The sequence below is a fragment of the Micrasema longulum genome, unplaced genomic scaffold (assembly GCF_059751315.1).
Source record: "Micrasema longulum isolate JH-2025_06_02 unplaced genomic scaffold, ASM5975131v1 h1tg000962l, whole genome shotgun sequence".
NCBI classification, from domain to species: domain Eukaryota; kingdom Metazoa; phylum Arthropoda; class Insecta; order Trichoptera; family Brachycentridae; genus Micrasema; species Micrasema longulum.
In genome coordinates this window covers 1-288,358 of record NW_028278153.1, presented here as the reverse complement: position 1 = coordinate 288,358, position 288,358 = coordinate 1, and the positions used below count along the sequence as shown (strand labels likewise).

The following is a 288,358-nucleotide window of genomic DNA, read 5'->3' as shown; positions in this document are numbered from 1 at the left end:
GCTGAATTTCCTCCCTAATGAGTTATTTAGATCTAAATTTTTTGCAACAGAGCGAGGTTTGTATTAATTTTGTTCCTAATATGGGATATCTTGGCCACCTTAAGAGGACTGGAAAACTTAAAAAGACTAGCAAACTTAACCAGAGAGGCTGTTTAAGCCTATCTGAAAACATTTGGACATACCAAAAACATTGTTTATTTTTAAAAAAGAACTTTCGTTTTCAAAAAAAAAAAAGCATTTTTAAGCACGCAAATTCGCCGGCATTTTTCTCAAATTGTTAAATTGAAAATTATTATATTTCATTGAAAACAATTGACCATTATTAAATCGTTAAAATAAATGTAATTTAAAAGTAAGACTTCATTACTATTTTCCAGGCTGCAATATTAAGCATAAACTTATTAGGATCTAACTATCTTACTACGACATAACAAAACTTATACAATCTATTAATTTACTATTATATTAAACCATGAACTATTACCAGGCCACGTACATGAATATGAGATAGGTACTATATGCATCGTTTATGGATGAGATTATGAATTTAAAACGGTTCTTATGTGTAGTGCGCTGTATACAAACAGCTATACATACATTCTGGTGAACAAAATTTAATAATACATGTTAAGGTTCACCTGCTTTACCCTTGCTCATATTACAGTAGAAGTCTGAGGATGAGTATTTTCATGTACGAATAGAAAAAGGTCACTTGCTTCATCATACCACCGCACCGTCGCGCCGTCAGCATAGATGTAAACTTGACTCCTGACGTAAATGACGTCAAACTGATTCTCCGTATGTATGGAGTCTATGAATAAATCAGGACAAGATATTACGTCTGCCCTCGGTTAAAATGGAGGTACATTTTACGGCGGTCTTCTTACTACGTCTTAAGTTTTTTTATTCCTAAAATTTCGTGAAGAAAAGATACCATTTCTTTATATTTTTCATGGCGGCTATCTTGCGATGACGCGCTTTAATGCTACAATTCCCGCCGGTTTTAAAAATAGTTTTACGAGTTTGGCCCAAATTATGAATGTTTAACTTTTGTATTTTCTATTATTTATTTTTGGGCAACAAACGCGGTACTTTTACACAGCGCAATAATTTAATAAAATACGAAGGATTATAAATACTGTAATAAAACTTTTTCAGTTTGAAACTAGGTATTTAAAAAAAGCATTTGGCTTACGCGTCTTTTGTCCAATAGAAAGGAAGTTTTACTAGATTATTTATTTTACTATGATGCTAAATATGTGAAAAACATCATTACACCTCCTATCCAAACTCAATGGTGCACAAGGCATTATATTGGAAACAGCGTACCTTGATCATCTGAAAGGTGATCAGTTTTAACAGTTCAGGTACCGGTCCAAGAACGGTGAAACTGCAGTGTTAACCCATCTTTTAATAAAATATATTACGCCAACTCTTCCAAGATTGAAATTAAAATCTCAAGCATGGTAGGCAAATGCGCCAACTACTACACTGTGAGATTGACTTATCCCACTAGGTTTCACTTTTTCACCTACACCTTACTTTTATGTAACAGATTATTTATATGCGCTGAATTTATATACCACAGTACCCTATGCACCACAATGTGCGGATATCGCTAGCCCAAAGCAACAGTGAGATATCTCTGAAGAACATTTTCTTAGATAATCGGACTTTGAGGTATGCAAAAGGTCAGACTTAATTTAATTATTTGAATTAAATAATAAATTCTATATTTTCACATTGGTTAACTATTTTATTTCAATATTTTATTATTTGAAAACATTCATTTATTTTATTTATGAGCATATCTGCGTGTGTATCTCAAAATGGTAAATTTCTGACTGTTGCTTTGGGCTAGCGATATGCATTATGTTTAGTGATTATATCAAATCATCATAAAAGTATTTTTTTTATAATTATTCAAAATAAATCGAAAATAAATGTTTATTTGAGAAAAGCATCTAAAATTCTATGCATTTCTATGGCTCATTTATAACAGTTGTTAGGATATTTATTATGATTATTTATTTATTGACCGATTAGTCCATTAAAAAATAGCAAATACGTATTCTTATATTATATACAGGCACAATTGAAATAAAATACAAATAAAGATAATAAAAGCTAGTTCAAAAAATTTAATAATAATAATATTATTGCATTTATTTATTCATATTTTTCTCTTACAAACTATAAATAATATTAAAAATAACGTGACCTCACTGGGATTACCCGTGCCGAGAACACTTAACAATATACTTTTTTGAAATGTTTTTGCATCTGAGAATAAACAAAAAAGACTAACTTAATAAACAGAGAAAATTAACAAAATATTCACAGTTTTAAAAACCAGTTATTTATGTACATTTATATTATTTATATTATTTGAAATCAAAGCAAAACGCACAATAAAAATAACAAAAACCTAACATAAGCTATACACTTGCGGAGCGGTTAATTCAATTTTGTTTTGGGCGAATGAGACAATCCATTTTACTTCTACCTAGCTCCACTATCCATTTTTTTATATCCTTTTTAAACATTTTCTCGTTACTAATCGTTTTAATAGATGGTGGAAGTAGGTTATAGATTTTGACCGAATAATACTCAAAATCCCTTTGTCCGAAAGTGATATTAGTTTGTATTTGTTTAAGTTGTCTTTGTGTTAAGGATCTAGTGATTATATTATTTGTATGTGATGTATTGTAGGGATTGTCTTTTATTTGCGTAAGAGTAGTTTTTTAATATGTAAGTGAGTATTGTTTAAGCGTATAATTGTTTTGGTGTCATAAGTTGTGATTTGTGGAATATTTCTTCAGTAGATGTCTGTATCGGGACTCTTAGTATTATTATTATGTGAAGTTACTTGTCTTTAGATATTTGGAAATACTAAAAATATTTTCTTTTTTGTAATTCAAAAGGTATTTTGTTATTTATAGGGATTTCCCCCATTATCTGACGTGAAAATGCTTTCTTTTTACCAATATTACGGTTTGGGTAAGTCTCGACCCCCACTTGAATAACCCAGTCACTTAAGATAACCTTTAAATTGCTTTCACTTATGCATACCTCACGTTTAGTGTTCCTTAAATAAAGTAATCGATCCGTGTTCTATTTTGATATTCAATACTTTGCTGCTGTTTGGGAAATTTAAGGAACGCTTTTGGGTTTTGGATTGACTTTTACAGTACCCGTAATTCGACATCCTATCATAATGTTCTAACTGTGATTACGGGAGTTTATGCGGAAACGGATGTAAATGAAGTGTCGGTTTAGTCGTGGAATATCAACTCGCCTTTCTTTCTGAAGTTACAGTCTTTGTTAATAAGTAAAATTATTATCCGATGCGATTCAATAATTTATTCATTCATTTGTTCATATTTTTTCTTTTACAAACTTTATTCATTGTAAAAATAATGTAACCTCTTAATTACAGTCAAAATAAGGAGCAGTTGTTTGACAGTATGTATTTGAATGTATGTGTCAAAAAAAGGAAAAAGTAAAAAGAAAAAAAAAACATATCATGAAAAAGTTAATATACGTGTAAATCAAATTTAATCACATTGTTTATTTTTTTTTTTTTTATTTTTTTTTTTTATTTAAATTTTATTGATAAACCCTTACGGGTTACATACATTTAACAAAATGTTTTCACTTTTAAAATTCACATTCTACTGTTAATAATAATATTTTTTATAAAACATCACTTTAAAAAAATCTTGATTTAAAAGCCAATTTCTTTTTTTACTTATTTTTTATTTTTTATTTTATGAATTTTTCACGCCCATAAGGCTTTAACATACATGGAAGTTATATAAAACATGAGTATATGAATATTACATATATTATTAAATCTTATGTCAGTAGGAATTAATTGAAAAATATTTGATACAATATAATTCAATGGGCTTCAAACCGTCAGTAGGGTCGCAATGAGTCACATCTTGCTGAAGGGTGTGATTCCATTAAATGCTGCAAATGCCCAGATTCATTCCGCCGGCAACACAACTGACTAGTCCAACTCGTAAGCGTTCACGTCGCGAACCCCGGGCAATGGGATCACGCTCATAATGGTGTGATCACAGCAGATAATGAGAGGATGAAACGCGAGTTTCTGGCGCCTCCAAACCCGAACCAACCAGCTAAGGGAAGGTAACTCCGACAGAAAAATCCACCAGAGAAGGCAACAGGAAACTACTCTGGTCATCTTTTCCCAGGAATCACTATGGCGAGTACATCCAACAAGGAATTGCCCTGGCCTCGGAGTAGCGCTGGACCGAAATGCGTTCGCTATCGTGATCGCCAACGTCGCGTCGGAGGGACATGATAAAGCACCGCAAGAAGAAGATAATTCAATGTTCTACTGCCGTATTTATGACTTATTTTAGAGATCACTAAACCATAATTAACCATAATTAATTTTAATACAAACTCTGTGAATGCATTAAAATGTAATCTCACTCGTTATTTTTTAGAAAAGGAATGAATTTATTTAAAAATATATTTTTAAATTTAACTTTGTTTTTTTGGATACGTATTTTTGTTTATTTCTTTAAATATAAATTATACATTTGTGGATTTATTGCCAAATTCCAACTTCTTCAATAAAGGTATTATTAAAATTATTTAAACTTTCACATTCATCCAAAAAATGTATTATTTATAAAATCTTATTGTAGCATTATTTTTATTTTTCATTATAACCTAGCTAAATACTAGTCACTTTATGTTTATGTTTAATTATTCTCAACTTTAATTTGCTATATTTAGAACATAAGGTTTTCTCACTTCAATTTGTTAACTTTTATTAGTCATCTTTTATTTGTATGTTTCTTTTTTACTTTTTAGTCGTTTAAAATTTATTTGTTTAAATTTGTTTTGTTTTAATTATTTATTGAATTATATAATTAAATTTCAAATTATTTATTTCATAATGAACTGTGTACTGCTGTGATTATTTCTGTAAGACTTTTAGTTGTAAAAGGTTTTTTGAACCGTTGATATATAAATGAATAATTATAAGTGAAGTGAGTGTTTTGATTATGATTTTGATTTTGATAAATTAAAAAATATAAGAATGATACTGCTCTAAAATTATGCAGAACCACAAAATTCTTAAACTGGCAGAGTTTTGAGTGAGTATAATTTGATTATTAATCACGCAGTTATTGACACATGTCGAGCGGTGATCGTCGCAAGCACAATAAAACAACAAAACGAATCAAAACCAAAGAAAAATAAAATATACATGAACACCTAAAAAATCGTTTCGCGGTAGGTCCTGCCAGTATTCTAAGGTTTCTACTCGGGCAAAACCAATAGCCAAAAAAAATAGATGGAAAAAAAAACATCTGCGCGTAGCTAAAAAACATAATATATGATCATATTGACCATATCGAGTCTGTCCAACACCGTTTTCTAAAAAAAGTGGCATGGTTGCTTGGATTACAAAGGGGTAATTATTCCTATTTTGAAATAGAGCAATCTCTTAATCTGTCTTCTTTGGAGAGACGTAGAACTGTGATGGACCTTATATGCATTTTCAAAATACTAAATGCTTTAAGTGATGTCCCATCTCTGTTGCAATAAATTTCTTTTCATGTTCCCAACCGTGTCACCAGAACTCAAAATCTGCTATTTATAAAATCTTTTAAGGGCAACTTTGGTTTTTATGCCCCAATGTCCAGAATGTGTAGATTAGTCAATTCATCACACGACTTGGAATTCTTTAGTATAGATCTTCCGGCTTTTCGTAGATCTTTTCGCGACTAATCAGTGTGCGATAAAGTTGGATTGGCATGGTTTAGCTCGAAGTCTTAGGTCTTTCGTTTTTATGAATGTATTGTATAGAATTATAGTTTTGCCCTTGTTTGTCTTTGTTAAATAGTTTTATGGTCTTTTTGTTTAGTTTCTTGCATTTATGTTTCTTCATGTGACTGTTGTTATTGGCTTAGGTCGTATATATAATAAATAAATAAAATATGTTTTGTCATGTCTTATTTAATTTTACTTAAACCATCTTCATCATCGGCATGGTACCCTTATTCGTATCTGATGGCACATAGGGCAGCGCATTGGTTCACTAAAGGCAACTTGACTAGATCAACTGTTGCATGAAGGAAAGGTTATCAGTGTTCTCTTTTGGGTGCCAGACCAAGGATAATAAATTATTGGAGTTAAATTGGTGTATGTAAATTTTATTTATTTTATTTTATTTATTTTATTTTATTTTATTTTATTTGGGATTTTCACAGCTATTACATAAACAAAATAATTAGAAAAATCTTAACAATACTAAAGCCAATTAAAAAAATCCACTGTAAATATAATGACACATAATATATAAGAAAATAAGTTTAGTAATTGTATTTGTGTGACGTTTGTATTCATGTGTATGTGAATGTGTGTATGCGTGAATGAATGAGGGAGAGGATACATGTGCGTGTGGGAATGAATGAGGAGAGGGTGCGTGTGTATGGGTGCCGAAGTATGAAAATAATATATTTGCTTAAAACTTGTAAATTGTATTGAAAATGGTACAATAAAGAGCTTAGTAAAAAGTTAGAAACCTTTTTGTTAAAATTCAAATGACGAAATGATATAAATTGTTTTTTTTTTTTTTTTTTTAAGTATGTTAAATTTCAAAACCGTATTCTGAAAAAAAAAAAAAAAAAAAAAGCATTTTATTTTTCAAATTTAACTAATTTAACTGACAACTTTATTTTTCAAATTTAACTGATTTAAAGTGGTATATTTTTCATTACCTCCTTTTATATCCCCTCTATCCCACCTGCTGACAAGTCTCAAAATAGAGGCTTAGCGGGTTATTCCTTTAAAAAACATTTGAAAAAAAACATATTTTAAACTAATATTTCACGAGGAATATGCATTGTGAACAAACACGCCAACCACTACACCACAAGGTGGACTAATCTCCACTCGACTTCCTTTTTCAGAAATATTATCTTAGCATTCTTCGTGATAAAAACACTCATCCAAGAATCTGGTTTTATTTTATTCACAAAACTATGGCATCAAAATAATATATAAGTTTTTTTATTTAACAAATTATTATTTCCTTTTTTTGTATTTTTGATACTACATCTACGACTTTTTATTTATTTATTTAACTCTACTACCTAATTTTCTAAAATAAATAATGTTGAATATGATCTTAATTTAAATCAAGTTAATTTAATAAAACTAAAAACTTTTTATATGGCGATTGAAAATTACGGAGAGAGTAATTTATTTCTATTCCGAGTTAATTACAGGTATTCATAGAAATTAGTTTACTTTAAAAAACTTCAAAGTACAATATTTTCTTTGCTTAATCTTCATTAAGATTTATACGCGCGCCTTTCAGGTTTAATGAAAAACAGATAGATAGTAGCGCTTTGCTTGTAAAAAGCGCTTTCTGAGTTATATCGTAAAAACAAGTAAATTAAATGCTTTAAATTTGCCGGGAAGAATTCACAAAATGAAGTATTAAAGGACATGGCAAGCTTTGCCTGAACTTTTTACACAATAAATATACTCTCACTCAGCCGCTTTTTCATACTGTGCTCTGAAGTAATAAATTCCATTGCTGGGTGATATTTTTTGTTATCTGATAACTAAAACTCAAACAATTTTACATCATTATTTATTCACTAACAATTTTTTTAATCCAAATTTTAACAGTAACTGTTTCGTGAATTTATTTTGAAAAACAGAAATATGTTCACATGATGCACAAGCAGTTACACAAATTTAGAGAACAATATTATTTAATTTCTGAAATTACGTATTATATGCACGAGGCATGTTCGGAAAGTAATTTACTAAGTTTTTTTTTTATATGAAAAAGCGTATTAAAAAAATACAAGATACTGTTGACTATTTTTCCACATAATCGACACCCCGTTCAATGCGTGTGGCAAAATGTGGCACAAGCTTTTTTATGCTCTCCTCGAAGAACTCGCCCACCAACTCCTTCTCCGCCTTAAGAACCTCTTTCTACTCCTACTTGTCCGTTTAAAATTTAATTCAATTTAAATAAAAAAAATATTTAATGTATCCCTTCAGGTGTGCCGAAGATGGCCTTAAGGTGGCCTTAACCACCAATACGCTTTTGGAATCAAGTGAATGGGGTGTTTTGAACCACCCTCTGTATTCTCTCGATTTGGTACCTTCAGATTATCATCATTTTACTTTCTTGAAGGCACACATCGATGAAATTACATTTTTAATTTACGAGCAGGTGCAGAAAGAGGTTCCGAAGGACGAAGGAGCTGGCGCGAGAGTTTTTCGAGGAGAGCATAAAGAAGCTTATGCCACGACTCACCACATGCATTAAAATGGATGATAATTATGTCGAAAAATAGTGAACAAGTTTATCAAAAATATCCTGAAATTGTTTTTCTAAAAAAATTAAAAAATTTAGTACACGAATTTTCCGAACCTACATCTTCGGTACTAACAACGAAATTACATTATACTTACTAATTCATAAAAATACGTACTTAATGGTAAAGAAAGGTTGTAAAAACGCAGTTTAGGAAGAAGAAGCATTTCCTGGCCTAAAAACTGGAGATTGGTTCTACTGTTGCTCCAAATCCTAATTTAAAGTGGCTGAAGATAAATTAAAATTGCTATGAAGATAAGCTAACCTCCACTGTACAATGGCATCACGTGAAGAAACATTCATCAAAAGACAGTATTTTTTAGTCTTGTTGATTTTTTTTTTATACACATGTACATTATTAAATTTTAGCTTTTAATTATTTGGTGTTTTTTGGCTACATTTATATATTTTGCATGGCTATAAAATGGTTAAATCATTGTATCAGTTTCGATAAAACACTATACACATACAGGAGGGCCAGCAATAGACCAGTAAAATAAAAGTTTATCATGTTAGTACAATGTTAACCGTTTTCGGGACATGAAAATTGTCCTGTTTTTTTCTTGATCTCTTTTTAGTTTAGCAAACGATTTTGTTTGAGTGGGTATATAATTATTTTTTTTATATTTTAAAAATCTTGTGTCTTACACAAAATTACAAAAAAAGATGTTTTGCTTTATCGTAAATATTTTTAATTCTTTATTTTTAGTATCAAAAAATATCAGGATCTTAAAATAACTATTGAAAGGGGCATCACTGACTTCAAGCTTGTCGATGAACACTATTTCCATCGTAAAAACAATAAATTTAAAATACCAACGATAATGTTATACATCTCATTATTTTTGTAACAAAACTATTATACCGGTACTTTATTATCAAAGATAAAGAAAAATAAGTAAATGTCATTATATACCGGTGAAAAAAAAAATTTTAGGTGACTAAAACTAAAGTCAAAAGAAGATACGGTTAAAATTTTACGGAAAATGACTAGCCTTTATTTTACTGGTATAAAGATGTTCTATCACCACAATTTTAACCTCGAGTGTCTGGCCACCCTGTTTAATATAAGTAAGCAAAGTTTTTACTTTTCCGTTATTGCAAAGAAATAATAATTACAACAGTCCTATTAAAAAAAATAACAACAATTATACCAGATCCAATTAATTCAACTTCAAATAACCTTTAAACTTTCTTCTCATTTACGATGTTGAATCGAAGTATCAATTTAGGTTCACTAATTGCTTTATTGACCAACGAGCCCTTTTACTTGAATATTAATTTTCAAGACAATAATGAAGATCCATCCATCCTTGTTGTAATTTGTTAATAATGAAGATGCTTACTTAGGCAAAAATACTCTCTGGTCAGCTAAGAAATTAACCCAGGAAGTTTGATTGATAGTTTAGTATTCAATAAATTTATATGATTCATTTTATAGCAAACGATATTTTTCTACTAAAAATGTCGTACGTATTTATAAAATAACGTTTTTTTCTACTCAATTATAAATAAATACAATAAATTTATTCATCCCTCAAATTTTATTTCCGAAAAAAAAAGGATTTTGATTGTTAGGGTCTTTTCTTCTTAGCGTATTATTTCTGTATTATCCTGGTTTTAAAACGCGGCTATGTATTCAGAATAAGGGTGTGAATATAGGACAGATTTACGCATTTCTTTGTAACTCAATTGTTGATTATGTACTTACCTACCCCGCTTTAAGTTTTATCACTTTGCCCCAGTTTGGAGTGCAATTAAAGTCTGCAAGAGTTGAAGATAATGCGAAAATAAGCTTTCTGCTAATCCATTGATGAAAAAAACTAAATTATCTCACATAAATACTTCATTTGAAAACATATAACTTTTTCTTTCATTTTTAATCAGTTTTTTTCTATTCAATATATTTGTCTCTTTTAATATATCATTTATCACTGTTTTTATTTTTATATTGTACATAATGTTTTACTAATTTTATTCATTTTTCGTTGAACTTTTGCCTCTTTTTAAACATTTGTACGCCTCTCTCTTCAATCCGTGCCTCATATCTGAGAATAGTGATCACGCCTGACTCTAGGCATGGCTGTAACACTGTAGGCAATTGTCAGTGATAGTTCTCATAATTCAGTGACCAAGCCACTCCATTTTGTCGGTTCATCATCATCTCCACGGAACCTTGTCCCTTCGATACTTCCCATTAGGATAGTTTTCAGTTTAGTAAGGTTAGTTTCAGGATTCTTTTCTCGCACATGGATGTTAGTCTTTCTCTTATGTCTAGTTCCTGGAGTATAGATACATTTGTACGTCTGGCTGTCCACGGAATCCTCAACATCACCACAAACACCTCATTTCAAAGGCTTTACTTTTTTTCTTTCCTGATTTTCTGTGTGCAACACTCCACACTGTAGGTACATGAACACTGAGAAAACCAAGGCCTTCGTCAGTCTCTTTGTGATGTTAATGGTTATACTGCGATTGTTCCAAACCTTGAAAGCTTGTAAAAACCATGGCTAATTTAAATATGTATAAAAAAATAAATAGGAAATATTCACAAAAGAAATATTGATTTGTTAAAATAAAAAATATAATAAAATTTCAAAAAATAGTATTTTAAAAAATACTTAATTTATAAGAGAAATTTTAATATATTCTTTAAATGCATTTTTTTTATTATCTACATAAATTAATATTTATAATATACTTATAATTTTTCATACACATATTTTTTTATTATTATTTATTATGGTAAACTTAAGTCTTCTTCTAGTATTTTTTTTTATTTTTTTTTATTTGAAAATTTATTTATAAACCCTTACGGATTATTACATTTATTTTACATAAAATAATATATACATTTTTTATTTATACTCTGTTGTTCAAAATAATATTTTTTACATCTTTTGAAAAGTTTGTCTGAGTCTTTTGTTTAGTTTTGTCTGGTAGTTTATTGTATAATTTCAGTCCCTGGTTCATTAGTCTTGATTGTCCTTGTCTTGTTTTAGAAAGTTGTATATGGTATTTGTCTGATATTCTCGTATTATGTCCATGTTGACTACAATTTTTTACAAGTTTTAGTTCTTCGTCTACAATTACATTAGTGGCTAATTTATGGATAAATTTTAATGATTCTAGTTGAAAGAGTTCAGTTATATTTAATTGCTTAGTTTGTTTAAAAAGTTCTCTAGTTGCAGTTAAATAGGGAAGGTCATATACTAACTTTAATATTTTATTTTGTTGTCTTTGTAGTCTGTTTATGTCATTTTGATACCCTGCTCCGCATAGTAATTGCGTATAACATATTTTAGTTTTTACATAGGCTTCATACATTAGAATTTTTTCCGTTTTTGGAATAAAATTTTTGATTTTTAAAAAAATAATCGATAATATCGCCACTTAGCCAAACAAATTGTTGATATGAATTGTCCATGTTATAATACTTTTATCTTGCTTTTTATAACATAACTAAACTACATTTATATACATATACACTTTTTTTCAAATATAAAATACACATTTGCGTTCTTATGATTATCCAAATATTTCGATTCAAAGGGGTATTTTCAACGAGTAGTAAATAACTCACCATTAAAAAATGGGAAACAAGTTGTGGTAGAGTGGGGTTCAAACCACGAAATTTACTGTTTTAGTGTATATATTTTTTACTTATATATTGCTTAACGCTGCATTCGAACTTGATATTTCCTTAGCCAGAAATCTCATAAAAATGTCTCGTTTTGTTTTATAAATTAAGAAAAATCTTTTGTACAATGCGCATAATAGTTTTGGCCAACTGCATCATGCGCGATCAAAATTATGCAGTTTAAAAAAATCCTATTTGAAAAGATGATCAAAATTTTGCTACTAAAAAAAAATCCCATTCGGAAAAGCGTTTAGCAAAAAATGTAACATTTTTACTTTTTTATTTAGTTATAAATATTTTTTAAAAGAATTAATTCACTAGTTTTCCAACTGAAACTATAAATTTAATACAAATATAAATTGCTTACATGTGTTTTACGAACGTTCTAGTACTTAGCCTAAGAATAATCACAAAAGAGAAGTCTTGATTAATAAAATAATGAATATTCTAGTACAGCTGTATCGCATATTCAGCTCGTGTGGTTTAATACTTGGTCTGCGTTGGTCACCACATCAAAATGGCGAACATTAATCAGGCTGTAAATCCACAGACTTGTGACTGGTACTGTATTATAGTAAAATATACAATTCCGTAGTAATTCAAAAGAGTACCATGAAAATGAAATACCAGCGAACATTCGTAATGCCTCTGAAAACTAAAAACGTTCTTCATTAAGCACCTATTCAAATAATAATACTTGTCAACATAATTTTTGTCTCATAAGTACCAACTAGTGCACTTAATGCAGTTTTTTATGTTGTTTTTAAATACGTATTCGTAATTTTTCTATCACCCACAGAATATCGTCAAAGCCATGGACAATAATCCTGTTTTTATGTACCTCAAACCGAAGTTTCCTTAAATTAGTGATCCAAAAATAAATGAGCGAATATTTGTGGGTCTACAAATACAATCACTAACGTATGATGAAAAGTTTAAGGAACTATTAAATCCACTTGAGAATGCAGCTTGGCAAGCATTGGTGTGTCAGAATGTTCGAATATCGTTCAGTTAAAAATGGAGAACATATTGAAATGTTTGAAATTTTAAATACCTGTATCTTAAAAATCTTGACTGATGGGGAAAAACCGATATCGTATTTGAATTCAAGAGAAAAAATACTAACAGAATCACATATTTTTAATTCGTTTCAAAAGTTTTTTTTGTTGCCCAGTGGAATTAACCAAGCTTCATTATTATTTTACAATAGTAAACTCATGTTTTTTACTAAGACCAACATACACAAATGTTTTGCATACCTTTTCGGAGACGATTTCAAGAATGCTATCAGCTTCCCTTTTCTGTCATTTAATGTTTAACTCTTAAAAGGCTGAGCTAAAAAATCCCTCCAGAGACAGTGCTGTATCATACGAAATATTATGGAACACAGGTAGTTTAAAACAAAAAATTAACATAAATACTGTTTAATAATCCGTTTTGATAAAAATATTCATCTAATTTAGACCTTTTATAGCAAAATGTTAATTGTTATTGATTTTATATTGGAAGCACTAACTTTGTGGCTATTCATTTTAATTAAATAAATTTAAAAAAGGTTTATTTTAAACCGCTTATTTTTTTTTCTACCGACCGGTTTCAAAGCTATATAAGCTTTTTAATCAACGTATACTTAACTAATGAATTCTATCCTATTTTATTTTATCAGTGTTATGCTGCGCATGGAACTAAAAAATCAAGTTTTTTTATTTGTAAGGATGTAATGTGAGATGGATACGCTCAAGAGTAGATAAAAGTGGACTCAAGGAAATATTGTTTAAATAAAATAACTTTGTTCTTAACCACTAATATTGTTTATTTGTTGTTTCTTTCTTATTTGCAATTCGAATCGCTTTTTCAATTTCTAAGATTTCCAAGTTATCTTATCTTAATATTTTATTTTCAGCATAAAGAACTTTCAATACAGTATCATTATTATTAATTTTCTATTAAATGGTTAGCGAATTCAGAAAAAAACCATTTAAATATTATTTTACTCTAATATTACTGGTTTTTTTTTCTTCGTGCAACACTTTATTAGTCATTGCATTCAAAGGAATGTGAAAAACATTTTTGCCAGGTATTAATAAAACCATTCGCTAGACTGGCAGTGCGCATTGGAGTCTTAGTCCCAACACATATATATGGAAGTGAAACATGGAACCGACAGAGTATGAAATCAGATCGAACACAGTCGAAATGTATGACAAGATGTATGACAAGATGTATGAATGTGGAAGAAGCTAGGGATGCATGTCAGGAAATATGTTTGTGGCGGTCCACCCTCTTTGCCTACCCTACGGGGAAATGACGTGATGGTTACAGTAATAGTAGCAGCAGTTGTTAATGAATATTCGTTGATATGAATTAATATTCTTATTCAGATCGAAATCAAACTCGTGTGTCATTCAAACTCTCATCCTTGCGTCTTAGTAAAAGGAATAGATCCATCTAAATCACCATGCAGTTCAAGTGATATCAGGAAGCGGAGAATTTAAGAGTCGACTACATTATTTTTCTCCTGATGATCCAAGTTGCAATTGCGGCGCAATAAATCAAAAGGGCGAGCATGTGTTGTGGCATTGTCCCTTCCTAAATGAGGAAAGGGAAGTAATGTCGTATGGTCTGGTAGATGTTAGATCAGTCTGGAATCTTGACTTCGTTAAAAACAATGGAAATTTTAGATTTTTTACTTCATTTATCAGCTCTTGGGTTGAGAATGGGAGATTCTCAGGGGTGTCCCATAATATGGTGGCCGAAATTTGCTCAACTCTCGTATTTGAGAGAAAGTGCAGTATGGTTGGAAAATTTTGTAAAATGTCAAAGGAACCCAATATCTCTGGTTATGAACTGAACAAATACTTTATGCCATCGTTTCCCATCAAAGGGAAGTAGTGTAACTCTTCTAACACTTGGTGTTGAAATTATCAAACGTAGTACCAACTTACAATCTTTTCACTGTGATTTAATTAAACTTGTAATAACCTTTAAATAAGCTGTGCTAGATGCATGATTGTGGATTTTATCTTTTGGTGACTTATATGAAGGGCGTCGTAATTCAGACATTTGAAAAATAATGAAAACATAAATTTAATTTGATGTTATTAAATTAATAAAAATACTGTAATAAACAAAGACTTATGTAACTAAATTTGGTACAAGTAAACATAGTTTAGGCTGCCATTTGTGTTAGCAATATGGTCATGAGGAAAAATGGAAATATCCCATAAAGGCCCTCAATATAATTCGCCAAACCCCGAGCAAAAAGGGCAGTGTAAATAGTATGGTAAAATTCAATTAAAATCGCGATTTATGAAATTCAAGAATTTACCAGACTAATACATTGCTTTTTGGTATGAGCGAAATCGATTGGAAAACCTACGGTCTTTAAATGTAGAGGAAGTACTTTCGTGTGTCATTTACTTATACTCGATATAGAAATCGTATCGATAGTTTTATTTCCTATCAATCCAAAGGATTTTTTTGGCTCTGAATATATTTTAGTTATATTAAAGGTAGATACTTAAACATAGGAGTATTTGAAAAGGTGTAGGAGTAAGTGGGTCATATTTCGCTATGTAAGGTTTTTAGGTTGGTATCTCCATGAAAATATTACAGACACAGGTGTACCAAACCACTTCCCTGATTCTATTCGGTTATCAAATTGGAAAATGTTTTTCCTGCTACATAGTTGGTTTAAAAAATATTTTTTTATTTTTGTTTGTATTTATTATGAAAAACAACAAAAATTATATGCTTAAATTATTATAAAAGCTAAAATAAAAAAAACTAAAAGTGACGCTTAAAGAATTTATCTTTTATTAAATTAACTTTATTCAAATAACTAAATAAGAGCCGGATTGTGGTCCCGTGGTAGTATTTTGACTCGCGGATTAAAGGTCCCAGGTTCAAATCCCACTCTACTACAACTTGATATCCATTTTTCCAGCAAAAGTGATCTAAGACTTTTAGGAAATGATCTGAAAATATAAATATTTTTGTAAATATTACGAACTCGAGTAATTCTCTTTTTCGTTGATAAAATAATAAAAAAAACTTAAATTCATCAAGTTCTACGTAAGCACGTACTTAAAAAACAATTATTTATTATTATATCATTTTTATTTATTTTAATTTTCATAAATAGTAATTGATTATTCACCGCAACATATCGGTTCCTTAGAACAGACATTACTTATTTAGGAACCGATAGATCCGTAAAAATATTATTATTTTGCCATACTACACCACTTCGTCTGTTTCACTTATTCTCGCCATAACGTGATAGCAAACTGTTTTTCAAATTGACCATATTTTTTACTGGATTTCTCTGGAGATCGGTTTTAAAAACATGCAATAAAAGAGGGGAAAAACAAAATTACGAAAAGAAAAAATAAGCATGGAGCATCAAAATGAAAATTGAAGTTATGAAACCTTTATATGTGAAGTAAATAATAGAACACATCGATTCGTGATAAAGGTAATTGACAACATTTTACCATCTAAAAAAATACATTAAAAAAGACGAATGTTTTTGACTCGATGGCTACTCTGAGGTAAAAATTCTGAAAGAGGAAATCTGGTGGAAGAAAAACCCGCCTCTTAGTATATTTGGTTGGTGCGTTCGCCTTTCATGCTTCAGGTCCTAGATTCGATTCCTGGAAGGGTTGTTACTTACTTACTTATCGGGTCCGGACTTCAGACCTTGCCACTCTAGTGTGCAATGACAGATATCCCTTTGTCAGTGGCCATCCTCAAATCATTATAATCACAAATTAACTGCATTTATGGACTTCGCAGTAGATGAGGATCATCTTGCACCTCTCCACACTCGCAGTTCATTTCATCTTCCTCTAGAAAACCCCACTTACGTTGATTGTATTTGCACCTAGACACCCCTACCTTTTAGTCTGTTGAGAACTTTCCACGTAGGAAAGTCCTAACTGTGGACGGTGTTTGTGCTTTCGGATGTCATTATCCAGAGCCTATCGCCGAGTTCTTCTCTCCACAGATCCCCTCTGCGTTTTTTTTCAAAGGTCTCTAAGTCAGTTGTAACTTTGAGAAAACTTATTTTCGATTCCAGTCTCGCATGAGCCATTCGATGGTCGTAAAGAGGGTGTCTAGGATCATGGATCTGTTTGTGTCTCTCAGTATCCGCTACTACATTTCTCTCGATGTTGGGTGGAGCGATCCCTGTTATAGGATATAGTTTGTGCACCGGTGTGGGCTTAAAGCAGCCGGACACCAGTCGTGCCATGTCGTTTTCAGCAATATTCACTTATGTGGCGTGTGCTAAATTCTGCCAAACTGGACAAGCGTACTCTGCTCCGGAGACACACAAACCCAAGGCAGAAGTGCGGAGTTCATGTGGAGATGCTCCCCAAGATAAACCGTTGAGCTTTTGTAATATGTTATTCCTGGCGGAGACTTTCTGTTTAGTATTGGTGCAATGCTGCTCATAGGAAAACGTTCAATTCAGAGTTACACCAAGATATTTTGGTGTTTGGTAGGGAAAGGAATAAAGGGGGAGGGTTGTCACGACACATTATCCATGACGTGGTTTACTGCAATATTTCACTGTCCCTAGACTGGCACTTGAAACGTAAGACTGATCACTATACTTTTTTAGCAGATGATCGAGATACGCTGCATTCATTGTATAAATGCAATGTCTTATGCATCATCAGATGCGGATAAGGGTTTGATGATGATTATAATGAACGTAATTAAAAATAACTAACTGTTAATGCTAATGTTGTTTTCAACTTTACGAGCCTCACTCATAAACCTGGTATAAAGTTACGCCTAGGCGTAGTGGTAGGATAAAGATAAGTATACCATTCTTATGAAAGGGGGAGAAAAAAGATGGTATTTCTATCCTTATTCTACCGCTATGTTTATAAGTAAGGCCCTACTTTACCGATATAATCATTTTATTTCAAACGTTTCAAAACATAGAAGTGTTAAATTATGTTATTTTAGTTGGTAAAAAGTGCAGGTTTATTTTTTTTTAAGTTTTGGTGTAGAGGTGTTTAAAATATTTCAATTAAATAACATTTTTGTGCATTTTTTTTTGGGTATCTTTTGCTTAGTTCAGCGGTTTTCTGAGTTGCGCGGACAGCTCAAGTATAGGGAACAGGTTATTTGGTAGCTATTGGATAACCAGGAATTGATCTGTGAAAGGGTATGATTTCAATATGAAAGCGTTGGAAATTTGATAGTGTTTATTTATTAAACAAACAGAATAATAATTTAAGTGGAGTAAGTATCATTTGAAGATTGAAAAGTAATGAGAATATATACAAAAACTGTGCTTCATGTACCAACATGTACAAGCGATTATAAGTATAAGGGTATCAAATTTTACCAATTACACTGTTATTTTTATATTTTCCATATAAAAAAAATATAAAAAAATAATTCAGCACATTGTTCTTATGAATACATATAAAATATTTCCGCGTCAAAACGAAACATTTCCCGGAAAAATCATTCAACAATGAATAAATATTTCATGTCAACCTCAACCACGAAAGCCAAACGCGCTCACCATCATACCACAAGCTGGAAATGTTTTTTTAATGGGCATAAATAGAAATAATTAAATAAAATATAATTTTGTAAAGTAACACTCTGTATACAAGCTAACTAGAGTACTGTAATGGCTTTAACTTAGACTGAGTTACATGTACCTCGTAGATCGTTGATGTTAGCTCAACTTACTTGTTATCTCGTGTTTCAATAATATTTTGGCTTTTACAAAGCGGTCACGATAATGGCATTCTCAAATCGCCTCAAAGCACATCATTTCCAGAACCCATCTAAATTTACAGCGCTGTATTCCAGGCATCCGGCCGGTGCGGTGGAGGTGATCTGACGATTCCGAAATGCAGGCTAAAGCATCTACCGTATTACGCGATTCAATTGCTCAAAGCTTTGATGACTCTTTGATAGGAAATACTGACGCCAATTTTAGCTGTCGTTTCAACCGTTTTTCTTTTTATACGAGTAAAAGGGGGTGTTTTTTGCATCTACGTCTATACTTTTTTTTAAGTATTTTTAAATTACATTTTAACATTGAATCATTTTATTCATTTATTTAAACGCTTTATATACAAACCTTATACATACTAATGCGGGCATATTGAGAGCAATCTTTTCCTACCTACCCAAATCGTCAGATTTGAGAAAATAAGTAGTAAATAAATATAAACATATTGTAGGTATATTTAAATTATTCCGTTTAAATTTTATTATTTTACTAACATATACGGCAAAATTGCCTTTTACAGAACTTTTATAATATAAACATATTTGGTTCAGTGTATATATTTTTTAAATATACATTACATTTTACCCAAGATTAAGAAACGAAAATTAAACCCAAAAATTATACTTATAACACATTCAGTAGAAGTTTAAAACAATTTAAAAATATACTTAAAAATTCGAGAAAATAGTTAAATACTTAATAAGCACTGAGTTTAATATATTATAATGTTCTTACAACTTGTCGTTGGTTTCGTTCAAAAATATATGTTTAATGTTGCAACTTAATTGCATAACATTAATCATACCTTGTCCGCTTCGTAGTTTAGTGTTATCGCTTTGGCCACCATACTTAGGTCCCAGGTTTGATCCCAGACAGGTTCGATTTGTAATATTTATGAACAGGCATGTAACACTTAAGGCTGATCTTGTTTTAATGTGACTCATAATCGACATCAACCGCGAATAATTAACAACGCTTTTCCAAATTCCCTATTAATGCAAATAAGGACAAAAATATTTTAAACCGTTACATTCTATTGATGTTTACAATGACTCTTTGTTTTTATTTTGCATCATTCTGTTTTTAACCTAATAGTGAATAGGGCATAGCATCTCCGCTACTCCGAAGCCAGGACAACTGCTTGTTGGATGTACTCGCCATAGTGATTCCTGGGAAAAAATGACCAGAATGGTTTCCCGTTGCCTTCTCTGGTGGATTTTTCTGTCGGGGTTATTTACCCTTATCTGGTTGGTTCTGGTTTGGGGGCACCAGAAACTCGCCTTTCATTCTCTCGTTATCTGCTGTGATTACACCGTTATGTGATTTCATTGCCCGGGGTTTGCGACGTGAACGCTAACGACTTGGACTCGTCAGTAGTGTTGCTGGTGGAATGCAACTGGGCATTCGTAGCATTTAAAAGAATCACACCCTCCAGCAAGATGTGACTCACTACGACCCTACTGACGGTTCGAACTCCTATACTAACTACTAACTAGATACTTTTAACAAAACTTTTTTACTTTGATCTTAATTTTTTAACTACTTTCAGTTAAGTTTTTTGGGCCTTTTTATTGTACTTGAAAAACTAAAAATATTAAATTTGATTTAACTTAACCGTAGCATGTAATAAAATATAGAAATTTCACTGGTTCACTAAAGTTAAGTCTAATTTTCTATGCTATAGCATATAAAATTAGACTTTTTATAAAACTATGTAATTTTATGTTTCCTGAAGAAAAGAAAAATAAAAAAATGTTATATTGGGCATTGAACCAGAGAGTTTTTGCGCGGTAGAAACGCGTTGAGCTTTTGACCACAAGGTACTATTTTTTTTTAAATAAATAAAAAATAAAAATAAAAAATTGTTTATTTTTCATACATATATTAACATAGAATTTTCATTACAAAAATACACTTTAAAAAATACTTAAAATTAAGCTATACCGTAATTTGGAAAAAATGCCTACGAAGAATTCAGCGTCTGAGCGTGGACCATTCCTTTTTTAAGAATTTATACGTTTATAATATATAAATATGATATGACATAACCACGAAAAGAAAAAGAAAATTGAGATATGCTGCTATTACAAAAACAGGTTTTATTTGCAGTATATATATTTAAATACATAATTTTTTTTAAAGGTGTCTATCAGTTTCTTCCATGCTAATCCAAGACCTCAAACCTCCTTTAAACTGTATCAGAGATTTAATGTTTTGCACATAATCTTTTTTTATTGAGTCGGGTTGAATCACAGGTTGAATCAGAGGTCCGAGGTTCGAGCCCCACTCTACCCCAACTTGATTTCCATATTCTAATAGTGAGTTATTTACAACTCGTTGAAAATAGCCACCAAAATTTAAATATTTGGGCAAATCATAAGAGCGCTAATATTTCTTTTCTACTAAAAAAAAATATATTTAAAAAATATTTATATAAAATTTTAGTAAATCATTTTATATTTAAGGTACGTCTCCACTGAGGTAACAAAGAGCAACATATAGCATGCTATAGTATTATTTTGTTGCTAGATGTTGCCCTCCGTTTTCATACTTTGTCGCAAGTCGAATGTCTCTTGCCAGAGTCTGCTGAATCTGCTGCCAGTTTTTGCAGCAAGAAACAAGGCATTTTAAGTTATTCAACACTTGTTTGCCAGTAGTGTGCGTTATGTCATCAGAAGCAGTGGCAACTGCTGATTATTTAATCCTCGCATATTGCAATAAAAGAAGAAAACGAAATAAGGCTAGGTGGTGAATCAGAGCGTCAGGATTCTGACGTAAGTTGGTAACTAACATTAACTTGTTCTGATATCTAACAATGTTAACGTTCTAGGCTCATTACAAATCGAAAATCAAAATTAAGCCACAAGTTGTATACTATAAAATACTATATTATTTTTTGTAATTATATTTTTTTAAAGGAATAACCCTCCAAGCCTCTAATTTAGAAGCTTATCAGTAGTGAGAAGTGAGGGTATGGAAGAAAGTTAAAAAAATACTCCTCAACACTCAGACCAATTGAGAAAAAATCTTTCTTGGATTTCATTCTTGCAACTGGCGGGAATCAAACCCGCGACGCCAGTTTTACTTAGCCATCTAACCAACTACGCCACGAAACCTGTCGCCTTATTATTAATATCGTTGCGGTTTTTTTTTATTATTATCTCGTAAATTACAGTTTGAAAGCAGTTAGTAACTATTCGAACATATATATATTATTTATAATTTCAAAACATTTTTTGATCTTCAATTGTTATTAAATTACTCACTAACCGAGTTATTTTCTCCAGGTTCTAGAACAGTGGATTCCACATTTTTGGTACAGATTTAATTTACAAGATTGACATTTTCTAATATTCTAGTACAAATTTAATACGTAATAGACATATTTATATGAAACTTGTTATATATTTAATATTTAGATGTTTACAACACTTTACACGAGGAAAAACAAAGAAAACACCAAACTCTAAATATAAATTATAGACTAATGCCGGTTATTAAGTGCTGCCATGTCAAATCCACAATAAGCGATAATGTCTTGCAAAATTAAGTAAGTGATGGTGCAATATTTATCCAGGTAACATTTCAACATCCGAGCACTTAACTCATTTTCTATCAGAAAAAAATATATTTTACATTTGTAAAATTAGTTACTAGCGTTTTCCAGACGTAGATAACATAGAAAACAGTTCAGACAAACAGACGAAGTGGTGTAGTATATGGTAAACACACGTTATTTGATGCCAATCACCCAAAAATCTAATTTTTCTAAAAAATGGTAGTTACCATTTGTGCCAGAAACCCGACGAGTGATTAATTTATTAAAACTAGTTAATATTCGTACTTGGTAGCAAATAGTTTTAATTTGTCATTTTTCACGTTCCTGCCTTAATATAAAACACTTTTTTTGCTACACAACTCAGGTGAATTATAGTGGTCTTCAATAAATACGGTTGTTTTCCGTACAACCCACTACATGTCTACTATTTTGTACACTTGCTTAACACAAGAGCCCGACTCTTTTTTGGCAAGTTTAGCCTGAATTGGTGTATTTTTTATTTCTTAATGTATTGTTTTTATGATAAAAAAGGCTAACTAATAAAAAAATACTTTTAAAATTTCGCCCGTTTTCTGCCTCACTCATCCACTACCACTTGGGTACTGCCAACATTGTACGACACGCTGTATCTTTGTCGCACAGTAGATATGTGTAGTTCGCGAACGACCCGGTCATACTGACAAGGTCGAAAACATTGAACTAGAGATATGTTTCTTTCATCTCGTTCAGTTAGTTCGCGAACAAAAAGAGCACAGAACTAAATGGATCTTTGTGTGATTCGGATCTTCGTATCATTTTATATCTCATTTTATATCTCTAGCAGCTCATTTAGTTCCTTCGTTTGCAACAATTGTGTCCGTATTCCGTGTCACCATACGGAATGCGTAGTAAGTAGATAGATTAAGTATAGGTAAATTATTTAAAGTTAAGGCCCCGCATACATAGTCATTAACTCTATCTACAAACATTTCCGGTGTGTACAAGTGTGTGTTTATTAAACACGTAGGCCCAATTAACACAATTCGTCTAAATTCAAACGGCACGATAAAACTAATGTAGATTGACATTTATTTTACTATTTTGTACTAATATAAAATGTATTCAGGAGCTGCTCTTGTAAACTCTTCTCTTCTATTATCAAAATATACTCAAAAAAAATAAAACAAAGTATTAAGCTTAATATTTATATATGTAAACAAATATTTTTTTGTAAATAAACACTACTAAAAATGTTGAATTAATTTATATTTTTCTATACACAACCAGCAATTATTTTTATAAGTTTAAAATATATATCACTTCATCATAATTCTCTTTTCGCATCTAATGGTGCATAGGACACTGCATTGGTACACTAAACGCAGCAAATCTTGATTTTTTTTTTATGAAGGTAAGATGATCAGTCTTACACTTCACTTGTCAATTCAGAGACTTTGAAATGTTTTTGTGTAAAACGCCTTTTAAATTAAATATTTTATGTCAACTATGTCGGGAATCGAACCCGAGACTTCTTGCATGGTAGGCAAATGCGCTGATTACTGCACTGTGAGGCTTACTATATGTTAATTACTTAATTCAAAAAAAAATTCTTTGACTTTTTTCAAATAATTGAAAAATATATAAAATTATTTCAAACATTCTAAGGATGCTAGAATTCCAAACATTCATTCGTTTAGTAGCAGCAAGACTTGCAAAAATCTAGCTTCTATCTTGCACTCGCACACACTCCGCTTAAGTGAACAAAATAACTAAACAAACAAGAGACCCGAAAAAGACGAAAAAACAAATGAAAATACGATGACACAAATAATACGAAGATGCAAAAGATGCGGAGATATGATGACCTAAATGAGCCAAATGAACAAAAGATACATTCGTTCAATTGAACTACTTAAAACATTCGGTCACTTTAAAAATACAGATCAAGTGACACGTATCTTTTCGGTGACAGGGTCTTACCCACCTTTATCGCGCAGTAGCGCTAGCGTCTGGGGACACTGCCCAACAAGTGACACGCGTCATTGTTAGTAGCTACTTGCTACATGTCGCAGCATGTGGCTTCGCTCGAAATACTCTTTGCCGCATGCGACATGTCGCCCAGAAGTTGCTTCAGTGGAAACGTACCTTTATAGTAAAGATCTACTCCTGAAGTTTACTGGGGAGGGATTCATCTATGTTTTCTCATCTTAATTCGTATTTTGTAATACGTATTCTAAATATGTGCCTTGTAGTTTGGTAATTAATGAGTTCGTTTATTAGCAGGGAAAACGTAATAGAGTTATTCATAAAACGATAATTCGAAGAAGTACACAAGTTTTGAGCGAGGCAAGATGCTAATTAGAGCCAGGATACTCTTTATGTACTCGTAAATCATGTTTCTTCCTACATCCTGTTTTACTATGTTATGCCCAAATTACACAGATTAGAAAACTGAACAAGAAGGTGTTCGGAAACCTGAGATTAATTTCGAGTATGAAATCTTTTAACAATTTTATGTGTTGCTTAATATTTTGATCTGAAAAAATTCTGTGAGCAATGTAAAAGGTGTACGCAATAAGCGATAAATACGAGAATGTGTTTTTTTTGTGTTTGTGGGACTAACTTTGTAGTTCATCGCTATATTTTAAACGAATCAATAAAATTTATTTGTTGATTGATTAACTTGGTTTTATGTATAACTTATTTATCATCACAATCGACTAGTTTCGGCAACTCACGTTGCCTTCTTTGGGGTAACATTATGACTAAATATACATCCGTAAAAGAAACAGTGAACAGTGGGTGTGGATAAGGTAGGAAGATAAATATTCAATTAAATTTAAGTCAAAGTCCTATTTTTAATATTTTCTCTGTAAAGTCTAACCCTACTTTAAACACAATTACCCCCTCCCCTACCCTTACCCAACCATAAACACATTTACCTCCTTCTCTATCCTTATTGACACCCACTGTTCACTGTTTCTTTCACGTATGTATATTTGGTCATTATATAACCTTGAGGAGGCCAACGTAAGTTGCTGAAACTAGTCGGTTGTGATAATAAATAAGTGGTTTATAAAGTCATTTGACTATTTCTTTTAAAAGATAAATATCCGGTTTGCGCACATGCGTACGATTTTGGATTAGAAAAGGAATGAGTTATTTTTTATTTATTTTTGTTCGGTCTTTATTTAAAAATGCCATATGTTAAATAACAATATTTGTTTTACATTATAAAACTTAAAATATTGAACAATTATTGACTGCGTGCTTTTTAAAACACCTTTAGACCATAAATAAAAATGTTGGAAAAACAATTAAAACTGTCCTTTTAAAAATATCATTCAATCAATTAAGTAGAACAGATCGTCAGATCTATCAGAAGACAAAGAAGAAGAAGAGGTATTCAACAGTTTTTAATCAACAATACATAAAATCAATAATATTTATAAAAGGTATTTCCGAATTTTCGTAATTTTTTTTTTAGGCAAAAATTTTATACTATATATCAGAGAGTTTTTAAGAATCAATTTCTTCTTTTGCTGTGATAATTATGCAAATTTGGGAAAGGAACATGGAAATCTACGCATTTACAGAACTTATGACCTGTCATTAGATAGTTCAAGTGGCTACATTCTACACCATGTAACATTTACTACTCAGCCTATGTTTGAACATCCACATTTCCTCAACTCCTCCCCCTTTATAAAAGTCAACAGACGAAATCCATTTTCCCTTTTTAACATTTTTTTTACTTTCTGTTACAATAAAGTTGACTCTTGGCAATAACTTCATGGGAAGTAAAATTCAGCTTTTTCTACAAACATTCGAACATGCTCAAAATATTGTTTGATATATTTTTATGAGAATATATTTTATCTTATAAAGTAATTGAATTATGAGCGCCTGCAGTATCTATGTATTTTTTTAAAAATAAAAATTGAAATTACGCATTCGTATATAATATTGTAAAAGATTCGTATTCTTTTTTAAAAATATTATTATTGTGAGAATATAGCACGCCCTTACATAGGTAAAATAAGATTCCTATTATGGTGAGCCTGCTTTACAATCGTTTAGGACATGGACACGGAAAATTAATTAACATTCCGAAAATTATATTATAAGGATAATAAATAGGTACTTTTTGTAAATCTCACACGAAATAATATGTTCCAAACAGTTTTCTGATTCGTGTAACAGTGGCTTTATTTTATTTCCTCCGGATATGCATGACGAAGCGTTCTAGAGAAATTTCAAAGGTTTTATAAAATAATTTATTCACTTTGCATGACATAGACCACGCGCTATCATAGCTTTTTTTTAATGAAAAATAACAAACAATTTATTAAAGTCATTATTATTGAGAAAAGAAGTGTCGTGTTGAGCGCGTTTAGTGCGTTTAGCCACATGCATGAGGTCTCGTTATCGTATAAAACTCACATAAAAATATATCTGTTATTAGTCATTTCATTAATTAGTAGTACCTACTTAATTTATTTATGTGGTATCTAACAAGTTATAATTTGGGCTTTATTTCTCCTCCCTCTCATAAAAAGTCGGAATACCAACGCCAAGATGGCTGCCGGGCGGTCATTTAATTAAATATTTATCGAGATATGGGTCAGCTCGTCAGCTGCTGTTAGATTGATTGCGTTCATTTATTATGAAAAATTGCCAGTCGTAAAGATATACCTTGAAGATTATCAATTTTTAAGAGATGCGCGGGAAATATTTTTTTCAGTAAACTTTAGTCTTTCTTAAGACAAAAATAATTACAAACGATTTTTTTGTTACAAACCATATTTTACTCGTGTACTGTGTCTGGGAAAATTATAAATGCAATTCTTAATTTGTGTTTGAAACCAAATGTGAATCCTTTAGAGGTGTTTTCAACTCGATGGGTATAGTTCGAATATGGAACAGCTTAGGAAAAAAAATCTTATAAATTATAATCAAATTGTTTATTTAGTATTACACATCGAAATCTTTTGGAACATAGTTCTTCTTCTCTGTCGTTCTTCGGTTCTAAGGGTCATGATCGTTAAAATTTTCCCCAGCCATTCCTTTGTCAATGCTTCTCCACCTTTCATGTCTCTGTACCCTCGCCACAGCTCCATATAGCGTCACCCGTGATATTGTTTTCACCTGGTCGAGCTGCAGCTCTGCCTTTGATTTTTTGTCCTGGCACACTGCCCGTGATTATTATTTTCCCCCAATTTTCTGGGTCAAGTCTAGTTATGTATCCGAAGAACTGCAGAATACGTTAGAGGATATGGCCGGTAGGCGAACTTTCGCGTTGAGTTCCTCCAGTATGAAGACATTTGTTCTTCTGGCTGTCCATGCGATTCTCAGCATCTGACGCCAACACCACATCTCGAAGGCATCTATTCTCTTCTGCTCACGTGCTTTAACTGACTGCGCTGTGTACTGTGCGCCATATTAAAATATAGGAAACACAAGCGTACGCACTATGTACATTTTTGTTTCCTTCGAGATGCTCCGATCTTGCCAAATTTGATCATTCGAGTCATGGCGTTTTATGCGATTAGGACGCGTCTTTTAATTTCTGATTTGCATGTACCAATGAATATGGAACAGCTTAGGAAAAAAAATCTTATAAATTATAATCAAATTGTTTATTTAGTATTACACATCGAAATCTTTTGGAACATAGTTCTTCTTCTCTGTCGTTCTTCGGTTCTAAGGGTCATGATCGTTAAAATTTTCCCCAGCCATTCCTTTGTCAATGCTTCTCCACCTTTCATGTCTCTGTACCCTCGCCACAGCTCCATATAGCGTCACCCGTGATATTGTTTTCACCTGGTCGAGCTGCAGCTCTGCCTTTGATTTTTTGTCCTGGCACACTGCCCGTGATTATTATTTTCCCCCAATTTTCTGGGTCAAGTCTAGTTATGTATCCGAAGAACTGCAGAATACGTTAGAGGATATGGCCGGTAGGCGAACTTTCGCGTTGAGTTCCTCCAGTATGAAGACATTTGTTCTTCTGGCTGTCCATGCGATTCTCAGCATCTGACGCCAACACCACATCTCGAAGGCATCTATTCTCTTCTGCTCACGTGCTTTAACTGACTGCGCTGTGTACTGTGCGCCATATTAAAATATAGGAAACACAAGCGTACGCACTATGTACATTTTTGTTTCCTTCGAGATGCTCCGATCTTGCCAAATTTGATCATTCGAGTCATGGCGTTTTATGCGATTAGGACGCGTCTTTTAATTTCTGATTTGCATGTACCATCCGCAAAGATGAATGAGCCCAAATAAACTAAATCATAAAAAAAAACACTGTGGCAACCACTATAAATGCAGTAGCACTCTAAGGTACCATCAGTAGTTCAGAGTTTAGTTCAGGTATGGAGTGACTTAGACCAGTTCGATTAGGTTATTGCCGTTACTCTAACGCTTCATTATCAAATGCTCTTGTTTTTTTTTAAGTGTAATAAATATTAATTAAAGCATAACGTTATTTTCTTCTGTCATCTCCTACTAGAGTAGGAGCTTTCTGCATCGATAAGCTAAAAACATACAAAACTGTTATTCTCAATAAAGTTGTGTGTCAAGTTGTTTGTAAATAAACCATAATCATTTCATCATCATTCCTTTTCCGCATCTAATGGTGCATAGGGCATTGCATTGGTACACCAATCGCAGCGTATCTCGTTCATCCTTGTTACATAAAGGTAAGATGATCAGTCTAACGCTTCAGGTACTAGTCCAGGAACTATGAAATATCCTAGTGGGAAAACCATAATTTATCTATATTTTATTAATAAATATATTTTTTACATGTAAACTTTTACATGTACAAGTCATCCAGTCGAAAACACTCATCTAGGGTTCTAGCTCAATTTACAGGCAGAATTGTATTCTTCATCTGCCTAGTACTTTATGTACTATATAAGAAACAAATACATGTATAAATAATTTTAAAATCAAGTAAAAACTAACAGTTGAATTGCACTTCCTTTTTATTTTTTAAATCATCGTTCAATCGCCTATTCAGTTTCGTACGACACAGATTGATTTTTTTTTAATCTGAAATACGATTCAACTTGTCTTTGGTAAAATGACGTAACTCGTTGCCTGTATCCGCGAACGGTACATTTTCTATGAAACCTTTCAAATATATTCGTCGTGGAAGATCATAAACCATCCGCGTCGAATTCAATCGAAATGAAAAATTCAAAAACACTAAACCGCGCCGTTTGCCTCTGCGGGCGATAAAAATAAAGATAAACGCGGAATGGGAGCCATATCGCATTTACCAAAAGTAAAAACACAGATGGCGCATCGTGCGGAATGCACTATCCGGGATAAAATGCAGCCTTGGACTGTCTGTATGTGGGTGCAATATTCAGTGTAAGAACAGTGCAGAGTACGAGTTCTCAAATTGGAACTTACGAAGTGTTTTGCAGGGTCTCCAACTCGCATGTAAAATCTTAGATACTTATATATTTTATCACTCACAATGTACATATCATCGCGTTAATTTGAATACAACGTAGGGAAGAGTGAGGTAATAGCGAACTGCGGGTAACTCCGAACGATGGTGTTCTAGAAAGTTCCGATACCGCCGCTCCCACACAAACCACGCGATATAAAAGCCGCTTTTCTTGTCAGTACTGATCTGCATTTTGTAGGGGGAAGTCGCGCTCGCCGTTCAAGGTAAGAACCGTTGTATTAGATTTTTAAAAAGTTTTGGATACGGTACATATTGAGACCATGATAAAAAAAAAAAAATGACATAAGAGTAAAATCTCAAGAATGCAATTTATTAAAATCATACTTAACAAATCGGAAGCAGTATACCTTTGTAAATGAAAAAAAAAGTTAAATACAAACAGTAAATTTTGGAATCCCACAAGGATCTATTTTGGGTCCACTAATATATTTTATATATTAATGACTTATCTCTGTATAATTTTGACGGAAAAATTATTATGTATGCCGACGACATTGGACTATTCTATAAAAATCAAACAGATCAAAATCAAACAGATTAAAAAACAATGACATAAACGAAGACCTAACAATGTTGGCTAAATGGACAAACACAAACTTACTTACACTTAATGAAAAAAAATGCAATATGATCCGTTTTGAATCTAGTAAAAAATGTCATAAAGTAGATGCTTACATAAATAATGAACGACTTACTGAAATTGAACATGTCAAATACTTTGGACTAACAATACACATACAATAGACATGGACAATTCATATCAACAATTTATTAAGTAAAGTGGCGACATTATCGAGTCTGTTTTTTAATCAAAAACTTTGTTCCAAAAAAGGAAAAAAAAAGGGGGATGAAGCCTATGTAAAAACTAAAATATGTTATATGCAACTACTATGGGGAAGAGGAAATCAAAATGAGATAAACAGACTACAAAGACAGCAAAATAAAATATTAAAGTTAGTATATGACCTATTTTATCTAACAGCAACCAAAGAACTTTTTAAACAAACTAAACAATTAAATGTAACTAAACTATTTTAACTAGAATCCTTAAAATTTATTCATAAATTAACCACTGATGTAATTGTAGACGAAGACTTAAAACTTGAAAAAAACCGTCGTAAACATGAACACAATACGAGAATATCAGAAAAATATCATATACAACCTTTTAAAATGAGAAAAGGACAATCGAGACTGAACCATAAACTGAATATAAACATTAAACTATCAGAAAAAACTAAACAAAAGACTCAGACAACCTTTACAAAAGATGTAAAAATATTATTATTAACAATAGAATATAAATTTTAAAAGTAAAAATATTTTGTTAAATGTATGTAACCCGTATGGGTTTATCAATGAAAAGTTTAAATAAATAAAAAAATATTTTCTTTTAAACTTATGTCATATTTATCGCCTTCTTAAATGGTGATAATTTTGTTACTTATGTTGTTAAATGTTCTTCAATTTTATAGAAGAAACTATTACTTACGTGCATATTTAAATAGTTTTAAACGAAATCAAAATATAGTGTTGATTTAGATTTTTTTTTTTCTAGAATATTCGATGATCTGGGCTAGTACCATTTTTTTCCGGGGCGATGTCAGACGATCGCCATTGCCCCTAGTATAAATAAATAACGGACAAATATTAATTTTTTCAGATGCCATTTAAATACATTATGAAGAAATCAAAAATTTTTCTCTGGAGGGCCTGAACACTGCTGTAGAACAATTATGTAAAAAAATAAAAATATTATTGAAATACCGCATTTATAAACCAGATTCAAAAAACGATTTGCTTTATCAAAATATTTATACTTCTTTGATAGAAATAACAAATATCCGAGTAAATATTTTTAGCCGATCTTTCGCTGTCCATTCACTCTACATGTCCAAACCAACGCAGAGCTCCGTTCTTGATTTCGTCGATAGTGCTTATCTCAGCCTTTCATAATGTACGGATCTCAACATTTGTGCATCTATCGTACATAGTTTTACCACACATTTGACTGAGAGATCGCATTTCTGCAGCATTCTGCCTACTTTCATCCCTGTTTTTCCAAGTCCATACTTCGCTTCCATACATCAAGGTCGGGACCTGGATTCCATCGTGAACTGCTAATTTTGCCTCTTGCGACAAACAGCTATTTGCCAGGGTTGATTTAAGTGCACCGTTTACTCTGCTCCCGACACTCACCCTCCTTTCAATATCTTTCTCAGTCATTTCATCCCTAGTAAACATACTTCCCAGATACACAAGTTCCTCTACCTGTTTTAGTATAACCCCATTCACAGTGATTTCACATTTAGTCATACTTTCATTTCTTTTAAAAACCATCTCATTCGATTTATCGACATTTATCAGCAATTCGCTTCCATTGCATACATAATAGACTTTTGTTACCGAGAATTGCAGTTCCTCTTTGTTGTTAGCAAGAAACATGGTATCATCAGCATACAAAAGACAATTGACAGTTAAATCACCCATTTTTGCTCCCATTCTTAAACCTTTTAATTCTTTCATACAGTTATCGATATACACGTTGAACGTTGAATAATATATATCCTCAAATATAAAACTCCCCCATATTTTATAAATTACATGAAATAAGCTTGTTGCTTAATAAAATAAATCTAAGTTATAATGAAGATTGAGTTAAAAATAAAACTAATAGTTTTGAAAAGAAAAGAAAAAACACGAAGATATAAGAAGTAATAAATTAAACTGATAATTATTTACCTACACAAAAACAAAAAATGGTAATTCAACAATTCATATAATCATGATCCACTCATCGATCCGTGCGCAACCCACCTCCTGTCTCCATTTCTTAATAGCAATTTTATATTGTAAGTACTTAATAATTGCCCTTATGGATAATGGAAATAGATTGTACATTTTAACCGAGTAGTAAGCCAGGCCAATCCTCTTTGACCGAAAGTTGTATTAATTTTTAATTGTTTTTGCAACATTAAGGTGGAGTATCTTGTAACTATTGTATTTGTGGAAGGAGTTATGGAAGGCAGAGAATAATGTTTGTGTGCGTACAGTAACAGAGCTTTTACGTAAAGTTGTTTTACAGATGTTACATTAAAATTTGCGGATATACTAATGGAACTAGTTCTGATTGGGACTCTTAAGATAATTTTTATTTAAGCCTTTTGTGCAATTGTTATTTGTTTAATCGTGTACTTGTATATTCCTTTAAATACAGTGGAAGTCATTGGAGGTGATTAGTAGTACAGTAGTTTACATTTGTTTGTATTAAACTCTTAAAAATCATGTTTATATCACCTTAAAATAAAAATATTTCGTAAAAAAAGACATTGAAGTTTCGCACGAAATAACGGATTTACAAAGTTTTTGTTTTCTCCTGAAAAGTTATCATTTAACGCCTTATATAGTATTATATTTAAGAGGACGATATATGGATAATATATTTATCTCAAATTTAAAAAAATAGTCATAACAAAAAAAAGACATATCAAGGAGAACATAAAAACTAAAATAACAACATTTTTTTTTTGGCATTTTACCACGAGGCGGACAAATAGATATTTTGTTTGAAAAAACAAATATAATAGAAAAAACTTATGAGGTTTGACGGATTTTTTTTGCAGGAGCTGTTGGGAGTGGAATAGAGAGCGATCTATCTGCTCTTCTTTGGTTTTTACAACATTACTGTTTGACAGCACCCTCTGTTGGTAAGCCCTGCATTCCGTGCGATGTTCAGTCGCTACAACAGTTTACATCGCATATCATGTCTAGTTTTCTGACATAAGTGAATTAAGTTTTGTGAGTTCGCAAAATTAAGCAGGTACGCAGTCCATATGTAGGACCTACGCACACACTTTGGATCCTGAGAAGATTAATCAACTTAAGAAAAAGGTCGAAAATAATTTGTAAATGAAATTAACCTAACGCTACATTTCATTGAAAGATAAATAACGAAATGTTTACCTTTGAGACATCAGAGAAACATCATGTATCCACAGACCTCCGCCAATGATACCGAAAAACGATACATTAAAAGGGTTTGTTTACAAAATAATTTGAATTTAATTGACTAAATCATAATACAAAATTTGTTTGGGATGGTCCTCGTATTTCATAAGTTTTTACTTATGTGATTTTTTTTGTTAATTTCTTATAAAATTTATTGAAAATAAGTCCTCAAGTTTTTTATTAGAAATTAACAAAAAATACTCAAAAGTAAAATGGTTCAAAATATGGACTACTTAATTTACACCTAGTTATGTGAGGGGAATTTCTCTCATTATTCGAAATGAAATCACAGAGAATAATTGTTTTTTTTTCCACATACGCACCTATGTGGATCATGTGGCCATCACAATGGAAAAGTTAGGACGTCATACCTTCACCATGACGTTATAGTTGAAGATAAATTCTCCAGAACGATAACGAAGATACACTACAGACCCCCTTTCCCTCCCGCGTAAAGCTTTTTGATAAGTACATCGATATTTACCGACAGGTCTAGTACCTCACGTTACACATACTCGTATCTTCTCATTAAAAATGATAAAAAAATTATTCCACCGAGTATTTTTTGCTTTAATTGAATTTTTTAATCGTTCTAAGGTAACCGGTTTTTTTCTTAAAAGCCTATTTAAAATATGAGAGAGAAATACGTAAATTTTGAAGTCGAATTAAATTCTGACTTGTGTCAGTTATCTGTCAGTTTTAAAAACAAACGGCTAGGTGCAGAGATAGTGTGGCTAGAATTCTGCCCTATAAACACATAAAATCATCTTTCCGTAAAAATGTCGCCACTATGAAAAGTAAATTTAGTTATTTTATTTTTTTCATCAGTTTTACTCTTTTTCTAGGTGTATGTATCGAGATTGCAAAAGAGCCGGCTTTGTAATTTCTTGGTAGATAAATACAGACGAAATTTAAACATACCGTCTTAGTAATTGTCAAAAGCATTTTTTGCTTTAATTGGGATTTATTGGAATTTATAATCGCTCTGATGTGGCCGTTTTTCATCACAAAATCCTATTTAAAATACGAATTCGAACAATTAAAAATTATTTAAATGCAAAATTTTTGGGGTTATTTATTGGTTGAATTCGATCATATGAAGTCAAGGTGAGAAGTTGGTCGAAAATACCAAGGTATATAAAGATTGTACACAAGTTAAGTATTCCGTTTTGGTATTTACCGATGAAAATAGCCTTTATAATCGCGGCTCAGGAGACCCTATCGCTAGCCAGCAGTCTCCTCTCCTCCCAGGTCAATTCCGCATCCCTTAGTTCCGCCGAATAAAGACAAAAGATCGCCATCGATGGTCTTCCAGGGTGGCGCGCGGCAGGAGCCCGTAGGTGCGAAGAAGAGGCATATTGGGGCTCTCTCTGTTAAGGCTCTCTAGAGGCATCCGCAGTCCGTGTCCAAGTCAGGTCTACCACCACATCCTCAAAATGGTTGTTTTTTTAGACCGCTGCGTCCATTCTTGCACTTCAATTTATGATTTATGATGTGTATTTTTGGTTGGTCAAAACTGCCTTGTTTTAAAAAAATTCAAGACGCCAAAAATAATACCATTTGCCAAGCGCTGGTGGTAAATATGAAAACTTTAAAATTCCAATATTAACCTCTGAAATACACACATTGCCTCTAAACTTTTCAGTAAGCAGGGTTTATAAAATATTATGTATCAAGTGTGGTTTTAAATCTAAATATTTATTAAAACGATTTCGCATTTTCATTAGGTTTGAGGTATGTATTCGGGTTCATATTTAAGACTTAGTGTGTATCTTTCAGCAAATTCGTCTCACAAAGGGATAACTCTTTACTCAAAATTCAACAAAGAAAATATTTCAGAGGAAAGCATCTATACATTATGAGGCAAGAAAGTTTCTGACATTTTCAAAGAAAACTTCTCATTTTATCACTAAACCAAAATAATTCAAGTCCCTCGCGAATAAACGAAGTAAAATAACAGAATTCGACCCAATAAATCTTTTCACTGAGAATTATATGAAGTTTTCAGCCCTGTTTTATGCCACCCTTGTAGGTTTTTATGTGTGTATGTTTCATAACAATTCAAATCCCAAGTCACTTAAAGCCCATATTGTAAAAAAAACTTTTTCGGCGTATCGCTAAACAAATTTTAGATATACCTGTTTTGTGAGGGTTTATTCTCGTTTTATGCGCAACGGTTTTATGATAAATTCAAATTAACATTTTTTTTTAAAAAAAAACATGTTTTACTTTGTAAAATATAATGGAATTCTTTCCTTTTTTCATTTCTTTATGGTACTATTTAAAACCCCATTTTATTGAGTTACTGGCTTACTGGCCAATTCCAGGCCTACTTGCCCATTATTGGTATACATGTCTTCTTCCCAGCATACTTAAAAGGCAATGTTCGTATGTCTATCTACTGGACCAATTATAGTGCGGTTTTTTGTAAAATGGTGAGCTGTGCCATGAGCATATTCATAGCATGACCATCTTAATAACTTCAACTAAACTAATATAAAAAAAGTTAGGAGCGTAAATCTTTTATAAATTCATCGCCAGGGTTGCATTTAACCAAATAACATGTACTAAAAAATTGGAAGGATATTTTTTGTAAGTATACAAAAAATGTATTTAAATATTTACAAACAATATTCGTTTTTTTGTGGATTACAATTAGATTATTTACTTAAATTACGTTTAATTTCTTTTAACTGTATTTTCGATAATGATAAAATAATATTAACTGACATTTAATACATTTTTGAAAATCGTAATTCTACATTAAGTGCACCCTTGTTGGTAAAAATACATTTACAAAAAAAAACATAAATAAGAATATAATTTATTTTTAGTTTTAGTTTTAGAATTTAACCATAAAAAAGTTCCTAGGCAAGTTCCTAGGTAACATAGAAATGAAAAGTTACACTATTTTGTTTACGTTTATCCAAACCGTTTTTACATGCTTTAACGACACAATAAGGCATTTAAGTTTCGAATTAATGTCTTCGGGGGTACGAGAATTCTTTAAGATGCGGAAAACGGGACGATGAAATGTCAATTTTGCTATTCGAACAAAAGGTCCGATATATAGTATTTTTTTGCACAGTATCGATGAGGCATCTGCAAGACAGGGACAGAAAACAATTTTCAAATACCTATTTAACAAAGTTAAATACTTATTTATCAAAATTCCTTTTCAACGCATATCCTCACAATTTATGTTACACGAAACACAAAAATAATTATGTATACGTACGTATTCAATTGGAACTAAATACAATAATTGATATCAAGTTTTCGATTGTGTGCATTTAATATTTATACGAGTATATACTTAAATCAAGCATGAGCAAAGCGTTGCCCTTTTCAACTCGTATAATTATGAAAGTTCACGTGTCGTTATATTGAGAATCGACTTAATAACATTTCAGAATACTCTGGATCGGAGCTATAAACATCTTCAATTCCAATCACCATTATCATAAGAAACGAACAATTTAAAGCATTAACTTTGTGGTCTAACATTTGACTAAATGCTATAAAATATTAGTATGTAACCATTTACCGACTTTTCTATGTCTACCGGTTTCGAGACGTACCCGTCTTTTCGTCGGGACACTAATCAAACCAAGATGCAAAACTAACTATACACCTTTACCATAATTATTGCACAAAAATATAAAACCAACATCGCATGCATAAGCAACTCTTAGGTACATGCATTGAATAGGTTATGAAAATAGTTTATGTTGTGGGAAAAATATTTGAAAAAAGAGAGTGATGATTAAGGGAAGGACGTGAATTTAATAGGTATAGGGTGACTATTACTATGTAACATCGAGCAATATTGAAAAGTTGCTTAATCATTAATCAAAGGAACATTATTGTTTAAAGCTTTTAACTCATTATTATTTGTATGTGAGATTTTAACTCCAGTATCTTTATTAAAGCTATGATTAAAATTGATTTGGTGATTTTCAAATCCGGAGAAATTGTTATTGTGAAATCCCCTCATATGTTATTTCACACTATAAAAAAATGTATGTTCTTTCAATGTAAACTGAACGACGAGAATTGCATTTTTAATTGGTAAACACCGGAATTATTCAATAAACCATTTGACATTTATTATTAAGCAATAATTTTCCAATATCGTTATTTGTATCAAATCTAACCCAACCTTATTAGTGCATATAAGGGTTGCTTATTAAAATGCATGTCATGTTGGTTATATATGTTTGTGCAACAACTATGGTGAAGGTATAGTGGGTTTTGCATGTTGATTTAATTTGTGTCCTAACGAAGAGACGGGTACGTCTCGAAACCGGTAGACATAGAAAAGTCAGTAAGTGGTTATGTACAAATATTTCATAACATTTAGAAAAATATCATGTTTATTATCTTTTCAATTCATTTTGTATCTACTCAAGCACGGGGCTGGTCGAAATTTCGAGAACTTTTCTCTAGTATGAAATGTAGTATTGTACACTCGTAGTATGCAGTAGAGTGTGCCAGAGTACTTCCCAACTTTGAAAACCGCTTCACAAGAAGCCATTGTACAGAATATTGTGTTCTTTAGCTGGGAGCATTAATGTTACTTCACAAGAGGTTGCAGTTAACTTCAGCTAAATCTTACACAATAGGAACACGGAAATAAAACGTTCACTTTTTGTGCAATTATTTTCAGTAGAAATTTATTACAGACCTTTTTGTTTTTATTAAAAAAAAAACAACAGCCATTGCGACAAAAAAAAAAAATTTACTTTTGAATTCTAATTATAGTTTTCTAAATGCCAAAAAATAATAAAAAAAGCGTACCGGTGAAAAGCCACTCCGTATCATTCCACGTGTAAAATAAGAAAATATTACTATAAAAATGAAATAGAACATAATAATAATAACGCAATAAAAGAAAGATTTTGTTTTAGTTTGCTCAGTTTAGTTTTTTTCTTATTTTGGTTGAAATGGCCAAAGTCGGTTTCGTTTTTTTTTTCATTTCACTTATTTTTTACGAACAAAAAAATAATATTTGCTCAAAAATCGGTGACACGACGAATTTATATTAAAGTACATTAATCTGCATAGTTTATATTCCTTGGCAATAATTTAGTTACCTTTCCCTATGCGTAGCTGATAGTCCCCTAAGACTCTATAATAGCTGCAGGTAGATGGTAGGCTTTTAGATCCCCTCAATTTATAGTGCGGCCGCTGAAATTCAGTCATCCATTCATAGAATAAAGAATAGTCCAGAAACCGCATACGCACATCAAACAGAAGGCGACTCAACTACTCATAAATTAGTAGGTTCACGTTTTGCCCCATTAGTTTCTTTGTAGACATCGCTCAGTACGCAACTCCTGATTTAAACTTAACTATGCCGTGTTGTGTCCTTTTAAAGTGTAGAAATACTGCTAAGATCTTAAAGAAACATGATGGCATCACATTTCATGTGTAATTAACAAACGAATGTTTAAGTAGCAAATGAATTACTTAAAAATTGAATTATTTTTCTATATGTCAGATTGTCGAAGAAACAAAATGGAAATTTCGTTATTGTTGCCAGGGAACTATTTTTTTTTACCCTACTTTGCTAATTTAATAAAAGAACTAATGAAAATTAGACCTCAGATTAAACAATGCTGTGGGGGACATTTGAACGACATTATCTTTAAAACATCAAATATTATTTAGCATGATATAAAAATATCCGTTTTGTGTCAAATAAAATTTGTTGAATATTTTAAGTTCAAAGTTCATAAATTCAATTACTCTTATTAAATGACCCTTTATTTATCTAATCTGTAAGGAAGAAGACAATGGCGATAACTATGACCACGATGATAATGTTTTTCAGTTAGTTTCTATACTTGAAAAAAATTATATGGTGCGTCTTTATATATGATATATAATTCTTCTGAACATGTGATGTCACTTAACTCCTAAACGGCTTAACTAATTTACATGCAGTTTTTTGCATAATAATGAACTTTGCGCTGCAAAATAATTTCAATCTTATCTGTAAAAAAAAAGTTAGGAGCATGAATGTTTTATTCATTGACCTACCAGGTTTGTATTTGACGAAAAAGTATTTCCAAAAAAATTGGGTAAAAGTTTTTTTTGCGCATAAAAAAGATTGTATTTGGATGTTTACAAACAGCATTTTTTTTTTTGTGGATCTCAATTAGATTCTTTCCTTAAATTTCTCATAACTTCTACCCATTTATTTCTTGCTACTGGATTTTTGGTAATACTAAAATAATATTCGACATTAAATTATTAATTAAAATTGTAAGTTTCTAAAAAAGAGACTAGCTGTTTGGCTTGGAGAGTAACTTATACTGTTATAGTGATTTGGTAATTTGATTTTATATTATTTTTAATATACATGTATAAAAATAAACAAAATTACGAAATAATGATAAAAACAGAAAATAATAATACAGTAATAATAATTCAAATAAAATGCTGTTTTTACTAGGGTTCCGAAAATTTCTTTAAATTTGCTTTTACTTTTTTTAGTGATATAATAGTTTAAATAGTTTTTTTTTAATCTCCCCAAATTATCATAATATATTTCAATGTATCGTATTATTAGCGCTGCGATTTTTCAAGGTTTTGAAATTACTCCGCGTTGAGTTCTGCTGATTGGAGAATTGGCTTCCAGTAAACCGTAAATCTATAACAACACTCTATCATTGGTTGATTCGTTAGAGCTTGTGACGTAATACAAAGTAGTTAATTTTTATTCAAATGATTTTTTTCATACATTTTCGAGAAACTTCGTCATAAAATTAAATGCTCTAATTTTTAACGATTGTAATAAAATATTTTTTAAATCCAATTTCCCGTGCCGTTGAACTACCTCATTATTTTAACTACCCACTTTTAAGTTATACACATTTATATATATTAATTAAAATTAACCATAAAATATACATGTTAACACTTTGAGTGCCGAGCAAATACACATAGAATTTACCCGTGCACCGCCCATTTTTGTGAAATTTCATGCTTTGTGAAGGGTTTCTTAAAAGTGTCATAATTATGAAAACACTAAGTTAAATCAATTGAAACTTCGCAGATTTATTTGAAATAATTAAATAGGTAATTTTCGTATGATATTTTTGCCAACATTGGCCTTTATGGAGAGCCACATTGCGCATTGCAATGTTCGCACATATACAGGGCCTCACTCATTTGTGCTCTGTATCCCGGAACCGTGTAAACACGTGATTATAATAACCATGCGTTGTGTCTGGGTTCCGTGTTTTCACGTGGTTGACCAACAGCGAAAAAGTACTAATAAAAGTCACTAGATGTCAATAAAATGCTTTTTTTAGACAGCTGGTAAACCACGTGAAAACACAGGACCGGGACACAACGCGTGTTAATATAATCACGTATTTACACGGCTCCGGGATACAAAGTGTTAAGTAATTTTTAGTTTTTTTGTTCATTTTGAGATTTTCCGTTGATGAGTGAGTAATCTTTAGAAGAATATTGAATAATCTTGAAATAACCCAATGTGATATTTGTTAGTCAATGTTTTCATTTGCGTTATTGTATTTTATCGTGCTATTGTTTAATTTATCTATTTACTGTGAATATTAATCATTATCTTTTGTGAAAGCCTTCTCAGCGTATATATGCTAATAAATAAATATTTAACTATCGATCGACGTAATACTCACGAAGGTTCACGGCAATTAATTAATCACCCCCACATTGATAAATGGTTTGAACTAGAGCAATACCAATTCTTCAAAAAAGTTCCAACACAACGTATGTATAATTAATCCTAATAGTACTTCTATAATATATTATCTGTGTGTGGGTGGAACAAAGCAATTTTATTAATGTGGCCAAAGCTCAATTCAACCACTAATTCCTTGATTATATTCGTTATTCATTCACGTAATTAGTAGAAAGATATTTTTTCAAGAAATTAATAAAACACATTTTTTTTCAATCATTTAAAAATAGGGTCATCGACTTCGGTAAAAAATTGTCCAGGTGTAAAAAAACTCATGTATCTCTTTTATGAGAATGCATTGTTTGATGCAACTAATCACGCCTGTACAAATTTGAATTTTTTTGAGTAGTTTCGGCCATTTTGAAGTAATTAGTTCCAAAAAATGACTCTTGGGGAACAGTTTTGCGTAAAGTTGTTGTGAACATATTACAACAGAGATGAAGAACATTTAAGAGAAAGTAATTTAGAAGTCTAGGCATCTACAGGGCTTATGACCTGTCTTTAGCTGGCCACTTTACACACCATGTAACATTTATCATTCTGCCCATATTTGAACATCATCATCATTCCCTTTCCGCACCTAATGGTGCATAGGGCACTGTATTGGTACACTAATCGCAGCGTATCTTAATAATTGAAACCGGTAGACATAGAAAAGTCTGTAAGTGGTTATATACAAATATTTAATAACATTTAGTAATAATCTTTGTTACATGAAGTTAAAATAATCAAACTTACACTTCAGGTACCAGTCCAGGAACTATGAAATATTATTAAGTTAAAATAAAGGAAAGGAGAAGAAGACATTTAAAATTCGTGACAAGTGACAGTTGCACTAAAAAATAAACAGTTTAATAATTCATACGAATATATTCTATTTGATTTAAATTTACAAATGAGAGAACGGCGTGTGGTGGATACTTTTGAACAAACAAACCGTTACGCCATTTCTCCGTAACGGTAAGCAGAGATGATAGAACGTTTTTAATGATATATCATTTGGTCATGCTTTCAAAAACCATCACATTCGATTCATCGTCATTCTTCAGTAAATCACTCCCTTTGCATACTTCGTAGACTTTACTCATTAAAAATTGTAGGTCCCCTTTGTTGATAGCAGAAAATACGGCATCATTGGCATACAAAAGATAATTGACAGTTAAATCATATATTTTCGCTCCCATTCTTAAACTTTTTCAGTTTTTTCGTAGAGTTATCGACATAAACGTTGAGCAACCATAATGACATCACACGTTCCTGTTTGACTTCTTTAGGAATGTGAAACCACGATATTTATTATCCATTTATCCTAACGCATGCTGTGCTGTCCTTATACTGAGAAGCAATAACCCTAGTCAGATTGCCGCTCGCTCACACTCCAATAAAACTTTTTATAATTGATATCTTTCAACTTCATCAATCTCTTTTTGCAGATCGACAAACACGCAGAAAAGCTTTTGGCTTTAGCAAGAAATTTTTCTGTCATGTTTTGTAAAGCAAATTTTTAATCCATATATCCCACTCTATCTTTCGTAGCTTTTCTTACTCTCTCAATCATTATTCTTCCATACATTTTTGCAAAAAGCTGATTGCTCTATAATTTCCGCATTCCACCCTAGAGCTTTTTCCTTTGTATTAAGGCATAACAACAGCCCTTCTCCAATCTGCATGACTCTAAACTTCGATTTTTACAGCCGTACAAAAATTATTTCACCGCCTGCCTTCTTAACAATGCGTATCATAACGCCAGCATAGTTAATTAATATATTTTACCAGGAAATAGAACTAGATACTTAATGAATAGGAACACATGGTGCTTGTCATGACGTAATGAAAACAGACAATAAATTTTTGCTTGTTTGAATATGTTATTAATTTCTGATTAAGACAATTATAGGTATATTCGCCCCACTACTAAGGACGTCTGATCACCCTTCAGCTAAATTACCCCTTCTCAAGAGTGGAATATGTGTTTTGATTACACCCTTAAAGTCATGTATACACTCTCGACACATGTGAATGAAGATTACCACATGAAACAACGTTTCCTAAACTTGTTTGGCTTTTAAAACTGTTAATAATTAATGAGGAACAAACACTCAAAAACTGATTTGTCCAAATTTGAAAAAAAATTGTTGGGTATCAAATTTTACAGTTCATATCTAAACCTATGAGAAAAAACTACACACTTAAATAAAAACAAACATAAAATGTGTTCTAAAATTTATACATTCAAACAAATAGTGATGTTAAAGACAAGTTTTTCTTTATTTTTCAAGCTCTATATTTATTTGTCAAATCTATTTTTTAATGTTCTCAAATTATTTACAAATCCTTTTCTACCCTCTCTCATACTCCACTATTTTTATAAACACACACACGCATATACAAAATCACACACATTCATTATGTTACTAGATATCCATTCACTTTTTTACACCCCAATAAATGTATGAAATAATATTTTTGACCATGATGTATTTGAATTGGATTAGTAAAATTACAAGTCAGTTTTTATTTTACGTTGGTTTTTTCAAGCTGTAAGATGTCCGTTAAAATTAAATTAATAATTTGACGTAAGTTAGTTATTTTTATGTAAAATTCGAGATTAATAATTTATGCCCCGCAGAAAAAGTACTGACACAACGCAGTAGCAGACAGGTTCAAATTGTGTTTAAGTTAAGCTTAAACGTTAACTTATTGCGTAATTATTTATGCGTGAAAGCTCTGCAATTAATAAGTATGAATTATAACGTAAAAAATCATATATATATGACTACTGCGGAAAACAATCAATAATTGTTTTGCAGAATAATAAAGACATGTATTTTTTAAATAAGTTGAAATTACCAGTTTATTTACTGTCTTTCAGTATTATTTATCAAGACCAGAACATTACTTTACTATAAATTTTTTAAAAAAACCTTTCTAGTATAGAATGCAATTTCCAATACCTTCAAAGCTTTTACTATACTCTTGACTCTAATCAGTGTGTAGTAATTATTACGTATGACTTCTCACCTTTTTTACTTTGTTGATTAACCTGGGATGTCAAGCAAGGTCGACGTGATGGGTAGTGTATCTTTAAAAAGTTTTTTAGATTTGGGACCGGTGCTTGAAGCATTAGAACCGTCATTGCACATGCATGTATGAATATATTTAAAGTTATCGCTGATACGCTGTAGAATCAATGCAGTACCCAATGTACAGTAAAGTGCGGATAATGAAGTTACGAATATGATTTTATAGTTTCTCAATGTGATAATGAAGAAATACAACATCAGAAAGTTGACACAATCAAATAACACATAATGGAAAAAATATTTTTAATTTTAGAAGATGTACTCGTATATTGAAGTATCAAAACATCACAATGACAAATCTTAACAAAATCTAATGAAACCCTCAATAAAACCCTATCACATCCTTTATAATTATTTAAACCCTATCAATAATTGCGAATATCAGCGATGATCTTAACTGAGGACCGTTTTCTAAAAACTTGACATTTGGTTGAATCATAACTTTCGTAATTCGCGTCCAATCGCGTGAACAATCTTTGTTTTAAGAAATTACGCCTTCCAACTTAACCTAGAGGTAATATTATTGTGAGTTAATATATTTTTCTTATATTTCATTAGCTTCTTCTTCTTCTTATGAGCCCGTTTCTCTCCGCTGCTGGATATAGCCCTCTAGCAAACATTTTCATGTTTTTCTTTCCTGGGGACTCAGTTTTCATCCATGTCCAATGAGTTTGATGATATCGTCAGTCGATCTCCTTTGTTGTTTCCCCTTTTTTATTTCATTTCGTTGGGTCTCCGATTTATTATTCTGGGAGTCCACCTATCAACTTCTTGTCTCGCCGCATGACCCGCCCACTGCCATTTTTGTCTTCCTACTCTTTCTGCAATATCGGTCACCTTTGTACGGTGTCTTATCTCTTCATTCCTTATTCAGTCTCATAAGAAGACGACCAACATTTGTCTTCCCATAGACCGCTGAGTGCACTTAATTTTGTGAACACTTCTGTCAGTGAGTAACACGGTTTTTAGACGGTATGTTGTCACCGGCAGAACACTAGATATATTGACTTTGGCTTTCAGATTGTTTGGGATTTCACTAACACTCAATAAAAATAATTGAAATTATGAATATAAAAAAGCAATTAGCAATATACACGATAAAATATCGTAAAAGACTTTGATATTTATTTAGCCGGTTTTTAAAGCGTTTTAATGGTTTATTTTCAGCTAATTGATGCGTCTTAATACTTGCTTTAATCATTTTTTTTTTTAAATCCTATGTGAGGCGAATATCGTGTTTTGAAAATACGATCCTCAATTTGAAAATACTTTTCGTTCAATAATTGCCAATTTTGAGAATCACTGGCATAAAACAACATTTTCGCGTGTTCTGTGATGAATCATAGTCAACAGCCATTATCATAATAATCATGATTATATCAAACGAATGTTTAACATCGCTTAGTAATTAAATGCATTTCCAGGTTTAATTGAAACATTCGTGGCGTATGTACATAAAACAAACAGAATAAACACAATTGTGTCTCGTGCTATTTAGTCGTATAACATACACATAATATTGCTGATTCTCTGATTGAAATATGTACATACATCTAAAATATTTATTTATGAAATAACTATATTTAGTCAATTTGCAATAGATGTTTTTAAATTTTTCAACTTCTACGCAGCACTTTAGAGGAAAATCGATCATTGGATTTCCTTCCATTAAAATACATTTTAACGTGACTAATACCGTGACAGTTGAAAAACTAACCAAAAAAAAATTTTTTTGTGACATTTGGGGTTTTTTAAACAATGCTTTCAATTGTGATTAATTTGTTTTAACAAACTTGTTTTAGTCCCTTTTTCAGATGGATCGTGCAAATTCACACGCTGCCTTAAAATTACATAAAATTTATAGATTTTTTCGAATTATTTGTTTATTTAATTTTTTGTTCAATAAGTAAGGCGGCCTCCGTGGTGCAGTGGTCAAGACGCTTGACTCACGCACGGAAGGTTCCGGGTTCGATTTCCAGTGAGAACACAAAAATTAAAATGTGATTTTTCTCAACCCTGAGTGTTCTGTGATGTAATTCACCACTGCAATTGGACCTCCTGGCCAGTTGTGGTGCAAAAATAAAATAAAAATAAAATAAATAAAAAATAAGCAAACGCACAAACCAGTACACAATAAGGTTGACTAATCTTCACTCGATATTCTTTCGCAGAATTTTCACCTGAGAGTAGCCAGATAGCCACTAAATAAATAAAAATAATATATTAAAATTCAGTTCACCCTTATTTAACCGCATCGTGTTGATTTGAACGACCCGAGTTAAATCTGCCTCGCACCCACTGAAGTCACTAATAAATGATATTATATTATATTATATATGTATATATATTAGATCGTAGATGCTGAACAATGTACATGTTCAAATAAGGCCAGGAATTTGTGATTTAAACGAAACACGTTCGAGACATTTCTTAAATCTTCAATAATTTTTATACTTTATTCTTAAGGTTAGTAAGACTATCACAGTAGACATATAACGAATTTTACTTAGTTTTCTTCAAAAATAAAAACGCCAATTGGTCGCTGAAAAGAGCTTTCTTCGGACGATACCGACGTTTAGCGTATCACTATGGGTGAGAAAACGTGGGAGTATAATATGTTTTGGAAATGAGTCGACAATATTCACAGTGGTATTTGTCAACTGAGCCAAAACCCAAAAAACTACGCCAAAGCCGCTCAAAATTCAAGGTTATATGTTGACTGGTTTCTTCAATTATCTTGTTATGCACTCGGAGTTCTTTCCAATAGGCCAGATGGTCAATAATAAATACAGTTTAGGCGTATTGAAGCAGTTGAGGAAGAATATTCTTCGCAAAAGACTACATTTATGGAAACATAACTCTTGATTTAAGCATCACGATAACTCGTCGTCTCACACATTTCTTCTTGTACGCGATTATTTGGCCAAAACCAACGTAAAAGTCGTTCCTCATGCACAGTTTTCTCTTGACTTAGCTCCGTATGACTCTTTTCTGTTCCCTAAACTCAAATTATTACTTTCTGGAAAGCATTTTGACTCGATTGAGGTGATAAAATAAAATTTGCAACGGGATCAAAAAGCCATTCCGAAATTGGCCTACGATAAATGCTATGAAGAAAAGAAAAAAACGTTAGCAAATGTGAGTTGCCTCCAATGGTGATTATTTTGAAGGGGATAAAATAAAAATTTATGAATAATTTAGCTTAAGTTGTTTTTTTTACAAATTCCAGGTCATATTTAAACATAAGGTAAGTTTCAAAAATGAGGTAAAGATGATTTTACTGGGCACATGCGTATTTTTCTCTCTTATGTTTTTGTTCATTTACCAAAAGCAATTTTCTTTTATATTTTAACTATGGTTATGATTGTTTTTTTAACTATTTATCATACAACTTACTTATATTTCGATCGAAGCATATTTCCCTGGCAATGAGACAAACAATGGGCCTAATTTGGCCAATGTGTGTTTGCCTATGAAATATTCACACTCGTTGTTGACTAAGCTCAGGAAACAATGTAGCATTAGTTGGTGTACCAGTATAACGTTTATGTCATAATTATGGCAATATGCTGCCCCTTGTCAGTGTATTCTATAATTACACAGCGAGTGTCGTTTGCAAAACGTGATATTCAAATATGCAAATCGTATTATTTTTTCTTTTTTTAAAAGCGTCTGTGAAATGTTTTTTTAAGTATAATATCCTAAATCATTAAACAGGTTCAAAAATGTAACCCAGTTTGTAATCGGGGAGAGATTGACGAGAAAACAGATAATCTGTGTTCAAAAATCTTTTTATCAAATTTCTATCCCGCCGCATATCCTCTTAGAATATGTTTTCTTAAAATTAATAGAAACATATTTTTAAAAAACTGCTTTTGTAGTTTGGCGGGAATTAATTCATTGTTCAAAAGAATGCTTATGTAAAAAATTTAAAAAATAAAAAAAAACTGCCAAAAAAATAGGCAAATATCTAAATATTTAAACATTTATTTTTTTTATAAAAAAGAAATATTTGCGTTCTTATTATTTATCCAAGCATTTCATTTTGAGGGCCATTTTCAAGTCTCATATAGTTAATAATAGGATAGTGAGCTTATTTTCGTAGTCGAAAATATTATTAATATTTTGAATTTGTCCAAATTCTTGTAGACAAGGACTAGATTTAATTTTCTAGGAAGCTGTTAATATTAACATCTTACAACAGAGATGAAGAACATTTTGGATAATGTAATAAAAAATTCTGGGCATCTACAGGGCTTATAACCTGGCATTGGCTAGTTTAAGTGGCCACTTTACACAATTAAATCCACCTAGTCCATGAAGATGTATAAAAATTTAAAAATAAAAATTTCAGACCTCACCTTAAATAAAGGTGATTTAATTCAATCAGATGAATCCCACTCGCATAAATAAAGGTTCTAGCTCTTAAACTTTAAAAACGTTAACAGATAAAAGAATTTAAGGAATATAGATGTTCAAATATGAGCAAAATGGTAAATGTTACACAGTGTGTAAAATGGCCACTTAAACCAGCCAATGACATGTCATAAGCCTTGTAGATGCCTAGACTTTATTACCTCTCTAAAATGTTCCTTTGTTGTAATATGGAAATATTATTGCTAATACTAAATTATAATATTTAAATAAACTATGTTATTTCAATAAAAAAATAGCAATTTCAAATCGGCTTTTAATCCATCTCGGTATAATGCCATGGTAATTTGGACTAGACTAACTATGAACTCTTGATTGTAACAATATATTTTTAAAATTAAAGCTAGCAAAAAACATACAGGTAATGTATGGAAACGCAAAAAAATATTTACCCAGAGTTCATAGTAAGGTAAACCTTGGTTCTTTAGAAAAGTGCATAATATGGAGATGGGCATTTTGTAGAAAAGTCGGTCTTTGTTTGAGATAGTGCACGATAGTAGACTGCTACAGTATCCCCGTCATATTAACATATATACACAGTAAGTACATTATATGGAAAAATCTCGTGCATTTTCTAACGATAAGAGAATTTTCCATAAAAGTCTTTTTAAAGAGTAACCTAGACTCCTTCTATTACCGGTACCATATTCTTGTATGAAAAGATGTAATTTTGTATTGAATAAAGATAGGTTGATCAAAACAGCAAAAAACACCGTTTATACATAAAAGCAAAAAACATGCACATATTTTTAAAAAAGATTTATTCATTTCATAAAACTGAGTTAAAATTTTATTATTGTTTAAATGGTGATGATATTAAATGATTTATTTTTTAATATTTCTCTTGTGGAGGGGACGAGGTGAGAAGAATACCTCGTCTTAGGAGGAGGAGAATTTAAATAGTGGACTGTATTGTTGGGGAAGGAAGGTTCCGCAACTCCACTAACCTGCTGATGATGAAACGAGACACGTGCTGGAACCTGGTTGCCAAAACTGGTGGTCGTGAGACGTTGGCACGGCTTATATGTATGGACCTGGCGGTCTAAATGCACGCTGGCAGAGCTTGTTTGATGAATGATTTGTTAGGCGCTTCACTCGGTTGATGTTCGATTAGTACTGCAATTTTAATGATGTTTTCGGCACTCGCGCGTAGAATTATTGTTGCGTGTAGTGCGCTAGGAAATGAGAAGGATGGGCAGGTATATGTAGATTTAGTTGAGAGTTACTCCGAACAATTATGATTCTTTGACAAATTCGGTCTGTATTATTTTCATCTGATAATTTGTAGACATTATTTGATATTTTAAACATTATCGTAGACATTTTAATTAAAAATCATAGAAAATAATCGAACAAATGAAACTCATAGTTATAAATCAGTTCTCAGAGTAGTTTTGTTACTTTTTCATAAATTCGCTTTTTCCTATATTTAAAAGTTTTTGTCTCTTTGAAATTCTACAAAGAAGCGAATTTTATAGAAAATTATTCGTCGTTTCATCCATTCTTTTTTAAAAATCCATTAGAGTCGCTTCCTGTTACTCTGATAGGCTCCCAACGAGAAGGGACTATAAATAGGATGCCCTACAAGTACCTTCTCAGTAGGAATTTCAAAAGGAAAATTAGCCTACGGAATGATATTTTTCCATTATTTTCCAGAACTGACTATTTCAAGGCGTCAGGAGCACTGAATAATTAAACGTGTGAAGTTTGCATGATCCATTTATACAGATTTAGGTCGTCCTTAAAAATAGCAGTTACAGAAAAATTTCATTAAATTTAAACATATCTTCAGTAAAATAAGCAGGACGTCATGTCCGGAATAAAGAATACATTTGTAATTCAATGGAAACCACATTAATCGGAATATTAAAATAAAATATGTGAAAGATATCACAATAAATATTATCCCCCCCCCGCGGAACTTTTTGATTCTATCAATTTAGAATATATGACGTAAATTTTAATTATTTCAGCGCTTTATTCGATAAGTGTTTTCTGTTATTGTCAATGTTTTTTTGTCGTTATATCCTTTTTTCTTAAAATAATACGATCTGCCCTTTTTGTGTATAATATTTATTTTATTTTTAAAGTTGAAACATGCATTATATTTTTATGAAATATGCTTTCGAATTCCACATTTTTTTTCACAACAAAAATACCAATTACATTGCGGCTCAAAGCACTTAAATTTAACTGTTATATTTACTTACTGTAACCTCACTAATAATTGAACACAGAAACACGCAAAGATCTTGATAACCTCTGGCCTCTGTGGTGTAGTGATCAAGACGCTTGACTCACACACGGAAGGTTCCGGGTTCGATTCCCGGTGAGAACACAAAAATTAAAATGTGATTTTTCTCAAGCCTGGGTGTTCTGTAATGCAATTCACCACTGTAATTGGGCCTCTTGGCTTGTTGGGTGCAAAAATTAAATAATAAAAAAAGAAATTTAAAAAAATAATAATAACCGCGGCCCCTATGGTCAAGATGAAACATTTCATTTTTACCCTTTACATTTCTCTTAAAAATAAAAATAATTTTAAATTGTAATATAATTGTTAAAGTAGGCCTATGACTATGGTCTTATTATAACTGCAAAAAAACTAAATGCTTGTATTATACCTACAATCCTACATAGAATCACTACATGCAAAAAAATATTTTCTTCCTAATATTATTGCACACTGCAAAATTGCTTACATGATGGTATCTTTTTAACCCATGTAATTGCAAACTTATAGCTTTTGTAGAGACGTATAAATATTTGGGTATTTAAATATATTATAATTTTCAACGGGATTGTCAAATATTAAAACTTAGTGATCGATTGTGGACTCTTGTGAGTACTCTTTTATAAGTCATCTTATATATTTCCTAAAAGCACTCTAAAGATTAGTTATTTTTTCTTAGAAAAATCAATAATCAGGTACGGTATAAGGGTCGTGAGGACATTTAACTAAAACCAATATTAAGGTGATGCAGATCAGTAAAATTATACCCGCAGAGATTTACAGATAGAGATCTGATGAAATTCTTATGTATAAAACGCTTAAAACACTGCCAGTTCGGGAATTCTTCTGGCTTTAATATTTTCAAAATTCCTATAATACACGCTTCACTTACAATAATGGTTTATTAGTACCAAAAATATGTAACAAGTATGGTTGTAGAACTGTTAATTATTTGGTACCTAGCATTTTTTGTCAAAATAACTTAAATTTAACATATCACGTAACAAGAGCAACATAAGAGAGTAGCTAGTCAATCAAAACCTCATATGCGAATAGTTTTTAGACTACTTTACGTGGACATATTTTTATTTTTTTTATATTTTTTTTGTATTAATTGTAAATTCGTTGTTTTTTTTTTAAATAGGTCATATAATTATAAGTAAGTATTAATAAACATAAATCTCCACCAATAAGCGACGAAAAGTAGCTTAGTGGGATTTTAGTTATTTAATGTTAAAATATTGTAAGATACACATTGATGAATAATTAAACACAAAAAAATTTAAAAAATTGTATGTGATAGTATTCATAATGTATAATTTCCATTCATAACTTTCCAAATATCTTCTAATCCCGGCGTATGTTGGCTAATTTGCAAATCGTACCGTTTTATTTCCAATTTGCTCTTACGACCGGGTGATTATTCAAATGAATTTTCCCCGGGGGAGTCATACAGTAATGGCTGAACATAATTGATGAAGTTCAGAGAACAGGTTGATAACTCGGAGCTTCAATATTTACCGTGCGGATGCTTACTGCTTTAATCTAAGACGTGACTTCTATATTGATGAAGCCCAAACGGCCACCTTAGCTCGCTCGAGTTCCTAAACTATGCGAAGTACAGTTTGGCGGTTATTCGTTGAACACGCGTGTAATCTCGCGCTAGATATGTCACGTCTAGTGTTGCTATCACACCTGAAGTTGCCAAATTACGCTTATGTATTCTGCCTGAGATCTGCTCCTTAACAGATAATTTATCATGTGGCTTCAGGCTTTCATTTGCTGAAATTTAACCGCATTATCAGATTCCACGGAAATTCATCTTCATGTCATAAAACTTTTGACTATTTGAATATTATATTTCCCTTGCTATCCAACACTTACATCGTGGTTTATGTATGAATCAGAATTTATGTGTTTATATAACTTTTGCGTTTATGATTTATTCAATTATGTGTAGTGCTGTTACACTTATAAATTACACAGACAGGATATTATGGTCAGAGTTAAACAGAATTGCGCATTTTAAAGCAACGCAACGCAATGCTTAATGTTTACCAGCAAGTTTTTTGCAGGTCATCAGACCCTCTCAATATTATGAAGATATTTTCACTACATTATAAATACAACTTTGTATATCAAATAATAAATAACCTCTAAAATGGAACATTTGTAAGCTGATACACACTTTTGTTTCTGTCGTGAAAATGTAATATTTTGTCAATTTTTATGCTCTCTTTGGAACCTGGACAATACAACAATAATTTAAATAGCATATGAAAAATGAGTAAAAGCATAAACAGTTTATTATTTATTTGAAACTGCTCTTATTTGTTGGTTTTGAAATTAATATTTAAATCGGAACCTCTTGATTGCAAACAGGAAAAACTCATTTGATACAAGGAAATACTAACTTTTTAGTGATATCCTCAAATGACACTACCACGAAACGATCGAGTGTTAGATACTAACGCTACTGGTCATTTAAAAAAAAAACAAATTTTGTCTTTTATGATGATTTCTCCATGAATAAAAGAAGGTCTTAATATATTTTAATAAAAACACACCTTTTAAATAAGAAAAATATTTAGTTAAACTTTCATTAAAAAAAATAACAATTATTTTTTATTTACCGTTATTATTGCAAGAAATTGTTATTTAATTTTAAAATGTCTGAAAAAAAAAAAAATGTGCCGTAATTTAGGATGTTGACAGGGTGGTCTCCATGGAAAAGGAGGCATTTAAGGGGCCTAAAATCAGAAAAGGGTCAATTATTTTTTAATAACAAAAATAATTAAGATACAAAATTTCATTATATTTTTATTTTTTTTAGAAAAATAAATATTTGCGTTCTTATGATTTACCCAAATATTTAATTTTAAGGGCCATTTTCAACGAGTTGTAAATAACTCACTATTAGAAAATGGAATCAAGTTGGGTTAGAGTGGGATTTGAACCACAGACCTTTGGTCTATGAGTCCGAGACACTAGCCACAGGACCACAACCCGATCAAAAAAAATATCAAAAAAATATATTTTAAAACAGGTGCGTAATAAATTACATTCGCGTAGGTACCTACATAACAAAGTTTAATAAACAATCCATAATGTTTTTGAGTTTATCAAAATATTTTAAGATAAATACAAAATTAAAGCTTGTAAGGCTTTTATCACAGATACAACATACATAGAAAGAAAAAATAAACAAAATAATTAATGTTACGCAATGTGCAAAGTGACCTATAAAATTAGCCTTAAAGGTCATAAACCCAGTGTACGCCTCAATTTCTTTATTCTCCGTCACTGTTAAAATATCGATCAGTAGTAATTTATTTTGTTTGTTCAATTTCTAATAATTCATTATGAAACTAGTGAAATATACTGAATACGTAAGAAAAATCAGAATCCATTCAATACTCGTTAATAAATTATTTCTAGACTACTTTGTCTGAGGAAGAGCTAGGAAGATTTCTCTTCTTCTGATATATATTAATTATTAAAGATTATTACGACCCTTCTGGGAAAGCCCTTTCCTATAAAATAAGAAGTTAATACCTTCGTGTTCCAGAAGCTTCCAGTTTCAGTTCAGAAATTATCTCAAGTGGATCCAAAACTTAGCGAGGTCATTCCAATTTTCTCCTTATTTCTTAATCAAAATCATTGTTTGTTATATTTGTAATTCGAAACAAATTAAGGATAACGGAAATAAGCATTCAGTCATAACAACAAGTTAAAGTATAATCGCAATATTTTGAAACCCTATTTATTATTGATGTATTTTTTAATCAATTAAAGTGTATTGTTAATACGCTTACCTAAATGTTGCTAAATAATTATATAAACACTTACCGTTTTCTATTTTTGTCTACCGGTTTTGAGACGTACCCGTCAGGACACAAATCACAACTTATGACACCAAAACAATTATACGCTAAAACAATACTCACTTTGAGATCCAAAAACTACTCTTTTTTTTATTAAAATGGATAACTTATATACCGCCATTTTCGTAATAAAATACCTCAAGGGCGCTTTACGTGGTGATTCTATTGTTAAATTAATTTAATTGAAGCTTTTAAATTTGTAATTTAATTAAAACAATTTATTTTGTTGTCACGTGCTACGGATTTATTCAAATGATTTAGAGAACAAGTGGGTTTTAAGTTTTTTCCGAAAGATCATATCACTTTCACAGCCTCGCACCTCTACTGGGAGAGCATCCCATGCCATAGGGCCTGCGACCGCAAATGCGCGTTCACTAAATTTAGTGCGCTGTTGGCGTAGAGGTATAATAACTTTTCCTCTCGCCGTAGACGTAGCTGATCTAAACGTGAGACGCCTGTCAGCTAGTTCATCTAGAATGCATAGTTCCCTTAGATGTTCCGGAGCAGAGTTGTGCAGTGACTTATACATAAGCCAACAGAGTTTCTATTCGACCCTCTGTGGAAAACGTAGCTAGTGTAGTTCCCGAAGTAGTGGAGTGATTGTTCATTGGTAGACCTGCATAGATACCATTACAATAGTTGACTCTAGACACTACAAACGCATTTATTAATTGACGGGCGGCATCAACCGGCAAATTTTTGCGTATGCGTTTAATTTGTCTCAGCTGGTAGAAGCATGAACTTATCGTTCTAATAATTTGAGCGTACTCTTGCTCAAATGAAAGACATAACCCCTTTAATGCAAATAATATAATCACTTTATCCTCAACACAAAGACAACTTAAACAAACACAAACTAATACCACTTTCAGACAAAGGGATTTTGAGTATTATTCAATTAAAATCCAGAACCTACTTCAACTGTCTATTAAAACAATTAGTAACGAGAAAATGTTCAAAAAGGCTATAAAAAATGGATAGTACAGCTAGGTAGAAGTAAAATGGATTGTCTCATTCGCTCAAACCAATATTGAATCAACTGCTCCACAAGTGGATAGCTTATGTTAGCTTTTTGTTCTTTCATCGTGCGTTTTGTAACATAAGTAATATAGATGAACATAAATTAATTATAAACATAAATACGTAGTGTTTAAAACTGTCTGAACATTTTGTTAATTATTTCTGTTTTTAAAGTTAGTCTTTTTTGTTTATTTTCAAATGTAAAAATATTTTAAAAAGTATATTGTTAAGTGTCCTCGGCACGGACCCCAGTGAGGTTACATTATTTTTATGATGAATTATAGTTTGTAAGAGAAAAAATATGAATAAACAAATAAATAAATACCAACAGTGAGTAGTGTCCTGACAAAGTTTTTTTTGAGTCAACAGTTTATAGATAGGCATCTTATTTTAATATCTTAAAATGCGTAATTTATTTGGGTTTTCAATAAAATAAGCAGTTTTTTCGTCGTCGTGTAAAAATAACAAAAATGACACTCGCTATTAAATAACTTAAATGTTTAAAGTGTAAAAATGTTTGGTAACGTAAATAATAAAAATGAAAATTGTAAATGTACATCGGCATAAAAAATAAACAGTAATAGATAATAAAAATACCCAAACTAAAGCATAAATAAAAAATAAATAAATTTACGCCAGAGCAATAGACGAATTGAACCATTACTATTGTATCCGAAGTAAAAGGAAGGTATTTACCAGAATTAATGGATCCATTGCAGTCGTGTACCATTTTATGACCCTCGGTTCTTTAGATGGCCGAAGATATTGTCACGTTATCACATCGTAAACCTTTTTCACGCGTTATCGATCTGGAAGGTGTCCGGCGCGCCTTTATTTATGTTGCCAACATCCGGCTTATCTTCCGATCCTGTGCCAATCCCACTAATGTATCACTTTAGGCGACTTTCGGACTGGACGAATTAGCATCAGCATAAAAGCATTGTTAGTGTTTGGCTGAGTACCTCACGCTAATCGGGTTCAGCGCTCGTTTGGCCACCACACGGTACTTATTAAGTAAAAAATATTATACATGCATGTACAAATAAAATTTTTCTCTTCTTCCCTTTGGCTTTTAGCTGCCAAAATATAACCAACCAACGACAAGTCATAAGTCCTGTGAATGCCTTGACTTCCATATTCCCTTCTCTAAATTGTTCTCCATCCCTGTTATAATTTGTTAATCGTAATAACTCCCTAGAGGGTGCAATCCATTATTTTGTCTAAAAACATTTGGACAAACTCAAAATATTGTAAAGAAAACAAACTGGTCAAAGAAGACGTTTAAAAATTGAAATATTGCTGTTGAGAGTTGCCTAGTACGTGAAATAATTTGATCAGATGTATAGCTTCACAACAATAAAGGTTTCAGCCCTTTTATTTCACTAAATTCAACAGACGGAAGAATTGAAGAAATACGGATGTTCAAACAAAGGCAAAATGGTGAATGTTACAGAGTGTAATGTGGCCACTTTAACTAGCCAATGACAGGTCATAAGCCCTGTTAATGCCTGGATTTCTATATTCTCTTATCGAAAATGTTTTCCATCCCTGTTGTAATAAATTTGTTAACAGAAAGGCTTAATATTTTTGCTGCTAAAACCAAGAATAGGAAATTTTCGTTTTCACAAACATTGATTTTATTGCGTTTCCATATAACATACGGTAGATATACGCAGCGATTGGTTTACAAATGCAGCGCCCTATGCACCATTTAACTATAATAAGGGGACGATGATAAAAAAAAAAAATTTTCGTTTCACTTTTTTAAGGCATTTTTAAACTAACCGGTTGTACAAACACTATGATCCCAAATCAAGCGCAACCAAAGTGGAAAGTTATTTTATTCTGGTATTCTATTTTATTTTATGAAAAAAGAAGTGGAAGTGTCTCAAAGCACTTTTGTAAAACTATTCAAATACGAATATACATTATTTATAAATAGCTTCGGACATTACGTTTTGTCACCTCCAGATTTTTTTCTTCCAAAAGCCCGCATAAGAATTTCACGATCAGTCAATAAAACGGATATTTATCAGTATACTCGTGCAATGCCTCGTTTTGATAAATTCAATAAATATATACCAAAATCTAAGCCGATTATGTTTAGCAGCCTATCTAAGACAGCGTAATGGAAAACGAAATTTTACCTAAATTGGAAAGGCTATTACAAGCACACTCATTTTTCATTGAATACTAGGGTACATGATATTATTTTTTTCAGTTTACTCCGATCAATAAATTCAATGTACCTACGTCAATTTCCTTAAAGAGTGATTATTCGCGAAAAACGTTTGTACAAATAACTCATTTAATATTGCAAAATTAGATATACAACCTAATGCATAAATGCATTTATTTTATTTTATAAAATATTAGTATTTGTATAGTTTTTGCGTTATGAGTTTTGTGGCTGCATCACTAAGTTAGTCTGTATGCAGGCAGGAATTATAATTTTTGACCAATGTATGTGAGTATTAATTGCATTACTTTTATGATCGTGTATTTTGTTATTTGATCTAAAAGGCTCGCAATGTACTGTTTTATACCATCATACACATTTCACCGACTTATCGTTAAAAACAAAATATCTGCTAACCTACCAAAAAATAGACTGGTCAAAGAGAAAATTAGCAAAAATTGGTACTTAAAATTCAATACACATTTTTGTTTTCATATTGTTGTTTTTATTTTTTTTATTAATTAAAAACATAATATATATTCTTACATTAGTTGATTACAGAGACACAGTTTACAGTGGCAGAACTAGGAACAACCCATGCCTGTCAACCAGCCCCGACTCGCTAGAAAATCCGTGTTTAGTCGGGGCACTTGCAATTTTTTTTACTATTTTTTATTTATCAATATATTTCATAAGTAGTACATCATATTTTTAATCTATACAAATCTACTTTTATATATCTTGTAATTTTTATAACTGTAACTTTCCAAAAAAAGAGACTAACTCTTGTGCTTGAATAGTATGTGACTTACACCGTTATAGTAATTACGTATTTTATTATATCTATTTTTTTTAAATTTATTTATCAGAATTCATATTATTTTGAATAAACAAGTAAATAAGAAAAAGAATTAAAACTTATAGGATTAAAAAGGAAAAACAGAAAATAATAATACATTCTTTCTAATTAAAATTGAAAGCAGTTTTAACACTTGTTCAAAAAACTTCTTTGAATTTGCAATGTATTCATAAACATACATGCACATACATACACACACACATATATTTATATTCACACACGTATGATACTACATATATAATATGACTTTTTTAAATTTTTTTACATTGTACATATCTATACCTATACTGGTCATTCATCAGTTATTCCACATTCTATCACAGCGATCCATTCATATTCAAAGAAACTAATTAGTCAAACCAGATTTGAATTTTGAAACGAATTCAGACGGAAGATTCTTGGACCTACCACAGAGAAATGACTTCCAAAGTTCTTTTATTTTTTGGAACGTGATAATTTACGCTAGAGGGTTTTTTATCGGGTTATTATTTTTTGCTGTATTGTCCAATGGGTAGATAGAGCTTGTACATATAAACCTATTAATAAAAAATACTTGTCTTTTACACATTATATGACGATGCATGTGGGCTCAGGTAATGAGTTTGCAAGCAGACGGGAAGACGATCCAGAAAAGAGAAGGAATAAATAAATAAAACAACTTTGTTTTTAACCAATTTTTTTTTCCACCGACCGGTTTCAAAGCATACAAGCTTCTTTGTCCAGGTTTACGTAACCAATTAGTTACGTTCGATTTTTACATTAATCTGTCAAGTTCGATGTTACATTTTCAACTATTTATTTGGTCTAAATAATTTCATGAAACATTATATTTTTCTTTTTTATCAATAAATTTCATAAAAGGTACATGTTTTTTAAAAGTTCTATTCATATCTACTTTTACACAACTAGTCAATTTTATCACTGTAACTCTCCAAAAAAGAGACTCACTCTTATGCTTGGAGAGTGATTACACTTTTGTAGTTGTTTATTGTTTATTATAAAAGTTTATATAATTTTAAAAACGAGTACATGAGAAAAAAATTAAAACATAAGATATATAAAGAAAAAAACATAAAACAATAATACATTCATACTAATTAAAATTTGATGTAGTTTTTACACGTTTTCAGAAAATGTTATTATCAGTGTGACCTTCTATTTATTGAATATTCGAAGTCTGACCGGATGTTTTCGTTGCCCAGATTTTTTACAATAGGAAATCAATAATTGATGAAGCTTCATAAAAAGGGGTATAAACCTTTGGCCATCTCGAACAGAAGATTATGAAACAAAATAAGGGTGAAGAAGCGTCAACTGAAACGAGAAGCTGGTGAATTATTTATGAAATTTCCTCGAGAAAAATGTCCTTGTGGAAAATATTAACGACGTAAGTCTTGAGGTCGGCTATAAAATTAAGGACATCAAAGGATTAATGCAATACAATATTTATTCATTAGATTTTTTTCAAACTGTTTCAGCCTCTTTAGAAGTAAGAATACTTTAAACTCAAAGATCATCATAATTTATTCTTTATCCGCATATTTGGACATATTGCAGGGTATCTTGATCAATTGTTTAATAAATTTTAATCAGTAGTCTCTTATTTAACGCTCTTTACAACATATATTGCTGAGAGTATGGTCAATCTGATGTTATTTACACCGATTATTCGAAGGCATTCGATCGTGTTGATCATTTAATCTTATTAAAAAAGCTAATCGCAATCGAAATCGATAAAGATCTTTTAAGATGGCTTTATTTTTATTTATTTATTATTTACATTCAATATTACATTTTAGTTATTTTAAAACATTTTTAATTTTTTTTTTTTTTTTACAGGACTCACCAAGCCAATGAATATGGCTTGTCGGTAATTTGTCGGCTTAATTTTTACATTAATTATAAGAGTCAGGCGGTCGTCGGCAGACACTCTTTTGGCTTTTCCTCGCTTCCATCTGGCGTCCCCCAAAGTTGCCGAAGAGTATAATCTTTGACACCTAAGAGAGCGCAAATCTTCCTAGGTGGTCTAACCACTGAAATATAATTAAAAGACACGTTATTTCTATGAGCTACCTCCAAAATATTTCGTTGCCTTCGACAATTTGAAAAATGGAGATACCAAATCATCATACACATATTTTTTTTTTGTAAAAAAAGAAATATGAGTACATATTTCTTGGATCACATTTATTACTGTATAAATCGTCCACCTCTTGATTTTAGCGCGTTGGACATGAAATATTTATTTATAAACGGGTTTTAGCGCTGCAAAAATTCTTAATCCCTGGACTGGAATCTCCGAAGCGTAGTACAGGCGGTTTTTCTTCCAACGCAACATATTGGAAGATGCTCGAGAGAAACAGTACGGAAAACAAGGAACTTTATTTTGCCCAACTGCGTTGCGTAAATGAATCAATTCAGCTGACGAGACCTGATAGACGAGGCCAAACCATTCTCCTTCACGACAACGCCAGGCTCCAAGTTACACAAATCATCAAAGCCGCGCTCCGGTAGCTCGAGTGGGAGGTTTTTCAGCATCCACCATAATTTCCCGATCTGGCGCCAAGCGATTACCACCTCGTCCGCTCAGTGTCGAATCAAATGAGGGGCATTACCTTCAACGGTGAAAAGGACCTCAAAAAATGGCTCAACAATATCTCCGACTTCAGGCCGGGTGATTTTTGGGGGAACGGGATCAACCAATTCGTCGAAAGGTTGGAAGAAGTCGTAAACGGCAACGGCGAATATATAGGTTGGAGAAAAAGTCATTTCGTATTTTTCGCTTTATTTCATTGCTTTTTAAAAAAGTATTACAATCATGCGATTTAAGTTTAATATGCGCCGTTTTGTTTAATAATTTGTTGTTAACGAGAATCTAGCTTTTTAATGCCCTTTTCGTAGAAGCCCATGCCCCTATTAGCACAAAACTTGGACAACCAATTTTCACAGGCCTCTACTGAGACCAAATTTGTACCCCCAAGCGCTTTGGCCATAGACAAGAAAAGATAATAGTTACTTGGTGCGAGATCTGGACTATAGGGTGAATGCATAAAAACTTCTCATTCAAGCTCCTGGAGCTTCTGGCGTGTCATCAAAGATGTGTGCGGTCTAGCGTTGTCCTGATGAAACACGATTCCATTCCTATTCACTAATACTGGCCGCTTTTGTTCGATCGCTAGCTTCAAACGGTCGAGTTGTTTACAACAAAGAGCAAAATTAAGCGTTTGGTCATAGGAAAGCAGCTAATAGTAGAGTATTCAATGCCAATCCCATCAAACACACAGCAAAAACGCATAAAACTGTAAAAAAAATTGCTTGTAAAAATAAAATTATTATTTCAATAGATGCCTTTGTTATTTTGCAATTACCTGGTCTACATGTTTTAATTAGCAATACACAGTGATTATTGAGGCTCAAAAACTATTTGAATTTTGAATAATATTTTTACCTTGAATCTTCACACATCTGGTGGGAAGGTCGGACATAATTATAGTCCTCAGTTTGGAGAGATTCTCATCTTTACTAGTTGAGCGACACTGGTGAATAGCGGATATTTTGTGAGGAGTTTGATCTGCATTTATTTGTTCGGCTTACTTTTTGCATTGTCTCACAGCAATGCACAGAGCGTAGCTGTCAACCAATAAGGGCACAATTTGTCTATATAGTTACATTTTAAATTTTTTGTAAATCCTTGAAATATGTTGATACATTGAGTGTTGACATTCTTTTATTTTAAAAGAAAGTCTGAGCATTTTTTACACTCCTCACAGAAGGTCGTTACAGTATTAATATGCCAATGCCCTTAACCAATCAAGATACAAATAAATGTAATCATGACATACCTATCTATATAGCATGCGCGGTCTGTCTATATATTGGATGGAACCAATTTTTTCCCTAAAATTTGACCTCTAAACAACCAGTGTTTATTTTCTTTTTATTTAATAAAATCAGCTATAAGTTAAATAATTCTTTGAAAAACTACGAGAAATATTTTGCTATTGCTTTGTTGTTTTAATCGAAGCCATCTGAGAAAGATTCGATGTTCATTTATCAAAAACATTAAAAAAATTACGACAACCCCACACACAATCTTTCGACCGCGCAGTCATGCGCGAACTGGTACAAACACCGCGCTTTGTCTGATTCTGGATTATGGAACTATGCTAGTGCTTAAGTTCCTTTAGGGCGGGACATCAGTACATAATTTTACAAGTCCACCCATGCGCAAATAGAGATCTTGAAATTCTCTGGAACCAATCCTAACAAACACATCCAGGTTCATTTTTATTGTGTCGGTTTTATAACAAATTTAGCACTTAAATCGGTTAACGCGGAGGTTTTATAATATAAAACTACGATACATAACTCTTTTATGCTAAAATGATGGCATAAAATTGCTTACTGGTTTATAAATTAATAAATAAATTCCAAAGCACTTACTTTGAATTTCTGTGTTAGTAGTAGGCAAAAATTTTACTCGTGTTTGTATGTACCTAGTACAAAATGACTGCTTTCCTAATCGAAAACTTCACCGCACGCTCTTGCTATGTGGTATTGTGTTCTTTATTTCAATGATTTATTCAATTATTTCGATGGACTTACATGTAACAATAATGTTTTATTGCATTTTTTAACTCATTTTATACATGATCAATACAGTTAGTTCATTTAGCAGTAAGCGCATTCCGTAAATGAATTTATTGTGATTCTTTGTTTATTATTTTATTTCGTTTTTAATTAGGTTATACCTACCTAAATTATAACTTTACATACGATAATTCTACTGTTCTTTTATTCAAATTACCTTTAATAATATTCTTACTTATTACTAATGCCTATATAAATCAATGAATATGAGCAAAACTAAGCTTATGATCATTGATCGAGCTAATAAAGTAGCGCCATTATCCTTACTGCGCAACTTAGAAAGAGTCAACAATTTCATTTATCTAGGTTCTCTCATTAGCGATGGCGGTGGGTGTGAAAGTGAAATACGGCGACGTGTTGGTATTGCCAAAAGTGCTATGAGTCGGCTGGTGAAGATCTGGAAGAATCGCAGTATAACCATTAACACCAAAAAGAGACTGGTGAAGGCCTTGGTTTTCTCAGTGTTCATGTATGGTGTGGAGTGTTGGACACTGAGGGAATCTGAAAAGAAAAAAATCGAAGCTTTCGAGATGTGGTGTTGGCGGCGAGTGCTGCGGATTCCGTGGACGGCCAGACGTACGAATGCATCTATTCTCCTGGAACTGGACATAGGGAGAAAGACTGATATCCATGTGCGAGAAAAGAATCCTGCAGTTCTTTGGGCATATTTCCAGGGGAGATTCTGATAGTTTGGAGAAAACTATTCTCCTGGGAAGTGTCGAAGGGACAAGGTCGCGTGGACGTCAACCGACAAGATGGAGCGGTACAGTCACTGAGTTATCAGAATCATCACTGACGAATGCCTATATAAGAGCACAAGACCGTTCCAGATGGAGGGAGACTGTCCACAGACGAGCCATGCCTGGAGTCAGGCGTAGTCACCATCCTCAGACATGCGGCACGGATTGAAGAGAGATATAAATCATTACTTTTATGGTCAAACATTTTATTAAATGTTAATAAATAATTGTATACAGCCACTAAGCGACTTCTCTATGTCTACCAGTTTCGAGATGTGCCCGTCTCTTTATCAGGACACTTATTACACTATAATGAATAAAACCCACTTTACACCTTCACCATAGTAGTTGCGCAAAAGTATAAAACGATCCTGCTAATGGAACACATGCTTTTAGTAGCTTACATCAACGTGAATTCATGTCTGCATGTTAGTGTAATTAATATCCTGATGAAGAGACTGGTACGTGTTTAAAACCGACAGACATAGAGAAATAGGTAAGTGGTTATGTGCAATTATTTACCGACATTTTAAGTAAATTATAATATTCTTGTAAATTTAACAAAATATTAACACAATATGCAACAGAACGGTGATTTGTAATAAAAATACATAATTAACATCATCATCATTCCCTTTTCGCACCTAATGGTGAATAAGGTACTGCATTGTTTCACCGATCGCAGCATATCTTGATCATTTTTGTTACATGAAGGTAAGGTGATTCGTCTTACGTTTCAGATTCCAGTTCAGGGACTACAAAATATTCTAGTGTAAAAACATTTTTTAAATAAGTATTTTATGTCTACCATGTCGGGAATCAAACCCGAGACCTCTTGCATGTTAGGCAAACGCGCCGACCACTACACCACGAGGCCGACTAATTAAACTGCTAGCTTTAGTTTTTGGTAATCCATTATGTTGTTACGAAGGGTTAAAAGACCAGAAAAAATACACAGGGGGGGAAATACATAATGCATTAATCGGCGTTTTAACCCCGTCGCATAAAATCCCTACCCGAGCGCATTTGTGTTGCAACTGCATATTGCACATTGCACATTGCACAATGTAGGCACAACAGTTTTAGCAGACATTCGTATTCGTATATCTGCTCGGCCGTTTGAATTATCTGCGATCCTGGCGGCAGATTATGCGAACTAGTAGGCTTTGGCAAGTATCCACCGTTCTGCTCGTTCCCGTGGTCGTGTCGCATTGTCTGTCTACCCACCCCCACAACATCCCCTACACATGTTAATACACCAGGAAAATCTGCCCTGCGTTAATTATGGCGTAACACCTGCTCAAACTTTTCCTTTTTCATTAACGCCCGAGACTTTTACTGGGCTTTCCTGAGTAACGGCTGAAGAGGGTCGTTCTGTATCCTTCGAGAAACAGTTCCAGGGGGGGTTTATGCCGCCATTACGGACTGTCGTATTTATTTTAGGCAAGAGAAACTTTTAAGTGTACTTAAGTATGTCTACTTTGTGAGAAAGTGATTCTTTCTAGTCTAGGACTGTACGATTATATGAAGTACCTGCATATATGGAAAAACTATAAAAACAGTGTTAAAAAAATATCTGTTCGTTTTGGTACAATTTTCCCTAGTTTTAATATTCTGGAAATATATTTCTGTCCATAGAATTAAGTACAGTCAAGAAACCGCATACGCGTATCAAACAAAAGGTAAGGTAATCAAGTTTTACGTTTCGACCCATTAGTTTCTTTATAGACGTCGCTCAGTACGCAACTCCCGATTAGAATTCAACCATGCCGGATTGTGTCGTTTTTAAGTGTAGAAATGCTGCTGAGATCAACAAGAATCAGGATGGGATCACATTATATATGTAAGTAGCAAATTTAATGTGTAAGTAGCAAATGCAATAATATTTTTTATATTATTTTTCCACCTGTCAGATTGTCAAAAAAAACAAAATGGATATTTTGTAAGTGTTGAAATGGTAGTAAATTTTTTAACGCTACCTTTTTATCAATAAAAACATTGGTTTTAATTGATTAAGTGGAATTTCAGCTTCCTTGCTGATGAAAGAAGGAAAACGGAGTGAACAAAAATAATACAAAGAGTACTGCGAGATGAGTTTTGGAAACCAACAAAGCGAAGCATTATTTGCTCAATGCATTTTGAGGAGAAATGTTTTTATGACACAAAAGGTCATTTATCTAAATGTAAAACTCATACAATTAGTTTTGTTTCTAAAAGGCAATATTACAATAAGCTTACTCAACAATACGGAAATTAAAACTATCTGGAAGACTGTATTGATATGTTCTTCTTATAAAGGTACGTATTATTTATAGGAATGACGAAATTTGTCAAAAGTTTTACTGAACTCTTCATTCGAAAAAAATCGTATGTCTTTCTCTCGAAAAGAATTTAAATGGCTTTCTTTTCGACAGGGCATAAACTTTCAATTTCTTTATCTTTTATACAAAATTTGAAGGAGGTCAATGCTCCATTTGGGCTGAAGAAGAAGAAGAGAAACATAGTGATAAACGTATGTGATTGAGCAACTGGGATACAGTTATATATTTTTTTATACAACAGACCAGGAGGCCCAATTACAGTCGTGAATTAGAGCACAGAACACGCAGCCTTGTGAAAAACCTCATTGAGTTTTTATTTTCTCATCTGGAATCGAACCTGGAACTCTCCGTGTGTGAGTCAAACCTTGCGTCTTAACCACAACACTACGGAGGCCGCCATTTCTCACAGAAAACTGTTTTCTTTTTCCGCCCAGACAAGGATCAAATATATATAATTCGATCCCATTTTGCGGTTTTGTGCAATTTATTGACCAATAAAACAACGATGGTTTATTCCCTTGACAAATCTATCAAATTGAGTGTTCCCACAAAACCGACAGACTGTCAGATATTTCAATAGTTTCCGGTCATTCTACCAGAAAATGGCTAGATATTTCTCAATCCTCGGAATTCGCATAAATATATCGTGCGTAATACTCACGATTACTGACTTCTGGAAATGAAAAAGCCCCACTTCTCTGTGTCGGTAACAGTTAAACACGGGTACTTACTTCAATGTATCATGCGAATCATAGTAAGTTGATTTCTTTTAATTAAATTAAATATCAATCAAAAATGTTTGGAGTGTGTCGAAATGTTGCGTACAAGCTGAATTTCTTCGCTAGAGAGTTTTTAAGAACTAAATTGAATGCAACAGAAAAGGGAAACATTTTCGAGAAGGGTAATAGAAGTTTTCGTAGGGCTTATGACCAGTCGGCGCGAGAGCATTGTTTTAACACTCGGCGCATCATGAGAGAGAGGCAACGATCATTATTGGTTTAAAAGCGTGCTAAGTTAAGCTATTGGTGTCGCGGGACAAATGACAACCATTTTTGCCGACAGGAACAACATCTGGGGAGCAATTACAAACGCTATCTGCATCGGTACATACCGATTTGTTATCTCTGACATTATATGATCAAATTCAACCAATAAAGTGAATGAAACTTTACTCTGCGTTTTTACTAAATAAAGAGTTCTTTATTTATTTATTTATTTTTTTGTTTTTTTTATTTTTTTTACAATATACAGAAGAGGTAAAACAGAGCATTAAAAAAATAAATGATAATTACATAGCAATGTAATACATATTGATTGTTAAAATAGTAAACAAAATAAACCCACAAAGGCATGGCCTGTTTGTGGGTATACAAGAAAATGTTAATGAATTTTTGCTCCTATAATAAATAGATAGTTAGAACATTGTTGTGTAACATAAGAAAGAGAAAATAAAATGTTCTGTATCAAGTTCAAGTTATTCCCTTTTGTATCATATTTTAATTAGGTTTCTAATTAATTAAAGTAAAAACTACTCCCTTGAACATGATTTTTATATGACTTTTGACAATTACCCGGACGGTATACTTAACTTTCAACTGTATTTATCTACCAAAGCCGGCTCTTGTGCACTTAAATATTTCATAGCCCCTGGACTGAAACAAAAGCTTAAGACTGATCATTTTACCCCCATGTAACAAAAATTCTTAATGTATGTTGCGGTTGATATACCAATGCATTGACCGATGCACCATTAGTTTCGGAAGGGAAATGATGTTGATAATTAAATGCAATATATTCAAATGAAATCAAATTGTAAATGTGTGTGTTAATTTATTAACAGAAAAATATATATTAAATCATTCTAACGATGGTATGCTCGTAATTCAGTAGAACCTTTTTCAGTATGTTTTTTAACGAAATAAATTAAAATTAAAAAATAATTTACATAGTTGGAAAATCATAGAAATTTATCCCATGTATCTCATACTTTCACTTAAAATCTAAAATGCTTTAATAAAATAATCACAGTTTGAGAATTCCTTTGCATTATAAATTATCTGTCATACAATATTAAGTCTACCTTATTCATGAGTATATATTTATCTAAATTACTGAATGAAATTAAATATTTGTATATGACCACTTACCGACTTTTCTATGTCTACCAGTTTCGAGACGTTCCTATCCCTTCATGTTTGCATGTTAGTTTAATTGGTGCCCTGACGAAAAGACGATATTACATTTTGTAAAATGTTTGACCAAAAAGTTTGCTTTACGTATGAATAACATGTTATTAGGTGCAGCCAAATATTTTCTGAATCTTTGAAAATACTGTGTAAAATTTCAAAAAAAAATTTTGATGGCTATTTCATCTTTTAAATTAATTGTACACATATGAAATATTTTATCTCTAGATCCATTATTAGTATATCAACATAATTATTTAAGATACTATTTTTCTCAATTTAGTGGATAAATTGTGAATTAACATATGTTTACCGTTGATAATGACAGTTGATTACGGGCAATATGTCGAGTCCGCACTAGGCATCCATATAAAGTTTTGATTCTTTATCGAGTAGAGGTCGATTCAAATTTTACTCGTAAATAGCAACGTTAACCTTGAAATGGCATCTAAAATGACGTGTCCAAATTTCAGGCCGCTACGACTCGCCGTTTCGGAGATGTGATGTGACGGGCAAACAAACAAACTCAACCCAGGACTTTGGTTCCATAAAGTTGTGATTTATGTCCCAATAAATGTAAAATAAGTTTATTGTGAATAAAATGAATAAATATTTTTTTTTTAAAACACACATATGTATTTTCAGTTTTATAAAATAAATATGGGCGAATTATAGAAAAATAAATTGGAATAACGCTGCAATAATAAATACACAGGTACATATTTAAAAGTATTTACAATGCAAATTAATATGCATTTGGCAATTTTCAACCTGAGTACGGCCCATCGTTTTGCTATGGAACTGTAGCTAACTTTAATACCCAAAAGTCATAGAATGGTTTTCCTACGTTTGGGCTCCTCTATAGCTTGGCGCATTATTACTCTGAGGTTTTAAATGTCCTTTTGTAATGTTTTTAAAGTAAGCGCCTACAAACACCAGAGAAAAATATTAGATTTTATATGGAAAAATAATATAAAATACATCCGTAACAACCTTAAAACGCTGATTTGATGAAAATTATGAAAAATGTTTTTTTTTTTACCATTCCTATAATATTTATACATATCGGCATATTATTATACTTTATGTTATGTTTAAATTTAATCCCACTTCAATTGCATCGATAAAATTATCAACCTTTTCAAATTTTTATTTTTGTTCTTTATGAAGTCTGAATGGAATTAAAACCAATGGTTTGAGTAGATATTATAAAACATATCGCAATTTCATAATGTGACAAAGTACAAAATGACTGTTCAAGACAGTTGGCATTTTGTCATCATTATTATATCAATGGATGAAGACGCACCCTTCTACTATTATAATTGAAAGTGTGGAGCTGATTAATGTGGCCAGAAATTGTCCCGATTCCGTTATTTCCTGATCCCAAAGCGCCCTGTTCCCCTAACCCCTCTTTTGAAGACCCCCAAATCTTGATACCCTCATTTTACACTCATGTGGAGAAAACGCATTTTTTCATTTTAATTCTATTTTCTGTGTGATAATTACAGAGTCTTGGGTATAAGTTGGCGGTGGCATAAACATTAAAAAAATAAAACACAACAACGATGACAGAAAAGAAGTCCATAGATAAATAAACATACTTAGTGGACGCCTTGATAGTCCGGCTCTTTTGTCGGAGTTATCATTAAATGTCCCCGGCTACCGCACCCGTCACACGTCGAGCTTTCTATTTCATGTGCCAGCAATTTGTACGAACTATGCCCTAAACTCTCCACTTATACGTTTTGCTCGTGAATATAATTTGAACTTTCCCCTTATTGATCCATTTGATTGTAAAAAAATAACAATTAAAATGCGCGTCTTAAAACATACTTTTTTGTCTTATACTTAGTTTCAATAATAAAGTCTTATTTTAACAATTTTTCAAGGATATTGGAATATGATCGGGTTTTGATCATTTTCCTAGCATTTTCCATTTTTATTTATGACCAAATTTTTGGCAATTGATTTTTTTGACTTCCCGTTTTTAATTTGTTTTATAATACTTTTCAGAACTTCTCTAGTAAATAACAATTTTCCATTATTCCTCTCTGGTGGCATCTAAAAAAATATTTTTGTTTAATAAAATACTCTAATAAGGATATGTTATTAAAAAAGTTCTTCTTTATTACTCAAATCAACATTGATCAAGTTCCGTGTATGTAATATTGTAATGTGTCCCCAAAAGAAGGCATGCGTATATATGAGTCCATGACAATACATGTTTTGCCATTGCAAATATATTATATTATGAGATATTGCCGATGCGTATTCTTATGGACTGCATTCTCTTAGGGGTATCTCCTCTATACAATACCCGGACTGGTATATGGACTGTCTTTATTCGGAAAGTTCTCAAAAAAAAATTAACTGCTGGTTATTTATTTAATGCAAACTATTTCTCATATACGACAACATATATTTTTTTTAGTTGTTATTGATTCAGACCCTCTCTGATGTCGCTATATACCTATATAAATGTTTGTTTTCAACGAAAACCATCCCCATCCTACAAAACGATGCTATAGACCCAGCATCCTTAATCTCTTTCGGCAACTCATTAAACATATTTAGTCCTTTATGGTACACATTATTCTGAGTTCCCTTGATTCTTGTTTTTAGGAGTCTGAAACATTCACCTCCCCTCGTAGGACAGCAATGAATTTCGTTATTACACTGAACTTTACTGAACGTGTATTCGGGTAACAATTTGCTTTTTAATTTGAATATTAATACAAACTTATTTCAAATATTTTTTTGGTTAAATGAAAGCATTATAATAATATATTACGAGATGAAGAACATATTAGAGAAGATAATATAGAAGTCTTGGCACCTACGGGGCTTATGACCTGTCATTGGCTGATTATATTTAATTGTTTATTTATATTTTTTTCCATTATAAACTTTCATTAATAAGAAACATAATGTGACCTCACTAAGGTTACTCGTGCCAAAGACACTAAACAATATCCTTTTTTTAAATATATTTTTACATTTCAGAATAAACAAAGACTTAATATACAGAAATAATTAAGAAAATGTTCAGACAGTTTTAAACACTACGTATTTATGTTTATGTTTATAATTCATTTATGTACATCTATATTATTTATATTACAAAACGCATAATAAAAGAACAAAAACATAACATAAGCTATACATTTGTGGAGCAGTTGATTCAATATTGGTTTGGGCAAATGAGACAATCCATTTTACTTCTACATTTAAGTGGCCACTTTGCACACTGTGTAACCATTCTGCCCATATCTTAACATCTATATTCCTTCAATTCTTTCATCTGTTAATATTTGTGAAGTTAAAGAGCTGAAACCTTTATTAATGCGGGTAAGGTTCATCCAATTGAATTATTTCACCTACATACTTGGCAACGCCTGATTTTAAAAACAAATAATTCAATTTCATGAACCAGGTGGATTTATCAACACTATTTTGAGTTTGTCCAAATTTTTGTAGACAGAGACTGGATTCAATTTCCTAGGGAGCTGTTAATATTATCATTTTACGACAAAGATGAAGAACAACAAATATAAAACCAACACGACATGAATTTTTTTGGTAAAATTTAAACTTAGGGCTCCCCTATAGTCATTTAAAAAATACCGGATCTAAGGGAGCCCCAAAACAATCGTTACATTTATTGTATATTTCTGTTTTCCAAAAAAATCAAAAAGATTGGTCGTAATAATAATTGTACCTCAGAGGAAGACGGATGCAAATCCAGAATTTTATGAAATGACAGTTCGATTTTTGTATCCAGTTTATGATCATGTACATTGATTTTAAAGAAATATAAGTCTTATAACGAAAGAACCAATGTATTAAGATACTAAACATACAAATAAATATTCTGGATTATGACAAATCACTTAGAGAAAGAAGATTTTTTAGTCTATTGTTGAACATTTGAAGTTTGGATTTAAATCCGTCTGCCTCTGAGGTACAGATGTATTCTCTGTGATGGCTAGCTAATGAAACCCATTACAATATGTACAAGAAACTGAACAAAAAGAACATAAAACTATGTTGCTATGACAAACAAGGAAAAAACAATAATGGTATACAATATATTCACGATAAACAAATAACACTTTGAGCTAGACCATGCTAATCGATCTTCATCTCACACTGTTTTAGTGGCAAAGAGACCTACGAAAATCCGGAACATCTACCCCAAGGAATTTCAAGTTGCGAGGCAAATTCTGGATATTGCGGCATGAAAACAAAAGTTGCTCTTAGAAGATTTGATAAACAGCAGATTTTGACTTCTAATAGCATGGTTGGGAACGTGGAAAGAAATTGATTGCGATAGATATGGGACATCACTTATAGCATTAAGTATTTTGAAAATGCATATAAGGTCCACCTAAGTTCTATGTTACTCCAATGCAAACAGATCAAGAGATCGCCCTATTTCAAAAAAGGAATAATTACCAATTTGCAATCTGAGCTTTAGTCAATATGAGTTCTATAAATTAGATTGAAAAAACATATTCTAGGTGGAGTCAAGCTAGTGAGTAGTAAAGAATTTTGATGATGTGACGTATTCTCGTGCACACACGCCAAACATTCCAACGGTACATATACTCGTATAAATTATGATAAAAATACTCATACTTATAGTAAATGTATATTTTCGCGGAACAGAATTCTTCGCATTATATTATTTAGTTAGAAATGAAATATTCAGTATGGATTTGGTTGATACTTAAGTAATATCTCGATAAACCATCGTGTGTGGTTCCTATTCATAATAAGTAATAATCTCTCGGCATCCGCATCCCGCCAAAAACCAGTCACATTCTGCCCCGCGCCCGCGCTGTGTTGCGAACACAAAAAATCTCATTAAAACCTAAATGAACGGTCACCCAACCCGCCGCGAGCAGATAATATTGCTATCTGGGAAACATTTTGGAAAAGTGCCCGCTTTGGTGCAATCAAACAGAAATTAAACAGGCTAGCTTTAATTCACCAACTCTAGTTTATATTACGGAAATAGGGATATTTTGTCCATGCTTGTATTACAATTGTTGTGCATTAGTTATCGTATCTGAAGTAAAATGTATTTGCACTCGTAATATTATATTTATTGTATTTGATTTCATTTTATGTACCGCCCAACGACATGAATTAAATATGCTCGGTACTAGGGCAAAGAAAACTTTATTTAATTTTGTGGGTAATTACCCCCTGTTCTTTCATTCTCTAACTGACTTTCATGATCAGACGTGATGCTACGCAGAATTATTTCGTGATATGTGTTAAAGGTTTGATTTCACTGCAACTGTGAAAAACAAAACATACCTTTATATCGTATCATTCGTAAATACAATCCAATATGATAAGTGGAAAATTATACATTTAATTTATTTTTTTAAATTTTGGCAGCTGCCAGCAGCTGCTGGTTAGTGTCGTATCTATTGTAACAAATTAAATATAAATAAATAACCTACTGAATCTGTGTCACACAAACACCGGCCACGAAACCGCGTCTCTGTCTTCCTACTTATGTGTTTTGTCTTCGTGCTCTCTCTCTTATGCCAATTCATCGCAGTATAGTCGTCACATTCATTCTTCGCGTTGCTAGGAAAAATATTTTTTAAATTAAAATCCAGCATAGTTATACAAATTCGACATTCCAAATTCGGTGTGAAAATGTGTATTTCAAGATTTCAAAAAATACGATTTCATCATTTAAAAATCAAGAGAGATATATCAAGTCTTGTATCGTATGTAGACTAGTGTGACATCACCGCCACACAAGTTATTTTTGTTTTTTAAACCAAAAGAACACGTATTTGTTTTTTAAAAGAAATGAAATATTTAATGTTATTTTATTTGAAGCCTTTACAAAGGAACAGTCGTGTTAATGTTTTGAAACCGGTTGGCATATTACATATATTTAGCGATTTTACACAAAATAAATATTTGTTATATTATTCAATATTATCTACATCATTTCTACACTTGCGCCAGGGTGCAATGGTATGTGGCTTAAACTATAATCGCAGTTAAAATGAATTCAGAATATCAAAGCATTATTTGAATCGTATCTCGTAATTTCTTCCTTCCCATTCTAGTTCAAGTAAGACGTTCCTATCCCTGGGGAAAGAAAATCATAATGGCGTCGTCTGTTTCCAGAGACAAATTCTACGCCTTTCTGATTAATGAAAGTGCAAGATTCTGAAATGTCATAAAAATAATGCTCCATCTTTTCTAAATTGTTTGCATTTGTCTCAGATACAAGAAAGGAAAATTCTCTTCTGTTTAAGGAAAGCCCCAATTTACAACGGAAATGAAATTTGCATGAAAGATTCTTCATCGTCATCATCATCATTCCTTCATCCGCAACTGATAGTGCATAGGAGGATGCATTCTTACAGCAATCGCAAATATCTCGTTAATTTTTTTATCTAACGCTTCACGGACTACAAAATATGGCTTGTCCGCCTGGTTTTATGGTAAGCGCTTCCGACTACCATAATACAGGGTTCACTAGAAATAACTTATCATTAATTAAATTTAAAGGTTTTCATGAATTAGAATGAATTAGATTTCTTAGTAATAGAGTAGAATTTCTTATTTTAAATCTTTGAAATCAAAAATTCGATTTATTAGAAAAAAAAATAAAACAAATGAACAACATTTTATTTAGTCCACTTCTGTCTAGTTTTAAAGATCGTATTCATCTCACTTTACACTTTCCATGTTTAGAAGAACAACATGATGAAATTGTTTGAATTTTAAGCTCCATATGTTTTGATGTTAATATTTAGAAATCAATTTTAAAATAACATAGAATAAGATTCATCAGTTAATTATACTTTGATAAAGAAGCTTGTGTAACTTTGAAATCGGTCGGTAGAAAAAATAAGATACATTCAAATATACATTTAATTTTTAAATATATTTTATTTTAGCCGTATCCGGGTGGATGAAGAATAAAGTTCTGTATAACGTTTCCTAGCCTAAGTGTGAAAAAAATCCGCAAGTTCCTGAGGAACCTGAAATACTCTTGCTAAATTGCAATAAATACGACTTAAAATATATTTATACAATATATCATTATGACTCATGGCAGTGTTTATAAAACTGTTTCATAATATTTTGAGTTTTCCGCAAAATTCATACCTTTTTTCATAAAATACTGTTGCGAGAAGACGCTGTATGACATCGCGCTCTTTTTGCTGTTACACGTTAAATAACACCGATCTATAGTCACGCAGTGAGTTTGCGGAGAGGTACAGCGGAAAGGGGAATGCGTGTAAAACCTTCATTATTTTTCAATGCGTAATTGTATCTTTCACTAGAGGATTGCGTTCTGTATACCACAGATACACAATGGATGTCCGCTAACTCATGCGTGTTTCGATAATCAAAGATCTTGGGGTCATCTATGAAAACAGATTGACTCATGTCGAGAAAACATGTGACCTTGCACAAAATAAATTGGGTTTTATTACAAACTAGCAAGGTTTTCAACAGTCCCAGTACACTCAGAATTCTGTAAAATTCATCGGTTCAGACCAAGCTTGAAAGTTCCTCAGTGATATCGAGTCCGCACGAGACGAGATATTCCTTCGTGTTGGAAAGGATTCAAAAAAAGAAGAGAGTTCCGTACCTCTATCTCATTGCATTCCTCTTGGGCATGCTTGAGACTAGCAACAGTTTACAACTTAGAAGAGATGATACCATTTTTTCAGACTTGTAAGAGATTTTATAGAGAACTCAGCCATTTTAGAGAGTATCAATTTTTAGGTTCCCAGTGGTCATGCCCGACAGCGTCAGCACAGACTGTTTTATCTCCCGGTTTCCAGAACCAACTTGTTTTTGGTTAAACCAATTGAAAGAGCAGTCAGGCAGTTAAACATTATTACTTTGGAGATCGAAATCTTTCACATCAGTGAAACTATGTTTAAGAGTCAAATGCACTTGTAAGGTTCATAGTCTATAATCGATGACACACAAGTGCGAAAAGGTTTCACCTGAAATAGTGTGATGACCGAAAAAATCAAGGTCATAATTTTCTATAGAATCCAATATCACATTTCATGCAACTCTTTCAATATTGGACGTGAAATTGGGATCATCGTTCTACAGTACATTCACATCGTCTCTACTATGAAGAAATGAACCACAAAGAAACGTAAACTATAAAAAAAACCTCAGGATGTGGCAACGCCAGTCAGTCAGCCCAACAAGTTCAGTCAGTCAGTCCAACTCGACGAAATCACTCTGTTCTAGCATGTAGTTCTTCTTCAACCCATCATCGCCGCTACGCTCGTGCTACACAACCAAGTGCTGTATATTATTCGCCATGTAATAAATACGCATTCAAACAGCAACCTCGTGTCTTCTCTGTCAATCTCTAACTGGGGTAGGAAATCCAACTCGCAACAATCTATTGTCTACACACTCGCTATTGGAAAGTATTATACCTTAATAATGTCGAAACCATTGCTCAAGGATTCTTGGTTTGATACTATGTCCCTTAAATATGTAACGCCTTAAATATTTGTTATTTGCAGTGTTATTTCGATAAAATAAATTAATTTTAACTTGAATTTGAAATAAACGATCAAATAGCGAGAAGCACACTTGCAATCTAACCAACGTATCAAAGATTATCGCACTATAAAACGATAATTTATAAAGTGTTTGCACGGGGGAAAAGCCAGGACGAATGTGAATTATGATTGGAAGGATTCGGCAGAAAAATATTTTGATAATTTCCATTTTTAACATTATATGGTTGAATTATAAAAAAAGTTAAAACAATTTGATTATTAACAAAAAAGTTATTGAAAATAATATTCATCTGGGAGACCCTAGATAGCTTGCTTCTTTGTTCCTGGGTTCGATTTCTAACCGGGTGTACTTGAAGTATTTGATTTTTTATTTTATTTTAACTTAATATTTTATTGTTTCTGGACTAGCACCTAGTGTGTAAGACTGATCACCTTCCTTTTATGAAAAAGGTGATCGTAATACGCTGTATTCGGTTTACAAATGCAGTGTCTTATGCACTTTTGGGTACGGAAATGGGAATGTAAATCGATTTGACAATACATCATGTGCGGGTGGACTATTACGATGATAAACCTACTTAACACGGAAAATTAAGGAAAACCACATCAAAAGAAAAATTCTCAGCGCTAAAATGTTTAAGGTATGTTAATCTTGAAGCGTTCCAATGGCGGAAGAACGTGCCGGTATATAAAATTAAAGGCTTTGGAAAATTCAATTTCCTCAAACCACAAATGTTTATTTTGAAATATTTTCTTCCGAAGTAAAAGCTTCAAATACATTTACTTGTAAATTGACAATTCTATCTGGTAGCTTTGGTTTACCAATTGGAACAAATAGATTTTTTCTTGCCCTAAAAAACTAAGGCCGTGTTTTGCATAGGAATTATTATTTACTTAGATCTGTCTCCATTTTAATTTGTTTTTCTTTAGAAAACGCATTTCGGGAATTTCGCTCTAGTAATTGATTTAATTAAAAATTCAATTAAGCAACAAATCGCGTATTGCCAGATATTTGTAGACGGGCAGGATTTCACTCAAAGTTGGTAAGATCTAATTTTTTTGCAACAAAGAGGAAAAACAGATTTAATATTGTTGATTTAACTCAGTGGTCGGCAAACTTATTAGTCGAAAAAGCCAAAGATCAGCATTACAACGATTAAGATTTCTTTTGATAGCCAAATTTCTTTTCGTCAAACTGTTTCCCCTTCGAAGCCAAAAAACCTTATTATGCAGTGAATATCTTCGTATTTACTCTCTGTTATTGAGTAAACATTCGTGAAATTTGCGATGAAAAAGAGATTTAAGCTCGGGTTTCCTAGGACAGCGGTGCCCGTATTTTAACGGCCGTAGTGAACATTAATGCTGTTGACAGCCGTCGTAACGGTGACTAAAGAGTGGTTGCCTATAAAAATGGTGTTGATAACACCGTTAAAAAATAAAACCACTCTCTAGTCACCACTACGACGGCTGTCCACCGCATCACCGTTCACTACGGCCGTTAAGATACGGGCACCGCTGTCCTAGGAACCCTAGCTTTAACGACAATTGTGTTGACAATCTTGATGATGTTGATCACCAAATCCATTACATTTGAAATTTTTCGCCTCTTGATGAATTATTCAATGGTAAAAAAGCATCTCGTCGCTAATTTTTTCTTTGCAAACAGAAAAAAAAACAGTTCTCACTTTAGTCACAAATGTTGAAATTTAAATAATTTCATCGTGTGTAATATGATGCTTCTCCACGCATTCGATTACAGTATTTGCAATATCCTCAATTATTCAAGGGCAACGGTCCTAGAAGTTCTTCTGTAGAACATGTAGACTAAATAATTTGAACAAAAAGAAGTGTAACTTGCGCTGAGCCGCACTCGAGTGGCTGAAGAGCTGCATGCAGCTCGCCAGCCGCGGTTTGCCGACAACTGATTCAACTAATTGGGGTAAAAATAAGGATGAAAATCAAAAAGTTTCAGGCTTTGCCCAATAGGTGAAATAATTCAACCAGATGAATTCCATCCACATTAATAAAGGTTTCAACTCTTTTAATTCACAAAAGTCAACAGGTGGAAAAATTAAGGAAATGTGGATGTTTAAACATAGGCAGAATGGTGAATATTACACAGTGTGTAAAGTGGCTAGTAGCCACTTTGTTATAAGCCCTGTAAATGCCTAGTTTTCTATATTACCTCCTTAAAAATGTTTTTCCTTTGTCTTGCAACAAATTTAACTTAAAATTTGATAACTTCTGTATTGCAGGGTATTAAAAAATATTGAAACATTTTATTTATTTTAAATACCCAAATTTAAATCATGCTTTTGTGGGTACATCTTCAATCGATCGATGACAAAGAAAAAACAACACTGAAACCCGCCCTCTGATACCGATCCATTCTAGAGGTATTGTGTCCTCTTTTTTGTTTGATGAACGAATAATTATTTATATTTTAAACCATCTTTGTTCTTTATGATTCGTTTTTTTAGAATTTACATAATATCTGCAGATTGAAAAACCCCTATCATCATTAGCCCACCACAGTATATGGCCAATCAACAATCTTATGAAAGCCATTATGGATTTGCATTAATTATACAAAATACATACATTCAAATAACTTTAATTAACTATCTTAGAATCCATTTATTTCTACACTAGGTATAGTCATGGCATGCTCTATGCAGACATGACAAGTGTGTAATGTAAGTCAGGAGTAATAACACCGCTTGCTTCTTGAATGCTTGCCTTTGCTGTAGGAACACATCGCCAGTACTGTTTAATTTACTATTTATTAACTAGTTAGTAAACTGGAAAAACCAAGAAGGAACACATTGAAAGTACTGTATGGTTTAGTATTTGTTAACTAGTTAGTAAACTGGGAGAATCAAGTAGGAACACATCGACAGTACTGTTTAGTTTACTATTTATTAACTAGTTAGTAAACTGGAAGAACCAAGTCTGATGCGACCTGGCAAACCCAAACCGTCACCACCCTCCCATTTCCTGCTCTCACAGAATAATCCTTTTACGGCATTTGGCAGCTTAAAAGATACGCTGGTTCCGACATTCATAAAAAAGAGGAAATTATTGTTAATAAGTGCATTCTTTTTAGAATCAACCTATTCAAAAGTAGAGCAAATTATCTTAGTCAAGACCTATCCACTAACTACCAACAAAATATACATACCACCCTATACACGAGGATAACGTCCTTAGAAACGCGCTTATAAACAAAAAAAATAACAGATTTGAAGAACTATGGTTGTTTAAACAATGGTGGGGTAGTAAATGTTATACAGGTGTAAATTGGTTGTTTGAACCAGCCAATGACAGATAATTAGTCCTGTAAATAGCTAAACATCTATATCGTAAAATGAAATATTCACCAAAAGTTAGTAACAATAAAACATCAAAAGGAAACGCGATCTAATTTTTTTTACACAAACGTACGAGAGCGGATTTATAATGACGCTACCTAGCGCAGGATGGCAGCATAAACGCAAAAAAGATTTATTTTTTCCAAATTGCGATCTGTCAAATGGCAGCCGTTAAAATGTCACCCAAATTCATCGAGTAGTCATATTTGTTGTAGTCGTTTGAAGTAAACAACTTTTGTGTTTCTTGAAAAATTGAAAAAAACGAATTTCGTGCTGTGATTAAACACTATTATTTGAAAGGGAAAACGGCAAAAGAGACAAAAAAAAAGCTCGATAATTATTACGGTGAGTCTGTTCCGTCAGATTGCATGGTAAAATATTGGATTGCTGAATTTAAACGAGGCCGAACAAGCACTGCAATAATACCATCAACAGGAAGGCCAAAATCGGTGATTGCTGAAGAAAATATCAAGAAAATCTTCGATATACTTCATGGATTCCACACTAGATATTTACCATTGGAGCGTCTTCATTGCTATGCTTTTTTGATAAATTGTTTCGTCCATGCGCTAGTCCCATGAGCTAGGACCATCCAAAAAAACAAAAAAGCGCCCTGTTCTATCGGCCGATTTCGGAGGCACGGTAAACAAATATGGTAAATAATTTTGTAAAACGGAAAATTTACCTATGTAGAAAATTTTATTTTAATATTTTTTCTATGAAAAATGTATCAAATCAATTCAGTTTTGAGGTGCAGAAATCGGGTTAGCCAAACCTCGATTCTGTCTATTTTAGTTGGGAAAAATTAGTCTGCGGCACGTGCAGTTGTTTTTTTTGCACAGTACCGGGGAGGTATTTGTGAAAAGGTGACAGAAAAGTAATGTTCAAACTACAATACATTGAGTGTGTCTAAATATTTGCAAAGAAAGACTGGATTTCACCCCGTAAGGAGTCATTAAGATTAACGAATTACAACAGGGATGAAGTACATTTTAAGGAATGAAATATGGAAGTCTAGCAATTTACAGGGCATGTGACCTGTCATTGGCTGGTTACGTGGCTTTACAGCGGTATAAAATTCACCATTTTGACTTTGTTTGAACATCCATATTTTTTCAATTTTCCATCTGTTGGTTTTAGTGAAATCAAATAGCTGAAACCTTTATTGTTGTGTAGAGATTCATCTGATTTAATTATTTCACATACTAGAAAACGCCTGAAAATAATTTCCAAATTTTGGTAAAAATAAAACAATTATATTTTGGAAGCAAATTTATTTTGGGTTGCAACTTTATACGTACATCAATATTATTATTTGTCATTTTAATTTGTTTTGAAAAAAAATATATAATTTATTGATTCATAATATTAAAAAAATAATATATCTATTTCTGATAATATTTGGAACATTCATTGTATCATTTTTATATTTTAGATTGGTATGGATTAAATTCTTACTATGATATTTATTATTTGTTGGTTATAACCACAGACGAGAGAACAATATTTTCTGTGGTTATGTTACTGAATTTATTTGGAATAATACATGCAGATACATATAGATATAAGTCATTTTTATTGCTATTCCATACAGAATACTTTTAGTGATGACAAAACAACATCAAGGCAATGTCCACTGACCACAAATTATGAAATCAACCCAATCATTTGAATACTAATATAAAATGCTACAAAAAATACTAGATACGATTATTTTTGATCAACAAACAGCAGATTTCACCCTCTGGGAAAATTATCTAGGTGTATGGACTGTATAGGTAATTAAAAAAAGACGTAGAACCTCTTTGAAAAGGGAATATGGATGTTTAGATATTTACAAGGCTTATTAATCAGTTCAACCCTAATCTAGAATATGCTTCCTCAATTTTATCTTCATTCTAAAAAAATCATATTGACCATACCGAGTCTGTCCAATACCGTTTTCTAAGAAACGTGGCATGGTTGCTCGGATTGGAAAGGAGTCACTCTTCCTATTTTGAAATAGATCAATCTATCAATCTGTCTTCATTGGATTAACGTAAAACGGATATGGATCTCATATGTATTTTCAGAATAATTAATGCTGTAAGTGATGTCTCATCTCTGTTGCAATTAATTTCTTTTTATGTTCCCAACCATGTCGCCAAAGGCTATTTATGAAAAATTCTAAGAACAACTTTTATTTTTATGCCCCAATGTCCAGAATGTGTAAATTAGTCAATTCGTCTTACAATTTGGAATCCTTTGGGATAGATCTTCCAGCTTTTCGTAGATCTCTTCGCCACTAAAACAGTGAAGATTGAAGATGTATTGGCATGGGTTAGCTCGAAGTCTTTTATAATGATCGTGTAATATATTGTTTAAAATTATATTATTGCCTTCGTTTGTTTTTGCTAGAGTTTTATGTTTTTTTTTTCAGTTTCTTGTACATATTGTTTCTAAATGTTTGTTTTGTAAATTTCTGTCCCTGATAAACTGTTTTGTCCCACAAGGACCACCAGACTCCAACACATAATCCAGTGTGGCTACAATAGGTCAAACTTCACCCGCCATTCTCCCCTGGAACGCATCTACAGAACAGCTAATAATTTTTCTGAGCTGTTAGACTTATTCTTATTCTTAGTGGTGGGGGTCAGTGCTATGCAAGCTCCTGACGTCACTGCGACCTGTAAAGATATATTGTGATGGGTCCCCGTGAATAGTTCTCGACCTTCAAGCCCAGGTCTATAAAGAACCTGGCTACTGTGTGAAAGGCGAGAGTTTTCATTTTGCTAAATCTCCCTCTCCAAGCCCAGATCCGTTAAGTATCGGGTTGTTAAGTAGGGGCGAGCTCTTTTAAATCCTCATATGTAACCTATGGTCCCTTATGAGGATGAGGCTCCTTTTATGATGTAAAGCATCACATTCACAAAGAATGTGTAAAGGTGTTTCCTCCTTTGCACCGCTGTTGGGCTTGCTTCACTCCACTCCTGTTGCAATTAAAAAAGCTATCCTTTCCATTGAATAGCCATCCCCTTAATTCTCCTTGTTTGGATTTTTATTCATCTTTTCGTTTTTTTTCTTTATAAATAATTATTTACATGTAAGTGAAATAATTATGATTCTATTTTATGTCTATGTAAATGTATGTATTTATATAATACTTTGTGTACTCTTTAACTTCTTAGAGCCCTCTGGGCGTTTATAAATAAATCAACAAATATGTTTATTCATACGTATAATAAATTACTTTTGATGATTTTTGATGACTTTTCATATTCCCATTTCAAAGAGGTGCTACAAATCTGTTTAAATACATAACTATTATTTATTTTTACTTTATTTTTGCAGAGTTAAAATTCGATTTTTATATTTTCAAAATATTTTTTTTAAACTCAAAATAACAAAAACTTTAAAATTATCAGATACAGTTTATATGTACAATGAAGAAGGTCAGTATTTTTTTACATTATTATTATTTGTTAATGAACTATCCAACTAAGCCACAAAAATTTTGTAATTTTGAAATCACTCCGCCTGAGACGTCTCAAGTTCTCTACGGTGAGTTGTCCTGATTGGAGGGTTAGACGACTAAAAATGTATCACAAAACTCTTTCATTGGTTGATTTCGGAGTTTTTTTATTAATTTTTCCGTACATTTTTGAGAAACTACAATTAAATGCTCTTATTTTTACGGCGCGTAACAAAACATTTTTTTAGCTCAAATTTCCGATTGCACTGAACTTCCTCATTATAAACATGTTATGTAGGAATAACAATGCAAATAAAATATTTCGTGAACAGGACAATAAAATGTTAAAACGTCACTACGCTTAAATAAATATCAAAACATGCAAATAAATTATTTAATTTTTATACTAACGTCTAAGGGATCACAGAAAATGTCGCAATATTATTCATGCCACAAGAACATTTTTTATAAAAAATTTACTTAAGCATTTACAAAATTAAGTTCTTTATAATAGACTCTAAACATCTGTCCACAAAAGATCTAATAGGATTTTGTATTTGTACATTACTATTATCTATTAATGAAGTTTATACATAAACAATCACGATTTCTTTGAGAACTCCCGGATATGTTATTCGACAACACCAAAAAGCGAGAATGTACAAATATGTATTCAAACAAACTACAGGACACCGAACATAATTGTGACCAATATTCTACGTAAAAATTATTAAGTCTCCTTTTAAATAGTGGTGTTTCATATGCATTCAAGGCGGTTGGATCAACATTTCCTCAAGTAAATAAATGAGAATGGGTGCAAAACCCGAGTTAGTAACAAACGTGGTCCCATGCGTGATGTACATATCACACATTTGGATTCCCATTCATATATGGTACGTCAAAAAAGTAAGTTCCTTTTGACAGGTTAAAGAAAATAAGTACGTATTTGAAATTCGGTGATATCCTGCCGGTAAAACAACTTTGTGATTACAAATTGTTGTAGATCACTTTGTTAATCAGAAGTATAAAAAGAGAGTTGCCCACGCTCCCAACACTAGAATTAAAACTGAGGGTTCCGTTATTCCAAGATTTATCTAACGCAAACCATTATTAACATGAATGATCTTCGATTGAAAAAGAAAAAACTGAAAAAATGCCTGCCCAATACTTTATTGTGACCTCAAAAGGTAATAAATAAATGTTTTTAATATGCAAGTGCGTAAAATAAACCTTTCGTAAAAAATTGTGTCCTACCGAAAAGTCTTTAGACATAGTGGTTAATTACTCGTAAATATGTTATTAAAAATACCAAATAAGCACTGTTCTGCAGCACTGAAACTGAATATTTAGAAGGAAAAAAAATGGTGAAAAATTTTCGGACCTGAAACTATTTATTTTCATCTCTCGCAATTTTTTAGACACATCACAGTGTGCTATAAGCTTGCGCATTCTTACTTCATAAAAGGGTGATATCCTCTTCATGAAAAGGGACGCCCACTTTGTTCGTCATCGTGCACATTATTACGAGCTTCATTGAATTGTCTCACACGTCACCGATTTGTGAAATGTGAACTGGTTTCATGTTCTTCGCATTGAAGTAACGAATTACAAAGTTTGTCTCACAAACGGCGGCATTAAAAAATTGATCGGCATGACAAACAAGCACCACGAAGCGCACACAACAGTTAACTAAATCATGATGGCGTCCACTTATTTTTAATACGTCAGGTTAAGCACCACGCATGCGCGAAACAGCTATTGCAGCGCTGCGACGGTAAGAAATACAAAAGGAACTTAATTTCTGGATAAACCTCGTATTATCACTATTACAATATATTTTTTAACAACGACTACATTTGTAATTACATTATAATACTGTATCCATAAAAGTATTTTATGCCTGCAATTCCTTTAGTAGTATACTTTTTAATCGGTATGTTTACCGCTTTTTTTACAAACATTAAACACTTTCACTTTTATCATTATATTGCATATATCTATCTATAAACACATTTACATACATACAGTTTACACTATTAATATTTACAAACTTACATAACAATGAAAATACAATAAGCTAATTTACAGAAACAGACAAAAATACAAAATCTTTTACAGCACAATCCTTCCATTCGTGGTTTTCATTTTCAAAACAAATTTAATTTTAAGCGTTGAATTTCTGAAATGAAATAGCTACTTCAATAAAGTATAACTTATCTAAATATCGATAAAAAATAACACTTCAAAAATATATAAAATCTTTTTTTTTTTTTTTTTAGTTTCAGTTCTTTTGCCTAGTTTTGCCTGAAAATTTACATAAGGAATTTATTTCTTTTAATGATTTTAAAATTATTTAACGCCTTTACTCAATGTGAAATCATTTATTTATTTCAATACATAACCAATTTAGGTTCTTTTATGAAAAATTAATAACTTTTTTGTTTTATTCTACATTTGATAATGTTACTTTTTATCAAACATCGTTATAACAGTTCCCACTTTCTAAGAACATTTCAATTGGATAGTCTATTCTGATAAATGATATACATAGGTCTATACTAAAATTACGTATCTGCAAAACACCGATTTTTAAAAGACAAACTGGTATAATAAATTTACATTATAGGTTTAACAATTAAATAGTTTTTTGTATCAAATAATTTCAAATTGGCTGTTTTGATAATTAGGGAAAGAAATGTGCAGGGTGGTTTTGTAAGATTTAGAACTTGGAGCAAAAATATTTATCATCTTCTAGTCTACTTATTGAATACTTTTTTGAAGCCAGACACCTTTGAAGTTTTGTAATTATCTGTCTCACTAAGTAAGACTATATGGAGGCAGTTTTTATATTATTTTTATCAGTATCAGTAAGTATAGAGACATATTGAATGAAGGAAATATGGGAGCCTACACAGTTACAAAGCTTCACTGAATAGTTTTAACTCTTTATGTACTGAATAACGTTCAGTATTCTGCTTTTGTTTTAAATGGACTATATTTTTTTTATGTAGGCATATTATGCACTTTGTTTTTTTTCTAATTGGATACTGCATAATGTCTTAGATTTTTTTGAGCGATTTCTTAAAATCAACCAAAACAACAATAAAAATAATAACCGCCAGAAATGAAATTGTCCATTTATGGGAAAAAAAATTTGTGTTTGGGCAGATTAACATTTAAATTTGCAGATAACTCAGTTCAGTATGTAAAATAGAACCAGAACCCTTGAAGAGTGCATTTGATTCGATAGCTACTCTCTGGTTCAAATGCTGAAGAAGGAAATCGAGTGAAAATAACTCCACCTCGTTGTGTAGTGATTGACGCATTTGCCTTTCACGCTTGAGGTCCCTGGTTCGATTTGTACGATTTTTATTGTTCCGAGACTGGGACCCAAAACGAAAGACTGATCAACTTACATTATTTGTAAGAAAAACGATCCCGCTCCATTTTAATAGTAATCCTTACGTAGAGCAAATTGATAAATAATTATGAAAATTACAAATAGTTACCAAATAATATTTTAATAATCATTTCATTTTCCATGGTATGCATGAGGGACCTACGCAATTTTTAGTTTCGCCGTTTCCGAAGATGAACGGCAATGATTGCCGCCCTAGTCAGCGTCTCCTGGGCGGGGAGCCTGACGGGTCCTGCGAGGACTGGCGGGAGAGGGAGGCGTGACGCTGTGGGATGACGAACTCGGCAGTCCGCTGGGGAGTCACGAAGGGGTTGGGGCCGGCGTAGGGGCCCGAGATGGAGCCCTGGCGAGCCATTCTCCGCGGGGGACCTTCCGCGGGTTTCTCCGGAGACTGAGTTTGGGAGTTTGGACTCACTTGGGTTCTTTGTCCAAAAGCGCTAAAAAATTAGTCATTTTTAAATTCAAATACGCGAGTGTCATCGTTATAAAAACATAGTTTTCATTACATAATGAGTATATTGAATACAACTAAAAAAAATGCATATTAAAAATTAATACAAGTAGGATTGGACAGGCTGTACGAACATAAACATTTGTGAAAAAAATCCGTTTATTTTACCAATTTAAATACCGCCGAAATACTAAAATCAACATATATATAACAAACAAATATATTTCTATCTGTTTTGTAAAATTCTGTAATTGAAGAAATAATAATATACCTATGGATGAGGAATTTTATCGAACAAACATCTACAAATTGTTTTTAACCTAGCCGGACCGAAATGGATGACACGAATCCCGTATAGACCGATTTTAATTCAATAACTCTAGTATTATTAAAGCTATATGCCTTATTTTTTTTGTAATCGTGAAAATAACAGAAAGAGGCATTTTCTTGTTTTTGTTTTTGAATTTTCAAATCGTTTTATATTAAAACAAAAAAAGACGTAAATAATATAAGGGTCGATTTCACTTTATACACATTAGCATTCGGTAATCTTACAAAAATAAATAAAATACACGAATTAGTCAAATATGTGTACGTGAAAATATGAATAAATTATTGCACGATCATAAACACTTCACAAATTTTTATTCTCGTGACGCTTTACAAGTAGGTGCTGGGGTCGTTTGGTCCCCCCGTTCAGATCATGTGTAATTTTTGGATGCTTAGTGAGGAAAAGGTTTTAAAGTGTGTATTATTATTAAATTACTTTATAAAATAAAATAGAACATTTCCTTATCCTTAGGACACTGCATTCGTGCTCCAATTTCTGCTGAACATTACACCACGAGGCCGACAATTTAAATATCTGTTATATTATAAATATTTATTGTATTACCTATAATAAAATTTATTTATTTATTTAATGAAAGGTAAACACATTATAATTACACGGTGAGACTTAATTATCTAAACTCGATCTTTGTTTATAATTAATAATAGTTTATGTATTCTGCATGTTAGTAATTATTATGTCAGTCCTACTGAATTGCCCAGTCAGTAAGAAGAAAAGTGAAACGTCGCAGAAGTATCAAGAAAGAAATAAAACTCACCTATATTCCTGGGGATCTGGCATTGTGTTATGTCTTCCTATGGGGCTAGGCCCAGGGGGCTGCGCGCGACGAGGGGGTATGGCCGGGGGGCTGCCCACGAGCCCCCCTTGAGAATTCTGCCGCGGAGGTATGAGAGGGGGCGGTGGATGCCTCGGGGGAGGAGTGGACCCAACCACAACTTTACTTTCCTCTACGTTTGCCCTCTCGATCTCCCTTTCTTGCGCCTTAATAGGTGGGGTGCTTTTACCTATGTCTGTTTCTGGCGCCCTTCTCGCAGTCTGTTTCTGTGGCTTGGCATCCACTGTGGGGTGGACCTCCTCTGCAGGAGGTAAGTCTTGGGCGTTAGAAGGCCTTCTTGCTGCCTGTTGAAGGATTTGCTTTTTCTGCTCTTGGCCAGCAGCTAAATATGAGAAAACGCATAACACTGCATAGCATATCTGTTCCGCCTGAAAACAATTTCATTGTTTTATATAACTAACTAATTACATGCTTATTATCCTATGGTATATTTATATAAATTGAACACATATTTTTAATGACGACCACATATTTGCGGATAGGGTTTTTCAAATAATGGTCAAGATATATGTGATAAACAATTTATAAATTAAATATATTTGTAATGTTATTATTAGAACACACATAACAATATGTATGATATGTGTGCCCTACTTTAAGATTTAAATTTTTTTTAAATGTGTTTTGATGTGCAAAGTAAATCTACCTATAAACATAATTCTAAGTAATACGTTTTATTTATATGTTTATTGTGGATAGAAAATTTTTTTTAAGCATTTAAAAAAAAAATTATTTGCTTATTTATTGCAATGTTATTTCCTTTTATATTTTTTAAAAACAAATATGACCTTTTTATTTATTTCCAAAATTGGTATACAAGATAAAGAATAAAAATACATATAGTATGTATAGGTAGACACGTAAATTTAAAAAATGTTTCTTTCTCTCTCTAATACAGTAAAAACTCGTGAGCGTAAATAGCGAGGGAGTTTGTTTTATTTTCTAAACAAGTTCCTTTAAATTAGATATTATATTCCAAAAAAAACTATTTTCTATTGTACGTAGGTTTTGGATAAGGTGAGTATCATGTATTTTTTCAATTTAAATTGAAATCTTGGAATATTTGTTTTTGATAGTACATTACTGTCACTACAAATGGTAAACTTCAGTTTCATTTACTTTCAAAAACACCTACCAAAGTATAAGATAAAAATCAAATATCTTGAAACATTATATGAGTTAAGGTATTTTACATTTTACTCCTTCCTTAAAAATATTTAAAATATAATTATGACTATAATTGTTCTTGAAAACACTAACTTGTTGATATATTTGAAAATAATATTAATTAAGCATACATTACAAAAGTACAAACATTTATCAAATAATATTTAATTTGAAACAACTTATTACAATTTTCATTAGACAACCTGATTTAATCAGACAAATGTCAGCCCAATTTTCATACATTACAAAGTTAGATGAGAGTCTTTTTATACGATGGTAAAAATCCAAAATCGTTGAACGTTATTTACGATATAAATATAATCATTTTTTTAGTGGCAGGTAAACACATTATAATTACACGGTGAGACTCACTTATCTCCACTCCATTTCCTTTCATTTAATGTTTACCTGACAGTAGCCACCAAATAAGTAAATAATAATATATATATTTTATTTCATTTATTTTAATTTTATTTATTCTGGATTTTTATAGCTAGTTCATAAAACAAAAGTAGAAATATATTGACAATACTAGAGCCAATTAAAAAAATTCGTTCATCTCAATTCATTTGAATTTTACCGTGTCTTGTGGATTTGCAAGATACGTATTAAATGGGCCAATCTACATATTTTTCCGATTTTAACTAAATCAAGCCTGACCGTCCAATTTAAACAGGTTGTCTGTAAGGTTCTTTACCTTTTTCAATCCAGCCTACTCTACATAGAATGAGCGAGAAATCCCAAGAATTTTTATCCACAAAAAACAGTGATTTGTATTTTATTTAAATTACAGTAAATATATGGTAAATTACGTTAGATTGGCTAGTTTTCAAAATATCAGTAGATAGATAAAAAAAAATTGAAACACGCAAATTTAATAAGTAATATTGAACTTAAAATGCATATGAAAAATTTAAGGATGATGATCAGCTTCGTGGGATTTTTCGCACATACCAGTGGAACCGTATATTCGTAAATATTCAACGCGTTATCCATTCGGGGTGTTTTGGTATCACTAAAAAAAAAGTCTCCCGTTCGAGATGTTTCAGAATCACCAGAGCGCTCGTTATAAATCAGCACTATTTAATTTCATAAAACCACAAAATCGACCCCGAGTAACGCCTGCTAATGTCACTCAACATAAATATTCCCGTTTTCAGTGTAGTATCTCGGTTATGCCATAAATGCCTTACAAAATAATTTACTTCGTTTCGGTTATTATTCGAGGAGGGGTTACACTTCAGGATATCTCTATCCGGCACGTCTGCTATTTACGAAGCCACTTCGGGTGGATTCCGAAACATTCCGAACGGATAACGCATCGAAGCATTACCAATATGCAGTTAGGCCGATAATTGCCCCGTGGTCACGGGTGGGATTAAAAAGGTAATAACTATATAATGTAAATAAAATGACCAACTAAAATGCTTACAATGAACAGATACAGATGCGTGTAGTGAACCATCGAAGGTGATCTAATATCTACAGTTACAAACTTTCTAGAAGTATTCCATCATTCAATGTGTGCATTAATTTAATGGAGAAAAATCTATGAAGGGTCTTAGAGATTTCGCAGGCCTAGAAAACATGCAAAATAAAAAAAGATGAAACAATTCTTTACAGGCAAACATAAAATAAAATAAACAATATTATTGCAAAAAATATTCCATAGGTCAACAAAAAACATTTAATCAGTAAATCTATTTTTCTAGATGCATATTTTAGTTAAATTGAGTTTTATCGATTTTACTGTCACTGTAGGTGTATATCGAAAACACTCGATCCTAGGAATCGTAGTAAGAATACATGCGGCGATTTATTTTACAATTTATGTATCTTCTGAAGGTTTTTCATTATTTTACATGATTTTTTTATGAAAGTAGAGCAGAAATATAATAGAAGATCCTTGGCTAAGATTGACTAAAAAATTAAGACATGCAAAAAAAAATGTTATGCCAAACAAATTTTTTTATGTGTTATTTTTTTTTAATTTAATGGTAAAAACATTTATAAGATTTTCTTTTATTTTTATTTACTGAGGAAAAAACAATAGTTTTACATATATGGAATACAGAAAATAAGAATATATATAAACTAAAATATAAATTTTCCACGGTGATGTAAGCTAAGGTATCAAAATAAAAGCAATTTAAAAATTGATAAATGGTAAGCACTCAAAACTTGGATATAAAAAAAAAAATAATAATACAAAAATGTATATATTGTTTAGTAATAAAAATAAAATAAATAGAAATAAAATAAATTTAAAGAATAAGAAAAAATACAGTTAAATAAAAATAATTTAAAAGGTACAAATATAATAATGAACATACATACATGATAACTGACATCGTATAATTGAACGGGTGCACTGTCTATAAGGAATCTTCTATATTTCATAAAGGAGAGATGAAAAATGTCTGCGTGACCGGAGAGAACAGTATTATATTAATGACATGATCTAAAGAAAAAGTTGTTTTTCCTTGAGTATGTCCTAGGTATTGGCAAATAAAATGTAGTATGCAGTATTGTTCTGTTAGGTACAAAATATTCTAAAGCACTTGTGAGTAAAGGGCAGTCTTTAAATATATATTACACCACTTAAAGGGTTAAATTTATTTTTGAATTCAATACTTTATTGTAATTTATTATTTCATTTTTTGGATTATTTAAAACAAATTAAACATGTTAAAAAGCTAATCAATCAGGCTTTATAAGCTTAACATTTAAAAGTACACTCAATAAAACACGCGTGCTAATAAAAATAAGTGTGTACTTACCATGGAAGATCTGTATTTTCTTTGGGTAACCTGACGTGTTTTGGGATCTGTAAATAATAATGCATTGAACTTTGCGGTTTTATGAAATATGTTGTTTAGATAAACAATCAAACGTCCTGATTTCCCAAAAAAAGTAGTCAATGTTTCAGTAAATATTTTTAAAAAACAGGTTTTATTTTCTCATTTCTTTACACCCTGGAGGATTTTAAAATACGTCAGTTATGGTGATACTTAATACATTAAAAAATAATATTATGAAGACACTATAAGCTAGTTTTTATACAAAATGACTAATATAAACATAACTTTGATAAATTTGCAAAAAACATTAAATTTAGTTCGAGTCAAACAATTCAATAACCACTAGTATGTTCGTTCTTAAGAGAGTACATCAAATCTATATATAACGTGGCATTGTCTTGTACGGCACATTGAAGCTAATGCATTTTATTTAATCAGAAACGTAAAAATAATTGTTTATTGTATTGTACGAAAACACTAAATCCGATTTCATTCTTCTGTCTCTTTTGTTAAATAAAATTTAATGTATTTAATAAAAAACAGAGTAATGCTCAGCATAGTGAGGTCATTAACTCAGACACTTTGGTAGTATAAATTAGGTGTTAAGGAATTATTGTAAAAATAAGAATTTAAATAAAAAAAAAACAACTTTTATATGTAGTCTCGCCAATGAACAATAAATATTGCACAGACTTTTCACTTTTAAAATGTAATAATTTTTACATGCGTATTTTTAATCCATCAACAGAATGTGTAAACTTCTTTTGTTTAAAGAAAAGACGGCCAAGTTAATTTATTATTCTAAATCAATAAATTCGTTTTTTTATTTTTAAATACAACCAAATTGATATAAAGAAAAAAATTATCTTTCCTCTTTTTATTGCATACAAAATATCGAATTAGCACTTGCATTATAATTAAATTTGTAAATGTAACTTACTAAATTCTTCCAAAATAAATATTCCTCCTTGTGTAAAGCACTTCCTTATATGATCAAGTCGAACAAAAAACTGTAACAGATACAACACATTAGTAATTAAATATTCATAACAATATCACATGTATTATGTTAGTTGTAATATATAACTCGAATGGTGACCAGTTAAATGTTTAAAGAGAGAATGAGAGAACATTAAACACAAAAACGTTAAGTTAATTCAATTAGTTTTTTTGGGGAAAAGTTCAGTCAAAATAAGGTTTGTTTATGTTTCAAGAAAATCCGTACTTTTACTACCTATGCAATACTAGACTAATATTTGAAACGCAATCGTGAAATTGATATTGCGAATCATCTATGCGTCTACATCACCCGCCATGACCAAGCACTAAGCGATCGGAGGCGACATCACATCACATCCCATACAGAGGTAATATTCCTACGGGGCATGCAAATCTGATACTGTGCCAACTACGAGTACAACGGTTCATTGTTCGTGTGAGTGTATAAGCTGGTAGAGCGACAGGGCATGCGGGGGGCGGGCGGGCGGGGTGCGGCGGCAGGCGGCGGCGGCCAGCGGCTACGACACCGGCTACGACAGCGGCTACGACAGCGGCTACGACAGCGGCTACGGCAGCGGCTACAGCAGCTACAGCAACCATGGCTTACTCGGCCCGGCCAGAGTTGCGCCATGAAACTTGAGAGATGGTCTGCTCTAATGTGACAATGTGACGTTGCGCTAGGTAGCCTGTGTGAGAGTACCGACTGTGTGGAAAGGAACAAGTTGACACTCGAGATGGAGATTGCGATGGCTTCGCTAAGTCGTAACCGTCTATTCGGTGGCATGCGTAACTGTCTGCATGATGGCCGTCAAACAGTTTTGTAAACCAAATCACTTATCCAAATAATATAACAGCGCTAAAATGGGTTTTTCGAAAACAAAAATAACATACAAAAATTCAACAATTTTCTGTGTGAGGGTAAGTTGTGAAAAAATCATAACTAAAAAGATGCTAAAAGATCAAAATGATTCGAAAGCCTCAAACTACAGGTAAGCCCTCTACTCTAAACAGTCAGTTGCTAAGTATGTCAGTCTAACGACGTGATGAAATGACAAGTGTGTGTAGCGGACAGATATGAGAACCAAGGGAACTCTGTACCTCGTAGTCCTGCGCGGAGAGGTCGACGGTCGACGGTCGACGGGAGTCCGGACAAAGGGAAACAAAACAAAATATATATTAGTTAAGTGCGGCCGCTGGCGCTGCGGCCGGTGTGGGATACGTCCTACTTCACTTGTACCACACACAAGGACCATCTCAAAAGTTCCGAAGCTTCTGGCAGAGCTTTTCCATTCTAACGTGGAATGCGATCACCGATCGCCGATTCCAATCGGAAGGGAATGAAAAAGCTCACTCGAGACATAGTAAACGCGACTAAAGATTCAATCTGCCAGAAAAGAGTAAATTACTCTCACTCGATAGTTATAGGAACTAGAGTCCGGAAATAAGGATAAATATCTCGTTTCAAGATGTAAAAAATTGAATCATCGGATAAATTGAACTGATGTATTATGCAAATATAGAAAAATATAGAAGGCCAACAGATAGCAGCATGCAAAACACTGAAACCAGGAAATGACTATTCCTCAGTGAGAGACGGTTTACTTTATATCATATTCTTACTTCTGAAAGTTATTTCAATCATATCATATTATATAAAATATCAAACTTACAATTAAGATTATGAAATCGAAATCAGAACTCAAAGGATATAATAAACAATGATTACAGAGGTTGCAAGCAAAATGCGAGCGGGGGGGACCAAATATAAGTCATGTTCAGATGAGGAAATAGACAGAATGCATCACAATGTTCACCGTGTGAAACATACTTTACTTCCATTCAGAATTTAAAACTAGAGGAAGGAAATTTTGAGTGGTCCTTGCTACAAACTATATCCGAGATATCTTTAAATCACCAATCAAATAGAAAATACCCGATACGATATTTTGTTCAAATCATATGTTGATATGCAAGGAAATTAATTGATATAACAAAAACTGATACTCAAACCTTTTAACAATGCTTGATGTGCAAAATTTATGAGATTTAATTTGTCATATGCCCTATATTCAGTTAATATTAGAGACACCATTATTATTATTTCTCGTTATATTTTGTTGGAACCATTACTATAATTATTTGTTTCAAATGTTGAATTTTATCAAATAAAACACAAGCTTATATTGGTTTTAAGAGAAAACAAGCGAATACTGACCAAAAAGCCACCATTATTTGTAATTATTCAATGCTGCCATATTCTTCAATAAATGTTTTAAACAGAAGTGGCCCATATGTTTTTAAGATTTTTGATGTATTTTTGTGATTATAAGAATATTCTTTGATTATTTTTTAGATATTATCATTTAAAAATAAACATCTACTATGTGTATACTTATATCATAATCAACAACTACTTAATATAAAAGGGTATATAATTAGTATTAATATGAAACAAACATCAACATTTCAACTGTCATTCCCTAACAATAATCATCTTGCATTATCTAAAATGGACAATTGAATCTAAGAAATGTTGAGAATATTGTATGTGTTATTGAAAACATTCATAAAATACGTATAGAGGGTAAAATTTGTTTCACTTGTGTAAAGGAAGATTTTGTCCAAAATGGACATTAGATAAAAAATGGAGGCTTTTAAGATATACTTTGTGATGTAAAATTAAATCGCATATACATTTATAATTTTGTTCCGGTAAATAAATCATATTCAAAGAGAGACCTGAGAACCAATATATGGCATAAATTATGTAAAATAAATGGCAAACACAGTTTTGAAGCAATTGATCATCAAAGCAATCACAAGAAAAGAAAGCTTTAAATTGAATACTCGCAGAATAAATGTGAGAAATGAAATATCAATTAGTTTGTACGAATTTAAAAAAACCCTCAGTATATTTAACATAAAAAAGCAGCGTAAATATGGTTTTATTGGTAGGTTAATAATTCACTTTAAGTACTTTAAACTGCTTCCAAATACCAAGCAATTTGCAGAATCCTCTCTTCTTATGTTTTATTTATTTACAATTTTAGAAACTCATTAAGGTTACCTATGCACATTACAAGATCAAGTCATTTTCTGTCTCGTCTGATTAGTGTAGTCATTTTTAAATGATTATTTCAAATTTCTACCCAACATAATTTAGTTAGTCAAGTAAGTCTTTGTATATAGTGTTTGTCCATTGCACAGAATTTTTCACTGTCCCGCATCTGTTCTTACTTTTTTAACGTTGTTATGTTGTCGTGTCTGGTATTATATTTATTTATGTCAGCATTTTTGGTGCCTGTTATGTCATTGTCTCGTATGTTTCCCGATGCAATTTTGCGTACGTTAAGAAAAATCATGAGAATCGAGCTAGAAACCCACCTGCTGCCGATGATAATTACCTACCACTGTAAATTGGCGTTAAAAGATCTGTATACCTGCAATAGTTTATTTGCGATTTCCTTGTGACTTTGAGTTCGGCTAATCATAACGCGAATCCATATTTATGTATTATGTATGTTTTAATGCCAGGTACTGATGTTTAAAAATTAAGGATGCTTTTAAACTTTATTTGTAAAAAATTGCGATGACTTTAATGTTTTTGAAAATGAAATTGGATTATTTTAAATCGGGATAGCAACACCTAGAAGAAGATATCTATTTGATACTCATTAATAATTTAAAAAAAAAACAAATTTAAAAAAATTTATGTTTGCGTTTAATGATTTATTGAAATATTTCTAATAGCCGTAAATAAACGTGCCAGAAAATGGGAATCAAGTCTGAATTTCGGTCATCTCATACGTAAGACGCGACGCTATCAGGGGTCCACGACCCGATTCAATGCAAAATAATATTGTCTGAAATAACTAAATAGGGGTCTGCTGACGATAATTTGATAATTTACATACTGAGGGTTTACTACTCAATAAAATATTATAATAATGGATAAGGTAGTATAAAAATCACAACATTCATAATTAAAGAAATCCGGAAAGGAGGGTACCTACCTTGCTATGTTGGAATAGTAGGCCGACTCCCTCCATACAAACTTGTATAAGGCCCCCTTCTCCCGTAGTGCAGTCCTGGATGGGGAACTCCCCCCCGAGCTCGGCCCCCACCCCTCCTCCGCCGCCCCGCTCCATGGCTTCTTTTATACAGTAATACAACGCCTTGCACTGTGAATAACGAGGAAATATTGGCATTAAAAAAACATGTTTATAAATTAGACTTCTGTCTGTGTCCGGGCGGGTGAAGAATGCAGCTCTGTTTGTGAAATAGAAGTAGAATCCTGGACAAGTTTTGACGTTTCGATTACGCTCCTGATTTTAATTCAACTATGCCGTGTTGTGTCCTTTGAAAGTGTAGAAATACTGACAAGATCTCAAAGAAACCGGATGCAATCACATTTCATTTGTAATTAGCAAATGAATGTGTATGTAAAAAATGCATTACTTAAAAATTTTATTATTTTTCCATCTGTCAGATTGTTGAAGAAACAAAATGAACATTTCGGGAGAGTTGCCAGGGTAGTTAATTTTTTTACCCTACTTTGCTCATCTAATGAGATAACTAATAAAAAATGGATATCGGATTAAACAACTCTATCGTGGACATTTGACCGACATTATCTTTTAAACATCAAATATTATTTAACATGATATAAATATATCCGTTTTATGTTAAATAAAATTTATTTTATATTTTATGTTTAAAGTTCATTAATTCAATTACTCTTGTTAAATGACCCTTTACTTATCTACTCTGTTTTTCTTTAAAAATATTAATTACAAAAATAGGAAAACTAACAAAAAGGATTTTTTTTTTTTAAATTAAGTACTGAGAATTTTTCGATTGATCTTTAAAAATTACGTCATAAAATTGTGTTAATATGGGCATACCTTCCGCGTGTAATACTTGTGAAGTTGTGTTTGGCCGCCATTTCGCCTCCATAAACACAACACTTTGATCTTAGGGCTATACGTCATATTCACCAAACGTTCGTACCACCAGCGCTCAACAATCGAACCTATAAATGTATTCAAATAATTTACATTTCTTGTTTAAACGACATGTGCAGAAAAATATGTAGCAAATATACATATTACGCATACCTTGAGTTGTTCTTAATACAAGACCGTCATCTCTGACCTCCATAAACCTCAGTTCTCCAGTAGCATCAGTACCTTGGTGAACAGTAAATGATTGACGATGGAGCAATCTTGAACCCAGTGGTTTTAGATCTATATCATTACCATGCTGAAATTTTTTTATAAAAATACAGTAAAGAATCTGTTTGTTTATTTATCATTATAATATCGATACACTGGTTTATTGCGATATCAGATTATAAAAATGTCATCTGTGACAAATACGATGAAATTTGGGTGAGAAATAGGATTTCGTAGGTATTATTCATAAAACACAGCTACTGAGTTGAAAGGTAAATAAAATAGTCATCTTAGATAGATATATTATGTATGTATGTTTTACAATATTTTACTTAGCTATAAAGTAAACTTTAACAAATAAGCTTGTGTAGCTTCAAAACCGGACGGTAAGAAAACAAATATTAAGTGGTTATTTTTTTATAAATTAATGTATTTAAAAAAAATAAAAAGCTTTTATTCTTATAATAAATTCGCTCATTTTTTTCAATGTTTGGGGAATTTTCAACGAGTTGGAAATCAAGAGGGATAGAGTGGGGTTCGAACCTTGGACCTCTGATCAATGAGTCCAGCATACTAGACACGGAACCAAAACCCGATTTGCTGATTCCAATTATTTAATGTATTACCACAAAGTTATTGCCTTGTATACGAATTTAAAATTATCTTAATTTAATAAGTCAATCGTCCAGTTTAAAATGAAGGTTAATCCAAAAAACGAGGCAGTGTTTTTAAAAAAGTAGGCAGTGTTATGTACATTTTTTTCCTTTTTTCAACTCACTATAATTACAAAACACCACTGAAAAATCGTGATATTGCATGGACATTTCTCAAAAATACCTAAATGTCCCGCTTTTATAACTTATATTGGCCAAAATGAAAAATTATTTGTTAATAAAATATGTTACAGGCACAGATCAACAAATTTTATTGCAAGTGATTACTGAAATATTTATTTTCTGTATTTTTGTTTGTCATTTGAAGATGGTGACTGATATTATAGACGTTCATGGTATTGGTTATAAGAGTATCTATATTATAATCAAAGACTTTGGTTATTCATTTCTTCGCTCCGCATTGAAGTATTCTTTATGCACTGTGTTCATATTTCATTAGCACTAAAATTGGATTTTTAATCTGATCAATTACCAGGTTTCCGATTTGGTCAAGGAGTTGATTAACCTCTTGACTGTACACCAAGCCGATGTGGCTTTTAGCCAATAACCTCCTGACTTTATTTCTTATATGAGATGGTTCACATCCAAGCATAACGAGGGATGCAGACAGGTTGTACAATGCTGTCGATAACAACCTATCTTCTTCATGTTCTAATCGCTTCCTTTCGGTGTCACTCAAGCATTTATATCTCTCCATCATTTCCCCGGGACCCTAGAAACAAAACAGAGAATTATATTGATTTGTTTATTTTATTTATTCAAATGTTCATTTATCTGCCAGGATGTGTGTGAAATAGAATCAAAACCCTTGATAAGTGTTTTCGACTCAACGGCTACTCTAATAGTAAAAATCCTGAATATTAAAATTGAGTGGAAATAAATTCGTCTCGTTGTGAAAAAGTATTTGGTGTGTTCGGCTACCGTTCTCAAGGTCCTGGATTCGATTCCTGGCAGAGTGGGCGATTGATTTAAAAGGTTTTTTAAACTGCAATATTTCATTGCTTCCGGCCTGGCACCTGAGGTGTGGGACTAATCAAGTAGCTTTCATACACCAGAAAATCAAAATCTGATGCATTTATTTTGCCAATGTAGTACTCTATCAACTTGTAGGTGCGGAAAGGGGAATGTTAACGAACTTAAGATACGTAATAATATCTAAATACTTTATTTTCTAATTTTTTAACGTACTTGATCCATTCCAATCATATCTCTTTCTTGACTAACTGCATCTAAAAATGCATCTTCCCAAAATTGCATTTGGTCCCATAAAGTAGATCTCTCTTTACCTGAAAATAAAGAATTTTATTTTAGTGTTTCGAATAGTTCAAAGCGTAATGGTTTTTTTCTTAATTCATTGAAATATTAAATTTAGTCATTGTACACCAAGACTCAATTTATGCATTTACTGGAGCAATGAGTACCTAACAATCCTTGGAAAATATAAGTTCTTCCGCTATCCGGAGAAGGAGTGGGAGAAGTGTTGACAATATGGCCGCCCGTATACCTAAATCCGGTGCTCAAAGATGACTTGGAAGACCAGACACTCGACGTGCGAGGTTTGGCATTACGAGGAAACTGGAAGAAAATTTTAAAATGTTAATTATAGAAAAAAAAATCTACCAATCAACAGAAACTTGAAACTCTTTTAAATACTAATTTGTTTAAAAAACCATTGCGGACAATAAAACAAATTCTATAATATTTATGTTTGAATACTAAGTACCGATAACTTAAAAAGTGGTAAAAACATTCGTTATAAATATAAACTATTTTTTCGCGAAAATGATGAACACCTTACAAAAGAACCCACCTAAAGGTTTTATGACTCGTGAGGCTGGTTTTATTGATCACTCAACGCACTGTAAGATTTACTACGCTTTTCATGTGTTCAAACATCCATATTTATTTCATGTTAAATTTTAATTATGTAATCTTGAAACGAAATTTCCTCGAAAATGATGGCCTAATATAGTGAAATTATTTACTGAAATTACTTACTTACTTACTTACTTATTTACATAATCCAGCATATTTTTTATGAAAAATCATGTAATTCAAAATAATTTAGTAAAAATTATATATGAAGGAACGGGGTAGAATATTTCGTAACTTAAAATTAAAACTGTTCAAAAAATAAATTAGTTATAAAGCAAGATGATAAGACTGTTGCTTACGTAAAATATCGCATAAGATTTTTCGAACGATAAACCTCTTTTTCTATTTTTATTGATCCGGTTGGAGGTAGAATATTCAACCCCATGCATGGTCAGTACGAAATACTAAACACTACTTATAAATACTATAAATAATATATTATTATGTTTGATACCATGCATTTTTAACTATAATAATGTACTATCAATATCTGTTAATCTATTTTTAACATATTTACAGGTATTTCTACATTTTAATATACAATAATTGAAATAAAAAATACACCTTTATATATTTTGATCATATACTCGTGCATACAACGATGTTGCTAATATTCCGTCACTTAAAATCATGTTTTAAGGTTGTCATTTCCATACATTTGTATTTCAGTAGATTTTTCAATAAATTACTACAACTTCAATAAAAACTGTATTTTGTAGGAACTATTTTTTTTAATCAGAGCACTTAACTACATAGTTTTCTGCCAAAAGCATCCAAAGCTAAAATTTAACTCACTATCATAAGATGCTGAAATGGCGGTCGCTAGAAAAGTTGAGGATATTTCAGACATTATTATAAGACATATAACATTTTTTTAAATTAGAAGACAAAATTGAAATTTTTAAATTTTGTATATGCATTTCCTCCGTTTATCAGATTTAAAATGAATAAAATTCCCGAGAAGCGTATTTTGAAAATGTAATTAATTTTAAAGACAATTAACAAATATTTTGGCATGTTTGTTTTTACTGGTATCTTCCAAAACTACAAGCTTAATGCGTAATACATTTCTACATAATTTTCTAGATTTTATTAAATAAACAAAACAACGTTTTATGCCTTTTTAAAGTTTAACATGAATTTCTACAAAATAAACACCAAATCAAATAATAACGTGTGATAGTTTGCCAAGAGTGTGCGCAATTTGTTTGTCTTATTTAAATGAATGTTAAATGTGTTTTGATGATGACAGTTGTACTTACATTGGAGTGTTGCACTTCAGTGTCGGAGACCGTGGACCTAAAGGAGGCCCGGTGGTTGGCAAATGCATTGGGGTGGTTGGTTGTTATGGAGCCAGTCTCCGCCAGGGAGGAGTCAGAGCCGTGGAGTGTTCCCTAACCCACAAACACACAACTAGACAACACCATCTACAAGGACTAATGCACACATGCATCGTTCCATCTCCGGCAAGGCAAAGCTAAATGTCACCTCTCTCGAAGTATCAAGGAGATAACATTTTAGTATGTATGCACAAAAAGTTCAACTTAATCAAATACTTATGAAGGTATTATTCGTTTTATCAACTTGTTGCAAGAAATCACTGCCGCAATTCGCATCATATATAAATGGAAAAATACAGTGTCTAAAATCAATGAATATGTCTTTGATAGCCACATATGATTACATTTAACGACGTATCGACTGTTTTAAAAACTTAAGAGAATGGTTGCACTGTAGCTCCAAATCCTTATTTAGAGTGGCTGCGGACAAAATAAAACCTGGCATGATGAAAGCCAACTTCCGTCGCGGGGAGACAGAAGAAGAAAAATATGGTAAAATATCAAAATTGAGCTCTTGAATCTGAACTCGAAAAATTTCAAGCTTCAATAATATTTTTTAAAATTCAAACATTGTTGTAATGGATTTTTTGTGTTGGTTTGAAATACGAAAAATTAAGCGCTTATAACTGTTTTTAATCAATATTTCAAAGCAGATATATTTTTTTAGTGACTTCTTGCAGCAAACCGATGATTAATAAATATTATTTAGAGGGGTGATTCAAACCTGAAACTTGGAATATTTTGTGATATCCAGAAAAAAGTTTATAATTAAAAACCAGGTACAATTATTAAATATATTGGATCGTAAAAAAAAACGAATATCTATCCACAGAACAGAAATGTTCTGAGCATCTATCCAATCACATATTCAATACCTCGGGGTAAGTATTAAAAAGGACAAATTTGAATTTTAACTTTTAAATTCTGTGAGAATCATAGAACACGTATATAAAAACTACCTTATCATTTAAGTTTACAATAGTGAGGGAAACTATTTTTATTTGTTATACAAAAAATATGTTTCCATCGTTAGTAGTTACAGACATGGTAAACAAACATTCAAAGTATTCAGATTAAAATGAAGAATCAACTCTCGTTTATTTCAAAAACTGAAAATAATAAGCCTTAAAAAAATGTGTACAGATGTAAAAATTAACTTTTTATAGAAAATCAGTCTGACAATCCATTTTTTTTTTTGGTAAAAACAAATATTTTAGTTCTTATTATTTACCCATATATTTCAATTTTCAGTCCATTTTGTAAAAATCGTAAATAACTTGTGCTGGAAAATGTTAGTCGACGTGTAGGATTAGATCCTCTGACCTTTGATCCGTGAGCCCACAATACTATCACTGGACCACAATCCGGTTCAAATACTAATGTGAATCGTGAGCAAAAATCACAGCTTAAGAAAAATTGTTAGTACCTATTTTATTGTAAAATACAGGTTATTTAAATTATTCGTATTTTTAGTTTCATAAAAATATTCATAACCAAACGTATTTAAAAGTAATTTTAAAACAATGTGTTTTATTTAATACTTTTGATCGTGTTATTCCACAAAGTTAATGCCGATTCAATAAATCACATAAATATTTCCTATTTGACAATATTCATTATAAATGCGTAACTTTTGTAAATTATAATAAGTAAATAAAATTCAGCATCCTGAAAGGACATAAAAACAGTGAGAAATAAAAATTAATCGATATTTTTCATCAACATAGAGGAAAAACATCGGCATAGGTACTAAGCAAAATCTTAAGCGGCAAATGAGTATAGGTTTAAGGGAATCTATGTTACACCGCAGCAAAATAAATCACAGAAAATTATTTACATATTATTTTTATAAAATTCGGATTGAGAAATCGATACAGTAATGATTTTAGTATTTAAGTATAAAAATATTACATACTTCTGACTCAAATGATGTTAATTTGCTCAACAACATGTTTCTCTTCTGGTTCAAAATATCCTTAAACATTTCAGCTGTACTTGGTAAATCGGGAGGTTCTACATCGGGATCAGTGAACTTTAACGTAGGCGGAGGTTCTGAAAATTTAATATATTTTCATCAAATGAACTTGTCAAAGTCGCGTTTAGTGAATAACAAATATCCTTAATACCAATACGATAGCACATCAAAAACAAGGTACCATTTTGGGAATTTTTCCTCGATGATGGAGATGATGGACTCATCGGCGAACCAATATTATCCTTGCTTCCAAAGGGACTGAAACCCCGAGCTAACTGCAGAGTGTTGAGTTGATTGTCACAACTTTGACCAGAATCTTCCATTGATATAATTTCCTTTGTCCAGAAATGCGTATGCGCAATTTCGGTAAGTTGGAAAACTGATGCCATACCGCCTAGTCCAAAGTTAGAAAATGTTGTTTCCAAACCATGCACAACTGCTAGTAAAACTTTAAGTATGCCCTTCCAAATATTCTTTGATATACAAACATCTTCTATGTGGTCGTCGGGTGATATTTTCTTGTTCAATGTTTTATTTAGCTTGCTAAGAACCAAATTTCTGTAAGACTCGTCTTCCATTAATTTCTTCAATCTGTTGAGTTTCAACCATCCAACACCTTCTCCATCAAGCACTTGCGTTATAACCTAAGGAAAATTTATTTTTTATCAGTATAACAGAAATTCATAGCGTTCCAATTATTTGGTATATAGCAAACGACTACTCAAATCTAATTTGAAATTTCTCCAATTTTTTTGTTTTAAATCTGATAATTAAGACAGAGATTTCAAGTGTTTTTATTTTTTTTTTTAAAAGAATCATTCGGGTTCTGACGATTTACCCAAATATTTTTATTTTGGTGGCCATTTAAAATGTCTCTTATTAAAAAATAACAAAATAAAAAAATATATTTTCACTTTTGATTATTTAACGTCATTAATTAAACCTAAAAAGTTTGTTTTATTAAAAAGGGAAAAAAAATTCTAACGATTTATCAAAATATATCGATTTTTCGACATTTTCTTTTGTTCTAAATAGCCCTGCTAGATAATTATAACGAAATTCCGTTCGAAGCTAGAATCCATAAACCGCATTACTACGACGGTTTTATCCCATTATTTTAAGAATAAAACAGCTCATAATTTATTTCAATCATTTGAAATACAGGCATGACAATGTAGGGTGTGAACTTACATCATTTAAGAAGTTTTGATTTTCGGTATTTGTATTGGTTCTGTCATGAGGTGACCTATGGGGATCATCTTGTTGAGAAGCGTTGGTGTGCTTGATAAGAGGTGACCTCTGCACCAGGCCCTTGGCCCCAGCAGGGAAGGGCCCGAAGGACTGAGATGAGCCCTGGGAGGCGGCTTTACTCTGCTGAGCCTGGGGTGAGGGTTTAGCTTGTTGGGCCTGTTGAGGTTGCTTTGGATTTTTACCTGCAATTAAAATTTACTAAATATGAAAAAGTTTGAAGCATGCAGCAACTGATCTACATTTGTTGCAACAGAGAGGTAAAACATTTTTAAGAAGGGAATATTGTTGTTTAGGCATTTACAGGGTTATGACCTGTCATTGGCTGGTTAAACTCATTATTCGCAAAACCACCTCCGCCAAAGAATCACTTGGCTTCTTCATATACAATAAAAGCACACTAAACATTGAAACAAAACTACTCGTATACACAGCACTTCTCCGTCCCATCATCACCTACGCCTGCCTCATCTGGGGTACCGCCAATCACATCCACAATCTACAGGCTTTCCAAAACAAAACTTTATGCATCATTCTACAAGCCCCGCATTCACAATCACATACCGGGACACGAACACTCAAGCACTCGACACTTACATTAAAAAAACTAGCCACAAAGTTCTTCCAATCTCTACACCAAAATTCCAACCCTTCAATTGCAGACCTCTGCCTGCTAGATTCCATAACTGAACCTTTTAATCTCCGACCTGTATCCGTCATCTACCCTACCTCTCCCGTCCCTTAAAGTAGGGAAGAAAAGAGGCAAAACAAAAACTTCTTTCTTTTATTATATTTTTTACAATAACCAAACCAGTATAGAAAAAATACAAATACCAGCCCACCATCAAAAGACCTTTTGGGCACCCCGTACTCGATTTTGCTTCGATTGAGACCTTCGCTTCACTCTAGACTAGGATTTTAAACTTCTCTCCCTGCGGATTCCTGACCACGGTGATTTGGACACTTTAACCTGAAGTAAGAGGCCCTTTTTAGGACATCTCCGGCCTTGACGAAACGCAATTGGGTTGCCTAGTCTCCACTGACTTACAAACAGTGGACCGGGCCGTGCGCTCTAGTGACTACAGCGGAACCACAGCACGACGCCGGTAGAGCATTAGCTACATTTGGGTTTATCTGATCATGCAAAATCATCATTGTCCTACGTTTCTGTTCACATTAGCATATTTTATATTTTATCATTATTTTGTCATCCATTGACACCACTTGACCAAACCATCCTAATGAACCTTTCACCTTATCAATCAAACCTGTCCCGGATTTCGTAATTTGTAATCCTGTCACACATCTATTTAAATTGTATTTGTATGAATGTGTTAGTTGTATAAATAAGAAAAATAAATTGTATTTTTCATCCGGTTTTAGATAAAAATCTCATTTACTTTTTCCGAAGAAGTCACTGAATATGCTAGAAGTCGATGCGGCGATTCCATTCAAATCGGAACTGATATTTGAAAAGAAGTCTCGATGGGTCGTAGTGATCATATTTGTTGTTTGTATTGTTGTTTGAGAGGAGTCCCTTCTACTTCCTGGGGGACTTCCACTGCTCCACGAATCAGTCTAAAAGAAACAAAATATTCATTTTATTGGTACTAACAAAATGGAGAAAATAAATCGTGAGTACGTTTAGTACAACACATACAGGTAGCTGCCAATTTTATGACTTACCTTTAAGAGTCCTTTCTTAGTGGCGACCTCTTTAGCACTTTTGGTTAAATCATCCAACGTAGATTTCCCAACGTAAGTTAGATCTTCAAATGTATTTTTACTCACTCCGGCTGCAGTTTTACTAGCTTCTAAAGCACTTTTAGAAGCCACCTGCATGCTTTTAGATGCCTCTTCTGCAGCTTTCTTAGCTTGGACAGTAAACTAGAACAAAAACATTCATGAAAACATTAATATGATCAGCAGTTTGAATTTGCGAAAACATTTTTAATACTTAAATGATTTTTTTCAGATTACCTTGTCCATGTGAGCGAGGAGTCCTTCCTGGCTGCTTTGTCTATTGACTAATTCCTTGGCTTGAGATGTAAACTGCTCAAAGATAGATCCCTGAGAGCCCTGCCTCGTAACACCTTGCCCGGACATGTTGCTAGTTGGGGAAGAAACACTCCCAGTTTGGCTTGTTGAGCCAAATGAACCAGCTCGAGCCAGTACGTTGCCAACATTTTGTTTCTAAAACATCAATGACCTTAAATTTAAGGCTGTACTTTATACGTGGATTGATACGTAAGCTAATTATTTAAAATGTAAAAAGGTATTCAAAAAAGCATTTTCGTAAATTACTTTAACATTCCAATTGTTTCCGGAAAATAATGTAATAATTAATTTTACTTAATATTACGTAAATTAAATTTAAAAGAAATAATTGTTACAGAGTTGGAAAAACAGTGAATTTTGGATAGCCAAAATCTCTCAAGCTAAGAACAAATAATGGACATGGTTTTTAAAAATTGGCGATTAGATTTTTGCACCGAGTGGTGAATAAGGCACTGCATTAGTACTCATATTACAGCTCGTTTGGATTAATTTTATTAGATGGATGATAAGGTGATCACTAAATATTACATATTAATAAATATATGCAGTGTAGAACTTCCTTTAAAACCAATATTTTACATCCTTTTTGCCAGGAATCAAACCCTGGATCTCATGCATGGTAGGCGAACGCACCAACCACTACACTACGAGAAGGGTTTATCTGCACTCAACTTTCTTTTTCAAAATGTTTACTTCAGAGTAGCCATCGAGTAATTAACACTCGTCCAGGGTTCTGGTTTTATTTCACACGCAGAACTATATTCATTATCCGTTCGGACACGGAGAAAAATACTCAATTCAAAATATGTGACTATCAAAAAAATTAATTGTCAGTCAGTGAAATTTTTTATCAAATAAAAGTTTTTCAGTTAAACATCTAAAGGAATGGACATCTTAAAAATCATCTCAGTTTGATCAATATATAAAATGCACTACTATTTGTGTTAATTTCAATAAAGCAAGAACAGTAAAGGGTGAAAAGCATGTGTATGTACTTACTATGCAAAGAGTCAAATTTAAGTATGTAAAATACCAGATATTAAAAATGTTGAAAATTAACCCAGAATAATTTCACTCTTATCAAATAAAGTTGGTACCTCTAGCAATCATTTTTATTGTGGCTTCTAAAAAAACTGCTTAATTGATAATAATTATCGTTAGTCTCTTGACAATTTATTCAATGCATCAGCATCACCCCTTTGCTACCTGACGCTACGGTACGAATTTCTTCTAAAGCAAAATTACTTATACGTCTCTTATATGAGAATAAATTTGATGTAACTAATTACTGTTGATACTTGGACGTTTTTAAGTAGTTTCGGCTATTTTGAAAAACTTTTTTTTTTTTTTTTGAAAAGAAATATTTGCGTTCTTATGATTTACCCAAATATTTAATTTTGAGGGCCATTTTCAACGAGTTTTAAATAACTCACTATAAGAAAATGGAATCAAGTTGGAGTAGAGTGGGATTCGAACCACAGACCTTTGGTCCGTGAGTCCGAGACACTAGCCACAGAACCACAACCCGACTTAATTTTTAAAAATAACTTCTTTGGATCTGTTATGCGTAGAGCTGTCGCCCGTTTGGTTGTGAAAAATCACTGCTCCTTTACAAACTTCAATATTGTAATTATAATAGCAAGTTATTCTTTTTTTTCAATATTTTTGTTGTTTAATTTTAATGTTGGTTTTTCATTTATTTTTGCAAATATTTCGTATCGAAAAAATAGCAACTTTTTAATATCACAATCTTTTGACGCTACAAATTTGAACCACTTTTTTTTATACATGAAGTTTTCAAAAAAAAAACGAAAAAAATGCGTTATAATAAATAACATAATTCAAAAAGAAAAAAATCTTTTTTCAGGGATCAAAAGCCCGTATTATACGCATAAAACTAATCAGATTCTGACAAAAATAAAGTGTTGCGTGTAAATGTTCAGAACAAGACCGTATTTTGATAGACCTTTCTCTTGGATATTATCCACTCGCATAAACTCCACTGAAAAGGCAACCGTAAGACTAACAAGACGGCGGAGGTTCTATCACGAATTAATTTATTTTTAGATTCGTGAATTAATTCGTTTTATGATTTAGAATCTGCGCACGCGTGTGTACTGTGTACTGTGTACAGCAGTGTTTCCCAAGGTGAAGCGCACGCCCCACCGGTGGGGCACCACGCTTCAGATATAAGACACGTCGGCATTCCACATATAAAGGGGAATACTCATCGGTCATACAAAAAATGCCTGAGATGTACAAAATTTAAATATACGCCAAATTGTACTTAAAATATAATGAAACTTGTTGCAATTTCAATAATTATCTAAAAACACAGAAACTGTGCAGGATGTAGGAATAATGGCATGGGTTTGCGAAAAAACTAACACAAAATATCCTAATATTACGTTGCATGCCAGAAAATTATTATTAACCTTTCCCTCGTCGTATTTGGTGGAATTTTGCGCCATAAGCGATTTACTCATTAAAAAACGAAATCGATTGGATATAACTAATAGAGGCATAGAGGGGACCTAAGACTGAAATTAATTAAGCTAGATCCGGACATCAAATTTCTTTGTAGCAAGCGTAGCCGAATTTAATGATAAATTAGGCGTCAAGATATGTGTGTTTGTACTCAATTTCAATTGTCACTTGTGTTTTATTATTGTTTTCTTTTTTATTTTATTTTACTTAATTACATTTTCAATTTGTGTGTTGTAATCAATTTAGTTATAATATATGTATTAGAATAGGTTTTATTTAATTTCATTAGGTACAGATATGTTTACAAACATATGACAATATGATTTGAAAATTGACCTGCTGTTTGATCAAAAAAGATGCCGGTGGAGCACCTGACTTTTGAAAAGACTACGGTGGGGCATAGCAAAAAGAAGGCCGGGAAACACTGGTGTACAGTATTGCGCGTATAAATTAATGACTCTTGACCAATTTAAAAACAAGAGATCTTACTGTGTATTTCAGAAGTAGCCACAAGATTTCTTGCTCAATTCTGTTTTTTTCAGACTTCTGACCAATCTCTTGTACAGGTTTCTGATCAACGCAATACGACTGTTACTTACCGCTGGAGCTTTGCCCCTCAGTGACCCCCTGAGAGGGCCCGAAGTGCGCTGGCTGGGCGTGGAGGGCCAGTCCGAATCGCTAGTACTAGCACTGTCCTGCTTAGGGGGCGCCACTACAGTCCGCCCGGTTAGCGTGGAGTTTGAATCAGACTCATTTTCTACACTGCCGCTGCGCTCTTTAACCTGGGTACGCTGGGAAGTTTACAAAGAAAATAAGGGCGCTCTAAACTACCCTTGATATTTTGATTCGTTCGCGTAATTTTCTTTAAAACAAATAACGATGCATAAGATTTATCAGCAGTTTTGATTTTTTGAAGTGGCGAATAACTTTTTATTTTGGTATTATTGTGAGAGTTGTTTCACCTTTTTGGGGTATCTCAAAGTTTTATAATGTTGTTTTATTTACCAAAATACAGCTTATTTAATGAAATTTCGTGAAATGAAATGGTTTTTATTTATAAGCTGATAAAGCACTTAAATGTTGTGAATTATTTTCTTTTTACTAGCAGTCTACATAAAATGTTATGTGCTACTTTAGTAACTCAAGCCATCAACATACTTTTCAATTTTTAAAAACGTGAAAAACTTTTTAAAAATTTAAATAGATACACTTTTTGCTAATTAGGCTGTTGATTTGGAATAAAGTTGTATGCGGTATGCTAAAAAAATTGCATAAATTAGTTGATAAATTAATTGTTATACTAAACGAATTAAGCAAGTCACGTTCCGCATGAAAATATAATAAAAAACATTTTTTATCAACAGAACTTTTTATTACATTATTTTTAATTTGTCCTAATGTTTGTAGACAAGAGACTGGATTTCAGCCTAAAGCGAGTCATTAATATTAACAGATTACAACAGGGATGGAGAACATTTTAGAGAAGGGAATACGTAAGTCTAAGCATTTGCAGGGCTTATGACTTATCGTTGACTGGTTTAAGTGGCCACTTTACACACTGTAACATTTACCATTTTGCCTATGTTCGAACATTCATATTTCTTAAATTCTTCCATCTGTTGACTTTAGTGCTGTTCGAACATAGGAAAAATGATGAATGTTACACAGTGTGTAAAGTGGCCAATTAAACAAGCCAACGGCTGGTTATGGGCCTTGTAAATGCCTAGACTTCCATATTCCTTCTCTGAAATGTTCTTCATCCTTGTTGTAATTTGTTAGTTAGAACTTTTTATGGTTTGCAAAAAGTTCCGTTAATACAAAATATTTCGGTGCGTCTGTTGCAGTTAAGGAAAATTGAATTATGTTTTTTTAAACAAAGAAAAAATATGGTTTTTACGCCTAATGTAGTTTTGTCATAATTTATGTCTAATTATTGCGGATTTTTCCCTAACTGCGATTCATATTAAAATGTCTTGAATAAATCGGTGCTATAAAATAAAGATACAATATGAAAGCTTGTGCATGTAAAGTTAAAATACTCGTTTTATTATTAAAATAAAATATGTGCAGTTGCAAAGTCAAATAAATGGTTGCTTTTTTACACTTTTTTACATTTTTTCTTCATACACTTATGTGTATGAAGAAAAAATGTAATGTATTTAAAACGTATTCCTCATCATGGGATTTACCTTAAGGAATACATTATCAACTTATTTGTGTTGTATTCTTACTGTAAAATTAATTAATAAATACCATATAGTGCGTCAAAAAAGAATAGAAAAATTGTAACATCGCGATAAAAAAAAATCGTATAAACCAAGTAGGTTGCTGACTTTTAATGATAATAAAAACCCATAAAATCACCAGCACCATCAAATAATTTCTCTTCCTTTTTTTTAAATTAGCAGTCGTTTTTTTTCTTGTTTATTGTGTACAAGGTTTCCTCGTTTTTGACTGCATTTATTAATAATAATTATTTAAATAGCTGGGGTTATATTCCAAAAGCTCTCGCGGCCGTAGAAAAAGCGTTTATTTACTTTTATTTTGTATGGAAATACGCGAGATAAAAATGTTTTCTACGGCCGCGAGTGGTTCAGAAAAGCATCGATGTTGTTTTAAATTGACAACACACCCAACTGAGGGTGTTACTTACATTTCTGCGGACGGGTGTTACGTCCTTCGCTGTCCGGTTAGTTTCCTCCGCGTTATGCGCGTCGTCATCGTGATTATCTTCCTCTGGGTCGCTGCGGTCCGAGCTCGACGGCGACGGGGAGGGGGACCGGGAAGGGTGTGGAGACACGGGACCACCGTGCCCAGTTGGGTACAGAAGGCTGGACGGGGGATGATAAACCTGTAAAAAGAAACAGGTTAATTGAACGAAGTTATACAGAAAGCAGCAGCCATAGAAAAGTGAAACTGAGATAATAGATAAAGAGTAAATTATGAAATCTACACAACAGTTGGAATGTTTTCGACTTAATCAAACAATGAATACATAAGTTTTTATTTATATTACAAACAAGAATCTTAGTATGCATTTGACCAGTTTTAATGATTTTTAAAGTACCATAAGATTTTCAAAGTGCTGTGGGTATTTTCTGCAAATTGAAAAATGGCGTTTTAGTGATCGACACCTTTTTATAAGGTGATAATATAGTTTTTTGTATGAAAGCGGTCTGGCTGTTTTTAACAGAACATAGAATTGATCTTACTGCCCCCGATAACATTAATATCTCATTTTTCCAAAATTGTGGACTGGCTGCTTTCTGCATAACTACGTTTAATTGTACCCATTTGTTCATGTACAGATTTTAATTTTTGATTTTTTGTTGGGTCCCATGTAAACAAAAGTGCCCGTTTTAGACTTCACACATTCATGGCAGTTTTTATATGCATGTCTTAAGCTTCAGATGGCAGTCTTAAACAATATTTTTTGATACAATTGGTGATGTCAATGAAAATCTAAGCCTCGATGCATGGTAGTCAAATGCGCAAAATAATACATTATAAAATTGTCTTCTGGTGGCTGAAAATTATTTATCAAAGCGAAAATAATTTTCCAGAATTTACGTATTTTAAGTTCACATCAACTCAAAATTTTGCCCTGCATTTTTTCCATAGATATTGTGCAAAATGTGCCACTGCATTCTAGGAAAAACTCACATATAAATAAGTAAACTTTAAAAAAACATTCAATTTTCTTACTGTTTTAGGGTCTAATGAAGAAGACAGCGTCATTGGTGTTAAGGATTGAACAACCGCTCCATATACTTCCCCGAGACCATGATGGACTTGACCACCGGCGAGAAAGCCTGCAATTAAATCAACAGTTAATAAAAATACTCTGCTTTATAGCGTGATTAAGTTGGATCTAAGCGAACTCTTACTTGGAGAGATATCAGAAGATGCCATTTCCGAAACAAAATCACTTAAGGAAGAATATGACGAACTTGTGCTTTCTCCTCCTTCTGAATCGGAACCACTTTCATCTAAAATGAAAATAATTTTGAAGATTTTAATTTTTACACGTTTAATTTTAAATATATTTTCAAAGTTGTGTTTTATTCCTTACCAGTAGGTTGGTGCTCTTGTCTTTGAATACATCTTAGAGCCCCGTTTAGAGAGCTTCCATCGTCCCACACTGGAAACCGAATTGGTTCCAGAGCGTTAGCAAACCATTTGGGTTTATCTCCTATCTGATGTGGATCAAATACTCCAGTATGCACCCTCAAGAAAGCCACATTACTAGGAGTTAACGACCATTCTGCCAGAAATTCTACCGCCTAAAAAGTTTTCCATTGTCCTTAATCAAATGAGTTATCAAAACAAACTATTCGTTGAAATATGATCTTAACTTCGCCACCGTATCCTAACGTTTTTAAAAAATCGATTATTTTTTATGTAACTCTATTATTCGCTAACTTGATAGCAAAATTTATGTTTTTTTTATACACTGGTTCAATACTTCAAATATAATGTGAAATGCATAACGATAGAAATATAAAAAAGATAACATAATATCAACGAATAAATATGTTCATAAATCGACATAATTTGTAAACTTTACCTGAGTCCTAGAAAACTTGTTCAAAAAATGTGTTGTTCTAGGTCTTGATCTCAGAAAGCTATTTATTTGGAATGCTACAACTGGTCTTGGATATAATCTGAGAGTTCTGGTATGTTCCGTAAAATTAGCTAGCAAATTCTGAGAATTGAAGAATCGCACCTAAAAAAAACAAAAAAATTATAAAAATATTTAGTCAACCTGTAAGTATTTAGATGGATGGCAAATCGTATACTATCCTTATAACTTTAAAAATTACGTTTCAACAGTAGGTACGCACCATGGCTACTCTAGTTGCTACATCCACTGAATCCACATCATTTCCATAGATAAGTGGGTTAAATCCCGAGAATCCCTGACCCTGGGATATTGACAAGCGACCACCACTAGCCGGTGTTGACGGACCAGACAACGATTGCCGCTGGCCACCGGAAGGACCAGATGTAGAGGGTTTATGGTCTGTGCTCTGACGATGGGATGGAGATGTATTGGCTGAGGAGTCTGCCGAACTGTAGTGTCGCGCACTTTGGACACTAAAAACATTCAAATATTTAAATAACATCAATCAGAAAACCTCCAAACGTTTATTTAAGTTCTGTGTGAGAAATCGAAGTATGATAGAGTTATAATTAATAAAATATAAAGAGTTTGCAAATCAAAGACAGGTATAATTGATAAAATTAAGAAAGGGTCACTTAGATGATTCGGTTATGTAGAACGAAAGTATAAAAAAGTATATATAATGTATAATAATATTAAAAAATAATGCTAAAACAGATATATATATACGTATATGTTAATGGCGAGAATTAATGGTAACATTAGACGAAGATGACCAACAAAGACATTGCGTGATTAGATAAACCAAAATCTCATGTGTGGTCATATCGAATGCAGACACAATCAAAAGGCATGTATGACATAATGTATGAATCTGAAAGAAGCTAGGAACTTATGTCAGGATAGATGTGTGTGGCGCAATAAGTAAGATATAGAAAAATGTGTTATTACGTGAGTGTTGCTCCTCCAACGTTGTCTCTTTTGGATGGAAGTAAAGTAGCAGCTCCAACTGGTACCTGATTACTACCATTGGTATTCATATTGCTGAGTGCCTGGTTATGCAAGAGAATACAAAAAATAGTTTGTTAACATCCTAGCATAGAAAATGTGCTTTAACTACAGCATACAAATAACTATTTATTAGTGTTTTTAAAACTAAAGAAGAAACACCTACTATAAAATGGTGTATTGACGCTGGAGGTGAAATGATATTAATCTGACAAACACTTTTTACGTGTTTTTTACAAAAATTATACCCGTTCATTCCACACTGGAATAAATTCCAATATATTTTTTTCACATACTCGTTAAAATCTGTTTGTCATTTTTAGCCTACTTATAATTATGCAGGTACATAATTATTAAAATGACTTTTTTTTAAACTAAGGAAATTGCTTTAATCTTTAACAATTTGTTTATGTATCGTATTCGTAGAATTAAGAACAGTCCAGAAACAGCATACGCACATCAAACAGAAGGCGACTCAACTACTCATAAATGAGTAGGTTTACGTTTTGACCAATTAGTTTCATTGTAGACGTCGCTCAGTACGAAACTCCCGATTTGAATTCAATTATGCCGTGTTGTGTCCTTTTGAAGTTTATAAATACTGCTAGGATCTTAAAAAACAGGATGCAATCACATTTCATCTGTAATTTTCAAATGAATGTGGATATAACAAATGCATTACTTAAAAATTGAATTATTTTTCCATCTGTCAGATTATCGAAAAAACAAAATGGATATTTCGTTAGTGTTGCCAGGGTAGAATTTGTTTTTACTCTGCTTTGCTCATCTAATAAAAGAACTAATGAAAATTAGACCTCGGATTAAACAACGCCGTGGGGGACATTTGAATGACATTATCTTTAAAACATCAAATATTATTTAACAAAATATAAAAAAATCCGTTTTATGTCAAATAAAATTTGTTTTATACTTTAAGTTCATAGTTCATTAATTCAATTACTCTTATTAAATGACCCTTTACTTAACTACTCTGTTGTGTCAATCAATGTTTCCGCGTGCACAATAAAACTTTAGAGAAATTAACAGATTACTTTTTTTTTACCTTACATTTGTGTTATGATTTTTTTCTCCCATCAAGCAACATTACCCGGTGACTTTACGAATACGCGCGGCGAAAGTAAGCCGGAGTGGGGGAATTATTGGACACAGTCCGATGTATTCAAATACGATTCTACGCTCCTTCTGGACTATTATTCTTAATTCTACGATCGTATGTAATAAAAATACCCACTGTTAATCATCAAGAAAATATCAAGCAATATTGATTTTAAATACGGATTTATTGATAGAAAATACCTATTTATAGTCATACATACATGCTAAAATTAAATCACATTCATCAAAGTAAATTTTCATGATCAAAAAACATTTCAAGTAAATAAAAAACTATTCGACCATTGTTAAAAATAAAAGAATAATTAGAAATAATTACAGTCGAGCCAACCTGGTCCATTAATTGCATTGCCTATATTTAAAAGAGAAAATATTTTGTTAACATACTTGCGGTGCAGAGGGATAAAGTAAAAGTAATAAAATTGTGAATTTAACCCATTTTTCTGAAACCACGAATTATTTCAACAGTAAAATTTCATCACTAGTGTTGGTAAATATGAGTGTCTACCTGATTTCAAGACGTTCCCGTCTCTTTATCAGGACAATGTCCTCATGAAGTGACTTAGATGAAGTGACGGTTAAATTTTGAAACCGGTAGACGTCGGTCAGTGGTTATTATAAACTAATATTTATTCAATAACTTTAGTTGTACTGTTCGACCGCAAATTTATTGTTTCAAATATATATTACATTTTTATAGGTCCACAATTTGAAATGAATCACATAAAAAAAAATATAAATACCAATATGAACATTAAAAATAAATACCTATTAAATTAGGTATTTGGAAAAAAATATTACATATAAGATGCTTAGAGATCACAATAACGATATTTCTCAAACTGTATTTTATTTAACAGGAAAGTATAAAAATGATTTTAAAAAAATTCAAGATGTGTTCTAAAATTCAATAAATGTTTACATACGAATCTTTTAATTTTAACAAATGTAATTTGGTATGACTTTTCATATATTTCAATTAAAAATATTTATTTGATTATCACAAGACGATTATTATTATTATTAACTTAATTAGTTTGTTCAGAATCGGGGTAGAAAAATCACATTAACAAAGATGATGTGAGGTGCTCAATAAATAGTATTGTGTGTTAATAAAAAGTTTTTGAATAATATAATTATTTATATGTGGAATGAAAATGACTATCTACTTTTAGTTAATAATTGATTTTTTTTAATAATGTATTCTATATTTTACAAAAAAAAATGTAATAAATGTTTAATTTGTAAAAAAGGATTAATGCCAATTTGTGATGCATCAAATTAAAATACAAATGTATGTTTACCTGTTTGAGATGGTTTTTCAAAATAGTTCCTTCCGGTTCGGGTAAACTGGGCAAATCTTGGTCATTTCCGGTCGGGGGGGTTAGTTTATTGGAGTCGAGGTCAATCAGCCAAATGTCATCTGGTAATCTAAAAGAGCAGAAAGATTTTCAAATTTAATTTGGACACGGAGTCACAGTTTTGCTAAAATTGTGGTATATATATATATATATAGTTGGATAATTTATAAAGCGCCATTTTTGTGAAAATCACCTCAAGGGCGCTGTACAATTAATAAATATCCCAGTACGTCTTGCAGCTACAGAGCGCATGGACGGTTGGTATTCTAGTTCCTCGTTTTCAATTAAGATCAATCAAAAATTATAATAGATAGGAGCTAGATTACAGGACGTCTTGCAGCTACAGAGCGCATAGACAGTTAGAAATTTAGCCCCCATTTACACATTTTAAAAATTGACAGATAAATTTAGTGTATTACAAAATAATAATAATATGAACAGTAAAAAGGAGTAAGATTACAACACGCCTTGCTGCTACTAAGCGCATAGACGATTGGAATTCTAGACCCCGTTTACAAAATTAAGGTATTTTAAAGTTGATATATTAAAGCTAGATAACCAATCATCGTGCAGCTACAAAGCGCATGGATGAGAGGAATTCCAGCAAAGTTAAAACAATATCAATAAATTTATAAAAAAAAGAGTATAGTAGTAAATTGGTCAAGTGTTCATACCAAGAAGTAAGCAATAAAAAACTAAATAAATCAAACACTGTTTCAACTCCATGGTTAACAAAGGGAGATAGATGTCCGAAGAGAAGCTTTTGTAGACAGTAGGTAGATATCGTTACCATGTGGCCCGCTGGCTAGTAGATAGTTTCTGGAAACGCACGTGTGTAGTACTATTATGCCTTTTGTTCCAATGACTTGGTGTCCAGTTTGGTCCGTATTATTTCGTTTTATGAGACGCAACATTCCTGTTCAAATTCACTTCTTTACATGAATATTACACAAACGCGTGTATAAGCGGTTTGATTTATAATTTTGTACATTATTAGAAGGCAGATATTTGAAATATTATGTATTTATCAATAAATGTCAGTTAACTTATAGTAGCACTGTTGTAAATTTTTAATTATGGGTGTAGTGTTCTAAATAGCAAAATTTAGGTACTTTCGCGTCAAAAACTGATGCATTCTTAAACGGTTTTAAAGGATTCATATAAAATTTTATGATTTTAAGGTTACAGACGCACTATTTTTGTAAGTTTCCATTGTTCACTATTTGTCACATTTTGTTAAGAATAAAGTATAAAACAATGCTATTAAATAAATAGTCTTCTTTTTTCCACTGTTTGTTGAAACATGACTACACTACTACACACTAATGATTTATAAACATTTACTCATTGTTTTCTAACATATAACAACTTATTTTCAGATTTATTATAAGATTATAAGCTACGGTTGGGGAGGAACTATATTTCACGCCCAGCCCGTACGGTGGCTGAGCGCGAATAAGTAGTAAATTTATTTTATAATTTTCAATATCCTGGTTAATGTAAATATGCATATTATGTACATTTTTATAAATGACAATTTTTCTAAACAATGATCTTATTACCTACCATCAAACATTAAACCTGCATTCTACACAAATAATAATATGGGAACATTTTTTAAAAATTGCAAAAACAAAGTCCATAAATACAGTTAATCTGACATATACCAATTAAATTGTAATGATTCCAATTCAATCTGCATTGGAAAAACTAAAAGAAACTTTAATATTAGAGTAAAACAAACACTTGAGGTGCCTAAAAAATAAATAAAAAATCTGAATTTGCAAACCACCAGATAGAAAATAATCATAATTTCAATATAGACACTGGATTAAAAGTTCTTCATGTTCAAAATAAATTATTCAAATCAGCTAATTTGGAAATCTTAGAAATGAAAAAAGTGATTCATAATAAGACAAAAATAATTAATTATCAAATAAACAATATTTCCTTTAGTCCGCTCCTGTCTAGTTTTGAGCGTATCCATCTCACATTACCATCCTTACAAGACAAAAAGACTAGATTTATTAGTTCCATACTGATAAAAAAAAAGGGTTGAATTCATTAGTTAACTATACCTTGATAAAGAAGCTTGTATAGCTTTGAAACCGGTCGGTAGAGTTAAAAAAAAAGCTGTTAAAAACATAGCTGTTTTTATTTATTTTATTTAAGAATGTCCGTATTCAATGCGGCACCAAAGCTTACAACAGGAGTAAAAAAAAATTGACACTTTTGATGCGTAGATAAACTTATCGAGGGGTTGAAATAAATCGCAATTACACTTAATTTTGACGTACGTATGTATTTACAGTAAACTTGATGGTGGGGGATCGGTAATGTATTTTCGTAATCGGTCGAGAGAATTTTATCTTTAACCATGACGTCACACTGAATCTATGTCGTTTTAAGGCGTAGATATGTGTACCGTGACGCACGCTTCCCCTTGTTTCATATAGATGTACCCCACCCAAAACATGAAGGGGGGGGATCGGTAGTTTATCTTCGTAATCGCTCAAGAGAATTTATCATCAACTATACCGTCATGGTCGAGGTATGACGTCTTTACCTCCCCATCATAATCGCGCCCCTGAACATACATCGATACATTTATGATCTTACCTAAAGTTCTTTTTGTACATCAAGAAGCTGGCCGGGATTCCAATAACAAACGGTGTTGGGGCGAGTAGAAGCTGCTCCGCGCAGCTCATACAAGTCGGGAGAAGAGGGATAACGGGGAACATATACTCCAGTGGGTAAATCATGGTCACAAATGCCATTACTGACATAGACAGAGCATTGTAATCCCGAGATTGCAGAACCAATTTATTTTCCAGCAGGATCAAAGTTAACACTTTCAAACAGGTTTCCACTCCTAGAAAAAAAAACATTTTTTTATACATATGGAAGTCGTTTCCAACAACGCGTTTGGATATCTTAACCTTTCCGGGCCTAAACGAGGTATGTAGAGTCCCCCAGGTAGCATATTTTTTCAATATATTTTTTGGTAATCATCATATTGATTCCATTTATTGCATAATCCTGTCTTATTGTACTAGGAATGTATGAAAATTATTAAAACATTTTTCTACCTAATTCTTTCGGATTTGTCTTTGCTTTCCCCGTTCAAACAGTAAACATTACAATTTATTGCTTAACAGTTTAATAATCTTTGATGTATTGGTCAGTTAGCACGTTTTTTTTATTTGAGCGATATTTGCATAGTGTACAGTGAATATGTTATGAATAAGTTATTAATTTTTCGTATTTTTTTCTGTGTCCTCTTGTTCTCTTCATTTGGAAAAAAACGGACACAACTTATGTTAACACTGAGTGTTTGAAAACTTTTTTGGATTTAAATTTTGTTGCAAAAACGGTAATCATAGTCACAAAATCCTTACCTAATAATTCTAGTGGCAAATGCAGCGGAAAATCAACCAAGGAGAATCGCGTGTGGTCAGGTAACGCAAAGGTTAACGGGTCGTGGACAGTCGGAGACAATACTTCTACCTCTATTCTTGTCTTCCCGGGAATAGGCACAGGTGCGGACAGTAGCCTCAGAATCCACGTCTCTATTTCTCTAACATCATGAATTACAATGCTCGGGGTGTTGTCATATGACTGTCCGGTTAACACTGACCAAACGGTATCCCTGAAAACAAAACATTTTTTTTTTAAATTCTTACGAACGAAACAAAAAACAATAATATTGGGAAGTTTTTCATTTCTCAACGCGATTGTTTATCGTTTTAGGGATTCCAATGGAACATTGATTACAATATATCTATCGGAATTATTATATTTTTTAATGTAGCCACACTGTAACCTGTTGCGTGGTAACCCCAATATTAAACGTCATCATTTAAAATAATTACGTTTTGCGACGTGTATAATCTCATAGTTGGCATATTATTTAAAAATTTAAAAATTATTTCTGATTATCTTTTTTGCATTGTATTCTTTGAAATTTAATTATTTAATACATTTACCTTTTTTTCTAGATTGTGATTCTATGTCATTATAATTTGATCTAATTAATTTTACTATGTATTTTTATTGTTATTCATTGTGGCTTGACACGGGCATAGCCTAAAAAGCCTTAATAAGTTCATAAATATTTAATTTTGTAATTTTAAATGAATAAATAAATAAATTATTTGGCACCATTGAATTATTATATTAATTAAAATGTAAGTTAAGTAAAATAAATTTATTTTATAAAGTTGTCATTGTGCAATTTATCATGCACTCTATCGCGGTCACGTGGTCTGGCCACATTACCGCGATAAATTCATCATGTTCTATCCTGCGGTGCTATTCTAAACGTGTTTTCTGCGAGAGCGTTTGGAATAGCACCCCTGATCGGTCAAGTTGTTTAAGAACTTTTGATTCACGCCGATAAACATATGTAATTGAGCTGCAGGGGTTATGAAATAATGGCGTGAAAAAAACACATTATGAGGTTTTTGGTAATCGAATTCCGTACCTCATGCATGGTATGCAAATGTATTAACCTCTAGACCACGAGGCAGAACAAATATATTCTTAAAATTAAACAAAATTATTTGGTAAGATATTTTTTTGGAATGGTATTTTCAGAATCTACAAAAAGAAACAGCAAAAGTTTCATTATAAAACCTTTGTTCATTATTTAGTTTCATTTTTAACTCACAGTTTTTAATAACTTTTTTGTTCCCTTTCCCCTACAATAATAACTATTACAACCCCGGTCCAAGAAATATTAAAAAGACACAAACTATTGAAAGACTACACCCCAATATATGCATAATTTATTTCGAATATCATATTATACATAAGTAAATACTAGTAACTGATTTTCTATAAATGCATAATTTATTCTGAATATCATAATAAACATAAGTAAAGACTATTTACTGATTTTCTATAAATGCAGTTTATGAATTTCAGCTATTTTCATAATATTTATTAAAAAAAACATATATGTTTACCTTCCAGTTTGTTTTGAAGCACCCACTCTCTTAGGACTAGAGGATTCATTACAAGCATCTATTAACTTCTTTAATATAAAAAGGCACTCACGAAATATTGAAAAAAATGGGTGGTGGGATAAAAGGCAAAGTGATGTCAGGGAATGATTTCGAATTCTCTGAAATAAAAAAAATACATTAAAAAATTGACATATTCTGAGAACAAAACATCAAAATTCTCATTACAATTTTTTAACGATACAATATTTACTTTATATAACATAACTTTGACCCAACATAATGCACAGGTTAAATTCTAGAAACTTTTAAAATTTAGTTCAACGGACAGGCATGAGAATAAATAATAAGGAATATTTCAGGTTTATAAATGTTTTATGTAACTATTTTTAACTTATTGTGAAAAATTTTAACAACCTTATTTGAAAATACTAATAAACAATCAAAAAACACATTACGAAATTTAAAAAAAAAATGTACTTAATAAACACACTGATATATAGGGTGGCGGATAAATAAAATAACTTATAGAAAGCACAAAAATACTTACTCAAAAATTCTAACTTATTTCTCTAAAAATGAACAACCGTGAAAATAGTTTTTGAGTATAAAAATTATATATATTAGTAATCATAAAATGACTAGGAGCCAGTTGCACCACAAAAAATTAAGTTGAAAAAAAATAATGTGAGGTAAAAAAATTATGACGTTTTTGTCGAAATGAGCAAAATATGTGGTTTTATCTTCATTTTGTCATACATCCCATTTTTGCCTATTTTTATTAAATCGCAACAAATATTTAAAGTTCAATTAAATTATTCTAAGTTATTAATTGTGTCATTTTCTTTTCACATTTTTGATGACACCAATTTTTCCCATTTTGACGAAAACGCAACAAATTTAACGTCTTTAGGTGCAACTGGCTTATTATATATTTATAAAATATATATTAAAATCTATAATTGATAAAATAAGGAAGAAATTAACAAAGTGAATACGTTTTTATACAAGTTTAAACATTATAAACCGGCACAATACAAATAATCATAATGTTTGAATTTAATTTAAACTAAAAAAAATAGCGTGTGATATTATTTTGTATGGTTCAAAATGTAATTTTTATAGATGTGGTTTCTACCAACCTGTCTTTTTCTGGAAGCTCTCGGGCTGGGCGAATGGCTTCCTCCACTCTCCGAATCGGGAGCCGGAGTGATCCCCAATCTCGGGGCCCCCGAAATAAGCTGCCCGGGGGTATCCGAGCCCCTTCGGCCCGGCCCACTAAAACATTCCCGATCCGAATCGCTAGGCGCCACATTGCTACTCCTATAGTCACTAAAACAAATAGGAATCCAATCCAATCAGAGACAGATCCAACAAGTAAACAATCGATAGATCGATACATGTTGTGACCTATCACAAGAACTTAAAAATATACAAGTTTTATAATAAACATTCGTAAAAGATATACTGAAGTCCTATTCCAAGTACACGAGTTTTTTTGAATTTCGAAAAGGTATTACGCATATTAATATTTTAAATAAATATATTATTATATTAAAAATTTGTCTTAAAAATATGCGTGTTTTAACGAGAAAATGTAATATGATAGTCATAATTGGTATTTTGTGTTTCATACGTTTTTGTTGTTTTGTAAATTTAAAAAAAAAAAAAAAAAAAAAAAACCTATATCCCAGGAAGCCCAATTACAATAGTGACTGACAGCACAGAACAGGGGTTCAGAAATATCACATTTAGTTTTTTGCGGTCTCACCGGGATTCGAACTTGAAAACTTCCGTGCGTGACGCAAGCCTCTTAGCCATTACACCGTGGAGACCGTCTTTGTGACTTTGTTTTTATAGTGTAAAATAATAACATCTTTTCTAACCTTGAAAATGCTGAATCTGAGCTCTTTTCCATACTTTTTCGCCACGATTCCCTTCGAAATGTTGAAGACTTATCTCCCCGGTGAGTTCCCACTCCAATACTACCGCCGGTCTTTTCAATTGGCCGATAAAAGTTCACACATATTCCATATCTCGTTTTCCCTGAAATAAGAACACATTTTACATTAAGCGTAATCGGTCCGTATTTGATTTAAACTGCATTATTTTAGATATTGTTACAGTAACTGAAAATGGCAGATATTTTACTAATAACTTTAGAATTTTTACGTGCGTTTGGATTATCGTGGCGTTCGATCAATGATTTCTATATTTATATAAATACCTCCATATTATCAAAAACCATAAAAATCCTAAACTTTTATGAAAATATTCAGATGTGATTTGATAATACTTTCGGGCCAGTTTTGATACTTGTGTTATTAGATACTTGTCCGTCCAGATTATTTATTAGAATAAAATATTGTTTAAATACAGAAAACACTCAAATCAACGTGCCCATGACTTTTTTTGATACTGAAGGATGCATTAGAATTTTGATACTTTGTGGCTGGGTTTTAATTTTATTGGAACATGGATGTACCTACAATATTGTGCACGCTAATCGCGGAAGAACTATGCTCGCTCTCTAACTATAGTATGATAATCCGGTCAAAGATCAATCAAGTGTTTTTGCTAAAGTTTACATTCTACCAAATACATAATACGTGTCATTAGTTTACATATTTACCTGAATCCTTATCCGTTAATGTGAACACAAAAGATGATGCTTCGCGCAAAGCGGTTCGTTTTGGACCAACTGAAACACAGCCCTCCGGTTGGCAAAAATAAACCATATCCAAAGGTAAGCCGAAATCCGAATGATCCGTTGGGGGATAACGTCTTAGTAACTCTGGCGCCTGTAAAATGTAGGTACATTAATATGCAAATTTACTTTATAAACGTCTAACTTCAAAATCAGCATTTTTGTCGTAATAATAACCCGTAGTATGAAAATACACTTTCTTATTTATTTCATTCTTTTTTCATTTCATTTTATTTTTATATATTAAGGAAAAACAACAGTTTTTATATAAGAATACAAAATATAACAAATAGTACATACATCCAGTTAAAGTTTTTCACAAATATAATGAGAGAACATGTCACACAGTAAAGAGAAAAATAATATATTTTATAAGACATGAGAAAAAAAAGAAAAGAGTGGAGGAGTGGAGGAGTGGGATTTTCGTAATATAGTTGAACAATTTAAAAATTTTATATCATAATAAAATAAACTTATTTAAAGGAACATAAACTTATTACAAACTGACAAATGTTTCATTTTACAGTGTTTCAAAAAGGTTGACTTCAAAGTCACAAAATGTTGTATTAAAAATATCTAAATGGGGACAAAGTAAATTAAATTCGGAACAGCTACGAAGACTTTAGAGAGCTTATTGCTAAAAGCAATATCTTCCAACATTAGTTGGAAAATTATCAGAAGAAAAATAGTTCAAAATTTGTACTTAATTTTAATAAATATAAATACGCATAGATTTCCAAATTTCAGCTGGTTATTATGGGTAGATAGAGCTTGCATATATTATATGAACTTATTAGTAAAAATACTTCTCTTGTACACATCATATGATGAGGAGTGTGAGATCAGGTAATGAGTTCGTAATGAGACAGGAAGAGGATTCAGGAAAGAAAAGAAATAAATAAAAATAAAAAAAGTTCAGGGATGTTAAGAGTTCTAAGGATACATAATAATGTTTCAGACATTTATTTAAAGTAAGAAAGACGTATTTTTTTATCTGAAGAGGTAGCTCATTCCGAATTCTGGCACCTTAAACAGAAAAGGAATTGCTGAAGAATGATGTTACATGTCGAGGAACAGAAAGTGTCCTTTCCTAAGATGAGCAAAGTGATGGACCATGATCAGAACGATAAATGAAATTCTCAGCAAGATATTTTTGTGGTTATTATGAAAAAAGAGATGTCTAGTTACAGCAGAATTATTTTATAAATTAAAGTGATTTACCTGTACCGGAGGGTTGCAATTGCTTTTTAGAGAACCTTGAGAAGGCCTTGCTCCCACTATAGCTAAATAATCTAATAAACGAGGACATAAGAATTGCTTTTGAATATCCATTTTGATGCTTAGTAATTACTTAATTTATTTACACATATGCCTTTTAAAATGAGCCTTTTTCATTCATGTCACCGCGCTCTGGATGGTGACAAACATTTTCTTGCACTTATTTCCATTCCACTCAATATTTTTATTTTTATTTGAAGTTTCTTCGGTCTTTGGAATCTTATTTGCATTATTATTCTGGCATCCTTGCCTGAAAAAAAATCACGTATTTCAATCAAAGTAATTAATAAAAAATATTTTATTATTTTTATATTTCGCTAATTCTGTCGTGGTTTACTGATGTCACAATAATTCAACATTTCATTGCTCTAACGATCTTATAAAGACAAGCTGCTTTACTTTTATGGAATTTAACGTTTTTACTAGACTTGGACGATATTTCTCGGAAGAATGGTCCATCGCACAAATAAAGAGTATTTCTATGAAATATACTTCACCATAAAGTTAACGGAGGTCGCGTATGCGGAATCGTCAAATCATGTGAAAAGACGCCTGCTTTAAGTAAATATGCAACTTCTCAAAATTGTTAAGATATAAACAGTGTGTAAAGTGATTTTGGTTTGGCTGGCAGTTTGGCTGGTTTAAGTGTCACTTAGCTGGTTTAAGTGACACAACCAGCTAAGACAGATTTCTATATTCCTCAATAATTCCTAGATCTCGGTAAATGTAATTTTCTTTATCTATGTTGAGAAATAGGTATATTTGGGCGAAATCCCAAGGTTTAATTTCAATATTACTTTACAAATATTGGAGCATCCTCAAAATATTATATCTGAGGACATTTCAATTATCTTACCTCGATTTCTTACTAACTTAAAAACGCATCAAATACACAATTAAAAATATTGTTAAATAAACGCGGGGTATTAATGCAGCTATTGATTTTATGTACATTTGCTAACCGTGTGAGGAAGTAATTTGCAAAATAGCCATCAAATTAAAATCGATTACTTCAGTAAGTAAAAAATCATCTGCTCTGCAGTCTACGTAGCTTTTTAGCGGGAAGAAAATGGTGTCATTTACCTTTTTTTATTATTGGACATACATCTAATTATTCGCATATGATTTTAGCCTAGTAGTTCACGACTAGTAGTTAGTATAAGTCGTAATATGGGACATGACCTCAATAATAATAATTGTGTCCCCTCTTCCACCCTTGACACATATCTGGGGTTGTCCTATTTATGGGGCTCCCTGTACGAGTGGGTGCCCAACAGGTTATATTGATTCTTTTATACTATATTTATTTAACTATGTACATTATTCCGTACGCCCGTAAACATTGTTATAAAATTATTTCATTTTTAATTTAAAAAATTAAAAACTTCTCCAAAATCTTTTATCTAAATTTGTTTGCAAAAATAAATCCTGTGTTAGTTCGTAAAAGTATTTGTTTATGATCATCTCTCGTATTTGTATACTGAACCATGTATAACAGTAGCAATTTTTACAAAAAAATACCACAATAATTATTTTTAAACTGAAAACCAGAAGTAATTTATTTAAAATATGATGTTATTGAAAGTTGATACAATAATGCCACATTCTGTATACCAACACCCATAATTTTAACTAATGATTTTTTGGTATTTGTACGAGTTAATGGGAAATTAAATAAATTACTTGTGAGTTGATAATCAAAAAATACTAAAATGATCTCAAGTAAATGAGATCAGATCAAAGTAAAATTACATAATAAAATAATTATTAAAAATGTTCGAATGCTTAGACTTTTTAAATATTTTTATTTGATTAGTTATTTAGAATGTTTAAAGAGAAACCTGTTGAAATTTATTTGATAAAAAACACTTTTGTACACGTAAATGTGATGTCAAGAAGGTTTCAAAATGTATCACTTCACTCTTGAATTTCTGTATAGTTGTTAACTTTAGTCTGTGCGGTACATCATTGTACAATTTGTTTACATACTTTCCATACATGTATTTGCTTTTTACATATCTTTATATTTTTATGTTTTTTTGCTATGTATTTTTGTATTATTTAATGTAGTACTCACTGTTATTTGGAATATTATTTATTACTCTCTTTTCTTACTACAGTATAGAGGGAGTTTCTAGAAACCATATTATCTCCATTATCATTTCAATTATGTTTTTATAATTTTTTTTTCATTGATTTTAATTTTAATTCATTATTTTGTATATTTGATTTCTTATGAATCTCAATTCGTATAATTTGTATTTTGAAATTTTAATCTAATTATTATTTTTTTTAATGTATTTTAAACTCTTATGTGGTAAAAATTACAAAGTGTTTCATTTTAAATAAATTCAAAATGTTTTTCCACGAAGTTAATGCTGAAACAATCTAATTTTATCATGCAAAAAATAACTCATTTAGCCAGATTGAATCATTATTAAAATCTGGGTGACAACACAACCACAATCACAAAAAGATAGAACCCTCGAAATAAAAAACGTACATTTACAATTATTCCATGATCATTAAGATTCCTATGTCATTCTAACAATAAATATATTGTAATAAACATAACTTCATATTTCCTTCTCTAAAATGGTATTTATTCTTGTTATAATTTGTCAATTTAATACAACTCCGATTAAGATTTTTAAAATCATTTTCGTATTTTTAGAATTTTCTATGAATGGAGTGTTTTATAAAGTAAGGAACCAACTTGTCTGTTGAATAATATTTTATCTTTTATTGATCTAAATTACTAATTATCAAAAAATAATGAGTCTCGCAATACAGCGCATTAAAAAATTAGATATGCTTTATCACGTATCATAATTCCTTTCTAACTACGAGATAAACGTCGGCACAGCGTCGGCGTCGCGTCGCGCGTCGGTGTACTAATTTTATCATTTTAGTAAAGAACTATCACCCAAAAATCATTTTAATTACTCACACAAAAAAATATGAACTGCATTTTTATCATAGCGTGGAAGACATACATTAAGAACGAAATAATCGATACGCAAAGCGAATTTTACAAAACACGATAATTTATTTTGTTTAAAATTGCATAGTTTTTATCGCTTAAGTAACAGTTACTTAGTGAAATATTTTTATGAAGGATAAATACCTAATTTCAAATCGGTATTAAGTAATCGAGCCGCAAGAGCGTACAACAGGTTCACGAAATTTTGACAAAATTGTCATTGGGAACTAACGAAATAATGTAAGCGAGTTATCTAACCATGGCTTATCGCATTTGTTTAACCCTTTAAATCGAAATGTTTTATGTTCCACGACACTTTACATAACACTTTAATCCTTATCAAAAACACATAACAATATAGAATACAATTTAATAGCAATCGGTTCTTGTGCGTCCTTCAATGTGCGTCAGAATGACAAAACGCGGCTAGGAAAACTCGTTTTCTGGTGCGACATCGAGAATCGATAAAGTACTGTAACCGTTATACAGACGTACGGACGTAGATAGTAGGTATACCAACATCCGACATAGATATTATTATATTTAATGTTAAGGAGCGCGTACGGGAATGACAGCGTATTTGTGAACCCTAGAGGACATTTCGGAAATTATAAAAATTATATTAATACATAGCAATAAATATCTTTATCAATAAATCGTACAAATAGCTTCTAAACTAAAAATCCCCACGCCTTGTAATTTTTAAATGTTTTTAAAAATGAATTGAATGAGCAATGCAAAAATTTTACTCAAAAATAAATTCGTCGTTGAACTCAAAATCTTTTTTAAAAATAATTAGCATAGCGCGGAAATTAATATAATTTCATTTTTAGACAGTTGACTTATGTTATAAGGATATTATTGGAATTGGATATTAATATAGATCTCCAAAATAAATAACATTGAATCGGTCTACTACGTCCGTTTGTGGTCAGAATTTACGGTCCGTATAGCGTGTTGCACGCTTTCGTATAAAATAATCTAGCAAACTTGATTACTTCGTTATATTATTTGATCGAGCGCTTACCTTATGTGTCAATGCGCATCCTGGTGGTGTGCCTAATATTCTAGAACATTCCGAATCACTAAATAAGAGCAACGAAGGCAAAGAAAACTATGTACGGCGCTACCGCCTTCTCTTCCATTTTCCATCTGCGGGGTTCGGGTGGACAGCCAATACTCTGGGCCAACGATTACTTTCGCGCACATGCGCAGTGCCGCTGCCTGAATTTTCTGTCGATATTAAATGTTGAGACGGTTAATTGAATTTCCTCTTTAATTTAACCGTATGTCTCGAGATGCGAACAGCCCCGAGGGGTCTCATTTTACAAACAACTCTAATTGAATCTGTCTGAAAAACTCCTATCATCTCGACCTTGAGTAATGCACACCCGTGGTAAATAAGGGGTGCGAGGAAATACATAATAGGAACAATTTATTTATTTATTTCTATTCAACATGATACATTTTTGTCTTTTCTATATGAACACCTCACAGGGCACAACCCGTGTCGAGGCATTCATGTACATTATTTATATTATGCTCCTAGTTATAAAAGTAGTTAACCCTAGCTTATCCGGCGATCGCGGTAATTCGGACGGATGGAGCAAAAAAGTTTCACCTTCAGAAGCTGAAGAGTGTGTTGAGGATAATGATTTTGATACCCAAGAAGCTTTATTTCTTCGTCGACTAAAAAATATAAGCCGAAGAGTATTGCAGACTTTGTTAAGACAACTAGTTAAACATCAGTCCTTTTATTATTATTCACTATCGTGAATATTGTCGAGGTTGTTTTTTGATAATGCTAGCAATAAAGTTAAACACATGTACACAAACAATGCTTTGAGTTTATCTAAATGTTTGTAGGCGAGCTGGATTTTCTCCCTAGGAAGTTATTTAGATCTAAATGTGTCTAAAATCTAAATTGCAACAGAGAGAGAATATATCCTTGAAAATAGAAAATGAAAGTCTAGGCATTTACGGGGCGGGGCTGTTGCAACAAGTACATGTTTTAATTTATTTTATTTTTATTAACACATATGTTTATCTTATTTTATTTTTATTTATTTATTTAATTTTTTTGCACCACAACAGGCCAAGAGGCCAAATTACTGTGGTGAATTGCATCACAGAACACCCAGGCTTGAGAAAAATCACATTTATTTTTTATGTTCTCGCCAAGAATCGAACCCGGAACCTTCCGTGTGTGAGCCAAACATCTTGACCACCACACCACGGAGGCCGCCATCAAACCGTATGACCATTTAAGTATCACAGACCAAAATCCGGACGCCTTGGTAACCCACCATGGTCCTGTTTTTTGCCTGTCCGGATTGTCGATGCCTTAATGTATGTACATATACATAAACACACATTTATTTATTTTATTAATTATGGTTCACAAACAATAAACAATACATATGAAATTGGTATAATAATCACAATTTGTTATGTTTAGATATTGTTCATTGATTAAATATGAACACAACATGCACAAATAAGTTTTAAACATTTTTAAAAATATATATGTATATATTGCATAAATAGTAATAATGATAATAACACAACACATAAGTACTTTGCAGAGACCGAGAAACAAGCCACTGTCCAGTGTCCAGGCTATTAGGCAACTCGACACCGGCAAACTCCAAACAATTGAAATCAAAATTGACATACTAAAATAACTTATTTTCTATGCGTCAAATAATTAATTAATCATTTTATTTTAACCCTACACCGGAAAATAACTTTCTTTCGTTTTAGTGTTTTAACTTTAATTTGTGAATTGTATGCTATTTACGGCTAGTATAATCGTGTTTTATTATAAGGCTTCATAAAGCGGAAAAAACTTATGTAAATCTTAAACTTATGTAAAAAAAAAAAAACATATTTATGTTAATATGTTAATGTTTTTTTTTTAAATATATATATATATTTTTTTCTTTTTTTTCATTTATTTATTTAATTATTTATTTATTATTTATTTATTTATTTAGTTATTTATTTATTTATTTATTTATTTATTTATTTATTTATTTATTTATTTATTTATTTATTTATTTATTTATTTATTTATTTATTTATTTATTTATTTATTTATTTATTTATTTATTTATTTATTTATTTTTTTATTATTTATTTATTTATTTATTTATTTATTTATTTATTTATTTATTTATTTATTTATTTATTTATTTATTATTTATTTATTTATTTATTTATTTATTTATTTATTTATTTATTTATTTATTTATTTATTTATTTATTTATTTATTTATTTATTTATTTATTTATTTATTTATTTATTTATTTATTTATTTATTTATTTATTTATTTATTTATTTATTTATTTATTTATTTATTTATTTATTTATTTATTTATTTATTTATTTATTTATTTATTTATTTATTTATTTATTTATTTATATATTTATTTATTTGCGTTATTTAGTTCTTTAATAAACATAGGCTAATGCAATATTTACAACACAATATTTACATCCATAGTTATTCTAACATTATTTATCACTTTTGTAATAACTCATTTACAATATTTAAACTGTTATTTTATATGTGCACTTATATTAACTTATGTATATTTAGTATTTATAATACATCTAACCTAGTTTTTTTAGATATACCGTTACTCTTTACATTTTATTTTAAATATATTTACAATTTTCTCATTTTTTCGCATTTCTTCAAACAACTTTTCAGCAGTTCTAGTATATTGCTTTAGATTTCTTTTCCAGTCTTATATTTTTACGTCCTCTTGTTGCATAGTTATGAAAGAACTCTTTTGTTTTTAGTTTATTTTGAAAATATCTCGAATGTATTCCTTTAATAATATTGTAAATTTCGTTAATTGAATTAGATTCTCTGATTATTAGGTGTAGATAAATATTTTATGTCAACCTTGTTCAACTCGAGACCGCTTGTATGGTATCCTAACAAACTAACCCGAATACCATGAAGCGGGTAATTAAAATTAAAGATCAATTGATTGCATAATACAGCTTTCAAAAAATACAGAAGGAAAATAATTTTCTTAAATCCATTCGTTAACAAGTTCAGTATTGTATCATTGAAACAATATATGCGGCATCATCACCATAATTCAAACCATAAATGTGTGCACCATGTGTTTCTGTTTTTTTTTTTTTTTTCTTTTCTCTCTACTGTAAAATTTACAAAGCCAGTGTTCGTTCCTTTTTTTTAATATGTTATTTATTTTAAAGAAACAAACAGTCGACAATGAAATAACATTTTTTTAAAGACGGTTTAAAGACAGACCAGCGACGTTTCTAAATAAAAATCATACATATTATTAAATTGTGTTACAACAAAAGCATGTGATTATGTGTATTTGTATGAGAGTAAGTGTAGATGTGTATTAGTGTGGGAGTAAGTATTCGGGTGTATGTAAGTGTGAGCATCATTAAATAGTAAGTGTGATCGTATCGCAGCCAGAAATAATAAGCCTTAATTTATTTTTAAATAAATTAAAGGGCATATAAAATATATCAATAGATGAAAAAAAAAAGCACTATAGTTAGAGCAAGAACAATAGAGGAAAGAGTGTTGTGCATAGTCAGTGCTACAGACTGGCAGATGAAATTAATACTTATTTCTTGTCACGCGAAAGGGGATATTAAGATTAATTTTGGAGAGTAGGATAAAAGAGTCTACTTTATTATTTAATAATTTATGTAAATAGCATAATTATTCAGATACAGTGTTATGTAAGATAGATAATGATAAGTTGGAAGATCATTATACTATTCCGAAATAAGATTATTTTTTACGAAAACTCACAGGGAATATTATAAATATTTAGTGTAATGTATTTTTAAATAAAAAAAATCAAAATGATTATGCCTCGTTTTGATTTTTATATATATGTTGACTCCTGCAACAAGGCAACCGTCTGAGCATATTAGATTGGAAATTTTGTATTTACATAATAATTTACTTGTTTGACTGAAATATTTAATAATATATTTGTCAAAAAAACAGCTTAAATATGAATATTTTACATTTGACCTTAAATAAACTTTTGACGCTACCCTTATAGATAATATCAACGTTTTAAATTATTTTTTTAACGGTGATGTATGTTTTTGGGCACTTTTATATTTTAGTTTCGAACTTAAACTAACTCATCTAACTTCGGCAACAATTTGCCCTCCTCAGGGTGAAATATTGGTATCTACGTAGTTAGCAACTAACTTATCAAGTGACTTCTAAAATACATGGGGTGTCGATGAGTGGGTGTGGCTAATGGAGAAAAGAGTAATTATGTTTGTGTATTTGCAGTGGGATTAGTTAGTATGTGTAAGGACAATGTTAAATGTTAAAAGCAAGCCTTTATGTGTGTATTTTTCAAAAATATTTTAATTATCGTTTACAGATTTTTCTATTTATAATTTTTCTAAATTATTTATTTTATTCATTTCTCTCTGTATGGTATCAATAACGAGACTTTTTTGTTACGTACCTATTTATTTTATAAATTTTGAAAAATTGGTTGCAACGAACATTCCACATTATATTTATTACTTAATGAAGAAAAAAATTCTCGAATGTAATTTTTTTTAAGTTGTTGAATGTCCTCAGCATGGATTCCGCAAGGGCACAATTTTTGTTATGTTTTGTATTTTATATACTGCAAAAATGTATAAGTAAAAAAATAGAGGTCTTTTTCCAATATTTGTACAGTTCAACAATATAATTTTACATAAATATTTTAACAACATGAAAGAAAAATAAAACCTAATATCTATTTAAAATAAGGTTGGATCAAGAACATATATTATTTGGTATTATTTTACAGATATGGTATCCTATACAATATGTTTATTTATTATTTTTCATGACAGATGATAATGATCAAAAAAGTTTCAACGGAAAATTTGTGTAAAAATATATTGATTTTAGTGTTTTATGGATAATCTTTGAATATTTGATTTATGTTATTACTTTAATATAAATAATGATCAAAAAAGTTTGTGCATCCTATGAACATTGAATATATCAAACTTGTACCTACAATAAATCCACCATTTTATCTACTTACCTACCAATATGATGGATCTTGGTGTAATTTTTTATGATAAACTTACATTCATCAAACATGTTGACAAGATCTCAAATGAGGCGCTAAGTATATTGGGATTTATTTGCAATTGCAATTGTTATATTTGCCAAATCTTTCAAAACTTTCTTAAATAAGAATTCTTACATACCTAATATTACTCAATAAAGTGATCAATTTATTTATTGGCTGTCCAGATTTGCTGAAGTTGGTGTGTTTCCGTGTACCAGATCGACATACCCACCACAAATTTCATTTTTGTTCAGCAAGTTCTAGAACCTTTTACTACCACATGCACTCGCCTATTCCCAGGCTCCTCGAATATGGTAATCAGTATGAGGATAAGGCTGATATATTTGTTTCTGGACTTGATAGTTATAAAACGAGTCTAATTTCTTTTTTTCTCCCGCAATATAATTCTTAAACTTTTCTCTAAGCTTAAAAATGTTTTTCTTTTTTGTTTATTATACATTTCGTTAATATTTTTGTACTTGTTCCTATTGTTATAATTGTGCAATTTTATCATTTTTATCGTGTATTCGCGAGTTTAATATATATATATATATATATATATATGTATATATATATATATATTTATTTATATGTCTATGTGTATTTTTTTTTCATATTTATGTTCAATGTATATGTTAAAGGCAATTTATGTCGTTTATGTAAAAATAAGTAAATACAATAGTTTCGTATCACGCCTGTATGCTCTTGTATTTTTTTTATTTGGTAAATATTCTGAAAGACGTCAACGAATAACGTCATCTCATGTGTACACATCCCACTAAACACTAAATGAACTGAAAATAAAAAGGGCTGAAACAAGGTATTTTTTTAAGGGATTATATTTGATGGCCTCGTGGTGTAATAATGGTCAGCGTGTTTGCCTACCATGCAAGAGGTCTCGGGTTCGATTGTCGAGATGGTTGAAATGAAATATTTATTTAGAAGGGGGTTTTCACACTTGAATATTTCTATTTTATCATAACCAACAATAAAGTATTACGGAGAGTCAATTCTAAGACTTGTCTTTCTTCAGTTTCGCATATTCACTATCAATTTTAAAAAAATTAACTTTGGGAAAATTTTATCTTTCTTTACAATCAAACCGCGAAAATAACTAAACATAGAAACTTTAAAAGCTTTCATTGTACCCCTCACTGCAGTATTGTTAAGTTGTGATCAATACACATATTCAGTACAATCACCTTTTTCTAATTTCCCAGTATGACAGTGAAGGAATACAGCGTTTGTTCCAAATTGAGACCGCAGCCACATGCTCCAGATCCCGCTTTGGAAAGAAAGAAGAACGTAGTAATACAAACAAAACAAACAACGACACAAAACCCAAATACATTTAGGAAACATTAGAAGAATTTGCCCTATACAACATGCACTCAAGCAACAGAAGAAAAACAATACGTATACCCAACACTGGCAAAGTCCTAACACAGATCCTAACATGATCCCTATTGAACTCAGGCAAAATTAACTCTCGTCGTAACACTGATCCCTCACAAAAACCCTAATTGTCCTAATACCAACAGTAGGAACAATCCTGTGCGAAGACCTTAATCGTCCTAACAATCTCTCAAACCTTGGAGCAGACGAAACGGGTCCCAGAGCATGGTCAGCGCGCGGTTCTCTTGAGTTCGTCTATTATTTAGATTTGTAGAGGTGTCGGAAGATAACAGCTTTCCTTGTTTCGAAACATCCAAGAATGAACCAGAGAGGAGCTGTTTCGAACTGCCCAGAACAGGGAAGCCTGCCAAATGGTCGTCAAGGTCAGAGGATCTTACACGACACATGAAGAAGAAGAAATTTTTGAATGGCTGAAGTAAATCACACCATTTTATGATTTTATTTTGCAATCTCGCGGCGACATTATGTATTTATTGTGTCTTTAAAATCCACAACTGTTAATGGACGAGCTATTAACTTTTATTATTGTTCTCGAAATATCAGGATCGAACAAGGGAATCAAGTTTTAGAATCTAATCTGTTCAAACTTTTGGTCACTTTTTGAAACTTAAATCCTATGGGAAGTTTTGTCAATTACGCACTCCGAAAGTTTTTCCTATTTTTATGTGGCGGCGCGGCGCGGCGTGGGTAATATCGTTAAGTAGATTAAGACAACTCAAGCACCTAATAAAAAAATAATATTTTAAAATATATGTTTTTTATGACTATCAGGTTCGTGAGCTCTACAATTAGATTTTTGCAGTCCATACTTCGCCATTTAGTTCTAATATCATATTACTCGATATTTTTTAGAAAAGGAAAAAATGTGTATTTTATAGTATTTTCTTTTGATAAATAATATTTATTTTTTATGATTTTTAAAAGGAATAACCCGCTAAACCTCTATTTAGAGCCTTTTCAGCAGGTGGGATAGAGGATATCGAAGGAGTAATTAATAATACACAACAACACCCAGACCAATTGAGAAAATCTTTCTTGTATTTTTTCTTCTAACTGACCGGAATCGAGCCCGCGACGCCAGTTTTACGTTTGGCCGTCTAACCAACTGCGCCACGGTGGCTGTCAATTTAATTTACTACTTTTATGTTTTATCGTTACGTAGTTGAATACTAACTCCATTATTTTTATTTTAAATAATTTTCAACATTCATTAGTAACATTTATATTTTTAAACCCTGATTTTCTAATCATAATTGCTTTTTTTATTTATTTACTAATGTTATGTTTTTTTTTTCTACTATTGCTCTCAACTTTATAGACCTTTTTCTCTTTTTTTACTGTTTTATTATGTAGTTTTAATTATTCTTTAAAATAGTAAACTTATTGTGTGTTACCTTTTTACATTGTAATTTGTTCACTGATATGTAATTTGTTCACTAATGTTCTTTGATACGTTAGTAAATAAATATTTATAATAACATTTAGTTAATATTTTTCAACCACAACAGGTTTTTTCGAATGATCCCCATTTTCCTTTAATTTTCCGGAACTTTATACATTGAATAAATTTGTATTTGCGTATTTCTTTGCAGAATGTAAAAAAAATAATTGAATTTGTTTCGCCAAACAATAATTATCATTATTTTTAATTCACAAGTTTTCTTGTTCACTCCTGAAAAACTATAAAAAATATCGACGCTGGATTCCGCCTGGATTGCAATAATGGGATTTTTCATATTTCACATAAGTATTTTATAAAGCAAAGGCATTTCAATTGCATACAATCAAATATTCAAATGGACGTTAAGTTATAATATTATCGTATTTTAAATGGCGGTGAATCCTATTAATATTTTCCCATCATTGTTATATTACCTACAACATTACAATAAATATTTCGAAATGATTTATAATGGCGGTACAGATAGAGACATGATGATGACATAAAGAATACAAAATACTTTTTAATTTTAACAGCAATTCATTCAGGTCTAAAAGGGCTATTATGATATTTATACAGTGTGAAGCAGAGCCGACTGAACAATTTTGAGGGGCTACAAATAAAGAACTGTTCAACTTTGAAAAAAGCGGTTTATTTCGTTCCACTCTGTATGTAATCTCATTTTTCACATCATATTTTGAAAATTATACTAACAAGATGGCGGCCGTCAGAAGCAATACATTGGCGAAGGTCATTTCTAAAGTTTTCGCATTATTTTCGGCACATTTTGATTGGTATGGCCGCGATATCAATGAAGTTGTCCTTTGTAGAGTTTTTTTGGCTTATTTTCAGTCCATTGTCGAAAATTTTGTGAATTAATGACACCTCCAGAGAGATGAAAACGGGCCTCGTCGCTACTGAAAAAATTTTCTCTAGGGAGGATGTGCTAAAGATTTTTTTTGCGATTTTAGCGGTTTGCGTAGTTAACAGCATTCAATTCTTGAACAAGCATTAGTTTGTAAGGATAACATGACAAATCTTTAGGAAGAATTCTCCTCAAAGAGCGGTGTGACATTTTCAAAGCAACCGCAACCCCGTGCTTTCGAGCTAAGTATTCTGGTGACTGGTAAAATGCTGCTTCAACGAACTGCACATTTTCGGGGGTTTTAACTGATCTGAGTGCTAAATATGTACCTTCTCTTAAGGTTTCTTTCAATTGTCAAATCAAAAATTTGATCGTGTTAGAAGAAGGGACTGAAATGACGCGCATAATGCCTAAATATTGAAACAAAGCCCTCTACTTGGCGATCATCGAACAGTTATTTTTATAAAACGCGCGCACAACAAAACCTCAATGCCGTATAATTTAAATCAGGGATAATAGTGAAGATACAATGAAACTATTTGCATTTGCCTACATTTGTGACCCCTCAAAACTACTCAATTGGCTGGAGTTCGAAGCTAGTTCTAAACTTTTTTTACAAGTTGAACGTCAGATTTATGATCAATTTTTTTTTACTTCTTTTTGTTACTGTTTATCTACTTTTATAATAACTAATCATACAAAACTTATAATATTACTAGAAATGTAAATGAATATTGGTCACACAGTTGCACATTACAATAAATAATACAACTGTTGACCATACAGTGTTCATTTATTATGTGCCTACATACAGAACTGCACATAACCTGCATAATATAGGCTGCGGATTCAAGGCGCAACATCATAACTTGAATTATTTTTGGAAATTTCACTTTTAAAGGAAGTTAAAGATATGTTATTAATATCAATACAATTTAATTTCTGATTACACATATGGCAGGTTCTATTTACGAATGAATTTTGAAAAGATTTAGTTTTACATTTAGAAATTTTAAAAAGAGATTGGTTTCTGGTCTGCGTTACTGAGACTCTAAAATTAACAAGTGACAGAATCTTAGGGCAATGTATTATGTTATTCAAAGTTTTATACATAAAAATGGCATCAGCCATGTTCCTTCGAGTTTGGAGAGTTTGGAGTTTAGGTAAGTTTATATACTCATCTGGACCTGTATTCTGAGTCAACCGGCTAAAATTGCAATACGATAAAAAATTTGATTGTATAGATTCAATTCGGTTAATGTATTTTTTGTATTGAGGGCTCCAAGCGGGAGATGCGAATTCTAATTGACTTCGAACAAATGTAAAGTAAAGAGTTTAGCGGGTTATTCCTTTTTTTTTAAAGTTAAGCTGGGTTCGAACAACAAATCTTTTGATTCGGAGTCGGTGACCGTAGATCTTCTGATTCGGAATCGGTGACACTACCACGAAACCCACGACCCGTTTCACTCAATTTAAAACTCTGTCGTCAAAAAAAACTTCCCTTCAAAAACTACTCCCTCGGTTAAAAAAAATAGTAGTACCTACCTACGTATTACTTTTTTGTTTTGGGTCATATCGATTTTAATACCCACCCCTATGGAAACCATAGACAAACGTATTGTTAAAATAAAAATAAAAATTATACATGGCAACTTTTCTCATATCCAAATCCAAATAGCGGTTTGGCGTTTCTGTGGCGTGTTCGTATTGATGAAATTTATTTCGTGTTAAATAAAACATTTTTCTAAATTAACGTTCTATCGAATTTTCAAAATGAGTACAGATAATATTGAGAAACTTTACAAAAATTATGGCATACTAGCTGATGCTAAAGACAAAGTTACTGATGTGAGTATAAACCTTTTATTTTGGGCCCGGCAGAATTTTGTGTTTTTTTGCCAATAAGTAATGTGCATTTAAAAAAATTTTAGCACGAGAAGGAATATCTCGAAATAATTGAAGCGGTCAAAGGTTCTGACAAGGAGAAGCGTTTAGCATCTCAGTTTATTGCTAAATTCTTCAAGCACTTTCCTAACCTAGCAGATCTGGCGATCGAAGCACAACTAGACCTTTGCGAAGATGACGATATTGCGGTTCGTATTCAATTACATTACCGATTTAACTGGTAGTTATGTGTATTATGATAGTCTGTTTTTTTAAAATACCGCGTGTCCTGTATTTATAGATTCGAAAGCAAGCTATTAAAGATCTGCCCAACCTCTGCAAAGATAATAAGGAACACACCCAACGAATAGCTGATATTCTCGCACAGCTGTTTCAGGCATACGATGCCTCAGAATTAAACATGGTTAATAATTCCATAATGACACTCATGAAGCAAGAGCCCAAAGGAACTCTCAGTGGATTGTTTTCGCAAATACAACAAGGAACAGACAATGAACTTGTTAGGGAGCGTTGTATCAAGTTCTTATCTTCTAAAGTCAAGCAGTTGGGCAGAGAAGTGATCAATAAGGAAGCTGAGGATTACATCATCGTTGAATGCAAAAAAGTTCTCGAGGTAAGTGCGATGCTTTGTAATAATAAACAGGTCTTCTCGTTTACGAATACATCAACTTTAACCTAAAAATACCACCACATCAACTTTTCTTTTGTCCTCTTTGTAATTGAAGTTTTTGACTTGTTATTTGTTGACGCCTTGACACAGTTTTTATTATTATAGTGTTAGCATTTTTTAATGAATATCAAATATGTATTTCTTTAAAAAGAAAATTCACTAAAATCTAGAACATTTGGCTCTCTCGTGGTGTAGGTATATTGTATTTTCATTTTTATTGGACCAAAATAACATTACAAATAAAATAAAATATTTAAGGTGTAAATTAGGATTAAGGTGTAAATTAGGACAACATATTAGGTTAGAAACCCTCGGGCAATGCCTCAATTAAGGCATAATATTTATTAGTGACAAACCAAAACAAGATTTTCCGAGAGCCGAAATAGAATTTTGGCTTCTGTTCTTGTTTGAGCCGAAACCGAAACTTATTTAAAGTTAAAAGTCACTTCAAAACCCCCTTAGTCGGGTGTTTTTATGGTCAAACCTTACGACTTCATTAAAATAAGTGATAAATAAAATTCACAATTAAATAAAAGGCATAAATTAATGAATTAATTTGTTTATTTTTAGCGCTTTTTACTTCGTTGCTTTGTTATGCATATACTTATACAGCCGTCCAAGTCAGTAACATTGAAAAGATTATTTACAACTTAATACAAAGATCAAAAATTATTCTTCTATCACTAATTTTAAGTAAACTCAATGCATATAAATGAAGATTATAGATTGTATTTCTCGCAGTAAATTCAGTTTAAAATTTACTCTCCAGTAGAAAGAGTATTTGCCTCTTAAACGTAGTTTCCATAATTATTTCACAGTGCAGCGGTTAGCACGCTTGTCCACCACGAATAAGGTCTCGAGTCTAATTCTCGGCAAGGTCGACATGAAATATTTATTCAAAAATGTCTTTCAACTGCAATATTTCATCTATGTTTATAATGAAAAATAGTTGCCATCTTAGAGGTCATTCATTAAAACTGAACACTACCTCCTTCACATCCTCCCAATCGAACTCGAGTTATGGAGCAATGAAATAGCCTTCCAGGGAAAGTGATTGATGCACGCTCGGTTAATGCTTTTGAAAATGGCCTTGATAAAAACATAAATGTATACTTTGTGTTAATTCATTATATAATAATAAAATAAGAATACTTTTTTTTAACCACTTAGTATTTATTAAATGTATTACAATGTAAAAACATTATTTTTTTTGTATGTCCTACTTTATTTTTTAAATTTAATAACCAATTAGTTTCGGCAAAATACTATGCCTTCTTTTTAGGCATTTATTGGGCTTAGAACCTGTCATTGGCTGGTTTAAGTGGCCACTTTACACACTGTGTAACATTCATCATTATGCCTATTTTTGAACATCCATATATCTTTCATCTGTTGATTTTAGTGTTAAAGACGAAGTTAAAGACAGGTCATAAGCCCTGTAAATGCCTATACTTCCATATTCCCTTCTTTAAAATGTTCTGCATCCCTGTTGTAATTTTTAAATCTCTTTATTCCCTCTTCCAATTGACTACTAAATTGTATCTTAATAAGGAAGCTTGTAGTTTTAAAACCAGTAGGTAATCAAATAAATTTTAAATAGTTAAAAACAAAGTGTTTTTTATTTTAGTTACAGAAATTAGTTCTTGCTGTCAATATTTTCTATATTTTAAACAGTGCATTAGATGCATGCGCGCATCAGAATAATTTGATAAAACAATGAAATCAATGCGCGGAATGTTTTCAATCCCATTTGTATACTTTTAGGATGTGAATTCTGAGGAATTTGATCAGATAATGGACCTACTGGGATGGTCTCGCCTTGGCCGTACAGCAGCGGGACACAAAGAAATAGTGGAACTTGTGGCAACACAAGCCTTCGCCGATGGAGAGTTTGTGGCCAGTGAATCGGAACATATTGACAGAGTTGTCCAGTGTGTGGGACAGGCGATACCATACTTTTCGGTAAGATACATACTGTTTTTGAGATGACACTCATTCTAACCACCGAGCTATTTATCTTTAAGCCATGGCATACGAGGATCGATTGATATGCCCCACCCCTGACCTAGTTCAAGGTGGAAGAGAAAAAAAATTGTGCCTTATTTTTCAACATAGTTCCACTGGACTTGTATGCACTTCTTCCAGCGATGCTCCAACATTTCTGCAGCTTTTTGGTAAAATATTTGTCAGAACCCTGCCAACCACTTATCTATCTACACAGTAAATGACCTCATTGTTGTCCAAAAATTTCTTAAAAGGCCATTAAACATCCAAAATATTTTTACTTATTTTTATTACTCAGCACGTGACATCACAAGATCTTGTCGGAGTATTCTGCTGATTGGAGAGTTGGCTCACCGGAAATCTATCACAACACTCTTATCATTGGTTTATCCAAGTGAACTAGTGATGTAGTCCAAAGTAGTTCATTTTTATTAAAATCAGTTTTGTTTTTTTTTTCATAGATTTTTGTGAAATTCGCCGTACAATTAAATGTTCTAATTTTTACCACATATTAAAAAACATTTTTTACTTCGTCATTGTTTCTTGAGTTTTAGGAATAGTCTGTACTCAGGGCTAGGTCATGTGAATATAAGGTGTTTTTCAACCAAATCAAACCCAGCTTTGTGAATAGCAGCCATTGACATTAATGCCTTGTTTGCTGAAGCATGGGTAGTGGTGTGTAGATAAGTTGTTAGCGGGGGTAGGACAAATGTTTTTTCAGGGTGGTTTAGAAATGTTGGAGCATCGCTGGAAGAAGTGTGTACAAGTGCAGGGGAACTACTTCGAAAACTAAGGTACGAAAACTTTTTCACATCCACTTTGAAATAACTCATGGGTGGAGCATATTAATCAACTCTCGTACAAGGCCTATTCGCTGATGGCAAGTAGAGAGATCAAAGAACTGTGTAATTGAATAGATTGATGGAACTGCATTTTTATAATCAATTCAATATATTTTTAGTTTTTACCACTTTTAATTTCAAATTGTTGAACAGTAACAAGGTTAGATGTGCATAGGACAAAACCCCATAACTGGTGAACAATTTTACTGCGTGCAGTGCATCGAAGGATGTTTGCGAAACAAAAAACAAATGTGGCTGTCTCTAGCCACTGTCATTTTCGAGATTTTTGGTTAATATGACTCCTTATGTTGTTTTACATGATAATATTCAGTTTAAACATAGCCATCTCCTTTATTTCTGCTAAAAAAACAGTTTAAAAGCAATATAAACTATATCGATCGCTCAAAGACAAAAAGTCAATTTACTATGTTTCACTTATAAGATAGTCATGTTTGTTTTTTAGTGTCACATTTATAATTAAATTCACTACAGTATACAGAGCCAAATGTCCCCGAAGGGTATTTAGCTGGCGCCCTGGAGTTTGGCCAGCAACAAAGACTTGCGCAATATTTATTAATATAATATTTCATTTTAACTTCTGTATAAAGTATATTATCCAGGCATATGCTTTTTTTTAAATAATTTATGCTTTGCATTTTTTGTGAAATTCACATCAAGGTGTTGTACAATAAATACCCTAACACATTATGCAACTGCAGATCGCATAGGTGGTCGGGATTTTAATTTACCATTTACAATCATGGTAAATTTCATTACAGATGGCAAGTAGATTACAACGCCTCTAGCAGCTATTGAGCGCATACAGTTAAAATTCTAAACCCTGTTTACAATTTACTATTTTCTCTAACATGTTTTTAAATAATTGTTTTTATCAGGCCCAAGTAGATTCCACAAAATTTGTCAACTACTTCTGTGAGCATATTTTACCAAAAATGGACGATATTACTAAACCTTCCGAAGAAGCCGGGGATTCTAAATTGGAACTACTGAAGCTTTTGGCAGAGCTGACTGTACACTGTGGAAAATTGGAAAATGCTGAAGCCAAGATTGAGACCATATACTCTTGTTTAATTGTAAGTCTTTATTTGATAACATATTGTTACTATGTATCGTGATCAACTGTGTTACGTGAAAGTAAAGTAATAAGTCTTACGCCAGTCCAGGAACATCATAATATTGCAGTGTTAAACCACCTGACAAACAAATATTTATTTATAAGTACAAAAATATATGCACTTTGGCGGAATAATTGCTAAAATCAATATCTTCCAGCTAACCAACAGACTAGTGAAAAATTGATCATAAAAAAATGAATGTACATATTTATTTCATTACAGCCGTTTTAGTGGGCAGATAAAGCTTGTACATTTATGCTACAAAAAAATGGCTTGGTAATATTTAGTTTTTATTTTAATCGATATTGTCGGTGATACTGCAATACCGCTTAACTATCAATTGAACTTTTTGGCAGGGGATCCTAAAAAGTGTTCTGTTAATATATTACTTGCGATTTTAATCAACCAAAAATACAACTGGAGTATAAGAAAAACTTTTGTTATTAGAGTAAAAATAAAATAGCAATTATTAAAAACTTAACGGCCCTCAGTCCCTGTAATGAATTTATTTCACATAGTTGTTTATTCCATCATAGTCAAAAAATTTAAAAACCGTTTGAATGATTTCTTAAAGAAAGTACAATGAAGTAAATATCTGTTTGAAATGGGTGTTTCGGTTATTTGATAAGAGTACCAGAACTGAGTACCGCGGCCGTAGAAAAAGCTTTATCTCGCGTGTTTATTTAAAAAATACGCGAGATAAAAGTGTTCCCTACGGGCGCGAGAGCATTCGGAATAGCAGCGCAGTTACCAATTTACAAATTAAACTATTTTAGTTTAACCGTTCAAAAAAGAAAAGTTTAGTGGGGAATGCTGGTTTTTCGCTCCTAGCTTTATTAATTACTCATTTCCAGGGAAGTAATTTTTTGGGCTACCATCTATTTTTTAAGTACACTTAATTTTCGGTGTTATAAATCCATATTGTTAAATAAAAAATTTTAAATAAAAGTTTTTGATGTTGCTCAATTTTTGCTAATTAAGTTGGAATAGAAAATAACCAACTCGATTAACTGATTTTTGTTTATATTCTATTATTGTAGAAGTTTATGCCTCTCCCATCTATTGCTGCCAGTGAGAGTTTGGAGGCTGAAGAGACTCTTCCTGTGCTAGAGTTCTCCCATGTAGAGTGCCTCTTGTTTACCTTCCACCGCCTCGCTAAGCAGATCCCGGATTTCCTCACCTCTGATGCAGCTCGACTGAAAGAATTCCGACTACGCTTGCAATACTTTGCCAGATTGACTCAAGGATACATAAAAAAACTAAAGGAAGCAACTTTTGTAAGTGTATTTATAAATCTATTATTTCATAAAAGCAGATCTACAAGTAAATGTAAATTATCGTTTTAATTTTCCCATCTGCACCCAGTAGGGTATAGGGCACTGCATTTATACTAAAATTACGATGTATCTTGCTCATTGTATATGTGAAGTCAAAATAATCATTCTTACATTATAGATCCATTCAGAGGCTATGAAATATTGCAGTGAAAATCACTCTTTAAAATGCATATTTCAAAATATTAGAATTAGTTTTCACAATTACAATTTTGTTATATTAGTAATGCCATGGCCCTTATAAACTGATTGAACTTTGTTGATCAGTCCTGTCATCTTACAATAAATAATATTTGATCTTATTTAGGGAAAATCAAATGAAGATCTTAAATCTGACGAAAACAAAATTAAATTGGCTGCGCTGAAGACTACTTCCAATATCAACACAATCATCAAGGACCTGTTCCATACACCCCCGAGTTATAAAAGTATCGTAAAACTGTCATTTGAGGCAAAGTCTTCACAGAAGGTAGTGGTAAGTTGAAACATTATATAATTCGATCTAATCACAAACTATCCACACAACCATTAGGCTAAATTTCACAATAATGAAAAAATACATGAATTAAACCCAGTGGCGGTATTTCCATAGAAGCCCATAAGCCGGGCTTGCCTATTAATTTTATTTCAAAATTACCAAATCTGGACCAAACGCTTCAAAATAATTCTTTCGTTGTTTAAATTTCGCGCCAAATGAGAATTAGAGATCTGTTCGACGTTGGTACTGTACGCATCCCGAGATCCGAACCGTATGAAATCCGTGTGCGCGAACGACACTATGTATTCTTATCTTGCTCACGCACGTGGGGTTCTTATGGGGCTTATTTCACGGTGCAATTCGCATGTAAACAAACAGTAAACTCATAAAATGTTTGTCTGTATATGTTGAGTTTTATATGGGAATCTGAAGCCAGCTTCTTTAAGGTAAAGTTGGCAGAGAGCGTCTCTTGTATTTCGTATCGAGCAAACTTTACGATTGTTTATTATGCTCTTTTTTACGGAATTTGATAATTTTAAACTGTTATTTTTATCTTCATTGATTAAAGACCCGTACTGTTTAAGATTTATGATAATTTACTTCATTTTGTGCAAACAGTATTATCGTTCCCCACATTGATTATTGCTCCAGTATTTTATATTTAAGTAATGAAGGAGATCTAAAAAGACTCCAAATAATACAAAACAAAGCGATGAGGATAATATTAAGATGTGGGAGACGAACAAATGTTAAGAAAATGATTCAACTTCTAGATATCATGACAATTGATCAAAGAATCAAATTCAATGTTGCCAATGAAATAAACAAAATTATTAAAGGAATAGTTCCGAGATATTTTCAAGATAAACTAAAAAATAATGAGTTCTTTCATAACTATGCAACAAGAGGATCTAAAAATATAAGACTGGAAAAAAAAATCAAAAGCAATGTCCCAGAACTGCCTTATGTACAAGGGAATAAAACTGTTTGAAGAAATGCCAGAAAGCATAAAAAATGAAATTAATGTAAATATATTTAAAATTAAATGTAAAAAGTATATATGTGAAAAATATTAGGTAGTAAATAGTGTAAATAGTGAATATAATTAATGAAAATGTACATATGAAACAGTGAATATTATAAATTAGGATATTAAGTGTATAATAGTGATAAATAATGTTAGAATAAGTATAGATGTAAATATTGTGTTGTAAATATATATTAGACTATGTAAATACATAGAACTAAATAAATAAATAAATAAATAAAACGTCATATATAAAAAGAATTCGGAGGTGGCCGACGTTTCTTTTTTATTTGCCTATCTACTATCCTTTTCCAATATTCTATATCAATTATAATTTATATTTATTTATCTATGGGTTCCGATGACTATTATTCAACTCTACGCATGCTATATTTTATTAATGCTACTTGTTGGTAATGGTTGATATCTGAGGAATTACTTTATATAAAAAAATATTGTGTTTTCTTTTTTTCGTTTATTTAAACGAACTCAGAATGATTATCTTATGCATATTTTCATAAAATATTGTTATTCGTCATAATATACCTTTTGGATGCTTTGTAGACTGTACAACTGTAGTGAAGAAAGCATACATCATGTTTTCACACAAGTGAATTCATCACCATTCCTTTTCTGCACCTAATGGTGCATAGAGCACTGCAATCGCAGTATATCTTAATCTTTTTTGCTACATGAAGGTAAGATGGTCAGTCTTATGCTTCAAGTGCCAGTCCAGGGACTATGACACATTCTAGTGTAAAAACACCTTTTTAAATAAATATTTCAAATCATCCATGTCGGGAATCGAACCCGAGACCTTTTGCATGGTAGGCAAATGCGCTGACCACTATACTATGAAGCCGTCAGGGAATTACACCACATGTGAATTAAAAATATATATATATGGGCTTGCCTTACTCGTAAACCCTAGGCACGCTACTGATTAAACCATTTATATTTTGTATAAAAAAAATCTGAATAGTTCATATCGCACCTTTAGGCTGAAAACAACTCAACTCAAAAAATCAACTTTTTGGGAAACAGCAAAAGAAGAATATAATTTTGTGACATATTCTTTCATCGATTGTTTCATACTTATCAAAGTAAGCAGTACCAAAGTTTGAGTTAAAAATTATACTGAAGGCATTCAGCTATGAATCTATAAAAAAAAAGTGTAATAAAAATAAGTTTAAACAAGACATTTATTTAATGAGTCATTATTAGATTGAATAAAAAACAAACAAACAAATGCTCTTTGATAAATAATATAATGACATAATTTTTACTAGGTCAGATCATGTCACCAAACACATGTTTTTATTTATTCACGAAATGACATAAACTTAAATAAGTCACTAAGATTATCGGTAATTCGGAACGAAACAATCACAAAGCTAAATTGGTAGTTTTAATATTTTTTTAAATAAAGTAATGTTGCCATTTGTATCGGAATAAAATTTAATCAACCGGAGTTGCGTCCTTCACACAGCATTATTATTTGATTTATTTTTTAACCACAACAGACCAGGAGGCCCAATTACAGTGGTGAATTACATCACTGAACACCTAGGCTTGAGAAAAATCACATTTGATTTTTTGTGTTCTCACCGGGAATCGAACTCGGAACGTTCCGTGCGTGAGTCAAGCATCTTGACCACTACACCACGGAGGCCGCCATTATAAACACAAGACTAATAGCGTCACTTCCGTACCGACACGGAACCTAAATTCTTTGAGTAACAAAGCGTTAACAAAACCCCTCTTGTTAAACATTCATAAAATCAATGAATTTATATCGCACTAGATTGGATTTTTCACCAATTGTTCTGGTTTACATTACAATTTGTTTTAGTATTTAAACTACATAGCCCTAATAATTTTATATAACACCTATCTTACCTGGAACCCGATTACAATGGAAAGATAGCAGAGTTTTCTTTATCGGACTTCATAATAAAATCAAATCATGTCATAATAAAATCGAATTCTGTGTACAAGATGCTTGAAAAAAAATTTATAGGAATATTTAATTACATTATACAGAAAATTTAAGATAACTATCTTAACTTCCCAATGTAATCTGGGCCCTGAATTGTTTTGAAATCGATTTAACATAAAAAAATTATGTGTTTTTTTTATTTAAATAAGATCTATATTAAAATACATACCTACATATATATTATATAAAAAATATTGTTTTATGTTAAGTCATAGTTACTCGCGTGAATTTGTACTACCTTAGTTTGTAGCACATTTGTAATTTCTTATCAAAATTACAAATGTGCACGGCAAAAACGTGATATTTGTATAAACATATCATGTTTTTGCCATATAGCCGTCTATTGATGAATAGTTATAGGTCTAATTTCTTTTTTTTTTTCAGGCTGAACCGGAATCAAAATCTTCGAAGGAGCCTCTTCAATCTCCCGGTGAAAAGAGGCACAAACCAATTGTGTTTGAAAAAGATGACGCAAACAAGCCAACTGGCGAGAAGCGAGTTCGATCAGAACGCGATGGGAATGTCAAGATGTACACTCCGCCTTCCGGGAAGTACAGTGATAGAATATCCGGAGGAAGCAACAATGGCGGAGGGTACAACGGGCGAGGGGGGAACTGGAGGCGGGGCGGAGGAGGGGGGAGAAATTACAGTAGAAGCTATGGTCGTGGAGGAGGCGGCTATAGAAGGAACCAATACTAACAGTATTATTCAATCAATCGTCAAAAGTATTGCCCTTGTTGCTGCGCTTATTTAAATATGTATTCGTATTTGCAAATCGAAACGAGTTCTGTGACTGTATGTCTCTAACAAAGCATATTGTACTCATTTTACAAATTGTGATCATTAACACGAAGATCAGTGCCACCGCCACTCCGTCACATTTCATAAAGTATATATTTCCTTTTATTTTTCCTTTCCCAACCCCTATTTCCCCGAGTGATTCTTGCAACTATTTTAATGAAATTTGCTGTAGCTCATTAATCTTTTTTTTTAACAGGTGGAATCTTTATACGAACGTAACTGGGGAAGAAATAATAATTTTACCATTATTTTTAGATCCTGCCAAGGCCAGCTGCTGTTGTGTCCGAAATTTTACATTTTATTATATTAATGTATATTTTTGTCAATATATGCATAATCCATTTTCTTTTTGAAAATTCTTATAGCAGTTTATCCTGATTTGGACCTTTAGCGTGTGCAAAATAATTATCAAATTACTCAAATCATCCAATATATATTTTTTCCTTATTTGTGTCGAACTGATATGATATAAAAAATACAAGTTTATTGTTTTATATGTATAGGATGATAATTAAAAGATTGTCTGTTTAAGTAATTAGACAATTTAACATATGCTTAATAAGGGCAGTCGAGTTTCGCCTGTAATACTTACTACGGAAGATTTAAGGATTGTACTTTCTAAATATAAATAGGTATAGAAAGTAGATTACTCGTAACACAAATATATAAATTTATTTTTAAAGTATATAGTGTTAAATATGAATTTTATGTTTTAATCCATTACTTTAATGTGTGCACTTTGAATCATCAGCAAACCAGACTCGTCGATTTTTTGGACTTTCATTGTGCGTGTTACAAGTAATCAAATATAATTTATCATTCGTAACAACTACTTCATATTAATGTGTAATCCACATTTACTGTATTTTATTTATTCATAAGATAATTTTAAAAGTTCTTAGTTACAGAAGCTTTCTACAGCACCACATCAATTTTTACCACAATTTTCAGAGCCGAAACCTTTCTGGAACAATGCCAAGAGTGGAAAAACGGAATAATATTATGGATGACTTTTTTTTCAGTATTGATATTGTATCCTGTGCTGGAATATCAGATTTGTATACTAATTTTGTTGAGTAATCACTTTCTCAGTCCCTTATACCAAACCCTTGGTTCCCTTAACCTATAATATATTATCCATTTAAGATATTAAAAGTTTTTTTTCAAAATAAAAACGAGTATTTTATTTTACCTTACCGCTTATTAAAAAAATTTGATGTTATTTGAAAGATTTCTTTGCACCAAACTTTAATTTAAACACGGACACTAAGCCCTCAATCACAATAATGTAGGAAGAGATTTTTTTACTAAAGATTTACCAATATTTGTTCATACATAGTAGAATTTTATTTTCCATATAAAATTAGAATACTTTTATAAGGCTTGTGGCCGATTCATGGTATCAATCGACAATACTATATTTTATTCTATGGAAATTTCAAGAACATTAATGAATTACATTTAATACTATATTTTAAAATACCTACTATAGATATACATAAATAATTTATGACACAACAAAATAATTTTAACCATAACAATATTTACTGTACAATTTTATTAAAACATAATATAACATATCCACATATAAATTAATACAAAAGCAATATCTTACAAAAAAAGGAATAATAGACTGTCGATTTTGAATTACACTAAATAAATAACTGATGATAATTTAATACTTATAATAACATAAGGATATAATCCAGATCTACCGCTGCGCTACTACAGGGATGAGTTATGGCATTTTGTCCACTATACCACACATCACTTTATCTAGCTCATACAGAGCATCAGTGCTGGATACTTCCTTCTGGTTTGTTTCCATATGCTGGAAGGCTTCGGTAGGTACTAATAGTTTGGAGTCTGTGTCACATTGGTCTGGCAAACTTTGTAAAGCATTTTGTAAAATGTCTTGAACTTTTGATAGGTGTTTCTGAAACCTGCAAATGAAAAGTTGTTTTAATATCACAAAATTGGTGCAGCGTAAGAGGATAATAGATTTACAATAGTCTATATTGCATTTTTTTTTTTCAAATAAATATTTGCGTTCTTTTGATTTACCCAAATATTTCATTTTGAGACAACGAGTTGTAAAAAACTCACTATTAGAAAATGGAAATCAAGTTGGGGTAAAGTGAGAATCGAACCACGGATCTTTGATCTGTGAGTCCGAGACACTAGCCACGGGACCACAACCCGAGTATGCATTCATCTTTCATTTTAATAATGGATACTTGGTGTAAGTTTTGTTTTCTTTTTGTTGCGAAACAGAATAAATAAATAGGAACCATGCTTCGCTATAATAGAAGAACTAAAATATTGACTATGCATGAGCAATCAAACATGTCAGTTTGGTAAAGAATTGTACTTATTTCATCATCACAGCCACTTCTGTCCACTACTACGTTCCTGCCTTGCGCTTATATGCATCCAGTCACCAGCAATTCTCTTAATATCATCCGACCGTCCGTGTGGGGGGTCTCCCCCTACTTTTTTTGTCTTCACAAGGTCTCCACTCGACTTCCCTTTTAGATCATCTTTGGTATTTTGGTCTGACTACATGTCCCGCAAATGACCATATAAGCTTAGCCACTTTTTCAACTATACCTGTTCCTCCCGACCTACGTATCTCGGTGTTTCTTATCCGGCCAAAGAGTTTTATATATAGCATGGCTCTTTCATGTTTATCTTCCTTATAGTCGACTTGGTGAGTGCAAGTTTTTCTGCTCCATACGTCGATACTGGAAGTACACATTGGTCATACATTATGCGTTTCAAACTTTGGGGAATGTTGCTGTCAAAGAACTTCTTCAGATTGCCATATGATGCCCAACCAAGACAGATCCTGCTCTGGAGCTCTGCAATATGGGTATCTCTGAAGAGAGTAAAATGTTGTAGCCGAGACACTTATATACATTGACTTCTTCTATTAGACGATTGTCAATATCTAAAGCACCACCAAGGATCAGATTTGTCATTAACTTGGTCATGCTTGTGTTAGATAAGGAGTCCTACTTTTTTTGTCTTTTCTGTAAGATCTTTTAGCATAACACGAGCTTCATTCAGATCTTCTGATATCAAAACGATGTCATCTGCGAATCGTGGTTAAATTGATAACTTAAATACCTTTCCAGTTCAGGTAGGCATATTCCAAAACCACAGTAGACAATTCTGGGGATATTGTATCTCTTTGCCTTGCACCCTTTTCTATTGGAAACTGGTTAGTGATTTCAAATGGCCAAAAAGACGACCCGTTACTCAAAATAATGTATTCTACAAAGATTTTAATTTACAATGAGTTACCATGAAGTAAATGAAGCTAGAAAATTGTCATTTAGAAGAAATTTAGAGTATTGGAAAATTATAGTTTAATGTTATAATTTACACTAATTATTTTTTAATATATCATTTTCATATTATATAAAACACAAAGAGATACATATCGTCATGATTGTAGAACAAGGACGAATGTGATTTTCGAACGGTTCATTTTTTTTAACACTCAACTCTCAAATACAAAAGAATGTCATTTGATACTTGGGTTAGTTATGTATATATTTTTTTTAAATCATGGAATATTATAAAGACTTTAAAATCAGATATAAATGAAAGTCAATGTTGCATTTATTGCACCTCCGTCATTGTTCTACAACCACGACGATATTATAAGCATGAATTTTATTTCTCCCGAATAATAATAGATTTGGCGTCGCAGTAGAATTTATCTCGAAAGCTATTATCATCTGAATCCATTATGTCTTCTTGTATGGTAGTTATTTTCATTACAGTAATATATATAAGAACTAGACGTAATAAATTGTTAAAAAATTACTTGTAGATTTAAAAAAAAAACTAATACATAAAACAATGTTTTCGGTCTACTCAACATTACGTTTTGAATAAGAATTTAAATTTTGAATATTTAAAATCTTATTGCTAAAACATTTTTTTTGTACATTGGCAGGTTTATTGACAAACGGAAACCAACTAATTATTTTTTGATTAAAAAAATATTTTATTTATGCTTATTTAAAGAATAATATATTTTAAACATACAACTGCATAAGTCCTGTAAACACCTAGACTTCCATATTCCCTTCTCCAAAATTTTTTCCCTCTCTGTTGCGACAAATTTAGATACGAATAACTCCCTAGGGAGGAAATCCAGCCAGTCTGCAAGCATTTGGACATACTCAAATCATTATGGGTTTGCTATTTTTAAAGATTATAAAAAAATTGTATCGGCACCTGAGGTGCCACCAGATATCTCAATTTGAAAGTATTTTGGTGTTATTTTCTTTTTCGATTACTGCCTTACTTACGAATGTCTGTGCTGATTTGAATTTAATTTGTAATGATTTTAAATAATAAAGATAAATGTCGTAATTGAAAATAATAACATCTTCTATGTGCGTCCTTCCAAAACACAATATTTATCTTTCGGCTTCAACTTGACCTTGACCATAAAATCTCAAACAACCAAACTCACATAATTAACCATGAAATATATAAATAAATATAATTGATTTTTGATTTACAATTTTCATAACTATTCAAAATTCTGCTTAAATGTATTTTTTAACAGTGTGTTTATTATGTAAGATTAATTAATATATTATGTACATGCTATGTACAGAAATCATACATACTTTTGTATATTGCATACATTTTACCAAAATCAATAAACTATAGTCTTTGAACAAATATTGCTATACACAATAAGCATTTTGGACACCATCTGTACAAATAAATTAAAGATAATTTATTTTTTATATTATTTGTTCAGTATTACAAATTAAACATGAAGAAACATGCCTTATAATATGGCTGATTAGTTGGACAATATTTTTCTATCAGTGAGGATTAATGACAGTGAGTAAAATAAAATTATAATCTCAATTTATAATTTTTTTGTTTAAATATAAGGGATTTGTGTAATATAATGTCTTTACTAGTTTTAGATTGATTAGTTTAAATAAGTTTCTTTACAACTCAATATCATTCGGTATTGACAAGATTTTGATAAAATTGAGTGTTTCAGTTCCATTCAAATCTAAAAACATTGATATTGATCCATGAATGCTCATCAATGTAGTGATACCTAAAAACACATTTTTCAGTCACTTGTCCAGGATCTTATAAATGTTCTCCTTCTACATTTCATAATGTACAGGACACTGTAAAAACCCAGTTCCATCAATATCTTCTTAACGATTTATATGAAAGTAAAACTTTATCAGTTCTACGCGTCAAGTAAATCAGGGTAACTTTTTAAATCGTAACAGAATTAACAGATGCAGGTTTCTCAAATATTTATGCTGTTTATCATTTCAAACAATCCAGTTTATTTTTTTACATTTATTTTTCAGCACATTTTTATAACCTAATCAAAATTACCATAATATCTATAGTACAGATGTGAATTTGAATAACATCTTTTTCGGGGGAGGGATAGATCTCTACGCCATATTGACCCTCCTATCGCGAAGCATTTGTAAAATTGCAACTAAACACTTTTATGTCCATTGTTCATTTTGTTTTTGCTTTAGTTAGGGTTCGCTCAACAACTCTCCATTAATAATAAAAGATGTTTGCTTCCATATCTTTTATTTCAGTGCTTAGAAAATATCTTTATTAGTAAATTCTATATAGTCTCCTTGAAGTAAAAGATTATTCCCAACCGAGGTCCATGGCTTCAAATTAAGGCGCAAATATTAAATGAATGCTTTCTCATCAGAAATGCCCTTGCATTCTTATGAAATCTTTAATTTTCATATTTCTGGACTGCGCTGGCAATAGATAAATCGCTCTGCTGTCAACTACACTTTTTTTTGTAGCCACCTCAAACATTCAATCTTTAAAAACTTTTTACTGTTTGCTCGCGATAGGGTTTTCTCGGTAACAAGTCAATAATAAAAGGGTCTAATACTTGCAACACACCAAAAATATCTTATTCAGATGAGCGTAGCCCAAAAATCACAATAGGCTCTCGATATGTTTTACGACAGAGATGAAGAACGCTTGACAGGGCTTCTACTCATCATAGGCTGGTTTAAGTGATCACAATTTCGCCTATTTCTCTTGGATTTAGGATTATTGGACTCGAGACAAAAATCTTCAGCCGCACACGAAATAAAGCAATAATATGACAGAAAAAAGGTATTATTAATAATAATCTATCATATTTTTAAAAAAGATTGGAGAAAAATTTTAGCAACGAGAATGTTATGTAAATTACTTGCCTTATAGATGTTTCAGTCCTTTGGCGTTTTTGAAGTTCCATCATCACTCTGAGAGTCTCGCGCGCTTGGTGTGGACGAAATTCGTTTAAAAGATGATGGATATGGATAAACAGAAGACTCAGATCTTCAACTTTTTCTGCACGCCTTGGGGAATCAGGACATTTAACCAATAAATCGAGTAGGTCCAAAAAATTTACCAGTAAAGAATGATTTAGCTTTTTTAACTCCCGCCGTCTTTCAAAATGAATAGGATATAATCGCCTAAAGCCCTGAAAAAATATAAAGACGAATATCATATAACCACTGAACACTAGTTCATTGTTGGGTTCTCGGATTGAGTTTAGTAGTTATTGTTACCTGGCTTTCCAAGGATCGTATAATAGTGTCATCTGCATTAAAGGCATTTCCGAACATAGAATATGTATCGTGTATAGGTTGAGGGGGGCATGGAACTCTATTCCTGCGAATATTCTCATCTGTATAAACATTTATATACTGCATTGGGGGCAGAGGTAAAGAGCTGACTTGAGTACTTTCCGATGAAGCCATTTTCCGAGTTATCAATCAACAGCAACTAACGGACTTCTTTTAATATATTGTAAAAATAACCATGTGTTTACAAACGATAACCGAATTTTCGAGTTTCCTTTGCTTTCAATAAAACAATTGCGGTAACTTCGAATGCTCTATAACTTTTTTTTTAGAAAAAACGAAAACAAACACGCAGCATCACCGAAAAAGACAAGAACTAAAGTCACAGAAAAAGCAAAAACAACAATCATCATAGAAAAATTATGAGTGCTTACTAGAGTTGTGCATACCGGTTGTGATCGACTAAAAAATTTCATCGATCAAATTATTCGATTATTTCCGTAGTTGTAATCATAATCATCATTCCCTTTCTGCACTTTATGATGATAAAGCACTGCATTAGTACAACAATCGCAGCGTATCTGAATTTTTTGGTTACATGAAGGTTAGATGATCAGTCTTACGCTTCAGGCACCAGTCGAGGGAATATGAAATATTGTAGTGTGAAAACACTCTTTTAAATCAATATTTCATAGCAACCATGTCAGGATGTTAGGAATAGAACCTGAAACTTTTTGCATGAAAGTCAAACGCGCTGACCATTAGACCACGAGGCCGTAATCGTAATAGTTGGTCATATAAAACAATACGGTCAAAATCAAATCATCGGACAAAGAAACGATCATTTGATGATTAAATATGGATGCTATTGGATATTTTAAAAATCGCAAAGAAAAGTTCTGATGGATACTTTTTTTATATTTATTGATGTTTTCTTCTTCTTAAAATTACAAAGGTTGACACTAAATGTGAATAATAATAAAACAAAATTATACGAAAGAAAAATCCCACATAGGCATAGCCTGTGCGTGGGTACACTGATTTAATCAGTTTTACTTGATACCATGATTTTATAAACAAAATTACACGTAGATACTGATAGATACGTGCATCTCTAAATGAGCGAGTGCAGGTATTATCCTTGGCTCTACCCGACTGAGTTCTTCTAGGGTATGCTTGGCTACAACAATTTAGAGACTAGAAGTGTATTTGACTACACATTTTTATCGATCGTTACGCGCTATGGTCGATAATCTGAAGAATTTGACGTGTATTGGTTTGTATGTTCCTGATAATTACCGAAGACAGCGTCAGCATAAATTGTTTTATATTCCAATATACGCATATAGGAACAACATCGCTGTGGATATTGATCTGTTCTATGTACCGGAAGGGGTTTTCTGGAGCAGGATTCTCCTACTACTTTGACAAGAGTGTCTTTCGTGTATTTTTTCTTTTTGTGTAACATTTGCTTCTTGAATTTTAGTTTTTAATGTGTTTGTTATTTTTAAATAAATTAATTGAATTGAATGCACACACACACACACATATACATAAACAACATACATGAGTATGTACTCACATATTTGCATACACATTTATTTTAAAACAATACACAACCTAAATATTTTAGTACAAAAAACAATAAACCAAAAATTAACATATTTCGCTAGCAATTTCGCTGAAGTAATTAAGAACATCTCTTTTCATGGTTCGCTTTTAAGTGTATTTTTTAAAGATGTAATTGGTAAAGCTTTCCATATCTCTCACATTATTAGTAAATGCATTACATAGTCTAGGAAAGAAGGAGAGTGCAGGTCTACGCCCTTGTTTAGTTTTACAGAGCGGTACTTTGATTTTGAGTTTAAGCGTTTTCGATAAATTTTAAACAAGTTTTTTTGAATGTGTGTAAATTTCAAAGCCTTTACGCAATACAATCTTTTTAAATCCATGATTTCAGTTTCCTTGAATAATTTCAACTCTCATATTATTTTTTGGTGAAACCTTTATTTTTCCAAAACAGGATTGTTCCCCATGTGCGAGGGTAGAAAATCCTTAAGACCCTGGTATCAATAAGCTAAGTGATTAACCCTCAATAAAGACAGAGGTTTGCCTTAGGGTCTGGCCCTATAGCGATACCGGGGGAGATATTGAGTAGGATTTCAAAGGAAAACTGATTTTATAAATTAATTTACATAAAATGTTATTAATTATATTACCGCTGAAATGTTCCATTGTAATTTATGTGTTGCGTGCATCGCGATTACAGGCGATATGACCCGTACGGGCATCCCATTTCCGCTGGGAAGCCCGACTGCGGTAGATGGTAGGAGACGAATCAGCAAACACGTTTTCATGTATACGTGCGTTTTTGTAATACCGAATATTTATTACCTACTTTAAACTTTACTGTTTTGGCCAGGTAACCTGTAATCGATAGACCACTAAGTTATTTTAATAACATGTTACGAACTATTCGATTCATTCTTTTAATTTGGTATGTGTCACACTACTACAAGGCCATAGAGAAAGTAAAAAACGGCTAATAAGTTGAACAATACTTAACAATCTATCAACATTATTTACCTACTTTTAATAAATGGGGCAAATCGGATACTTATTTATTATTTTTAATATCCATTTTCATGATTAAATTGACAATGTTTTTCACTGAGAAAACCCATGCCGAGAATATATTTTACAAGTTTAGTTTATTTGTTAAATGTTATTGAATATTTGTATATAACCACGTAACGAATTTTTTCGTCTTTTTTTCTTTTTCGATGTCTACCGGTTTCGAGGCGAACCCATCTCTTTGTAATGATACTAATTTAACCAACATGTAAAACCCACTATTCACCTTCACCATAAGCTCAAAAATATTAAACCAACACGGCATAGTAAAATATTTGTCCACAAAGTTAATGTATTAAATATTAATAATAGTTTATTTGTGTTCGTTTATTTCGAAAAAGAAAAATAGTTTGAGAATAGAAGGGCAAAATTTTTTAATAATTTTACAAGTGTACTCTTGACTATTAACATTTTGAAATAAAAATAAACAATTGATTTTAAATTTAAATATATTGTTTAAAATCTCAAATTAAGTGTGGGTAGCTTGATTCAAAGGGTGACTATGGATTCCTATTCATTAAATATAATAAAGCCTATTACCAAACCATTAAATATAAATACCAAAAAAGAAGTTTAAAAATTACGTCTAAAATTTCAAAATGAATTTAACAAAATAATTTAATCAGTTTTACTAAATGTAAATATATATTTTTTCAAAAATATTTTATGCATTATTTTTTATTATTTATTAATATGGTTAAATAAAAAATACTTTTTTTCTATGGCAATTTGTTTGCATATATTTTGTTTAATGTTATAACTGAACTTTTCAAAATAGAGACTGCTCTTGTGCTTGTGGAGAATGTTATAGTTATTTAGTTGTTTTAAATTATATAATTTCAAATATGCATGAAAAAAAAAATACAAAATAAAAAGAAAAACGGAAAATAATAAAACAATAATACTAATTAAAATAGAATGCTGCTTTTACTTAGGTTCAAAAAACTTATTTGAATTGCATTTACTGATATATTAGTTTTAATAGTTTTTAGTTCATTGGGGAGATTATTGTAATTTTTTATTTTTTTTAAAAACAAAACTATTTTAACCATGACTTGTGTGGAATTTAGGAACTTCGATATTATTTTGTGATCTGAGTGACTTATTCATTTCAATTTGTTTGTTTCTTCTTCTTTGTAAATTTGTATAATAAAATTTATTTTGTAAATACTAAATGTCTACTTTATGATCTTTAAATAATTTATAAAGGATTTCCGTATTGAATGTTAGGGGTTTCTTCGAAATGACTTGCGTTATAAATCTTTTCACTTTTTAAAGAGGGTTTAATATATTGGTATCAATCGCAGCGTATCTTGATCATTTTTCTTACATGAAGGTAAGGTGATCAGTCTTACGCTTTAGGTACCAGTCCAGGGACTATGAAATATTCTTGTGTAAAAACACCTTTTACAACTTGTACAATTGACGAACAAGCAATTTTTAATTTGTCGATTCTTTCAATATTTCTTAATCTAATAAAAACATCCATACATTTTATTATACTAGTTCACTAATACGGTCTTTCCATTTTAAGTTTTGGTCTGTGTTTACACCAAGATATACAGGGTGTTTTTTAAACCCTGTCACATCCGAAACCACGATGATCAGTATGAGCAAGAAGACATATTGGCACATTAAAATATTTTTTTAGAATGAATAAAATTTTAAAAAATAAAATATCAAAAAAAGCAAATGGTTGTTTACTTCTGCAGGGGTAAAACAAAAAGGGGGAAGAGGGGAGTCTGATACTGCGCCGTGCTCCCCTCACTTCTCCCCTGCAGAAGTAAGCAACCATTTGTTTTTGTTTATATATATATTTTTTTAATTTTCTTTATTCTAAATATTTTTGAAAATATGCTAACATGTCTTCTTGCCCATACCGGTCATCGTGGTTTCGGATGTGACAGGGTTTAAAGAACACCCTGTATAATTTAATCTATTGTATCGATTACTGAACATGATAGATTGCAGTTCGTTTTGAAAGTAATAAAATTTAAAAATATGTCAGCTAAATAGATAAACGTATATAAACATCAAACTAAACGTTACAGCAAATTAAAATGAAGATTCGAACTTAAACGTCAATGTACGAACAAAAACAAACAAAAAAATTAAGTATAACGTTTAACATAGGAAGTTTGAATAGGTTATGTACAAAAATATAAGTATGGCAATTTCATACGGTGTGTTTTTTTGTGCGGAAAAATATTTGAACACGACTATATGACTAAGCTACTTATTTCAGAATAAAAACAATGATATTTTTCATCAATCCAACTTTTTTTAGGAGAATAATAGTGAATGACGACCTATTTTGAGTTCACTAAATCCTCGACTTTTTTGGGCCTTTTAAAAATCAAAAAGTTATAAAATATGTGTTAAAAAAATTCAAATTACCCTTATCCTTAATAGTTCAAAATAAATACAATGAAATAAACTATCCAAATGAGCTTTGAAATATTATTGATCATTGCGCCGATACACATAAAGTTATATGTTTGTTAAAATAAATATTTCTGAAATAATATTTTTAATTTTCACCTGCCGCACGACACCTGTACAAAATTACGTCTACATAATTATTGTCTATAGATAGTAGATAGTGAATTTGTCAAATTGTATTTGTTTCTGTTTCTATGTCAAAATTTACCTGTTTCCGCCCGGTTTGGCAGTTCACTGAAAGTACTTTTTAGTTTTAGTTTTTTTTAATGAATATTCGTTTGAAACGTTTTATGTGGGAGAATGATAAATTCGATGTTTCATTAGTGAGTAGATTTTGTGTTTTAGGCTGTAAATCTGACGTTTGAGTGATCAGTGGCATGTTTGTACCTGTTGCTTCGAATGTTTTCACTCGCCGCCAAAGATTTTTGACCATTGACATATTGTTTCAAAAATATGTGTAAGTGATGCAGGGAATTATTACACATTTTCAGAATTTGCAACCATGGCGGGTGCTGTGAAAGACGACAAAGGGGAAGATGTCCTACGTCAGGGTTTAATGACGAAACGATCCCAGAATAAAAAGCGTTTTACACCAGTGAACTATAAACAACGATGGTTCATTCTGACAAGAAAAGCTTTTACATATTATGATACTGACGGGGAGGTACGTTTATAATGATTATTTCATATTAGTAATACTAGTTGTTTATAAAATTGCATTTCTTCTGTCTTGTTTGTCGACTGTCACAGCTGATCCATATCTCATCGGAATGTTTTTCAGTGCAATATTTACACTGATTTTTTTAAAAAGCATTGGTTTTATATTGAAATAACAGCCATTTCTATGCATTTTTATGGTATCCTTACTTGATAAGCTAAGGTGATACTCCGTTCTAGAGAATAAGATTTTAAAAAAAATCTAAATTTTAAAATGCAAGCAAATACATCAAAATCTAAATTTTCTCAAAATCAAAATCTATACGCCGGATCAGGGGGTCTGGGGTTTAAACCCTGCTTTACCACAAATGATTATATTTAATTTTCTAACACGGTCAGTTACCATTAAAAGAAAATATCCCAAAAAAAATACACGAGTATAAATATCATAAGATTGCAAATATACATGTTTTGTATTGTATCCCGATGTTAGTTTATAGCTTAGAAGTTTAGTATTAAACTTATTTCATAAAAATAGTGTAGTCCGTGAATAAAAATTAAAAATATATAGTGGCTTAGTATAAGTCATGAAAACAAGTAATGATGAACTGCTAAAGAGCGATATATCCAGACTTTCTTAAATGTCATCAAGAATAACAGGAATTCCTAGACCCAGCATAGTTTTTCAGTGAAGAAGAATAAAATATATATCATATTATGTCCATCTATTATTAAAAATGAAAAATAAGAATTCTTATATTTAAAATAAATATAAGTTCTTTTCTACTCGAGGTCCACCAAATTTTACAAATTATCATTGAAATGTTTTGAATCGCGCAATGTTTTTATGTTTATTTATAATAGTATAAATATAAAGTCTTATACTTAAAGCTGTCTTCTTTAACAAATCCACTATCATAATATTACTATATAATAAAAAATAACAGCATACTAGGTTTTCCCAGAGTACAATTGATGTTGTAGTATTTTATAGTTCACTACAAATTTAAGGGATTAGCACATTGGACTATCATGCCAAGGTCCCAGGTTCATTATCTGCTAGCTCATTAAAAAATATTTATTATGTTTTATTTCTATAATAGATTACAATGAACTTTTAAAGAGAGATTTTAACATATCGTCGACCTAACTTGTAAAACCTTAAGTCCCACACTTACTTTTGTTCAGGGGAAAATAATAACAGTTTTCACTTCAATAGCGAATGGTAGCCATGTTTTTTTTTTCATGTTTTTCAAAAAAATAATGAAAGACTGTACGAAGATACAAGTTTTACACTCATATCCATTGTTTTAAATTCTAACAGAAAATGACAAAACACGATTCTTTACCATTTGTGAATTTACAAATATTACAAGTTAGGGTGACAATATCCACGTACCATAATTATTATAGATATGTTTTAAATGTATATATATATTTGCGCTCTTATGATTTAACATACTAATTTCAATTAGTTTAAAACAACTGAATGAAAATGGGAAACATGTGATATAGAAGAGTTCAAATCTCAGACTTTCACTCTGAGTCTGCTACGCTGCCATGGGACCACAGCTCAGTTCATATGGATAGTATACAGTTCATTAAAATATTACACTAAATATTATAATAACAACGCAACATTTTTTTTAAGCCAATCGACAGTCTTACGTTATGGATTGGCATTGAAGATGTATAGTACATCGATTGAACTTAACCTAAACAATCTTAGAAACTATTTAAAATTACAGTAGGTATGGTAATGGGATGATCTAGGTAGACATGGCAACATATTATTTATACTTAACTAACCGGAAGAATAGACTGGTGAAATCTTTCAAAATGGTTTGATTTTGTGGAATTTTCATTGTTCGATATTTGTTCTAACATTAACTTTTAAGTGGGTGTTAAAAAAATGTGAATGTGAATTTATATAGTTTTTTTCTATAAATTTTTTTTGTTCCTTTTTTAATAATAGTAATAATTAAATTCTTTTAAGCGCAGTGGTATAAAAAACGTATCACATATTCAATGTATTTTTTTGATACTAGAACCGTGGTAAATATTAGTTACAACATTCATAATACAATATAGACATTACATTTTCGCTAACATAAGTCACTAACTAGTTTCTGACTGATTTAAAGACTTGTTTACTTTTTTACTGGCGGCATGGTGGCAGTCAAAGTTATACCACCTGGAAAAACGTTTTCCATTTTTAAATTTTTTTAAATGTATTTTTTAAACTCAATAATCAAAGAAATAATAGTTTTTTAATTTTTTTTTATTAAAATATAAAGCTCTGCTTCAAATGGTTAAATACTTAAACATGTATTATCCCCACCGACAATCCACAAAAAGTTTCAATAAGGTGTATTTGTAATAAAGCACCTATCTAGGTACATAATAAATGTTCTTGTTTTCACGTGTTTTTACTGATTTTTAAATATTTAATTTAATGTACCTATTTAATTTAATGTAAATGTTTAAGTACCTCTCTTGGATCAGGGCAAGAATTATTTATAACCTTAATAAGGTCATCATATTTGAAAATGACTTCCCCTAATTTCGGTATCCTAAGCATCGTTAAGGGTGGATAGGTCAAATAGTATTTCATGCTACTTACTTACCTAAATGAGTGACATAGTCACTTAGGAAGTAAATAATACTTATTTGAATTATTTTTTTAATTAATGGTAGGATATAAAAAAAACAATAAACAATGATTAGTGGAATTCCTTAGCTTTATAACAATGATTTTTTCAACGGATTTTTCACTAGTATCTTTAATGTGGTACTTATTTTATGTTCCTATTTTTTTTCACGCTGCTAAAAAGGATTTGTTAAAGGAATTGTTTTAAGGTAAGAAAAAAATGCTCAATAAAATGAATGTATGTATATTTTAAAAATATTACTTTCAATGTATCCAATAACTCTTTTCATCACAAAGTACACCAGAATCTCTTTTTATACGGTTTCGAAATTACAGTATAAAAACAGATAAAAAAAATAGAACAAGAATTCTGTATGCGAGAGGTAAACTACAGTATCTCCAAAAACCCAACTTTTTAAGAGAGATAAATAAGTGATTTTTCATACAGTAAACATCTTGTATTTTTTAATGAGAGGCTTTCGAGTAAATTAGTTTCCTAAAAGAATTATATTGATACACATTGCAAAAATACATTTTTTTTAAAAAAATGGGTTTTTATGATTTACACAAATATTTCAATTTTGGTGGCCATTTTCAACGAGTTGTAAATAACTCACTATTTGAAAATGTAGCCACTGGACCACAAGCCGATTCAATTTTTATTTAAAAAAATCTTTGGGAGTACTGTATGTTTTCTTACTATCCTTAACCTTTAATTTGGTATGGAGTAATAATAAAAAAAGAATACCATCTTTGTTATTAAAGAAATTAGTAGTTAACGCTATTTACCACGTCATGGAGGATGACAATTTTGATTTTGACATAGTAATAACTCAATTTCATCGTATTTGGAGTTACCGTAGTTTACCTCTCGCATACAGAATTTAACAATGCTAATATATTTCTATCATTTGTTCTATAGAATTCTCTGCACCCCTCTTTTAATTACTAGGCATATAAATATGATAGTGAATACTATTTGCTATGATTTTTTGAAGTATTTTGCTGTCGTGTTATCTTTTTGAATAAAATGAATGTACAATAAAAAGTGATCATTTAAAAAAAAATCTGAATTGATTTTTATACAAGGAAATCACCATTGTTATTTCATTAGTATTTTTTTACACGGTACTGCGTGGAACGTATCCCCGTGTAAAAAGAGATTCCGGTGTAATGAATTTAAATCCCGTATGCTTAAAAGTACTTTCATAGATCTTGATAATATATCGGTAGTCAGGTGGCAAAAGGGACCATCTGTATTTTTTAAAGTTTTTTTAGTTGTCTAGAGTTTTAATTGATATTTCAGTAAATACACATTAGAAAATAAAATAAAAAAACAGCACTATTTAAAATTGTAATTAATTATTTTAAAAAAAAAACACTTTTTTTTTAGTTTATGGATTAAACTCTTAAAATTAAGTCATATTTCAGCTCTACTGATCATTTTTGAAAATTACAGATTTTCCCTTCTGTTATGTATCTGACTACTGATATTATGTAACATGTTGGTAGAAATAATTAATAAAATGATGTTTCTTTTAATTTAATTTATGAATAAAAAATATGAAATGAAATAAAAACCCTCGTTTTAAATAATAAGTAATATGCTATTCAAAGGAATATTTAAAATTATGTTTACTACTGTTACACCGCGCCATTTCCAGTTGTTTCTTTGTCGTTTTCGTCTTACATTATCATTTACTTTTGCTATGTATATTTATGTTACCTTTATTTATTTCGTCATCCATTCGTTTCACACGAACAAAACAGTCTTAGAGATCCTTTCTTAATCTTATCTAATATACCGGTATTTGCATTTCATTATTCATAACCTTGTCATACATCGATTTCCCATACATTCGTCTAACAAATCGCATCTCAACCGTATTCTCCGTACATAAGTGTCGGTACCAAAATCCGTTGTGCTCTGCCAGTATAGATTTGATTTATAGACATTTTTATTTTCTCGGCGTTCATTTATGTACTAATTGCATAAATAAAATAAAATACTGTGTTTCTTTTAAATAAACCTCGTATAAATTGAAAGAAAACACCGCACTCTCCTAATTACGTTTCTAGCCATAAATTGGCTGCTAAGCATAAACATCAAAAGCAATAAAGGTCATTTTCCTTCAGCAACCGTCCCTCCCATTAGGAATTATTAGTACAGTTCCTAACTAAAAACAAAACCATCGATTCGCTGCTTTTGTAAAATAAAATTTACGGAAAACATGTAATTTTCCGCCACAGAAGGTAGTATTTATACCAATAGTTACACCATAATGAACATTAGTGTAGTTTCGGTACTAAATTGACCGGTGCTTGGATACTTGTGGTATGGCCATCGATATCGAGGGCGGAAGATAGCGCGTGCGCATGCCCGAATCATCCACCCTAGTGATAGCAATTATTGCTATTTTATTTAATATCATTAGCACGCGAAATTTATAAGCTAAGCATTTAAATTGGCACCCATGCGCTAAATAGCTATTATTTTTCTGTACTGCTAAAATGAATCATAACTTTTTTTAAACCATAAAAAGAAAGTGCCCATATTTCGGATGCCATTTTGTTTTCATGATGTAGAATTCAAAATACGAAACTAATGATTAACGATTTGGCATTATCTATTACTTCGTTAAATATTATTCTATTGGTTCTAAAAAAAATAATATCCATCGCAATAGAAAAAATATATGAATAAAATATTTTTTGAAAAACCTTGCTATTTTTAGGGTGAGGAAAATGGGGTCGTAATTTCGGATACAGTGCGTACGTAATTTCGGATACAACGGACAAGGTAAAAAAATATTATTCTGAATATTCCGGAAAAATAAATTTGGCTCTCTTTTTAAATCTTGCACACTTCTCGTGACTCCACTTGACACATTCACTGCACCTAGCCCAATCTTATATTCTTAATATTATAATTCTTAAGAATATGAGATTGGGATAGACACCACAATAATTATAAACCAGTTCCGCAGATGCCATTGCTCAAAAATATTCATAGCCTGTCCTAATCTTAATAGATAAGTAGGTACTAGAATTTAAACCTCGGTAGTTTGTCTAGATATATACACGTAAAGCATATAATTTGGCATTTAAATACTTTTGTCTTTTAGTTAGTGCGTAGGAGTTTTACCGTATACGAGTATATTACAACTTTCTGAAATTATATGACATGGAAATTGACTTGAACAGATTGGCGATTGTTACATATACGAGGGGGAATCAAATATAAACCGGAATTATTTTTAATGGTTTATTGAGAAAAGATAGAAATACAAACACTAAAAATATTTTTCTACATAATTTCCTGATTTTAAAACACATTTTTCCCAGCGGATCGGTAATTTTTTTATCCCGCTATCGTAAATAGAAGGTGGTTGTGTAATCAGACAATTGCGCCCGAAAGCTTCTACTGTGTCTTTGGTGTCAAAACGTTGCCCTCCAAGTGCTCCTTTCATGGCGCCGAACAAGTGAGATCACAAGGCGATAGGTCCGGACTATAATACGGAGGGTGTTCCAGTGTAGCCTGGGACGAGTAAGAGCAACTGTATGGGGCCGGGCGTTGTTATGTGGCACTTTCCGAAGCCCAAGATCGTCAGCAATATTAGCCTGAGGAATTCCAAAGCTGATTCTTAACTCAGAAGCAGTTTAATCGTTGTTAATCGTCAGTTGTCCTCAAGAAGTTGGCTAACAGCGCGAATGTTCTCGTCTGTCACACTGGTTCTCGGTCTACGTTGTTAACTTTAATTCGACAGCTTCTGGCGCTTCCAAAAATTGACAGTGCCATGAATATACTTGTACCTCAAGTCTCCTCAAAATTTCGGATTGTTTCACCTCATGGGCAAGGAACTTAATTATAATGCGTTGCGCAACGGACGAAGGTACCGCCGTCTCAGACATCGCGATAGCTACTGAGCCGGTGGTACCACCAGTGTTGCCAACTCGTCACGAGCAAATGTCGCTAAACGGAGGTTCAAAAGTCGCTAGAAGTCGCTAAATCTTAAGATGTTAGACGGTGGGTGATGGTGGGGGGTGGCGAAGGGAGAGGGGGGCAAGGATTTTTGGCGGCAGTTTGCACGATTACCTTCAAGTACTTTTAAGTCATTAAAAAATAAAAACATCTTTAGGTTTTTATTTAATAGAAATTAAACTGGTAAAAGTAAGAAATGTCATAAGTAAAGGAAATTAGATAAAACAATGTATATTCTCGGTGCTACTGATAAAAATATAGTCAGTAGTAAATTATTATTACCTACGCCTACCTTCGTCCACTTCACTGCCAGTATTTGATTTGATTCACCCTCGTAGATACCAGCCAGCGACAGATTATAAGTCATGTAATGTCTAGATTTTCGTATTCCCTTAGAATTCCCGTTATTGTAAATTCATTGTGAATTCGCAACGCTGATGCTAATCATTTCCTTACTATTCTACCTCCTCGCTCACCCTTCCTCTGAGGGGGTGACCGCAGTGCGCCGACAGTCGCCTAAACATACGGACGCCGCGCGTCGACACATTCGCGTCGCGACGACAGACCTTTAACGAACGTTGTGGGCGTAGACACCGAATCCCAAAAGAAGGGGTTGCGCGTACCAGTTTTAATAAGTTGTCAAAGGTGATCGGAAAAATACTACCCGGTGTAGACGAGTTAGGAGAAAAATAAACGAAAAGAAAATAGTAAAGAAGGATTAAGCATTCGTATCCAGTTATAATACGCGGTGAAGAATATAGGTACGTGCATATATGTACATACTTTAAATAAACTACTTATACATATAAATAAATTTGTTTTTTTAGAGCTTAATGTATTTTTATTCTTATTTAATATTTTCTTATGCCCTTATTGTTAATTATTGTTGTTATTTTACCTACGCTCGTAGTTTAATAACTTTACAAGTTTTTAGTTGCAGTTTTATTGTATGTTTACCTGTATGTTTCCGACTTTATTTGTCTTCGGTTTTAACTAATATTCGTTTGTGGTAATTAGGTGATTTAAGTTTAGATCTCCAAGTGGCGGACAAGTTGATCAGCCTCGCGTACGTAAACCCATATTAATGTGTTGATGCGCACCACTTAACTCTAATGGCGTTTAAATTTGTATTTGCGCGCTTTATTCCGACACGGTATTGCACTTTCACAGTTTGAGGAATAAAGAAAAGAGGGCTACTTTGACAAATAAAATTTGAGTTTGATTACTTTAGTTAGAACTTTGTGATAATGTGCTAGTAAGTTGAAACAGCTGTCTCAAAGAACAAAAAAAGAGACGCGGGATATAAAACTGTATTTTTATATTTATAATATTTTTCGATTATATGATAGATATATAAAAAAAAAAACTGTATCAACTACGATAAATAACACACGTATTTTAAAAGCTTACTAAATCTGTTCTTTTCAGTATATTTTGTAATTATTATTATAATGGGGATTTAATGATAATATTTTTAACATCTTTTGAAAAAGGTTGTCTCGAGTCTTTTGTTTAGTTTTGTCTGGTAGTTTATTGTATAACTTCAGTCCCTGGTTTATTAGTCTCGACTGTCCTGTCTAGTTTTAAAAATGTTTTTTATGATATTGTTGATTATTGTGTCCATGTTTACTACAATTTTTTTCTAGTTATAGTTCCTCGTTTATAATACCATCAGTGGGTCATTATTAATATTTTATAGGTACATATATTATTCGTAATTTTAGTATACAGTCAATTTGTAGAATTGATTGAAAAATATAAGAAAATAAATTAATTCCTCTAATCTTGCGGTAAGTGCATCCTAACATCCGCAGTTATGTGAACTCCTAAGTATTTTAAGCGGCCAACTTTCTCAATCCTCTGCCCATTATTATAGAGAAGCTGATCAGGGTCAGGACATATTTTTTTTGTTATAATATTAAGACCCAGACGGGCGGAGTTTTGTCAGAGGAAGAGTAACTTTTAACAGGATGTGTGCGTATTAGGCATAAAGTGATTCGATTTTATAACTAACTTGGACACATTCTGCAAATACCTTAAGAGAGCCTTAACCCAAGTTGCCTCTTTTTGCACCCACGGGTTCTCGCTTCCCGCTATCCTGGAAGTTCGTCGATGACGATCTTTCGGCTTTATTCGGGGGGATTAAAGGACGCGGGATCGGCGTGGGAGGAGCGGAGGAGGCGAATGTGATGGATAGCGATAGGGGTCTCCTGCGCTGCTATTACGTACGCTCTCGCGGCCGTAGAAACCACTTTTATAGCGCGTATTTAGTACGTAAATACGGCCGCAAGACCGTTTAGAATAGCAGTCCTGGAGGCATTTAGTGATCTCCACTTAGGAGCGGACGCTGAAAACAAGAAAAACCACGTGATTTTCAATGGATTTATATTATAAAACAAAAATAAACAATTATTTCAAACTTAAAATTTTAACCCTAAATATGATATAAATATTATTTTATGCGAAATATAACAAAAACAAATATACAAAAAACAATATAAACGAAAAAAGAAACAAACATATTTGTAGTGAAATTTTCATCGAAGAGAAATTCTCTTCAAAATTAAAACAGCATTTTTCGACGTTAAATTGGAAACAGTGACTATTCGAATGTGCCATCTGTTTGCTTTCATTTATAAAATATATATTTGTCCTTGGATGAAATAAAATTTTAAAAAAAGTTTTTTTTTGTACCACAACAGCCCAGGAGTATTACAGTGGTGAATTACAGAACAGAACACCAAGGCTTGAGAGAATTCACTTTTATTTTTTGTTTACTTATCGGGAATCGAACCCGAAACCTTACGTGTATGAGTTAAGCGTCTTAACCACTACACCACGGAGGCCGCCAAATCTATTACGTTTTTCGACCATGAAAAAAACAATTTATTTTGTCAAGGGTTTCGATTTATGAACGTGTCAAAACTCCTCAAAAATTATTGTCTTTTTTAATACAGTTGGAGCATATGGTTCCACAAATAGCGTCTAGAGTTTGTCGGCTACTAAGTTCGAGTCCCGTAGTGTAAAGTTTTTAATAATATCTTTCTAATCTAAATGCTTTTAATAAAATTTGTATTACAAGAATTTGCTTTAATTATGCTATTTTGTACAATTTTTACTTTGTCTTTTCAAGTGAACGGTATTATGAGAGCGAAAAAAAAAAGTTGATAAAGAACCACTAACATTTAAACATATTAAAAATAAACTATAACACACGCATACAGTCGTATATCGTCGATATACTGATAAAATTTTCTAAATGCAAAATTCATTCATCATCATTTTGAATGTTTATAAAAAGCTATTTAACTAACTAACTAACTAACCATCACGCCATTTCCCCAGAGGGGTAGGCAGAGAGGATAGAACGCCACACCACTCTGTCCTGGCACACTTCCTTTGCTTCCTTCACATTCATACATCTTCTCATGCACGCACGTCGATTATTCCGACTTTTCACATTGACTTAATAAAAGTCTTTTCACCATATTTTGGACACGATACATACTCATGAAGCCTCAAAGTTTGTTCCTTAAAATTGTTTCAATGGACGAGATTTCGAAAAAATAGAATTAATGGTTTTCACTAGAAAACTTTTTGGGTGGGAAAACTGGGTTTTTATAGATACTGACTTTGAAACCGAACTTCGGAGGATTTAGACGATTTTATCAGTTTATAAAGCTCTTAAAATGACATATAACTGCATTTTAAACATGCTTTCTCAATTTCTGTCATTTAAAGCAGCGGTTTACAACCTTCTTGCTACTACGCCTATCTGAACAAAATCCACGCCTCTACCTTTTATTTTTTTAATAGATAGCGTTTTAAACGATACGTATTTTTTAAATAGGAGTTTTATGTATTAATTTACTGAATTTTTACTGTTATCTTTAGGTCGGTAACGAGAGCCCTAGAGAGTGGTTAATTTGGGGATATTTATTTTTTCCATGCGATTAATTTTTGCCTGATATATGGCCACCCTGATGCTTCAACGTCAATATATATAAACACTTGAAATAAAACATGATAATTTTCATTCAAAACCTTATTGTGACCTTAAACATTACCCAAACCACTTAATAAGGTTGAATTGACCAAACCGTATTAATTTTATTCATGTTTTTGAAGCAGTTTTATACACAATTTGACGTTTAATTTTCAGTGTGACCATTATATGAAGCAAAGTGTCGTCGCATTAAAAAACTAAAAATCTATTAATTAATCACTCTCTAGGGGGTAAAGAAGATTCAGAATATCACCACTGATCGCTCTTCTCTTTTCTCTTTATTCCTCTCTCTTATATCTACTAAAGCAATGACATTTTATTCCGCGTCTGGGCGATTAAAGAATACAGGTTGTGTGTGAAATAGAACCAATGCCAGGAACGGTGTTTTAGACTCTGGCTGTGGGAGATACGACTGCCTCGTTGTGTAGCGGTTGTCTCGTTCAGCTACCATTCGTCAGGTTCTGGGTTAAATTCCTGGCAGCGTGGCGTGAATGATTGATTTTAAAGGTGATTCTACGCCGCAATATTTCATTGTTACTGGACTAGTACCTAAAGTGTCGACTAATCACCTCTCCTTTTATGTAACAAAATCGATCTAAATACGTTGTAATTGGAGTGCCAATATAGTGCCCTATGTACCACTGGGTGAGAATAGGCCGCTCATGATGGTATATTTTTCTGTAGATATGGGTAGTATAGCATCTATCTGCTTTCTATTCATTAGCTTTTGATTCATCATGTTATACTACCTTCACTGTCTACATTACATAATGGGCTTAATAACCCGTAAAGTAATGCTGACTACAATAATTGAACCCTTGTGTGGCTATGATGTCACATGAGTCTATATCAATTACGAGAGTTGATATATGAGTCGTCTGTTTTCAAAACCTATCTCCCTATGACCGCCATGGGGAGATAGCGGGTTTTCGAAATGGACGGCTCATGTCACTTATTTTTTTGAATAATGAAGTTGTATTTTACAATAACAGGCCTTAATTGTGTGATTATTTTTACAAATTATGGAAAATAGAGTATTAAGCAGTACCTATAAATACTTAGAAGTTAATTTTTTGTTTTGAAATACCTGTATTTAAAAATATCGGTATTCAAGTATCGGTACCGGTAAGGGCAGGTATGAAGGTAATTAAAACGTGAATAAGATATTCTTAGAAATTGAATATTACAACCAAAATTATCTTCTTAAAAAAATTCCGTTCCATTCCTGACAGGGTGGACGTGAATTATTTATTTTAAAGATGGTTCTACACAGCAAAATTGTATTGTACCTGTACTGCCCAAACCTAAATCGTGATAAAAACTGATCACCACTTTTCATGTAACAAAAAATATACGTTATAATTAGAGTGCTAATCTAGTTTCCCGTGCACCACTGGGTGCGAATGAGGAGTTGATGATGAAAAAAGAGTTTGAAAGAATGCGTTTTGTGCAGAAACGCAAGGAGCGCGGGCGCATCGAGGTCGAGCGCGTCCAGGTGGTGGAGTCGGCCGCCCTTTGCAGCGGCCCTAGCCCCGGGGGCGGGACCCCTCCGGTAGAGGCGCCGCCCGCAGAGCACCCGCCCGGCTTCCCCTTCCAGGTGGGCTACAGGGCAGAGCAGGCCCGCTACACGCTCTACCTCATCGCGCCCAGCGAGCGGACCGCGCCGAGTGGGTCGCCGCCATCCGGGCAGGTAAAATTTTGATTATGAATTTAGTTTAATTGATTTATTTGATGCATTTTATGTACATCTACAAAATTTATGTTTCAAGGCATACATAAAACAGACAAATTAATAGAACTTGAATGTGAAAGGTATATTGTAAAATATAAGTACACAGTAATAGGAAGCTTTCCTCTCTAAACTTTTTTTAAGTAACATGAAAGATGTCGGTATCCGAAAAGATACGGTTGAGTCAAGAACTTTCCTTACAAGCTGTTTATTTTTAAATTTATTATTATTATTTTAGTTTTGTCTTTTAGTTTTTATTTTTAGGAAGATATTTAATTTTGCTTATATATTTAACAATTGTAGTCAGCATTAATTTACGGGTTATTTATTTTATTTACATATATTTTATGTTCGTTATTTCTACATTGTACTATGGAAATAAAATATGTTTTTTTTTGTGTTAATATTGGTTCTGCACTATTAGCCATTTAACTAAAATAAACATTATAATCATTATTATTGCTAACATTAGACATGATAAACATTTATCCATAATCATGAAGTTTAGTGCCACGGGAAATTGTATTCAAAAAATGTTACACGCGGTAAAAATGAGATTTTTTAATTGTACAGAAAAGTTTCTCGAAAATATATTAAAAAATTAATAAAAACGAACTACTTTGAATGACGTCACGAATTATTGTGCATCTAACAATGATAGAGTGTTGTGATAGATTTCTGGTTTACGGTAATTCAATTCACCAATCAGCAGAGCTCTCCGTAGATAACTTGTGACGTTACAGGCGCAGTAATTTCAAAATTGCAAAACTTAAAAAAATCATACCGCTGATAATGCGATACATAAAAATATTTAGTTTTTTTGGCTTTGTTTGATAGTCTACCGACAAAAACAAAAAAAATACCTTCATCACCACGGGTTGTTGTCCTGTAGCAGTGCTGATCAAGCCCTAAATTCAAATCGCACTCAACCGTAACTTGATTTCCATTTTTAGTTAAATTATATTCTCGTGTTATTTTTGGCGTTTAGAAAATTGCTTAGAAATCGAAATATTTGGGTAAATGAGAAGAACTAAAACATTTTTTTAATGTATTACTATAAATAAACGAAACCCGTCTGTGGTTCCTTGGCTAGTATCGTAGACTCAAGAATAAGAGGTCCCGGTTCGAACTCTTCTCTACCACAACTTTATTCTCGTATTCTAATATTGAGTTATTTACGACTAGTTGAAAATTTCGCCAAAATTAAAATATTTTATTCAAAAAAGATTTGTAAATGTAATTTAAACATATGTGTAAATGTAAACACCCACGTATCCGCGTCTCGGTGGGTTAAGAATACAATTATGTATGTGAAGTAAAACCAGAACCTTGAACGGGTGTTTTTTCAGCCCGATAGGTACTCTTAGGTAAAAATCCTGAAAGAGAAAATCGGGTGGATAATAATCCGCCCCGTAATCTAGTTAGCCTAATCCTGAGGTCTCGTTCCGGGCAAAGTCGACATGAAATAATATTCTTTGTAAATGTGGTTTTACACTGCAAAATTTTATTGCCTCTGTACTGTGGCCTTATTCTGTAGCTAATTCGTTTCGTCAATTCATTCATATTGTATGAGGGAACGAGAGTGTAATACTTTTTTTCTCGCGTAAGAGTGAGATGGATATTTGACGAACGAACGAACTTTCGAATCAAAATGGATACAGAATAAGCCTGCTGGCACCTTAAGCGCAAGCGTAATAAATATTTATTTATTTATTGTATTATCTATATGCTCGTTGTATGTCAGTTTATAGTCCAAAACAACTCCCAAATTTCTGATGGACTTGACTACATCAACATCAAATATGTATAATAAATTAAGCGAAGAAAATAATTTCAATCCAGAGTGCATCATATGTATTTTTAGTTTTGATTTAGTTACTGGTGAATGTTACACAATGTGTAAAGCGCGATCACTTACACCAGCCGATTACATATAATATTCTCAACAGCTTCATCTTTGTCGGAAAATATCTAAATATATATCTTTTTAATGTATTCTGCAACCTACACAAAAGAATAAGGGCATTTTGTCGTCCTTGCGGTACACTATGTAGACTCTTGAATAAGATCAAGTCTGGAGATTGTCACCCCGACACATTACGCACTCTTTCATTTTACACGTGCCTCGGTGAATAGAGGGAGTGTTTTTTTTTCACGCTTATGAGGGGAATATTTTAAATTCAACTAATACAAAATATATACAGAAATTAAGTCACATTTTTTATTGAGCACAAATCTGTGTAGTTTTTGATTAGGCGTATTTTGTTTTAATGTGATAACGACTTTCCCCTCCATAAATGAAGTCTCAATTTAAAATCCCCATTAAGATTGATAAAATATACTTATTTAAAGTGGTGGTTTTCCACTGAAAATTTAATAGCCCCTGGGAGGCGATTCCAATCGGAAGATACGAATCCTTACCTTCACTATGCCAGTTTAATTGAAGATAAATTCTTCTGAGCGATTACGAAAATTCACTATCGACCATGTATTTTAAAGTTTTGTAGCAAGTACATCGATACCTATCGAGGGCACCCGCACCCCACGGTACACATTTCTACGCACTGGAAGTAATAAATATTATGTTCAAGCTAGCGCGTTTGACTTTAATGGCGCTTTAATTTAATTTAAAATGGTTTTGAGGTAGGTACTTTTTTTATCACAGGAGCCTATTTAAAATACGATAGATAAAATAGTATATTTTAATTTGATATTAAGTGCGGAGTAAAGTTTGACAGTAAAGACTGCAGTATCACCATCTAGTGCTTAAGATTTTTTAAATCTGGGTAGTTACAGCGCATGCGCCAGATCATTTGACGTTTGAAATTACATAAAACGCATGCGCCGTAAGGTGCAATGGCAACGCTTTGGACGAAATGTTGTCAATATAAAAAATATAAATTACCACTTCATTTTTTCTCATCGATAGCCATATCTTCCTGAAAACTCGTATTTGCATGTCGGTAGAGCCGGCTTCGTAATAATAAGGTAGATGGAGGTAGTAGAATAACGTCTACGTATGTACCACCGTAAGGTAACTTTTGTAATCGACCCCCTAAGCTGGTATTCTGAACGGAATTGCGCGCGAAGAGATGGCTCTGTTAGCGTGTATTTAGTACGTAAATACGCGTTAAAAATGCGTTTTATACGCGCGATTTTGCATTCAAAATACCACCCCTAGACCAGTACCTATCTGAATCATAAGATTGACCATTTTTCTTTTATGTATATAAAAAGATATCGTAGTACGTTGCGATTGGAGTTCAAATTAATGCGGTTTTTAGGCACCAATCGGGGTGGATAAGCGATGCCGATGATACAAAATTTAATGGAGTTTTAAAATATTACTTAATATCTTAGCACAAATTAATTAACCATTCTATTTGTTTTAAATATTGCGTTATTTGGTTCCTTTGGTTATGTTGTTACCCTTTGGTAATGTACTCTTACATATAAAGCATATCTTGAAAAACATTCGCTTTAGCAAAACGTAAAACGAATTTGACTTTTTGACATTTTCATTTTATGCACGTTTATAAATTTCTAGTATGAAATTCTCGTTTATTCATAAAATATACATGTTAAACGACAGTATATCTTACCTCTTGTGCAATGCATAAATTTAATACGTTCAGCTATTTCCGCTTGAACTAAATTCTGAAAGTTAAATTTCCCCGTCACATACTCCGAGAACCGATCTCTCAACTTTTATGTCATATTTTAAGCACAAGTATTTTTATGACGCAAACACTCATAGATTCAGATATTTTATACTCCATTTACCTGAGAGTTTGTGCAAAATACGACTTTGTGACTCTCTAAATTTATATATTTTCTTTCCCTAATAACTACAGTACAGGTAAACGTCGTTTTACGCCGGGGTTCCGTTCCAAAAGACACCGGCGTAAAATGAACACAAGTATAATGGAAGATATAAGGTTAGGTTTCGTGTCAAAATTGTATGAAAAATCTAACATGTTTATTTAATACATATCTTATTTATATTCAAAATAAATTATAAATGTATTTAAAAAATAAAGTTTCAATTCGTTTACAAAATAAATGATAATCTCTTGATATAAATAATGATTTTTTTATAATAAATACTAACTCTCCAGTTCGTCGGTACTAAATTATATTCTCAAACTTTTTAGAAAAAAAAATACAATTTCATTTACTTTGATTGTTGCTTCTTTTCTTGCAGAATCATAGCATAAACTACAAATATATAAAATGGTGAATGTTACACAGTGTGTAAAGTGGCCACTTAAACCAGCCATTGACAGGTCATAAGCCCTGTAGATGCCTAGACTTCTATATTACCTTTTCTTAAATGTTCTTCATCTCTGTTGTAATATGTTAACAAATATATAATTTTAATTTGAATAATAATAAAATAAAAAATATAATCATATCTTTTTATTTGTCTTAAAAACAAAACGAAAACTAAGTCGGAAACAAGTTCACACACACAATAGGCTGCTCGCGTACAAGGTAGTAGAATAAAACAACGTGTAAAAGTGTGTCTTCTATTAGAATCGCGGCGCCTACTGTTGTGTGGTGTCGGCCGAACGAACGGCGTAATTGTAAATCGGCGTAAACCGAACGGACGTTTACCTGTGTTAGTACGAGTCAATACCGCATTTATAATATCGATTTATATTTTCCGTCCAACGTTTAAGCCGGATTCACACGTGAACAACCTCGACCGACTAGAGACAATTCGATCGTAGTCCTCAGCGGAACGCTGCGAAAATAAATACACACGTTCGTTCGCGAAAAATATTATTTTATACCAAGATGCATTGGAATTGTTTGAGGACGAACTATATAGTAAAATGGAGAAAATGCCGCCAAGAAAAATGCCCGGGAGCGACACACGCGCATAGTGAATTGTTATTGTCCTACCGCCGTCTGTGTGTGTTCAAACGAGGACAATGTGGCCGCACGCAGCGGTGGTAGTAATCTATTATCCTGCGTTGATAGCCTTCCCGTCGATCTCTAGAACAATATCTCAAGCCATTGTCCTGTCCTCCAAATTTCAGTGCATACGAGGACAATACCGCCCTCATAAACAAAAAGTCATATTTTTGCCAAAGTCATATTTCGAGATATGACACTTTATTATTTATAAAGTTTATGCAAATTTAAAAAAACTGTAAATAACCATAAGTATAAAACCTGTTTGTGTAACGTCTACGCTGTTTTATGTTTTTATCAAATTGTTCGAAATTTCTAATAGAACATTACCTCATATTTAATTTATTTTGTGATTGCTGTCAAAAAACTGCCCTTTCGCTCATGAGGCCAGTATAGGTCTGATGATGGGACAGGACAATATTGTCCTGTCTTCGTGTGGACGATACTTTAGTTCATTTTTTTTGCCGGATGTTGGCGCACTCGTTTCTTATCAATCACTGTCGGAGTCCCAATATTTTACTGAACTAAAGTGCCACAATTTTGCAAATATACATTATCCGGTGGTCGAATATTAGTTTCCTCCGGCCCCCGCCTCCGCTGGAGCGCATTACACTTTTCCCCTATTCGGGACTGTCAGAAGAGATTTATTAACTCACTGGGTTCGGTTCGTCATTCTCTATTAGTCACTCTTGGCAGACGAAAGTGATCCTTAGGAATACGAACGTAGCCGTTCCCTTTTAATTCCCAATTTCCCGTACGTCATTCCCCAACCCTCCTCCCGCACAGTATTGGCATTCAGATATAATTTTAACGGTAAACTTGAGGCGTGCTCTGCTAATCGGAGCTTTGAAATTATATCATTTTTCCCGATTCATTTTCGCTTTCTTTGTATCCCGAATAGTTACGGTTATTTTCGATCGATAGTTAAACAGGGTCGCAAATATAGATACTACTTTTACTAACGCGCATTTTCTTTTATTCGTTTATATTTATCGTTGTGCATACAGTACTATGTCGGTATAATTATCCGGTGGTTCATTTTGAATCAACGTTCGCGTATTGTCAAACCTTATTTTATTGTTGTTGTCATTATTTCGTATTTACTGCATTTTGTGGTTACCTATCGTATTGTATAGGACTCGTCGCACATTATTCATTCGATGTGTATCAGTTAAATTTTAAAATAAAATGCTTTTTTTTTCAGAATACGATTTTGAAATTTAACATACTTAAAAATAAAACAATTTATATCATTTCTTGATTTGAATTTAAACAAAAAGGTTTCTAACTTTTTTATTGTATTGTATTGTACCATTTTTAATATAATTACAAGTCTTAAACAATTATTTTTTTATACTTACGCACCCACACCCACACACACGCACCCTCTCCCTCATTCATTCCCATACACACATGTATCCTCTCCCTCATTCATTCACGCATACACACATTCACATACACATGATTACAAACGTCACACAAATACAATTACTAAACTTATTTTCTTATATATTATGTGTCATTATATTTACAGTGGATTTTTTTAATTGGCTTTAGCATTGTTAAGATTTTTCTACTTATTTAGTTTATGTTATAGCTGTAAAAAAAACTATTATCCCAAGTATTAGCAATTAATATCAAACCGTGTCTACTACAAATAAATAAAACTACGTATTTTCCTTGTACATAATGTAGTACTTTGAAGTAAATTTATTCCATAAACAAACATTTAAAGTTTACCCAAACGTGAAACAGAACTTCAACTTCAACCCTTACAGAATATATGCATTTATATTACAATGGAAAAACAAAGGCACGGGGCACTCGTAATAACTCAAATACAAGTTTTCACGCGCATAACAATATAACATTATTTTCGACGTTTTGAGAAGTACTCAAATGGTCATATTTGTAGCTTAAATATAAAAAACCGCTAAGTTAAGATAACTAATAAGTATACGTATAAGCATATAAAACAAACACTACATTTTACACACATCACTCCATAAGTCACACTCCATATTCACAACAATGGAGATACCATCACAAATAGTCACGTGTTATACATATTCTCGTTACATTTTGTTGTCCTGTTCAGAAATTGTGTTGCGTACGTAATTGGATCTGTGTTAGATTTATGTTGTTTTTTTTATAAAAAATAATATTTTATTAATTTTATTTATTTTATTTATTTTGTTTATTTTGTTTATTTTGTTTATTTTGTTTATTTTGTTTATTTTGTTGATTTTGTTGATTTTGTTTATTTTGTTTATTTTGTTTATTTTGTTTATTTTGTTTATTTAGTTTATTTTGTTGATTTTGTTTATTTTGTTTATTTTGTTTATTTTGTTTATTTTGTTTATTTTGTTTATTTTGTTTATTTTGTTTATTTTGTTTATTTTGTTTATTTTGTTTATTTTGTTTATTTTGTTTATTTTGTTTATTTTGTTTATTTTATTTATTTTATTTATTTTATTTATTTTATTTATTTTATTTATTTTACTTATTTTATTTATTTATTTTATTTTATTTATTTTATTTATTTTATTTATTTTATTTATTTTATTTATTTTATTTATTTTATTTATTTTATTTATTTTACTTATTTTATTTATTTATTTTATTTTATTTATTTTATTTATTTTATTTATTTTATTTATTTTATTTATTTTATTTATTTTATTTATTTTATTTATTTTATTTATTTTATTTATTTTATTTATTTTATTTATTTTATTTATTTTATTTATTTTATTTACTTTATTTATTTTATTTTGCTAATACTTGGGATAATAGTTTTTTTTATTACAATTTTTAAACAAAATAACTAAATTAGACAAATAAAACAAACAATATTAGATTTATGGCGACATGTTTTACTACTTCCTTGTATACGTACCTTAGTATAAATTGTATCTTATAGATCTGGTTTCTTTTTAAAAAAATAAAGTAAAATAAAATAAAGAAATTCCTCTTAGGCTGTATACCCGCCTTTATAATATACAGTGTTTAAATAAATAAATATTTATTTATTTATTTTATTAGGTAAACAAACATTATGTACACATATATTGCCAATTTCTTTGTGTATTAGAGTAAGAAACTCATGCACACACCAAAAAAATTGTTTACACTTAATACAATAATTTAAATTATGTTCAATATAATAAATGTAAAAGAGACGAAATGAAAAAATATTAATATAATAATAATGTTAAATGTCTGCTTCTCTCAAAATTTCAATAATTTTTGACCTAAATTTACATACATTGTCACAAAAAATATCAGCCTCGGTAAATATATTGTTATATTGGTCGAATATTCTAGGTATTGTAGATTGTTTAAAATAGTTTGTTGACGCGTTTTCAGTGTAAAACAAAAGATTTTGTCTTGTCGGTCTAGATGGCACACGGAATGGAAGTCTTTCTAGTAGGTTAGGAGAATCAATTTTATTATTTATTAATTTGAATAAAAATAACTGGTCCAACATTATTCTTCGATTTTTAAGAGAGTTTATTCCATGGTACTGCATACTTTCAGCATGATTAGAAAGGTTAATGTTTAACCGGTAGTCGACCTGCTTAAAAAAATTTTGTTGGACCCTTTCTAGTCTATTAATACTTACATTATAGTTAGGTGACCAAATAGGAGTACAGTATTCTACCTGGGGACGAACAAATGTTTTGTAGAGTTTTTCATATGTCTCCGCATGTTTAAAAGGTTTTGATACTCGCATAATAAGTCCAACCATTTTATATGCTTTTTTTAGGACTGATTCAATATGAATATTAAACATTAGTTTTGAGTCGATAATAACACCTAAGTCGCGAATTTGACTATCTGTTATAGAGATCGGGGTATTATTAAAAGAGTAAGGAAAGCTGATTGTTGTTTGTTTGCGCGAAATACAAAATAAATGACATTTACTAATATTTAATTCCAGTAAATTTTGATTACAATACTGAAAAAGTCTGTCGAGATCTTCTTGCATTTTTGCACAGTCAGTGTGAGATTTAATGCAGGCGTAAATTTTCATGTCATCAGCAAAGGATATGAATTTACAATATTTGAAGCATTTGTTTATATCATAAGTATATGCGTTGAATAGTAGAGGGCCCAGGTGAGAACCCTGTGGTACACCAAAAGGTATAGTTACAAAGTGTGAATTATAGCCTTCAATTGTTACACTCTGTAACCTTTTTTCTAGGTATGATGTAAACCATTTGAGTAAATCCCCATGGATACCCATGCACCGTAATTTATTAATTAAAATTTGATGATTTACCCTGTCAAATGCTTTGGAATAGTCGGTGTATATGACATCTGTCTGATTGTTACTACGCAGTTTTGCATAGCAAAGTTTGTGAAAATTGTAAGATTCGATAAAACTGACCGTTGTTTTAGAAAACCGTGCTGTTGATTTGGAATATATTTTAAAATAAGGGGATATATGCGATCGTATATTATTTTTTCAAAAAGTTTACTAAATACCGACAAAATTGAGATTGGGCGATAGTTTTTAGCTAAATTTTTTGCTCCCGACTTATGTATTGGAATGACAAGTGCTTCCTTAAACTTTTGAGGGAAAATTCCTTCTTTAAGTGATCTGTTAAAAAGTAAAGTCAGCGGAGTCACTAGAGATTGCGCACAGCGTACAACGAATAAAGGTGGAATCCCATCGCTGCCTGCACCTTTGTTTACATCGAGCTTAATTAAATATTTAAAAACTTCTACCTTGTTTAAAATTATAGAACCTATATTATCAGAAGCCCATTGATCTGTGGTATTTTCTTCTTCTGTGAATGTAATTGAAGCTGTGGTTGGTGATGAATATATAGAATTAAAGTATTTCAGGAAGAGATTGCATACGTTTTCTCCCCCTGACACAACTTCATTTTCAAAGCATATGGTTTGTGGAGTATTTGATCCTTTATTCTGGTGTTTAATGTAAGACCATAGTTTTTTAGGATTTTGTGGTATGTCACGTTCAATAGTGTTGATATAACATTTGTGGCAGTCTTTTTGAACTTTCTTTTGTCGTGATCGAAGTAGTGAAATATGTTTTTATCTAGCGTTCATTTATGTGTTTTTTATTGCGTAGATTAAAATATCCTATTATTAGCTAGCTACCAGTAGCAGTAGTCAGTAGCTACCTATGGTGTAGTGGGCTGGGGAGGTTGCACGGCGTATATCATGTACAAAAAATAATTCTTAGAGTGATGCTTTGATGTCCCCCAACTTTTCCATCAGAGACATTGTTTCAACTTATGAAGGTACTAGATATAAGACAATCTTTCTAAATAGAGTCATTGACAAATTTCTGCTCATGTGGTTACAAGATGAGATCCCAGCAGAATGCTCGTACGAGGTTTTCCTGTAATTCTAATTATTATTTAATACCAAAAACACCTATGACTTTCGCTCTTTCTAAATTGATCTTTTGTGGCGCCAAGAGTGTTCAATGTCCCGGGTGAACATATTAAGGTTTTACAAAACGAAAGCCATTTTCATGAGAAATGTACAAGTTTGATTTTTTCTATGGGAAGAGACCATTGTAGGAGACTGCTCCGAGACATTGAATATATTTATGCACTCGTATATAGTACTATTAAGCGTGTTGTCCAGATGTTTATTATAATTTATGTTTATGTAACAATTTTTATTTGTAGTATTCTTTATTTATTTATTTATTTCATTTATTTCATTTTATTTGGGATTTTTACAGCTATTACATAAACAAAATAATTAGAAAAATCTTAACAATACTAAAGCCAATTAAAAAAATCCACTGTAAATATAATGACACATAATATATAAGAAAAGAAGTTTAGTAATTGTATTTGTGTGACGTCTGTATTCATGTGTATGTGAATGTGTGTATGCGTGAATGAATGAGGGAGAGGATACATATGCGTGTGGGAATGAAAGAGGGAGAGGGTGCGTTTGTATGGGTGCGTAAGTATGAAAATAATATATTTGCTTAAAACTTGTAAATTGTATTAAAAATGGTACAATAAAGAGCTTAGTAAAAAGTTAGAAACCTTTTTGTTAAAATTCAAATGACGAAATGATATAAATCGTTTTTTTTTTTTTTTTAAGTATGTTAAATTCCAAAACCGTATTCTGAAGAAAAAAAAAGCAATTTAATTTTTTAAATTTAACTGATACACATCGAATGAATAATGTGCGACGAGTCCTATACAATACAGTAGGTAATCACAAAATGCAGTAAATACGAAATAATGACAACAATAAAATAAGGATTGACAATACGCGAACGTTGATTCAAAACGAACACACAAATGCATATTATATGCACCTACATAATATATAAATAAGAATAACATATAAGTTTAATAGAAATGATTCGGATTATAAAAATCAGGTGTCACAAACAGTTGGCCCGCAGTACGGGGATACATAATTATATTAAAAGATCTTCTCACTATAAAACTTATATATGTTCAGGGATAGAGAGCAACGGAGAGGAGGATGCGGACAAAGACAATTTATTACCTATGGCAGTTTTGATAAATTTAATATTTTTGGTAAATATATCTATTTCGTTAAATTTCCTGTTATACGTATCCATAATACGGTTAATCGTAGCGTTTTTTGACGAATTTGTTCTGCATTTAGATATGTGGAAAAGTTGTGTATAACGCGTTTGTCTCTGTGGTACCTTAAGATGTATGCGGTTAACCAATTCGGGGGAATCTATTTTATCAGATATTATGTTGGTGAGTAACACTATATCAGCTGTGGTTCGTCTATCAGCGAGAGTTTGGATATTATGAAAAACGCACGCTTGGCGATAATCTGGAAAATTGAGATGTAATCTACGGTTTAAATTTTTTATAAACATTTTTTGAATTCTTTCAATTTTGCAGGAATGAATTTTATAATAAGGAGACCAGACAGGTGAAGAAAATTCTAGTAAACTACGAACATAAGAAAAATATAATTTTTTAAGAGTATCGGTATTTTGAAACGGTTTGCCTGTGCGTAGTATAAATCCTAGTGTTCTAAAAGATTTTTCAGTAATACCATCGATGTGACGATTAAAAGTTAATTTTTCATCTAAGAGGATACCTAAATCACGGACTGTTTCGACAGATTTAATATTTGTATTATTTAATTTGTAATTAAAATCGATGGCACGGGTCTTTCTTTTGAATGTTATTTTTAGGCATTTTTCAGGGTTAAGCGATAGTTTATTATTTATACAATAAACCGACAGTCTAGTGAGGTCCTCCATTGCATTTTATGACAGTCATTAGTATTTTCAATATTTAAGTATACCTTCATGTCGTCTGCATACATAATGTATTTAGAGTTATTAAAACAATCGCCTATATCATGAACATATACATTGAATAAAAGGGGTCCTAAGTGGCTACCTTGAGGGACACCAGATGGAAGCAAGGAAAAGTCAGAAGAGTGCCCGCCAACGACGACTGCCTGACTCCTTTTACTGATGTAAGAACCAAGCCAACATAAGAGATCTCTATTAATTCCGATTGCTATTAACTTTTTTAAGAGGATTGAATGATCAACACGATCAAACGCCTTTGAATAATCAGTGTAAATAACGTCAGATTGTAATCCCTTGGCCATATACTCAGCAATATCGGTTGTGAAGAGCGTTAAATTAGAAACTACTGATCGTTTCCGCATAAAACCGTGCTGTTCATTTGGAATGTGTAAAGCAACTTCAGATAAAAGGTGATTATAAACTAACATTTCAAATATTTTGCTAAACACTGGTAAGATTGAGACCGGTCGATAATTCTCAACTTTATTTTTGAAGCCACTTTTATGAATGGGAATGATAAGTGCTCTTTTCCAGTGACTCGGAAAGACTCCATCTTTTAATGAGCGATTGAATATAATTGTTAGAGGTTCGGCAAGTTGATTTGCACATTTGATTGCGAATAATGGAGGAATGTCATCGCTTCCAGCACCTTTGCTAGAATCTAATTTAGTAAGAATTTTACGGACATCGTCGTAAGAAAAGTTAATTGAAGATGTAGCAACATTGCGTGTGCTTTGATGGAGTGGGGAGGTTATGCAGGCTTCATCGATCAGATTGCTTTGAGTATAGACCGAATTAAAATAATTAGAGAAGTGGTTGACTACTTCTTGGGCATTATTAGACACTTGGTTATTAACAATATGCATGCTTCTACTTTCTTAATATCTATCTTTATATGAATAAATAAATAAATATATTACTGTAAAAGTGTAAGGAGAGTTTTGTACGTACTTACTATTATTTTATAAATAATTATTTTTTCTCGTAGATTTATGAGTTATTTTAGCAAATTAACCAATTAAAAAATTTCTTCCAATTTTATACTTATTTTACCACTTAATAATGTTTACAAAAATAGTTTTATGTCAGCACGGTCATGTATTTTGTATATCAAATACTCAACCTACGTTAATATTTTTTATAAAATATTATTTCAACATTTTTTTCCATATCAACAATAATTTGCGAATACATACGTCCCACTCCCGTATTCAATGATTGTAAAATCTTTATTTCATTATTTATATCCACAAAACAGTTCACTGTTCTGAGACTATATCTTAAAGTCAAGAAGTTATTGAATGCGAACTTCGACACGAATTTTGGCTCTATATTCTTTGTCATAAAAGCACGAAAGCGCAGAATTTGAAACAGTCTAATAAAAAATGCAATTTTGTTGTGATTGCAAGTCTGGCGCCTTTGCCACTATTTTTCTTGGTAGAAGCTACAAAATTGAAAACTTTCATACTCAGACTTACTATATATCCAATAAGATTGCTTCAATATTGAATATCGTGTTGACTATGTCTGTACTTCGTTTCAAAGGAATAACACTGTATGCAGACAGACGGTCGTAGAAAAAGATGTAAAAAAGGACGCTTTATGTGGTTCGGGAATAAATAAATTGCGTAGGGCGGTCATTCGTTTGGTTGTGTAAAATAACGACCGCTTTACGAACCTCAGTGTTCTAATTATGAAAGCAAGTAAAAAAAAAAAAAAAGATTTTAAGAATAATGCAGCTTTTTCTTTTCTTTTTGTAAATATATCGTATTGGTAAATATTTCTTTTTGTAAATATATCGTATCGTAAAATAACAGCTTTTTATATTGCAAATTCTCTGACTGTACAAATAGGTATTATTTTTTATTTATACAAGGAGTTAAAAAAAATAAAATATGTTATAGTTTTTTTTATAAAAAGAAATATTGGGGTTCTTATGATTTACCTTAATATTGAAGAAAACATTGGGGAAAATGGAAATCAAGTTGGGGTAGAGTGGGCTCGAACCTTGGACCTCTGATCCTTGAGTCCGCAACACTAGCCACTGAACGACAACCCGATTAAAAAAACATTCGAAACAACAAAATTTTAGAAAAAAAGTTTAAAATCAAGTAAATGAGCTTTATCAACTGATAAAATCCTACAAGGTTTAGTTTCAAAGTTAGCATGTATAAAAATCCACTGAAAGTATGTTTTTTTTTAACGTTTTCTGGGGAAAACCATTAATCCTGTTTCCCAGATATTTTTTGTCGAAATCTTATCTATTAAAACAATTGAAAAGAACTAAGATGGTTTATGAGTACGTATCATGTTCAAAATATGAATAAGGAAGATCGGAAAAGATTTTTTGATTTTAACATTCAAATAGATTTTACTCAGTATAGGTAGTAATGCATTTAGAGGGTTTTATCACTTAAAATAATAAAATCATTTTTTTATATTTTTTTATTAATACAGGATTACTGGTTAAGTCGACCTAGATCATTTAAGACGTTGTAGTTTCCATCATTCCTGACTGATTTGACTATGAAACACCGTACCCCAAACTTAACCGTTTTCAAGATATTGCATATTGAAGTTTTTTTTTTAAATCGGATTTTTGTCTATTGGCCTGATTATTTGGCTTTTTTGCCTCTAATCTTTCCTTTCATCAAAGTTTTTTTCTAAGAATTCTGATAATACCCTAGCTTATTATACCTTATTGGATAGCTGATAAAACGTAGATATTTTTTAATTCATCTGCAGTATAACTGTCATAGACTTTTTTTGAAATATTTCGGAAAGAAAAAAATATTTTTTACGAATTTATTTCAATTTATAACTATCAATCGTCTATTACGACCCAGTTGGTTCAGTAAACTGCAGTTTTTGGGTTGAGAATGATAAAGCAATATATCTACTACACAAAAATCGCAAACACAAATAAATTAAGGCGAAAAAGCCAAAAAAATTAGGGCAATAGACAAAAATCCGATTTAAAAAAAAAAACTTCAATACGCAATATATTGAAAACGGTTCAGTTTGGGGTACGGCGTTCGATAGTCAAATCAGTCAGGAATGATGAAAACTACGTCTCAAAAGATCTAGGTCGACTTAACCAGTAATCTTATATAATTATACATTTTTTCAGTTTTAACATTTCAATTTTCATATTTTTACTAAAACTAAAATCCCACCAAGCTACTTTCTGGAGCTTGTTGGTGTACTGTGGTGTGGTTACCGACTATATTAATAATTCATTGGTTTTGATTATGAATTTCAAATTAGTTCATTTAGTTACTTATCGGTGTGTTAATTATCTTCCCGTGTATTTTGTTACCAGTTAACAAAACATTCGGCTGAGTGAGTAGCTACTCGTTTACACAATGTCAACATAATTTGCTTTGTAGTTTCACAGCTTCTGAAATTCGATAAAATGTATTTGTAAAATATATCGTCTTTATAGAAATAGTGACCCCGAAGCATTTTATGAGAATATATTAAGATGGAAAGTAGATTTTTTTCCATTTGAAGAAATCGCTATTCCGGTTTAACCCAAAAAAAGTCAACCTAAGGATGACTATATAATATGTACGAACCGTCCTATTAATTGCATCAACTTACGACTTTCTGGAACAAGTTAGTTCCTTGCCGCATTGTCTTAATTTCAATTTCTCACGGTAAAGTATTATGTTGTTCGTATATATATAAATCAATTCAGAAAACTTAAGATATAAAAGAGCGTCTGCCGCGAAATCTTTATTTTGCTGATGTCTACGAAAAGTAATTTATATTTGCATGAAAAGGTGTTTAAAATAAGGTCGACGTCTCTGAGAAACAGTCTCCTGCGATGACCTAATAAAACCTCATTGAATAGACAATGAACCCTTTTAATGACTTCTATTGAGGTCATTCTCTTAAGAGTTTTTAAATATCGATTTAGTATTCTAGTTCACTGAAAATATTCTAGTGAAAGCATTACCTCCACATACCCGAAAACCATTTTAAAGGCCGCGGGTCTTTCTATCGGATTCGCTCATACTAAAGCGCAATGTTTTTTTTGTCAATAAACTAGTTACTCTTTTAAAATGTAATTTTTTTTCAATTTCATAAACCGCGATTTTAATTTAATTTTATTCTACTACTTTCACTGCCCCTTTCACCGTGAGTTTGGTCAATTATATGGGGGGCTTATGTTTGATATTGTGATTCTTCAGGTAAAACTACACTACCGCGGCGCCACAAAATTTTGTATGAAGTGCCGCGTACTGTAGTACAATTTGTTTCATACAAAACAGCGCAAAGAATATTTCGTGTTGCCGCGACTTGTCTCGCCGCGGCGCCCAAGCGCTTGTTTATCTTTCCCCGTGACCATATTGCAAACACGAATGGTAACAAAAACTTTGTTTTTACCTGTATTAATTTCAGTTACCGTCTATTGTCTTTTTCCACCATAGTATTTAAAAAAATTAATAACATTCATTTAGATTATTATTATTAACATATTTGAAAAAAATATTTACTCTGATGCCTTTCATACAAGTCACCAAAAGAGTATTCCGATAGCTATAACTAAGATTCGGTTTTAAATATTTTAATTTGTAAACAAAATCTAACTTTTATCTATCTTACGAAATTGTCATATAAATCGCCTTAAATGTATCGTTTTATTTTTGTTGTTCGTTTTCTATTTGTTTTTAACTGTGTAACTCTGAAGTGATATCAACTGACGTGAATAAATTAATCTCGAATAACAGCGCTCATTGTAAACTTACCTAAAATGGAAACCTTGACCAAGGACTTTAGAATATAATTTGGCTCGAGGCGAAGCTTAATGTTACGTCTACTTCCAAGTACTTTATACTTAAGTCCTTTGTTGAAAATTGAAAGTAGCACTTTTGAAATGTCGCTTTTTGTAAAGGATATTCTTATACCCATTAATATTTTACTAAATTCATCTTACTTTATCAGAATCGTGTGAATACTAAATAAAACAATTTATTTTACACTGGGATTATTATTTAAATTGTCTAGATTTTAGATATTTATATGGACGCTTATTTTTGTAAACATCGACTAATTTTTTCAGAGACCCTACTTGAGAATGGGATCACTACACAGAGATAAAAATAGCGAAGATAAAGTATTATTTAGAAAATCATCGCGGTATAAGGGAGACCGGGGTTAGTATACTATAGGCCTTAGTAGACTCATCGGTGATAACTCTTCCGATTCTCAACAGAGGGCGTTCTAAGTCTTTCCCGTCTGGAACGTGGCTTTTGCAGATTAGTATTTGTGTTCCCTTGGATCGCTACGCATGAATCGGTTAACTTAGAGCTGAATTTCAATATTTTACTTCGTTGACTTTTTTATTTCTATTTCATTGTTTTTTATTATTGCTAATGCTAATTTTGCATTTTCGTGAGTGAATAGCGGTAGTTGTTTTTCTTGTCGGACCAGTCGTTTACTGGAAATAATGCTTTCAAATGAAAACTGACGATTTGGGCTCGTCGACTCAGCGGCATTTGGGTTACTCGACTCACCTAATTTGGCAACGCTGTTTACAACCAATGCATAATCACAATAACTGAATCGTATGTTTCAAAAACAACACACAAGCCAACTTTTATGATTTCAACTAAATGATGCCATCTTGTTTTTTTAACATAGACACGTTCTGAGCAGAAATAACAGACATCTGATCATTAGTGAATTTAATTTGAAATATATATAAGTAATATGTTAAAAAAAACAAGATGGCACCATTAAGTTGAAATCCCAAAAGTTGTTTGGTGTGTTGTTTCTGAAACACACGATTCGACTACTAATTGATATATTCTTTATCAAACTATCTGATGTTTAAAAAGGAAGATTTTTTTCAATTATTGTTTTGTTTTATTATACCGTCACTCTGTAAGGAAATAATTGTTATTGAATAAATAATCGAAATACAAATCATGCGTTTTTATGTTTTTTACTTGATTTATCTAATATTATCCTTTTATTTTGGAATGAGTCAACTAATAGAATACTATGAGTCCGGGGTTGGTCGACCCACTGGACGAGGTTTTCTGTAAACATAATTGCTTCCTTATAGGCAGATTTTTAAAGTTTTTTATTGTATGATCACACAGCCAAAAGTGTATATATTACAATATTCCATCGGTAAGAGGCTTTTTCCCCCTTTTTTTTAATCACTAAGTTAAAAGTGGGTCCACTAGCCCCGGTCTCCCTACAACCTTCATTCTGAAAATTGAGTTTAATAAAGCAAATTATATTTTTATGTAATAAAATATATTTCCATTGAAATAATAAAGTTTTTATATTTTCATGGTCTTTCGGAAAATGATGATGGTGTATGCGTTTGCTGTGTTCGTCCTTGCCGATGCGCGACGTCTCAGACAGCATTACAGCAAATTCCATCAACTGGGCTGATGTCACATTACTTTCATTAGAATTAAATATAATATAAGGTTTACCAATCCGTTTTATTAAAGTAATTTTCGAAAAACAATTAGTTTATCCTTTTACTGTACAAACTTTTTGCAATATTTATCTTATGTCTTTATTAATTTTGGGCGGTGGATCGGCCTTGCCTTTGGTGCGTGGGCGGTGTAAAATGTCTAATAAAGTGTACTGTGTGCTGGTATACATACTGTACGCAAAAAAGAACATAACTATGTTTTTGTCACCATTCACCGCAGCCTACAATGTGTATTGAGTGGTTCTGCTATCAACATCCCCTAGGGCGTCAGGCAATCCTTTCACTGGGGATGATTGATTATGTGGGTAACGCGAGGCATGGCTACTGATTTGCTTCATTTTACGCCAAATTTTCTCCATAATCAAAGAGGAAACAAGTCATGAAGATCAACCGGTCAAATTGATTCAATTCACGTATGTACCTATCTATCTATATATTTTATTCATATATTTCGACCCCTGTATTTAGTAGCCTTACGTGTCATGTAAAAGGCTAAGATACTCAGAAAAAAACGTTTTATTTGTCTTGGAAATTGGATGTTCGATCACTGATTTTGGTTTATTACCTTTATGAGTCCAATCACCATTGTTGCAACGTCCAAGAACAATATCATTATTATTATTATGGATAACTTATATAGCGCCATTTTCGTAATAAAATACCTCAAGGGCGCTTTACATGGTGATTCTATTGTTAAGTTAATTTAATTGAAGCTTTTAAATTTGTAATCTAATTAAAACAATTCATTTTGTTGTCACGTGCAACGGATTTATTCAAATGATTTAGAGAACAAGTGGGTTTTAAGTTTTTTCGGAAACATCACTTCACTTTCACAGCCTCGCACCTCTGCTGGGAGAGCATTTCATGCCATAGGGCCTGCGACCGCAAATGCGCGTTCACCATATTTAGTGCGCTGTTTGCGTAGAGGTATAATAACTTTTCCTCTCGCCGTAGACGTAGCTGATCTAAGCGTGAGACGCCTGTCAGCTAGTTCATCTGGAATGCATAGTTTCCTTAGATATTCCGGAGCCGAGTTGTGCAGTGACTTATACATAAGCCAACAGAGTTTGTATTCGACCCTCTGTGGAAAACGTAGCCAGTGTAGTTCCCGAAGTAGTGGAGTATCGCGTGATAACTACTTTTAACGAAAGTGTGGATATCTGTTAAGGATATTCCATCTTTCCTGCTTCAAGATTTTGGCGTTGTAAACTGAAAAATGAAATCCAGTCTGTCTACCAACATTTGGGCATACTCAAAACATTGTTGACGTATTTTTTAATAGTTTTTTTTACGCTAACTTTTATTATTTTTAAAAAAAATTTCGACATGCAGAGAAAATCCGCTATGTGTGTATTAGATTGTGTTTTACGCTAAACATAATGTTCCTTTGTCAGAGTATAATATTTTCTTACTAGTGATCTATTTTCTTCGAAAACTTTAGAAACGTATTAGGAAATACGTAGTATGTTTTATATTAATTACATATAATATATTAGTTACATTTAAGAAGAAAATTTAAAAAAATCTTTACGCATTCCTTTGATTCAGCATTTTAAAACGTTTCCGGCTATGATAAAAAAAATCATTAGGAAAAAGTAAGGCAATTTTCAACTATAAAGTGGGGATCGAACTTCTGCCATCTGATTTAGAGTTAACTAAATTAGCCTTTTTTTGTCAAAATTTATCATTACTATGTAATAAATGTTCGCTATGGAATGGCGAATTTCGAGAATGCTAAAGTTGAATATATCTTAGATATATCAACTTTAATTGAAACGAAATTACTGTTGAATTTATAAATGAATTGCCACGAACTTTATAAAAGCAGGCTGGGTTCGGTCGACGTTTGATCTCAAAACCGACGCGTCACGACGTCTAAATTCTATCACATAATTTTGAATAAACTTTTTTATTTTAAAAACTCCCACATTCACCTTTTAATAGATGTTTTCGTATTTATTTTCACTTATTATTTCAGTTTATAATATTTAGTCTGGTTTTTTGCCATGCTCCCAAATCTACCAATATTTAAGGTTTAATGTACCTAACTGTATAATTACATAATACAAGTATTTTATTCATTCTGGCCACATGATAGACGTATAGAATATTACAATTAAAAACGTGTTTCATTAGGATTTTGTTATTTAACGGTTAATTAAGAATTTTATTTTTAAAATTCCAATTAAATTCTTAAAACGTTTCTTAATTAGTCAATTCTTATAAATATATGGCTATTAATTGAATTATTATTTACCTATACATAATTTCATAATAATTTTTCCTGATTTCTATGTTTTACTATTGACTTTTTGCGTTTAGTTCTATTAAAAGGTAATCATAATATCGAATGCTTCAGGAATTACCCATTCCGCTAAAACAGGGGTCGCTAAACAACGTACTGCGGCTAAAATGTTCCTGTAACGTGTTTAAACAACCGAATATTATATTTGCTAAAAAATACACTATTACCGTTTTACATGCCATAACCAAAGCTTAAATTATATAATTTAGTAATAATCAACAACAATCGATACTGTGTTATTGTAATTTGTCAAAATTTGAAATCGTGAATGTAAATTCATATTATGTATACATACTTACCTATTGAAAACAGCTAATATTGTGTTAATAATGTTTGTGTTCATGGACTTGCCCCGACTCGTCTGAGATGGGTCATTTGTCCAATTCATCGACATATCTATTCCTTAAAGGATAAACCACTGGAGTCAAATTGAACGAAATGTTCATGAAACAAGAGTTTGTAATTGTTTGATTTCCAACACACCATAACTTTTAAACCAAATGGGATAATTACAATCTGTAAAGAACTTTCAATGTAAAATAATAATTATTTTGATGTTGAAAGTAAATATAAAAAGCGCGTAGTTGAGTCTACTGATGTTTTTTAAACTAAAACAAAGTGGACTTCAGATTTTTGTTTCAACTTAAAAAAACATTTTTTAGGACGAAAGTGTGCTTCGGTGTTTTATTAATACATAGCTTATTGCGATAATATTTGCATTTTTAACTTAAAAACAGCAAAAAGTGGACTTACGTGTTTTATCCTCAAAGGTACAGATATTTTATCAAAACAATCATATCACAATTTGACTTCAATCATTATTTTACTTTACACTCAAATTTCAAGGATTTTTAAAAATAAATTTACTCACACAATAGTTCCATTACTTATTGATTACTTTATTGATTTAATTAATGTATATTTTTATTCATACTAAAAATATTATTTCATTCTCTGTTTCCGAGAATTAACTCTCTCGGAAACAAACACACTGATGACCAAAAAATAGATGTATGTAACCAATTGTTTTTATTTTTTTATTATAATTGAGTTTCTAGTCATTTCATTTGTTTTTTAAATATGAAAAAAAATGAACTTTTGTATTTATAATTTGTTTAAAACCTCTACATCTGTAAAAGCCTTTTAAGCGGCGTTAACAAATAAATCAAATCAAAATGAAAAAGATGGGCGTGGATGGATGAAATTAAAGTTGCTTTTCAAATTTTTAGTGTGTTCAACCTCTACACGTGTAAAAGCCTTTTAAGCGGCGTTAATAAATAAATCAAATAAAAAGTTAAAAAATAAAAAGATGGGCGTGGATGGATGAAATTAAAATTTATTTTTATATTATTAGTGTGTTCACACCTATATATTATTACGATAAACTACCTATACTCTTTCCCTGGATCTTATATATTGTTTCCAGGCATTCAAATTCACAAATTAAGCGGGATTTCAACTCATATTTGCAAATATAATAATAAATGCTACGCCGACCTAGTCATACATAGCACCGTCCAACTAATCCTGTGTTGTAGAGGGAAAATTCTGTTCAACTCTTTATTTGCTTTTGCAAGTTACCTGAAAGGTAATTTATTAAAACGAAAACGGAGGTAAATAAATTAATGGCTTAAGGCAGTAAGTTTATTCGAGTTTTAGCGGTTTCATTATTTTTCACATCGTGAGAACAGTCAGAGGTAAATCAAATGTGTATCGCAATCGCTTTTTTCCGGAGTTTTTCCACTTAATTTGTCCCGCGTTTGTCTGACCCGGAGGCGCTGCAAACAGGTTAAATGTAGGGCTTAGAATACTATGACACCAAGTCGTCAAATATTTTCTGAAATATCAAACATTTAATGCTTTCATTATAACCATGTCTTAAATGTCTTAATGTCTTAAAAATGTCTTATTAAATCATCATAATGTCTTAAAACTGATTATTTACTCCAAAATTGTGCATTTTGATTTTAGTGCGAAATAGATTTAAATTATCTTTCCGCACCTAAAGGTGCATAGGGCACTGCATTGGTACACCAACCGCAGCGTGTATTATTTACTTTAGTTACATGGAGGTAAACTGTTTAGTATTACACTTCAGATGCCAGTTCGGGGACTATGAAGTACTCTAGTGTAAAAAATATTTTTTTAAATATTTAATTTAAACTATGTTGGGAATCGAGCCCGAAACAGCTTGAGAAAACGCGTCAACCATTTGACCACGAGGCGGGTAAAATTTATTTGTTTATTTTTATTTACTTTCTTGGGAGTGTATTCTATATAGTACATTGATTAATTTTTTTCTCATAAACTTAACACGAGTAAAAAAGCATTCAGATAAAACTGCTTGCCCATATTTTTTATTCATAACCGCAATACCACGGTAGGGAAATATCACATACTACGAATATTGATAAAACTAAAATGGTCAAAAAGTTCAAAATGTACACAAATCGACGCATTAGGGGTGTGGCCAATGCAATGGACCGTTTTCACGGGAATCAAAAATTATAAATTAAAAAATATTTTTTATGCTTCTAATGAAAAGTATTTTTTTTTTACTTGCCAGTATTTCATAGACCCTTATTGATTTAAAATTGTAAAAAAGTGATATTATAATAAACTTTGATTAAAACAAAAAATGCTTTCTGTTAGGGATTCTGGACTTCTGGACCATGTTATGAAAAAAAAAAATTTTTTCCTTCTGCCAAGATATGGATTAAATGGAAGTTATTCTAACGACACGATAATAAAGAAGTGGTAACGTTGCAAAAACTCAAATTGACCTCGTGGTGTAGTGGTCAGCGCGTTAGCCTACCGTGCAAGAGGTCTCGGGTTCGACTCCCGACATGGTTGACTTGAAATATTTATTTAAAAAGGTGTTTTTACAAATAATATTTCATAGTGCCTAGACTGTTACCTGAAGCGTAAGACTGATCATCTTACCTTCGTGTAACAAAAATGATCAAGATACACTGCGATTAGTACACCAGTACAGTGCCCTATGCACCGTTAGGTGAGGAAAGGTAATAATGATGATGAAGATGAAATAGATGCGAAAAACTATTAGGAAAAGGAGATAAATAAGTTTTAAAAATTCAGTTTTTTATCCATGCATATGTTTTTATTGTGTAAACTTTTTCTGATACTAGGTACCTGGAATCAAATAAAATATCAATAAACAGAAAAAAAACCTGCTTGTTTGTGTATTAAATCTGTGGTAAAGAACGATAGATAAGTAGCGTATTTTGTTTATATGTCTAAGTAAATTAGTAGTTTTTTTTATACTACGAAGAAGATCAGTGCTACGGGAAAATGGATATAAAAAATGTTTTCTTACAGATGGTAAATATAAGAGCATTTAATTGTATGGCGAAGTTTTTCGAAAATGTATGAAAACATTAATAAAAATTAAGGTCAAAGCACCAATGAATGACCGTTTAAGGTTCAGCTTGTAGGGAAATCCAAATTAAAGGTATAAATTGCATTATTAACACGTTAATTTTTAAAGTACTTTTACTTTTTTATTGAAATACGAGTATTACAATTATAATTAATATTACTCTAAATAAATAGCAGAATCACTAGTAAATGACCACTACTACCCCAGTAAAAATAATACTCAGATTTAGTTACATCATAACATTATAAAACACCCTAACACATTAGAATATGTATATATTCAAAGAATTGCATAAGAAATAGTATCAAATAAAATACTTACTACACCTTTTCTTAAAAAAAACACTATCAATCTCAGAACAATAACGGGAAGACGCACTATTACCTTTTGACAACTCACAGTTCAAAACTGATAGATTTGTTTCTTACCAAAAGATGTGTTCGCCTACTGCTTTCGTCATAGTTTCTAGTTTTAAAAGTTTTTTGACTGGACACATGTAGCAATTCTTATTATATTGTGTTTTATTAACCAATGGTTATTTACTGGGGGGTGGTCATTTACTGGTGCTTTGACCCTAACTTCTTTGAACGACGTCACTAGTTCTCCAAAATCAACAAATGATAGAGTGTGGTGAGGAGTAATTTCAAAATCACAAAACGATTTGATTTGCGGGTATGTTTTATACACGTTATAAAGAAATAAGTCTATTGTACGTTGATCATTTGAAAATGCCAAGTTTTAGGCCTCACCGTCTAGATTGCTAGTTCAGCTACAATGGAAAAACATAAAAATTTACGACTTTTTTTGTTTTTGCTCAATATTTTTTTACGGCCTTTTGCAGGGTGAAATCGGCAACTGTTACTTGGCTGGAGTAAAATGGCTCGCGGTTTTATGTTTTATTCGCGTTCAAAAGTGGAGTTGGTTTAATTGTTTTTCAGGCCTCCGGATGTGTGTTAGCGTACACGGTGACAGGTAGTTTGATTTCATTCGGCCATAGGTGATTTCATTCCGCCGTTTATAAATATAATTATAATTATGTTGTTAGCCGCGCTCTAATCACCACGTGATACTTTTTATCAGCCGTTTTGACATACCACGAGTTTGAGAACCGGTTCGCTTTGCGCTTGTTGGATTTGTCTCCGAGACCGAATACTATGAAACTGACAGACGACAGACGTATCGGTGTGTTTTTTATGATGACATATATATTATTATTCCCTACGGAGTTTCCCTTGATGTTCGTTTTGCCTTTGACCGCGTCACTTAGTTTGTGCCCGCACAAACATTTTCGTAATGAGAATGCCTCGTGTCTCTCGGGAAGAAAATATCTTACAGATCAAGAACTTTTAATTAATGTTCAACGTCTTTATTTTGGTCTTATTGTAATTCAATTTAAATATGTGAATCAACAATGTTTTGAGTTTGTCCCAATTTTTTGTAAACATGAACTGGATTCAACCCCCCAGGGAGCTGTTAATATTGACATACTACAACAGAGATGGAGTACATTTTAGAGAAGGAAATATAGAATTCTAGGCATCTACAAGGCTTGTGACCTGTCATTGGCTGGTTTAAGTGGCCACTATATTCCTTAAATTCTCCTAGTATGTGGGTGAAATAATTCAATCAGATGAATCTCACCCACGTCAATAAAGGTTTCAGCTCTTTAATTTCACAAGCATCAACAGATGGAAGAATTAAAGGAATATAGATGTACAAATGAATGAATGAATGAATTATTAGTATGAATGTATTATTGTTCTATGTTTTTTTCTTTATATATCTTATGTTTTTATTTTTATTTTTCATGTACTTGTATTTATATTATACAAACTCTTATAAATAAAATAACTAAAACAGTGTAAGTCACTCTCCAAGCACAAGAGTTAGTCTCTTTTTTGGAGAGTTACAGAGATAACATTTACTAAATGTGTTAAAGTAGATATGTTTAGAATTTCACAAAAACATGTACTTTTTATGAAATTTATGAATATTTTTTTTTTAATATATAGGCAGAATGGTGAATGTTACGCAGTGTGTGAAAAAGGCCACTTAAACCAGCAAATGACAGGTCATTAGACCTGTACATGCCTAGACTTCTATATTTCCTTCTCTAAAATGTTCTCCATGTCTGTATATATGTGAATATCTATTTACTTTTCCTTAGCAATCAATTTTAAAACACCGCTTGCGTAGAAAATCTTTTTTTTGTAATTAAAGAATAGCGGACATTCATAAATCAGTTTTGTTTGCCGTATAATAAATATATTAACGTTTCAAAATTTACTCATTTTATGCACTTTCATTTTCTTTACTGCCAGTTTAAAATAAAATATATTCGTACAAATTAGTTTTCATCGCTACGATTGAGTTTTAAAAGAGTTTAAAGTACATTTTAAATCACAAAATCTAAAGACGGTTCGATTTTTGTTTTGCCACCCGTAATCTTTTGTTCAACGCCCGAGGCCTCGCGATTTCTATGAACATTTGAAACAAACATGAAATCGGTTTTTAAGTCATACTCCCATTAAAACTCTGCAAAAAAACAATATAGTGCAAATGGCGTAGAATTTCGTCTTTCCAATGTAGGTGAGCTTAAAATCTAGAGGATTTTAAAACATTTACGAGGTCTCGGATGCTCTGGTTTTATAACATCTAAATTTCAGGTTTAGCGAGAAATGTTTTGTTTCGTAAAGTGAATCCATCTACCAGTCGATTAATAGTTAAATATAATTTGCGGTTACGTGTGCGTCCCGGGTCCTGGCTTCTAGAAGCTTCTAGAATTAAATTTTGTGGGGTAACGTAATTTGCCCCTGGGACGGACATTCTGGGAGAAGTGTTACCGTTGTACCGTTAATTTAATTTTCCCGAGCATTTTGCTTTACTCATTAATAATAAAATACTAAGGTTATAATGTAATTATGTCGCGTTGAGCACATGCCTAAAGCTATGAATAAATAAAATATTTCCTTAGTCTGTTAAATCCCTTTTAATGTTTTATTTCATATGGCGTAACGTATTTAAATTCGTTAAACTATATAACTTTTTCTATTTATAAATAGTATAATATATGTTATTATATAAATATTTTTTTTCTGTTGATTTTAATGCTACTCTTATTTTGGTTTTTTTAATACTACTATATTTTACTATTATTTAGTTGATTTTAATGATACCATTATTTTGTATATTTAATTATGTGTGATTCTTAATTTGTATAATTTATATTTTATAAATTATTTCTGATTATCTTTTTTGCATTGTATTCTTTGGAATTTTATTATTCTATGTCATTATAATTTGATCTAATTAATTTTACTATGTATTTTAACTGTTATTTATTGTGGCTTGACACGGGCATAGCCTAAAAAGCCTTAATAAGTTTATTAATATTTAAACTAGCGTAATTTTGAATGAATACATAAATAAATAAATATAATTCATTTTTCACACGAGGGCAAGATGTCTTACGCTTTAGAAGATAATACACACAATAAATTCCATATTATTTCAATTTTATTATATAGTAGCTTCTAAGTTAATTTGTTTGTGTTATTTCCTCTTCGTGTCTTTATTTTCTATTAATTTATAAGAAAAAAATATTTTTTCCTCCTGTAATTTTTCTTTAACTATAGATCTATTTTGTTTGCATTTATTTGGATTGTATTATCTATTAAGTTTTTTCACTTGCGTGTTTTTAAATGTCGTTTTAATTTTATGCACCACTAGGTGCGAAAAAGGAATGATGATGTTTTAATTTTATTATATTTAAAATATAATAAAATTTATTATTATGCATTGGTATTAGATTGTAACTATGGGGAACATTATTGAAGCAAAAATTGTAAAATAATAAATAAATACACTCATATGTAGCATTACAACAGGTATTTTTGTATCTAGTAAAGCTGCTATGAATACGCATTTCCTTGCAATTTTACATGCCAAATTGTTTTTTTTTTTTTTACCTATCCCCCACTTTTAGCAGTTATACTTTAAGAACTTATTATTATTTTATTGTATTACGAGTAAATTATTTGTACCATTTTTGCCAGTAAAGTCGTATTTTGGTACTGAAACTGGCAAACTTTGTCAAGTCAAATTTATTTATCTATTTATTTATTTGGCAAATTGTAGTTTGCATTTCTTTACGGGCTGTGTAACCCATCACGTAATGCAGACTGTAAATATAAGTTAGAAGTTAATTCTTTTATTTTATAATTTTTTTTAAAGAAAAAAGAAATATTATTAGCGTTCTTATAATTTACCCTAATATTTAAATTTTGGTTGCCATTTTCAATGAGTTGCAAATAACTCGCTATTATAAAATGGAAATCAAGTTGAGGTAAAGTGGGGTTCGAACCTCGGACCTCTGATCTGTCCGCAACACTAGCCACGAGACCGCAACCCGATCTAAAATTAAAAGCAGATAGCTTCTAAACTGTCGATATGTACAGAAAAATAGATCTATATTATCCGCAGAAGCCTTATTCAGCGAGCGCATTGCCCTATTAATAGGTAAATTCTGACATGCATTTGTACGGCTTCTGGGTGTGTAAAATAGTGCATGAGATCTCGCTCTAGTATAATTATTGGGCACATACAAACTGATCTCTTTTAGTATATTTGGATTAAATATACTTCCAAAAATCAGCTTATAGAAATGTTTCCCAAGAAAAAATTGTCGATGAGATTCGAGGGTGTTGTAATCCAGCACCCCTGCTAGAAATAATGATGGATATAAGTATGGATAATTATTATTTTCTTTGAGATATCACTATCGCAAAAAACTTATTTTGAACCTTCTCTATTTCAAGGATGTTGTTTAATTCAAAAGGGTCCTCCTATTCCAATCTTATAAATTATGTAAATATTTTTTTTCGTACATTAGTTTTTTAAATTGTTCATACGTACAAAAAGTACGAGCTCCAACTTTATCTCGCGACCTCGGCTCTCTTTTTTTTTAGTTTGCAACTTTAAAATTACTTTGAAAACAGGCCGTGACAGTCGGTAATGTTTTTCGTGTCGCAGTGTGCGCAGGAAACGCGGCGCTGAGCCCGCGCTACCACAGCGGGCTGTGGGCGGGCCGGCGCTGGGCGTGCTGCAGGGCGGCGGTGCGCGCCGCGCCCGGCTGCGAGGCGGCCGGGGCCTGGGCTGCGCCGCCCGCGGAGGCGGCGCCGCTGCTGACGCTACCCCCGCCGCTGCCCCTGCCCCCGACCGATCCCGCGCGCCTCTCCGTCGACTCGGGTGAGTTCCTCAACCACTTTTTTTTTGTTTTTTTTTTCAATAAAAACCTTTATTAGCGTAAAAAAACAAAACATGCAGTAAAAAAAATGGATCAATTAAGGTTGAACTTGCCAAAAAAGAGTCTGGCTCTTGTGTTTGGCAAGTTTACAAAATATTATAAAAAAGAAACAAAAAAATGCAAAACAAAATAATAAAATAAATAAAAAATTAAACAATTGTAAAAATTGAGAAAACTTAATAGTAATAACAAGTAAAAAAAAAAAAAACAAATTTATAAATTGATATACACAGGTACATATTATTATACATACATTTTTATTTTCAAAATACGGTTAATGTTAATTATTCCAGGAAGCTTTTCTTTAATTAATTCTTAAATTTTCCGTAATTTATTTCTTGACGTAGATTTTGTGGTAAATTATTGAAAAGCTTCCATCCTATACAGGGTGTTCGTTAAACCCTGTCACCACGAAACCACGATAATCAGTATGAGCAAGAAGACATATTGGCACATTAAAATAATTTTTTAGAATGAATAAAATTTTAAAAAATAAAATATAAAAAAAAGCAAATGGTTGCTTACTTCTGCAGGGCAGAAACGAGGAGAGGGAGGGGGAGTCTGATACTGCGCCGCGCTCCCCTCACTTCTTCCCTGCAGAAGTAAGCAACCATTTGTTTTTTTTTAAATATTTTAATTTTAAAAGATTTCTTTGTCCTAAATATTTTTTTTAATGTGCTAATATGTCTTCTTGTCCACACTGATCATTGTAGTTTCGGATGTGACAAGGTTTAAAGAACAACCTGTATAAGTATAATGATGTTTATATCATTTCGGCAACGAAAATTGGTATCTGTTTGACATCATCATCATCAATTTATCCGCTCACAGTGGATTTCTTGGGAGATAAGGTGATCAGGTGCCAGTCCAGGGAAAATGAAATACACCCTTATCTCTTTTTGCACGGTTTCCAAATAACACGGTACAATTTTTTTTTTTTTTTTACAATGCGTTGTCGTCATATATAATTATACTATTCGTTTTTGGAATTCTTTTTTTACATACTAGGCGTATAATATATTTTTATTTTTTTGATACATAAGTCCCGATTCCCTGTGACCAAAGTCATGTGTTGAGTTGGGACGAATAATTGATTAACTAAAAGAACATATCACAACAAATATTATGCAAAATCAGAAACAAAATGTTAAAATATATTTTTTTAAATACATTTGATAAAAAAAGGAAAATAAAAAAATACTCAAATATTTTTTAATAAATCATCAAGGAGTTTCCCACTTAAATCACTTCCGCTAAGGAAAATGAAGTCCTTAACCTCTCTCTTTAAAATAGGAAAATAGGTTTTGTGTCCTTGAAAGCTTAACCCCTTTAGTAATCATTAAAAAAATAATAATAAAAAAAAAACACTTTTTTATGAATGAATTTTATTTCCTAAACATAATCCATATATATCCAGCATTAATGCCATTTCGGGCCCAAAATGGGACTGAAAGTTAATAGTTATTATGGTGCATAGTGTGGGTCAAGATAGAAAAGAAATTCATGATCAAATATTTGTTTCTATTCATCATAATTTTTTCATAATATTTTATAAATACAAGGAACTAAAAAAAAAACTCATGCCACTATTTATTTGGTAATCCACGCAACTTATTCCGTACCTACATTTAATTGTTTAGTTTAATTTCTTCTGTATACAGCTAATTGGATCCAAAAGCTGTTGATATTCTCTATATCAGCCCGGCAACTCGGTTGATAAGTTAATAGATAAATTAAAGAAATTATTTTGTCTCAACTCCCCCGTGATAAATCATTTTTAAGTTTTCGAATCTAAATTTGAATAATGACTCCAAAATGTATGCCCTAACCGAATTGAATCACCAATACATGGATTTTCTGACCAATAAAGCATCGGTCAAAAAATGTGTATTTCTAAACGTACATGCTACATATGCCTAGGTCCTAGGTCCTAGGTAGTTGTTTTTCTGTTACACTTTGTTCATTTCGTGCTGAAGTCATTTTCTTTATCTGCCAATAAGTTTTTAGGAATCCCCAAATGATATTTTTTCTCTTATTCCATTTCCCAAGTACTCAATCTGACTGGGACGCAGATGGTCTCTAGCCAGATTGGATATATTCTGTTTTTATTTCCAGGCCATTACGAAACTTAGTCCTGCTGAGTTTAATTATTTTCTTGAATTGGACAGTGTAATGTCACTCCTTTTTTGTCTTCTTTTGTCTTCATTCTTAGTACGAACTGAGTACTTTGTTTTTGTCATAGAAGGAGACCCTAAAATGTAGCCCTGTGATAATTAACTAAATTGGCTAAGACCCCATTAAAAAAATACGTCAAAACAACCGCAAAGACTTTGAAACGTAAATACCTTTTTTGTACATTTAGTGTCTGCGAAGCTTACGTAAATTTTCGCAACAGAAGTAATTAAAAGTAGCGACACCCTATTTACTCGGCACTTGATGATTTTACATCCTTTTATGGCAATTATAATTAGTCTGGCAACAACCTCTCCTGTGACCCAAACTCAGCATGAGAATTCTTAATACGCAATTACGCGAAACTCGATTTGCCGCTAGAGGAAAATGAATTCCGAGCTTTGTCCGGCGTCTTCTATTCTCGGTGGTACGAAGCCACCCTCGCTGTTTAGGAACACGAATTCGAGCTGGATCTTCTCGGGCGATAATGTTCCCAGGTGAAAATCTTCTATGAATAAAACCATCCAGTGGATGCGAGCCATTTTTTATAAACGTTTTGCACTGTATATTTTACATTCATTTAAAGTTTACTGGCATATCTGCCTTATTTTTGCACTATCATATAATTCATCATATTTAGTGTTCCACGATGCGAACGAACACTAGTAACGTATTGTGTATTTTTTTTATTTTTATCTTATCAACTCGTTATTCGATGAAAACGTACATCCGCTCTTTACTTTTACGGAAATTGTTTTTTCTCCATAACAGTTGAATAAATATTAGCTTCTTTCTCGCAATGAGGTTTCAGTTGTTTAGTTAATTAGATCGCTCTGCTTATTAAATTATGTTATTTGCTTAAGTACAGTATTGTAATTGGAGACAACTAATTATTATTTAAACATCCATATTGGCACGTGAATATTCTTCCTGCATGCATAGAACGTGCGTCATCATTATCACTTAATTTGCCAAAATAATTAATCGGTGTATAATTTAGCTTTTCCGGCGGAATTTCATTCACAATGTGCCAGCGCAAATTTTGTTTTGCAACCTTTTTGGTTTCTTAAACATTTATTTTTAGTCTCGTTCCACTTTGCATTTGCATATTGCGAAGATGCTTCAAAATATTTTTGTTTTGTTTTTATCTTATCAAACTTATAAGAGTATATTACTAACCGATAAACATGAATTAAGATTTATAATATATATGCCTCATTCCTCGTTTATGACGTTACTAGTTTTGTTTGAGTATCTAGTTTTCATATGATGATCCATGGCAAATTTATGCATGGCAGTGTTTATGTAATGATTACTGTGGATTTCATTGAAAAACTTTGTACTTTTTATACCTACCTGCGAATATTTTTTTAATTAAAAAATAAATATTGGCTCTTATAATTTACCCAATTATCAAAATTTTGATGAGCATTTTCAACGAGCTGTAAATAACTCACCATTTGAAAATGGGAATCAGGTTTGTGGTAGAATGGGGTTTAAACCTCTAGCCACGGGACTTGACGTCTCTTCTCTTAGATTTTGCATTTGCTTTTGGTGTTGACACTATATCACTGTAGACTGCGAGACTGTATGTCGCCATATTTTTACATGCTAAGGAAGTGGCTTTTAGTACTTCGAGCAAAAAGAGCCACGGAAATCTTTAAAGTCAGTCTTTCCTCCAAGAAGCCAGACGTACCGTCGCCAAGAGGTATAGAGTTTTTGAAGTATATTGACCTTTCGTATTCTTAGTATCCCATAACGTGTTTCGAATCCCTTTGTCCTCAGAGTTTTCTTGTTTTGAATGAGACAGTGTGTCTAAGTGTACGTGACCGGTGGGCACTTGTACGTACTTGTTGATGCTAGAGTATCTCTTGGTACCTAGTCCCGGGTGTCGAAGGATGGGTCGCGGACCCTATTGAGGTCAACTCGCACAATTAATATTGTAAATCTCGTCGCGTCTCTTCGCCGCGGATAATAGCCGTCCGCGCGGCAAGTCGAACGTCTCACGCGAACTCTTGAAGCCAGGGGTATCCAATGAAGTTTTTAAAGTAAATAATCGTCAGTTAGTATTACAACTTCTAGATTTCCTAATATTATTCGCATTGCACTTATTAGATGTTTATAAATAAGGAATCAAAGCTCAGGAAGACAGCCAAACTTTTACATTAATAAGCTTTCATTCCAAAGTTCCGACTAGTGGCAAACTAAAAGCAAAATGCGCCAACTTTTAAAGTTACTTGCCAAACTAGCGTAGTTCATTTTATTTTCAGTACGAATTTTTAGTGTCGAATTGTGTATCTATCCGTCTTACACATTAGTAAAAAGGGCGTCACTATCTGTCTCACTCACATTTCGTAAAATGACTCTCTTCTCATCTGACACATTAGTAAAAATGGCGTCACTATCAGTCTCGCTCACACTTCATAAAATGACTCATAGTATCTTTGAAAAAAATATTCGAAACTGGGTTTCATTACAAAAAAAAATGTCCACACCTAATTGAAGAAATAGTTTAGCAAGTGTCATACTATTTTTGAATTCTTATTAAATGCGCCAACTTTCAAAGTTACTTGCCAAATAAGCGTCGTACATTTTATGTTCAGTACAGTCAGTTAAAATTGGGCGTAGTATTTATTTTGAATACTGGGTTGGGCAAAAAGTAACATTATCTTCCGAGCTGGAGCAGTTAGATTTAAACTTTAGGCTTCAATTTATAGAAGCATTATTCAGGATTACATAATAAAAATAAAATTGAAAAAAAGTAAAAATTTGTAGTAACGAGAGTTAAAAGATCATCCCAGGGTGCTGATTTTTTTGTTTTTTTTTTTAATGCCTATAATTTAAAAATATAAAACCTAGATTTTTTTTACATTTTTCTCATAACTAGCATGACTTGCCCTATCATCAGTTTCCGGCTTGACGTCGACTTCTGGGACACCCTGTAAATATATATATATTGCACGAATTCTGATGCCGTTGGAATCTATATGGCAGTTCACAGCTCAAATCGGTCATTGAAACATCAGCATACTCTAGAATGGGTATTAATAATGCTCCCAGGAGTGTGAGCATTTGGTAAGCTGGGAGGGGAGAGCATACAAAATATTTGACTACAATCGTACGCATTTAGAATATTTTCATTGGTAATTCAAAATTATATTATCATAATACAACTGAACAGGTTCTTCATATATTCGGCGTGGCGAAGGACTTTGAATCATAGCCATCAATAGTTAACACACTGAATCATTCTTATGTTACGTTGATTGTCAAAACACTGCATTCTCTAGTGCATCCTTACATCACACGGACGATGCGCGTTGTTCAAGATGCCCCAAGTAAATAGAGAGTTTGCCATCTCTGGTCTGGCTTTCTCCGGCAGGCGGTGATGCGCGGCGGTCCCCACCAGCCGCCTTCGTGCTCGACTCTTCAGTTCCGTACGGCCCGCCGAGCGCACCTGTCTGTGGCCGCGTACGACTTGCTAAATAATCTCACCAGTATACAAACAAAAAAACATCTTAGCGGGACATTGGAACTCGATTTCCTGTAGGTTTTTTTAAGTCTAAAGAATAATTGAAGTGCAAAACGGTTCACTCAATAGCTATCGCTGGATTCGTATGTAATGTAACTCTCGTGCGGTGTGTTTTGTGTGCGGTAGAACCGGTGTTGTGAAATCGGCTATAACTGTGTCAACCTGTGTCTGCGCTGTCGCCATCGGGCTGTACGCCGTAGGTTCACCTTAGCAGGGGACCGCTAACGGGATGCTCTAAGGCCGGGAGTACCAGACGGGGAAGCATGAGAGAGGATACGTCCGGGGCCGCCAGCAAGCCAGACGGCCGCTCGGTCGCCGGGTATCGCTTTTCGTTTTGGGCGTTCGCGAGCAACTTTCTTCTGCCGCAGAAAGGTAAATCCGTGAACATTCACTCGTATTTCATCACGAATGATTTCACCGCACGTTGTCTTTTTTGCCGTTTTTTTATGAATGCAAATATTCATGACAATGCCATAAAATAGCTTTCTTATTTCTAGTTGATGCATACGTAGTATTATAATGACCCTTCATAATTTAAATACCCTCATAATATTTTAGATAAGAGTGTTGATTTAAAAAAAATGACCAAATTTGTATCAGTGTATGTATGGCAGTGAAATGAATATTCTGTAAACTACAGCTTTTAGCGAAATAAGTGGACAATTTTGATGTTGCTTATGTACACATTACATATATTCAAAGTACAGATTGAGGCTCTAACCATACTGTCCACTCCACACTAATCTACCACGCTATTTAGATGCCAACGAGAAGAATATACCCACTATTAGTGGTTGGACTTGTAAATAAACTCCTGAAGGATTTATGTTGCACTAGACTTAAAGAATTTTCCTACTTACTTTCTGGAATAAAATGTTTATTATTTTTCGCTACATATTTATAATAATCTTGATTATGTTTAACTAATTTTCAATATACAGATATACACCTATTGTGAAAGAGTCGTACAACAGCATATTCTAAACTTTGATGTCTTAATTACATTGTTTATGTCATTTTCCTGTTATTTCTGTATGATTTTTAATGGCATTGTCATATTTGTGTTTGTATACCAAAAAATTCACCAAAAACAATAAAAAAGGAATGGCCCACGCTCAGACGTTTAAGTCTTTGTGGGCATTTTTTCCAAATTTAAGGCTATGTTTATTTTTAGAATATGTATTTTTTCTCTTTTTCTCTTCTAATGTTTAATATGTAATTTAATATGTAATTTAATATGTTTAATATGTAAAATATGTAATTTAATACATGCATAATATGTAACAGTATGGAAAAATAAACAAAAAAAAAAAAAAAAAAAAAATCTTGTTTCAAAGATACGAATGAATGTATGCATGAATGATTTTAACTTTATATTACAGAAAGGGCCTTCCTATTCTGGGAGCTAAATAAAGTATTATATTCACTAGCATATAATTTATTTTCAGCCGAAAATATTTCTTACAATAAAGCCATATTCACCATTTTCGCCAAGAAACTCATTACATTTTTCTCGATCCAAACGTTAAATCACGAAAACGTTAAAATACGTGATTTCTTTCCGAGTTTATTGTCTGAAGAAAATTGTATCACGTGTAGTGTAGATTATGACTAATATCTTGTATCGAAGACGTTGCGTCGGGGAAAATCGTAATAATCTGGGAACTTTCTCCGTCACCTTTATGTTATTGTAATATAGATACGTTATACAGCGTTGTTCCCACATAGATCCAACATCCCGCATTACACGAATTTCTAAATGTTCAAAATAACAGAGGCATTCTTTCTTTTGTATTTGATTGTAGTGCATGCATGGCTGATATCAGTTTCACGCGCGATTAACAAATTTTCTCTCGCGAATTTCACATCAGACTATATTTTTGTATCTGTACACGCCGGAGTACAAACACCCATTATTACCCGATAATGTAACATTGAGTTGACTTTTCTGTATCACATAATATCCATAAACTTAGGTGGTTATCAAGTTTTCGGGCTGAAAGTAGAAATACCGATCGAACAGAGTAGATCATTTAGCTATTTTCTTTTATTTTGGTAAATAAAAATAAAGAAATAGATTGAATAGAAAATTTTGTTTGTTCCCACTATTTTTTGTAATTTAATTCATCAGAGCTAGAATTATTCCATATCGACCTTTGAATTAACGTTAAAATTTCTTATTTTGCGCATATTTGGCCGTTCTTTTCTTTGGCGAATAATATTTGTAATAATAAAATTAAGGTACGAGGTTTGAGCCCCGCTTTACCATATCTTGTTTGCCATTTTTTGACAGAAAATGGAACTAAAATTGAAAAAGTTAGGTAAATTTTAAGAACTCTTTTATTTCTTATTTTTTAAAGCAGTTGAATAAAATGTTACATTGTACAAATGCCAATTGTTATTATAACACTTTTAAAACTCTGTTAATCGAGTTTTTTTTAATTCAGTACAGCGTCAAGATCTACAAGTCAGTGTTGTACGTTTTTTGTGGAAATTTTTTTTCTTTGTAAAATGAAAATTTATTCATAATTGATAGGCGGTTATGAACTCCACAAAAATTCCCATCCTAACGAGTCGGGTCACGACTCATTCAGTCATATAAAGAAAAACAACAATACGCAACTCTAACGATTATAATTATACCACCCATCCAAGCTGTAAACCGTGGATTATATTGTAGGCAACAGGTATACTTATGTCATAAAGTAATTCTATTGTATGATATGTTTAATGCTGAAACACGCTCTTATAGATACAAAATATCATTATTAAGAAATTTCTTTACTAAAACAAGTGCATTGCAATGCTGCGTAAATGTTTTCTTTTTAAAAGCCGTTACTAGATTTTCAATAATATTACCGAAAAACACAGTATCTACCAATGAATATATGTATTTACAATTTATCTACTCATTGGTTTGCCCTTCGACACCACAGCCACAAACCGGTGAGGGTATATACTCCCATATCTGCACCATGTCCGCACATCTCCCGGTGCCACACCTCACCCTGTTTGTCACCAAGTCTGCCCCATGTTCTCCGAGGAATCACTGTACATCGTCGAAGATTGCCCGGCAAGACGCTACCTGGTGATCTAGCGCGCTTCCTGTTTGTGTCTTGAATCGATCGAATATCTGGCTGGCCTGGATCTGGGCATCTGAATATTATTTTTTTAATCTCATTTTCATGTTTGTCTCCTTAAAAATTGTTTTCCGCCATACGCTAAATTAACAGTCTACCCATTTTTGACTCGGTATATTTTTTGGTTCTTGAAGTCGTAATTCGCTATCGTTAGATTAAACAATGTTTGAGTATGTCTAAATGCTTGCAGACTGGCTGGATTTCCTCCCTAGGGAGTTATTCATATTTCAATTTATCTGAAACTTAAACTTATCTTAAATGTTCTTCATCTCTGTTGTAACATGTTAATATAAATAGCTCCCCAGGGAGTTGAATCCGGTCCTTGTCTACAAAAATTTGGACAAACTCGAAATATTGTTAATAAATTCACCTGGTCCATGAAGAAGTATAGAAATTGAAAAAATAACATTTTCAGGCGTTGCCTAGTATGTAGGTGAAATAATTCAATAAGGTGAATCTCACCCGCATAAATAAAGGTTTCAGCTCTTTAACTTCACAAACATCAACAGACGAAAGAATTGAAGGAATATAGATGTTCAAATATGGGCAGAATGGTGAATGTTACACAGTGTGTAAAGTGGCCACATAAACCAGCCAAAGTCTAGGCATTTACAGGGTCATAAGCCCTGTAAATGCCTAGACTTCCATATTTCCTTCTCAAAAACTTTTTCCCTCTCTGTTGAAATAAATTTAAATCATTAGATTAGTTTGGTGCTTAGAAAACTTATTATATTTATGCTTTTATTAAAAAATATATTTTTCTTTTTTTAAAATTGTAAATATGATAATACTTCATCTCAATTATTATACCAAATGATGCCATTTTTCAATAGAATATTGCGTCGAATCTATTGTGTCACTAGTTTTCATCTCCATAATGATGTCTGTAGATAGAACCTCATTGTCTCTGTTTAAATCGCGTCTCTTTTGAAATAGTATTTCTCAATTTGTCAACTCGTTTTGCTTGACCTCCATCGGGAGACAAGCGGAGAAGTCGAAACATAATAATGTGATCGCAAATTACAACCGGCGATTCGCGTTTACCAATTTCCAATTCTTACACGGGATGTGATTGCGTCGGTGTAAATAGAATCGTTTAAACATTTATTCAATGTATTTATCACAGTGTTCCGTGCGTATTGACGATTCTATTAAATAAACGATTTATTTTATTGGAAATAGGCACACTGAAGGATAAAGTAGCGTTCACACGTGGACAGGACAATATTGTCATGTGCCACCATCGGACCTATTGTCAACGTGTAAACAGAAATTTGGAAGACAGGACAATGGACGGAGACATTCTCCCAGAGATAAACGGGCAAGCTACGATGCTCCGCAGGACGATGGATTATCCCAACCACTAAGCGCTGTCGCATTGTCTTCGCGTAAACGCGCACGTGCAAGACAGTACGACATAAGCCACTCGCTCAGCGCGTTCGGGTCGCTTCCGCGATTTTTCTGCCGAAAATGTCGCGTAGATGGCACCTGTAAGTAATTACATAGTTAATATCTATATAGGGAAAATGTGGCGGAGGCAATTGTAGCTGCTATGGAAATGCCAGGTTTCACTCGTTCTTTTTAAAAATTATTTAGTTCGTTCTCCATCAATTCCTAATATTTTTCGCCAACTTTCGTATTCGTTATCGCAGTGTTCTGTGTGGAAACTGCGGTCGAATTGTTATATTGTCCCATTGACCTGTCCTGCGCGCTCGAGTTTATTCTGGGACAGGACAATAGTGTCCTATGTATTGTATTGTCATCGTGTGAATCTTGCTTAAATACTTTTGTTCTAAATACCTAGTTGAAAATTTAGTATCGAAACCAACGCGTATTTACGGAGGTTCTTTTTTTATTATTAATGAAAGCTTAATAAATGAATTGGGAAAAAATATGTTGGATAAATCGTTTCAATCGCGGGAAAGCTTCTAATGCTTATGAATCGAAACTTCTGGATATTTTTTATGAAAACAATAGTGTTTCCTATTTATTATTTTAAATAACATAACTAGATCGATTCATTTACCTAAATTGACGCAATCATTTTCAAACTAATTGAATTGCGTTTTGCTTTAAAATTTCACATTTAATTAATTAAATTAATGCCCATTTTACAAACTATGTACAAAACTGCTAATTGGTTTTGCTTTGCTGACAAAATTGAAAATAACCTAATAAGGCAATACGACTAATATGCTAAAAAGAACGCAAATTGAGCAGAAACGCCAAAATAATTTTTAATAATAAGGTTTCCTTTAACTGATTTAATTGCTGAATTCTTGATCGTCTTACAAACATCATTCTCTTCTCTAATCTCTCATCTTTTTCTATCTCTTTATTCCCCTCTTCACATTGTCGATGACTAGTATCGGTATTCATTTATTTATATACACATATTGCTAGATCTATTTTCGTATTAGTATTATAAGAATTTTTCGCACCTTTTATTTTATTGGTTGGTTGGAAGAAATTGCCATTTGGCAATAAGCACGCCAACGTACAAATTATAAATGATCTTAATCCAGTAGAAAACGTATGGAGTGTGTTAAAAACTCATCTGCAAATTCGATAAAAAAACTGTTTTGAAAAAATAATTTGGTCTGAAAACTAAAAAATAAGAACGGTGCGATTTAACTATGTCAAAAATAATTGAGGCCCTAATTTCTGCCAAAAGTGGAATATCAAAATATTGTCTTAAGATAATCGTTATAAACTGTTTTAAAAAAAAAAAAAAAAAACATATTTAAAATAAATATACGGCTTTGTTTTTCTTGCCACTTTTTTTTTCTAGCGACCGGTTTCAAAGCTACACACAAGCTTCTTTATCAAAGTGTACTTGACTAATAAATTCTCTACTATTTTATTTTTACAGTGATGACTAAATATTACATTATTAGTACATATTATGGAACTAATAAGTAAAGTGTTTTTGTCATGTTCTTTTAATGACGGGAAGTGTGAAGTGAGATGGAAACGATCTTTAAAACTAAACAGGAGTGGACGAAAGGAAATATTGCTTAAGCTAGGGTTTCCTAGGACAGCGGTGCCCGTATTTTAACGGTCGTAGTGAACGGTGATGCGGTGGACAACCGTCGTAACTATGACTAGAGTGTGGTTTCCTAGGAAAACGGTGTTATCAACACCATTTAACACTATTTCCCTATGAAACCACTCTCTAGACGACGAAACCACTCTCTAGACGACGTTACGACGGCTTCCCACCGCATCACCGTTCACTACGGCCGTTAAGATACGGGCACCGCTGTCCTAGGAAACCCTAGCTTTATTTTGTTATTTATTGTTTTTTTCTTATTATGAATACCTGTTTTAATTTCTAAGATTTCCAAGTTGTCTTATTTTAATATTTTATTTTCAACATGAAGAACTTTTTTATTTATTGAAATTGTGTTTATTTTTATTATTATTTATTTATTATTATTATATTATTCAGATGATATGCGAATTAAAAAAAAAAAGTTATTTAGGTAGGCACCTTAAGTGTTCTTGTACTCTAATATTAAAATTTCTTTTAGTTTTTCCAATGTAGATTGAATCGCAATCACTACAATTTATTGGTATATACAATTTATTGGCCTTTAGTTCACTCCTGCCTAGTTTTAAAAATCATATCCATCTCACTTCATACTTGCCTCCATAAATTCAATTAGCTCCATAATATGTATTAATAATGATGTAATATTTAGTTATCACTGTAAAATTAAATAGGATACATTTCATTAGTTAAGTATACCTTGATAAAAAAGCTTGTGTAGCTTTGAAACCGGTCGATAGAAAAAAAAGTGGTTAAAACATAGTTGTTTTACATTTATTTTATTATGATGAATAACCGTTCCCGCCACAGGTCGCAGTGACATCAGGAGCTTGCATAGCACTGATCCCCACCTTTAAGAACCATAATGTTAGTGCTTCAAAAATATTTTTTTATATTGAATAAAAAGTGTTATTTATGTAATTTCTGTGAAATTCCAACTTGAAATGAGAAATTGTATAAAATTCCGCACGGCCATAGTTCGTTAAGAAAGTCCCGTATTTTTGTTTTATTTAGTTCTGTGATCCGATATTTACAACGCAATGTTTATATCTATACTTATTTTAACATTTTTTAACACTATTGTACAGTTAATATCCGTATTTATAATATTTAAACTGTTCTTTTATAAACTATAGTTTGAGTTTGTCCAAATTTTTGTAGACAAGGACTGGATTCAACTCCCTGGGGACCTGTTTATATTAACATATTACAACAGAGAGCCAGCCATTGACAGTCATTGACAGGTCATAAGCCCTGTAGATGCCTAGACTTCTATATTATCTTCTCTTAAATATTCTTCATCTCTGTTGTAATATGTTATTGTTCTTTTATATGTACACTTATATTAACTTAAGTTTACCTATTCACTATTTATAATATATTTAACCTAGTATTTTTTGCATATAATTTTGAATATATCTACACTTTTATCATTTTTTATGTTTTCTGCCATTTCTTCAAACAACTTTATTCTTTTGTACATAAGGCAGTTCCGGGACATAGCTTTTGATTTATTTTCCAATCTTGTATTTTTAGATCCTCTTGTTGCATACATAATTATGAAAGAACTCATTCTTTTTTTGTTTGTTTTGTTTATCTAGGAACTATTCTTTAATAATTTTGCCAATTTCATTAGCAACATTGAATTTGATTAGCTAATCAATTGTCACAATTTACATAATTTATTATAATTTTTTCAAGAAATTTTGGGAAAACTCATTTAAGGACAATCATGTAACAATATTTATTTATAGACGTATTTACACTTTTACTTTTGGCGATCATATACATAAACACATGAAAAGTTAAATGAAACTTTTATTTAATTCGTTTTGAAATAGCATAATCATTATTTCACCTTGAATAAGAACCGAATATAATTATTTTCTTAAGCAAGTGTTTTGTTTACTATTATTTATTAAGTTCTTACTTATCACGATTAAGCTGTAATAAACGTTTAAATCCCCTTCTAAATCATTTTTAAGTAGGTAATATTATTTTGTCCTTTTGATGTTTCTCCTACGTAATATAATTTGATGTGCGTTACCGTATACCACTGATGGCGAACCTTTTTGAGAAGTGGGTCAAATTTTGATCATTATTTTTTTTAATTCTAGCTCGCGGGCCACTAAGTCGGTGGCGTCACTTGGAAAAAAAAAAAAAATTTATAAAAGTCAACGCGTGGGTCATTTAAAAAGCCAGGGTGGGTTTGTGTCTGACCCGCGGGTCATTGGTTCGCCATCACTGCCGTATACCATCTGTACCAGCTATAGCATCTATAATCTATACCAGAGGTTCCCAAACTTTTTTGTGTCGTAGACCCCTTGCCATGTTTTTCGGTTTTTGGTAGACCCCCCTACTTACCTGATATTGATTTTTCATAAATTTTTGACTGTAGTGAAGTTTAGTGTTAATAACTTAAAGTTAAAACAAATGTTAAGTTTTATACATTTATTAATTGAAATTAAATTAAAACTACTCAAAATAAAAAAAAATATCTGTTTTATAAAATAAACGTAACATAAAATAAACATAAAATAAACTAAGCAATAAGTAAATGTTTTAGTGGGAAGGATGAACCTGATGCTTTAATAATAAATTATCAACATTTGGCGTCAATTTTGTCAGGTTTAATCTCAAATCTCCTCGGCCAATGATGTCCAGTCTGTTTCTTTTTTTCGTTATGAGATTGGTAATAGCGCTGAACCCTCTTTCCACTAGGTATGACGATGGAAAGGAAATTAAAAATTTCCTCGCTATATTGCCTACATCCTCAACTTACACAATTTTATAAACGTATATATTTTTTTTTTACTTCATAGGTACTTTTATAAATAATGTACATGTCTTTATATTATAAGATACAATGTAAGTAAATAGGTACTATCAGTGTATGTTGAGATCCACTATCGTGGACCCCCATTTTCATTTCTTGGACCCCCAATTTTTTTTTCCGTTGACGTAGACCCCTTACAGGTTGTCATAGACCCCTGGGGGTCGATATAGACCACTTTGGGAATCACTGATCTATACTATAGAAGGCACCCACGCCTTTGGTTCGAGTACTACTAACACTGAAGGATAAAGAATTTGTTTCCATTAGGCATTACATACCTACGTCAATACTGAATCCCACTGTTGAGCGGTTTCGTAAATAAATTAAATACTTGTAAACCTTGTTGTTCGTTGTGGAGCCTTAATGCGAGATAATAATACCATTGTCTTAGTCACTACAACAATATAATATTATTAACGACCGACCGAAACAAGATTTTAAACAGAAACCGAATTTCGGCTTGTGTTCTAGTTTCGGACGAAACCAAAACTTATTTAAATAAGTTAAAAATCATTTCGTAACGCCCAAAATTAGGCGTTTTTATTGGTAAACCTTACAAGTTCATTAAAATATAATTTAAACTTATAATATTAGAAATCAAACACTGATTCGAGTCTACCGAACGCTTTATTTTATTTTTACAAGTACGAAAAATATTAAAACAAACATTTCGTGACAATTGTTTCGCCTAATTGTCACGAATTTTATTCTTTTTATTTTTTTTATTTGTAAAAATAAAATAAAGTGTTCAGTAGACTCAAATCAGTGTTTGATTTCTAATATTATAAGTTTAAATATGGAATTCTACAAAATAAACACCAAATCAATCAATTCATTTAAATAATATTTTTACAATTTAAAAAAAAATTCAAATGTTATATTTTTTACTAAAACTAAAATCCCTCCAAGCCACTTTTTGTAGCTTGTTGGTGGAGATTATATTTATAATAATTTATATAATATTATTTACATTTATAAAACAACGAATAACAGATATAAATTAACAGCCGGAAAGATCAGAATATACATGTTTATAGTACAAGTAATAATATATAAATTTATTTTTGAAATACAAGAAAATATATGAAAAATTTAAATATTTACACATAAGCTACTTTTCACATATAAACTTTTGATCGAGTAGGCACTCTCTTATTTTGCTCTTGCTACAATGAGAGTTGAATTGAAGTTTTTTCGGCAATAAATTAAAAATGCTAGGTACTAAATATTTGAGAGTTCTATTACCATACTTAATACATACTTTTGGTACTGCCAAACCATCATTATACGTGAAGCGTGTATTATGGTTATGTTTGAATAAACATTGAAATAGCATAAATTGGATTATTTTTAGCGCTTTTATTTTATGTAGCAGTTCTTCAATGTACACTATAGGTACTTTAACTTATTAACTAAAGGATCACAAAAATATGAATATGAAAGATCTAAGAACTCACGAGAACTTAGAGTCACGAGCCATAAGATGCACCGAGTACAGCCGAACGCAACCCGACGCATCCCGACCGCAGGTTTCGGTTGAGCCGAAGTTTCGGTCAACTTTTGGCTGAATCTGAAACCGCGACCGAAACTCATTTTACAGGCTAAAACTGGCCGAAATTGGAACAAAAAAAACTACGAGCCATCTGCTACCGCAATATATCTTTCTTTCGTATGTCATCATATTAAGGACACTATATGCCACCTTTCTAGAATATTTCATTTTTAAAATGTCATACTAGTCTTGTCGTGCCCGCGTTAGGGTGAACATAATTTTCTACACTCCTAGTACATTGTATATCAAACATTTTGTGGCGAATATTCGAATTTGATCATCGACAAACATGGGTAAATAATAATCTTCGTACTATATAGCGGGTCTCAGATCAAACATTTGAGTGGGAAAAATCACATAAAAATAAACATTAAACAATGCTGACTTAGCCGGAAATTAAATCATATAATACTTAGGCTTACATTTTTATGTTCTAATTCAAATAAATAATCGAATTATTCATCTGTTCTTTATATTTTTCTTTCGTTGATTCTTACAATGGATAAATTAAAATTATCCATATAACATCAATAATATTTAATTAAGCTGAATAAATACCAATAAATTGATCGTATTTTAAGATTCTGCTTGGAATGAACTTAATCTCATTTAATTCAATTGATATTAATTTTGTCTGCTTATTATTTTAAATATGTAAACATTATTTATTTATTTTTTTGAACTTTATACTATGTGTTAAGGCATTGTGATTATGTCTTCGACTATCGCTTTCTTGTTCTATTTATTTAATTTTTGGGTCGTGAATTTATTAGAAATGAGTTAACTTTGCCATGATTCAGATGTCACCGAGGAGTCTTAAGTATGAAATCGGTAGGTATCAATTTATTGAGTAGTAAATTGGTTTTTCTTATGATATTTCCCATTTAATTTCATTTAACACTAGAGTACTCGCGCGGACTACTATAGTATGTCCAGGGTGACACTTATTTTTATTTTTTTACCTACAGGCATTTGTGAGTTAAGCGTCCGTGTATTCTCTATTGTTGAAAAGTCATGTGATTTTTATCTTAAAATAATAGTTTATTTTATGGTATTGTTTTTTTATTTAAATTAATACCCGAAACAAAAGAAATCGTTTACTTTTTTGGCCTACTACCTTAGAGTATATACATCTTAGAGTCCATACTATTCCAAATTTTGTAAGAATTTTTGAAAAGGAGCCGTGGTCGTTTGTTCAGTGAAGACGTTTTTCGTTTCCAGATGTTTATAAAACAGGGTTGTCACAAATGCACGACTCTCTGTGAATTTTTACAGAGATTCGTAGTGAGTACAATAAAAACGTTTATTTTAATTTAGTAACAAGTTTATTAAAAACATTGTGTGGTTTATTCATTAATTTGATAAACAAATATTCAATTATAATAAAAAGTAAAAATGCAATAAAGTATGTTTATCGATTTTGAAAGATAACGAATTTGTTGAAATGTTGTCTCACTCTGACGGCAGGTTGTACCGCTGATTTAGCCAGAAAGTGAAGCCTGACATCTAAATATTTAGAAGCAACTGCCCTAATTGTGAACAGCGTGATTCTCCAGCGGGGACTGGTGTATATTATACTCTAAGCCTATTACAGTGTAGGCCACGCGAGCAATAAAGTTAAAATGTATGCGCGGGTATTCTTAGTGTTAAATGGACCAAGATTACAATGAAAAATTATAAGTACATTTTTTGATCCTAAGTGCAAATTACACTTCGCTCAGTTACAGTTCTGTTTCCTGTACGAATTCGTAGCTTAAAATTGTGATACAAAATTTCAAGGTAAAACGTAGACTTTTTTATTGATGATATTGATTTATCGATTGATATCAAGTTCTAAAATGACATTAGAATTCTTAAACTTTAATTTATTTTACCGCTTTGTTCATTCACGTCAACCATAAATAAACTTTTTCGATAAATGGTTATTTACTGTGAATGAATAAACTCTTATTTATCTAGCTGTTATTTAACTTTTTTGGATACGGTTTTTGAAATAAATGTTATATAACACTCAGATTTATGTATCTGTTTAATACGTTTATTTATGACAATCGTTTCCTGTTAGCACCTGGAACGAATGTTAAGTAAGACAATAGTATTAAGTGCCGATACTTGAATAATATAAATATGTAATTGATTTAGGGAACATCAGTAAATATTGACGCTTTGTTCAAAAATTGCTTTAGGGGTAAATACGAAATAAAAAAGAAATAGGATGATATAAATATGATGTAAATTACGTATTTAAAAGTGTGCTAGAAGAAGGGATTTTTAAGGATTGGCCATTCAGACGACTCACAGCGGACCCACATTCACAAAACACGATAAAAAAAAATTGGATAATTTATTACTTAAAATAGGCAGTAAATGTAAGCATAAATAAAATATTTTTTTATTCAACGTTTTTGATATTGTTTTAAATATTTATAATTTTTTTTTCACTGTCTCTTACATCAGATTCAACTCATTTTTACTCCATTTCATCACTTACATATTTTGAATCATGTATTGTTACCTCCATTTTGTGTTTCTTCTCCACAACTCCGTTCTATTTCTAAAATTTGGAAGTACAAGCAACTCTGGTGCTTCCAATGATAACTCTTTATTTTCTTTCTTTGGTTAATCTCGGAGTGAAGATACATAGAGATGCGATGATATACCATGAGAAGCATATTTGATAATATATCCTCGCCGGTATTGATTTTTGAGGATTTCCTCGCAAAACGTCTACGAAATGTTTCACGTCTTTATTTCAAGTCTCTTTCTTGCTTCTTACAAAAGTCCCCCGTTTGGTAAAAAAGTAATTCTATGACTTCAGGACTGTGAAAAAATATGGCGATGTAAAAGCTGTAAAATATGAAGAAAAATTCTACAATAACCGAGGATATAAATTAAAAATATTTTGGCTGTATTCTAAACATGTTAATAGCATAAGACAACTCGGGCATTGACGTTACATATTTCAGTTTTTTTAGATTAATCGCTGAGATTTAAAAAAATCTAATAGAGACCGCCCTGCTGCATTCTAATTTGTACCTTTTGTTTGAGACAAAAAATAGCTCCATTCGATATTTTAACTATTTCTCCTATTTTTCTTTAAATATGCTGGAACTGTAATGACTTACAATCCGTTAAAAAAAACCGTAACATGAATCATGACTTATTAAGATTTATAATAAATAATAAAACGACCTAGTAGAAAATTAGTGCGTGTCTGCTCTTGAGAACTTTTTATTTTATTTCGTAATATCATATAGTTCTTCTCGAGGCATAAACACGGTTTTTCAGGGCCAGACCGCGAAATTTCAAAGGAACATTCCTTATGGTAAGCTTTTCAAAAATCTTAATAATTTTTTTCAAAAAATCATTAAAAAAAAAATGTAATCTCAAAATGTAGTAACTTTTTAATTTCTCGGACCAGCAGTCCCTCCACAAACCTCTACCCCTCTCCTACCCAGCCGCTTCCCTTGTCCGCGTCTGGTGCGTATCACTTCGTTGGTCAAATACGTTTATATCGCTTTTTTTTGTCGGGGAGGGGTAGGGGTTTGCGGAAGGGATGGTAGTACGAGAAATTAAAGATTTACTCCAATTTGAGATCATTTTTATTATTTTTTTTAAAGCCAGGAAAAATTATATTTGGAATTTTTTTAAAGCTTACCATGAGGAATGTTTCTCTTAAGTTTCGCGGTCTGGCCCTGAAAAATCGTGTATACAAAGCTGTAAGATAAAAACGAATAAACTGAATAAAAAAATATAAACTCAGATTTGATGAAAAATATGTGAGTAAATTAAAACAACTTGTTTACGTAAAAAATAATATCTCAAAAAGCTGGATAAACTTAGATATAATTTTAACAGGTTTTTTTACTAAGCATATTAAAGAACGTTTTTGTAAAATAAGATATTTAAGGCACGGGGCGGAAGTAGTTTTATGTAAAAAGACGTGACAAAATTTGTCTATATTTAACTTGAATATTTCTTTAGAAATATGTGTATTTTATTTATTTTAAATATATCACTTACTTCGCAATTCAATAAAAAAATACTTCAAATATATTATCGCCGTAAAATAACACACGAGAATTCATCGCAGCGCGCCAATATGTGATGCACGCTTCCGCTCACGATTGCAATACGACTGAAGCAACGGGTCAACGCCTGATTTCACACTATTCCCCCTTCACCCCATGACCGCTATTTTTGATTTTGAAAACGCACTTTGATACACAATTTATTTGTCTATAAGTTAAAAATAACAAAAAATATATTTAAAAACTTTTTACTTTTTATCGTCAATTCTGAATTTGGTTCTACAGTGCGACGCGTTATTAAGGTGTTGCCATTCAGATGAATGCGTATTTAACCCTTCCGGGTCTAAGGAGGTATCTAGGGTCCCCCCCCCCCCCAGGTAGCATATTTCTTCGATAACTTTTTTGCTAATCATCATATTGATTTCATGTTTTACATAAATACTACACCATAATGTAAAGAATGTATCAAAATTATTAACCGTTTTAATCATAATTCACATTTGTCATTGTTTTCCCCCCGTGCAAACAGGAAACTTTACTGTTTAAAGCTTTACAGTTTGATAAAATTTGATATATTGGTCAGTTCGCTCGTCTATATTTTGCTGTTTGGGCGCAAATTTCCAGCCATAACCACAAAAAACCGGATTTCGTGCTTTACATTTTACATGCATTCCTCCTCCCAACTCCCCGCTTTACCACCACTCTAACGGGTGACGCGACATTAAATCAGTGCTTTTCAAAGTGTCAGGGTGAGAGCATCGCAATATCATACAGCATCCACACGCAACATTCTTTTTTGAAAAAAAAAAGGAATTTCGCTGAGAACTATAAATATTATAATACAGTTTTATAAACACTGCCGTATTAATCATAATGGCATTTATTTATTGGGTTTTTTTTCGTCGTATTTAAAGTATTTAAACCGAGATATTCCTTGTACCCCCTCAAGAACTCACGGATTTTTTCACCTTCGAGCTCGGAAAGATTAATGTGTTGCCATTCGAATTGCCTTTATTATTCATAAACTTTAAAAACGTATTAAAATTATTGTTGAACATATTTCTAGAACATTTACAAACCAATAAGATTGTAACTTCTCGTTGCATAATTTTCTCATCTAAAAATCTCAGTATAATATTACCTATTTCTAAACATATTTCTAATAACTGAAGATCCATGGTTTGTTTACTTATTTACATGTTTTTAGCATATGTTTAAAAACCAGTTTTTCCTCACAAGGTATTCCTACCTGACTGTCAACATTAACATCTTATGGCCACTCACTGAAAATGAAAAAAAAACATCTTAAATGACCGAGTTTTAAAAATTAACATTACCTGACATTTGATTTTATTGGCACTCGTTTATTTCCTGAACAAAAGTTATTCATTTTAGCAACTTTTATATAAAGCTTCTGACATACATACATATTAAGAAAATATCGTACGAAATATTTCAACCGATTTTTACCCGCTTGCAAAATATTTCGCCAAAAAGAGTACACAATTTATTAATAAATTCTATAATATTTTATATTCATGTTATTTTTTTATTGTATTTTATTTTATGCCATAAAATCATCTTTTTGGTAAAACTGAAACGTTTTTTTATTTCCCGACTTCGCTCGGGATCGATTCGAACTCAATTTTCATTTGTTTTAAAAAATATCATTCTGTTTATTTTTTTATTGTTTAAATACCTTTTTATGTAACTTCATCCCAAAAAAGGGGAAAATTCTTTAAGATTTAAAAGAAACGCCGGGATTAATTTCGCTTAAAAATGACCAAGTTGACTTAAAAAATGTATCTAGAATGCCGTATCCAAATTGCCGCGTCACAATCACTTACCGTTTCGGAGGAGTTCTTGTGACGGACAAACAAACAAACATACACATTTTTTTCTGTTGAAGATATCTATGAAGTACTGAATCACATTTTTAATAGCAACTCTTAAAATACTTAATATCCCGTTCTTACTCACATCCTTCCAAACTAGTTTTTTTTTTTAAAAAGAAACATTAGCGCTCTTATAATTTGCCCAAATATTTCAATTTTGGTGGCCATTTTCAACGAGTTGTAAATAACTCACTATTAGAAAATGGAAATCACGTTGGGGTAGAGTGGGGCTCGAACCTCGGACCTCTGATCCGTGAGTCCGCAACGCCTAGCCACGGGACCACAACCCGACTAATTGACATACATACGTTAGCAAATCACATGTCGTTTTAAGGAGTCATTCTGTTCATAATATCATCCTCTGCATCTTTATGATTTCGGACGAAGTGAGAAGCAGTGTTTAATAAATTGCCTTAAACATACATTTTCTAAACATCAAATTGTGAAGTGAATCGTACCGCACAATAAACACGAAAATCTGGCCGCCCTTCTGACGTAGAATGTATTTTTTTCGTAAATGTGTGTTTTTAGATTGTAGTTAATTTATTTAAAAAATAGTGTTAAACAAAATAGTCAAAAGGGGATTTATTTTGCTGTATGAATAATATCGTAATTATTTTTAAATTCGTGAAAACTAAGATTAGTAACTTTTAATTCGCGGCAGTTGACAAAATGTTTCCATTTACCAAGGTTCTCTTCCTCGTCTTTGCAAATTATAGCCTTGTACTTGGATGTTAATACAATCCTCATTTGTTAGGCTTAAACCACCCACACAGAAGACAAAATAATTGAAGGTATTATTTTTCTCTGATCACACAGCCTTTAAGGACTTAAAACCCCGTGGTGGGGATATAAGTATTGTTTTCTCTCATTCCCTTTCCCGTCGCGTAGGGTTGAATTCCCAACGCAACGCTCTGATGCCAGTCAAGTCGATAAGCGACACCATTTTTATTCAAATAACTGGGAGAATTGTTTCTCGAAATAAGTTTTCTTGCGGAAAAACTCAAATCAACATTCAAAATTGACGTGTTTATGAATGTAAAATCATCTTAAATAAATACTCTTTTCGGTATAAATTTATCACAAATATCTTATTCTAAATTAATTTTATATTTTAAAATGTAATTTGAAGTAGGCTTTATTGCAGTGGCGAGCCGTGATTTATTTTATAGATAGTCTACGAAAAATGTTAATTAATTTGTACCTACATATTAGTACATACAAGTGTAAGTAATATACTTATAAATGATTATTTTTTCTGTGGTTCTGTGAAAATCATCTTAAATAATAATAATTATTAACCACGCGATATACGTCGCTTTATTCTACACTATTTTAATACAATACTCGTACAAAAGTTTGTTAACAAATACCACAATGACATTTAGCGGTAACTGTTAACACTGAGCACTGACCGATTCCTTTTAAAATTAATAATGCTAAAAGCGGCCACTGCGAATGCCGCATGTCCTATATGATACATAATATGTTAACGGTATCCTATAAAAGAAAAATAGTCGTTCGGAAATAATTTTCGAAATACTAGTTTCCAAATACAGAATCTTCAAATAATATTTGTAATCTGCAAGCTTGTTTAAGTACTAAAAAAAGCTGACTTGGGTTAAAGATGTAAAATATAGTATACTTTTTTGTATGGAGAATAAGCTGAGGATTCATCGTTCTGCTAGTTTCATCGTTCACTGAGAACGGGCTTGGGCGCACTTCATTATGTTTGTTTTTTTAAGTTAGTCTCCTTTTTTATTATTATTCTCAAATGTAATTTCAAAAAAGTATATCGTTAAGTGTCCTCGGCACGGGAAACCCCAGTGAGGTCACATTATTTTTATTATTAATTATAGTTTTGTAAGCGAAAAATATGAATAAATAAATAAATAAATATATATTTTTTTGCAGGAAGATATAAACGGCGGTGGTGATTTATAAAAAAAAACCATTTATTTTCGCATAAACATATTTACTATAAAACATTATTATCGAAAGTGAAATATAATGGTAAGCTATGCATATAATCTCTTATTTTGACGATTCGCCCCTGCTTTATTGTCAATCCTTTTTTTAAAAAAATAATTTGATCTTTGTTGAAATGAATCTACTCGAGTTTCCCACGGGATATAAAAACTACATTATAATTAAACTTATATCCATAGTATTTATTAATATTTGAAAATATTTATCAAGGCTTTCGCGGTATGTGTCACTGTATTATTTATGCGTAAGCGTTGGTGTGAAAATATTTTAGGTTAGCAAAGGATATTAAATTTCTAAAGTTAGATCCTCCCAAAGTGTGTCCCAGCGGTGCGGAATTACGCCTTATTCTCCCATTTATATTTATCCCTCTTCTGACATACTCAACAGCCTCGAAGCTCTGTAGCTAAATCGAGCCTTTGGCATCATTGTATTAAATTGTCCAGTAAACAGTTTAACAGACATTCACGTGATGTCGCAATGTGTGGCGTGTCCGCGAGAGGGAGGCTCGAGTACGAACATACCCCACACCGGGAAACGCCAAAAAAATACTCGTTTCCGAACTACACGAACAAACCCACACGAATAAAAATACCCATACTTTATTATTTGAATGGTTTTATTTGCTTGTCCTGAAGGAAAACCCTTTCAGGAATTATCATTTTTTCATTTAAAAAAAGATAAATGTTAACATTCTTATGTAATACGGTAACGTTTTGTGTTTTTTTAATTCTATTTTCCAAACATGACGTAGGCTCTGGTCTGGGGTGAAAATGCTTACATAAGTTTGCCTTAAATTCCCTCACGTTTGCGCGTACTTCTGGTTTATCCGACCCCTGATCTGATACTAAATCAGCAGACATGCGAACAGCGTTCATTACTCATTCACTAGGGAACTTAATAAATTATGTGACTTATTCCTTTATATTTTAGCGTGTTAAATGTACCAAATTTTGGATAGATAAGTACCTAATTAGATGTTTTATTGATTAAATTACTATTTTTATTTCTTTGTGAAATATTCATTGTTAATAACCAATAATTAGCATTAATAACATTTTAATTAGTAAAATTTGTTGGTAGGAGTTTATTGTAATCATATCAAATTTACGTTTAATGACGAAGTTCTGCGGTTTTAAAAATATTTTTTAATTTGTTATTGGGTTATCAAACTAAGCCAAATAAATAATCTGGTTGTGGTCCCGTGGCTAGTGTCTCGAACTCACGGATCAAAGGTCCGTAGTTCGAATCCCACTCTACCCCAACTGAGTTATTTACAACTCGTTAAAAATGGCCCTCAAAATGAAATATTTGGGTAAATCATGAGAACGCAAACATTTATTTTTTACTAGAAGAAGAGAAAAATGTTTTTATGTATCGTGTTATCAGCGCTACGATTTTTTGAAGTTTTGTAATTTCGAAATTACTCCGCGTGTGATCTCACAAGTTCTTTTCGGTGAGTTCTGCTGATTAGTCAGTTGGTTTCCCATAAACCGGAAATCCATCACAACCTTTTATCATTAGTTGATTCGGAAAAAAACTAGTGACGTCGTTCAAAGTAGTTCGTTTTTTTTCATACATTTTCAAGAAACTTTGCCGTGAAATTTAATGGTCTAATTTTTACCGCGCTTATGAAGGTATTTTTTATATCTAATTTCCCGTAGTACCTAACTTTCTTGTTCAATTAACTTAAAAGAAAATTATTTTAACAACTTATAAATAATCGAAGTTGAATATATAAAGTATCAGCTCTTTTTTATAATAAATAATTGGTAGAATTCCATAATAACATTTGGTAAGGTATCCAAAATAAAACACTATTGGCTTTAATTCTACTTTTATTTTTTAAATATACGTGACGCGTTTCGTCTTGTTAGGACATTATCAAACTGACTTAAATATTTATAAAGTATCCTTATATACTATAATATCAGCTATTTTATTTTATTTAATATAACTAGTACCTATGTTTAAATTACTCTTATGACGAAGAAGCTTAAATTGTTAATTAAATTACATGCCAAATAATTTTCCAAAAATTCCCTTTTATCCAGCTCTAATGCGACATTATTACATTGATTATAAATACGTGTTTCTGTAAACATTTTGATTAAATTACGTACCTTATTAATATTCATATATTTGTTAAGATTGTTTCCGAAGCTTCGAAACTTCAGCCTACTCTTCCTTTACAACGAGCTTCTCCATCAATCTCCGCCGACTACTACTCTACTACTGTCTCTCTGCCTTTTCCCATTACCTAGTCTCGGTCCTGATGTGGAAGCGTTTGCGCCGGCCTTGTCACTTTGTATAGAAACCCTGTCTCTTCTTCCTGATGCCTTCATAAGACTTGTTTTCCGCCGAGATTTACCTTAATCGCAATAATTCAAGCACCTTTAATTAGTACAAAAAATAATAATTGGCCCGGATTTATTACTTTATATAGAATTCGGACCGAAAAAACATGTTTAATTTGACATTGAATTATATTGTTGACATTTCGTGTAATAATGGGTTCACTATGAATAGGAATTTATTTTTCATCGTGCAATTAAGATACGTACCTAATCAGAATAAATATAATTTGCTTTTATTTCTATGAATGTGATGCCTTAAACATTCACATATTAATGCGACTGTGAGAACCATTTTTTTCCCAAATTATTTTTTTACTCTAATTTAAATCTTATGTGCGCTTTGGCGGGCTTTATTGCTGCTAAAAGCAATATCTTCCAGCCAACCGAAAACAGACTGGTGAATGGTTCAACTAGTATGTCACATTTCGTGCCATCTGCGTTGATTCTGTAGAGGGATATTATTTTAGTACGTACAGAAATTGGACATGTCGCTTACTATATAGGATAATAATATTTCATCGTGTGTCCAATTTCTCTGAGAAAGTATTCGCCCGAAGCAATGATACGGATGGAATTCTGGAAGTATCGCAGTACCAAGCTATACAGCTTTGCAAATTAGATTTATTGCGTGAACGAAATTCGACGAATTCGTAGTAAACATAATTGAGTTTTGTTTTCTTCCGATTTCTGTTTCGGCACCGTGATTTCTGCAAGGATCTAAAAGAACTCATTAAAATTAAATTTGTTTTCACGAAAAACTCCAAATTTTGAAATTAAAATACCATTTCAGTGTCTCGAGTCTGCGCCATTTTTACAGTATTTTTTGTGGTGTAAAAACTTCGCAAAACGTATAAAAATATACATTTTGGTTGAACCCTATGACCAACTGATTTTCGACAAATCATGCCCTTCAATACTTAAAATGTTATCGTTAAAGTCATTAATAATAATTATCTCTTATAATTGCCGCTTTGTCAGCCTTCAAAAATGACGATCGCCCGCAGTTTAAAAAAAATATTTATTCAGAGACTGATGCGGAGTGATGGCAACATTTACATTTCAATGAATAAATAAATAAGTGTAAATATGAGGAGAAAGTGCTTATTCACCATGTTCGTCTAAATTCTAAATAATCTCCATGATGTTCCGAATTTATTATAGGCACTTTCATAACATTCTTATATATTTATTACTGGAGTAGGTAATATTTTTTTTCATGTGTAATAAATATTTTTTCAAATCAGGTCTTAAAATAACTGTTCGATAACCGGTTTTTATATTTAAATTGATCATGATTCTTTTATGTGATAAATTCTCTGTATAATAAAAATATTTTTTTATGTTTTCCATTCAAATTAAACAAATTATATTAAAATCCCCTATGCACTAAGTTATTTACACATCATCATCATCATTCCCCTTTCCGCACCTAATGATCCATAGGGCACTGCATTGGTACACCAATCGCAGCTTACCTTGATTTTTTTTGTTACATGAAGGTAAGATGATCAGTCTGACGCTTCAGGAGCCAGTCTAGGGGCTATGAAACATTATGGTGTAAAAACCCCTTTCTTATTTTATTTTATTCACATAAACGCCCGGAGGGCTTTTACAAGTATGTAACATAGATAAAATATATGGTAAAATATGAGTAAGAAATAAAATATTGCATTTAGTACATTCAAATACATATTCCTACATATAACTAGTAAGAAAATAAAGATGACATGATATACATCATCATCATCATCTTTCCGCACCTTATGGTGCATAGGGCACTGCATTGGTAAACCAATCGCAGCGTATCTTGATCATTTTTTTGTTACATGAAGGTAAGATTATCAGTCTTACGCTTCAGGTGCCAGTCCGGGGACTATGAAATATTCTAGTGTAAATACGCCTTTTTAAATAAATATTTCATGTCAACCATGTCGGGAATCGATCCCGAGACCTCTTGCATGGTAGACAAATGCGCTGACCACTACACCACGAGGCCGACTTGATATACATGATTATATACATATTGTAAAACATTAAAATTAATTAATATACCCAGTAATAAAAGCTTAAAAATAAAAGTGTCGCTATACTAATACACAATTTTAAATAAATATTTCATGTCAACCATGCCGGGAGTCGTCCAACCAGAGACCTCTTGCGTGGTAGGAAAACGCGCTGACCACAACGCCATGAGGCCGACTAAGTTATTCACACAATCCATGTAAAATGTCTAAAATTCATCACGAAATCAATGCTGACAATATAATGAATGTTTTCTTTTGTATCAAAATTGCCTTCACGTTTTTATTTCAGTACCTCGCGTGAAGATCATCTATTTAACTACTATTAAAATTATGTTAAGATTTAAATACCGTTTTTTTTATTGACAATGAGGCATCTAATTAAAAACCGTTTAATGCTATTAAATGCACCTCATTTAGATGCACAATAATTTTTCATTAAGTTTAATATAAAGCCTCAGATAATGCGGAATAATTATTTGTGTAGATGATACTACATCATTATTTCATCGGAATTATCCGAATGGGGGAAGTCACGTTTATTGACCGTATTGGTATAAACTTGGGATCGATTACGGGCCATAATTACACACTTAAAGTATTTAATTTGATATTTTCATAACTGATGTTATTTCATGATGCTTTAAAGATACATTATTATTTATATGTATTTATTATTATTATTCGTTTTTTGTGCATTTTTTATAATTACAATCGTGTTTTTCATCATTTTCAAGTAAGTGCCTAAAAAAGTCGTATATTATTACATCAATTCTGCGAATTAGTTGATTCAGCCGTGTGATCGTAAATTGCGTTCGATAAACTTATTTAGCGTTTGATTAATCGAGTTTATCATTTGAAAATTCGAAAAATTAATAATTGTACGAGTTGTTTTAAATTTCGGGAATTTTTGCTTTAAAATTTCGAGAAAACTTCTTAAACAAATAACATATATTTTCTTCATATTTGACTAACTAATTAGTCAAACATATCCTGTCAAGATTGAAATGTCACAATCTAAATTTTTAAGTTGTTCTTTATCCTTCTTTTTTCCTTCTTACCACAGTATAGTGTTTATTTTTATATTTTTTTTTATTTTGTTCATCTTTGTTTTTAATTTTGTATAAAATCGTAAGATTCAATATGTCCATGTACATACTTGTAATTTTCTCAAACTGAACGGTTTGGGTAGGTAGGAAGAAATTGCCTTAAGGCAATATGCCCGCCCTTATATGTATATAAATGTACATGGATAAAAAGTGTTAAATAAGTAAATAAATAAAGTTTCATCCACAAATTTGAAATATCCAGAACCGGTTTCATCGCTTTCGCGACAACTTGGAGTCTGTCCAAATTTGTGGATTAAATATCACTCGTCTTTTATTTATATGATGAATTACAATTAACTTCCATAAAGTATGTTCACATATCAACTTAAATGTTTCAGAATGGTGAAGGTTATACAGTATGTAAAGTGGCCACTTGAACCAGCCAGCGACAGGTTATAAGCCCTGTAAATACCTAGACTTCCATATTCCCTTCTCAAAAATGTTTTTCCTCTGTTGCAACAAATTTAGATTTAAATAACTCCCTAGGGAGGAAATCCAGCCAGTCTGCAAACATTTGGAGATACTTAATTTACATAGTTTAATATTATTTCTACACCTTTTATTTATTTGCCAGTGGCTACTTGAGATTTTGTCAATACATCATACCAATTTTGAATTCCCGATTTCGTCAAATTACCTCGAAATAAAATAACATTTTTAATGTTTGTAGTTATTATATCTGTTAATTTATTACTGGAATTCTTTAACGTGTCAACGACTAAAGCTTTTTGTTATTTTACTCCTTGTTATAAGTTTTTATCAATATAATGTACTTAATAATATGTTGCCGGTACGAATATTATACGTTTTTAAAAAACGATTTACCACAAATATGGTGTTACGTTTTTCAATTAAAGTAAAATTACAAGGTTTATTGTATTTTGGTATTACATAAATGCATTAAGTGACCACAGTTCTTTTGAGAAGTGATTTAGCAGAAATAATGTTACGTGATCTTTATTTTAAGTAGTTATGTAAAATATCGGAATATATTGCAATTGATTGATTAAAATATACTGCCAATGCTAGTATAATTTGGCTACCCGCTAATATAATGTAAATATTATTTTCATTGAACTTGTGAAGCGTTCCGGATCTTCATTTGATTTGCGTAATTAAAAAATCACGTTTCTAATTTAGCGATAATCTTGTACCACAGTCTCTTTTATTAGAATATTTTTTCTTTATGATTGAAATCATCTTCTTTAAAATGAGAAGCCGAGAGACTCGCCGTAAAGAAGCTATTGCAATAAACAAGAAAAAAACAATGAAAGTCTCGAGTTATTGTGCCAAAAAAGACGGAGATATTGAAAGCTGTTTTACATTCTAGTATTACGGTGACTTGCATTTTTTTTATCTTACATTTTGCAGATCGTAAGCATGATCTTCTCAGCTTTAGGTAAGGCTAAATAAATTACGTGGGCTTTCTTTGAACCTTTGTCATCGTATCGTAGTGTATTTTCGATTCGTTTTAATAACGCCATGCCGCATTCCAATAACAATTAAAAAATAAAATCCATCGAATCGTCCACGAATATCAATTTCACAAGAAACGATTTACCACAAATATGGAGTTACGTTTTTAAATTAAAGTAAAATTACAAGGTTTATTGTATTTTGGTATTACATAAATGCATTAAATGACCACACTTTTTTGAGGAGTGATTTAGCACAAATAATGTGACGTGATCTTTATTTTAAGTAGTTATGTAAAATATCGGAATATATATTCACGTAATCCGATGTCCAGCTTACATTAGTTAAGCTCGTACAATAGGTTCCAGGTCTATTTTTTTTTTTTATAAAATAAAATACAAAAAGAGTGTACAGATGATTTACTTACATATTACATGCATTGTGTAGACTTTCGTATGAGGAAATGCTTAGGAAGTCAAAGAAGCCTACCAGTGGTGGTATTCTGAATCTTCTCTACCCCCTAGAGAGTGATTAATTTGAAGATTTTTTTTAATGCGTCGACACCTTGCTTCATATAATGGCAACACTGATGATTAAACGTCGAATTGTTTATAAAATTGCTTCAAAAACAGAAATAACGGTTTGGTCAATTCAACCTTGGTGTTTTGGGTACTTAATGCTTAAGGTCGCAATAATGTTCTAAATGAAAATCTTCATGTTTGATTTCACGTGTTCATATTTTTGACGTTTATTCATCAGTGTGGCCATATATGAAGCATAAATTAGCCGCATGGAAAAAATAAATATCCCCAAATCGACCACTCTCGGGGATAGAGAAGATTCATAATTGCACCTCAGAAAGACAAGATAGGGGCATATTAGTTCATATCTGTTTGTTCCTAATTCAATAATATTGATTTAAAAATGTGTTTCACACTGTAATATTCTAATCCATGCACAAGCACCTGAAGCGAAAGACTGATAATCTTGCTTTTGTCATTGGTCGAAACTCGCATTATCTTATGCGCCACTCTGTAGGTAAGAAAATGGTAATGATCATATTGTTTTAAAGTGTTTATCGGGTCCTGTTTTTATATTTTTAATAAATGTTTTTAATATTTCGATTTTATAAAGATAAAGTTGACCGTTTTTAAAGAAGTTATTAAAAGCGGTTGAATGGTTGTAGTGTGATGATTTAAAACTTCGAAATTCAGTAATTTCAGGACACGAAGAATCGCTCGCCAACAATTCGAAAGTTTTTTCGAAAAAAATAATTTATTCAAATATTTTGTAAAGAGTTTGAGAGGTCTCAAACCAGCTTGTCTTTGTTAGACTGGAATTATGCGAATACTTTGCCAAATATTGTAATTTAAACATCATGTTACAAAACTTACATTTTTGTTAGTTTTTAAAATATCAATTTATGGCTTCAATTTTAAGTTCTCGATTCTTAGCATTCTTTCAACTTTTTTGTCGAAAGAATACACCCATAGATTTATTCCGCTTCTTCTTAAAATATTTTATAATAATTTACCTACTTATTATTTATAATTGAAGCTTCGCTTCTTTCAGCTGCGTCCGTTATGTAATAGCGAAATTAAATATGTAATTTGCGATTCCACGCATTTCTCTAATGACCAGTCAGATAATGAACTCGAATTTTATATAAGCCTTTATTATTGAGAATCTCTTCTTTGTTCATAAATAAATATACGTAATATGTATAATAATCGCCCGTCAGATGATACGTTAGGTATACAGTTTTTATATCTACGGTGGCGGCCACGCAAATTGGGAATACGAAATCATCCATTTTACAATGTCTATCCACAATTCGGTTTATAATGAGGAAGTTCAGGGCTACGGAAAATTGGAAACAAAATATTTTCTTACACGCGGTAAAAATTAAAGGATTCAATTGTACACAAAGATTCTCCAAAATGTATGAAAAATTTAATAAAAACGGTTTTACCAAAAATTAACTTTTTTGAAACGTCACAAGTTCATGCGATTAATAACCAACCAATTATAGCGTTGTTACGTGTTGTGATAGATTTCCGGTTTTCGGGTAGTCATTCTTTTCAATGTTTTGTGTATTTTGGCAGCTACGGGGTTCCGCTTTAAAATGACAGTACCTTGTATACGAGTATTTATTCATAGAAAAACTCTGGCGAAAACAAGGCGAAGTTTACAATACAGGTGTTTATTTAAATAATAAGAGTAGTTTTAATCATAGAATTCAGAATAGTCCAGAAACTGCATACGCGCATCAAACAGAAGGTGACTAAACTACTCTTACATGAGTAGTTTTACGTTTTGACCCATTAGTTTCTTTGTAGACGTCCCTCACTACGCAACTCCCGATTCAAATTCATCTTTGCCGTATTGTGTCGTCTTAAAGTGTAGAAATACTGCTGGGATCTTAAAGAAACAGGATGGGATCACATTTCATGTGTAATTAGCAAATGCATATGTAAGTAGCAAATGAATTACTTAAAAATTGAATTATTTTTCTATCTGTCAGATTGTCGAAGAAAACAAAATGGACATTTCGTAAGTGTTGCCAGGGTAGTATTTTTTTTACCTCACTTTGCTCATCTAATGAGAGAACTAATAAAAACTGGACCTCGGATTATACAACGCCGTGGTGGACATTTGACCGACATTATCTTTAAAACATCAAATATTATTTCACATTATATAAAAATATCCGTTTTATGTAAAACAAAATTTGTTTTATATTTTAAGTTCAAACTTCATTGATTAAATTACTCTTATTAAATGTCGCTTTACTTATCTACTCTGTTGAGTCAATCAATGTTTCCGCGTGCACAATAAAATTTTAGAGAAGTTAACAAATTGCTTTTTTTTTTTACCTTACATTTGTATGGTGATTATATTTTTTCCCATTTGGCAACATTACGCGGCAACTTCAAGAATGCGCGCGGCGAAAGGGAGGCAAAGTGCGGGGGTTTTTGGACACAGTCCGATGTATTCAAATATGGTTCTACGCTCCTTCTGTTCTATTCTTCATTCTATAGATTTAATATATTTTTTATAACCACCATTATTTAAAAAGAGTATTTAAACTTTTCTGCTCACACAAATTTAAAATACACATTTGGTCACGATATTCACAATTACAATACGCGTTACTCAGGGAATCTTCATGTGTCTATAAGTTTCGCTCAACGAAGTTCGGCAGAAGGTCTCTGGAAAATATTGGCCATTCCGAATTCAATAAGCTTCCCGATGAGCTAAAACACGAAAAGTCGAATAGAAAATCCAGAAGTGTCGCAATAAAAAAATATTACTTAAATCTTTTTGATAGTGATAGTTATTAATGTAATTTATATAGATGGTGTAAAGTGCTGTGTTTTATGTTTCTTATATAATGTTTTCTTACTATTTCGGATGTATTAACTATGTATGATATTATGTATTGTCACAAAAATGTTTTCTTTATATGTACAGTCCCAAATGAGTTTTTTTTTAAACTCCTTGGAGTATTATATGTACTATATGTATTATGCGTTTTATTAATAACAAAATAAAATTAAAAAAACAGGATCACTTTAGTATTTTCTCGTGAATTACTTTAAAATAAAGCCTATTCCAGTGTATTAATTAGTATTTATAGGGTTGCTCTTTAACTGGCGCACATCTTCCTAGCATTGATATTGATTTTAATAGCATCTTTCAACTGGAATATTGTTCCAGATATTTTACATATTCTTATATAGTTAATCGTAATTCTGATTTTACACTATTCCATAAATTCTCAATAAAGTTAAGATCTAAACCTCGCGATAGTAAATCGATCACAGTTACAGATTATCTATATTTGCAACAATGAAGGTGTATAGTGGGTTTTTCATGTTGGTTTAATTGGTGTCCTGACGAAGAGACGGGCACGTCTCAAAACCGGTAGACATAGAAAAGTCGGTAAGTGGTCATATACAAATATCTAATAACATTAGGTAAATGTTTGACCACAAAGTGAATGCATTAAATATTAAAAAATAATGTCTAATCTTTATTTTTGTGTATGTAAATTAATTTTTGTTTCTTTTATTACTTCTTATATCTTCTTATTTTTCTTTTCTATTCTTTTCTTTAAAAAACAATTAGTCTTAATCTTTATTACTACACATATTTATTTTATTAAGCTGCATTTGTAAAAAATCAATTATGAAAGATAGCAAAGGTCTATAATTGAGGATATATATGAAGAATGATACCAATGCTTACTTACAAATTGTATGTTTTATGTATCCTTGTTTAACTTCCAAATAAAATAAATTAAAAATAAAATTACAAATATTAGCGACTAGTGAACAATAACTGTTGATAGTTTACCATTTTCATAATAAAATATCGCGGCATATTTTTCTCTCTCTGTTTTCTCGATATATACACATTTTATTTTTCCGCCCTCGCGTGATAAATCTTTTTCGATATTACTTCGTACCCGCGCCTGAAATCGTTCCGCAGCATTTTTCCTTAAAATATTTTTCCATCTTCAAAGCTAAGTATTTCAACGAATGAGTGATCTCATAAACAAAGTCTTCTTCTGACGTTTTATTATTTTTTATCTGCCGTTTCAAGAATTTGCTACTGCCATAGAAATAATAACACAAAGAACAACTTGTTTGATGGAACTGCTAACGTTTTTTTACAAGCCAGTGTTATATCTATGGGAATAAAAAATGTAATTTAAGTATGTTATTACTAATTTGATGTACGCTCTTATTTAAGATGTTACTGAATAATTAAATAACTTAAGAAGCATTGAACACGTTTTGCTAAAATGTGTTATTTCATTTTTTTAAACGTTCAATGTTCAAAATAACGTTAAAAGAATAATCCGATTGAAGTCATCATAATATTACGCGTCTTGTCGGCAATCAACGATAGAAATATAAGTAATTTTCTTTATTGGTTCTAAACCGATGTTATGGTCATTCGTTTAGGTTCATTAGATACTCGCACATACCGTCAGAGTAAAAATCCGTTCCCTCATATAGAGATGCCCTTTCGCTCTATTGCATAGAACAATAAGATTCCAAATTTTTGGTTTAACAACAAACGTGTAACGGACGGTTTCGGTTTGCGCTAACAATTCTCGACCTGAGTACCTACGGTCCGTTGTAATGCTGTGAACTGTAGCTATCTTCGTGATTGGTAATCATATAATGTTTTTTGTCCGTGTGGGCGACTATATAAGCCGGTGACGTATTATTACTCTGACCTATGTAAACAATATCTTGTATTTTCTACATGTAGTCATATCTAATTTCCATCACATCTATATTTGGTATAATGAGGAATGTCAGTGTTTTTTTCCCTTTTTTGTTCATTGTTAAAAGACTATCAAACAAAGCCAATACTTTTATGCATCGCATTATATCAGCGCTATGATTTTTTAAGGTTTCGTAATTTTGAAATTACTCCGCTTCGTGATGTCACAAGTTCTCGTCGGTGAGTTCTGCTGATTGGTGAGTTGACTTCCCGGAAATCGGAAATCTATTACTACACTCTTATCATTCGTTGATTCAGAAGAACTTGTGACATAGTTCAAAGTAGTTCATTTAAAAAAAAAAACATGTGTAATTATACTAATTTTTACCGCGTGTAAGAAAATATTTTTTATAGGCAATTTCTTATAGCACTGATTCCTCGTTGAAAACGTCAACGACAGTTTTATATTTGTACCCTTTTTATAGCACACCATTTTATTTATTTATTTTAATACCAAAATAAATAATGAACGTTTGGTCAAATATCAATATTTGCGCTGTCAAAGGCAGATGTTTTTGAATCGTTACCAAATGAGTACCTTGAATCTTTTGTATGTAATATTATGTATGGCGTCAATTTTTTCTTCATTTATTCGGTTTTTCTTTATTGTCGATTGGGTTTCTATAATGAATGGTTCATTATCATGGAATATACTGATTTGTACCCGTCTTCCGCATCGTGCACGCTTAATCCTCTTTATTCCAACATGACCATCGCTTACTTCCTAGTAAGAATAAATCTCGGTACTATCGAGTAATCGGTCGAGATGATTGATAGCAAATAAAACAACTTTCTGTTGACCTTTGTAGTAATCCTCGGCGCACTCCGCAGACATGTTGGGTGAATTTTCACAATCGTAGACAATAATTAACATAAATATTTGTTCGTCGGGATTTATTTTGTTTTGTTCGGCCACATTCCAATCCTTTTCATGTCGAGCCGCCGATCGATTGTTAAGCTTTTTTCTAATCAGGTCGATTGTGCATGTCAGATGTGATTTCATATGTCATAAAGTGAGGCGTTATGTGGCCTTAAAAAATAAAAGCGTCCATTGTACAATACAGATAACATTAGTCGTGTAATGGGAAAGCGGGTGGCGTGAGTGCTTGTCACTCCAGCGGTAATGGACTGATATTCCGATGGCCTGCTAATGGCAGCCTGATAAAGGCATTCATGTTTTCAAATGTGTTATTCATCTCCCATTAAAGTTACGAGTAATTTACTTGCAAAAGGTCGCGATTAAATATGTCTGTTGATATTATTCCACTTTCTTCGGTTTCGATTTAATATATCATATCATCATTCCCTTTCCGCACCTAATGGTGCATAGGGCACTGCACATGGTACACCAATCGCAGCGTATCTTGATCATTATTTGTTACATGAAGATAAGATGATCAGTCGTACGCTTCAGATACCAGTCCAGGGATGAAATATTCTGGCGTAAAAACACCCCTTTAAATAAATATTTCATATCAACCATGTCGGGAATTGAACCGGAGACCTCCCACTTGGTAGGCAAACACGCAGTCCATCACACCACGAGGCCGACTACACCGAATTAATATACCTGTAAAAATTAAAAACTTATGACTTATTACCTTTCCAGTCCCCAGATTTTGATTAACTGTATTTTTCTATCGCCTCTATCTTTTTTTCTATATTATCCCCACTTTGTAAAAGTTCCTTTTTTTAATTTTTTGCACGTGACCCATATTAAACAAAAAGCGCTGCACTGAATCACAGATTAAATCTACAGTTTTCAATTGATTGATTAAAATATACTGCCAATGCTAGTATAATTTGGCTACCCGCTAATATAATGTATAAAAATATTTGCGTAATTAAAAAATCACGTTTCTAATTTAGCGATAATCTTGTACCACAGTCTTGTTTTTAGAATATTTTTTCTTTTTGATTGAAATCATCTTCTTTAAAATGAGAAGCCGAGAGACTCGCCGTAAAGAAGCTATTGCAATAAACAAGAAAAAACAAAGAAAGTCTCGAGTTATTGTGCCAAAAAAGACGGAGATATTGAAAGCTGTTTTTACATTCTAGTATTACGGTGACTTGCATTTTTTTTTTATCTGACATTTTGCAGATCGTAAGCATGATCTTCTTAGCTTTAGGTAAGGCTTTAATAAATTACGTGGGCTTTCTTTGAACCTTTGTCATCGTATCGTAGTGTATTTTCGCTTCGTTTTAATAACGCCATGCCGCATTCCAATAACAATTAAAAAATAAAATCCATCGAATCGTCCACGAATATCAATTTCACAAGAAACCTAAAGCGAATGTTTTTGTTCGTTAAAATGGTGACACGGCCAATATGGTCGCCATAGAACAAATTTGTTAATCGGAACAAGTTTAAGTTTATTTGTAGCGTTAATAATTTGATCATTATTATATTACTAGAGATACTATTTCTTTTTTGACACTCTCTCGGGTTATTTACGGCGTTACGATCGGGGTGATTTATAAATCATTACAAGTGTTTTATAGATGGTTTCACGGAAACTGACATTTATAAATATCCGCCTTTTGTCAATTTTTAGTAATTTTTTCATTAAAATTATAACTACTCATTGATTTTAATGAGCTTTTTTAGTGTTCATAATTCTGTAGACGAGTGGACAAGTACGCAAACTCCGCTTTGTAATTTGCATAAATATGACAATTTAATAAACCAAAAATACACGTCAGTATAAATGTATTATTTTTCTACCGATCGGCATAAAAGTGTTATCACATTAATTATTTTATTGTGTACTATTTGGGTGCTTGTTGTATTAAAATGATAATACAAATGGCAGGTTTTTTAATAATAAAGTTATGAACTAACTCAATAAAGGATAAATAAATAAATAAGTACCCATTATCATTTAATTTATAATCGTTAATTTTAGGTGTATTAATCGAAGGATCAATTTAAAGATCGTTTAATTTAAAATTGTAACATATTTATCAATTCACATTTTTTTACATTCATATGTGTACATTGGCGGGCTTATTGCCAAATGGCAAGTTCTTCCGATTTACCAATAAAGTAAAAGGTGCCGTTCATAAACTTGGCTTATATGTTCTTCTTGGTAAATATTGTAACAGAGATGGGAGTATATATTTTTTTAGAGGGAATATAATATAAGACTCTGGATTTACAAGGCTTATGAGCTCTTCCGGCAACACTACTGACTAGTCCAACTCGTTAGCGTCCACGTCGCGAATCATGGGCATTGGGATCACACTCATAACGGTTGATCGCAGCAGATAACGAGAGGATGAAACGATGAAAGGCGAGTTTTTGGCGCCTCCAAACCAGAACCAACCAGCTAAGGGAAGGTAACCCCAACAGAAAAATCCACTAGAGAAGGCAACGGGAAAACACTCTGGTCATCTTTTCCCAGGAATCACTATGGCGAGTATATCCAACAAGCAGTTGTCCTGGCCTCGGAGTAGCGCAGGACCGTGATGGTTTCGCTGCAGTGATCGCCAACGTCGGGGGGACCTGATAAGGCACCGCCAGAAAAAAAAAGATGAGCTCTTATTGACTAGTTTATGTGACCAGTTTACAAAATGTGTAACGTTCACTATTTTGCCATCCAAACATCCGTATTTCTTGATTAATATATTAAGTAAAAAGAGCTGAAACCTTCATTGATGCTGCTGATTGATGTTCTGCTTGATTAGATGCACCATTATTTGTCAGATAACTTTATTACTACAGTACGTAATTGGATAGTTTTATAGTAATTACGCATTTTCATAGGTGTTTCAGGTATGTATATTTTGAGTTTAAGTTCTTAATCTTTTAAAAAATAATCACACGTAAATGATTTATAATGTATTTTTAATGCGTTCTGTTGTACGCTTCTGATTATCAACGAGTGATTAGTTTAGAATTTTAGTTACGAGATACGAGTACAAACGCCTTGTATGTCTAATAAATTGGAAATATTATCACTCGTTACCTCTAATTGAAATGTAATCAAAACGTATTTCCGAACTGAATATAAGTAGATATTTTTTGTTTGTTGATTGATGATCAGAGTTTACAAACTTTGAAATAACTACTTATATAAGAAAACACATTTATTAATTTTTTTACAAATGATGCAATCTGCGTTATTAATTAAAGTCGTTAATATTGTAATAAATATCACTTTGATTCCCCTGTTTGCAGGTAAATTTATTTATTATTAATTAGTTTTGACCTCTCTCTTTTAATCAAGTTTTTTACGTATAGAAAATTTAAAAAAACCTTTTTATTAGATATTTAACGTCACGCTTTTTATACGTGAATAATCAAACTTTTTACAAAGTAATGCCAGTTCTTAGCAACTTTTGACAGGTATGAAATAAATGTTTGAAAGTCAATTTCTGCATGACTATTGAAAAGATGGATCGCGAGTCAGATGTAAAATCTGGGATCTCTTAAGTTTGCAGTCCACTACATTTTTACAGTGTTACAACGTTTCTAGTTTCAAACATACAGTTTTCTTCGTCGATTAAAGAAAATGAGCTATTTATAATATATTATTTTAAATTTAAATTTAATTTTTAAATTTAATTTTTTTAATTTTTAATTTTTTTAATTTTTGTTTGTTCAGAAAAACAACAGCAATACAAAAAAATATACACAACATTATAAAAAAAAAAACATGAAATAAAGACAAATCAGTTTTCGGCATAAATACAATTATAAAAAATCCAGTTCAGTTAGATATAATTCATAGAAGTGCATGTGTGCGAGTTTTTTTTGTGTGAGGATGCGTGTGTAAAAAAGTGGAGTGTGGTTTTGGTAGGTATATGAATATGTGTGTGATTGTATATGGGTGTGAGGGTAGGTTTAGGGACAGGGTGAGTGTGTGTTTGATATGAGTGAATAGAAACAACTTAAATTTATAATGTAATAATATTTTTTTTATAAAGAAACATAATTTTTTTCATATAATATTGTTTAATTTTGGTTTTAAAAGTGAGTTTACTGCAGTTAAATATGTCTATGTTATTGAAAAATAAATTATAATTACGCGTCAAGCGAATCAGAGGAGAGTTCTGTGCATAGTTGGTGCGAACTGTAGGTACATGGAAAAAGATAGATTCGTGTGACGGGTGCGGTAGCCAGGTACATCAAGGGCCAACTCAGAAACCAGAACAGGACTATCAAGACGTCCATTAAGAATATCTTGTAAAATCCCCATATCTAATACCAAACGACGATCCTCAAGACTAAGTATATTATGTTTATGACAAGAAGTTTTATAATTAAGGTCCGTAAATCTGGATCTCCAATTGAGATGTCTCAAAAATGTTTTCTGAATATTTTCAAGCCTTATCTTGTGTATGGAATACTGAGGAGACAACACAGAGGAGGCATATTCAAGGAGACGGCGAACGTAAGCGAAATAATTCAATTTGATACTACCAATATCATTAAAAACTTGGCAAGTGCGGATAACAAAACCTAAGTTTCTATGTGCCCGGTTCACTATATTTTCGATGTGGTTTTCATACGTAAGTTTTTTATCTAGAATCACACCAAGATCACGAACACTTTCAACTCGTTGTATAGCTTGATTACTTAAAAAATATTGATATAAAATAGGTTTGGAGCTACGTGAAAAAGAAATGAGTAAACATATTGAGACATTTACATTTATGATTTTTTTTCATAGTAATCTGTTAATCGGTGAAGATCGTCTTGGAGATTATGGCAGTCACTAGTATCTTTGATATTCAGATATATTTTTTTATCGTCAGCATACATCAAGAAATTTGAATTATGGATGACTAAATATATATCATAAAGGTACGCATTATAGAGCAAAGGACCTAAGTGTGAACCTTGAAGAACTCCCGATGTAATATCTATAAAATTGGATCGAAAACCTCCGAGTACGACAGCTGGGCTCCTGTTGCTTACGTAGGATGATATCCATCGATATACGTCACCTCGTATTCCAAGGTTAAAATTTTTTCTCAGAAGGATGATATGATCCACACGATCGAATGCCTTTTCAAAATCAGTAGACCACATCCACCTGTTCACATTTATCCATACAACGAAGCACAAAGTTCGTAAACTCAATTAAGTTAGACGCGGTTGATTTGCCTTTGAGAAAACCGTGCTGATGTGGAGGAATTCCTTTAACAATAATGGGATAAATGCTTTTATAAACATTTTTTTGAATACCTTACTAAACGTATTAAGAATGGAAATACCCCTATTGTTAATAATTTTAATTTTAGAACCTTTTTTATGAATAGGTAGAATATGAGCCTCTTTCCATTTGAGAGGGAAATATCCCTGCTTGAGAGAAATATTAAATATCAGATTTAGAGGGGAACATAGTGATTGCGCGCATTTTACAATAAAGTATGGAGGCACTCCATCACTACCAGCACCCCCGTTAGCATCTAACACGGACAAAAGTTTACAGACCTCACTTTCCGTAGTTTGGATATTGTTGATTACTCCATCATCATTGCAGTATGGTGGGTCGAGATTGGTTACGGGATATATGTCAGCAGGTTTGCTAAAAACAAAACTGAAAAAGTCATTAAATCCAAGACAAATTGACTGACTTTCCTCACATTTTGTATCTTTATATTCAAAATATTTGGGGTAAGTAGAAATACCACGACGAGCTTTTATAAAGGACCACAGCTGTTTTGGATTTTTTTTTACATTGTCTTGCAACGATCTAATGTACTTTTGGAAGCAATCTTCTTGTAATAACTTTTGTCGTTTACGCAACAATGCAAATTCGTCATAATCAAGCGGATCAGCATATTTTTTTCCATTTCGAGTAAGCCTTATTCTTTTCCTTGATTAATTTCAAAAGAGCATCACTGAACCAAATGGGATAGAATTGCTTTTGGATTTTTGTATCACGAGGAATATGCGTATTTATTACTTTACTAAGCAAATCATAAAAACTAGTAACCGTATCTTCTACTGTTAAACCAGTAAAAAGTTGAGCCTTTTATATTTAGTTTATATTTGTTAACTGCTCATTGATTACATCATAGTTGGCTTTACGAAATCTTCTTCTCGGTTCAGTGTTATTAGTAAAATGAGCACCAAAAATATCTGTGATCGAGTGTGATTTTTGTGTGATAAGGGTTTTCATGTTATCCCCTTTTCATAAAGTTTTATCATTTTTTTATGTTTCAAAATGTACACAATTTCATTTGTTGTGTAATAAAAGTACGAAAAAACTGTTAAATCTACGCCTGAAAAATATTTGTACCATTGTAAAGAAAACTCGGTTGAATGGTATTTTTGTAGAATTTTGTCGATTCTTAATATAATACAATAACTCTGTACGTATTCCAATCTACAATATCATTATTTACTGCATATTTTCTACGCAAAAAAGCGCATGATAATATAATTAACGATTTGTGTATTGTAAAGGAGGTCTAGTCTCTAGCCACGTACATATTATTCAATCAAGAGCGTGAAGCTATTTTCGTTGGAATGCATTTTTATTACGTGATTATAAAATGCATGTAAAGTAGATACTTAGTATTTACTGGCACCAATTCGCACGCTGTAAATAATAAAACAATATTTATGTCCTCGCGTAGAAAGAGTGGATACATACATACAGTAGTCACAAATCTACCAATCCGTATCGACCGAATTTATTTCGACAACCTGCATACGTGTTTACCTTGGATATTAATCGAGATTTATTTCAATCTAGTATGCTACGTGGAATACCATCAGGTGAACGCTATCACTAGTCCACCCAGATAACAACCATTAAACTTTAATAGATACAATACATACTTGGAAAGGTAATGGTTGCCCCCGATCGGGCTCCTAAACTTGTTTCATATAAAATGCACGTTTAACTGTTAACCTGCACTGAACACATAAAATCCACATTGCCTAACAGTCGGTTAAAACTCACACGATGAAAAAATGTACCGGATTACCAAATAATTTATTTATAAAACGCCTCCGCGTGTATCTTAAAATAATTTCGCTCTATGTAATTCTGTGTATGCATGTTTTAAAATATTTTTTTACAATTATTCTGATCGGCGTTGCACCTGACATGCGAGGAATATTATACTTATCTTCGTTTATTTCTTACTGCATTTATATTTTATAGTTTTTGCAACTGTGTAGCCATAGATTAGAAGGTCTGGATGCAAATTAATTTCGATCAATACCTGTTTTCGTCGTAAAATTATTTTGCAAGTTTTATAATATACGAGCTGAACCCAGCGATGCTTTGCTATTGCTAGATTTGAGTACATACTCGCATATAGATTAAATGAACGCAATCAAAAGTTTGATATCAATTATTGTATTTTGTCTAAATTAGATAAGTACGTATACATGATTATTTTTGTGTTTCGGTGTACATAAATTAAGAGGACTAAGAATTTTGATAAATAGGTATTTGATAATTGTTTCCTGTCACTGCCTTGCAGATGCCTCCTTGCTACTTTGCGAAAGACAACTGCATGTAAGACCTATTGTTAGAATAGACAAAATCGACGTTTCGCTGTCCCGTTTTCCGCACCTTAAAACTTAACCGATATTTTTATTTTTTTAGACAGAGTAACAGAGTAAAATTTTCAGTATCGGTACGTTTTGCGTTTTTCAAAAATAGTTATATCTGTATACCGTGCGCACGAAGATAGCAAATAAAACTGTGCTTTTCTACGGGTTTTTGGATGATTTTAGTTCCCACAGTAAACCATTAAAAAAAAACACGCCATATGACACGCCAAATAATAAATATCAATAGTGTGTAAATAAATCACTGCTCTAGTGCCATAATCCAGAGAGAAAATACGGGAATTCGTTTGTATGAAGAAAAGTTGGACCGCGTTTTCTTTTAAGATTAAACATTATTATGTATAGATACTTATAAAACTTTACTTCATATTGTTTTGATATAACCATAGAAATAGGTTCGGTGTTCTTAAATAAAACTATCGACCTATTAATACACATAGACGCACCCAGAACCCTCTAAAATTATGACACTTAACTCATGCCCAAACGCTCAGTCTTGCCTAGCGCGTATTTAGTCAATCTTGAACAACCAGCCGGATTTGACGTGACCTTGACATTTAATTCGAAACCAAAATGCTTGGTTGTGTCGTGAAAGCGTGTAAAAACCGTTAGGATAAACGTAAAAAAGATGGTGTAACTTTTCATTAGTAAGTAAGTACCTAGGTACTTTTTTATGATTGAATCCCACTGGAAATAATTTGTTTTAAAATATTGAATTATCGTAGGTACCTAGGTATTTGTTTATGGCTGAATTCCAAAACTTTAAATAATAAATTTTCAAATATAGAATTCTTTTTGCCAATGTCAAACTCTGCTCTTCTCACCAACAGGTGTGCACTTTATTTAGGAATGTGATTTTCAAAAATGTATTGAATGTTATTTTCGTATATACCAAAAATCCAGTAAAAGTAAATAAATGGGTAGAAATTATAAGGAATTTACGGAAATAATCTGATTTGGATCCATAAAAAAACTAATGTTGTTTGTAAACATTCAAAAATATTTTTTTTGTACACAAAAATATAAAGTCTTTCCATTTTTTTTGTATATACATTCTCGGCGAATACAGCCCTGGTGAACGAAGGAAAAACATAACGCTCCTAACTTATTTGTACTTAAGAAATTGAAGATTTTATGAGCCATAAGTATGCTCGTTGCAAAGTTCTTAATTTTGCTGAAAACCGTACGTAAATCGGTCCAGTAGTTATAGTCCAATAGTCTATCGAGGACACGCTACGAACATTGTCTTATATATAATATCTTATTAGCCTCCGCGTGTATCTTAAAATGATCTCGCTCTACGTAATTCTTTATTCTGTGTTCTTATGTTTTAAAATATGTTAAGCAATAATTCCGATCAGCGCTGCACCTGATATGCAAGGAATATTATACTTATCTCTGTTTATTTCTTACTGCACTCTGATTATGTTTTTGTAACAGTGTAGCCGTATATTAAAAGGTCTAGATGTAAATTAATTTCTATCAATAAATGTTTTCGCCATAAAATTATATTTCATGTTTTATATTGGCCTTCTTTTATTATTTCGCTGCTGAAATATACCCATAATAAATCATTTATTTTATTTAAGTGTAGATTTGAGATAGCCAAATATACCTAGGTACCGTAGGTACATAAGTTTTTTTATATGATTACCTACTTAGTTTCGAAATTAATAATCATGAAGTAACAAATCGAATGTTAGATTTTATCATGATAATATCTGTTCCTTAAAGGATAAACCACGGAGTCACATTGAACTAAATGTTCAGGAAACAAGATTTTGTGATTACGCGATTTCCAAAACATCATAACTTTAAAACTAAATGAGATAATTTCAAAAGAACTTTTAATAAAACATTTTTTTTGTTGATAATGTTAGAACATATTAAAATAGCGTATCTGGGACTACTGGTGTTTTTTCCCACTGAAACAAAATGGACTTCATATTATTATTTCAACTTAAAAATTTATTTATACGACGAAAGTGGACGTCGGTGTTTTATTCACGTATAAAATAGCTTATTGTGATAATTTCTGCATTTTAAACTTCAAATCAGCAAAAAGTGGACTCCCGTGTTTTATCCTTTAAGGTACAGGTATTTAAGGTACATATATTTAAGGTACAGATATTTAAGGTTCAGATATTTAAGGTACAGATATTTAAGAGAGGTTTTAAAAACAGTTTTCTATTTATACGTTCCTCGTGACGGGTAAAAAATAATTATAATAATGGATTACTCTCATTTTATTTTGTCATTTTAATAAATATAGATGTATTCGTTTTGATGCAAATGAATTCGATTATATTAACCGTTTCTAACATTTGTGTTGCTTTATAATTCAAATGCATAAACGACGTGTTCGTTTTAATTTTTTAATTTATTTTTTATTTCACGTTTTACCATAAACTTTAAAAAAATATGAATACCTCACTGGGCACAACCCGTGTCGAGGCATTCATTTATATGATTTAATATATTATACTTATAGTGTCTAAAAAATGTATACAAAATACATATAAAATATTACATATTCATATTTAAATCCACGCAGACGAATATATACATACATAATAGTAAGAAGAAAAAAAAAAGAGAAGAAAAAGAAAACAACATTATATTATTAGTACAGCTCACACATTTAACTACTGTGCAGACATTGGGTCAAGTAACAAGCTACTGCCAGCTCCCGGTGGCCCAAAATCCGCACAAATGCCAAATATACGAGTATATGACATATATTCATAGAGACACTGTGTGGATACAAATACAAAACATGAAATGCAATGTTTTATTTGTTTTCAATATTTGATCCTCTTTAGTATACAAGTATCCGTAGATCTGTACTGAGGCCACTGAGGGACACATTTACAAGTCGCTAATATAATATGTAGGTGGATGACAACAATAGAACAAAATTCGATGATGTAATTTAATATTTCAGTGTTCGGAGTAGATACATGTACTCGTATATATATTTAACTGGTAGGTGTTTTACGGTTCGATTTTTTTTACGCAATATCATCTGCCATTGCATAAATGGCTTAATAAAATAAAATGTACTTCATGCTAGTGATGAAATCAGGCGAGAGTGCAAATCTGAAACAGGTATAATTGATAATATTAAGAATTTGTCTCTGAGATGGTTCAGTCATGTAGAACGAATGGATGACGAAAGAATGGTAAAAACAGATGTATATGGCGAGAATGAACGGTAACGTGGGACGAGGACGACTAATGATGACGTGGCATGATCAGATAAACCAAAATCCTAAGTCCGGTCATGTCAAAAACAGACAGAACCGAAGGGCATGTATGACAAGATGTACAAATGTTGAAGAAGCTAGGAATGTATGCCAGGATAGACTTGTGTGGCGGTCCATCCTCTCTGGCTATCCCTACGGGGAAATGTCGTGATGGTAGTAGAAGTAGGTCTTTTTGGTTACTGAATTGTTTTTTTTTATCACTTACTGCTTGAATTCGTATTATAAAAACTGTGAGTTAAAATTTCCTAGTCAGGTTGTTTAATATTATATTCCTTTCTTTTTCACACTTAAAGATAACGAAATATAAAAATTTTAGCTAAACAAATCAACCAAATTTCTATCCGACCAGTAAAACTCTAATTTGAATTCACGGCAAACAAAAACACCAGCTTATTGTGAGAGTATGATGTAATATTTTTTGCGATGTTTCCATTTTTGATCCGCTCAATTCTGCTTTATACATTTTTACGCTCGTACATTTCATATTATCTTTCTGGAAAATATCGAGAACAAATAAGAAAATTCGCCGAATTCGAATAACGAATGAAGCAATCGGTCCGATGTAAGCATACGGTACGAGGCTCATAGTACAACAACTAAATAATATAACGTATCGAATAGTCTATTCGCTATTCTCATTTCTCTCCTTATTCGCAGCTACGAGGCGGCGGATGGAGATATTATTTTATACCATTTTATGGCACGTGCAAAACACACAGTTGTCAGCTTGGAAGAGTCTCTTTGTACTTGTTTTGTTCCGAACATCTCGGGAGATTGTTTGATTTCGCAATGTATGCCCTATTGCGTCTGCCCCAGCGGTGAAGGTCCAATGTAGTCGGTGTATTTTATTATGTGCCTTACCCAATCGCAATCTGTCGGGGAAGTTGGGTCCTTAATTGGCCGATGCTTCACAACACAATAACCTTTGAAATGCTTATTTCACTTTATGCGTACTTACTCAACTTCGTTGTGTTCGTCGTCGAGTCGGTTCGACGGCCAGATATTGATTTAGATACGTATTCGAAATATCGGAAAGAAAATCACTTTCCTTTGATCGCTATGCAGTCCATTCCTTTTACAAAAATTGCCTCAAATCCTTTCCGTAGTATTCAGTCGAGCAAAATTCAATTTCCGATAATTTGGGCGGATAAATATTTTAAAACGTAATTCGGTACTGAAGATATTTTTATCCTTTAAGTTGGGAGGCTTTGGGGTGACATAAAAGCTATTCAGTGGCTTTGTAAAACTGAAGCCGAAGAAATGAACGACTGAAGTCACTTGTACATTTTTCTACCCGAATGGGGGTTGGTACGACTTACATGCCGGGGATTCAAAGCTTATGGTTTCAATCTTCCCCCCGAGTCGAGTCTTCCTTTATCCTCGCAGCTGTTCGGAGTTTATTCTAGAAATAGTAAATGTCACGTTACCTATCCACACACGAGAGAATGCCACGACTCGCGCTCCTCTGGCTGTAGGCCTAGTATGAGTACCAACTGTACATACTAGTATATGTATCTCCACTGCCTTCTACCTTCTACATGGCATCGGTTGTAATATCACGCCAGCTGGTTCATGTGTTGCAATTAAACCGTTTTTCACTTGAAATAAATATATAAGTACAGGCATGTAATTTATCGATTAGCGCTGTAATGATTAAGATCTATTTTCAATTATTTTCTTTAAGTATATTCACAGCTATTAAATATCTTCACGCTTCTTACGTATGCAAGTTGTCTATGTGTAAGTGGGCAGAAGGTAGGTACGTTCATTGTGTTGAATTTCTGATGTCAGATTATAGAGAATTATTACTATCGACCTCTCCCGCCTGATTGTAATCTTGCTGCCCCGGAGAAATACTGTTTGACCGGTGACCAGTAAAGTATCATTTACATGTGGACAATACAACGGATATGACAATATTGTCTTGTCCCAGCTCCGTGAACAGCCTCGACCGCGCAGGACAGAACGCTGGGACAAAACGAAAATTCGGCCGCAGTTTACACGCGAGCGCCGCGAAAATGATCACAACGGCGTTTATTACGAACGAGTTCTCGAAAAATACTATTCATTTTATACCAAGATGTATTGAAATTGTTAAAGAACGATTTAGGGGAAGGTAGGGTAAGATGGGTCCCTTAACGTTGGTTTATTATATATTGTTAACTCATTAAATGTTTTAAATTTATCCAATAAAATTAACACAAATTAACAATGCTTCTTCAGTGACCAAAATATATATGATTAAGAAAACTAGCAATTATAATTTTTATGTAATACTTTTTTTTTAGGAAAAAACCCGTTTTGTCCGTACTGGGAAGAGGCAAAACGAGTACCCAAAAACAAAAACCCGAATTCAATTTATTTAACAAAATTTCAAAAATTGTAACACTTTCTCAGTAAATTGTACACGTTAAAGTTAACGCAAAAACTTAGCATCATTTTAATATTTATTGTTGCTCAGTAAGTATTCCACAAATCATAAAAAAACAGCGTATTTATCTTTATTTTGTTTTTATTTTCGGGCTGGAAATTTTGTAGACGCTCCCGTGCATATGTATTACTCTTCCGGCACGCTGAGGTGGATTTATTTGTCTACGGGGGAGTAAGCCAACAATTCCTTGCAAATGTTTTGTCTAGCTTTTGCGTTAACAGTCACATATGAGAAGTACCCGTTTTGCCCACCGTAACCATCTTGCCAGACCTTTCCCTAAATAATAAAAACGTTTTTCTGCGTCCACTTTCGGCAGAAAAAATACGCGCACGTGTCGTACAAATCGCTATTGTTTTGAGGTCCTATCCGTGCGCGTTCACACGCGGACAATATGGCCGCGCGCGTTGGTGGGGGTAATAATTGTTCCGTGGATATAGCCCACCCGTCTATGCCCGTGAAGATGTCTCGGTATTGCTATTTACACGTGGACAATGGTAGTGTTCTGGGACAAATCAATATTCCATTGTCCGCGTGTAAATGGCCTTTAAGTCTGAGCTTAAAAAGTCTGCGTTTCTTTCTTTTTACAACTGGAGCATAATTGAATACTGTAAAACTAAATAAATAACGATTTGTAGGAAAAACCCTGTTGGTCTCTTGATTATTTTTCGTGAGGTAATTTCATACAAAAAAATATTTTTCTACTTGCCGACCAAATCCTTGTGGCTAACTTACTTCGTTGTTATGTTTCCTATGTTCCTGTCAATTTGTTCCGCTCAATATTAAGTAATTATTTTTGTTCCTTTCCTCCGGGAAATTCGTTCTCCCGGTTTATCTGTTCGTACTTCATCTCGTCTCATCTCCCCCTTTCTCGGGGAAAGGTGTCAGTTACTGACGGCATTATGTACTTTACCCGGATTCGAGAAAAGTAAACGCTCTCTTTACTTTGTTTGCCAATTACTATATTTTCTACAGATCCTTTAATTCTTCATTAAATAAAACTGAAATGTTTCAAAAGTTTGCGTATATTTTTCATTGTGTTTTCTTCGGGCAAACCTAATAAGATTATGTAGAGTTTTGATTTAGGGTACCTACATTATATTTATGGGGCCTTGTCGCGTAGCTAGGCTTTTTCCCGCGTGCAGCTAAAAGATAAAAATAAAATTCCACATCAAAATTTCAATTTACAAGAGCTCGCTTCACTGCATCCCTCGCTTCACCTCGTTTCTGTCATTTCACTCGGTTTATCTATATTCTACATTCTGTGTACTTATTAGACAGCGTACCTACTACCTACTCACACCTGTCACCGCACAGTTACTTATGTTTATGTGGTTGACAATAGCGTGCGTTCCTTTGCAAATAATTCGAAGTTTTTAATCATTTCATCCGAGGCGTAAGTAATTCGTTATCCTTTCTTGCCCTAGGCTGATTGTCAATTAAGTAGATCAAATAAGTAATCCACCGGTTTATGCCGTAGATTCCGGTTTCATTCCAATACGTCTACCGTTTCGCAACAGCCACCTGACCAATTTCGAACCATAGTAAATTCGGCCGTGTTTTATTGCCGGGAAACTGACATTTATCGCGTTATTTAGTCTAATCCGGTGGCGACTATACATCACGGGGAATATGTACATGTGTAAATAAAAAAATATCACAGCCACTCCGATACACGGAAGAGCTGGTAAAAATATCGTTACGCAAGTGGCGAAAATACCGTGCGAACTCGGCTCGTTCCTATTTCGAAAGTTAACTCGCTTCGCTTGTATAGAACCTCGAAGCGCTGACCGTAAAGCCTTGTGTAACATTAGACTGTACCGGCCATTTGTCAAAGTTCACTGCCTGCTTATTTATGTCTTGTCACCCGACGGCCGACGCTCGCGCTGTAAGCTCGTCGCATTGTTCGCTGCCCCATTTGGCCGCGAATCGATCACGATTTCGCGTCCGAGTCAGGTGTGATGTTACTTGTTACCTTGTTAGCTAATAACGGTGGACCGATATTGGTGATGGATACGCGGCACGCCTTTCTCAGGCCCTGTCGGCGGGTCATTCCGTCACTCCGTCACTCCGTCATCGTAATTGGTATCGAGTGTCGAACTCCGCATGTTGATTGCCTTACGTAATATGGTGCCCACCATATAATAATATAATGTTGATGGGTATCCAAATATGATTTGCGTTTACGAAACTAAATTACGAGAGATTCCACATTTTAACACTTAAGAAATTATGTGTGAAAATATTAAACGGCAACTCCGGATACCGTTCTCTCATACAAACGTTATAATTTGGCGGTATCGAATCTTCGTGCGTTGTTATTGATTTGAATAGTCTATACAAATTATTGGTAATGATGAAATGAACTTTTTTCTCAGAAAAGGTGGTTTTCCAAATTAAATTTACTGTAATATTTTAAACCTTAGTGATCTGTTTACTTTCAAGCATCAGACGTAAAGTAAAATAATTATTTTTAAATAACCCTGATTGCCTTAAGCCATTTAGATTCTTTTGTCATATAAAAAAAACACATGTTTTCACAATTTTCATGATCAAATAGGAATCGAAATATTAGGCGGCGAAAGGCGGCCTCCGTGGTGTACTGGTCAAGACGCTTGACTCACGCACGGAAGGTTCCGGGTTCGATTCCCGGTGAGAACACAAAAATTTAAAAATGTGAATTTTCTCAAGCCTGGTTGTTCTGTAATGTAATTCGCCACTGTAATTGGGCCTCCTGGCCTGTTGTGGTGCAAAAAAAAATAAAAAAAATAAAAAAAAATTACAAAATATATAAGTGGTCGATCGACCCTATCAAAGAATAGAATTTTAAACTTATATTCTAAGAGTCTAAAAAAAATAAACGCGGATTAACGGACTGAATTTTGCGAGCCTTTTATAACCTCAACAACGCCATCGATTGCTCGTTTGCCTTTAAAGGAAAATCTATTGATTGATATTTGAAATTATAGACACGACTATTTGTTTATCGTTTTCCAATTATGCCTTTTAAGATAAACCTTCCATTTGATATTCCTTACATCCAAACGTCACGGTTTATAATAATAATGTTATGTAAACCGATTTGCATGTATGGAAAACTCGTGTGCAATAATCTCACGAAACCATTAATTATGTTACTTATATCGTCATGGACAGCATGGAAATAACATAAAGCATTTTGCATGTTTTTTACGCGCGTTACTAAGATCGATGGGAATCGGCCCCGAGAAGAGCCGCAGCCGGATGGCCACACGATTCGAAGAAATTTATAAAAATACCCGGATATTTATTTTATTTCATTCGAGTGATGTGTGTTATATCTATTTGGCATTACATGTGAATTTAAAACACGAACGAGTGGCAGTTGCAGACGTTCAGATTCACTCTGAGTAGATTTACTTTGAATATAAATTGGCAAGTAAATTAATATTCTCTTATCGCCTAGTACTCGCGAATTCCTAAACGTTCCCGCATGTGCCATTTTAGTATGTTTCTGCAAGTAGCCATTTATCAGCTCATCATTATCATTCCCTTTTCCGCACCATGTGGTGCATAGGGCACTGTAAAGTAACAAGGAAGTATTGCAGTTTAAACAACCTTTAAAATCAATATTTCACGTCCACCCTGCCAGGAGCCGAACCCAGGACCGCATCTCCACATTCAGGATTTTGATGCATAAAAACAAATATTTTACTATGCTGTAATAACATTTATTACATTTTCACAAAGTTATGCCGCTGTCTCTGACATCTGACACATCATTATAAATCAACATGGCCTACCAATACCATTTTGTATGAAATTCTGTTTGCCTCGTATATTTATGATCTCCTATTTGTTAAACATATCAAAAATCAAGTGAATTTTAATTTTGTTGAAAATATTAATCCACCTTGTTAACTTGCATTTGTTCGTTGAAATAATGACAATCCTTAATGAGGTACCCTTTTCTTAGATTGTCCAAATGTTTGTAAACAAGTACTGTTGACTTTGTGACTGACTATTAATTGTAAACTGTCGAATCGAGGATACTTTTTCTGCTATATGTACCTTTCTGTAAATTTTCAAAACAGTTCAATAATTTATTACGCGATCTTACCAAGCAGGCAACTAAAATGATTAATTAGTGGAGCTAGATAGAAGTAAAATGGATTGTCTCATTGGCCCATACCAATACTGATTCAACTGCTCCACAACTGTATAGCTTATGTTAGGTTTTTGTTATTTTCATTGTGTGTTTTGTAATATAAGTAATATAGAAGTACATAAATACCTTGTTTTTAAAACTGTCTGAATATTTGTTAATTATGTTTGTTTTTTAAGTTAGTCTTCTTTGTTTATTCTCAAATGTAATTTCAAAAAACTAAATTGTCAAGTGTCCCCAGTGAGGTCACATTATTTTTATTATTAATTATAGTTTGTAAGTGAAAAATATGAATAAATAAGTAAATATGTTTCCTATAAATAATACGTTTAGTATGGGTCTTTTTTTTCATTTAATTTTTAGAACTCATACAATAGAAAAATATATTTTTTAAACAAGATAACGAACCATTTTATTATACTGCTATCAATAAAAAGCCAAACGATCAACTTGTTCTGTTTAATTATTATTTGAATGAATGTGACTGGTGGGACACTGGAAAATCCCTTCTTCTAGCTTTGTGCATTTGAAGACGAATTTATGCCAAACTACTCAGTATAAATGAGAGATTTTTTGCGTTGTTAAGCATGTTATATTGAACACTTCTGTCTTTTTGTAGAAAATAACATAAAAAACTAAATTGTGACTGGTTGGACAGAGTTTTGTGCCTAGTGGGATTTCAAAATAATAAATATGTTTGTAGTAATAGTTTCCATAGACAAAAAGTAATTATTTATTATTTTGAAAAATATTTTTGTATGGATTTAAAAAAAGACGTTTAGCCATTAACACATTAATACATAGACATGCCGTCATATAGAGTAAAATATTTTTAGAAGTAGTGACACAAAAACGAACCCATAGTTACTAAGTTTGTTTATTTATACCAGGGCTGCATTCAACGAGCGTGCATATGCTACCGAAAATTGGAGGGTATTCGTTTTTGGTACCTACATGAAAAGTTTGTATTTTAACGTTAACAATCATTATTTGTTTTTGGTGGATCCCAATCAGATTCTATCTGTGGATCACTGTAACTAAGAAGAGCTTCGCAATTACGCCGCTAGGCGTAGTCTGACGTTTACCGAAAAGAATAATTGTATGTGAATGTTAAATGTTTTGAGCTTTGTTAATCAGCCGTGAACAAATATTTACCAATGAAAATTAACACACTCATTTTTACAATGTTTATCCGTTTTTACACGCTTTCATGACAGAAGCGAACATTTCGGTTTTGATTCTAAACGTCACGCCTGGCTGGCGGTCGAAGAACGACTAAATACGCGTTGGGCATCAGATGACTGAGCGTTTTGGCATGAGTTAAGTGTCATTATTGTTGAAGGCTCAGGGCATGTCTATGTGTATTGATATGTCAATGCGTTTATCTATGCTATTACTAAATCAGAGGTGATAAATGGAAATTCAAAATTTACGTAATTTTCCTATTTTACATGGAATGCTTCCCCCCCCATTGACTTTATATTTCAAACGTTTCTTGATTTCTTTTGGGCATTAATAAATACCTATTTTGACATTAAACCAATTTTATGAAGAATATCTTGTACTGTAATACTACGACTTCATTTTCACTTATAAAAAGAAAATATAAAAGGATGTAGGCATAAATAATTCGTATTTTTCATTAATACTCAATTGGAAATTATTATGCATCTTCGTTCCAGTAACAATGATTGCTTAATGTTCCGCAATATAATATAATTTATTTGTAACTCGTAAATCAGCAAAGCATCGTAATAGCGAATTAGCACGTTTCAATAGATAAAATATGGCGTGTTATTATAATTATTTAATAACTTAATTACCGTTATAGTACCCTAAATAATGACTTTTATTATGTATCATCTTTTTTTTCCTTTTATTCAATAACCTCTGACACCAAAGTTGCGAAAGTAACTATTATAATATTTCATACTAATGACTAGCAACATTCTCAAATAGATTTTTTTTTCGTCTTCACATTAATAATAGGTAAAAATAACGACTAATGATCATCATTACGTTACTGTACGGTTGCATCAGGATAGTTAATTTACTATGCTATTTTTATGATTGTATAAGTACAACTTATTATTTTTCAAATTATTAGTTAACCAACATAGTTTATGTCTTTAAGTTTTTAAAAACATGAATTCGTATGAAAAAAACCTTTCCTGCAAAATTGTGGCCCCGCGGTGGTGGCGCACACTATGAGTTCAATATTCAAATCTCACCCTACCATATCTTGTGTAAATAAAGGTTAATAATGTATACAATGTTTTTATTTTTTTAAATTAAATTTTTTATTTTTTTTTGTTTTATTTTTTTTTATTTTATTTTTTTTTATTTTATAAGGTAATTCAACAAAGATCAATACTAGAAAACATACAATTTGAAGGTATTTGTCGATGAGCAAGAAGACATATTGGCACATTAAAGTACATTTTTAGAACGACTAAAATCTTAAATAATAAAATATAAAAAAAAACAAATGGTTGCTTACTTCTGCAGAGAAGAAACGAAGAGGGGGGAGTCTGATACACCGTAAACCGCATGGCCGCACCCCCCTCGCTTCTCCCTTGCAGTAGTAAGCAACCATTTGTTTTTTTAAAAATATTTTATTTGAAAAAAATTTCTTCGTTCTAAATATTTTTTTAATATGTTAATTTGTCTTCTTGCCTATACTGATCATCGTGGTTTCGGATGTGACAGGGTTTAAAGAACACCCTGTGTATATCTTCAACAATAGGATTACACAAAATACATTGAATTACATTTGTTGCTTTATTTTTTAAATCTTTGTGTTTTATCCCCAAGAGATTATTCGTATAAGTTGGAAGAGTATCATGAAAAATGACAATTTCGGTTTTATCGATAGTATACATTATATTCCCGACACATGCAGGCCACAGGTGTGTGTTATGGAGCATTACTTTAAAAAATATGTTCCGATGTCTGGTGCGTGATTGAAACGTATGAGTACTTAAGAAAATTGACCTAATTTCTCTTGTTTTCACCATAACATTTGCCTAATGTTATGGTGAAAACTAAATGTTGGTTTAATTGGTGTCCTGACGAAAAGACGGGTACGTCTCAAAACCGGTAGACATAAAAAAGTCGGCAAGTGGTTATATACAAATATTTAATAACATTTAGTGAAAATTGTTTCTTCATAAAAGCTTGTGAAAGGAATCCTCAATTTAAGACTTTTCTCCATCATTTAATTCTTAATCTATGTTCATATCACACTTTGTCAATTTACATATTTTAAAATTTTTATTTACCTAACCTCGGAACAGCTGTAGATGATGGTGAGTATTGGTGAAAGAATATTACATTAACACGGCTTCTTTCGATCCACGATAAGTATCGGTCGGATACTGTTACCAACTTGCGGAATATTTCTCACCTACACAAAATATTAATGGTATCATTAACAGCCAGGGCTGAATTGGACAACCGCAATAATACTGGATTATACTTTTAAGATAAATTACTTTAATGATTCAAATAACTATATCTTATCACAATTACTCTTTTGCGGAGAATGACAGACTATTTTTTAAGAATAGTTCCGTGATTATGAAAAAGAAAAACAAGTGAATGGTTTTATTTTACAAAACAAGTTAGTATTTGTCTGCTAACATCATCTTCCTCCCGACTGTATGTCCCATTTACTTGGGGTCAGCCCTCTTAGTCCTCAGTCCACACGCCGGACTGGGAGATTTCTTGTTCGGTTTGATTTTTACGGCCGGTTGCCACCTGACGCCATGACAGTATCCCCTCTTGTTAACTGTGGTTTAGGATGCCACCTTGGAATATTGTTTCTCTGCTGCCATCCTCAACGCAACGACTGCTGTCTTCCAACAGCCCATGGCCCGAAGTATTTCCGGGTGGCCTGCGAGAAGATTTGTGCCCCTTCCGCCTCTTCCGCCGTACTGATGCACTTCATCTCCGCCATTACAGGCGTTGCGGTCTTCACCCGTAGCCCCGGGCAAAGGGTTGCGTCGTACCCCGTAATACTGAGTGAGAATGACTCCAGTGAGAACTGAGAAGGTGACCCGGTTCTCCAAGAGCTGGGTTGATCTAGGATTTTTATCTATATTTATATACTTGGATCTAGTTGATCGGGCTGCTAACATCAATTAAATTTTAACTTTACAATAGATACCCTCGATTAAGAAAAGATTATATTTTTTAAAAATGACAACTTTTACGAATATTAGAATACTATTAATGTTATTAAACTATAATTATAACTTGAAAATAATCTAAGTATCTAAGTACTAAATAAGAAATTTCATTCAATGTTCCAAATTTCATGCGGCAAATTGAGTTTACTAAATCAAACAATTTGCTACCGTCTTTTCATAATCGTGAATCGTGACCCAAATAATTTAACTTTACACAGATGCAATACAACCGCAGGTTTAAATCATTTTTCATGTGTTGGGAAAAAAAACTTTAATAATCTTCCAGAAATCTTAAAATCAATATAAAATATTAAAACATTTAAATCAAAATTTAAAAAGCACATGAGACTCGCCCTATTTTAACTCCATACAGTAGAAAATTATGCATCTTATTTTCTACTGAATATATTATCTAATTTTAAGTAATCTGTTTTAGATAGTAAAAATTGAATGTAAATAAAATATAAAACATATGTGAATAGATACTATTATAAATATGCATAAAAATAAATGTAAAACGAACTCCCTCTCTAAATACTAATTTTCACTATATTAGATGGGTAAAAACGTTATTATCAATTATGTATGTACCAACCATTTTGTAATTTTATTTTATCAAAAAAAAATTACAATAAATATATTTTTTTAAAATGTATTTAATGTATCTAACATTTATTGAATTTGCAATTGCCCGGTTTTTATATTTACTTTTTACGAATGCAAGTAATGAAGCTTGTTTTTGTAGGGATCCTAAAAAAATATTTCGCTAACAATGAAACTACTATTTTTCTTCAATTTTGTTTAATAAATTTACAACTCTGTTCGCTATCCGCTTAAAACTATTTTTTAAAAATTACACTAGTTGTTTTTTGCTTTATTAAAATGCAATATATTTATATTTAATATATGGTGTAGACGTATCGTCGCTTTAGTTCGTTTTTGTCCAACATATCATTTTTTAACGAAATTGAGTTAAGTGTGCGGGAGTTTTAAAAAAGCCTGTATTTATAAAATTCAAATGAAAAAAAAATATTGAAACAATTGCTTAAGGGATTTTTTTAACGAATTTTGACTTAAGTTTTTTAAAAATTATTTATTCCTATTTAGTAAAAAAAACTTTAAAGCTCTATTTCTGCAGATTTGTGTTTTGGTCTGTTGGATAAAAACGAACTGAACCGACGGTATGTCAATGTTTCAAATCCGTTACCCAGAAAGGAAATAATTTAATTTTCCACAAAAAGCGCAAAATAACCCATATTCACAATCCAATTCGTTCCTGTTGCTAGAATCATATTTCCAATAGATAAGATCTTTCCTCCACCCTTTCGTTTTGAAGGTAAAAGGGATAATGATTTGCTGATCACGTTTCGTACAAACATATTACATTGGAACATAAATATGTCATTTACGTAATCTACTCTTAATATAATTCACTTTGTATTACGCTTTCTTTTTAGGAATCCTACAGAAAAATGGCTATTCTCAGATTTTCTTATCAAAAGATATTTTGTGAAATTGATCCCAGTATTTTACCCGCTTTGTAACGCACAATCTATGTAGTTATTATATTTATATATTTCAATCTCTATAATATGTTTTTATTTGGTTATGTTTTGTTTAAAAATAAGAATTACAATCTATTGATTCGATGTGACGGTCATTATAAAATATTCTTGCATAGAAAAAAAACCTTTTTTTTTTTGGGTAATACTTGTAGTTGGTCATTTTAAATTTCATAGCGATATAATATATAACTTATTTTGTAATTCATGAATTTACGCGTTAGTTTTTTTCTCATGTTTAAAACAGGTTCAATTCACAAAATAATTTAATGCACATATAAAAGAATTTCGTATTGATCTAATTCTCTATCGGTATGCAATTATTTTTAATGATTCGCGTTCTAATGATTTACGCAAATATTTGAATTATTAAGACAATTTTCAATGAGTTTTGGTAGAGCGGGGTTCGAACCTCGGTCCTTTGTTCCATGAACCCGCAACAATATGGGACCACAAGAAGACCCGTTCTGTAATACATATTTCCTTCCCTTATTGAACCCGGTGGGTATTTATTTAGTATTGTTTCAGCCAGTTTCAGGAAAAACCATGAAAATGATAACTAGTTTGTATTGTTCAGTTTAGGTGTGCTTTTTCCAAGTAAATACAACGATTCGTCAAGCTGCAACTTGCTAGTCCAAAGCAACAGTGAGATTTTGAGATACCCATGCCGATATGTTTATGAATTAAATGAAATAATGTTTTCAAATAATAAAATATTGCAGTTAGATAGTTATCCTGTGTGAAAATATAGTATTAATAATCTGCTTCATATAATTAATTTTAGTCAGACCCATTGCACAACTCGAAGTCCGATTATCTCATAAAATGTTCTTCAGAGATGGATCTCATTGTTGCTTTAAGCTAGCAAACTATATGTACACAATGAAAGATGAATTAAATTTAATTATGATATAATTCTAGACTGTATTGAAGCGGCATCGTTTATGTCTTCACGAATATGATTAGTAATCCTGCTCTTTTTTATGTTATATCAAATAATTGTGAATATCAAAATTGCGCATCAGTGTTCTCTCAATCGTAAATGATGCGAATAAAGAATTCAATCAATCATAATCTTTTCAGCGTTGACGGAAAAACTTAATTTAAGATAACGCCAATTTAAAAAGTAAAATTCTAAAAGCGTAGATTTAAATTTCTTGTACGTTTCGTCGAAATTTAATCGCCAACAATGGCTTAATACATCTAATATCGTTACTTAGAAATTATGCACTTTGACAACAAGTTCTTTGTATTCTATTTCATTAATTTGGATATTCCAAAAAATAAATATTATAAAACGCCAGGTAACAACGTTTACCTATGTTTCAAATGTAATATGTAACGTATTCTATCGCAATACCTATTATGTTTACCTGTATGTGTACGTACTACGTACATACATACGAGTACATATATTTTATTATAACAGAATGCATTTTTGTGAATCGTGATCGGAGGCGTCCTAAATGGTATTTTCGCGTGACGCTATTTTACATCTTAGATGAAATCATTAAGCAATTTGTATCATATTACTTATTTTGTGGAGTAGGTTTATAACGTAGCTCTTAACTGGATTTTTTTAGCAGTTAACATACAGCTTTTTTTTTAAACTTAAATAAAATGAAATGGGATAAAAATACAACCAAATTATTTACACTACCCATCGAGAGAGGCTTGGGATGCTTAAATAGGCAAAATCGTATTTAATCATGTTTTGTAAAATAAATACACAATATTATTAATTCAATGTTCACTGTGCTCCAAGTTCTCAATGAGGAAAAATTGTGTATTTAAAAATTTTAATTTTTTGATGGATTATCAAACTAAGCCGAATTAAAAAAATATGTATTTTTTTGTATCGTAATATCAGTGCTGTGATTTTTTAAGTTTTGAAATTTTGAAATTACTCCGCCCGCGACGTCACAAGTTCCAGTCGGTGAGTTCTGCTGTTTGGCGATTTAGTTTCCCGGAAACCGCAAATTTTTCACAACACTGTAATTGGTTGATTCGAAAGAACTTGTGACGTAGTTCATTTTTATTATTTTTTCATTCATTTTCGAAAAAATCGCCATACAATTTAATGCTCTAATTTTTACCGCGTGTAGAAAAAGTATTTTTCATATCCAATTTTCTGTAGCACTGATCTTCCTCATTGATCAGAACAAGCGATTTAGCATCTAATCTTAGCGAATGAAACTTGGGTGAAGACACTCAAAACTTCAGGACAAATAAAAATATTCGTAGATGCGAAGGTTTTCACAGTCATTTTTATCAATATGTTTCTTTTTGGGTGATACCGTGTGCGTTAGATTTGTTCCGACGTTTCGGCTACCATTCCAGGAGCCATCTTCAGGGTAAACTGAGACTCGGTTTACCCTGAAGATGAAGAAACATTGAAAAATATTCGTATCTTTTTTCCTACATGATTACGGTCGACATTATTTTTTAGCGACTGTTGTTGAGTGTAGTCTTTTCTCTTCGCCTGCGCCGAGTACATTTCAGTATAAATAAAGGGAAATGGCACGACATTTATATTTATTTACCATTAATTTAGCAATTCCCCACCCCACTGGCTGATGTTTCCACTTGTACAGTGTATCTGCGGTTTATCTCTGCCACTCGCCACGTGCGTACTTGAGTATACGAGAGGCATGAGAGCCTAGAGCTTATTTCTCAAGTTAAATACAACTAAAAAATTCACTCGACTATCACATGTCATGAATTGCGTGGATGAACGTTACCCGAAAACCCTGTAAATTAAAAAAAATCACAATGTACATTTTTCTTCTTTTTATTCTGAACTGATAAGTGTACATTATTGCATTCAAATAAATACTGATTTGTTATTTTGTTTATTAAACACTAATCACCATCTATACTACCTAAATCTAAATCAATGTAAATTAATTGTAATTAGAAATTTTGAACGGGAAACTAGCGTCTTATAATAAATAAGAAACGAAGAACATGCAGTATCCCTTAGTCATCTTGTTAAAATTATTAATTAAAACTAATTATGGAAAACTTATATAGCGCCATTTTCGTAATAAAATACCTCAAGGGCGCTTTACTTGGTGATTCTATTGTTAAGTTAATTTAATTGAAGCTTTTAAATTTGTAATTTAATTAAAATAATTTATTTTGTTGTCACGTGCTACGGATTTATTCAAATGATTTAGAGAACAAGTGGGTTTTAAGTTTTTTCCGAAACATCACTTCACTTTCACAGCCTCGCACCTCTGCTGGGAGAGCATTCCATGCCATAGGGCCTGCGACCGCAAATGCGCGTTCACCAAATTTAGTGCGCTGTTTGCGTAGAGGTATAATAACTTTTCCTCTCGCCGTAGACGTAGCTGATCTAAGCGTGAGACGCCTGTCAGCTAGTTCATCTGGAATGCATAGTTCCCTTAGATATTCCGGAGCCGAGTTGTGCAGTGACTTATACATAAGCCAACAGAGTTTGTATTCGACCCTCTGTGGAAAACGTAGCCAGTGTAGTTTCCGAAGTAGTGGAGTGATATGACTGAACTTAGAGATTCCGAAAATAACTTGTTAACCATAATATGTTTAGGAATGCTATGTAACATAACCCTCATGTACCAAAAGAATGATCAAGATACGCTGTGATTGGTGTACCAATGCAGTGCCCTATGCACCATTAGGTGCGGAAAGGTAATGATGATGATGATATTTGTTTAGTTTTTTTACAGTTTATGTTTTGTGCCGTTGCATTATGAACACTTACCGAACATACTACTTTTTTGCTCAATGTACCTGCTAGTATTATTTTTGTTGTAAACCTTTTAAAATTATTTTAAAGTAGCTAGAATTCCACTCGTTTATGCGCTTTGTAGCTGCAAGACTTTTGGGGATATAAATTTACATACATATTACTTATGTAAATTAAATTAACATAAAATTATTACTAACTTAAACTTCAACTTCAACTGTAAAAAGGGTATAGATTTTCAACCGCCCATGTGCTCTGCAGCTGCGGGACATGTAATCTAGATTCTATTTGTAAACGATTATTTATTATTTAAAAACTCTTCTTAGTATTTTTTTGTACAGTGTAAATGTGGGTTAGATTTGTAAACGTCTGTGCGCTCTGTAGTTGCAAGACGTGTTGTAAACAAGCTCCTATAAAATTATCAAAAATTAACATAATCGGAAATGAGGAACTATGATCCCAACCGCATTTGCGCTCTGTAGCTGCAAGACGTGTTGTACATTGTACAGCGCCCCTGAGGTGGATTTTCACAAAAATGACGCTTTATAAATTATCGTAAATAAATGAAAATAAATCAATCAATGTTAGAATATCTGTATTGCGCTTCGTGTACTTACAGTTCAGCAAGAAAAAATACCGTGAATGTTTTTTTATACATACTTCATGTTGTCCTCGTCCGGAATTGAACTTAAGAACGAAATCATAATGCGATATATTTTTTTTTAGAAAGAACTGTTTTAGTTCTGTATTAATTAATTTAAGGTTAAATATAATATTTTGCGATTTTATTTTTACACATTTTGAAAATATTTTTTAAAAATAGAGATAGGTACTTGAGTTCTTATTTACTCAAATATTTAAATTTTCAGACCATTCCCTAAAAGTCCTCAATAACTTGTGTTGGAAAAATTGGAATTTTGAAAGACCTTTGGCCCGTGAGTCCACAATCCTACCACGGGACCACAACCCGATTCTTTTATTGTGTACATTTCAACGCCGTCGTGGGATTGAACGTTTTTTTAACTTATATTTCTGATCTGCGAAGTGATATAATATTCCAAGTAAACAAAAAGGAATGGAAAAAATTTCTAAAAATATATTTTTTTTTTAATTAAAAAAAACAGTAATGGGCCTCGAACACAAAATGGCTAATGCATGAAATTAAGGTGATTTTTTTTTACTTAAATGTAAGTATTTTTGTTTATATATTTACGTAAATGCTCCTTTTATATAAATTCAAATATTTTAAAAACATACACGTTTCAGTGTGATATTTTTAATTTAAAATTCGAATTATCTTCGTCAATTATTTGTATCTGGCCGCAAATGTAACGTACTCGTATTTTAAACTATACATATTTATTATTTCTGCCTTCAAAATTTCATATAAACATTCCCCAAAATATATTAAAAACGTATCGCGAAGCTCGTTTATTTTATTGAGTTATTTTAATATGATGTGTTTTACGGTTATTTTTATTAATTTATTTATGGATTGGACGGTGAGTACTCTCGGTTTACTGACGTCAAAATAATTAGTACTTGCCTACAAATTACTGAATTTATAGTTTTTTTTCCACTATTTTTATGACGAATTGTAAGAAACGATTTTATGTTGTAATCCGTTTTTAATATTATTTGTCCGCCTACTGGTAACATTTTAACTATTAGCTTTTATTATTTATGAAATTCTATCGTTTTATTCGAAGCTAAAATTTATCAATCCTCGTATTCGTTTAGTTTCATTTCTTTTATAAAAAAAGTGTGTTCAAAACACGTAGATACCATTGATTTTTAAATGCTGTTTCGGGTTTATAATCCGAATGTAGTTCCGTACTAGCGTTGCGGGCTCAATATTCCATATCTAAATTAAAGGAAAGCAATAGTCTATCGACGTTTGTAGATATATATTCAACTCAAAGATGTATACTCACAGTAGGAACTAATTACGTCACAGAAATTTCATACAATTCAAATTTTAAATAGGTCGTAGATTTTCACGGTCACTTTCAAAATCAGAATTTCCAGGAGAGCCAAAAAACTAAAATTACATATCTTGAAACTATTTTTTATTTTTTTTATTTTTTCCCCCTTTAAAGCGATGCCGATTTGTCATATATATTTAGATTCATCTCAAAAAATAGAATTACATTTAAAGAAAATCTCGATTGTCATAATGAAAATAGTTGAAATATGACACTGTTTGAGAATGGCCGCGTTTAAATAAGTGTGCTAAATTGTCAAGCTAGAATTTTGCCTAGTTGTTTCATAATTGATCATGAATATTGAATAAAAAATCAGAATTTAAAAAATTTCTGCTTTATTTTGTATATCTTATTTGGGTGATCCTGTGTACGTTGGATTCGTTCCAACGTTTCAGCTACCGTTGCAGCAGCCATCTTCATGGTAAACTATGATTATCCCGAAGAAGGTATATATTGATTCAAAATTTAATCTATTAATGAAATATTAGAGTTTCTGTATCGTCAAACATCCGTGAATATCTTATTTTCGGTCCAGAATCAATCTAGGGTAACATGTTGTTGCTAATGAAAACTTGAATTTTTATGTGAAAATTTTTCATAATTTTCGTCAGTAAAAAATGCCAACAGCAAAGCAACGTAATTTCGATTTTGATCGATCCGCAACAAACCAGAATGCGAATAACGAAATATAGGTAAATTTGAAAGTGTAGTGTTATAATCTGGAATCATCTTAACTCTCGGTACATTTTTACAACCGCGCGTTTCATTGTCTTCGTCGATTTATTTTTGTTCGTGTTTCGATACGCATTTTTATGTCTCACTTAAAGCACGGTAGAACTCTATTTCAAAGATAATAATAATAAAATGAATATTTGTAGCACAACTTTGTGATTTTACCAGTGAGCTGTGGTGTAAATACAATCAACGTAGTATTAAGGATATGAAAGTGTGCTATAACAATGGATTTGGAGCCCTATATACGCTTTCCCGACATTGTTGCGCGAGTGGAATGTTTGCTGCTGCTAGACTTCCTCACTGGGATGGACTGCTGCGGCACCGGATAGCAGGCCTCGGAGAACTGCTGGGGAAAAGTCCTAACATCATTATCAGCCAATTGGTGGAACATTACTGGGAATCGAGGTTGTGACAGCATTGGAGCAGGACGCTTAACTGCCGCTCTTCTTAATTCTGTTACCTATTGTACTACTTTTTTGTTTTTTTGTTTCTCTCTTTTTAGTTATATTACCTTTAAATCCGTTTTAGTTGCTTGAATATTTTATTTGTTTTATATTGTTTATATCTGTTAATTCTATTCTTTATCTTGTTTTTCTGATTATTTATGCTTTATAATGGTTATACGGCCGATTAGGTATTGCTCTACCCGCCCAATCGAGCTGGAATAAAAATTATTATTATTTACATTTTAAAATAATAAGACTACATATTTAATTTGTGTTAAATCACTAAAATAAATTTAATATGCCGGTTTCAGAACATGGCTGTTGCTGTCTCAAGGCTTAGTCTTATTTAAAAGTTTAAGCCTTGATACAGGAACAGTCATGTTCTGAAACCAATCGGTATATTCAATTTATTTGAGTGATTTTACACAAAATAAATACGTAGTTATATCATTATTATAACAATTAATTAAGTCAGGAGTATTTACCAATGAATATCTGAATTTTCTCAGCATGGAGTTGTATATGTATTGATTTTATTATTGTTTAATGTTGCAATAAACTAGTTTACTAAAATATCATTGTATATCTTCGCCTTCAATAATTGTTCCATGGTCTTTTATCAGATTAATTTGTAAATCCATTGCGTTCTACACGCTAACTTCGTTTATAAATAAATAATTGAAATTTTTATCTGTTTGATGTTGCTATAACAGCATTCGTGATAATGAATTAAATTAAAATTTAATAAAATAAAATTTTACATTGACATAATCGCACTTAATCATCGCAGTTTTTAATAGTCATACCGTGTAGTTTTGAATATGAAGTATGGTGAGAATATTGCGGTTACTATTTAGTTTGATTTTTTTTTACTATAAAACGTTACCTAATACGTATACTGATGGCTGCTTAAAATAAGTTGATGAAGTCAAACCTTGTGGAGACGTTTATTTATTTCATCGAAAAATATAATCGATACATAAATTAACATAGGTACTATAATAAATAGGGAGGGTCCGATGCCTTGCGGAATACCTACTTGCTCAATGCAGATGTGAATTATGAGAATAACACTTAAGCTATGGTTTCCTCGAAAAGTGGTATCGTCATCCGGCGGCCGCGACGGCTTGTCTGTCAAAATATATGCGCTGAAATGTCATCTGTCATATTTTTCAGTAGTCATATTGGCTAGTTTATCAGTTTTTTTTTTTCAATTTCCTAGTCATGCGACCTTCTCATGCACGAAAATCGCGTATTTTTTTTGTTATTTACATTTTTATACATAGCTGTTATTTTCAAGTGTTGTCCAGATATTTCTTCACAAATTTTGGTTTTACCTGGCTTTTTTATAGTCTTTGCTTTTCACGTTATATAAAAATTCATGATTTCGCACAAAACCAATCAACTTTTCGTCAATTTTGCTTGTCACATCGCGTTTACACTCGTTTATAGCTTGACGGGTAAAAATGTTCACCGCTACACGAGAAAAACCGTTCGAAGACTTCGCACCGCTATGACGGCCGTCCTGCAAATAGCTCCACCGATGTTTGACGTTCTGCTCACAATCGAAGCTCTCTAGGAAACTAGCGCCATTGATTTGTACAGACAGCGTTTTAATGACGTTATCTGCCGCCGCATGACGGCTGCTACGTGACAGCGCCGCTCTCCTAGTAAACCAATTTAGCGGGAAAGTTTTAGATAAATAATCAATTGAATTAAATTGTTCGCTTGATATTTATTATATGCCATGTCGGCTCAAACAAGAAGGAATTAAGAATTAATAACGGAATTAACCATTCGTTCTAACGAGAGTCGAACTGTCGAAATGTAAATACCATTTGAGGCAGGATTATGGATTGCAACCGAGTGGACAAAAATAGACGTCATAGAGAAGATTGCCGGCAATTGGAAAACAAAAAAACTGACGTTATTATTTGATTTATCATAGGAAAAATAAAATCGCATTCGGTCTCAAAGGGTAAACATGGCGATATATTATAATTTTGTTGTTGAACTCATAAATGTTGAATTTATGCATCAATCAAACATCTTAAACTGTTTTTAATGTCATGGTTGAATAAAGTAATAAAATACCTTTATTGAACAATTTATTTTTAGGCTGGCATATTTTTATAATAGTGCTAGATTGTTCGCGATCTTTTGCACTTGTCCTTTGTGCTCATTAGTATGCGGATAATTCAGTGCGTGGGTTTCAGCTATTTGTGCGAGAGTAAAAATCTCATCATATTCAGCGACGCGTCATTTAGTTGCAATGAAATCGCGAATCCATCACACCTAGCATTTCGTTTTATTATAATTGGAGAAGCGTCCCACGGATTTTACGTAAATGGAGGTAATTTGCAAAAATACCTCATTTTACAATTTTTTCCCGCCCACATCTTGATTCGAATAATTTACCTGTCGCCAAATCTACATTATGTACGTGCGGCGCGGCGTACCACTCATCATCGTCAGTCGATTTCTAAATATTTTATTCGACTTTTAAGTATGACCTTTTTTGCAATTACACAAAATACAAATAAAATTATCAGTATTTTGAGTATGTCCAAATGTTTGTAGAAAAGGCAGGTCCGATATTTAAAATAATGATGAAAAATGTTGAGACTAAAATTTAATTTATGAGTATAGCAGAAATCCAGCCTTGTTTACAAACATTTGGACGTACTTAAAATATTTTTCATTTCACTAAATAGTTTAAAAGCAGTGTGAAAGTTGACATGTATTTTCATGTAAAATAATTCAGCCAGATGATTCTCACCCACATCAATAAAGGGTTCAACTCTTTTACTAACAATATACAGTAGATGGAAGAGTTGACGAAATGTGGATGTTTAAACATAGGCAGAATGGTGAATATTACCGTGTGTAAAGTGGCCACTTAAACCAGCCTATGACAGGTCATTAGCCCTGTAAATGCCTAGACTTCCATATTTCCTTCTCAAAAACGTTTTCCCTGTTTTTTAATTTTTTTTTTTTTTTTTAATATTCATCGATTCGTGGTGTCGTCATAGCCAATGATTTGTAAAAAGGTGTTAGATTTTAGATTGATTTATCTCACCAAGGATGAAGAAAATCCATTTTCATACAGGAAAATGTAAATTTAAGAATTAACAGGGCTTGTGACTTGTCGTTGGCTGGTATAACTAATCACCTCACATTATGGATTCTCTATTCTTTTAATTCTTGTTTTATTTTACGCTCTTTTGTCGTTTATTTTTTTATCTTTTTAGCCGTCTGAAATGGAGTTTAAATTAGACGTTTTTTATGGAATTGACCATATTATTCACCACTTTTACATAGTCGAGGCGGAAATTTAAAATGCTGTAAGCTGCAAAGCGATTTCTTTGAGTGATGGAAAATGAAATTTTTGATTAATATTTTGATTAAACAATTTATAATAATATTATTTTAATGAATAATATGATATACGTACAGTAGAACTCCGTTTATCCGAACTCCAGTCATCGAGATTGCCAAATATCCAGATCATTATCAGGAAAAAAATATATAGGAAATGTTATAATAACAAATAAAAAGGATAAATGAGTTTCTTTGTCAAAGGAATTAACTTTGCTAGACACATTTAAGTAAGTTTTTAATGTGATTTCAATTCACTGTATTATTTCAAAAGGAATACAATTTTTATCTTATAGTAAATTTTGCATTTTCTTTCAAAACATTGCCTTATTTTAATGCTTAATCCAATAAACTAGATTTATGCATATCCGTAAAACGTCTGGCTCTCATTATTCCGGATATTTGGAGTTTTACTGCATTATGTAAATACCAATTTTTGTTAAAAAATATTATTTCTAATGTATTGACTAATAATAACAAATATTGTCATTAACAAAAATGTACAATATTATTTATTTTAAACTTTATTTTACTTCTCTTATCGGCCTCGTGATGTAATGATCAGCGCGTTTGCCTACCATGCAAGAGGTCTCGGGTTTGATTTCCGACATGGTTGCTATGAAACATTTATTAAAAGGGTATTTTTACACTAGAATATTTCATAGTCTCTGGACTGGTACCTAAAGCGTAAGACTGATCATCTTACCTTCATGTAACTAAATCGTTCTCTATGTGACAACAAAATAAATTTTCTTAATTTAATTACAAATTTAAAAGCTTTTAAATTAAAGCAATTAAATTTATTTAACAATAGAATCACTATGAAAAGCGCCCTTGAGGTATTATATTACGAAAATGGCGCTTATTAAGTTATCCATAATAATAATAACAAAAATGATCAAGTTACGCTGAAATTGATGTACCAATGTAGTACCCTATGCATCATTAGGTGCGGAAAGAGAATAATGAAATAATTATTCCTTTTTTAATTACCATAAAATAAAAAAGTTCCTTCTAATCTCTTACAGAATATTTTCTTTTCTCTTTCTTATATTACACAAAAATATTATACCTGTCTTTTTATTGTAGGAGCAAAAAAATATTTATAAATATTTCTTGTATGCCCATGCCTTTGTGGGATTTATTGTTTACTATTTTTACTGTTAAAATGTATTTAATTGCTATGTAATTATTCTTTATTTTTTAAATTCTCTGTTTTACCTTTTATGTTTATTGTAAAAAAATATAGTAATAAAAAAATTTACACTTCGTTCCTTAGATCGTTAAAATTTCTACTGACAATGTACAATGCTAACGGATCAAATTCGTCAGTGTTATAATACATATTATACCTATAGTGTACGTGAATTAATTTTGAATGTAGATATTTTTATTAAATGTTATTCAATATTTATATATAACCACTTACCGACTTTTCTATGTCTACCGGTTTCTAGGCGTACCCGCCTCTTTGTCGGTTTGCATGTTGGTTCAATTGGTGTCCTGACGAAGAGACGGGTACGTCTCGTAGACATAGAATAGTCGGTAAGTGGTTATATACAAATATTAAGTAAAATGTTTGACCACAAAGTTAATGCTTTAAATATTAATAGATATTTTTAATTACTCAGTTAGCTTCCCAAATCTATATTCTGTTGTTCTTAATCCAGCTAATCCAGCTGTTCTTACATTAAGATATTTCATAGTATAGTAGTTGGCGCGTTCGCCTACTTTGAGGTCCTGGGTCCAATTCCAGGCAAGGTTAAATCGAGTTGTGGTCCCGTGGCTAGTGTTGCGGTCTCACGGCTCAGAGGTCCAAGGTTTGAACCCTACTCTACCTCAACTTGATTTCCATTTTAAGTGTGAGTTATTTACAACTCTTTAAAAATGGCCACCAAAACATAAATATTTAGGTAAATTACAAGAACGCTAATATTTCTTTAAAAAAAGGTGGACTTGAAATGTTGGTTTTAAATGTGGTTACAAATAAAATAAAAATGAATTTGTATTAGAAACCAGTAGGTATCTTAGTATTGCTTTCTGACTAAGTTTATGGTCCACAACTCACAATAATGGGTTTAAAAGCCTAATAAATATTCACAGTGGAGTTATACAGTGCTGAAAGGATTATGAATTTAAAATGAATGTTTTTGTGTTTGTTTCAGGTGCTCCTTCAAGCCCCATGATGCCGGGCGGTGCGGCCCCAGGGACCCCCTCCTCCAAGGTTAAGGTATCGGATTTATTTATTTATTACGGCTACTTAACGGTCAGATATTAGAAACCTACTTCGCATCATTATAGCGAAAGCAATATTAATAATGATTGAACTGTTAATTCTATACGGATAGATATGTTAAAATTTCAAAAATATAATCGTATTACAAATTATGCAGAAACTTACGTAAAAACATTAATATCACCTCAAGTAATTGAATTTTCACCGTAATTCAATCAAACTTTGGGAATATTTCGAAACTCTAGAGTCGCCTGTCTCCATAGAAATTTGTACTAGAGTTTTGATATATGGCCGGCCGGAAGTAATTCTGACTATATATCGATTTATTTGTCTGTTCCGAGAAATACTCTGATCTGGAGGCACATCTGTGTGAATTGTATTTTTATTTAAAATATATGGTTTGATGTGGGACTGTGTAAGTATAAACAATACTTAGCGACGGCGCCGGCGCCGGCGGTGTGTTATTTTGTGTCTTAGCCCTTAAACTAAATTATTTTGTCAACTGTTTTTTTTCAATTTATTTTTTAAATTTAATTTTATTTATTAAAGAAAAACAACAGCCATTGTAACAAAAAACAAACAATATTTACAAATAAATCAAAATTATAGGCCAATTAAAGTTTTCTATATATAAGTAAATACAATGCAAAAAATCAAAAACAAAGCGTACCCGGAAAAGCCACTCTGTATAATTCCACTTGTAAAAAAGTAAAATATAACTATAATAATGAAAAAGAACATATAAAAATAATAATTTTTTGTATTCTCTGTCTTAAAAAATCATTTTGTCAGCGGATCCATACGGAGTAACCCCAGATCAGCCTTCTCCCTTCTTCTTTCAAACAAGAGAAAATAAATATAATATAATATAATATAAAAGTATTCAAGAAAATAAATCATTTTTAAATAGGTACAGTTAGATTGAATTATAATTATTTTTTGCAATCAAGGTTCTAGTATTTTTTTAATATTTGTTTAAAGTGAGGAAATGTATATATCGATTTTAGAAAGAAAAAAAAATTGCATGTTTAATTTATTTCCTTTAACTTTTCAGTTTTCCAAAATTTAATGATCAATAATGAGGAAGTTCGGTGGTTTTTATATTTTTTATTTGTTAATAAACAGTGAAACTAAGCCAAAAAAAATTTTTTATTAATGTTTATCGTATTATCACCACCAAGATTTTTTAAAGTTATGTAATTTTGAAATTACTCCTCCCGTGACGTCACTAGTTGTCGTCGGTAAGTTGTCCCGACTGGTGAGTGGCTTCCTAGAAACCGGAACTCTATCACAACATATAACAACGCTGTAGTTGATCGGTTGATTCGGAAGAACTTGTGACGTAGTTAGTAAAGTACTCGTAGTTGATTTTTATTCGTTTCTTCATACATTTTCGAGAAACTGTAAGAAAACATTTTTTATATCCAATTTCCTGTAAAACCAAACTTCCTCATTGTTTTGCCATGTTATTAAAAAATATACATTTTACTATCATGATTTCTTAGAATACCATTTTTTAAATCTATTATGTTCCAAAAAAAATTCCTTGAATAATATCTTTTTGGTTAAGAAGGGTTTTGTTTTTGGCGTTATAAAATAAATAAACTTAAATTTCCAGGAGAAACCCGCGGTTAGGACCAAGGTGGTGGTAGCTCTCTACCCCTTCAAAGCTATTGAAGGCGGGGACTTATCTCTTGAAAAGGTATTTTGGTTACAATTAACTTTGTCTTTATCCCCTTTTGTTTGTTTATCCTGCTCTCTAAATATTGGATTTAATCTCTATTGTTTTATTTGTATCAGTCTCACAAAGTTTACAGTTTTTTCCATTTTTAAATTGAAATCTTCTCATTTACAATACTTTATATAGGACATTATCACAATAAGTTTAATCCTTAGTTAAATTGAATTTCCCCCGTGTAAAATCATGTGTCTTGTTATTTTTCAATGGTACTTTAACTAATTATTTAATAGTTCTTTCAAATCATGCAAGTAAATAAAAAAAAATTTACATCCTTGTAGGATTGGTCGAATATAAACATAGTAGATATCTTTTTAATTATTTTTTTTATCATTAATAAAACATATAGTACATATTATACTCTCAGGAGTTATTAAAAAAAACTCATTTGGGACCTTACATATAAAGAAAACATTTTTGTGACAATACATAATATTATACATAGTTAAAACATCCGAAATAGTAAGAAAACATAAAACACAGTACTTTACACCATCTATATAAATTACATTAATAACTATCACTATCAAAAAGATGTAAGTAATATTTTTTCATTCGAACACTTTTGGATTTTCTATTCGACTTTTCGTGTTTTGGCTCATCGGGCAGCTTATTAAATTCGGAATAGCCAATATTTTGTTATGAGATTTCTTCACAACTGCCATCAAACAATCATTGTTTAAAAAGTAAATGAAAATATTGCATATTTTATAAATACAAAATGAGTATTTTATAATATTCAACTTGCGGTTTTATTTGAAATATTGATTTAGGATAAGATAACTTTAAAAAACTTTTTAAAACTGCAATATCTCACAACTAGTCAAATGTTAGTTACCAACTTGTTCCAGAAACCTGATTTACATTTTACCGCAATGAAAAATCTTTGTCTTCGATGTGGTTGATTAAAATAAGGTATAATTATTGTACATAAAGATTGATTTTTGTGGAAACTTATCATGTTTGTTTTCAAAATTCCTAATTATTATGTTTCATGTTATTTTTTATATTTTAGGGTTCTGAATATGAAGTATTAGATGACTCTCAAGAACATTGGTGGAAAGTGAAAGATGACAATGGGTGAGTAATATTGAAATTCTATTTAAATCATACATAAGTATATATTTAGACTAATTACAAAAGTAAAAATTCTGTATTTATTTGATTTCACTTTTATTTATAATTTTCACCAGTGACTGGGTTTTGTCATGATCGACATCGTCAGACTGGTCATGTAGATGTCGGTCACGACGAATCCCTGTTACCGGTGAAAATTATAAATAAAAAAAAACTAAATGTAACATTTTTATTATTATTATAAAAATGCAGTTCCATCAAGAAATGTCAGTAGAAAAACTAGATCTATTATTTAGACAAAACTATTAACTTTCATAATTAGTATTTATTCTGTTTTTCAATGGTAGATAAATTATGTTAGCATACTCGTTTTCTACTTAAAGTTTTAAATGCTAACAAAAAAATGGTCAAAGTGTAAAATATTGAGAAAAAAAAAATATTTTTGTGCATAATTTTTTATCCTTTAATCTGTTGTCAATAAAATCTCAGCCTAATTTGTACCTACTACTGCATATAACATAAATTTAATTGAAGAATATGTGTATCTTTGATAGTTAAGTGTTATTTAATACAACTGTTATTACTGTTTTTCAGGAAAGTGGGATATATTCCAAGCAATTACGTTAAAGAAAAAGAATTATTAGGTTTACAAAAATATGAGTGAGTATGCCGCTAGATTTATTTTAATTAGATCTATATCTGATCATTTGTTTTAATAATCCAACCTCCCGAATATGAATATATTGCCTCTAAAAAAATGTTTTTAATTTAAACATATATTTATTTCTGTATTTGACCTCTGAATTGTATGTTGTAAAACTTATTTTTCATTTATCTAAATTGACTTTATTTTCTTGAGAATTTTTGTGATTTTCTGGAATTTCAAAAATGTCGTTTCTTTATGAAGGTTATTTATATAAAGTATCGTTTACATGTAGACAATACAATAGATAAGACCATATTGTCTTGTCCCAGCTCCGTGAACAGCCTCGACTGCGCACGATAAAATGTGTTTATTACGAGTAATTTCATGGAAAATATTTTTTATTTCATACCAAGATGTATTAGAATTGTTAAAATACAAACTAAAATAAACTGATTTTTTTTTTGCTGCCATTTTCGGCAGAAAAAATGCGCGGGAGCGACACGTACGCGTAGAGCAAATCGCTATTGTTATAAGGTCCTGTCCGTGTGCGTTGGGGGTAATCATTGTTCTGCGGAGATAGCCTGCCCGTCTTCGTGATAATGTCTCGGAACAATGTCCCGTTGTACAAATTGCTATTTATACGTGTACAATAGGTCTGGTCCTGGGACAGAACAATATTGATACTTAAATATAATATAGCATGTTAAGCATTGAAAATTTAGAAGTAAAGTCGGGGTACGTTCAAGACACACGGAAGGAATGCGTTAATGTGTTTTGACAGTGCCTGGTTGAGTTTTGATAAAAATTGGCGCCTCGATTAAAAATAATATATTATATTTGCGATTATTGGCCGTGTAATTTTTACCTAAACTCAACTGGACAGCGTCACAACACATTATCTCATTCCTTCCGTGCACCTTGAACATAGACCCTGGCTATAGTTGTACCATTTAAAATCTTATCTAATATTGTTAACTTGATCTAATATTGATACATGATTTTAATGTATTTTCTAATACATTTTTGAATATTCAAAGTGCTAAATATGTTTTTTTTGTTGGTAGAAATTAGGACACATTTTATTGTTTCAGATGGTATGTAGGAGATATGTCTCGACAAAGGGCTGAGTCATTACTCAAACAAGAAGACAAGGAAGGTTGTTTTGTTGTCAGAAACTCATCCACTAAAGGGATGTACACCCTCTCCTTATATACCAAAGTGTGAGTACTTATTCTACAAACCTATTAACTTCATAATACAATACTCTACCCTCTACTTCTCTAGTGAAAAGGAATTACATTTCACTTACTTCAAAATAGCCTTTTCATTCTCATTACAATAGTTTTAGATATGATTAATAGTTTACTAATCTTTTTTATGATTTATCAATTTGAAATTTCCATTTCACTAAAGATTTTCATTCAGATTATCCTATATTTAGTACATTTTCCTGAAATCTAATATATTTATGTAACCACAAACCATTTCCCATTATTTTTTTGAGAGATAAATTACGTACAAAAAGTACCTGGAAATTTGGATTTTACTGAACTGACTAAAAGGAATCAGTAAAAAAAATGTGTTCAGGTCGGTAGCCCCTTCCTTATTTACCAAGTTTGTTTAGAGCGCGATCTGTCACTCAGTGTGTTGACAGCAGCTGTTAGTAATAAACGACCTCAAGTGTGCTCGCCGAATTTAATATGGAAAAAATAGTGGAACAATGCATTTGTTTAAAATTTTGTGTCGCAAACGAAATTTCGTGTGCAGATTCATCAAAAATGTTATGTGTCCAAAACACAGACATACGAGTGGTATAAGGAGTTCAAAGCGGGCCGTGAAATCGTAGAAGATTTATCTCGCTCCGGTCGGCCATCACGACGACAACGCGCCATCTCACCGAGCTTCGATTGTGACCAAATATAAGGCCAAAAACTCAATAAATACGATCAACCAATCACCGTATTCACCGGATATGGCTCCGTGTGATTTTTTCTTGTTTTCGAAACTAAAATTGCCACTACGGGGTCGCCGCTTTGAAACGATAGAGGCCATCAAACGAAATTCGCTGAAGGAGCTGAAGGCGATAACTTCGGCAGCCTATGAGCAGTGTATGGAGGATCGGGTTAAACGTTGGCATTGCTGTATTGCACTCGATAGAGCCTACTTTGAAGGGGACAAAAAAAATTTTGATGAATAAATAACAATTTGTGTGTTTTTTTACAATTTTCGGGTACTTTTTGCATATAATGTAACTTTTGCTATATGAATTTAGTTTTTAAATAACCCTAAAGAGGGCAACGTGTTGTTGCCAAAACTAGTCAGTTGTGTCAATAAAAAGTGGTTCTAAAAACAAAGTTATTTTATTTATCTCTCAAAAATATAACAACGATCCACAAAGTTAGTGCTACAAATCTCCAAAATATATCTCTCATTATGCTATAAATAACTTTGGTATGAGAATTTTTTTATTTTAACCAGTCGAATATTGCCAACGAGAAGCTTTTTTACTAATTAATACCATTTCAAAATATAGGTCTTAGGGTTGTAACCACCTCCCTCGCCACCCTCTTAGACATTGACCCACGTTCGTCAGCACCTTAGCCATGTGGGTGTCAACCCACATACCAAATCTTAGTTTTATTACTGTCCCGTTTACTTATTTTGCCTCCATTGATCATATTTCCTTATCTCTCCTCTAGACAACAACCCATATTATATGCCAACACCTTAGTTAAGTAAGTAATACCCACCAATCCAGCATTAGTTTCTACCTCTAATTTATTTGTTTGTCTTTTGTCTATGCATCTATATGCTATGATTGCACTGTGAACAATATTCTGTATTTATAACATTAGTTCTGAACCACCCGTCGATTGGAGGAGCGCTCTTTTAATAGAGTGAACACTACTTGACTAATAACTCAGTTTTTATTTTATAATAATTTACTTCTTCACCTTGTTTATGTTTCCACTTAATGATGGCTTTATATGCCTACAGTGTTGACCGAGTCCAGTGTAGTATCGATAAGTTCCATTAAAAAAATAAGATTAATTATAACATTACATACGAATTTCCTTGATAATGTTCATAGTTTTAAATTTTGATATGGGTTTCCAGGCCACATCCGCATTCCAAGCACTACCACATAAAGACCAACCCACGAGGAGAGTTCTACCTTTCGGACAAGCACTGCTGTGGCTCAGTGGCCGACTTAGTAAACTACCACCGCCACAATAGTGGAGGACTCTGTTCCCGCCTCAAGACTTCCCCCTGCGATCGTCCCGCTCCGGCTACTGCTGGCCTTAGTCATGGTAACACTATTCTACATTTTATAATATCTAGAGACTGTCGAGAATGTTCAGTGCTATTGGAAATCAGATATAAAAAATGTTTTCTTAAATTTGGTAAAAATTAGTGCGTATGGTTGTACATCGAAGTTTCTCAAAAATGTATAAAAATGGTTTGAATAAAAATGAACCGCTTTGCAACGCCGCAGGTTTATTTTGACCACGAGTTTGCAATAGCCAATAAACTAATGCTTTTATGTTGTTATGGCAACCATGGCAACGGATTTCCGGTTTCCGGTGTAGCTATATTTTTTTTAACATTTAGTGTGTTTGGGGTACAAATTATAATTATATGAGACTTGTAACCGTATGCAGAGACAAAACTTAAGGTGAGGAAAGTACATTCTAATTTCAAATGCAGAGAATAACCCGAAGGTGAAGACAATAGAATGTACTCTCCTCACCTTAAGGTTTGTCTCTGCATACGGGTATTGGTTTTAAATGTCAGAAACCAAAACTGTTTGTCGTTCCTACAAACAAATCCAATCATGTCAAACGATGTCATAGAATGCCTGCGAGTCAGCGGTTCGTACAATAAATGTCAATAACACCTTCTGTTTTCTTTGCATGTTGTCAGTTATGTTTCACCGTTCAGATGTGTATTTTGATCACTCACCA

The 288,358-nt window shown here is 32.0% G+C and overlaps 4 protein-coding genes and 1 long non-coding RNA gene across 5 annotated transcripts; 3 read left to right on the top strand and 2 right to left on the bottom strand.

Moving 5' to 3' along the window:
* Positions 1–83,522: 83,522 nt before the first annotated feature.
* Rab3-GEF (Rab3 GDP-GTP exchange factor) lies at positions 83,523–132,595 on the bottom strand. Its single transcript, XM_088232255.1, has 35 exons — positions 132,469–132,595; positions 128,402–128,708; positions 127,106–127,274; positions 126,360–126,519; positions 125,616–125,805; positions 124,477–124,634; positions 122,908–123,158; positions 122,129–122,381; positions 119,453–119,579; positions 118,468–118,500; positions 116,958–117,058; positions 116,227–116,479; positions 115,950–116,108; positions 115,455–115,665; positions 115,270–115,371; positions 115,088–115,194; positions 114,036–114,233; positions 111,982–112,173; positions 108,818–109,030; positions 108,524–108,724; positions 108,238–108,415; positions 106,781–107,022; positions 105,771–106,233; positions 105,530–105,666; positions 103,537–103,668; positions 101,821–101,974; positions 101,588–101,685; positions 100,872–101,111; positions 99,669–99,813; positions 99,456–99,583; positions 98,565–98,732; positions 94,493–94,562; positions 93,532–93,578; positions 89,507–89,952; positions 83,523–88,383 (listed from the first exon to the last, which is right to left on the bottom strand). Exons 2-35 carry the CDS (start codon positions 128,510–128,512, stop codon positions 88,146–88,148), a joined length of 6,075 nt encoding a protein of 2,024 aa, XP_088088381.1. The 5' UTR covers positions 128,513–128,708; positions 132,469–132,595; the 3' UTR covers positions 83,523–88,145.
* Positions 132,596–142,887: 10,292 nt separating this feature from the next.
* Positions 142,888–154,640, top strand: cass (apoptosis inhibitor cassowary). Its single transcript, XM_088232251.1, has 8 exons — positions 142,888–143,117; positions 143,201–143,362; positions 143,455–143,787; positions 145,609–145,806; positions 147,587–147,784; positions 148,867–149,103; positions 149,468–149,635; positions 153,049–154,640. The coding sequence occupies exons 1-8, from the start codon at positions 143,043–143,045 to the stop codon at positions 153,361–153,363; spliced, it is 1,686 nt and encodes a 561-aa protein (XP_088088377.1). The 5' UTR covers positions 142,888–143,042; the 3' UTR covers positions 153,364–154,640.
* A 368-nt stretch (positions 154,641–155,008) lies between these two features.
* On the bottom strand, positions 155,009–160,483 carry MED7 (mediator complex subunit 7). Its single transcript, XM_088232253.1, has 3 exons — positions 160,068–160,483; positions 159,711–159,979; positions 155,009–155,408 (listed from the first exon to the last, which is right to left on the bottom strand). Exons 1-3 carry the CDS (start codon positions 160,257–160,259, stop codon positions 155,204–155,206), a joined length of 666 nt encoding a protein of 221 aa, XP_088088379.1. The 5' UTR covers positions 160,260–160,483; the 3' UTR covers positions 155,009–155,203.
* Positions 158,329–207,775, top strand: LOC148277882 (uncharacterized). The gene is made up of 3 exons (XR_015823341.1): positions 158,329–158,340; positions 177,907–178,143; positions 207,617–207,775. It is a non-coding gene; the product is annotated as an uncharacterized LOC148277882 (long non-coding RNA).
* On the top strand, positions 207,697–288,357 carry LOC148277881 (tyrosine-protein kinase Btk-like). Its single transcript, XM_088232252.1, has 7 exons — positions 207,697–207,832; positions 280,862–280,926; positions 282,551–282,634; positions 283,686–283,750; positions 284,342–284,407; positions 285,485–285,613; positions 287,511–288,357. Exons 2-7 carry the CDS (start codon positions 280,879–280,881, stop codon positions 287,806–287,808), a joined length of 690 nt encoding a protein of 229 aa, XP_088088378.1. The 5' UTR covers positions 207,697–207,832; positions 280,862–280,878; the 3' UTR covers positions 287,809–288,357.
* Position 288,358: the final 1 nt, after the last annotated feature.

Coding starts and splice junctions, on each gene's coding strand:
- LOC148277881 (XM_088232252.1), top strand. CDS start 280,879: ATGATGCCGGGCGGTGCGGCCCCAGGGACCCCCTCCTCCAAGGTTAAG. Junction 282,635..283,685: donor GGGACTTATCTCTTGAAAAG/GTATTTTGGTTA, acceptor TTTATATTTTAG/GGTTCTGAATATGAAGTATT. Junction 285,614..287,510: donor CTCTCCTTATATACCAAAGT/GTGAGTACTTAT, acceptor ATGGGTTTCCAG/GCCACATCCGCATTCCAAGC.
- cass (XM_088232251.1), top strand. CDS start 143,043: ATGAGTACAGATAATATTGAGAAACTTTACAAAAATTATGGCATACTA. Junction 143,118..143,200: donor CTAAAGACAAAGTTACTGAT/GTGAGTATAAAC, acceptor AAAAAATTTTAG/CACGAGAAGGAATATCTCGA. Junction 149,104..149,467: donor AACTAAAGGAAGCAACTTTT/GTAAGTGTATTT, acceptor GATCTTATTTAG/GGAAAATCAAATGAAGATCT.
- Rab3-GEF (XM_088232255.1), bottom strand. CDS start 128,512: ATGGATATTCAAAAGCAATTCTTATGTCCTCGTTTATTAGATTATTTA. Junction 122,382..122,907: donor TTTGCCACTAGAATTATTAG/GTAAGGATTTTG, acceptor TTTTTTTTCTAG/GAGTGGAAACCTGTTTGAAA. Junction 101,686..101,820: donor TATTTTCCAAGGATTGTTAG/GTACTCATTGCT, acceptor CTTTATTTTCAG/GTAAAGAGAGATCTACTTTA.
- MED7 (XM_088232253.1), bottom strand. CDS start 160,259: ATGGCTTCATCGGAAAGTACTCAAGTCAGCTCTTTACCTCTGCCCCCA. Junction 159,980..160,067: donor TACGATCCTTGGAAAGCCAG/GTAACAATAACT, acceptor ATATTTTTTCAG/GGCTTTAGGCGATTATATCC. Junction 155,409..159,710: donor AGGACTGAAACATCTATAAG/GCAAGTAATTTA, acceptor TTTCATTTGCAG/GTTTCAGAAACACCTATCAA.